This window comes from Microcebus murinus, chromosome 4, assembly GCF_040939455.1.
Source record: "Microcebus murinus isolate Inina chromosome 4, M.murinus_Inina_mat1.0, whole genome shotgun sequence".
Taxonomy (NCBI): domain Eukaryota; kingdom Metazoa; phylum Chordata; class Mammalia; order Primates; family Cheirogaleidae; genus Microcebus; species Microcebus murinus.
This window is the reverse complement of record NC_134107.1, coordinates 12,097,534-12,340,947: the sequence shown is the minus strand read 5'-3', so window position 1 is coordinate 12,340,947 and position 243,414 is coordinate 12,097,534. Positions and strand designations below refer to the sequence as shown.

General features: G+C 50.6%; 19 protein-coding genes and 1 non-coding gene across 31 annotated transcripts; 11 read left to right on the top strand and 9 right to left on the bottom strand.

Annotated features, from left to right (window-relative positions):
- Positions 1-9,586: 9,586 nt before the first annotated feature.
- On the bottom strand, positions 9,587-11,793 carry SPDYC (speedy/RINGO cell cycle regulator family member C). The gene is made up of 6 exons (XM_020286372.2): positions 11,621-11,793; positions 10,964-11,022; positions 10,635-10,720; positions 10,360-10,531; positions 9,962-10,283; positions 9,587-9,793 (listed from the first exon to the last, which is right to left on the bottom strand). The coding sequence occupies exons 1-6, from the start codon at positions 11,760-11,762 to the stop codon at positions 9,759-9,761; spliced, it is 816 nt and encodes a 271-aa protein (XP_020141961.2). The 5' UTR covers positions 11,763-11,793; the 3' UTR covers positions 9,587-9,758.
- Positions 11,794-28,524: 16,731 nt separating this feature from the next.
- SYVN1 (synoviolin 1) lies at positions 28,525-36,179 on the top strand. Its single transcript, XM_012778045.3, has 16 exons — positions 28,525-28,636; positions 29,482-29,630; positions 29,855-29,947; positions 30,036-30,188; positions 30,303-30,351; positions 30,776-30,879; positions 31,832-31,958; positions 32,055-32,154; positions 32,235-32,300; positions 32,394-32,510; positions 32,606-32,769; positions 33,051-33,179; positions 33,269-33,430; positions 33,518-33,704; positions 34,729-34,880; positions 34,954-36,179. The coding sequence occupies exons 2-16, from the start codon at positions 29,499-29,501 to the stop codon at positions 35,058-35,060; spliced, it is 1,842 nt and encodes a 613-aa protein (XP_012633499.1). The 5' UTR covers positions 28,525-28,636; positions 29,482-29,498; the 3' UTR covers positions 35,061-36,179.
- A 141-nt stretch (positions 36,180-36,320) lies between these two features.
- On the bottom strand, positions 36,321-41,523 carry MRPL49 (mitochondrial ribosomal protein L49). The gene is made up of 4 exons (XM_076001787.1): positions 41,364-41,523; positions 38,416-38,566; positions 37,555-37,679; positions 36,321-37,441 (listed from the first exon to the last, which is right to left on the bottom strand). Exons 1-4 carry the CDS (start codon positions 41,439-41,441, stop codon positions 37,295-37,297), a joined length of 501 nt encoding a protein of 166 aa, XP_075857902.1. The 5' UTR covers positions 41,442-41,523; the 3' UTR covers positions 36,321-37,294.
- Positions 41,524-41,612: 89 nt separating this feature from the next.
- Positions 41,613-43,464, top strand: FAU (FAU ubiquitin like and ribosomal protein S30 fusion). 2 transcript variants are annotated; one of them, XM_012778043.3, is made up of 5 exons: positions 41,613-41,730; positions 42,004-42,086; positions 42,194-42,338; positions 43,055-43,110; positions 43,288-43,464. In XM_012778043.3, exons 2-5 carry the CDS (start codon positions 42,012-42,014, stop codon positions 43,411-43,413), a joined length of 402 nt encoding a protein of 133 aa, XP_012633497.1. In that variant the 5' UTR covers positions 41,613-41,730; positions 42,004-42,011; the 3' UTR covers positions 43,414-43,464. The 2 variants fall into 2 exon arrangements, with proteins under 2 accessions (XP_012633497.1, XP_012633498.1); XM_012778044.3 differs by having other exon boundaries at positions 41,637-41,730; positions 41,986-42,086.
- Positions 43,465-46,124: 2,660 nt separating this feature from the next.
- ZNHIT2 (zinc finger HIT-type containing 2) lies at positions 46,125-47,890 on the top strand. The gene has a single exon (XM_012778038.3). It carries the CDS (start codon positions 46,634-46,636, stop codon positions 47,843-47,845), a length of 1,212 nt encoding a protein of 403 aa, XP_012633492.1. The 5' UTR covers positions 46,125-46,633; the 3' UTR covers positions 47,846-47,890.
- A 258-nt stretch (positions 47,891-48,148) lies between these two features.
- Positions 48,149-52,956, bottom strand: TM7SF2 (transmembrane 7 superfamily member 2). Of its 2 annotated transcripts, none has more exons than XM_012778037.3 (10): positions 52,736-52,955; positions 52,096-52,292; positions 51,944-51,998; positions 51,391-51,585; positions 51,199-51,302; positions 49,582-49,701; positions 49,326-49,494; positions 49,004-49,084; positions 48,795-48,917; positions 48,149-48,541 (listed from the first exon to the last, which is right to left on the bottom strand). In XM_012778037.3, the coding sequence occupies exons 1-10, from the start codon at positions 52,785-52,787 to the stop codon at positions 48,381-48,383; spliced, it is 1,257 nt and encodes a 418-aa protein (XP_012633491.1). In that variant the 5' UTR covers positions 52,788-52,955; the 3' UTR covers positions 48,149-48,380. The 2 variants fall into 2 exon arrangements, with proteins under 2 accessions (XP_012633491.1, XP_075857901.1); XM_076001786.1 differs by having other exon boundaries at positions 48,532-48,641; positions 52,736-52,956.
- Positions 52,957-53,100: 144 nt separating this feature from the next.
- On the bottom strand, positions 53,101-72,111 carry VPS51 (VPS51 subunit of GARP complex). The gene is made up of 10 exons (XM_012778030.3): positions 71,791-72,111; positions 71,188-71,317; positions 57,217-57,363; positions 56,918-57,137; positions 56,061-56,778; positions 55,445-55,660; positions 55,025-55,243; positions 54,511-54,632; positions 54,333-54,420; positions 53,101-53,485 (listed from the first exon to the last, which is right to left on the bottom strand). Exons 1-10 carry the CDS (start codon positions 72,004-72,006, stop codon positions 53,225-53,227), a joined length of 2,337 nt encoding a protein of 778 aa, XP_012633484.1. The 5' UTR covers positions 72,007-72,111; the 3' UTR covers positions 53,101-53,224.
- Positions 72,112-76,520: 4,409 nt separating this feature from the next.
- Positions 76,521-77,354, top strand: CATSPERH (catsper channel auxiliary subunit eta). Of its 2 annotated transcripts, XM_020286373.2 has the most exons (4): positions 76,521-76,876; positions 76,980-77,046; positions 77,136-77,148; positions 77,210-77,354. In XM_020286373.2, exons 1-4 carry the CDS (start codon positions 76,703-76,705, stop codon positions 77,286-77,288), a joined length of 333 nt encoding a protein of 110 aa, XP_020141962.1. In that variant the 5' UTR covers positions 76,521-76,702; the 3' UTR covers positions 77,289-77,354. The 2 variants fall into 2 exon arrangements, with proteins under 2 accessions (XP_020141962.1, XP_012633495.1); XM_012778041.3 differs by lacking the exon at positions 77,136-77,148 and having other exon boundaries at positions 76,980-77,079; positions 77,198-77,354.
- Positions 77,331-81,787, bottom strand: ZFPL1 (zinc finger protein like 1). 2 transcript variants are annotated; one of them, XM_012778039.2, is made up of 8 exons: positions 81,600-81,787; positions 81,193-81,302; positions 80,772-80,883; positions 79,029-79,222; positions 78,828-78,900; positions 78,607-78,753; positions 78,247-78,364; positions 77,331-77,790 (listed from the first exon to the last, which is right to left on the bottom strand). In XM_012778039.2, exons 2-8 carry the CDS (start codon positions 81,292-81,294, stop codon positions 77,604-77,606), a joined length of 933 nt encoding a protein of 310 aa, XP_012633493.1. In that variant the 5' UTR covers positions 81,295-81,302; positions 81,600-81,787; the 3' UTR covers positions 77,331-77,603. The 2 variants fall into 2 exon arrangements, with proteins under 2 accessions (XP_012633493.1, XP_012633494.1); XM_012778040.3 differs by lacking the exon at positions 81,600-81,787 and adding an exon at positions 81,508-81,588.
- A 96-nt stretch (positions 81,788-81,883) lies between these two features.
- Positions 81,884-99,469, top strand: CDCA5 (cell division cycle associated 5). 2 transcript variants are annotated; one of them, XM_012778033.2, is made up of 11 exons: positions 81,884-82,044; positions 82,613-82,707; positions 82,786-82,851; positions 82,937-82,972; positions 87,063-87,500; positions 97,241-97,354; positions 97,671-97,777; positions 98,013-98,111; positions 98,888-98,954; positions 99,091-99,204; positions 99,287-99,469. In XM_012778033.2, exons 1-11 carry the CDS (start codon positions 81,999-82,001, stop codon positions 99,422-99,424), a joined length of 1,320 nt encoding a protein of 439 aa, XP_012633487.1. In that variant the 5' UTR covers positions 81,884-81,998; the 3' UTR covers positions 99,425-99,469. The 2 variants fall into 2 exon arrangements, with proteins under 2 accessions (XP_012633487.1, XP_012633490.1); XM_012778036.3 differs by lacking the exons at positions 97,241-97,354; positions 97,671-97,777; positions 98,013-98,111; ... (1 more) ...; positions 99,091-99,204; positions 99,287-99,469 and adding an exon at positions 87,631-87,728.
- Positions 99,470-106,126: 6,657 nt separating this feature from the next.
- NAALADL1 (N-acetylated alpha-linked acidic dipeptidase like 1) lies at positions 106,127-115,783 on the top strand. Its single transcript, XM_012778029.2, has 18 exons — positions 106,127-106,343; positions 106,427-106,599; positions 106,684-106,805; positions 107,200-107,322; positions 109,143-109,426; positions 109,526-109,630; positions 110,279-110,364; positions 110,505-110,624; positions 112,101-112,186; positions 112,271-112,334; positions 112,453-112,520; positions 112,758-112,849; positions 112,932-113,022; positions 114,078-114,159; positions 114,243-114,416; positions 114,492-114,579; positions 114,684-114,776; positions 115,120-115,783. Exons 1-18 carry the CDS (start codon positions 106,156-106,158, stop codon positions 115,304-115,306), a joined length of 2,226 nt encoding a protein of 741 aa, XP_012633483.1. The 5' UTR covers positions 106,127-106,155; the 3' UTR covers positions 115,307-115,783.
- Positions 115,773-118,541, bottom strand: SAC3D1 (SAC3 domain containing 1). 2 transcript variants are annotated; one of them, XM_076001785.1, is made up of 4 exons: positions 117,647-118,401; positions 117,243-117,249; positions 116,927-116,945; positions 115,998-116,349 (listed from the first exon to the last, which is right to left on the bottom strand). In XM_076001785.1, the coding sequence occupies exons 1-4, from the start codon at positions 118,254-118,256 to the stop codon at positions 116,128-116,130; spliced, it is 858 nt and encodes a 285-aa protein (XP_075857900.1). In that variant the 5' UTR covers positions 118,257-118,401; the 3' UTR covers positions 115,998-116,127. The 2 variants fall into 2 exon arrangements, with proteins under 2 accessions (XP_012633482.1, XP_075857900.1); XM_012778028.2 differs by lacking the exons at positions 116,927-116,945; positions 117,243-117,249 and having other exon boundaries at positions 115,773-116,349; positions 117,683-118,541.
- A 955-nt stretch (positions 118,542-119,496) lies between these two features.
- SNX15 (sorting nexin 15) lies at positions 119,497-130,362 on the bottom strand. 2 transcript variants are annotated; one of them, XM_012778026.2, is made up of 8 exons: positions 129,956-130,360; positions 126,455-126,490; positions 126,130-126,250; positions 123,815-123,930; positions 123,571-123,718; positions 123,120-123,263; positions 120,350-120,607; positions 119,497-120,057 (listed from the first exon to the last, which is right to left on the bottom strand). In XM_012778026.2, the coding sequence occupies exons 1-8, from the start codon at positions 130,253-130,255 to the stop codon at positions 119,951-119,953; spliced, it is 1,230 nt and encodes a 409-aa protein (XP_012633480.2). In that variant the 5' UTR covers positions 130,256-130,360; the 3' UTR covers positions 119,497-119,950. The 2 variants fall into 2 exon arrangements, with proteins under 2 accessions (XP_012633480.2, XP_075857899.1); XM_076001784.1 differs by lacking the exon at positions 126,455-126,490 and having other exon boundaries at positions 129,956-130,362.
- A 5,252-nt stretch (positions 130,363-135,614) lies between these two features.
- Positions 135,615-142,615, bottom strand: ARL2 (ARF like GTPase 2). The gene is made up of 5 exons (XM_012778025.3): positions 142,501-142,615; positions 139,347-139,457; positions 139,090-139,252; positions 136,924-137,004; positions 135,615-136,079 (listed from the first exon to the last, which is right to left on the bottom strand). Exons 1-5 carry the CDS (start codon positions 142,563-142,565, stop codon positions 135,945-135,947), a joined length of 555 nt encoding a protein of 184 aa, XP_012633479.1. The 5' UTR covers positions 142,566-142,615; the 3' UTR covers positions 135,615-135,944.
- BATF2 (basic leucine zipper ATF-like transcription factor 2) lies at positions 142,398-160,004 on the top strand. 3 transcript variants are annotated; one of them, XM_076001782.1, is made up of 4 exons: positions 154,249-154,446; positions 155,193-155,392; positions 155,816-155,920; positions 158,027-160,004. In XM_076001782.1, the coding sequence occupies exons 2-4, from the start codon at positions 155,279-155,281 to the stop codon at positions 158,708-158,710; spliced, it is 903 nt and encodes a 300-aa protein (XP_075857897.1). In that variant the 5' UTR covers positions 154,249-154,446; positions 155,193-155,278; the 3' UTR covers positions 158,711-160,004. The 3 variants fall into 3 exon arrangements, with proteins under 3 accessions (XP_075857898.1, XP_075857897.1, XP_012633468.1); XM_076001783.1 differs by lacking the exons at positions 154,249-154,446; positions 155,193-155,392 and adding an exon at positions 142,398-142,551; XM_012778014.2 differs by lacking the exon at positions 155,193-155,392 and having other exon boundaries at positions 154,256-154,446.
- An 11,439-nt stretch (positions 160,005-171,443) lies between these two features.
- On the top strand, positions 171,444-199,294 carry MAJIN (membrane anchored junction protein). The gene is made up of 11 exons (XM_012778022.2): positions 171,444-171,627; positions 182,295-182,412; positions 185,664-185,709; positions 189,088-189,163; positions 189,344-189,469; positions 191,777-191,808; positions 192,130-192,221; positions 193,453-193,516; positions 196,705-196,777; positions 197,603-197,711; positions 198,352-199,294. The coding sequence occupies exons 2-11, from the start codon at positions 182,312-182,314 to the stop codon at positions 198,395-198,397; spliced, it is 765 nt and encodes a 254-aa protein (XP_012633476.1). The 5' UTR covers positions 171,444-171,627; positions 182,295-182,311; the 3' UTR covers positions 198,398-199,294.
- A 1,390-nt stretch (positions 199,295-200,684) lies between these two features.
- On the bottom strand, positions 200,685-210,898 carry PPP2R5B (protein phosphatase 2 regulatory subunit B'beta). Of its 2 annotated transcripts, none has more exons than XM_012778011.2 (14): positions 210,549-210,898; positions 209,672-210,121; positions 208,760-208,956; positions 208,065-208,166; positions 207,810-207,902; positions 207,554-207,684; positions 206,336-206,395; positions 206,130-206,238; positions 205,562-205,615; positions 205,439-205,489; positions 205,183-205,302; positions 204,118-204,245; positions 203,757-203,858; positions 200,685-203,295 (listed from the first exon to the last, which is right to left on the bottom strand). In XM_012778011.2, the coding sequence occupies exons 2-14, from the start codon at positions 209,868-209,870 to the stop codon at positions 203,148-203,150; spliced, it is 1,494 nt and encodes a 497-aa protein (XP_012633465.1). In that variant the 5' UTR covers positions 209,871-210,121; positions 210,549-210,898; the 3' UTR covers positions 200,685-203,147. The 2 variants fall into 2 exon arrangements, with proteins under 2 accessions (XP_012633465.1, XP_012633464.1); XM_012778010.2 differs by having other exon boundaries at positions 209,672-210,117.
- GPHA2 (glycoprotein hormone subunit alpha 2) lies at positions 201,242-202,223 on the top strand. The gene is made up of 3 exons (XM_012778012.3): positions 201,242-201,598; positions 201,779-201,963; positions 202,122-202,223. Exons 1-3 carry the CDS (start codon positions 201,496-201,498, stop codon positions 202,221-202,223), a joined length of 390 nt encoding a protein of 129 aa, XP_012633466.1. The 5' UTR covers positions 201,242-201,495.
- A 1,876-nt stretch (positions 210,899-212,774) lies between the features above and the next one.
- LOC142870847 (U4atac minor spliceosomal RNA) lies at positions 212,775-212,895 on the top strand. Its single transcript, XR_012919175.1, has one exon. It is a non-coding gene; the product is annotated as a U4atac minor spliceosomal RNA (small nuclear RNA).
- A 4,836-nt stretch (positions 212,896-217,731) lies between these two features.
- On the top strand, positions 217,732-238,186 carry ATG2A (autophagy related 2A). 2 transcript variants are annotated; one of them, XM_012778009.3, is made up of 41 exons: positions 217,732-218,015; positions 220,554-220,716; positions 220,812-220,964; positions 221,115-221,217; positions 221,638-221,773; positions 221,883-221,981; positions 222,276-222,372; positions 222,451-222,615; positions 222,717-222,857; positions 223,449-223,686; positions 223,770-223,917; positions 224,016-224,108; positions 224,683-224,838; positions 224,954-225,197; positions 225,514-225,610; positions 225,735-225,894; positions 226,623-226,765; positions 226,847-226,986; positions 227,096-227,256; positions 227,600-227,750; positions 227,882-228,075; positions 228,181-228,261; positions 228,509-228,615; positions 228,703-228,795; positions 230,033-230,103; positions 230,301-230,377; positions 230,980-231,144; positions 231,289-231,415; positions 231,502-231,716; positions 232,272-232,480; positions 232,729-232,864; positions 234,186-234,392; positions 234,601-234,702; positions 234,794-234,878; positions 234,985-235,105; positions 235,189-235,261; positions 235,467-235,549; positions 235,832-235,953; positions 236,101-236,255; positions 237,246-237,398; positions 237,481-238,186. In XM_012778009.3, exons 1-41 carry the CDS (start codon positions 217,845-217,847, stop codon positions 237,715-237,717), a joined length of 5,772 nt encoding a protein of 1,923 aa, XP_012633463.1. In that variant the 5' UTR covers positions 217,732-217,844; the 3' UTR covers positions 237,718-238,186. The 2 variants fall into 2 exon arrangements, with proteins under 2 accessions (XP_012633463.1, XP_012633462.1); XM_012778008.3 differs by having other exon boundaries at positions 230,980-231,150.
- Positions 238,187-243,414: the final 5,228 nt, after the last annotated feature.

Below are 243,414 nucleotides of genomic sequence, written 5' to 3'. Positions count from 1 at the left end.
AGGGCTGGAGCCAGCTCCTGGGCTATATTCCCTGATTCACCATTCACCATTTATCTTGACTAAACCCTTCTGGCAGGTCTTTGCATAGCAGAGACCCATGACTAAGGCAGACCAGTCCCTGCTAGGGGAGGGTGCTCTCCTGGTCCATTTTTGAGGATTAAGGAAGCTGAGTCCTGATTATGGACGAATAGGAGTTAATTAGACAAGGTGCTGGGCAGGGTGTTCCTAGCAGAAAAGAACAGCAAGGGGGCTAGGCCAGGCTTGGTGGCTCATGCTTGTAATCTCAGCACTTTGGGAGGCCTAAGTGGGAGGATCGCTTGAGGCTAGGAGTTTGATATCAGCCTGAGCAACATAGTGAGACCGCATATCTACAGAAAATTAAAAATTAGCTGGGCATGGTGGCACGTGCCTGTAGTTCTCAGGAGGCTGAGGCAGGAAGATCGCTTATGCCTAGGAGTTCTAGGTTATAGTGAGCTATGATCAGGCCGCTGCACTCCAGCCTGGGTGACAGAGCAAGACCCTGTCTCTAAAAAAAAGAACAGTGAGCACAAAAGTCTAGAGGCTGGAAAAACACACACCAATAAAGGGAACTGCAAATGTTTGTTCCTTGTGGCTAGATCACAGGGAGCAGGGAGGTCTGGGAGAGGGAGGATGTGCTGCACAGGTAGCAAAGCCCCCTGGCTCAACCCATGTGCCCCACAATACTTTCACACACCTTCTACCTCCCCTGCTGACTGCATTTGATTATTCCCCAAATGGGCACTGAACACTTCCTATATGCACAGGACATTGTGCTCACCTGGGGCCTAAGATGGTGAAGACCCATGGCCTCAGCCCCTCTAAAGAAGGCAGACATGGAACCAGTTATTATACCCATAGTTAACTGGGAAGAAAGAGTTGGTGCTAAGGTAATGCCCACTGAAGCCAGATCTGGTCCAGGTGTTAGAGGTATCAATCAAAGGGAGTTACAGCAGGGGTCTGGGAGATGCCAGGTAGGGGGATTGCCAGAAGTCTTGGTAGCGGAACTGAAGTTTGCTAGTTTTGCTTAAGCAGAAAGAAGGGAGAGGAGAGTAGTAGGGCTGGGTGGTCCATGGGAGATTAGATTTTATTCTACTTGACGCAGAAGACTGAACAAATTTGTACAAAGGGGCCCTGTGTTGCTCACACTTGTCATCCAAGACTTTGGGAGGTTGAGTTGGGAGGATTGTCTGAGGCCAGCTCTTTGAGACTGGCCTGGGCAACATAGCAAGATCCCATCTCTACAAAAAATTTCAAAATTAGCTGGGTGTGGTGGTGCACATCTGTAGTCCCAGCTACTTGCTTGAGCCCAGGAGTTTGAGGTTACAGTGAACTATGATCAGGCCACTGCATTCCAGTCTGGGCAACAGAGTGAGACCCTATCTCTAAAAAATAAAAATTAAAAATTAAAAACCAGATTTGTACAAAGGACAGAGGAGGCTGCAGGGTAGTGGGTTGGGGCTAGGGGTAGGAAAAGAAAGGAATCCAGACAAAAGACTGGGATAGGTATCCAGGGACAGGGAATGATGGTTCAAACTAGGGAGTTGGCAGGTAGAAGAAGATGGCTTTGATGACTGTTTAGGATACACCATATCAAAATTTAACTCAAACTGGATTACACACCTAAATATAAACCTGCAAACTATAAAATTTCTAAAAGAAAACAGGAGAAAACCTTAACAATCTTAGGTTTGGCAAAGCTTTCTTAAATATGGCACAAAAAAGCATAAACAATAAAATAGAAAAATCAATAAGTTGAACTTCATCAAAATAAAACACTTTCATTCTTCAAAATGCACTATTATGGAAACAAAGAAAAACAAGCCATAGTCTAGGAAGGTAGGAGGAAATATTTGTAAAAATTATATCTGACATAGGACTTGTACTTAGAACTTGTATAAAGAACTTTTACAAATGAAAAAAAAAATCCAATAAAAATAGACAAAACATTTGAACAGATACTTCATCCAAGAAGGTATATGGATGGCAAATAAACACATGAAAAACTCTCTACACACTACCCTTGGGAAAATGCAAATTAAACCTTTTTGCGCCCTTCCTTTTGTTCTCCCTTTGCTGCGACTTTGAGTCCGGTTGTCATGTGTGGTTTGTGTATCATGCTCTGTAACCTATCTTGCTCTTGCCCTATAATCCTATCTTTCTCTCCTCAATAAACTTCATTTTCGTGCTTGCCTTAAAAAAGAAAAAGAAATGCAAATTAAAACCATTATTAGATGAACCACTTCTAGAAGAACCACCTACTAGTATGGCTAAAATTGATAAGATTGACCATGTTGTCAAGAGTGTAGAAGAACTGGAACTCTCACACTGTTGGGGGAAGTGTAAAATACAACCACTATGGAAAATAGTTTGGCAGTTTCTTTAAAATTCAACAATAAGAAGAAATGAGCTATCATGCTCATTGGCAAAAACTTAAATGCATATTGCTAAGTAAAAGAAGCCAGTATGAAAAATCTACATACTGTATAATTCCAACTACTGTATATGACATTCTGTAAAAAACAAAACTAGAGGTAGGAAAAAGATCAGAAGTTGCCAAGAGTTTGGAGGGGGAGGGAGGGATGAGTAGATGGGGCACAGGGCATTGTTTGGGCAGTGACACTACTCTGTATGATACTGTGATGGTAGCTATGTGATATTATGCATTTCTCCAAACCCATAGAATGTGCAACACTAAGAGTGAACCCTCATGTAAACTATGGGCTGGAGTTAACAATACTGTGTCAGTACTGGCCATCAGTTATAATGAATATACCACACTAATGCAAGATGTTAATAATAGGAGAAACTATGCCAAAGGGAGAGGGGGTATATGGCAACTCTGTGCTTTCTGATAAATTTTTCTGTAAACCTCAAGCTGCTGTGAAAATTAAAGTCTATCTTTAAAAAGTTTAAACAGGCTGGGCATGGTGGCTCACGCCTGTAACCTAGCACTCTGGGAGGCCGAGGTGGATGGATCGCTGAAGGTCAGGAGTTCAAGACCAGCCTGAGCAAGAGCGAGACCCGTCTCTACTAAAAATATAAAGAAATTAATTGGCCAACTAAAAATATATAGAAAAAATTAGCCAGTCATGGTGGTACATGCCTGAGTCCCAGCTACTCGGGAGGCTGAGGCAGGAGAATCACTTGAGCCTAGGAGTTTGAGGTTGCTGTGAGCTAGGCTGATGCCATGGCACTCTAGCCCGGGCAACAGAGTGAGACTCTGTCTCAAAAAAAAAAAAAGTTTAAACATACACCTACTATATGATCCAGCCATTCAGTCAGTAAGCATTTACTGAAAGGTACACAAATACTCATAGCAATTTTTTGTTTGTTTGTTTGTTTGACATAGCAATTTAATTGTAATAGCCAAAAACTAGAAACAACAAAGGTTCCTCACCAGGTGGTGAGTAAACACAAAACCTGTGGTATATCCATGCAATGGAATACTACTCAGCAATAAAAAGGAACAATGGATAAATCTCTGAATACTACTGAGTGTGAGAGTCAGCCAGACAAGAATACTATACAAGAATACTATATTATTCTATTAACATAATTCCATTTATATGAAAATTCTAGAAAATGCACTAATCTAGTGACAGAAAGGAGACCAGTGGTTGCCTGGGGGGAATTGGCAGATGGGAAAGGGTGGGAAGAAAGGATTCCAAAGGGCTTGAGGAAATTTTGGGGGGAGATGGATATGCTCATTATCTTAATACAGTAATGTTTATGGGGATGTGTGTATACCAAAACAAAAATTGTGCACTTTAAATATGTATGGTTTGGTTTATTTTATGTCAATAAAGCTGTTAAAAACAATAGAATTAATCACCGGTTAGCCTGGAGTCCAGGATCAAAGACAAACTCCAGACTCCTGACCTGGCTTGAACCCCTGAGCAGATTGGTGAGAAGGGAGAACCTCACACTGAGCTGGCGGAATAGTGCAGGGCCAGGTTTGTGGTATCTTTGGGATCCCCCTACCCCAGGGGAGATGCCTGGGGGTGGGGAACAGGCCTGATGCTCAAAACAGAGGTACAAATTTGGGGGTCACTGGCCAAAAGAAGAAGAGGACAGGGGACTGATACTTTGTTCTGGATATAAAGCTGCTTCATAACGATGTCAGTTCTCAAATTGATCTATAAATTTATCATAATTAAAAATTCTAGCAGGGCGAGGTGGCTCACGCCTGTAATCCTTAGCACTCTGAGAGGCCGAGGCGGGCAGATTGCTCGAGGTCAGGAGTTTGAGACCAGCCTGAGCAAGAGCGAGATCCCATCTCTACTATAATAGAAATAAATTAATTGGTCAACTAATGTATATAGAAAAAAATTAGCCGGGCATGGTGGTGCAAGCCTGTAGTCCCAGCTACTCAGGAGGCTGAGGCAGGAGGATTGCTTGAGGCAGGAGTTGGAGACCAGCCTGAGCAACATAGTGAGGCCCCTATATCTACAAAAAATAGAAAAATTAGCCAGGCATGGTAGTGTGTGCCTATAGTCCCAGCTACTCGGGAGGCTGAGGCAGCAGGATTGCTTGAGCCCAGGAGTTTGAGGTTGCTGTGAGCTAGGCTGACGCCAGGGCACTCACTCTAGCCAGGGCAACAAAGCGAGACTCTGTCTCAAAAAAAAAAAAAAAAATTCTAGGCCAGCTCACACCTGTAATCCTAACAATCTGGGAGGCTGAGGTGGGAGGATTGCTTGAGGTCAGGAGTTTGAGACCAGCCTGAGCAAGAGCGGAAACCCCGTCTCTACTAAAAATAGAAAGAAATTACCAACTAAAAATATATATACAAAAAAAAAAATTGGCCAGACATGGTGGTGCATGCCTGTAGTCCCAGCTACTTGGGAGGCTGAGGCAGGAGGATCACTTGAGCCCAGTAGATTTAGGTTGCTGTGAGCTAGGCTGACGCCATAGCACTCTAGCCTGGGCAACAAAGTGAGACTCTGTCTCCAAAAAAAAAAAATTCTAGGCCGGGTGTGGTGGCTCACACCTGTAATCCTAGCACTCTGGGAGGCCAAGGCGGGTGGATTGTTTGAGCTCAGGAGTTGGAAACCAGCCTGAGCAAGAGAGAGATCCCTTTTCTACTAAAAAAATTGAAAGAAATTAGCTGGACAACTAAAAGTATATATATAAAAAATTAGCCGGCGTGGTAGTGCGTGCCTGTAGTCCCAGCTCCTCGGGAGGCTGAGGAACGAGGATCACTTGAACCCAGGAGTTTTTAAGGTTACTGTGAGCTAGGCTGATGCCATGGCACTCTAGCCTGGGCAACAGAGTGAGACTCTGTTTCAAAAAAAAAACCCAAAGGCCATAACATTTTATTTTTTACTACATTAAAAATCTATACTTGAGGGCAGAGCCTAAAAATAATTTATATAGTAATAATAAAATGATCAAGTGAAAAAACATTTACAATTAACATCTTAACCCCATAAACTGTTAAGAAGAAAAATTGGCTGGGCATTGTGGCTCACACCTGTAATCCCAGCACTTTGGGAGGCTGAGATAGGAGGATTGCTTGAGGCCAGGAGTTTGAGATCAGTCTGGGCAACATAGCAAAACTGTGTCCCTAATTAAAAATTAGCCAGGCATGGTGGCACATGGCTGTAGTCCCAGGTACTCAGGAGACTGAGGCATGAAGATTGCTATAACCAAGGAGTTTGAGGTTACAGTGGGCTATGATGATGCCACTGCACTCCAGCCTGGGTGATAGAACAAGACTCTGTCTAAATATATATATAGGCTGGGCGAGATGGCTCAAGCCTGTAATCCTAGCTCTCTGGGAGCGAGGCAGGCAGATTGCTGGAGGTCAGGAGTTCGAAACCAGCCTGAGCAAGAGCGAGACCCCATCTCTACTAGAAATGGAAAGAAATTAATTGGCCAACTTCTATATATAGAAAAAACCAGCCGGGCATGGTGGCGCATGCCTATAGTCCCAGCTACTTGGGAGGCTGAGGCAGTAGGATTGCTTGAGCCCAGGAGTTTGAGATCAGTCTGGGCAACATAGCAAAACTGTGTCCCTAATTAAAAATTAGCCAGGCATGGTGGCACATGGCTGTAGTCCCAGGTACTCAGGAGACTGAGGCATGAAGATTGCTGTAACCAAGGAGTTTGAGGTTGCTGTGAGCTAGGCTGATGCCACGGCACTCACTCTAGCCTGGGCAACAAAGCGAGACTCTGTCTTAAAATAAATAAATATATAAATAAATAAGAAAAAAAAATATGTCAATCAGAAACCCAAAACAGAAATGGAGAGGAGACAGGATGCTTCACAGGTAAGACAGTTCAAGTAGAAGACAACAAATAGCTCTTTTTTTTTTTTAGATACCACTTAAAGATGCTAAGACAAATAGCTCTTAAACACATGAAAAGATGATTGAGCTCACTCAAAAGAGAAAGACATGCAAATGAAAACTTCACCAAAAGACCGTTTTCCACTTAAATTTGGCAAAGATAGAAAGTCTGGCACCACGCTGGGTGGTGAGTGTTCTGGAGAATAGGCCTTCTCATGCTGCTGCTGGTGGGTGGGGCATTGGTCCCTCCCCTGGGCTGCAATCAAATAGAATCTTGTAATTATTTTAATACAGCTCCCTCCCCCAAAAAAGACAGAATGAGAACTCAAAAGTGTAAAATTCTTGTTAATGGAGGTGACAGGAAGGCCTCCCAGAGGAGGTAGCATTTGGACGAGACCTGGATATTCGTGGAAAGACAGTCTCATGTACCGGTAGTCCCAGGGCATGTGAGCAACAGCATCTATAGAGGGACATTTGGCAAAAATCACCAAAATGACAATTTTGACTTGGCCCTTAGCTGAGCTAGGAATTCATTTCACAGATATGTTTTTTACATTTGAATAATAGTAACCCTACAAACTCACTCACCGTAGCAGTGAATAGCAGAAGCCCACTAGTTTGCAGTCTGTATCCACGAAGGGGAATACAGCACAGCTATACAAAGGAATGTAGGAAAACAGAACCATCTTCCAACTATGGCCATCAGTGCACAATAGGATGCATGGCATTCTAGCACGTAATGGAAAGGGGGTGGGGAATATATGCATATTTGGTGTGGTGTCTTTTTTCTCACATCACTTCTCACACAAAATATTAACACATTTCTTCGCACCAGTTCTCCAATACCAGGTGGGTTTTTGACAATTCAATTCCGTTCTGACACTAACTCCTGGAGTTAGCACAGACCCAATAGGTTGAGAGTTCAATACCACAAGGCTGCCCCACTTCAAATGCCAGCCACAACTAAGATGCCCAGGTGACCCACACTTCTGCCTGGCCAACTACAAATTCGGGGGCTCCCACAACCCCTTTTCAGGTGTGATAATTCAATAGAAGACTCATAGAACTTGGGAAAATGCTTTACTTGGTACAATATTATATGATTATGAAGGTAACAATTCAGGAACAGCCAGATGGAAGAGATCCATATGGCAGGGTATTAGGGGTGGGGGTTCAGAGCTTCCATGCCCTCTCCTACCCTCCCAGCACATCTCTGTGCCCAAGGGTGTTTATAACCCAATCTTAAACCTCCAGCCCCCACCCTGCCACCTCCTTAGCATAAACTCAGGTGTGATCTTGTTAGGAATAACTCAGGGGCTTGCTAGGAACAAAAGACATTACTGTCACTCGGAAAATCCCAAGGGTTTTGGGATCTCTGTGTCAGGAACCAAATATATTTAAATATCTTATTATACCACATTTGATTCTGTATGTTTAGATTTGCTCTGGAAGGACAAAAGAAACTGTTACTGTCATTGCTTCCAGGACAGGACACCAGGTGGCCAAAGTCAGGGGGAGGTAGGTGACTCTTGGTTCCAAATGGACATGTGAATATAATACCTATTGGAAAAACGAAAATTAAAAATACTTTTCAGTCTTTGTCTTGGCATCTAATGTCCTCAATCTCCAGGCCTTCGTACCTCTGTCCAGACTCCCCAGCCTTCTCCACCCCCAAACACACCTTCCCCTGTAGCCTTTCCAAAGGCAGCAGCAGCTCCTCCTACTGAACAGCCATGGCTCCCATCTATTCACGCCAGACACTGCTCTAAGCCGTTCCATGGGATTAACCCATTCAAAGCCCACAACACAGGCCGGGCGCGGTGGCTCACGCCTGTAATCCTAGCACTCTGGGAGGCTGAGGCGGGCGGATTGCTCAAGGTCAGGAGTTCGAAACCAGCCTGAGCAAGAGCCAAGACCCCGTCTCTACTAAAAATAGAAATAAATTAATTGGCCAACTAATATATATAGAAAAAATTAGCCGGGCATGGTGGCGCATGCCTGTAGTCCCAGCTACTCAGGAGGCTGAGGCAGGAGGATCGCTTGAGCCCAGGAGTTTGAGGTTGCTGTGAGCTAGGCTGACGCCACGGCACTCACTCTAGCCTGGGCAACAAAGTGAGACTCTGTCTCAAAAAAAAAAAAAAAAAAAGCCCACAACACTCACTGTTGTATGAACCCATTTTACACTGGGCGTGGTGGCTCACACCTGTAATCCCAGTGACTCAGGAAACTGAGGCAGGAGGATCACTTGAGGCCAGGGGTTAGAGACCTGCCCGGGCAACACAAGACCCCATCTCTTTATATATATATATATATATATAAACAAAACCCAAAGCACAACCACCAGTCCTGGTGCAGTGATTCACACCTATAATCCCAGGATTTTGGAAGGCCAAAGAGGGAGGATTGTAGATTGCTTGAGGCCAGGAGTTTAAGGTTACAGTGAACTATAATCAGACCACTGCACTCCAGCCTGGGTGAAGAGCGAGACCCTGTCACTAAAAATCAAAAACTATTTTACACATGAGGCAATGGAGGCACAGGGAGATTAAATAACATGCCAAAGTCATATAGGGACCTAGAATTTAAATTTTATACTGACCAAGTCTTTATTTTAAAATATTTTTATTAGAGGCTGGAGTACAATGGTACAATCATAGCTCACTGCAACCTCAAACTCCTGGGTCCAAACAGTCCTCCCATCTCAGCCTCCCGAATAGCTGGGACTACAGGTGCATGAGACAGTCTCCACGAATATCCAGGTCCAGTCCAAATGCCAGCTCCTCTGGGAAGCCTTCCTGTCATCTCCATTAATAAGAAATTTACACTTTGAGTTCTCATTCTGTCTTTTTGGGGATAGGAGATTATATTATAATAATTACTACATTCTATTTGATTGCAGCCCAGGGAAGGGAGCAAATCTTATTCCTAAATAGACCTGCCCCTGAAGACATTTCTAGACTGAGTACAGAGCTGTTTTCCATTTGAGCTTTTTTCCCAGTAGGTTCCAGGCCCTCTTCTCAGGGCCACATATACCTTGTCTCACTTAATCCCATCTACACTGTGCAGCTCACATCATCCTTAGGGGACAGATGTTACAGAGGAAACTGTGTTTCAGGACAACTGGCCACCATCGGCAAGGGGCAGAGCTGTAACAGAGCCTGTGCCCGCACATCCTAAGCCCGGCAGACCTCTCCCTACCTCAACACCCTCCCCCAACACCCTCCCCACCCCTACCCCCTGGGTCAAGGAGCCAAGCCAGGACATAACCATAGTTGATATCCTATGGACACAAATTTATTAGAAGTTGCAGGTTGGGAGGAAGGGGTGGGGGCAGCACTGCCAGCCTGAGACACCCCCCTCCCCCGAGAGACAGGAGGCTGGAGGTTGGGGCGCAGCCAGTAGAGCGAGGGTCAGAGGCCAGTGGCGGGCTGTTCTTCCCCCTGGGGAGCGTCAGCGCCTGGGGTGTGAGGAAGGCTTCGGGAAGACTGGGGAGGAGAGAGTGAGGCTCAGAGAGAGAGGAAACCAGCTGAGCCCACACAGCTAGGAGCTGCACAGCTTCGCCCCCAGCCTTCATGCCCCTCCCTCCCATTCTCTTGGTTCCCACTCCTGCCTCCCAGGCTCTGCCAGCCCCCCAGCTCCTGTCCCCAACTCACTGTGGAGGGTGTATGTGCCTGGCTCCAGCTGCATCTGGGGGGGCAAGATGATGAGGAAGTCCCCACCGCAGGGGTTTTTGACCCCTGAGAGATAATTTTGGGAATCAGGATGGTGGCACTTCAAGGTCAGGGAAGGGCACTTGGATGATGCAGGCAAAGGATGGTGGAGGCTGCACTGCTGGGGCAAGTCACAGAGGGAACAAGGGGGTGGTGACAGGCCAGGGCCTCGGGGGAAGCGGGCAGGACGGCCCCTCTGAACCCCACCATGGTGGGGGCGCCGCTCTCGAGTCCACGCCCAGTGGGATGGCTCCTTTGCCATGACCTGGGAGAGGCAGAGGGAACAGTGAATGCGGGGGAGGCTCAGCCTTCCCCCCACCCCAGGGGAAGCCCAGCCTCACCTCCTCACAGCACTGGCGGCTCACCAACGCCCGGAAGCCCATCCGTGCCCACAGCTCGTCCCTCTGCTGCAGGAATTTCCCCACCTGAAGACACCAATCTTCTCCCAGGGCCCATGGGAAAATCTCGCATTTGGCCTCCTCCAGGTCCTCCTCCATGTCATTCGCAAGGTACCTAGCCACAGCAGCACGGGGTCAGGGAGAGGAGGCCACAGCACCTGCCCAGCCCTATCTGACACCTCCCAGCCAGTGCCCCCCTGCCCGCCCCCGCCACTCACAGTGCCAAGAACAGGTTGCTGTGGGTGTACTCGCTGAGCTTCAGGTGGGCGCGCTGGAAGTAGACCAGCACCATGGCCAGGAGATACTGCAGAGATGGACGAGGGGCCTGGGGTTAGCCTCTGGGGAGCAGGAACTGGCAGCCTGGTTCACTTGCACCCAAGGAGGTTTGGGTGCAGGGAAGAAAAGAAGGTAAACTGGTGGGGAGGGGCATGCACAGACAGGGGTTCTAAGGGTGGAAAGGGAGCGCCCCCACCCCAGACCGGGGACCCAATAAGGTAGCCGCACTCAATTCCCACCAGTTCAACCTCACCCCTGCAGTGCCTCTCACCTTATCCGAAACCCGGAAGCAGCAGTCTGTGGAGAGGAAATCCTGGACAAAGCTGTCCTCTAGGGGTAGAGAGGAGAAACGGGGCCCAGGTTATCACCGCCCCCCCAAAGAGTGGCATCAGACGCTCCGAAGCCCAAGCCGCCACCGAACCCACTTTCTTTCTTTCTTTTTTTTTTTTTTTTTGAGAAAGAATTACACTCTATTGCCTGGGCTAGAGTGCTGTGGCGTCAGCCTAGCTCACAGCAACCTCAAACTCCTGGGCTCAAGCAATCCTTCTGCCTCAGCCTCCCCGAGTAGTTGGGACTACAGGCATGCGCCACCATGCCTGGCTAATATTTTTTTGAATATATATTTTTAGTTGTCCAGCTAATTTCTTTCTATTTATAGTAGAGATGGGGTCTCACTCTTGCTCAGGCTGGTCTCGAACTCCTGAGTTCAAACAATCCACCCACCTCAGCCTCCCAGAGTGCTAGGATTATAGGCATGAGCCACCATGCTCGGCCTGAACACACTTTCTGACAGGGACCCCTTCCACCGGCCAAAGCTGGGTCACCTGGAGGAAGGGCGCAGAGGCCTCGGGTAGGACCCCCCCTTTCACATCTGCTCTGACACCAGGCCCCACAGCCCCTCCCATGCCCGCCCTCCAAGGAAACTCACCCAGTAGGTTGAGGAAGGCCTGGAGCTCCTGGTGCTGACGGAAATGGAGAAACCCATTGCCCCCACCTTGCCAGCTGCAGCCCCCCAGCCTCAGCTGGGTCATAACCACAGGGACATAGGCAGGGTCTTGGGCCTCACTCATCTCATAGGGGGTGGAGTTGGGGCGTGGCAGGGGGACCTGTAGCGAAAGCAGGCTCAGGACTTAGCATCTACCCTCTTGCACGGGTCAAGGGGGTGGTGACAGGGGGCCAGGACGGGGGAGGTATCGGTGCAGAGACTACGGGGCTCAGAGCAGAGGCCAGAGAGGATGCACGGAATGGGGAGGGCAGAAAAGAAGCAAAGAGTTGCTGGAGGCTGCGGCACCCCAGGCCATGACAGAGGGTAACAGCAGTAGCAGCAAACACGGGCTTCCTAAGTGCCTGGAGCTGTGCTAAATGCCTTTGGGCTGTCATCTTATTCTATCCTGGCAGGAAGGCACATTTTACAAAAAACCTATTTTCAGACTAGGAACCTGAAGCATAAGGCCTCATAGCTGGTTAAAGGTGAAGCCCACTGACTCCAAAACCTCAAGAGTTTAATCACTCCTCTGGCCTCCCAACCCATAACCACCACCCCCACCCCACCCTGCACCAAAGAAGAGAGTTGAAAGGGCCACTGACCCGGACACCCTGAGGCCCAGGGAGAGAAATGATACTAGACAAATACTTGGATTTAGAGCAAGTTGAGGTGAGGCCCCCTAAAACGTTTCTAGCTACTGTCCTAAACCAGGCCTCATCCCCAGAGAGAGACGTCAACCAAGCGGCTGGAAAGAAGATGCCGCCCACCACCCTTGGGTCAATCTGGGCACCTCCATCTAGGTTCCCACAAGCCTGGAGCTCCTGGTGCTCCTCTTGGTGCCCGGACTCCTCCTGCAAGAAGTCTTACCTTAGCTCTGGAGCTACCCACAGAATGACTCCCAACCACCCACCAGTGGGCTAATATAGCCCGCCTGGCCCCGCCCTGCTCCTGCCATCCACCAATCCGGCCCTTCCTGAGGAGGAGCGGGGCTTGGCCCACACCTCCTGCCTCTACCTGTGAGCCCAGGCACCACCCACCTCCCAGCTGCAGCTTCCTGGGGTAAAAGCGCCATCACCTTCAAGAGGGATGGAGGCAGGCCACCTGGACCCCAGGGCCTGAAACCCCACAGGACGGGGCTGGGAGCCATGACCCCCGTCCCTCTCTTGATAAATGCAGCGCCAAGGTCCTGAGCCTGGAAAGGAGGCCTGGGCTGCAAGGGCCTGATGGGCAAGTTTTAACTCACTAATTGCCCCTTGCTGGGGCAGGGTCTCTGGGACTATGTGAATATCTCTGAATCTCTTGGCCTCTCTAGGTCTCTGGGTCCATCTGGGTTTCTCTGAGTCTCCCTGGGTCTCTGAGTCTTTCAGTCTCTGAATCTCTCAAAGTTTCTTGATGTCTCTGGTCTCTGGGTCTCTAGGTCTTTAGGTATCTCTGGATGTCTCTGGTCTGTCTGGGTTTTGTGGCCTCCCCAGGCCACTGCCCATGCCCCCTGAGGTGGCAAGGCTTTCCCTGACCACCTGGTCTCCATCAAGATACTCTGTTTTTGTGAGTGTGCATGCTCCCCTCTGCTTTCCCTCGTGTATTTCTTTTCTTTTTCTTTTCTTTTTTTTTTTTGAGACAGAGTCTCTCTTTGTTGACCAGGCGAGAGTGAGTGCCATGGCATCAGCCTAGCTCACAGCAACCTCAGTCTCCGGGGCTCAAGCAATCCTCCTGCCTCAGCCTCCCAAGTAACTGGGACTACAGGCGTCTGCCACCATACCTGGCTAATTTTTTATATTTATATATATATTTAGCTGTCCAGCTAATTTCTTTTTATTTTTAGTAGAGATGGGGCCTCCCTCTTGCTCAGGCTGGTCTCAAACTCCTGAGCTCAAACGATCCTCCCACCTCAGCCTCCCAGAGTACTAGGATTACAGGCGTGAGCCACCACCCCCCGGCCAAGATTTCATCACTATTTTTATTTTTAAATATTTATTTATTTATTTATTTTTTGAGACAGAGTCTCACTCTGTTGCCCAGGCTAGAGTGCCATGGCGTCAGCCTACCTCACAGCAATCTCAAACTCAAGCAATCCTTCTACCTCAGCCTCCCAAGTAGATGGGACTCCAGGCATGCGCCACCATGCCCAGATAATTTTTTATCTATATTTTTAGTTGACCAATTAATTTCTTTCTATTTTTAGTAGAGACAGGGTCTCGCTCTTGCTCAGGACGGTTTCGAACTCCTGATCTTGAGCAATCTGCCCACCTTGGGCTCCCAGAGAGCTAGGATTACAGGCGTGAGCCACCACGCCTGGCCTATTTTTTATTATTTATTTATTTATTTTCTCCCAGCTGACAAGGCCAGCAATATAGATTTTGTCAGTTTTTACATTTTACATGCACTCTGGTTTTTTGTTTTGTTTTGTTTTGTTTTTGAGACAGAGTCTCACTCTGTTGCCTGGGCTAGACTGCCATGGCGTCAGCCTAGCTCACAGCAACCTCAAACTCCTGAGCTCAAGCAATCCTTCTGCCTCAGCCTCCCAAGTAGCTGGGACTACAGGCATGCGCCTCCATGCCCGGCTGGTTTTTTCTATATATATTAGTTGGCCAATTAATTTCTTTCTATTTTTAGTAGAGACGGGGTCTCGCTCTTGCTCAGGCTGGTTTTGAACTCCTGACCTTGAGCGATCCGCCCGCCTCGGCCTCCCAAAGTGCTAGGATTACAGGCGTGAGCCACCGCACCCAGCCCATCAATCTGTAGTCCATCTCTAATTGTGCCATTTCAAGAACATTTTATAAATGAAATCACAGTACAGTAGTCTCCTCTTATCTGAGATTTCACTTTCCATGGTTTTAGTTCCCTGAGGTACAGTACAAGGGGGGGAGAGAGAGAGAGAGAACATTCAAATAACTTTTATTATAGTATAGTTTTACAATCATTGTTGTTTTGTTTTGTTTTGTTTTGAGATAGAGTCTTGCTCTGTTGCCTGGGCTAGAGTGCAGTGGCGTCATCATAGCTCACTGCAAATTCAAACTCCTGGGCTCAAACAATCCTCCTGCCTCAGCCTCCTGAGTAGCTGGGACTACAGACACATGCCACCACGCCAGGCTAATTTTTTCTATTTTTAGTAGAGACAGGGTCTTGTTTTTGCTCAGGCTGGTCTGAACTCCTGAGCTAAAGTGATCCTCACACCTCAGCCTCCCAGAGTGCTAAGATTAAAGGCGTGAGCCAAATCGTTTTATTTTATTAGTTATTGTTGTTTTTTTTTTTTTTTTTTTTTGAGACAGAGTCTCGCTTTCTTGCCTAGGCTAGAGTGAGTGCCGTGGCGTCAGCCTAGCTCACAGCAACCTCAAACTCCTGGGCTCAAGCGATCCTGCTGCCTCAGCCTCCCGAGTAGCTGGGACTACAGGCACGAGCCACCATGCCCGGCTGATTTTTATATTATATATATTAGTTGGCCAATTAATTTCTTTCTATTTTTATGGTAGAGACGGGGTCTCGCTCAGGCTGGTTTTGAACTCCTGACCTTGAGCAATCCGCCCGCCTCGGCCTCCCAGAGTGCTAGGATTACAGGCGTGAGCCACCGCGCCCGGCAGTTATTGTTGTTAATCTCTTACTGTGCCTAATTTATAAATTAAACTTTATCATGGTATGTATAGGAAAAAACATGGCATATATAGCTCAGTACAATCCTCAGTTTCAGGCATCCACTGGGGGTCTTGAAATGTATTTTCCACAGATAAGGGGGAACTACTGTACATGACTTTTTTTTTTTTTTTTTAGATAGAGTCTTGCTCTGTCACCCCAGGTAGAATGCAGTGGGGTCATCATAGCTTATAGCAACCTTAAACTCATGGGCTCAAGCAATCCTCTGGCCTCAGCCTCCCCAGTAGCTGGGACTGCAGGTGTGTACCACCACACCTGGCTAATTTTTCTATTTTTAGTAGAGATGGGGTCTCACTCTTGCTCACACTGGTCTCGAACTCCTGATCTCAAGTAATCCTCCTGCCTCAGCCTCCCAGAGTGCTAGGATTACAAGCATGGGTGCCTGGCCCATATATGATTTTTTGAGATGCTTTTTCACTTAATATAATGCCCTTAAAATCCATCCAGGTTGGGCTGGGTGTGGTGGCTCACCCCTGTAATCCTAGAACTCTGGGAGACCGAGGCAGGGAAGATCGCTCAAGGTCAGGCGTTCAAGAGCAGCCTGAGCAAGAGTGAGACCCTGTGTCTACTAAAAATAGAAAGAAATTAGCTGGACAACTAAAAATATATAGAAAAAATTAGCCGGGCAGGGTGGCACATGCCTGTAGTCCCAGCTACTCGGGAGGCTGAGGCAGGAGGATTGCTTCAGCCCAGGAGTTTGAGGTTGCTGTGAGCTAGGCTGACGCCACGGCACTCTAGCCCAGGCAACAGAACAAGACTCTGTCTCAAAAAAAAAAAAAAAAAAAAAAAAAAAAAAAAAAAAATCCATCCAGGTTGTTGAATGTATGAATAATTTGTTCCTTTTTATTACCAAATAGTAGCCCATGCTATGAATGGGTCTTTTCCACTTTGGGGCTATTACAGATAAAACTATGAACATTCTCGGGTATAGGTTTCTATATAGACATGAGTTTTTATTTCTCTAGGAGAAATACTTAGTGAATACCTAGGAGGGGTTATGTGGTAAATATATGTTGAGAAATTGCCAAACTATTTTCCAGAGTGGCTATTTTGGTATTGTCAGTATTTTTTTTATTTTAGTCATTTTAATAGTCATAGTGGCTTTAATTTGCATTTCCCTAATAGCTAATGATGTTGAACATCTTTTTGTGCACTTATTATCTGTTTTGAGTTGAATTGTGTCCCCCCAAAAGATATGTTGAAGTCCTAACTGTATACTTGTAAATGTGACATTATTATTATTGAGACAGAATCTCACTCGGGCGAGAGTTCCATGGCATTGTCAGTCTAGCTCACAGCAACCTCAAACTCCTGGGCTCAAGTAATCCTCCTGCCTCAGCCTCCCAAGTAGCTGGGACTATAGGCACAGATGTGTGTCACCATGCCTGGCTAATTTTTTTTCTATTTTTAGTTGCTCATCTAACTTAGTTTTAGTTTTAATAGAGATGGGGGTCTCACTTTTGCTCAGGCTGGTCTTGAACTCCTGACCTCAAAGGATCCTCCTGCCTTGGCCTCCCAGAATACTAGGATCATAGGCATGAGCCACCATGCCCAGCTGAGAATGTGACATTATTTGAATATTTATTCAAGTTTTTGCAGATGTGATCAAGTTAAGACATATTAACTTGGATTATGACTGGGGTCCTTATAAGAGGAGGACGAAAGACACAGAGAGGTGAAGTCCCATACACACAGAAGGAAGGCAGCCACGTGACAAAGGAGACAAAGACAGAGACAAAGGAGTTATACAGCTGCAAAGTAAGGATTATGGGAAACCGCCAGAAGCTGGAAGAGAGAGCAGATGGGAAATTTCTGTTATTTTGAGCCACCTATTCTGTAACACTCTGTTATGGCAGTGGTAGGAAACTAATACATTTTCCATCCATATATCTTCTTTGTTCAAGCCTTTTGTCCCTTTGTTAGCTGGATTCTTTCCTTACTGTAGAGTCTTAGAGAGTTCTTTCTATATTCTGAAAGCAAGCTGTTGGTTGGATTTATGATTTGCAAATGTTTTCTCCCAAACTATGGTTTATCTGTTTGTTCTCTTAACATTGCCTTTCACAGAGCAAAAGTTTCTAATTTTGATGAAATGCAATTTGTTAATTTTTTTTTTAATGGATTGTGAGAAGGTTTCAAAGGCAGGCATTCTCCCCAAGATAAGAAGTCTCAGAGAGTGGACAAAAACCAGGGAGAGGAGAGGGGTACTGAAGGACAGGCCACTGCAGGATAAGGGGCCAGAGGCTCAGGGCTCTCAAGCCCTGGCTGGGTGTCTATGAGGTTTTGGGGGGACTAAGGGGGAGGTGGGGGAGGAGCTGGAGAAAGTGGCGATGAGCCCTGTGTGCACGTGCGCGTGCGCAAAGGGCAGCCAACCCTCCAGGCCTGGTTCTGGGTCCCTTTGCTCTGCACGTGCTCCCTGATTTACTCTCCGAATTGTCTATTCTACCGGCTTTAGATCACTCTAGAGGTTCTTCCCAGCCCTGACCACTCCCCCAGGTTGACGCTTGTACCCCCAGCTGCCTCTTCTGACACCTGCACTTGGATTCATTATCAGCTCCCATGAACCCCATAAGTGCCTTCCTCAGTTTCCCCCATTTACTTACAGTAGTTGAAAAAAAAAAAGACAACCCTCCCCACCCCCGACACACACTAAAAAACCTGGAAATTATTGTTTTGTAAATAAACTTTTTATTGCAGCACAGCAGCCACAGGGAAGAGTGCACAGATCATAAGTGAACAGCTTGATGGGTTTTCGGATCACACCTGTGTAACCAGCAGCCAGGTGGAGCGGCAGCACATTACCAGCGGCCCCACTGTCTGCTCCCCACCCCCAGCCCCCCAGCCCCCCACCCCTGTCTCTAGCAACCGCCCACCCCTGCAAGGTTCATGACCATTCTGGCCTCTAGTTTCACAGGACAGTTTCGCCTATTTTTGAACTTTGCCTTAATATTGTATATTTTTTAAATAGATATGTATTTTTTTATTTAAAAAAATTTCTTTCAATTAGTTTTTTTAAATTTTTTTATTCCCCATTTCTGGATTGCAGATGCATAAATATTATAGAATCACACAGTAGGTCTGCCTTAGGACGAGATCCATTTAGGCCGCTTCCTTCTCCCTGCTGGGGGAATGTTGTTGTTATCCTAGATGAATATTAGGAAATATTTCTACCTTCTTTCTTGTCCCTAACATTCAATTTATTACTAAACCTTGTGGATTCTAGCTCCAAAAGATCTTCCTAATCCATGCCCTCCTCTCCTCGCCACTGCCTCCTCCCTGGGCCAAGACTATGTCATCTGCTGCCTGGACTACCACTCGGTGGTCCCCTAAACAGTCTCCAGGCTTCCTTGTGCAATTGGCCCTCTCTGGAGCTGGAATGATCTTTTCATCAAATGCAAACTCCTTACTTGTAGTGCTCGATTTTCTGCAATCATCTTGTTCTCCTGCTTCTTGTGTGTTTTCCCTACCAGAAAGTTCACCTTGTCCATCCTTTAAGCCCCTGCCTCAGAGCCACTACAGTTGTCCCTTGGTATCAACAGAGGATGGTTCCAGGATTCCCGAGGATACCAAAATCTGCGGATGTTCAAGTCCCTTTTATAAAATGGGGTAGCATTTGCACATACTTGTGCATGTCCTTCTGTATACTTTAAATCATCTCTAGATTACTTGCAATGCCTGATACATTGTAACTGCTATGTAAATATTAGGTCATTAAATATGAAATGTTCAATTTCGAATCAAAAGTTTAGTTTCTTATATCTGAAACAAGAAGCAGTACAGTTAATCAAAGTATACGCCTAGAATATCGTCATAGTTTTGCCATCTCAACAGTAGCTTGAGGCCGGGCGCGGTGGCTCACGCCTGTAATCCTAGCTCTCTGGGAGGCCGAGGTGGGCGGATAGCTCAAGGTCAGGAGTTCGAAACCAGCCTGAGCAAGAGCGAGACCCCGTCTCTACTATAAATAGAAAGAAATTAATTGGCCAACTAATATATATAGAAAAAATTAGCCGGGCATGGTGGCGCATGCCTGTAGTCCCAGCTACTTGGGAGGCTGAGGCAGAAGGATTGCTTGAGCCAGGAGTTTGAGGTTGCTGTGAGCTAGGCTGACGCCATGGCACTCACTCTAGCCTAGGCAACAAAGTGAGACTCTGTCTCAAAAAAAAAAAAAAAAAACAAAAAAAAACAAAAAAAAACCAGTAGCTTGTCTATGCCAGCAGCGAAGAAGCCTGGAGAGTGAGTGGCAATGAAATCGCCAAAGGTATTTTCCACAGCTTGTTGAGAATTGAATATTTTTCCTTGCAAGAAGTGGTTGAAAACCTGGAAGAAGTGGTAGTCAGTTGGTGCAAGGTCTGGTGAATATGGTTGATGATAGAGAGTTTCTAAGTCCAATGGCTGTAGTTTGAACAGCATTATTTGTGCAACACGTGGTCGACCATTGTCTTGCAAGAGGATTGGCCAGTCTCTGTTGACCAATCTCGGTTGCCTTTTTTTTTCTTTTTCTAATAAATAGAGTCCTAGCACTCTGGGAGGCTGAGGCGGGCAGATTGCTCCAGGTCAGTAGTTCAAAACCAGCCTGAGCAAGAGTGAGACCCCGTCTCTACTATAAATAGAAACGAATTAATTGGCCAACTAATATATATAGAAAAAATTAGCTGGGCATAGTGGCGCATGCCTGTAGTCCCAGCTACTTGGGAGGCTGAGGCAGTAGGATCACTTGAGCCCAGGAGTTTGAGGTTGCTGTGAGCTAGGCTGACGCCAAGGCACTCACTCTAGCCTGGACAACAAAGCAAGACTCTGTCTCAAAAAATAAATAGAGTCGGGCTCTCGCTCTTTCTCAGGCTGGTCTTGAACTCCTGAGCTCAAATGATCCACCTGCCTCGGCCTCCCAGAGTGCTAAGATTATAGGCTTGAGCTACCATGCCCAGCCACCATTGCTTTCTTTTTAAATTTTCATTTCATTTTTACTTTTCTTATGTGCATGGCTGTGTATGTAAATCTTGGCTACTTAATCTCAAGCATCCTCCTCATTTCGTCCTATCGGTTGCAGTAGACATCACTGTAATCAATTGACCAGGTTTCATGAAGCTATAGTGGATCATACCAGCGCTGGACCACCAAACAGACGCCAGCAGCTTCTTGTGATGAATATTCGGTTTTGGACTGTGTTTCAGCACTTCATCTTTATCCGACCATTGTGCTGAACGCTTGCAATTGTCCAAAAAAATCCATTTTTCGTCACATGTTGCAATACAGTGTAGAAATTGTTCGTCTTTATGTCGTGACAGGAAAGAAAGGCAAGCTTTGAGATGAGTTCTCTTCTGACGCTCATTTAGTTCATGCGGAATCCATCTATCCAGTTTCATTACTTTGCTCATTTGTTTCAAAGGGTCCAATATTGTTGGAATAGTAACGTCAAACCTTACTGCTAATTCACGCATAGGTTAAGATGGATTCGCTTCCACTACAGCTTTCAGCTCATCATTATCCACCTTGGTCTCAGGTTGCCCACATGGCTCATTTTTTTTTTTTTTTTTTTTGAGACAGAGTCTCACTCTGTTGCCCAGGCTAGAGTGAGTGCCATGGCGTCAGCCTAGCTCACAGCAACCTCAAACTCCTGGGCTCAAGCAATCCTCCTGCCTCAGCCTCCCAAGTAGCTGGGACTACAGGCATGCGCCACCATGCCTGGCTAATTTTTTCTATATATATTAGTTGGCCAATTAATTTCTTTCTATTTATAGTAGAGACGGGGTCTCGCTCTTGCTCAGGCTGGTTTCAAACTCCTGACCTTGAGCAATTTGCCTGCCTTGGCCTCCCAGAGTGCTAGGATTACAGGCGTGAGCCACCGCACCCGGCCTCACTTCCGTTGATATTTTGAGCTATCTGTGCTGCATTGGTTCCAGGACGAAACTCAAGTTGAAAAATAACACGAAGTTTTGACTTATCCATGGTTTCACAAAAATTGCTCTAAAAAATTTTTGAAAGATAATCACAAGCCAAACCGTGTGCTTGAAAGACTGAGGATGTGCCTTCACCATAAAAATAAAACAAGAAGTGTCAAAGTGAAATGTCAGAGATATCAACTGTCAAACTTAGTACTTAGGGAAATCAGACATTTCATACTTAATAACCTACTCAATGACAGGAATATGTTCTGAGAAATGTGTCATTGGGCAACATACTTACACAAACCTAGGTGGTATAACCTACTACACATCTAGGCTATATGGTATGGCCTATTCCTAGGCTACAAACCTGTTACTGTCCTGAATACTGTAGGCAACTCTAACAGAATGGTATTTGTGTATCTAAACATATTGAAACATAGAAAAGGTACAGTAAAAATATGCTATAAAATATTTTAAAAAATAGTACTCCTGTATAGGGAACTTACAATGAATGGAGCTTGCAGGACTGGAAGTTGCTCTGGGTGAGTCAGTGAGTCGTGAGTCACTGTTCAGGCCTAGGACATCACTGTAACTCAGGTTACACTAAAATTACTTTAAAAATATTTTTCTTTCTTCAATAATAAATTAGCCTTAGTTTACTGTAACTTTTTTATTCCATAAACTTTTTTTTTTGTTTTTTTGGAGATAGAATCTCGCTCTATTGCCTGGGCTAGAGTGCCGTGGCATTAGCCTAGCTCACAGCAACCTCAAACTACTGGGCTCAAGGGATCCTCCTGCCTCAGCCTCCCAAGTAGCTGGGACTACAGGCATGTGCCACCATGCCCGGCTAATTTTTTGTATATATTAGTTGGCCAATTAATTTCTTTCTATTTATAGTAGAGACGGGGTCTCGCTCTTGCTCAGGCTGGTTTCGAACTCCTGACCTCGAGCAATCCGCCCGCCTCGGCCTCCCAGAGAGCTAGGATTACAGGCGTGAGCCACCGCACCCAGCCATCTATAAACTTTTTAATTTAAATTTTTTTTACTTTTGTAATTACACTTAAAACACAAACACATTGTATAGTTGTACCAAAATATTTTCTTTATATCTTTATTCTATAAGCTTTTCCATATTTAAAAAAAAATTTTTTTAACTTTTCTGTTAAAAGCTGACACACACACACACACACACACACACACACACACACACACACATTAGCCTAGGCCTATACAGAGTCAGGATCATCAATATCACTGTCTTCCACCTTCACATCTTGTCCCACTGGAAAGTCTTCAGGGGCAATAACATGCCTGAAGCTGTCATTTCCTATGATAACAATGCCTTTTTTCTGGAATATCTCCTGAAGGACCTGCCTTTTAGAAGGTATTTTTTACAGTTTACTTTTTTTTAGTAAGTAGAAGGAATACACTCCACAATAACAATAAAAAGTGAAATATTAGCTGGGCACAGTGGCTCATGCCTGTTCCTAAAAGTGAAAATGCTAGAAACATTTCACTCAGTTCATGAACAAGGCAAGGATGCCAACATTCTCTGCTACTATTCAACATTTTACTAGAGGTAATAGCCAGTGCAATTAGATAAGAGAAATAAAGTATAAGCATAAGAATTGGTAAAGAAAATACAAAACTATCTTGGCCTCCCAGAGTGCTAGGATTACAGGTGTGGGCCACCTTGAACTTACATTTTTAACTTAATAAAACATCTTCCACATCAGGATATATAGATGTGCCTCATTCTTATTATTTAAAGACCATATTTGAGGTCAGGCAGGGTGGCTCATCTCTATAATCCTAGCACTTGGAAGGCCAAGGCAGGGAGGATCACTTGAGGTCAGGAGTTTGAGACCAGCCTGGGAATAATGAGACCCCATCTCTACAAAAAATAGAAAAATTAGCTGGGCTTGGTAACACACACCTGTAGCCCCAGCAATTTTGGAGGATGAGGCAAGAGGATTGCTTGGGCCCAGGAGTTCAAGGTTGCAATGAACTATGATGATGCCACTGCACTCTAGCCCAGGGGACAGAGCAAGATCCAGCCTCAGGAAAAAAAAAAGACATATTTCAGACTACAAAAAGAGAAAACTAGGCTGGGCGCCGTGGCTCACCCCTATAATCCTTGCATTCTGGGAGGCTGTGGAGGGCGGATTGCTCAAGGTCAGGAGTTCGAAACCAGCCTGAGCAAGACCCCATCTCTACTAAAAATAGAAAGAAATTAATTGGCCAACTAAAAATATATAGAAAAAATTAGCCGGGCATAGTGGCTCATGCCTCTAGTCCCGGCTACTCGGGAGGCTGAGGCAGGAGAATCACTTGAGCCCAGGAGTTTGAGGTTGCTGTGAGCTAGGCTGATGCCACGGCACTCTAGCCCAGGCAAGAGAGTGAGACTCTTGTCTCCAAGAAAAAGAAAAGGAGGAAGGAAGGAAGGAAGAAGGGAAGAGGGGAAGGAAGGAAGCAAGGACGAAGGGAAGAAAGGAAGGAGGGAAGGAAGGAAGAAGGGACGAAGGGAAGAAAAGAAAGAAAGAAAACCCAGCCAGGCATTGTGGCTCATGCCTATAGTCCCAGCTACCCAGGAGGCTGAGGAAGGAGGATAGCTTGGAGGTTGCAGTGAGCTACAGTGATGCCACTGCACTCTACCCAGGGCCACAGAGTGATACTCTGTTTCAATAAAAACAAAAAGAAAACAAGGCAACTGAACATCCCCCCTCACACACACACACACACACACACAAAAAGAAAGTAAAACTAAACAAATAAATCCAAATCAATTGACCATAAATGTTTATTTCTGGATTCTCAGTTCTATTCCATTGATTTGTCTATCTTAATGCTGGTGCCATGTCATCTTGATTACTGTAGCTTTCTATTAATAGTAAGTTTTAAAATCAGGGAGTGTGAGTCCTTCATTTCCCCTTTCTGATTATTTTGTCTATTCTGGTCTCTTGCATTTACACATGAAATTTAGGATCACCTTGCCAATTTTAGCAATAAAAGCAGGTGGAATATTTTGTAGAGATTGTGTCAAATTTTTAGGTCAATTTGGGGAGTAGTGCCATCTTAATAAGTTTTTCAAATCCATAAACAAGAGATGTCTTTCCATTTATTTAGGTCTTCTTTAATTTCTTTCAACGATGTTTAGTAGTGTTCTGTGCACAAGTCTAATACTTTTTTGTTAAATTTATTCCTAAGCATTTTATTCTTTCTGATGAATTGTAAATGGAATTGCTTGTTTGGTTTCATTTTTTGGATTGCTTACTGCTAGTTTATAAAAACACAATTTATTTTTGTGTATTGATCTTTCATTCTGAAACCTCACTGAAACTCACTTATTAGTTGTAATAGTTTTTTGGGGAGGGGGGACATAGATTCCTTAGGATTTTCTATAACAAGATCCAGTTATCTGCAAAGAGACATAGTTTTACTTCTTCCTTTCTAATTGGATGCCTTTTATGTCTTTTCCTTGCCTAACTCTCCTGGCTAGAACCTCCAGTACAGTGTTAAAATGAAGTGGCAAGAGTGGACCTTTCTTTTCTTGTAGCTGATCTTAGAGAGAGAAAACAATTGAATCATCATCATTAAATATGACGTTAGCTATGGATTCTTCACAGATGCCATTTACCAGGTTGAGGAAGTTCTCATCTATTCCTAGTTTTGGTTACTTTTTATTATGGAAGGGTCTGATATTCTTTTAAGTCTGCTTTTTAAAAAGATTATTATTGGATCAGTTGGATCTAACCATTCTCTTCCTAATGGATATGTGGTTCTATGATTTTGTTTTACTATTTCAAACAATTCCATAGATATTATCGTTGAGGTTACATCTTTGGGCTCATGTACAAGCTCTTAAACAGCATAGCTTCCTGAAAGGGGAAATTCTAGGTCAAAATGTGAAATTACTTACAACAATTTTTGTGTCAACTTAATTGAGTTATAATTAGCAACGACATAAAGATTTACCAATTTTAAGTATACAATTCTATATGCTTTAAAAAATACGTATAAGTCACATAATTACCAATGCTACAGTGCTATACAATGTTCATTCTCACTACCCAAAAAAGTTTGCTTGTGCCACTATGCAATTCATTCCCTCCCCCCAGCCCCTGTTCCTGGCAACCATTTGAGAAGCTATCACTAGTCATATAAACATATATTTTCATTTCTCTTGGGTAACTTAAGAATGTAACTGCTGGGTCATATAGTAAATGTATGTTGAACTGTATAAGAAACTACCAAACTTTTCTTTAACATGGTTATACCATTTTCCATTCTCACAAGCAATATATGAGAATTCTAGTTGCTTCATACCATCACCACCACTTCGTATGATAGGTATTTTTATTTTTATTTTTTAGACACAGGGTCTCACTCTCTCACCTAGCTTGAGTACAATGGATCAATCACAGCTCACTGCAATTCTGAACTCTCAGTCTCAAGTGACTCTTTTGCCTCAGCCTCCAAAAATGTTGGGATTCCAGGCATGAGTCACCACACCTGGCCAAGGGGGTTATCAATTTTATTGATCCTCTCAAAGAACCTACTTTTACTTTCATTGATTTCTCTATTGTGTTTCTATTTTAGTGATTTCTTCTTTGGAATTCATTACTTCCTTTATTTTGTTTACTTTAGGTTTGATTTGCTGGGGTTTTTTAAATTTACTTTTTAGAGACAGTGTCTCACTCTGTTGCCCAGGCTGGAGTGCAGTGGCATAATCATAACTTGCTACAGCCTCAAATTGCTGGGCTCAAGCTATCCTCCTGCATCAGCCTCCCAAATTGATAGGGTTACAGGTATGCACCATCATGCCCGGCTGATTTAAAATATTTTTTGTAGAGATAGGGTCTCACTATGTTGCCAGGCGGCTGGTCTCAAACTTAAGCAATCTTCTGCCTTGGCCTCCCAAATTTCTGGGATTTGCCCAGGCATGAGATGATGATGGTCTGGACTACAACACAGCGGTAGTGGAGATGGCAGGGAAGGAATGAATTCTAGAGACACTCAGGAGGTAGAGTTAACAAGACTTCCTCTCTTGCCTAACACACTGCAAGAGCCTCCTAACTGGTTTCCCTGCTCCCCTGTTTGCCCTCCATCCTATCACAGACTATTCCAACACTGGAGCTAGAGCATACTACACCTCTATTCAGCACTGTGCAGTGGCTCCTCATGTCACTCAGGATAAAACCCAGAGTTCCAGTAATGCCCAACACAATCTGGCCTTGGCCCCGTCTCCTACTACTAGTTCCACTCTAGCCACACTGCCCTCCTTCAACACACCAGGGCCAGTCCACCTTTACTTAGCTGCAACTCTTTACCCAGACATCCACTTGGTTCATGCCATTACCTCCTTCAAGTTTTTGCTCAAATGTCACCTTCTCAAGGAGGCTTACTCCATTATCCTTGCTGAAACTGCAACCTGCTTTGAACACTCCACCACACTCCTGATCCCCTTCATTCTGCTCTACTTTTTCCCCTGTGGCACTTAATACCTTCCAACATAGATTTTTCACTCACATTATGTCTATGGTTTGGTGGCTTATCACATCTACTAGGATAACCTCTCCAAAAGCAGAGATTTTTGTTTTGTTCACTGACATCACAAATCCCTAGAACAGGGTTGGGGTTGGGGGATCAGACAGCTGATACATATTTGTAGACTAATCAACTGAACAAATGACTTAACTACCAGTTTGGATGTGGGGGCAAATGGAGAGGAACACAGTGAACATGATGCCCAGGTTTTTGGAGCTGGGGTGTGGATGGCGTTAGGCACACCGAACTGTTTTAAAAGCACAAGAGACCCAGCTGGGAGTCATCAGGCTCTAGGTGCGAGGGTTGAATCCACAGAAGCGGAGGAAATCATACAAGAGAAGTAAAGAGAAGGGGCCAATGTGGACACCAACATTTAAATAAAGGGGTGGGCAGAGGAAGGGGCCAGATGCATAGCCAGAGAGAAAAAAGAAAAGTAGGGTCATGTGGGTCACAGACGCTTAGGGAGGAGAATTTCAAGGAGGGTAGAGAGTTTGAGTCAGGCAAGGACTGAAAGCTGACCATTGGATGTAGTCACTAGAAAGTCATAGATGGCCTTATGGGGGTGGAGGGCAACTCAGTAACTCGTTACGAGCTGGATTTGCCAGCTCAACAGGTGGTGGGGAAGGTGGCTGAGACCAATAGTCCAGGGATTTAGAGGCAGACCCGGCGCCAATCCTAGCAGAGGTCTGGTTAAGCTTCTGAATCTCACAGGTTCCACGTTTAAAATGGGGACAGCACCACCTAGCTCACAAACGTGGTGACTGATGGTTGTTACACGAGATGACGGAGGAAAACGCCAGGCACATTCTCTCAATGAGCGGGCCCAGATGGCTGAGACTCAGACACGAACTGAATTACAGGGCAGCCCAAGACCATGGGGGTTTGGCGATGGCCCAGGCTAAACAATACAACGCCAGCAAAACTGTAGGCACGGAGAGGGGTGCGGGCATGCGGCGCTGAAGTCAATTCCTTTGCACACAACACTCTCGTCCCAAGATGAGCAGAAATTAAAGGTCTGTCTTTTCCTCGGTGCTGGGCACACCTGGCTCCCCCTCCCTTTCGCGGCGCGGCAAATGTTCCCCCCCGAGGCCAGACAAGGGTCACCTGCCCACGGACTGCACTTTCACTACTATCAGCCAGCTGGGGTAGGACCCAGTCCTAGGCAACGCAGCCTTCCGCCCCTAGCAACCACTCACCTGCTCTTTTCTTTCTATAGGCTAGCAAATTCCCTTTCTTTTCCTCATTGGTCCGCGTAACTTTATTGCAACCAATCAGTGACAGACACGGGACCCAATTCACTCCCACTCAGCACCGGGAGGAATCACCCATAAGACAAATTTTTGTTTTCTGCATGCAGTTCTCCCAGAGAACACCTGCCAAACTGTTGCGACTCTGCCTGGAATGAGCATCTAAAACATTTTATTCCCCTTGCCTGTGAAGTCTGTCCTTTGCACATTCCCCCTCCAAGGGGTACGGCGCATTCACGCGCCACCTTCCAGCCGCTTTGCTACCAGCGTCCCCCACGAGTAGGTTGAGGCCACCCAGCGGTCCAGGCCATACCATCTGCGACAAACAAACAGGGGGCTCGACTCCCCCCGCCCTGCTTACTCCGTTCCGACCATCTCGTGTCTCTAGCTCAGCCCGTCCCCGTGGGCACGAAGCCCAGATTTGCTACAAAAACAGCCACTTCCGGCACCGCAGGGGACACTGCAAGCTGGGGCGGGGGGGGCGCCCTTTGGTATGACCCACGCCGCGCCCCGCGCCGCCGGAAGTGAGGTGTCTTACCCCTGAAGTTCCGGTTCGCAGGGGGTGGGGAGTGCTGTTAGCCCGAGCGGCCGCCGCAGTCGCGGGGATTGAGCGGGCTCGCGGCGCTGGTGTCCTGGTGAGTGTGACGAAGTCTAGCCCGGGTTGTGGTTGGGGTGCGGACCCGGTCTTTCCCCTAGAGGTCTCCGGGATCTGCGCGCCCCCTCAGCCCCGACGCCCGCTTTCGGCCTGTCAGCTGGTGGCAGACTTGGAGCGCCCGGGCGGCCGCTCTCCCAAAGGCTGGGCCCCGCCTGCGACGCTCGCAACTCCTGGTGCTCACAGGTGTGCGGCAGTGAAGGCAGCCCGGTCCCACTCTGTCCCGCCACTGCACCCTGCCGGTCGGCCGTTTCTCGAGGGCCCTGACTTGACACTGTCCTGGGGGTTGGGGGGCGCCAGGGTTCCAGGCTGACGTACCTAGCTCGCTCCCGTGGGGCGCGCGTCCGAGCTACCCACCCTGGCACAGCTGTCACCGGCACTGTAGCCTACCCAGGCTGCGGCCCCCTGCGCCTTAGCTTCTCCCTGCCCAGGCCGCGTTCCCGCCCCTGGAGCAGATTTCTGCTTTGGCCTCCCATCCCAGCACCTTCACTAGAGGGTCAGTGGTGGCAGTGCTTCCCTCCTCCGACATTGCTGCCTTTCCTCATTGCCTCCCTAGAGGAGGCGGTTTGGTAGACAGCGTGGAAAGAGCCCTAGATTTGAAAGAAAACTAACCTAGGTTCCAGGCCTTTCGTTCGTGTGATCACTTAACCCCTTTGAGTCTGTTTTATTTGTAAAGTGGGGAAGCATGTACTATTCTTGATTTGATGATTGTGAGGGTGAAATGCAATTTCCCCCTTTCTCCTATTTATTGACGCTGTGCCAGGCACTGTGCTGGGTTTGCATAGCATGAGCATCACATAAATTCTTTTGTTTTCTTTTCCCATGCAGGTCTCCGGGCCAGGGCAATGTTCCGCACCGCAGTGATGATGGCGGCCAGCCTGGCGCTGACAGGGGCCGTGGTGGCTCATGCCTACTACCTCAAACACCAGTTCTACCCCACTGTGGTGTACTTGACCAAGTCCAGCCCCAGCATGGCTGTGAGTTCAGAACTCCGGGAGGGAGGAACTCCCTGTGAGGGAAGGAGGAGTCTGCCTGGGGCAGGGGCGGGGCTACAGGTCAGGTAAGGAGGGGAGAAGAGAAGTAGACACCAGCTGTCTAACTTTAAATAAACTGTGATGGGCATAGGAGGTTCCTGAATGATGAGTCCCAGGCAGAGGAAAGCAGAAAGTGACTTCAAACCATAGCCTTTCCCTGCTCCTAGGTCCTGTACATCCAGGCCTTTGTCCTTGTCTTCCTCCTGGGCAAAGTGATGGGCAAGGTGTTCTTTGGGCAGCTGAGGGCAGCAGAGATGGAGGTAAGAGGTTGGCCACCCCAAAGGTGAGGGGCAGGGCACGGGGCAAGCATCATGTCTTGGTTCCATGTTTTTCCCTGCCTAACCCCAGCACCTCCTGGAACGTTCCTGGTATGCTGTCACTGAAACTTGTCTGGCCTTCACTGTTTTCCGGGACGACTTCAGCCCGCGCTTCGTTGCGCTCTTCACGCTCCTTCTCTTCCTCAAATGTTTCCACTGGCTTGCGGAGGACCGTGTGGACTTTGTGAGTCGGGTCAGGGGGTTCCCTGGAGCAGGCTTAAGGGGCAGTGCAGCCTGGGTTGGGATTGTGGGGTGAGTCCCAGCCTTCCTGACAGGCCCCCTCTCTGCTCTGCCTCAGATGGAGCGCAGCCCCAACATCTCCTGGCTCTTTCACTGCCGCATTGTCTGTGAGTGAGACTCATGGCGGGAGGGGGCCGAAGGGGAGAGGCGCCATGGAGGACTGGACCACGAACAGTCACTAGGCATGGACCCGCGCCCCAGAGCACAGGCTGCGCCCTCAGCCCACAGCTGTACAGGAAAGATAATTTAGGAAGTTAATTTGCATCGTCTCTGTCCTGTTCCACCCCAGGGCTTCTCAGCTGCCAGGGCATGTAGCTCTGCCTCCTCACCTGGAGCTTGGGCAGCCCCAGTGACCCCCCCCCCCTCAAGGCAAAATGGGATTTCCCAGAGGGCCGGGGTTTAGTGGAGTGTGCCCACCTGACGGGTTGGCTGGGGCCATGGTGGGCTTGGGGGTGGGGCTGTCCTAGTGCAGGAAGTGGCTGTCAAGCCCTGGGCTGACCCCACCCACCCCCATTTCGGGGGTCCCCACAGCCCTTATGTTCCTTCTGGGTATCCTGGACTTCCTCTTCGTCAGCCACGCCTATCACAGCATCCTGACTCGTGGGGCTTCTGTGCAGCTGGTGTTTGGCTTTGAGGTAAAACTGGCTTGGGAGATTGGGGGTACAAGCCTGCGGTGGCACTGCACGTGCCTGAGCACCTGCTATGTAGCCAGCCCCAGGCTGCCATCATAGAGCATTGATCAGTCAGATCTGGCCCCTGCCCTGACATGTGTACCCCTAGGCAATCAGGGAAAAGTATAAAAAGAGGCTGGGAGGAGGATCCCCACCTTGGGGCTCAGGGAAGGCTTTCTGGAGGCTGATGCCAGAGCTGGCTGTTGATGGACAGGAAGGAATTAGCTTGATGGAAAACGGGGGAGGCAAGTCCCTGGCAGAGGAAGAATGTGTTCAGTGACAACGGCCAGGGTTTGTTTTTTTGTTTTTTTGGGGTTTTTTTTTGAGATAAGGTCTTGCTCTGTTTTCCCAGGCTGGAGTGCAGTGGCCTCCTCATAGCTCACTGCAACCTCATACTCCTGGGCTTAAGCAATCCTCCTGTCTCAGCCTCCCAAGTAGCTGGGACTACAGGCACATGCCACCACAACTGGTTAATTTTTCTATATTTTGCTAGAGACAGGGTCTTGCTCTTGTTTAGGTTGGTCTCGAACTCCTGGGCTCAAGTGATCCTCCTGCCTCAGCCTCCCAGGGTCCTAGGATTACAGGAATGAGCCACCGCGTCTGGCCAATAGCTCATATTTGTTGAGCACTTACTGCATGCCAGGCCCGGTGTTGAGCTCCTGACCCACATCTCTTAATCAGCAAGACAACGCTGTTATAAAGGGTCAATTCTGTCACGTACAGATGTGCAAACAGATTCAGTGAGTTGCCAATAAAGTCACAGCAAGTGAATGGGGGAACTAGGAGGACCCTGGCTGTGCCCAGACCCTGTGCTTGTACCACTGCACCCTGCTGTACACAGGCCTGAGTGGATCAGAGTGTGGCTGCAGCAAGAGGAGCTGTGTGTTTATGTCCCCACATCCCCCTCTTTCTTCAGTACGCCATCCTGATGACGATGGTGCTCACCATCTTCATCAAGTATGTGCTGCACTCTGTGGACCTTCAGAGCGAGAACCCCTGGGACAACAAGGCCGTGTACATGCTCTACACAGAGCTCTTTACAGGTGAGAGGAGCCTGGGCTGCTTCTGACCTGGACCAGTGTCCCCCACTCTGCCTGCCAGACCCAGTGACCCACTGCCCTGTTGCAACCCTCTCCTAGGCTTCATCAAGGTTCTGCTGTACATGGCCTTCATGACCATCATGATCAAGGTGCACACCTTCCCACTCTTTGCCATCCGGCCCATGTATCTGGCCATGAGGTGAGCCTAGCCCTGTCCCTCCACCCTCCTGACCTGACCCCTCCCCTCCCTCTTCCTGTTTTCACTGACCGTCCTTTCAGACAGTTCAAGAAAGCTGTGACAGATGCCATCATGTCTCGCCGAGCCATCCGCAACATGAACACACTGTAAGTAGGCTTCTCTTGGCTCCTCTCCCAAGCTCTGCCCCAGATACCCCTGCTTCCAGCTCTGGATCTCAAACATCCCTGCATCCTAACCAGGTATCCAGATGCCACCCCAGAGGAACTCCAGGCAATGGACAATGTCTGCATCATCTGCCGAGAAGAGATGGTGACTGGTGCCAAGAGACTGCCCTGCAACCACATTTTCCATACCAGGTGGGAGAGGCCCCCGAGAGCCTGCACATCAGGGCACAGGCCCCGTAGGCAGGCCCCTACAGACCTGCTGACCACTGCCTGGTCTTGACCCCCAGCTGCCTGCGCTCCTGGTTCCAGCGGCAGCAGACCTGCCCTACCTGCCGTATGGATGTCCTGCGGGCATCGTTACCAGCCCAGTCACCACCGCCCCCAGAGCCTGCGGATCAGGGGCCACCCCCTGCCCCCCATGCTCCCCCACTTCTGCCCCAGCCCCCTAACTGTGAGTGTCCCCTCATTTATCCATTCAGTACACCATTGGGTACTTGCCCTGGTCTGGGTATGGGAGATGCTGGGGAATCAAAGTCCCTGTCCTCCAGCATCACAGTCAGAGCTGGGGAGGGGTGAAAAGATAAGAAATAGATGCTTGCTATCCGTGTGACAAGTGCTAAGTGCAGGGGCCCATGGGTAGAGGACAGAGCTCTCGGTAGCCAAGCCTGCTGCTTGGGAGTTGGGTCTATCTTAGTTTGGCCCTTTTCTCATCACTCTGTCCTTTCTCTGCAGTCCCCCAGGGCCTCCTGCCTCCTTTTCCTCCAGGCATGTTCCCGCTGTGGCCTCCCATGGGCCCCTTTCCACCTGTCCCACCTCCCCCCAGCTCAGGAGAGGCTGTGGCCCCTCCATCCACTAGTGCAGGTGAGCCTTTTGGGTGCTGTGACAGCTGGGGGGGGGGTGGCAGGGATGGAATGAGGCCCAGCAACAGTCACGTCTTGTTCTTGCTTCAGCGGCCCTTTCTCGGCCCAGTGGAGCAGCCACAACCACAGCTGCTGGCACCAGTGCTGCCTCTGCCCCAGCACCTGGCTCTGGCACTGCGGCAGAGGCCGGCCCTGCCCCAGGCTTCCCCTTCCCACCTCCCTGGATGGGTATGCCCCTGCCTCCACCCTTCGGTAAGCTAGGCTCCTCCCCAGGTGGTTCTGGAGGCTGGGGTGGTATCAGGCCCAGGAAGCCCAGACTGAGCCTCTACCTCTCTCCAGCCTTCCCTCCAATGCCTGTGCCCCCCGCGGGTTTTGCTGGGCTGACCCCGGAGGAGCTGCGAGCTCTGGAAGGCCACGAGCGGCAGCACCTGGAGGCCCGGCTGCAGAGCCTGCGCAACATCCACACGCTGCTGGATGCCGCCATGCTGCAGATCAACCAGTACCTCACTGTGCTGGCCTCCTTGGGGTGCGTCTTCGTGGGGGACATGGGATGGGTTTGTGAAGGAGCAGAGCTGCCAAGAGGTTCCCAGCAACGGTTCTCGGCCTTTGGCTCTCCTGCCACCCTGACACCTGCTGATTCAGGCCACCTATCTTCAGGCCAGCCTAGGGCAGGGATTCAGGGAGTTCTTGACTCCTGGTACCTTTTTATCCTCCCACTCCACAAGACATGTCTGGATCTAAGTAGGAGCGATGTATTTTAGAGAGCTGACCTTGAATCTTGTGCCTCTGTATTTTTCCGAAGGCAAATTATTCAGAATCTGCAGTGCTTTATTAGTTCAACACATAACACCCTCGGGTATGGTGACACTGTGACTGGGAATTGCTGCCCATGAACTGAGGGAGCAAATAAAAGGAAGTCACTTGGAGCTATCCTGGCTCAAGTCCAGGAGCTGGTTTCATCGCTCACTTGCTTTGTGAGCTCCATTACTTCGTCAGAATAGAGGGGTTTTAAGAGCTATTTTTTTTTTCATTTTTTATTTAAGTAGATTTAGGGGGTACAAGTGATTTTTGTTACATAGCTGAATTGCATAGTGGAGAAGTCTAAGCTTTTAATATACCTATCACCTGAACAGTGTACACTGTACCCAACAGGTTTCGTATCATAATCCCCACTCCAAACCTTCCCCTTAAGTGCTCTTCTTAAGTGACAAGTACCCAGTGCCTGGCACCCAGTAATGACAGCACAGGCTTGGAGAGGAACTGGAGTCCAAGGCTTGAGTGCTCTGGGACTTATTTGGTGTGTACCCTATAAGGTGCCTGACACTCCAGGGTAAAAGTGAACAGGTCAACAGTCCATGCCTACAAGTGGTTCACAATCTAGGGGACAGAATTACTTGGCCCTTGAGGGTTCCATTCAACACGTGTTCACTTGTGTCTGCTGGTCACTGGGGCTGCAGAGGCACATCATGCTAGACTCTGTCCTGCAAGGTTCACCAAGGGCAGGAGAATCTGCCCAAGCCAGGCCCACCTCTCCTCCCTTCTCTTTCCAGGCCCCCTCGGCCTGCCACTTCAGTCAACCCCACTGAGGAGACTGCCCCCCCAGTTGTCGCTGCTGCCTCCTCCACCAGCATCCCCAGCTCTGAGGCCACCACCCCATCCCCAGGAGCCTCCCCACCAGCCCCTGAAACTGAAAAGCCTCCAGGTAAGTGTAATTAGGCCCCAGGGGTGGGGCAGGGGACTTCCCTGGGTCCCACTTCTGACCTCTCTGTCCCCAGCTCCTGAGTCAGTGGGCACCGAGGAGCTGCCCGAGGACGGAGAGCCCGATGCTGCAGAGCTGCGTCGCCGCCGCCTGCAGAAGTTGGAGTCCCCTGTTGCCCACTGACACTGCCCCGGCCCTGGCCCCTGCCCTTGCTCTCTTGAGCAGCCCTAGAACACGTCCTGCCACCAAGTGCCAGCTCCCTCTATTTGCACCAGGGAGTAGTGACCCCCCGGCTCTGAGGAAGAGGAGGCAGCATCCCCTAGGCCAAGTGCAGAGAGGCCTGAGTTCCCAGTTGACTCCAGCCCTTAGAATCCCTGGCAGCCGTGGGGCTTTTGGGGGGAGGTAGTTCCAGCCTTTCTCTCCAACTCCTTAGCCCGGTGTCCAGCTGGGGCCATGAAGGCAGAAAGTTCAGCCTCTGGGAAGCCGTCTTCCCCCATTCCTTTCTGGGAGAAGGGGCAGCCCCTCCTGGCCCTGCTTGTGTGTGCGGAGTCACGCTGCAGTGCCGAACAGTATTAGCTCCCATTCCCAAGTGTGGGCTCTAGAGGGCCTGGAGGCAGGCCAGGAACTTGCTCCCCAGCCCACCCACCAAGACTGGTACAGATTTCCTTTTCTTACCCTAATCTCCCCAGAAGCCCTTTGTGGTGGTGGCTGTGCCCCCCTGTGCCCTGTGGCATTTCCATGTCTTACTGGCAACCACACAACTCAGGGAAAGGAGTGCCTGGGGGTGGGGGGGCAGGCGGGCGGCACTGAGGGACCCTGCCCCTCCCCTCCCCCAGGCCCCTTTCCCCTGCAGCTTCTCAGGTGAGACTGACCCATCTCACCCAGCAGCCACTGCACAGCCGCGCTCCAGGCTGAAGGCTAGTGTGCCTGCTCCCTAACCACTGCGGACCCAGAACCCAAGAAAGGCCACTTCTCAACTTGCAGAACTTTTCTTGAGTTTAGAATTGGAATTCTTTGGTCGTGTGTCTTTTTGGCTTAAATTTTGTCTTTTGAATTTGAATGCTTAAACTCCAGAAAGAGAAGCAGGAGTGCTGGGCTCCTGGTCTTTCCAGTTTAGAAAAGGCTGTGGGCCAGGGAGGGACCACAAGAGCCAAGGCCTGCCTGCCCTGGTATTTTCCCCCTCGGTTTTGTGTTACAAGAGTTGCTGGAGACAGTTTCAGATGATTATTTAATTTGTAAATATTGTACAAATTTTAATAGCTTAAATTGTATATACGGCCAAATAAAAACTTGCATTAACGACTGGTGGGGCTTGTGTCATAGCATCAGTGTGTCGGGCTCCATTTCCTTGCTGAGGCTGTAGACTTGAGCCTATAATTTCCAGGAGTGAGGGTTTCACATAAGCCAGCACTATCCTTGGGACCCTGTTGACCATGAACCGATTGGGAAGATGTGCCCATTTTACATATGGAAAAATTGAGCCCCAGATAAGTTCAATATGATGCCTCAGGTAAGATACCAAGTAGGAGAGCCAGAATGTGAAAGCTGTCTTAGCCAGTTTGATGCTGCCATGGGGTAGGGCCTCAGGCCTTTAGCCTGTGACTCCAAGGATGGGGCAAATGTGAAGGCTAGCTGGGTGGGATGTGATGGCAGGGCAAAAGGCTACCCTTGATTCCAGGTCAGCAGGCTGGGGAGGATGGCCCTGTGCTGGGCTGCAAGGAGCTCCCAGGCACTCCCTGGTGGTAGGACCAGCTAGAGCTGGAAATGCTGTCAGGCCCAAGTCTGGTCTGGAATGGAACAGAGACCCAGAATGGGCATCCTACCTCTCTCCACCAGATAGAGTCCAGGGGCTGACATGGGCACTCTGTGCCCCCATGCTCAGCACTGCACTTGGAACTTAAGGCCTCCAGGACCCATGCCTGAGAAATCTGTCATCTCCATAGCCTATACCAAGTCAGGCCTAGAGCAAGGGCTCAGGGATGTTTGCAGCAGTGAGCCCTAAAGGGCAAAGGAAGGAACCTGCCCAGTGGCTCTACCCTGTGCTACCCTCCCCTAAATTAGGTTGGGCTACTGTTTCCACCAGATAATAACCCCTCGAATCTGAATAGTTGAGCCCAAGGAACCCCAATGCAGGAAGAAGCCAAAGTGTAGGAGAGGGACAGCAGCCAACATCCCCCACTAGCTTGGGTGTTCCTGGTTGGTCTCCAGCGTCAGGTAGCTCTCCCCCAGCACTGACACCTGTGCACAGAGTCCCATTTATCCCTTTATGCAAAAAAGGCCTGACACTCTGCACTGCCCAAGCCCTTAGCCCTCTCTGTATCCCTGTCCCAGGGGCTCCGACACCCACATCCCTCCTCCTGAGGTCCCTTGGACTACAGTCTGTCGTAACGCCATCATGCAGGCTGCTCAGCTGGGCCTCAGAAGCCCTTCTCCAGGAGCCAGGCTTTGAGCTGCTGGTCAAAGTAGCCTTTAATCCGCAGGGTACCTGTCACCTCATTGACCTGGGTGATGGGTGTCTTCCCCAGCAGTGGCCTCAGAAACTCTTCTACATCTTTCTGCAGGGCCTGGAGGAAGATGACAAATCAGGCCTGGCCAAGAGTCCCTCCCTTCTAGAGGACTCCCATCCCTACAGCCCTCAAAGGATCAGGACCGGACCCTAACCCACCCACCCACTTACCCAGATGTCCCCCTCCACCTTCCGGATGACAGTCATCAGGCGGTTGCCATGTGTGATGTCCCTGTAGACAGGGATGTTATGCATCCGAGAGCGCCGCACAAAGTAAGGCAGGTTGGGTGGTGGGTCTGGGACAAGGAGGGAGAGTGATGAGCCAACTCTTCCTAGGCCTCATCCCAGCTCAGCCAAGGCCCTTCCCCTCACAGAGTCTACAGAGGGTCAGGGCACCCACCTGGACAAAACCACCTTCAGACTTCAGTTCAGAGGATCTCTTCCCCTCAGTTTAGAGTCAGGACCAAATTATTTGCCCTGGTACCCCAAGGGTCCCCCTATGGGGCCAATCCTTGCCCTTCTCCACTGGGTCAGGGAAGCCGAAATCAATCTCTGGAACAAAGGGATTGAGATTTACAAGCACTGAACACCTACCATATGTTGGGCTTGGCACTAAGGGCTTTATGTGCTGAACGTTTTGGTGAATCCGAGGTTGGGAAAAGCTAAGTGATTAACTAAAAATCGTATCAGCAGTGAATAGCAGAGCCCAATTCAAACCTAGAACTCCCTGATTTCCAAGCTGGGTTCTCAATTATAGAACACAGTCTGCTAAGGGGAGAGGGGAGATCCAAGCTCTTGGGTTTTCTCTCTCTGTGCTTTACTTTTCCCCATATGGGACAATCCCATCCCAATAGTGTGGATGCATGGGTACCAGTGAATTACAGGGCTCCAATCCTGGGCCTTTCCTTGGGTGTATCTTGACATGAGTCCTGAACCCACTGAGGAATCCAAAACCTTAGCTAGGGCAGGCTGACCATGGGTGGGGAGAATGCTTCCCTGCAGCCTTCAGACCATCCCCATCACCCAGCTCACCTCTGGGAGGCTGCCAGCCGCTAGGGGTGGGATAATGTTCATGCTTTGGGGGTTTGGGGATGCTGGTGGGGGGTAACAGGCGCTCCACAAACTGGTATTCATCCACGGACTCCACAAAGCTGGGGTAACCCAGAGGCCCCTGGGTCTGGCTCTGAGGCAAAACAAACAAAAAACCCTTGTCTCCAACACAGGATAGGCAGAACTTCAGTAAGAAGAGAAAGGCTGGGCGCGGTGGCTCACACCTGTAATCCTAGCACTCTGGGAGGCTGAGGCGGGCAGATTGCTCAAGGTCAGGAGTTTGAAACTAGCCTGAGCAAGAGTGAGACTCTATCTCTACTATAACTAGAAAGAAATTAATTGGCCAACTAATATATATAGAAAAAATTAGCTGGGCATGGTGGCGCATGCCTGTAGTCCCAGCTACTCGGGAGGCTGAGGCAGTAGGATTGCTTGAGCCCAGGAGTTTGAGGTTGCTGTGAGCTAGGCTAATGCCATGGCACTCACTCTAGCCTGGGCGAGACTAGAGTGACTCTGAGTGACTAGAGTGACTCTAGACAAAGCGAGACTCTGTCTCAAAAAAAAAAAAAAGAAGAAGAGAAAGGAAACGTTACAGGCAGAGAAAATGGCGTAAATAAAAGGCTGGGGGTAGGTGTGAAAGTTGTCAGAATTAAAATGGAGTCACTTGGATTAAAAATATTGACAAATAGAGCCGGGGAAGGCCATAAATTGAGGGTTCTCATGCACAAATGCCCAATAATGAGAACCATCACACCACAACCTTGCACAAAGGCCATAGCAACCGTACACAAAAAAACACTTATTTGAAGATATCTGCCCAGCAACTGCCTGTCCAACCTTGGACTGGTGCCACCCTTGTTATTGATCCTTGTAGAGTTTTCCAGGGTGCAGAGTGCAAGTAGAACTTAAGAGAAGCTCAGGTGCACAGAACAGCCTGCCTCTCTTAGGATTTCTGTTGGACTCAAATGACAAGTATATTTCCAAAAAGTTGATCAACCATAAGAACAACCAATATGGCATTTGTTAATATTTAAGTTTCCTTTGAACATTCTGTTGAAACATTCTAGTTCTGGATTAGGCACTTGAAGCAAACATAATAATTCCCCCCTCACACTCACATGATAGTACTCCTCCCCTTATCTAGAAAGTTTTAGCTTCATATAGACACTGCCAAGCACTGTACTACATGCTTTGTGGGCATAGTTTTCACTTAATTTTTATAATGTAACAGATTAGGTATTTTATTACCCCTTTTACAGCCAAAAGAGGATGACATTAAGAAATAGTTACACAAGGTTGGGCGCGGTGGCTCACGCCTGTAATCCTAGCACTCTGGGAGGCAGAGGCGGGCAGATTGCTCAAGGTCAGGAGTTCGAAACCAGCCTGAGCAAGAGTGAAGACCCCATCTCTACTATAAATAGAAATAAATTAATTGGGCAACTAATATATATAGAAAAAAAATTAGCCGGGCATGGTGGCACATGCCTGTAATCCCAGCTACTCAGGAGGCTGAGGTAGCAGGATTGCTTAAATTAAGCCCAGGAGTTTGAGGTTGCTGTGAGCTAGGCTGATGCCACAGCACTCACTCTAGCCTGGGCAACAAAGCGAGACTCTCAAAAAAAAAAAAAAAAAAGTTACACAGCTGAGTGTGGTGGCACACGCTTGTAAGTCCCAAGTACTCTAGAGGCTGAAGCAGGAGGATCACTTGAGCCCAGATGATGATACCACTGCACTCTAGCCAGAGTGACAGGACAGGAAAAGGGAAGGGAAAGGGGAAGAAAAGGAAATTAGATGATAAACTATCTAATCAAGGTCACACTTGAATCTGTCCTCCCATTCTCCAGCCTAAAGATCCTTTTGGGACACCTCCCAACAGACACCTGGAGTTCTGATAGGGTCAGGGTTATAAGGACAGCAGAGAAACAGAATGAAGTGGCTTGAATATCTGGAGCTTTGTGTTCCCAAAGGTGTCGCCAATGATCTGGGACCGGTCCCTACCCTGTGTAACGGTTTCCCCTTGGAAAAATTAGGCAGCAAGAGTCGATGTGCAGCTCCTCTGAATCCTGACTAACCTGGGCTGCTCTGCAGCCAAATTCCAACCACCACACTGCTCCCAGAGGACACTCCATTCTCTGCCACTTTCTCAGTCTTGCATCTACACTCAAAACAAGTGACCCCAATTAGAAGGGCCCCAACAAGGGATGCGATTTTCAGGGTTATTTATTTATTTTTTGTGACACAGTCTCACTCTGTTGCCCTGGCTAGAGTGCCATGGCGTCAGCCTAGCTCACAGTAACCTCAAACTCCTGGGCCAAGCGTGGTGGCTCCCGCCTGTAATCCTAGCACTCTGGGAAGCCCAGGCAGGCGGACTGCTCAAGGTCAGGAGTTCAAAACCAGCCAGAAGAAGACACCATCTCTAAAAACAGAAATAAATTAACTGACCAATTAAAAATATATATACAAAAGATTAGCCGGGCACGGTGGCACATGCCTGTACTCCCAGCTACTCGGGAGGTTGAGGCATTAGGATCGCTTGAGCCCAGGAGTTTGAGGTTGCTGTGAGCTAGGCTGACGCCACGGCACTCACTCTAGCCTGGGCAACAAAGTGAGACTCTGTCTCAAAAAAAAAAAGAGATCCTTCTGTCTCAGCCTCCTGAGTAGCTGGGACTACAAGCATGCGCCACCACTCCCGGCTCATTTTTTCTACATATTTTTAGTTGTCCAGCTAGTTTCTTTCTATTTTTAGTACAGACGGGTCTTGCTCTTGCTCAGGCTGGTCTCGAACTTCTGAGCTCAAGTGATCCTCTCACCTCGGCCTCCCAGAGTGTTAGGATTACAGGCGTGAGCCGCCACGCCCGGCCATTCAGGGTTACAATGAATAACAATGATACACCCAACCCGCTGCCCTCAGATCCAAGCTCAGAACTCACCAACAGCCGTAACCCGCAGCCCCGCTGGACGCCGGGTAGCCAGCCGCGTAGGGTAACCCGCAACATGGTAGCTGCCATCTTGGAACGCCCCGCCTACGCTAGCGTACTGCGCGCGCAACCAGTCTGGTCGCGCCCCGCCCTCCCCCCCCCCCCGCTTCTTGCCCGCGTCGCCTGGGACGGAAGAACGCCGGCGCAGAGCACCAGTAGGCGGAGCTAGGACCGCCTTGGGTGGTACAAATATAAGAAGCCCGCGCGGTCGCTCAGTAGTGACGTAGCACGCAGCCGGCGGTGAGGACGTGCGCGTCCTCGCTCCTTCCTCTTTCTTGACTCCATCTTCGTGGTAGCGGCTGCGGGGGCTGTGCTTCAGGTAAGCCTTGGGCCACAGCTAAATTCCGAGAGCTTAGTAGCAGCTTTCCCGCTAGGTCAGAGGGCGTGGGGGAAATCGAGGTACGGAGGTTGTTGCTCTGTTGCCCTGGTCCAGTCACGATCCGAGCTCCCTGGCAGATTCGGCCTTCCACACGTGAGCCACCGCAACCACTTCCATCCCAGCGCGATTCCTCTGGGCTGCTTTCCATTCCCTGGCCTTCTTTGTAACAGAGCATTTCTTCTCTACTCTTACAAGCCGCCTTTATTTCTTCAGACGCCAACATGCAGCTCTTTGTCCGCGCCCAGGAGCTACACACCCTCGAGGTGACCGGCCAGGAGACGGTCGCTCAGATCAAGGTAAGGTTACTTGTTGCTCCTTCAGATTCAGAAAAAGGACTTCATCCTTTTTCTGCTTTTCATCGTCGAGCCGCTCGAGAATGCTTGAGTCTTCTTTCTCCTTGTAGGATCATGTAGCCTCACTAGAGGGCATTGCCCCGGAAGATCAAGTCGTGCTCCTGGCAGGCACGCCCCTGGAGGATGAGGCTATCCTGAGCCAGTGTGGGGTGGAGGCCCTGACAACTTTGGAAGTAGCCGGCCGCATGCTCGGAGGTAAGTGGGGGAGGAATATTGTTTGAACTGCCTATAAGCTCCTAATGGATATGGGCTGTGTGGTCCTGGAAGCTTAGGGTCATTTCTGTGGCAATACAGATGGTGATTTCCACTGTCCTAAGTTGAGGATGATTCTTCATGTTTACCACCTTCTGAATGAATTCTTAAGAGTTCCATGGGAGGCCGGTCATGCCTGTGGCTCATGCCTGTAATCCTAGCACTCTGGGAGGCCGAGGCGGGCGGATTACTCGAGGTCTGGAGTTGGAAACCAGCCTGAGCAAGAGCGAGACCCCGTCTCTACTATAAATAGAAAGAAATTAATTGGCCAACTAATATATATAGAAAAAAAAGTTAGCCGGGCATGGTGGTGCATGCCTGTAGTCCCAGCTACTTGAGAGGCTGAGGCAGAAGGATTGCTTGAGCCCAGGAATTTGAGTTTGCTGTGAGTTAGGCTGATGCCATAGCACTGTAGCCTGGGCAACAGAGTGAGACTCTGACTCAAAAAAAAAAATCAGGAGGTCAGACTGGATTCCTAAGGTGGTATTCAATTCTTCTTCAAAGTCTGGAAAATCTAGAGGCCAATTTCTACAACTTTGTTATCACTACCTGTTGGGCCCAGCTTGTCTTTAAAGGCTTGAGTTGAAGGAGGAGGGACTCTGTTGGGTGGTGCCTTCTTGCTATCTTAACCTGCTGCTGCCCTCCTTTCCCCACCACAGGTAAAGTTCATGGTTCCCTGGCTCGTGCTGGGAAAGTGAGAGGTCAGACTCCTAAGGTGAGTGAGAGTGTTAGTGTGTTGTTTGGACTTTGTCTTCTTCCTATCACAGCTAAGTCAAGACCCTGGACTTGTGCCCAATCTGCCTTTTCCCCTCCCTGGAGATAAACCCAAGGGGAAGGGATGCTAGGCATGGAAGAGGTCATCCAGAGTCTGATTAGCTGTCCTTTTTGTCAGGTGGCCAAACAGGAGAAGAAGAAGAAGAAGACAGGCCGGGCCAAGCGGCGGATGCAGTACAATCGGCGCTTTGTCAATGTTGTGCCTACCTTTGGCAAGAAGAAGGGCCCCAATGCCAACTCTTAAGTTCTTTGTAATCCTGGCTTTCTCTAATAAAAAAGCCACTTAGCCCAGTCATTTCACTGTTTCATCTTCATTTTAAGGAAGATGCATGCTTCTCCCTCCTCAGGGAGAGGCATGGCTTCTAGGGCTGTTCATATGTCCCCTGGAAGAATGGTGAGACAGATAAAGCTGAGGCCCTTTGTCCGGGGAATGGTGGTAAACTACAAGAGAAGGCTTCCTGTGAAGAAGCAGTAAGCCCAGATGCCAGCCCTTCAGTTGAAGAGTTGGGGGTGTTCCTGATAATTTACCCCCAAGTCTTTCTTTTTCATCTTATAAACAGAAGGTAGCAGGAATCATTGTGATGGGAGGTTTGTTATGGAGACAGCAGTGGAAAGGAGAGGGGGGAAAGGGTTTGAGTAGAAGATGAATCTGGCCTTTGCTTGAATTTGGGACCAGCTGTGACCTTAGTAGAGTCCAGGGCAGGGACGTGGTGTTGCCTCAGCTTTAGAAATCAATTTTGCCTTTGCATTGACACCATAGTGACCATGACCATGTTTGTACCTCTGTGATTGCCTGGCTGGCCTTGCTTATGTAATCACACCTGTGATTGGATAGTTGATTGTTTTGGTGTTCACAAAAGTGGAGTTCTTCTGGGGCCAATTCAAGATTCCCTCTAGCAAAGGATATAAAATGCTTAGATCAGCACCTGCTTCATAGTAAGTGCAAATATTGGCTATTTTTAACTCTTGTATTTAAAAAAAAAAAAGACATGGCTTTTACCTTCTAGTGGTTTAGATTTTTATGGTGGAAAGTGAAACAGTTACAAGTGTTAGGGCCTCAAAGAAAGAAAAGGTGCTGAATGAAAGTGTGGGTGGGGTGTAGACAGACATACTGAAGAGTGTCCCTAGGGAAGACCTCTGAAAATGAGATGTGAGAGACCTGAAATTAGTCAATCAAATGATGAGCTAGGGAAACAGTTCCACCAACAGGACTGCAGGGGCAGAGGTGCTATCTCTGGTTGGGTAGCAGATCCTATAAGGGCCTTGTCAGCCATGGAGGAGGAGTTTGGGTTTTAGTCCAGGTACAATGGAGGCTCACAGAAGGTTTTGAGCAAGAGACTGATGTGATCTCTATTTCTCTGGTTGGTCTTTCTGGAGGGCTGGCAGGAAAGTTAGGAAAACCACTTAAGGTGTCATCTAAGTGAGCAGGCAGGTAGCTTAGACCACCAGTAGTAGTAGGGATCAAAGAAAATCTTCCAAGTACATCCAAATCTTGGTAGGGAAATAGTGTGATCCATATCAAAACAAATAACATGGTATTTTGGAGGCAGAAATGACAGAGTATAGGATTATATGCAAGGGGAGAAGAACCAAGACTTACTTCCAAGGGTGCCATGGATCAAGACTGCACTTAACTTAGCACAATTTGCTTCATCACTCCTATAGCACCACAAGACTAAGCTCTGCTAAGGTGGGGACCTCATCTCTTTTTGATCCTCATTGTGTTCTTGGCACCTAGAATCTACACCTAGTAAGTTCGATAACAGGATCCACATGGGATATTTCCTGGAGGGTTCTGTTCTCAGGGGTCAAACTTCATTTTGGCTTTCTTGCTCTGCTCAACCCAGATGTACTTGACATTTTGAACTTTTCCTTCTTAGAAGCCTGCCTTGCCAGGAATTTGGACTTAAATTCTCCTTTCTTCTTTGCCTCTTCCAAACCATGTCTGCATCTTCCCAGTTAGTCCTGGGTTTATGGATCTTGGCTTGGGCCAGAGTTCTTACCTCATGATTGGATGAAAGTGGGGGTGGTAAGGGAAGGTCACTAACTCTAGTTTTTGCCAATAAACAACACATATGTGAACTTTTTTTTTTTTTTTTTTGAGATAGAGTCTCACTCTGTTGCCCGGGCTAGAGTGCCGTGGTATCAGCCTAGCTCACAGCAACCTCAAGCTCCTGGGCTCAGGCAAACCTCCTGCCTCAGCCTCCCAAGTAGCTTGGACTACAGGCATGCGCCACCATGCCCAGCTAATTTTTTCTATATATATTAGTTGGCCAATTAATTTCTTCCTATTTATAGTAGAGATGGTGTCTCGATCTTGCTCAGGTTGGTTTTGAACTCCTGACCTTGAGCAATCCTTCCGCCTCGGCCTCCCAGAGTGCTAGGATTACAGGCGTGAGCCACCACGCCTGGCCTGAACAATTTTCTGATAAGATATTTTTCCCCTCATACTTCGGATTATTTTCTTAGGATCGAATCCCAGAAATAGTATTACCGAATTAAAAAGTTGGTAGCACTCTGGGAGGCTGAGGTGGGCGGATTGCTCGAGGTCAGGAGTTCGAAACCAGCCTGAGCAAGAGCGAGACCCCCTCTCTACTATAAATAGAAAGAAATTAATTGGCCAACTAATATATATAGGAAAAATTAGCCGGGCATGGTGGCGCATTCCTGTAGTCCCAGCTACTGGGGAGCCTGAGGCAGTAGGATCGCTTGAGCCCAGAAGTTTGAGGTTGCTGTGAGCTAGGCTAACGCCACAGCACTCACTCTAGCCTGGGCAACAAAGGGAGACTCTCAAAAAAAAAAATTAGTTGGATGAATGGTGGTGATACTTCCTGAGAATATAGTTATTCAACGAAGAGACCGGTTTGGAGGAGGAAATCAAATAGGAGCTCAGATCTTTCTTAAATATTGATTTCTGCAGAAGAGAGGAAATGCCCCCCCAACACCCCCATCTTGGTCTTTGTTGCACTCTACCTCTTTGTCTATACCCCCAGTTAAGTAGCGGCTCCTTCAGGCAGGGTCCCACCTCATCTTCCACAGGCCTGGCACAATCAGTGGCCCAGGGTAGATGCTTAGCAAAGACTGGTTTCTGCCACAGCGCATCATAGTGCTAAAAAGGAAGTTATTTTATTCTTCAGGCAATCTGGGGCCACGTTTCGGTGCGACCACTAGGGGAGGAGCTGGGACCGGCGGAGGGTTCCTCGGCGCCTTTTTTTCTGATCTGGGTGCGTCATCGTGTAAGGCGGGGCTTGTACGTGACGCCCAGCTTCTGCGCCTGCCCAAGCAATACTTGGGAATGGTGGTGGGCGTGGCCTCCAGCGTGGGCGGGCATTGGCGAGAACCCTCGGAAGCTTTGCCTAACCAGAGTGCTCCGTCGGCCAGGCAAAGAGGCGGAAGTACAGAAGCAGCGCCGGAAGCTGGACTAGAGCGGTGTGCGTTCGCGGGCAGCACGCAGCTCTGTTGCCATGGAGCCGGCCGGGCCCTGTAGTTTCTGCCCGGTAGGGGAGGCCCAGCCGGCGCGTTACACCTGCCCTCGCTGTAACGTGCCCTACTGCTCGCTGCGCTGCTACCGGGCGCATGGCACCTGCGCCGAAAACTTCTACCGAGACCAGGTGCTTGGAGAGCTCCGCGGCCGCAGCGCCTCGCCCAGCCGCCTGGCAAGCGCCCTGCGCCGGCTGCGCCAGCAACGCGAGACCGAGGACGAGCCCGCGGAGACAGGCTTCAGCCCCGGCTCGGCGCACGGCGGCCTCTCAGGACTCTGGGAGCGGCTGGCGCCGACCGAAAAGGCGGCTTTCGAGCGGCTACTGAGCCGCGGCGAGGCCGGGCGGTTGCTGCCTCCGTGGCGGCCGTGGTGGTGGGGCCGCAGGACTGGACCGCGGCTTCTGGAGGAGGTGGATGATGCCTCGGGGAGTGACGCCGGGGAACCGGAGCCCGCCCCTGCGAGGACCCCGCCAGAATCGGTGAAAGATGATGAAGCCGCAGAACCCGCGGCCTTCGAGCGGGTCCCTGGAGACGCCCCAGGGGCCTGCACGCCCCCTGTGCCCACTCGCATCCCCGCGCTGGCCAGCCTGAGCCGTGGCCCTCTCTCGCCGCTCGTGCGCTTCCAGCTGCCCAACGTGCTCTTCGCCTACGCGCACACTTTGGCCCTCTACCATGGTGGCGACGACGCGCTGCTGTCTGAATTCTGTGCCTCGCTGCTGGGCGTTTCCGGAGCCCTGGGCGCCCAGCAAGTCTTTGCCTGTGCAGAGGAAGCCCTGGAGGCCGCAGCCCACGTGCTGGAAGCAGGCGAGCACCCCCCTGGGCCCCTGGGTACGCGCGGTGCTATGCTCGAGGCTGCCCGCATCTTGCAGGGCGAGGGCCCAGCCAACCAAAAAGGCTACACGTTGGCAGCATTGGGGCACCTGGTGCAGACCCTGGGCCGGGCCCGGAAACAGGTCGTGGATAGGGAAGAGCAAGATCGCCTCTACCGGGCCCGGAAGAAGTGCCAGTTCCTCCTGGCCTGGACCAACGAAAACGAGGCAGCCCTCACACCCTTGGCTCTAGACTGCACCAGGGCCCACAGAGCCCATGCTGTGGCAGCGGAAGAGGTGGCAGCCCTCACTGGGGAGCTGGAGCGGCTGTGGGGAGGCCCCATGCCACCTGCCCCAAGGACTCTCATTGAGGAGCTCCCTGGCTAAACTGGGGACCTTTGTCTTTAATAAAGCTGTGACTGACTGGTCTGCCCTGTTGGCAGTGCCCATTTCTTTATTTTTTAAAAGAGATTGGGTCTCAACTGTATTGCCCAGGCTGGAGTGCAGTGGCATGATCACAGCTCACTGCAACCTCAAACTCCTGGGCTGGAGCAGTCAGTGACCATTTGAGTGATAGCTGTCATCCCAGCTGACCCCAGACTCTTGGGCCCACAAACCGCATCCCAGCTTCTCCCTGATCAGTGCTGACCCAGCCAGTCCCCTGGCCCCAGAATGGGAGAGAAATCCACCAAGGGTTCCAGTTGTTTATCCAAAGGAGGAATAGTATTTCCATTTGGAGGCACTGGCTTCATTTTCTCCTTGCCCCAAACCACCTCTTCTCTGAGGTCATTCATTCCTGCATGGTGGAGCTGAAGACTGGGTATGGTGCAGGCCATTGAGTCCCCAGTGTGTCCGGGCTCCTGGTCCTGGGTGTGCTGGTTCGTGGGTGGGCACATGCCCCTCTTGAGGCAGTGAAACTGCTTCAGTAGACATAGGGCACGATGCGGTAAGGCACACGCCGGCAGTATTCATGCCAGGCCAGGCCATACTTCTGCAGACACTGCCGCTCATCCCGGGCCTCACGGTGCACCAGCAGTGCGGTAAAGTAGAGGAGGTAGAAGTAGGGTAGCAGGTGGGACACCCCTGCAGGGAGGGAGGCTCTGTGACCACCCTACAGTTCACAGACGTTCCCATGTCTAATGGCTCACAGGGCATCAGGACTCAACAGTGAAAGGTTCAAGGTCTGCAGTGAGGCCCACAATATTAGGTTGGCATAAAGGTGTGCTCCAGTCACACTGGGTCCATCCTCAGCTCCCTGACTACACTAGGGCATCTGTGGTCACCATGCCATCCCTCCCTTCACATGGCCCTGCCCACACCCACCCAGGCCACTCACCGCAGGGCAAGGACCAGGCCAGAGCCATGATGAGATCTCCAAGGTAGTTGGGATGTCGGACCATACCCCACCACCCAGACACCAGCAGCTGCCGTCCTGTGGCTGTAGAGATGGTTTCAAGGCCTGGGAAAGACAGGTAGCAGGGTGGGAAACTCCCAGGAAGCCCAATTGCCCCACTGCACCTATGGCACCCTTGAGACCCAGCTCACCAGCCACTCTGGGATCAGAAGGATTCCTTCGGAAAGTGTTTTTCTGGGAATTAGCCCCACGGAAGATGTAGTAACCAATGGCTGGGGGAAAGTATGAGCAGGTGGTCAAGGTTGAGGGTCATAGCCTTCTGCCCGACCCTGGCCATCCACCCAACCTGTCCACAGCCCAGACTCTGCCTGGACACCCAGGACCCTACCCCCAGCCTTAGAGAAGTGCCTGAGGCTTAGCACCTACCTACCCAGTGGGTGCTGAATAAACAGAGAATGAATGACAGGGGGAGGGGAAATGATAAGCCCAAATTGCTGTCCCTTCCTGACTGACCATTGATGAGGCAGATGACAGAGGCCATGGGCAAGCTCAGGGTTTGCGGATGATAAAGCAGGAACTGGGCCTGCAGGCTGTAAGTGAAGGGTACCCAGGCTAGGTCCCCAAAGGCCAGCATGAAGCCAAACCCATCATGTGTGATGTCCATGGTGGTGAGGACAGCCTCCTGCAGGGATAGGACCCAGACACTGGCTCAGTATCCACCAGGTGCTCAGACACCCTCCCCTGCCTCCCTTGCCCAGTTCAGCCTCACCTCGTGCCAGAGAGCATCGCCCACATAGAGTAACTGGAAGCCATTGACCAGCCACATGGCCAGTGAGGGACTACCCTGCAGCTCTGCCTCCTGCACCAGCAGGGCCAGGTTAATGAGGACCTGGGGAGAAAGGGGACAGGGTGGTCATGTCCACAGAGCGGCAGCACCTGGGCAGAATATTATTGGCAGCTTTTGCCCTTCTCTCACCTATCACAGTCACACTCCAGCCCTTTGTCCAGTGGATTCAGGGCCTGTACCCAGGGACACAGGGACTGTGGAGGGCTGCCTCCCAAGGTGCTGGCAGCGTATTTGCTCGTTGTGGCGAGCAGCCTGGGAGCAGGTGGGCACTGGGGCTCCAGAGTTCAAACAGACGTGATTTTGAATGAACTTCACCACTCAGGCAGATTGCTTACACTCTCCAAAGGTCACTTTCCCCACCCCCATGTGAAGAGGGGGGTGATTACAGACCTGCTTCATGGAGCTGTCTGAGGACTTGATGGCATCGTGCCATGGAGTGCTAAGCATAGCATTCCTGGCTCATAGTAAGCGCTCAGTGGTTAACTGGAGCCAACCTGTCCCAAGGACCTGTGTTTTAGTAGCTTTGAGCTTGATTCTTTCATTAAGTTTACCTCTTCTACTCCTCACAATAATCTTGGGAGAAAGCTTTAATTTTTTGTTTTGTTTTGAGACAGTCTTACTCTGTCACCCTGGGTAGACTGCAGAGGTGTCATCCTAGTTCACTGCAACCTCAAACTCCTGGGCTCAAGCGATCCTCCTGCCTCAGCCTTCCGAGTAGCTGGGACTACAGGTGCACGCCATGATGCCTGGCTAATTTTTCTATTTTCAGTAGAGATGGGGTCTTACTCTTGGTCTCAAACTCCTCAGCTCAAGCAATCCTCCCTCCTTGGCCTCCCAGAGTGCTGGGATTACAGGCGTGAATCACTTTGCCTGGCTGAAAGTTTTAATTTTATCCCATTTCACAGATGAGGAAATAGCCACAGAGGCTGATGTGCCGGTGGTCAGGCCAGGATCCAGATCCATGGAGGGCACTTGGTGCGCCTGCCTCAGATGAGATCATTTCCAGGGTGACATGAGAGACCTTGGTAATCTTGGCTGCAGTCCAGCATGAGTGATTATAACCAAAGAACCCAGTTGGAATGCTGTAGAATGCTGTAGAGGCCACCAGTGACAGATGGGTTGCTAACCCAGTGATCTGCACTGCCTTGACCACCAAGGAGCATGTGATCACTCTCCTGGAAATAGACTACGCCTGACTGCTTTATTTAAAATTGCACGTGCAGTCCTAGCTCCCACAGTGCTTTGTTCCTCCATAGCACTCCTCATTCCTGGCATGCTATGTATACTTATTTTTTTGTCTGTCTCTTCTTCTAGAACGTAGGCTCTATGAAACAGATTTTTTTTCTCCTATAATTTTTTAATTTTGTCTCCCAATACCTAGAGCAGTGCCTAGGGCACATGGCGGACTCAGCAAATGTTTGTGGAATGAATGAATGATGATTCATGTCTGCACAATTCTGGCCTTGTCCTGCCTAAGCAAGGATTCCCCCATCCCATCCCTCCCCCGGCCCAAAGCCAGCTCAGTCAAGCCCAGCATACCCAGCCGATGAGGCCAGGCCGAAGTTCGCAGAAATACTTGAAGTCAAAGGAATAAATTCGAGGGTTGAGCTCCCGTCCCAGGAAAAAGTCATAAATTGGATTACCTGGAGAATAATGGGGGGGGGGGGTGGAGGTGCAGGCAGGCCCCCCCTGCCTGCCTCCATCTCCACCCCTTGGGACTCCCCCTCTCACCTGAGTTCCCCCCAGGTGCCAGGGCGGAGACAGGTGCTACCAGAGCCTTCATATAGAGAAAGAGGCTGAAGATGAAAGCGGTGAGGGTGGCTGAAAACGCCAGGGGCAGGAGCATTTCTGGGAGTGCCCCCAGGGGCAGCCCCCCTGACAGCCCCAGCACCACCAACAGGGAGGTCAGCACCAGGGCCTGGAAGCCTGAAGCACAGCACACAGTGAGCCCTGGGGCTGTGCACCCGCACCCCCTCCGCTCAAATACACACACACACACACCCCAAAGCTCCGGGAGACCACAGACCTCGCCCCAAGCATTAGGCTGTAACCGTGGCCTTCGGGGAGGACACCCTAGCCACTGCTCTGGTGCATAGAATAGCAGTAAATGGGGTAGAGGTTTGAGGACAATGGGCGTGGAGAGACTCCTGGGCGCTTGTCCTGAGCGTAGAAGAGGCACGTGAGCGAGCTTGGGGTCCGGGCTAATCTCCAGGGACCTCCCAGCTACACCCGAGCTCCACCCCGACCCGCGCAACTGCAGTGCAAGGGCCTGTCCCCCAGGCACCGTTAATGGGGTACCACAGACGACTCTTGTCCTTCAATTCCTGCCCCTCGGCCACCTGCAGATACAAGAGGCTCTGATAAGGGATTGGGGGATATCTTCCCCCTCGCCGAGCCCCCTCCGCCTACCCTGCGCGTCGCGAGCAGAGCCCACACCTTGCGCGCCGGCAATAGGTAGAGCGCCGCCTGCAGGCCGAGCCAGGTGAGCCATAGCAGCAGCGCCTCCGGGCTCCACAGCGCTTCCAGCCCCGGCAGGTAGGGGGGTGGGGCTAGGAGGCGCGCGGGGCCGGAGCGGGCCACCAGGAGCAGGTGGAACATGGTGGCAGGCAGCAACAGCAGCAGCGCCGCAGCGCCTGGGGGAGGGGGCCACAGCGTTGGGCGTCCGCTCTCAGCTCCCTCCCCCTAAGCCCCCACAGGCGCCCGGTTTTCTCCTGGGCTCCCTCAGTATTCCCAGCACCCACCTCGGGGTCTGGTTCTCATCCCCCCTCCCCCAAGCTCCCCACTGCCTCAGTCCCCTTCTCTGACTTCCATATTGGTCCACCCCCCCCCCCAGATCTCCTCGAAGACCCTCCTGCTCGAACTCCCAGTCCACCCCACAAATCCCCCGTTCTGCAGCACCCAGGACTGGCCCTTTCTCAGCTCTCCCTCTCCAGACACCCCCCCAACCCTGCAAACCCCAGGATCCTCCCAAAGCCTTCCACCTTCAAATCCTGCCCCAGTCCAGGCTCATAGCTCACCCCCTCCAACTCTCCCTTGCTCAGCCTCTGCCCCAAGTCCCTTCTCCCTGTCCCATTACCCAGGGGACCCCCGAATTCCAATGGGGCCCGGGGACCCTGAGGAGGGGCCATGGTCTCTGTTCCGCCGGAGAGGGGGAGCTCACAAAAGTCGGTCAAGGAAACACAGCCCGCCCCATCTGCTAGAAGATGGGCTTGGCAACGCGGAGGGTCTGCCCGCCGAGCCTGCACCTGTCTCGACGCTGAGCTCGGACAGTAATCGCTCCTGTCCAGAGGGCTTTAAATGGGCCCGCCCCCGGCCCATCCTGGGCCCAGTGCATCAGCCAATCGGCTCTCAGGGGCGGACTCGACGCGGGCGCCTCCAGAGGCACCTCAGCCTTAAAACCACGCCCCCGGCAAGTCCCGCCCAGCAAGCAAGAGCGAGAAGGAGGCCATACACGTTTATTAGGCGGGTCCTGATACCAGCCGGCTGGAAAAGACCGCCAGGGCCAAGACCAGGGCATGGGCAGGGTAGGACGCCAGCATAGGCCTGTGCACAGCAGCTGGTGGGCCTAGCCGCGTTCACAGATGACCTCGACCACACTGGGTTCCATGGGTACTGGGTCCGGGCAGCGAAGGGCAGCTGAGGCTACCACTTCGTCCAGCAGCAGGTGCACGAGCTCCTCATCCGCCACAAAGCGCCACAGGTAGAGCTGCAAAAAGTGGCAGTCCACTTGCACCTGCTGCAACCCAAAGCGCCCAAAGGTGCGCAACCGGACACACTCAAGCAACGTCTTCAGGCTGATCTTGATGATACCAGTCAGCACCGACACCTGCAGGCAGGAACACAGGGACGCAGCTCAGTGACAGCAGGTGTTGGGGGAGGGGCACCCACGTTCTGAGCAATGGCCAGGGAGACATAAGATGCCAGTAGCTGGAATGAGGCAGAAAGTCCCAGGGCCCAGGTAAGATGAGAGAGATACAGGCCGGGCGCGGTGGCTCACGCCTGTAATCCTAGCACTTTGGGAGGCCGAGGCGGGCGGATTGCTCAAGATCAGGAGTTCGAAACCAGCCTGAGCAAGACCCCGTCTCTACCAAAAATAGAAATAAATTAATTGACCAACTAAAAATATATATACAAAAAATTAGCCAGGCATGGTAGCGCATGCCTGTAGTCCCAGCTACTCGGGAGGCTGAGGCAGTAGGATCGCTGAGCCCCGGAGATTGAGGTTGCTGTGAGCCAGGCTGACGCCACGGCACTCACTCTAGCCTGGGCAACAAAGTGAGACTCTGTCTCAAAAAAAAAAAAAAAAAAAAAGAGAGAGATACAATGTCAGCTCCATCGCTGGGGGACAAGTAGAGCCCAGCAATCAGAGGCAGAGATGGGGGCCTGCAGAGATGGAGGAGCATTACTGAGTCAGAGGAAGAACACCAGATTCCTGAGCTTAGGCTGGGCTGGGGCAGATTAGCCCCCAGACCCAGGCTGGGCACACACCAAGTTCAAGACTGTGGAATGGTGTTGTTGGGGTTCTGGACTACCTAAAAACAGCCCTAGAGACAGAGACTGGGGTGTGAGGGTCACCCCTAGTTGGACACAGACAGAGTTCTAGGGCTCCTTGCACTGCTGTGGGACTGTTCCAGCCAACCTTCCCCGGGTATGGGTCACTGGGGACTTTGGACCTTGTTGAACTCCACAGGACTGAACACATCAATACGTTCAGAGAATAGCTTCTGGATGTTGCTCAAGAGGTTGGTGTCCATCGGGGCACTGGATGGGAAGAGACAAGGAATCAGAGCCCACCCTGCACCCTCATCCTCTTTTATCCATTCCCTCTGGGGCTTTCCTGACCAGCCAGACCTGGGTGTATAGCTAGGTGCATAGCGGCCCTGCTGCCGAGAGCTGCTGTACACCGAGAAGGTCCTCTTGCTGGAGTCGCTGCTCTGGGCCTTGCGAACACCCTCTTCGTACAGGAGCCCCACCTGGTGGTAAAAGGCGGTACTGCAAGGAGGCCAGAGCATGGGGAACCTCCAACCCACTGGGTGCTGAGGATGCTCTAAGCTACCTACTCATTTGTTACAAGAATTACAGGACAATGACCACAGGGCCGGGTATATAGGTGGTACATGGTCACTATTTATAGAACCAGTGGAGGGGGGCAAAGGCAAGGCACAATCTGAGGCCCAATCTTTAACACAAGCCCTGCTCGGACTTCCTAGGTGACCCTGAACCTCAGCTTCCCATAGATGAAATAGAGGTAATGATGCCACAATCCAGGGCTGAGGAGGAACAAGACCATGGATACAGGCATTGCTGGCCCTGTTGTCTTAATCCTCAGAGGGTTATCCCCCAGCACCCCCAACCTAGGCAGCACCTGCACATCGATGGCCGTGGTGTCCTCTACCACCCGCTTCATGACAGCACGCACGTTCCGGGGCTCCAGGGTACTGAGCCAGTCCCGGGTCTCCACACTCTTGCGCAGCATCTGCGATATGACTAGGCCCTGCACCTTCACGTAGTGGGTCAGCAGCCGCCGTGCTGTCTCCCTGGCCTCCGCACACAGTGTGCTCACGGGCGTCACTGGAGACTGGTCCTGAGCCAGGGAGGCAGAGGATAGGGAGTGGGTACAGAGGGCAACTCAGGAGCCACTGCCACCAGTAGCTGGGCACAGACCAGGCAAGGGAGAGGCTGGGTGGGCACAGGTGGCTGGTCTGGGTCTGGCCGTGAGGGAACTGTCCAGCCTCTTGCATTCCCAGCACCACTGTCCCCCTCCCCCCATGTGCTGGCAGTTCACCTGCACCAGAAATTGTTCATCAGTGAGGGTGAGGATGTAGGAGATGGTGGCTGTCTCATAATCTAGGCAGAGGCGGGAAAGCAACAGGAGCAGGGCAGGTGGTGTGGCACCCCCCTTCTCCCCAGGGCTGTCACAGAAGCTCTGAGCTGTCTGGCACATGGAGCGGATGAAACCCACGATGAGACCCTCACGGACGCCTTGGCTGCAGAATTCACCCTGTGAGGAAGAAGGGCCCAGATGCACTACGAGTCTCCTCTTCCAGGCAGGGGCTGCTCATGACCCTCTGTTGAGGCCCTAAGTGTCCCAGCCCCTCTCCAAGGAACAGCACCATCATACATTCCAAGCACCCCAGAGCAGCTCCCCTGCTAGGGGACAGGAGAAAGCCAACCCCGGGGACCCTGCCACCCTCCCACTCTCAGCCCAGCTGCAGATGCCCTCAGAGCCTTCCCTACCCTCCCAGCTGTGCCTCAAGAGAACCCGAAACCACAACCAGAGTGCCAGGGCAAGGACTGTGCCCAGGTATGTAACTGTAGGACTGTGTGCCCAAGTGCTGGTAAAAGGGTATTGGAGGGCCAACCAGCAGGATGAATGTGGAATGCCCAGGGGAAGGCCGTACCCGGAAATAGGGCTTGTTGGAAAAGGACACCTCCTTGGCGGTGAAGAGGTGCACTGCGGCCAAAGACGCCTTGATGTGGCTCAGGATGGAGCTGGCCACATTGGCCAGCAACTCGGCCAGGCCTGGGCCCTCCTTCCCAGCCAGGCGAGGTGCAGCCAGAGCCTGGCGCACGTCAGTCAGGCAACCCAGGAAGGCCGCCCGTAGGCCCTGCAGGTGGTGGCCCAGGCGCTCACGGGCCACTCGCTCCACGATCTCTGTGGCAGCCTCAGCGAGCCCAGCAGCCGCCAGCAGGGCCCCAGGGGCCCGCAGGCGCCGGTGGAAGCGGTCCAGCGCCCGCACCAGCAGCGAGTTGTCACCGCCACCCTGCTCCTGTGCCAGCCGGCGCTCCACTAGCGCAAAGTAGCGGCCTCCCAACTCCCGGGCAAAGGCTGCCAATTTCTCGGCACCTGCAGGGCCCTGGGCAGCAAATAGCTCCTGGTAGGCTGCTGCCACCTGGCAGAGGCCGCCCACGAAGCCACTGCCGCCATGGTCTGTGAACTCTAACACATCGGGAGCTGGAGGAGAGGGCCCCAGTTCGGCCTCCAGGCTTCTCAGCTCCTCCTCCAGCCGCCCACGGGCGTGCGCCAGGAACTCCTCGCACAGCTCCTCCGCTGGCTCGCCCAGGGCCAGCAGCAGCTCCACGCACTCAGCCTGCTCAGGTGCGCCTGAGCCGCCCTCCCTGCAGGAAGTGAGATCATAGTGAAGGACAGGGCCAGGGCCACCGGTGGGTGGGCGGGAGAGGGGAAAGCAAAGCGGGAGATAGGACAACAGCTCCAGAAGGGCCCAGGGCGTAGCTCAGTGAGGGCCAAGGGCCACACCTGAAGCGCTGCCGCAACTGCTGAACCAGGCGTGCCGTGATGACCTGGCAGTCGTCCTGGATGGCGCGGAAGGAGGGCAGGTGCTGGTACTGTTGCAGCACGGCCTGTGCGCGGCCCTGGTAGCGCACCGCCTGCCCGTAGGCGCCCAGCTCCACGCACTTGGTGAGGCGCGAAGGCAGCTCGAAAAGGAACTGCAGCTTCCGCAGCAGCGCGTGGACCCCTGCGGACCAGGATGCGGTTATCCCCAGACCCCCACCCCCGAGGGTGGCCCACCGGAGGCCCCGCTCAGTGGCGCCCACCTGCCAGCTTGGTGATGCGCTCGTGGCGGTCCTGCAGTGTGGCGCTGATGCGCGCGCTGAAGTCTGTGATGACGGCCATGTTGGTGGCCAGCCGGTCCATCTCGTCCTCCATCTTCCGGAAGTCGTTCTTCATCTTCCGGATGGTGTCTGGGCAGGCAAGGGTCAGGGAGAGGGAAAACGAGATGACTGGGGGGCAGGTGCACCCTCAGCTTGAGACATGGAACAAAAGCTCTCTTACACCCCCTGCACTACGAGCCTGAGCCCGCTCCGCCAGGGTCGCATTGATGCTTCGCAGCCAGACGGCTGCCAGGGCGCAGGTCCCAGCACAAATGGGTCGTTATGTCAGTGCAGCAGGCGTTTTCACCCACACGCCCTCTGTGTGCCCCTAGCCCTGGTGCCCAGGGGACTCAGCGGGGGTGGGGGACAGGAGTGGGGGGAAGCCTCAGTGTCTGCCCTCAGAAGATGCCTGCATCTGAAGGAGGTCCCACAGCACTTAGCACTAGCTTAAACAGCTTTCCTTTTATTTTTATTTTTTCACCAGCTCTCCCTTTGAGAAAGAATGTATATATATATGAATGTATTTTTCCAGATCCTTTTCTTTATGATCTCCCTCTGTTGTCCAGGCTAGAGTGCAGTGGCCTGATCATGGCTCACTGCATCCTCAAACTCCTAGGCTCAAGTGATCCTCCTGCCTCAGCCTCCGGAGTAGCTGGGACTACAGGCACATGCCACCACACCCAGCTAATTTTTCTAGTTTTTGTAGAATAGAGAATTTTTCTATTTTTTGTAGATTAGAATAGAGGCACAGGGGTTCATGACTATAATCCCAGCCCTTTAGGAGACTAATGCAGAAGGACTACTTAAGGCCAGGAGTTCGAGACCAGCCTGGGCAACATAGCCAGACTCCATCTCTTCAAAGAATTGGAAAATTGGCCAGCCATGGTGGCATGCACCTGTAATCCTAGCTACTTAGGAGGCTGAGGAGGCTGTTGGAGGCCACTGCACTCCAGCTTGGGCAACAGAGCGAGAGCTCATCTCTAAAAACAAAAAACAAACCAAAATAGAACAAAAACCAAAAAAAAAAAAACACCATAGTGCAGGTTAAGCCCAACTAGCCATTTACCCCTGACACCTGAACACACAGAGATGGGCCACAAAATCACCCCAACTGTACTCCCTTTAAATTTTATCACCTCAAGTCCCAAACTGGCACTCCATCTGCCCAGCCATCCTTCCAAACCCTCTAGGGGTCTGTTTTCCCATTTTCTCCTCAGTTCTCAACATTCCAATACATGCTCACTAACTTTCAACCAGGGACTCTGCTTCATATACATACTTCATGGGAAAAATAAAAGCAAACCTCAACTCCCTCCAAATCTGCATAGCAAACAGACATCTGTGCACCATCTCTGCCTTCCACTCTCCTTGTCTTGAGCCATTTCTGCCTCTGGTTCTGACCACAGCTCTGCCTAATGACCTACTTAACCCCTCAATGTGGACAGCACACAGCAGCTCAAGCATAATACACCCAAAACAAAACTCCTGACATTCCCTAAACCTGTTCCTCTGCTCCTCTTTTCCATCTGGGCTCCCGGCCATTCTGAAGAGCCATCTTTGATTCTTATTTATTCTTCACCTCATAGTCAATCTATCAGCAAGCTGAGGAAGGTCTACCTGCAACATTTTCTTTCCAAGCACCATCATCTGTTGTCCAATTGTTGCCGACATTTCCCAACTAATTTCCTTAATTCCACTCTTGAATGTACACCATCAGTGTTCTTAAAGGAAAACAAGAAGAATAAGGAAAAAAATGTATCTTATAGGAGACCTTAATTTATCTCTATCAATTCACAACCGATCAAGTGGACAAAAGACAAGTGAAGCTATAGAAAACTTACATTATTAATATAATAGACCTAAGTAATTTATACCAAATTTTTTCAAGACTTCATAAAATATACCAAAACCTTACCATACAGATCACAAAGAAAATCTCCACACATTTTTAAAACAAAAAGAAATTGACACGGGTGGGACTGCAAACTAGTATAACTTCTATGGAAAGTAGTATGGAGCTACCTCAAAGAACTAAAAGTAGACCTACCATTTGATCCAGGAATCTCACTACTAGATATTTATTTACCCAAAGAAAAAAAAGACATTTTATAAAAAAGACATTTGCACTTGAATGTTTACAGCAGCACAATTCACAATCACAAAGATGTGGAAACAGGCTCATGCTTGTAATCCTAGCACTCTGGGAGGCCGAGGCGGGCAGATTTCTCAAGGTCAGGAGTTCAAAACCAGCCTGAGCAAGACCCCGTCTCTACTATAAGTAGAAAGAAATTAATTGGCCAACTAATATATATAGAAAAAATTAGCCCAGCATGGTGGCGCATGCCTATAATCCCAGCTACTTGGGAGCCTGAGACACAAGGATTGCTTGAGCCCAGGAGTTTGAGGTTGCTGTGAGCTAGGCTGATGCCACGGCACTCACTCTAGCCTGGGCAACAAAGTGAGACTCTGTCTCAAAAAACAAAACAAAACAAAACAAAACAAAGATGTGGAAACAACCCAAGTGCCCATCAATACATGAGTGGATTAATAAAATGCAGTATAGGCCGGGCGCGGTGGCTCACGCCTGTAATCCTAGCACTCTGAGAGGCCAAGGCAGGCGGATTGCTTGAGGTCAGGAGTTCGAAACCAGCCTGAGCAAGAGCGAGACCCTGTCTCTACTATAAATAGAAAGAAATTAATTGGCCAACTAATATATATAGAAAAAATTAGCCAGCCATGGTGGCACATGCCTGTAATCCCAGTTACTCGGGAGGCTGAGGCAGCAGGATCGCTTGAGCCCAGGAGTTTGAGGTTGCTGTGAGCTAGGCTGACGCTACGGCACTCACTCTAGCCTGGGCATCAAAGTGAGACTCTGTCTCAAAAATAAATAAATAAATAAATAAATAAATAAATAAATAAATAAATAAATAAAAAATAAAATGTAGTGTGTGTGTATATATATATATATATATATATATACATACCATGGAGAACTACTACATGGTGATCTAGTATCTTTTGTAACAACCTGGATGGAACTGGAGACCATTATTCTAAGTGAAGTATGGCAAGAATGAAGAAACAAACACCACATGTACTCAATACCAAATTGGAACTAACTGATCATCTTTACGTGCACGTAAGGAAATAAAACTCAAAGGAAATCAAGTAGGTGGGAGCAGGGAGAAGTGGATGGAGTAAATTCACAACTAATGGGTACAATGCACACTAACTGGGTAAAGGGCACACTTATAATTTTAACTCAAATGGTACAAAAGCAAATTATGTAACCAAAACGTGTGTATCCCCATAAAATTCTGAAATAAAAATAAAAAAGAAATTGACATGGTATATACAGACAATAAACACTCTCTGATCATAATGCAATGAAATCAGAAATTAATAACACAACTAGAAAACAAAAGACACTATCATTTAGAGATACAAAATTCTTACTCTTAACCAACTATTGGGAAATCAAAACTGAAACTACAGCATATGAAAGAGGTAACAACACTAAAAACGCTAAATTGGTAAGGACTTGGTATAGCCTGCAGATGAAATTTGCTACAAAAATAGAATTTACCAAAATCGAGTCCAGAAAACAAGACAATATAAACAGAAATAGATAACGTTGTCAGGCCTACCACTCTGGGAGGCCGAGGTGGGAGGATTGCTCAAGGTCAGGGGTTAGAAACCAGCCTGAGCAAGAGCAAGACCCCGTCTCTACTAAAAATAGGAATAAATTAATTGGCCAACTAAAAATATATAGAAACAATTAGCTGGGCATGGTGGTGCATGCCTGTAGTCCCAGCTACTCGGGAGGCTGAGGCGGAAGGATTGCTTGAGCCCAGGAGTTTGAGGTTGCTGTGAGCTAGGCTGACGCCACGGCACTCTAGCCCAGGCAACAGAGTGAGACTCTATCTAAAAAAAAAAAAAAATTCTCAATAAAATTTAAACTAAACATTTCCTTAACCTCTAAAAATCAGCATTCGGTTCAATGAGGCAGTGCTAGAAGCATTCCCATTAGCGTCAAAACACTGCAAGGATGACCTCTATTACCACTGTTACCTCACACTGTTCTGCGTGTACCGGCCAACACAATTAGACGCAAGAAATTTATTATGGAGATACACAAATTGGAAAGGAGGTAAAATTATCACCATTTGTAGATAATATAATTGTATAAACAGAAAACCCTATAGTATATATACTATTTGTATATATATAATATATATACATATACTATTAGTATATATCTATATATACATATAGTATAATGTATATACTATACTATAGTTGTATAAACAGAAAATCCTATAATATATACTACTATTTATAGTAGTGAAAACACTACTATAAAAAATGAAAGAGTACTTTTCACTTCTCAGATAGTCAAAGATTAGACATTTTGATTACTTAGTGTTGGCCAAGGTGTCTGGAAAGAGGAATTCTCTTATTTGCTGTTGGTTATGCAAATTGATCACTATTTATGAAGAGGGGTCTCTAACTGTAGTCACATGTGAACCTTTACACGCCGATACTGATCTGTGTGTGGCACCTGGACTATGGGAAGGTTATCCAGGCAGGATCGGGAATGGCGGGGAAACCCCACTTGAGGAGACAGCTAGAAGGGTAAGGTGAGGAGAAAAGCAACAATGACAACAAGGAACAAACAGACACAAAAATTGCAAGAAAAAATTAGTGGAGAAAATCAAAGAGAAAGAACTGCACAAGACAAAGAACCTACAGAGCTAACACCTGTAAAGCAATTAAGAGATTTTTTAAAAATTACATAAAAAGGTAGATCATAAATCAGCAAAATGAATGTTCATATCAGCAACACAGTCCATGAGATAAGACCATTTACCTTTCTTAGAGATGATTCCACAGAGATGAATACTACAATATAAAATCATATAAAATATGAAACATCTATATTACTTTTAGGGCCACTGATTAAAGTTGCTTGTATTTTGTTACAAAAATGATGATTTTATTGCCAATTCATGGACAATGAATTAATGAACATAGCATTGACCGTGTTATGCAGCGAAAAACAATAAAAGCAGGCCAAGCACAGTGGTTCATGCCTGTAATCCTAGCACTCTGGGAGGCCGAGGCCGGCCAATTGCTCAAGGTCAAGAGTGTTGGAAACCAGCCTGAGCGAAAAAGAGTCTCTACTAAAAATAGAAAGAAATTAATTGGCCAGCTAAAAATATATATACAAAAAATTAGCCAGCATGGTGGTGCATGCCTGTAGTCCCAACTACTTGGGAGGCTGAGGCAGGACAATCGCTTGAGCCCAGGAGTTTGAGATTGCTGTGAGCTAGGCTGACACCACCACACTCTAGCCCGGGCAAGAAAGTGAGACTCTGTCTCAAAAAAATAAAATAAAATAAAAGCAAAGCAAATGGGATCATGGGCTAATGATTTGTTGGAGGACATGCGGAGACTTGGCAGTTCAAGAAGCATTTCATCTTCACCCAGTGAATTATTGGTTTTGCTTATAAGCCATTTAATCTGTGATACAACATCCTTCCAGGCCTGCCAAAACCATCAGATCAGCAGATTCTTTTTGTAGTGGGTTTTATAGTGTCAGATCTTATGTTTAGGTCTATGATCTATTTTGAGTTAATTTTTGTATATTATGTGAGGTAAGGGTCCAACTTAACTCTTTTGCTTCTGGACATCCAGTTGTCCCAGAACGATGTGTTGAAAAGACTATTCTCAAAAATGAGAATAGCCATTGGTACTCCTGTTAAAAATCAATTGACCATAGATGTATATAGGTTTGTTTCTGGACTCTCAATTCTATTCAATTCATCTAGATGTCTATCCTCTGGCAGTATTATACCATCTTAGTTATTATATATTTGTAGTAATTTTTCTTTTTTTTTTTTTTTGAGACAGAATCTCACTCTGTTGCCCAGGCTAGAGTGCCGTGGCATCAGCCTAGCTCACAGCAACCTCAAACTCCTGGGCTCAAGCAATCCTCCTTCCTCACCCTCCCAAGTAGCTGAGACTACAGGCAAGCACCACCATGCCCAGCTCATTTTGTTTCTATGCATTTTTAGTTGGCCAATTAATTCCTTTCTATTTTTAGTAGAGATAGGGTCTCCCTTTTGCTCAGGCTGGTTCCAAATTCCTCACCTTGAGCGATCTGCCTACCTCCGGCCTCCCAGAGTGCTAGAATTACAGGCGTGAGCCACCACACCTGGCCAATTTGTAGTAATTTTAATACTTGGAAGTGTAAGTTTTGGTCCAACATTGTTCTTCTTTGCAAGATTGGACAATATGGATCTGCAGAAATTCTGAGGAATTTCTACAATTCCTCATGAATTTTTATGCTCATCTTGTTAATTTCTACAAAAAAAGGCAGTTGGAATATTGATAGGGATTATATTGGATCAACTTGGAAAGTACTGGCATCTTAAGTGTTAAGTTAAAATTAAGTTTTCTGGCCGGGCGTGGTGGCTCACGCCTGTAATCCTAGCTCTCTGGGAGGCCGAGGTGGGCGGATTGCTCAAGGTCAGGAGTTCAAAACCAGCCTGAGCAAGACCAAGACCCCGTCTCTACTATAAATAGAAAGAAATTAATTGGCCAACTGATATGTATATAAAAAATTAGCCGGGCATGGTGGCGCATGCCTGTAGTCCCAGCTACTCGGGAGGCTGAGGCAGAAGGATCGCTCGAGCCCAGGAGTTTGAGGTTGCTGTGAGCTAGCCTGACGCCACGGCACTCACTCTAGCCTGGACAACAAAGCGAGACTCTGTCTCAAAAAAAAAAAAAAAATTAAGTTTTCTGATCAATGAACATGTCTTCATTTATTTAGGTCTCCCTTAATTTCTTTGAATGTTTTGTAGTTTTTAGTACATATATTCCTGTTTTATTCTTCTTGATATTTTAGAGATGAAATTATTTTCTTAATTTCACTTTTAATTGTTTTACAATTGATTTTTTATATAGTATATTGATCTTATATCCTACAACCTTGCTGAACTTATTAGCTCTAAAAGTTTTTTCCTTAAGCATTCATATCCGATTTGGGATCTAATAGCTTTTTTTTTTCTGAGACAGAGTCTTGCTCTGTTGCCCAGGCTAGAGTGCCATGGTGTCAGTCTAGCTCACAGCAACCTCAAACTCCTGGCTCAAGCAATTCCTCTGCCTCAGCCTCCCGAGTAGCTGGGACTACAAGCATGCACCACCATGCCCAGCTAATTTTTTCTATATATTTTTAGTTGTCCAGTTAATTTCTTTCTATTTTTAAAAGAGACGGGCTCTGGCTCTTGCTTAGGCTGGTCTCAAACTCCTGACCTTGAGCGATCCTCCCACCTCTGCCTCCCAGAGTGTTAGGATTACAGGCGTGAGCCACCGCGCCCGGTCTCTTCAGGGTTTTCTATATATAAGATTATGTCTAACTTCAATTAGATGCTTTAAATAAAAATAAATAATAATAATATGATGTGAAATCTGCAAATCGACATGGTTTAACTTTCTTTCCTATCAGGATGCCTCCTAGTGCCCAGGCTGGACTCTCCAGTACAATGTTGAATAGAAATGATGAGTACAGACATCTTTTTCTTGTTCTTGCTCTTAAGAGGAAAGCTTTCAGTCTTTCACCATTAATTATGATATTAGCTGGGGAATTTTATCATTAGCTAGTTGAGGAAAGTTCTCTTCTATTCCTAATGTATTAGTGTTTTCACCATGAAAGGTTGTTAGATTTTATGCAATTTTTTTTCTGTATCTATTGAGATTACCATGTGCTTTTTGCCCTTTATCTTATTAATATGGTATATTACATTGAGTGGTTTGCATATGTTGAACCAACTTTGTATTTCAGGGGTACATCCCACTTGGTCATGGCACATAATCCTTTTTATATGCTGCTGGGTTTCCTTTGCTAGTATTTTTTTGAGGATTTTTGTGTCTATATTCAGGGACATGGGATATCAATGGATATCGGCCTGTAGTTTTCTTTTGTTAACTTTGTCTGTTTTTGGCATTAGTGTAATATTGGCCTTACAGAATTACTTGGGAAGTGTTCCCTCCTCAAATTTTTGGAAAAGTTTATGAAGGATTAGTATGAATCCTTTAAATATTTTATAGAATTCATCAGTGAAGCCATCTTGTCTTAGGCTTTTCTTTGTGGGAAGTTTTTGATTAGTGATTTCTTTACTTGTTATAACTCTTTCAGATATTTAATTTCTTCATTAGGAAGTTTTAAAGTTTATCTATCTAGGAATTTGTACATCACCTTTTTTTTTTTTTTTTTTGGAAACAGAAAGTCTCACTCTGTTGCCCAGGCTAGAGTGCCATGGCATCAGCCTAGCTCACAGCAACCTCAAACTCCTGGGCTGAAGTGATCCTCCTGCCTCAGCCTCCTGAGTAGCTGGGACTACAGGCCTGCGCCACCACGCCCGGCTAATTTTTTCTATTTTTTTTAGTTGTCTGGCTAAGTTCTTTCTATTTTTTCATAGAGATGGGGGTCTCGCTCTTGCTCAGGCAGGGCCACTGGTCTCTAACTCCTGACCTTGAGCATTTGATCCAGCAATCCCATTGCTGGGCATCTACCCAAAAGACCCAATGACTTTCTACAAAAAAGACACCTGCACTCGAATGTTTATAGCAGCACAATTCATAATCGCAAGGCTGTGGAAACAGCCCAAGTGCCCATCAATCCAAGAATGGATTAATAAAATGTGGTATATGTATACCATGGAGTACTATTCAGCTCTAAGAAACAATGGTGATATAGCACATCTTATATTTTCCTGGTTAGAGCTGGAACCCACACTATTAAGTAAAGTTTCCCAAGAATGGAAAAACAAGCACCACATATACTCACCAGCAAATTGGTATTAACTGAACAGCACCTAAGTGGTCACATAGGTACTACAGTAATAGGGTATTGGGCAGGTGGGGGGGGTGGGTATATACATATATAATGAGTGAGATGTGCACCATCTGGGGGATGGTCATGCTGGAGACTCAGACTTGTGGGGGGAGGGGGGAAATGGGCATTTATTGAAACCTTAATATCTGTACTCCCATAATATGCTGAAATAAAAAATAATAATAATAAAAAAATAAAAATAAATTAAAAAAAAAAAAGCTCCTCTGTGCTTCCAAGAACCCTTAATGATCAACAGTAAGGCTTCCTGGCTACCAGTCTGTTCTGGCCTAAATAGTTCCACAACTACCTTAAGAGGCACGCAAGAATCACTGCAGTTTTACCACTTAGAAACTGAGGCTCAGTTCTAACAAGGGTAGAACTGAGTATCATAACAAATTACAAAAGGTAAATGCCTCAAGATCATTGGATTATATTCCTTCTACTAGTAATATATAAAAATAAAACTTATTCAGACTTGTAAAAAAAAAAAAAACAAAAAAAAGCCTCGGCCTCCCAGAGTGCTAGGATTATAGGCATGAGTCACTGCACCAGGGCTTAAACATACTTGAAATAAAGACTTAAGCATTTGTGTAGTAAATCCAATGGCTGGACTTCTTCAGAGAGTTTCTTTTCTTTTTTTCTTTTTCAACCTACATTGCTCAGGAACACAGCAATTGATTTTTCTTCCCCTGTGAATGGGCCATACTTTCATGTCTCTTTGCATGTCTCATAAATTTTTGTTGAAAACTCAACATTTGAAATAATATGGGATCTCTGGAAATCAGATTCTCTTCCCTCCTCAGGGCTTATTATTGCTGCTTGTTATAGTTGCCGTTGTTTGTTTGGTGATTTTTCTGAGTTACTAAACCTGAACTAATTAGTTTCTAAGCAAATTCTATAAAGCCTAAGTTCTTTGTTATGTGTAATCACTGAAATCTTTACTTGGTTAGCCTGGTGATCAGCTATTGATCAGCAATTTCCTTAAACTCCTGGAAACAAAAAAATCTCCCCATCTTTGCTTAGGAACTCTGGGTGTATGTTGGGGTACACCTTAAACACTCAGCCAGGCAGTTTACGACTCAGCCTTAGCCTTCACTTCCTGCTTGTTCAAAGCCTCAAGATGAGCAAAGTGAGAGCTTAGGGCATTCTTGGTCTTTCCTGAGCACATGCACAGCGATATAAATGCATGTGATCTTCAAGAGTCCCAGGAACATGTCAGAGCTTGTCAAAGCCCCTTGTCAAAGCTCATTCCTTAGCTTCTCCATTTAGGCTTTTTGGTTAGTCTGTTGTTTGCTGCAACTACTATCCATTGACTCAAGCAGTTGTAACACTTGCCTGTAATTGTTTTGACAAACACCCCTGGTGAAAGGTTTTTAGCACTGGGCAACCTCCAAGTCAGGTCAAATAAAGACAAGCCTCTGGAGTGGAGTCTCTAAAGAAACCATCAGACAGGTCAAACAATGACAATTCTTTGAACATGAGGTTGTATTAGAGCTCCAGCTCTGTTCTGTTCCATCCAGTACCAGGAATATGAGCTGTTATTGTTTAAGGCTACAGCTGAGCTGGAGAACAAGTGGTGGGGCTAGGCAGAGTTAAAATATCACAGGGTTCACTATTCTTACCAAGATTTAGCCATTTTTCTTGAATAGATACACCTGGATTGTTGCAAACCTTAGTTAATTTCCACAGTTCTGAAAATCTGTTTCTGACTATTTTTTGCTAAATTCTTCATTGCTTTTATGGAGCAATTAGAAAAATATCTAATCTCACCAGCTGTTTTGTGCAGGTGAAGTCTTATTGGAATACAGCAATGCTGGTTCAGTTATATATTATCTCCAGATGCTTTCAGGCTACAATGGCAGAGTTGAGTAGCTGCAACAGAGACCAGATAATTCATAAAGCCTTAAATATCTATTTTTTGGTCCTTCTCAGAAAAAGTCTGCCAACTCTTGGCATATGGTCAGGCACTGCTCCCTTTTTTCCAACATGCCTGTTCTCCCTGCAGTGGAGAGCTTTCCTAGGGCCTTTGGATAGGTTGTTTCATCAGTCTAGGTCATTTGGCTCTCAGATCCTACTGTAACTGACTCTTTATCATTCACCTTAATTGTCACCTCCTCAGAAAAGCCTTTCTCTGCCACCTTCTCTAAATCAGTCCCTACCATCAACTCTCTAATATATCATTCTGTTTTATTTTATCCAAAGATCTTGTCAAAAGTGAAATGATCTTATCTTCCTTTATCTTCCTGTCTCTTTCTCTAGAATATATGTTCTGTGACAGATCAAGGCTGTCTTGTTTGCTGTTATATCCACCATCCGCTGCTTAAGCTGAAATCTAGGGGTCATTCTTTACATCCAAAGCTCCTCAACACCAAGGCCATCAACCCCTCTCAGCCTGCCCATCACCACTACCATCCTGACGTAAGTACCTTGTAATCTCTGCCCTGACTACGGAAATAGCCTTACTCCTGCCTGTCCAAGCCATTCCTCCCAGTGTAGCTGGAGGGACCTTTTCAAAACACAAATTTGACGCCATCAATAATCTGTCTAAACACATTGGCTCTGCACTCTATGGATAAAGGCAAAATCCCTAATATGTTCTGGAAGGTCTCTAGTCAACTCTACTACATCTACTACCTGCCTGGCTCTGCCCACATTCTGCTTCCCCTCCTGCCATAATAGATGAGCTCTCAACCCTTTGCAGAGGCCAACCCTTCCACCTGTGCACTGCTCCACCCCCTCTCTGCTCCTTTCTCAGTTTTCTCCTCCCACTCCCCCCAATCAATAAGCACTACACGATACATTACTCTCCTCAGTATCTTGCCCATTCCATTTCTTGGAATGCTTTCTTCACTTAGCTTCTAAGACAGCTATGTCCCTGGTTGTCCTCAAACCTCCCCAAATGTTTGTTTCCTTTGCAGTATCTTCCTTGTTATCATGACTTCTAAATGTCAGGAGGCCCCAGTGCTTGGTCCTCAGACCTCTTCCTGACCCCTCCATCTCAGGATGCCCCAGGGTTCAGTCTTCAGACTTCTCTCTCCACATTTCCTCCCTAGGTTATCTCATCTTGTTTGAGGTACCCTGAACTCTAGCCTCTCCCCTAAAGTCTGGAACCCTCATCTAATAGGCATCTCAACTGGACAAGGCCAAAATGGAACTCTTGGATTTTGTCCCCCAGCTCCCCCCTTCCCAGTGCTCTCCTTCACAGTGAGTATCATTACTAATCCCCTTCCAGTGCTTCAGGCCCAAAGCTGAAGTCATCCTTGATTCTTCTCTTTCTCTCACATATCACATGATTCCATCAACAAATGCCGTAAGATTAACCTTCAAAAATAATCTCAAATCATTCTACTTCCACCCTGGTCCATGTCACCGGCATCTTCCTTGGACTGCTGCAATAGCCTCCTAATGGGTGTCCCTACTACCCTCACCTCCTTAGGGTCCATTCTCAACAAAGTGGACAGAAGGGTCCTTTTATTTTTTTTATTTTTATTTTTTTGAGACAGAGTCTCACTCTGTTGTCCGGGCTAGAGTGCTGTGGTGTCAGCCTAGCTTACAGCAACCTAAAACTCCTAGACTCAAGTGATCCTCTTGCCTCAGCCTCCCGGGTAGCTGGGATTACAGGCATATGCCACCATGCCTGGCTAATTTTTTCTATATATGTTTTTAGTTAGCCAATTAATTGCTTTATATTTTTAGTAGAGACAGGGTCTCACTCTTGCACAGGCTGGTTTCGAACTCTTGACCTTGAGTGATCCACCCACCTCAGCCTCCCAGAGTGCTAGGATTACAGGCGTTGAGCCACCTCGCCCGGCCTCAATGAATATTTCTTGAATTAATATAAGACTTTATAGATTTAGAACCCCTGACTCCTAATATCCATTTTATAATTTTTTTTTTGAGACAAAGTCTTGATCTGTTGCCCAGGCAACAGTGGCATCATCATAATAATAGATCACTGCAGCCTCAAACTCCTGGCCTCAAGCGATCCTCCCACCTCAGCCTCCCAAAGTGCTGGATTACAGGTGTGAGTCACTTCGCCTGTCTTCACTTCATAATTTTCTTCCTTTTTCCTAAAAAAAAGATTTAAAAAAAAAAAAACCCATCTCTATTAAGCAAGGGCTACATGTCAAAACATTATGCATATTCTAACATGACAAATGTAATGTTTGCAAAATTCTTGTGAAAAATTTCTCAGCACAGAAATTATAATTTCTTGCTATTTTAATGCTAGTACTAGCAAATAAAGAGGTGCCTACTCATTGAACCTGCTGCAAATCAGTAAAAGAACAAAGAGTATATATTGCTTCACCTATTATTGTGACACTAGGAAAGGATCAGATATTAGAATACAACCCCAGAGATGCTCACAGAACATTCCATGGGCTGCAGGCAAACCCTTTAGATCTGCCTCCTGGACTAAGTACATGTGGATCCAAAATTATTTAAAAAGTCTGAGCAATGCATTTTCTTAAAGCAGGACAGAAGCTGATGTCAATGCTAGCTAGCTGAACATTGTCTAGTCTTAGAGAAGAAAGGGGACAGAAAGAAACAAGCCTTTACATGATCTTTGTGTTCCTTAATGTCATAAATTTTCTCTTTGCTTAATTAGGGAGAGAAGGGAGGAGGAAAAGAAGGGAGAGGATTGGGGGAAGGAGGAAGATAGGAAGGGAAGGACACGACCACCCTCAAGGTAGACCTGGATCAGAGATGAAAGCTACCACTAATAAGAGAACCTTACTGAGGCCTCTTGGTGTCAGGAATTCTACTAAGTGCTTCAGATAAATTCATTTTATTTTGTCCTTTCTCCTCTTTGGTTCTTAGCCCTCTGAGAGCAGCTATGACCTCTATGGTAGTCTGACCACGATGGCTCAGAGAGGGAGAAGTGAGAGTGGAATAATTTCAGGGCAGGAGTGGAATCTGGGTCTCCTTTCCCTAAATCCCCTGCTGGTTTTCTTAGCACTAAGGGAGGAATGGGGGATGTGAGACTGTGAGGGGTGTGTCCCAGTGGGGATCACCTGTGGCTGAGATGAACTTGTTGTAGTTCTCATAGACCAGGGTCTGCATGTCGCTGTCTAGAGCCCGGATCTGCCGCACCATGTCCGTCTCACTGTCCATCAGCTGAGCCAGGGGGCACTCTCTCCGCAGCTGGAGAAGTTGGGTGGTTAGTGTTCAGGTCAGGGACACTCATGTCCCCCAGCCTTGCCCCCTACTAGTAGTCTTTTGGTGCAAGGAAACCTGCTCCCACCCCTGTTAGGAATTCCATACATGGGTCCTACAAGCAGCATAGCTCAGGGGTTACTAGGCTCAACCCTGTTTGGGGTCTGTCAGCATATTAAAATCTTCAGGCTCAGCTTACGCACCAGTCAGCGACTGGGCCACGCCCCCTACCCCAGGGCCTATCAGCCCAGGAGACCTCAGATCCCACAACACCTCAGGCCAGTTCAAACCTGCCCACGCCCCCTTAGACTCCAGCTCTGCCCCTACTGCCTGGCCGAGGGTCGTCCTCCTCTGATGAACACCTCACAACAAAGACAGAGGCATGATCTAAGGGTGCAATATATCGGAGGCCTGGTTCCCTAAACACACACACACACACACACACACACACACACACACACCTTGTCCAGATACACTTCCGGGTCGAAGTGCGCCCCGTTGAGATCAGTCGGGTCCAGAGGGTCTGGTCCCGCGGGGCGCCCGGCCGCTTCCCCCTCCGAGAGGCCGTAGTAAAGCTTCAGCATTCCATGCGCCTTCCGCCGACGTTCTGGAGCCTCCGCCTCGGGCCCCTCGGGGGAGTCCCCAGGTCCAGACCCGTGGTCTGGCCCGGCAGCCATCGCTCCAACTGCAGCCCACCGGCGTGAGGCTAGGAATAGGATGGGGAGGAGGTACTTCCGGGATCCATAAAGTTGTTGTTGAAACGAGGCAGTCCTACAGGTGAAACGTCCCCCTGCAGCCCTGGTCTTTCAAGTCTAGAGTTCCTCCGCTCCTGTCCTCCCCGAGTGAAAAGGTTCCGGGAGAGCCCTGAGTTCCCTGTTTCCTGGATGGAAAGATTTTGTAGAACTGCTTCGGATTACGGCCCTCCCAGAAGAGGGGCGGGTCGTGGCTCCCCAACCCTGCACCCCGACAGGCAAGCTGCCCAGAAGCAGTGGACGGATGCAGAACGTGGAGCCAGAGAGAGTGTGCCTGGGATCCCGCCACTGCTTCGTTAGCTGGGCATCGGCTCAGTTGTCCCCATTCCTAAAATTGGGGTACATACTTCACAGGTGGGCTGCGAGGATTAAATGCATGTGCGCTACCCTGCACAGTGCCTCTAGCGCAGTGCTTCTCAAGCCCTGTTCCTCTCACGTGCATCACAGTTGCCTTCAGAATCACCCATGGCGAGTTGTAACCCTGGGCTCCTCTCTGACCTATTTTCTTTTTTAAAAGTTCCCAAATTATTCTGGTGTACATTTACATTTGAGAACTACTATTATGTCGTGCTGAGGGGTTGGGTGGAGAAATGTTAAGGATAATTCCCAGGTTTCTGACTTGAACAAAGGTGCAGTTCACAAAATTCAAGAGGAGAGAGAATGACTTGGAGTTGTGATTGGGACACAGTAAGTTGGAATGAAGGAAAAAGAGGAAAAGACTGTTCATCAACGTGGTCCTTGAAACATTGCTTATGATGGGCTGATAGGGGAAGGCTTGGAATGGAAAAACCCAATGGTTTAATTATTCTTTGCTGGGGTCCTGCAGGACAAAAACAACCCACTCCCTGTTTTTGTATGATCTGTGAACTGGAAATTTTTTTTCCCCATTTTTAAACGGTTGGAGAGAAAACATTTCATGGGACTTGCAAATTATATGAAATTCATTTCAATGTCCATAAATGAAGTTTTATTGGAATACAGCCATGCCCATATCTATGGCTGCATTTGCACTACAACAGCAGAGTTGAGTAGTTGTCACAGAGACCATATAGCCCAAGAAACCTAAAGCATTTACTATCTGGTCTTTTACAGAAAAAGTTTACTGACCTCTGAATCAATGGAATGTTTAGAGACTGTTTACAAAATACACATGAAGATTTCAGCCTATGAAGCTGTCACCAGCTTTCATTTTCTTAAGAAAATGAAAAAAAGGCTGGGCGTGGTGGCTCACGCCTGTAATCCTAGCACTCTGGGAGGCCGAGGTGGGCGGATTGCTCGAGGTCAGGAGTTCAAAACCAGCTGGAGCAAGAGTGAGACCCCCGTCTCTACTATAAATGGAAATAAATTAATTGGCCAACTAATTAATATGTAGAGAAAAAAAAATTAGCCAGGCATGGTGGCACATGCCTTTAGTCCCAGCTACTCGGGAGGCTAAGGCAGGAGGATCACTTGAGCCCAGGAGTTTGAGGTTGCTATGAGCTAGGCTGACACCACGGCACTCACTCTAGCCTGGGCAACAAAGCGAGACTCTGTCTCAAAAGAAAAAAGAAAAAGAAAAGAAAATGAAAAAAAATAATATAAAGATTTAGATCTACTCCAAGAAATTTATAAAGTTTTTAAAAGTTACAGAATACTGTTAAGAAAAATTATCTAAAAATTGGAAGACCAGGAGTGTAGCATGTTCTTTTAATGTCATACTGGGCATTGCTTCACAAGCCCACCCAAGGATTATTTAACCACTTCAGTACGAGCGTGTACTATAGTGGATAGCTACAGATGAATGCGCACAGCCGAGGGTTGACTTTAGCTGACAGCTGCAATATGACTTTTCTGATTTTTCATTTATCAAAATAAAATTGTGAACATTTAAAAATAATGTAATGAAAACATATATGTATATGTTACCTATTCTGATTTACATTACAAGTAAAGCTGCCTGTAAAGTAAAACAAGCTTTCAGTGCTTTAAAGCTTTCCTCATCACACAAGAGCAAAACAGATTCATCGTCAATGCACAGCACAAAGTACCGTGCGGACTATGAGTGCCTGCTGCGGGCAAGGTTTCACGGCCGGTGAGTACCATACCGAAGTGGTTAATTACCCACAGGAATAACAGTAGTTGTTTGATTTTGCTATTAAGGTAAGTAGACTTTGAAATTATAAGTAAATATTGTCCAGGAGAGATTAAAAACATTTATTTTCAGGAGAAAAAGTAACCTCAAAGGTTATAACTTTTATTGTCCTGTAGGACATCAACCAGTTTTGTGTCTGACCTAGTAATCATATTCTAACACTCCTCTTTAAATACATATCCACATCAGCTCAAGGTGACTTACCAGCTTACTATATTTCCCCGAAAATAAGATAGGGTCTTATATTTATTTTTCCTCAAGAAGACACCCTAGGGCTTATTTACAGGGGATGTGTTATTTTTTTTTTAAAGAATGGTACAATAATCTACATTTATTCAAATATAGTTAAGTCGTCTTTTTCTGGAACATCATCATAACTCTCCAAACCCCGAATTCCATCCTGAATTTCTTGCGACTCTATTTCCTTTAGAACCATTGGCCCCAATCTCTCATGTCGAGCAATAGAGCTCTCACGGGGCAGAGGAGAAGGGCTGCTTGTCTTCATAACTGCTCCGTGACGAAATGCATGGGTTGTGCAGATACAGTGCGTAGCCACGCCCATCACTAGGTCTTATTTCGGGGTAGGGCTTATATTGTGCAAATGCTTAGAAATCCTGCTAGGGCTTATTTTATGGGTAGGTCTTATTTTCAGGGAAACACGGTACTTAAGTGGAACCCCCTCACTGATGAATTAATAAATCTTAGTTACATGTTCATTGTATATTTAGATGTCATATTTTTAACTTTTTAAAAATTATACTCTGATAATATGTGGTGTGAATTTTTAAAGTGTTTTAAAAATTATGCATGTATATGTACATCTAGATGTATGAAGTTACATAAAAAAGGACCCAAAAGATGCTGATTCATACAACTGGTGAAGCGGTTACTAACCTCTGTAGGAGTGGAGGTACAAGAGGGAGACTGTTACATTTTCCTCTGTATGCTTGTGCTTTATGCAAGTCTTTTAACAGAACATATTCATATGTTAGTTGGATAATTTTTTCTATTTATTTATTTATGAATGAAATGGGGTCTCACTATATTGTCCAAACTGTATCGAACTCCTGGGCTCAAGTGATCCTACCTCAGCCTTTTAAGTAGCTGGGAGTACAGGTGCACGTAGCTGGATAATTTTTTAAATGGCATCAAGCTGGGAATTTTAATGCATAAAAGTTAATTTGTTATTCGAAGGAGAACTGAGGAACTAATAATTGTTTCAACAGGGAGATCACAGCTGGGCATTGGGGCATCACCCCTTCAATGTGGTTAGCATGGGAGTCTGAAGAACTGTTGTGATTGGTGACAGATTGGGCAGCAAGCATGGATGCTGGGGTCAGGCTTTAATCCTACTACTTAGAGGCAGAAGACTTTGGGTTGCCTGACCTGGGAACTAACTTTTGGGGTAGACAGTTGAGCAGGAGGCAATGGGGTGGCTGAGTTCAACACCAAGTCCTCTCTTCCTCCCTCCTCTTCTCCTACTTCAATCCCTGGGATCCTGCATGTTACTCCACACCATTTCTGGCTGTTTTTCTGGCTTATTTTGTTGACAGCCATGGAGATCTCACCTCTTACTTGATGGAGAAAACTTCCTGGCTTGCATCTATCCCTGCTGGGGCAACAGCCTCAGGTAAAATCGGATCTTAGGTTCAGTACTGACTCCCTCATTCACTGGCTGTGATAGCTTGAGTGAGACAATCCCTCTCTGTGCCTTAACTCAAGTGTAAAATAGTTTATGCCACCTGCACCCAGCTTTCTCATGGGACTCTTGGAATGATGACAGCAATGAGTTGAAAATGCTCTCAGCAACCCACAAGGTGGCATAGAGGGGAAAGCTGATCAGCAGTGGGCCTTGTAAGAACATATGGGGAGAGGACACAGGAGCCACATGAACTCTGGACTATACCTGGGGAGGGGATAGGGAAGGTCCCAGGACAGCTTTGGTGAATCCACTGTCCTGCCCTTCCCTTAGGTTTCTTTCCATCATAGGGGGTGCAAATATTTGGAACTTGGGATCCAGCCCAGGGCCCCCATCACCTGGGAATACCTTCCAGCTACACACCTGGGTCCCAATCTCTCATCTGCTTAAAATCTAGAATATGTCCCTCAACTTTTCTGAGCCTCAATTCTTCATCTGTAGAATGTGCCCACACTACCTCCTCTCTAGGACAGTTGACATGCACCCAAAGTGTCCAGAGTGAGGGGTGGGATGATGAGGGAGCTGTCCCTTCAACAATGCCATGGGCCTCCACTGGTCTACTCCTTTTGCCCACCCCTCCAAAATTCAAAGCATTCCCGACCACCCATGAAACACCCTTGTGTTGGCTGCAATCAGCCTGTGTTCTGAAATCTTGTCTCCTCCACTGTCTTCCTGGTTCTAGAATCCCACTGCCAATCTAGACTGGGCACTCTAGAACCACAGGGCTCTGCCACTTTTCCTAGGCAGTGCCTGCTTGCTCACATCTGACGTGTGTCTATACTCTGGGTGCAATGCGGTGGCAGGACCGCTTGGCTGTGCTCTTCTTCCCTCAGGGCATGATGCTCACCATGGCTGCGCTGATGCTCTTCTTCATACACCTGGGTGTCTTTACCAGCGACGTGCACAACTTGTGTGTCACCCACCACTATGAGCATATGAGCTTCCACTACACAGTCGTCCTGACGGTAGGCCCGAGGCAGGGACTCAAGGGCTAGCTGGGGTAGGCCAGAGGGGCTGATGGAAACTGCACTTCTGTGTCGGGCCACTCTCCCACTACGTGGCCTACAGTTCTCCCAGGTGATCAGCATCTGCTGGGCTGCCATGGGGTCACTCTACTCGGAGATGATGGAAAACAGTTTACTTCAGAGCTTTTCCCTGATCATCCTAAGTAAGTGGTGAGAGTAGGGGGGATGCTAAGGGAAGAGGGAGCTTTGGAACCCTGAGATGTGGCAAGGAGGTGGCAGAGGAGGCTACTGGGACTGATGGGGGCTCTCTCCTCTGCCTAGTGCTCAATGGAGTCATGTTCTTCAACCGCATGTCTCTGGAGTTTCTGGCCATCCACTACCGGCAGGAGAACCACTGAGGCCTGGGGCCTGAGGACAGGGCCGAGGAGGGAGAAGGAAAAGTCTGCTTCGGGTGTTTTAGTAAAGTCTATCGTTTATTTCCACCTGTCAGCTCCTTCGTGGTGTGGGGGTGGGAGGCTGGAGACCCGGGAGAGGCAGGTCAAGACAAATGCTTGACCTACAGGGACCCCAGGCCCAGCCTGCAGCCACTCTGGTGGACTTGGCTTGGGCCTGGGATCTTAGTGTCTCAGGCTTGAGGGTGAGGAGCACAGAAGAGGAGCCCCCAGGCATCCCCGCCTCCCCTCTGCAGGACCCCAGGTCCTAGGCTGGCCCAGCCACAAGCCAGGGCTCAGGAAGGCCCCACACGGATGTGAGGGTTCATGAGCGGGTCCAGGTTGGGATCGCTGTCAGCCGCAGCCCGGCCCAGGCGAGACATGAGGGCAAGGAGGGCCAGGAAGCCCAGCAGCCCCAACAGTAGCAGCAGCCCTGCCCGCTGGAGCAGGGTCAGTGGCCGCTTACGAGACCCAGCCCGGCTCCTGGGAGGGACGAGGGGAAAGTCAGGTCAGGCTCTCAGCCCCTGGTGGCCCCCATGCCTGGAGAGGAGCCCTGGTCACCACCCCTGAGCCTTGGTTTCATCGTCTGTGCCATGGGGATGATCATTTCTGCACCTGCCACTATACAGAGTTACTGTGCAGCTCAAAGCACATGAGACACAGGACTGTGTTCTGGAAACCAAGAAGTGTCAGGCATGGGGGAGTTTCAAAGATTAGGGGGTGTCAAAGCAGGAAGGGGCCTCAAAGAGTCTGAGTCCAAAGCTGCCACAAAGGAGACAAAGAGACAGCCCAAGAGAGGGATGTACCAAGGTTTTTACTGCCCAGCTGAGGCAGTAGAACAAGCTCCTTTCATCATGAAACTGTCCCTCCCAGGGCCTCTGGCTCTCACTCCCTCTCCTCCCTGCTTCCTAGCATCCTGCCCAGCCTGACCCCGTGTACCTGAGCAGCTGGGCCAGCCAGCCCAGGGCAGGCCGGCGACGGTACTTGTCATCGTCACAATCCTCATGAAGGCCCGGTGCCCGGTCATCATCCCGTGTGTCATATACCTTCCTCGGGGCTATAAGGTGGAGCCACTAGCATCAACAGACTCAGGGAAACTGGCTCCTTTGCAGAGGGGCAGGGGATCTCCTGCCCTCCACAGTCTGACAGTTTGTCTCAGAATTGGAGGGAAGGTAATGCCTGTGCTTGGAGTAGAGAAGAGTCCCCCCAAGGGGGGGTCTCTGGATCCTTTAACTCCCTCCATATGAACCATCCCACCTCCTGTCTACCTTTCTCTGGCCTGGACAATCCCTGGCTTACCGTGCGTCAAGGGTTCAGGATTGCCCATGTGGATCACCGTGTGCTGCTCGGGCCGGCCTGGGGAAGCAGGGGCCCGGGGGGCCTGGCTGTAGAAGGTTGGGGCAGCAGAGGCGCTGTCTATCTCCTCTGGTCTGGAGGTACTGCTGGCTGTGGGTAGAGAGAGAGCTGTCAGCAAAGCAGGGAGGCTAAGGCTCGAACAGCAGGTGGAAGCCACTACTTACCATTAAAGCTTGACCAGTCAGAGAAGTCAGAAGTGTCGAGGGGCTCAGGCTCTGGACTCACCACCTCATCAATCTGGAGGAAGGAACCTGTGTCACCAGCCTGCCCAGTACTGTGCCCACCCACCCATCTGGCTGAGGTGGCACCCAAGGCAGACAGATGGTCAGACAGACAGACAGACAGACAGACAGACAGACTCTCACCAGAGGGAGGCCCAATCCTGCCCGGGCCCAGTTGACTGTGGCCAGCTTCTCTTTCAGTGCAGAAACCACAGGACCATCCAGGTTGTTTGGCGGAAAGATGGGGCCATTGCAGACAGGGCACTGGTAGCCAGCAGGCGCAGTGTTTTGGGGTAGCTGGGCGGCACGTTCATTGATGCAGGCCCAGTGAAAGATATCTTAGGGCCCGTGAGATAGGGGAGAAAAGACATGAGGAAGAAGACACTGAGGACTCCTAACCCAGCAATGACCCTAGATCACTGCAGGGATGTATGGGCACATACGTGTACACCAGAGCCTTCTCCTCTCCCTCCTCACCCTGGGTCCATTTCCATCAGCGTTCCCCAAGACTTCAGCCTTCTTGGCTACCACCATTTGACTAAGTCAAGGCAGATGGTACCAAGCTGCCCACAGGGAGGTGGAGTTGGGTGGAAGAAAATGCCATCTCCCCTTTCAGCGAGTCCTCTTTGGGCCTGCACCTACCACACTCTTTGGGCTAATGGCTGATAAAGAAGAGTTTCAGAAAAGGTACCTAGATAAATACACAAACACACATAAGCTTGCACACATCCATGGGCACAAATATACGTGTGTATACACGTATACACAGTACGTGTAGACGTACTGTGGCCGGGCGTGGTGGCTCATGCCTATAATCCTAGCTCTCTAGGAGGCTAAGGCGGGAGGATTGCTCAATGTCAGGAGTTTGAAACTAGCCTGAGCAAGAGCAGGACCCCATCTCTACTAAAAACAGAAAGAAATTAATTGGCCAACTAAAAATATAGAAAAAACTAGCCACGCATGCCTGTAGTCCCAGCTACTTGGGAGGCTGAGGCAGGAGGATGGCTTGAGCTCAGGAGTTTGAGGTTGCTGTGAGCTAGGCTGACGCCAGGGCACTCACTCTAGCCTGGGCAACAGAGCAAGACTGTGTCTCAAAAAAAAAAAAAAAAAAAAAAAAAGACATAATCAAACAAGGGCCATTCCCTATATCTACACTTACGGGCACACTAGTCCTCACATATACACATCTATACACTCACATGTTTACTAACACTCAAGCACCCTCAATCATGTATTCCCTTTGTATTCACACAACATTATATGTTCATATGTTCATATACATACATTTACCCATTCACCCACCCACAAGTACTAATGAACACAATCATGTAGACACAGTGTGCATTACATTCATGCAAGGAGACACACTCATTATGAGAGATACCTGTAGAGCTGCATCTTTTGCACTAACTCTCTCAAAAACTGGAGCTGAGGCTCTTATGCCAGACTCAGGTTCCACTTATGACACATATGTCTGTTGACTTCTTTTAGCTAACTTTAACATGGGAAACTTACTTCCTCTCTGTTTAGTCTTCGGATAAGTAGTGGATCCTGAATATCTGAAAGCCCCTGGTCCGGCCAGGTAGTGTTCACAGCCATAGCCACAACCACACCTACAAGCTTGACTGGCTCTCACTCAACCCTCTAAGATCCGCAGGGTAGTAACTAGAAGTTTTAATTTTTAGGAAAGACACGGAAGCCTAGAAAGGGAAAATGACTTGCGTCAGCTTACACAGCAGGTAAGTAACTTAACAGGACCAGAATATGGGCCTCTGGCCTCTCAGACTTGGGAGACTCACTGTCCTGCTGCTTGAGGAAGGCCTGGAAACCAGTCACCAAGCTGGGCCCTGAGGTGTCCCTGATCCCCTCAAGGTGCCAAGGCCTCACCATAGCAGATGAGGCGGGTCGTCTCCCGACTGGCCAGGGGCGTATCACACAGGTGGCAATTAGGGTTGTACTCGCTATCTTGGAGCCAATTCAGGTAGGAATGGACGATGCACTGGAGTAGGAGAGAAATATCACAACTAGTGCAGGGGTTCCACAGCCTATCATAAGGCCCACCTGCCTCTTTTTCTCTTGACGCAGAGGAGACTCATCCTTTTGTTTGTTCAATCAATGAACATTTATTGAGTACATACTGTTTGTCAGACTCTGTCCTCGGGACTGGGAATAAAGAAGTGAACAAAATAAACCAAGTCCTTGCCCACGTGGAGCTTACATTCCATTTCCGGGCCTCTTATGGATTTGGAGGAGTCAATACCGCCTGCCCACCCAGTGCCCTGCTCAGTCGCTCCTATGAAGGCCCCACCTTGGCGTGATTGGCTGTCAGGCAGTGCTCGCAGACGTTGACTCGGTGTTCAAAGCAGAACAGGCTGGTCACCTTCCTCTTGGGGCACTTGCAAAGCCCCATGGTCAACCCTGGAGAAGGGGTCTAATTTGGTAGGTAGCCAGGCTCTGGTGGCCCAATTCGTTTCCACTGTTAAACTCCCTCAGACACCTCTCATATTAACCCTGACCCCAAATTCCTGCCCACCGCCCCTCCCCATGCTGAGTCACGCCCCCTGCATAAACCCCGCCTCCCGCGACCCCTCATTCCTCCTGGATCCCGCCCCCGGCCCGGCACCTCCATCAGCGATGCCCGGATACCACCGGTCCCGCCCCTAGAGTCCCTCCTGAGCCCCACCCCCTCCAGGCCCCGCCCCCTTTCCTACAGACCCCAGTCTCCGTGTTACTGATCGGCCGCGGCACCGGTCCGGACTGGCACGAGAGATGGTTCGAGGCGCAGAAAGCCAGAGACTGCGCTCTCCGATTCTCCCGCCCGGTCTTCTTCAGCCCCAGCTGTTCCGATTATCCCTCCGCTGCCACGTCTCTTCCGGGTGCGGCGCGCGCTGATGACGCCAGCGCGCCACTAGGCCACGCCTCTGTGACGCTAGAAGTGAAGACGGGTGATGGCGGGGCGGGGTGGTAATCCGACGAGGCGGCCCCCAGCCTACGTCACTTCCGCTTCCTCCCCTGCAGAGCGGGTAATTCGAACGTTTCCTGGGGCAGGCAGCCCTCGGGGTTGGTTGGTACCCGGGCCGGCCGTGCAGGAGGAGGTCGAGACCGGGACTAATTATGTCTGGGAGGCGAACGCGGTCCGGGGGTGCCGCTCAGCGCTCCGGTGAGCAGATGCGCGCGGGAGAGATGGGGCCGAGCCGTTTGGGGGACGCAGTACTGTGAAGAATGTCCCTCCCCTTCGCCCCTGCCACCGCCGGAGGAGGCGCCCCTAAAGGGCATGTTTGGGAAGTTTCTCGCTCTCTCTAGAACCTGTTTTCTAGGTTCAAGGGCCTAGATTCTACTTCTACCTCTTTTTTTTTTTTTTTTTTTTTTTTTTTTGAGACAGAGTCTCGCTTTCTTGCCTAGGCTAGAGTGAGTGCCGTGGCGTCAGCCTAGCTCACAGCAACCTCAAACTCCTGGGCTTTTTAAGCAATCCTACTGCCTCAGCCTCCCGAGTTGCTGGGACTACAGGCACGAGCCACCATGCCCGGCTAATTTTTTATATATATATATATTAGATGGCTAATTAATTTCTTTCTATTTTTATAGTAGAGACGGGGTCTCGCTCAGGCTGGTTTTGAACTCCTGACCTTGAGCAATCCGCCCGCCTCGGCCTCCCAGAGTGCTAGGATTACAAGCGTGAGCCACCGCGCCCGGCCTACTTCTACCTCTTAACTATTTTCTCTTTCCAGGGCTCAGAACCCCATCTCCTTCTAATTCTTTGCGGAGATCCCAGCGGAAATCAGGCTCTGATCTCCCGAGCATACTCCCTGAAATCTGGCCGAAGGTGAGCTCCAGGTTTCTCAGTTCCTTCCCTAGAGGTCCCTGGGCTAATGTAGAGCTCATGTTAACTCCTCTTCTCCAGGCACCCCAGGCGGCTCCAGTCAGAAAGCCCATCGTCTTGAAGAAGATTGTGGCCCATGCTGTAGAGGTAAGGGCTAAGGTGGGTAGGGAAGTTGTGGTAGGGGGGCGAAACTAGGAGCTAGCTATGTGATCAACTGGTATTGTCCCCACAGGTCCCAGCTGGCCAGTCGTCTCACAGGAGCCCAAGGGTGAGTTCACTTTCATCTACTTAGTTCACTGGAATTAGGTTGAGTGGTCTAGTTAACTCTAGAGCTGGCAGTGCTCACATCTGCCTGGGAAGCTGTTTTGCAGTGTGAAACATCTGCATGTACTGCCAGTCTTGATTGCTCCCTGCAGTTTTAATGCATTTAGCTCTTTATACCTTGTATATTCTGCCATTCTCCTTAGAGCTTCCCTTAAAAGCTGAGCTGTGTCCTAACTACAGGCACTCTGTCTTCTTTCTAATCCATTTTGTCATGGTTTTTATGGTGGTTCTAAGATAAGACAGGTAGTATGACATTTTTTATAGTTTTAGCAGAGGTTATTATCAAGGATGTTTCATTAACAGAAAATCTGAAGATGTAATGAATGAGAAATGCTAACTTTGAAGAGCTGATGGGGTTTAGAGTCAAGTGAGGAGAAAAACAAATGAGCAAGTGATTACAACATAATGTACTGGGTGCTGCAATGAGGAATACTAGATGATATTATGGCACCTAACTCAGGGAATGTTTCACTGAAGAGGAAACATTTAAACTGAGTCTTTATTTCTACACATGTTCTTGACAAAAAAAAAGAGAAAAGTAAATAAATAAATAAACAGTTTTTTAAAAACAAAAAATAATAAATAAAAAAAAATAGGGGCCAGGCACAGTGGCTCACGCCTGTAATCCTAGCTCTCTGGGAGGCCGAGGCAGGAGGATTGCTCAAGGTCAGGATTTCGAAACCAGCCTGAGCAAGAGTGAGACCCCATCTTTACTAAAAATAGAAAGAAATTAATTGGCCAACTAAAAATATACAGAAAAAATTAGCTGGGCATGGTGGCGCATGCCTGTAGTCCCAGCTACTCGGGAGGCTGAGGCAAAAGGATCGCTTGAGCCCAGGAGTTGGAGGTTGCTGTGAGCCAGGCTGATGCCATGGCACTCTAACCCGGGCAACAGAGTGAGACTCTGTCTCAAAAATAAATAAATAAATAAAATAAAAATAAAGATAATAACAAATAAATAAACTGAGTCTTTATGCCAGGCACAGTGGCTCATGCCTATAATCCTATCACTCTGGGAGGTGAGGCAGGAAGATCGCTCTTAGATCGGGAATTTGACACCAATCTGAGCAAGAGTGAGAGCGAGAGTGAGTCCCTGTCTCTACTAAAAATAGAAAAAATTAGCTGGATGCGGTGGCACGTGCCTGTAGTCCTAGCTACCTGGGAGGCTGAGGCAGGAGGATTGCATGAGTCCAGGAGTTTGAGGTTGCAGTGAGCTACAATGGCACCATTGCACTCTACCCAGGGCGACAAAGTGAGACTCTGTCTAACAAAAAAAAAACCAGAAACTGAGTCTTTAAAGACATGCAGAGGTGTTCCAGGTAAAGGAAGCCAGGTGCAGAGATCTATAGTCCAAAGAAAAATCATGAGGTTTGGGGAACAGTAGTGTGGTGTGTCTGTGCACCTGAACTAAGGTAATGGCAGGGTGGCGCCGCTCTTCCCTGGAGGGACAGTCCCCTCCACATGACTGTCCTATTACACAGGACTAAGCTCAGAGAGAACCTCCTTCCAGAGGCCTTCCCTGACCACTCTTACCCTATCACTGGCACATTCTCTGTGTAATTCTCCTTAGGCCTTACCAATATCTGATAGTGTTTGCTTGTATGTTGACTTTCTCTCCCCTCTAAGAACATAAGTGCTTTGAGGGCAGGGATTGCTGCCTCTCCAGGATGGCCACTCATTCTTGTTGGTTAACTGATAGATTGGTGAAACAGTGAGCAGGATAAAGCTTCAAGGACCCGGGTGACTGCTTGACTGTAAGGGGATGAGGAAGTAGTCAGGAGTGACCCCCATTCCATTCAGCATCCCTTTTCCTAAGACCCAAGGGGAAGACTCTCCAGAGCTTATAGCCAGGAAACATCTCTCTTGATAACTGATGTACTTCCTTACATTAGACCACAAGAGTCATTGAATTTGCCCAATTTCCCCTCTTGTCTTGTCCACCAGAAAACTCAGTGCCAAGTTCCATGTGCATTAATTCAGTGGATACTTACTTTTTTTTTTTTTTTATTTCAGCATATTATGGGGGTACAAATGTTAAGGTTACGTATATTGCCCATTCCCTCCCTCGCCCAGTGAATACTTACTGAGCACCTGTGATGTGTAGGGCTCTGCTGTAGGTACTGGGCATAGATAAGGTTGGCCGTCCAGATGAAGATCCCTGCTTTTTTTTTGAAACAGAATCTCACTCTGTTGCCCTGGCTAGAGTGGCTGTGGCATGAGCCTAGCTCACTGCAACCTCAAACTCCTGGGCTCAAGTAATCAATCCTTCTGCCTCAGCCTCCTGAGTAGCTGGGACTACAGGCATGTGCCACTATGCCCGGCTAATTTTTTGTGTATGTTTTTAGTTGGCCAATTAATTTCTTTCTATTTTTAGTAGAGGCGGAGTCTCGCTCTTGCTCAGGCTGGTTTCGAAATCCTGACCTTGAGCCATCCTCCTGCCTTGGCCTCCCACAGTGCTAGGATTATAGGGGTACGCCACTGCACCCAGCCTAAGATCCCTGCTCTTGTGAGCTCACATCCTAGTTGGGGTAACAGTCAACCAGGGAACCAGCCAAAATCAGACAGCAGTGGTGCTATGCAGAAAATGAAAGGTCATGTGACAGAGTAGCTAGCAAAGGTGAGGAGGGGCTGGTAGGTGATGGCCTCCCTGAGGAAGCAGCATGTGAACTGAGAGTGGAATCATGAGGAACAGTGTGTGAGCCTCTAATGCACATGTCAGATTGTGCCTTTCCCCGGCAAAGGCTTGCTGTGGCTCTCTTGGTCTCTCAGCAAAAAGCCCTGTCACTGGCCTGTAGAATGCCCTGTAATGCCACCCATTACTGTTTGAACATCATCTTCAGTTCCTCTCACCTTACTTCCTTTCACTTTGGCCACGCTGGCTTCCTCCTTCCTTGACCCTGACAGGCATGTTTCAGCCTCAGGGCTTTTGCACCTTCTGTTCCTGCTGCCTAGAACTCTTTTCCTCCAGATGTCGACTCCCTCACCTCCTTCAAGTTGTAGTTTGAATGTCATCTGAGTGAGGCCAACGTTGTCCTTCACCTACTTAAAATTCTAACCCAACCCCAATACTCTATCCTGTTCTGTTTTTTTTCTGTAGCACCTCATACCTCTAACCTAATACATGATTCCTTATTGTCTGTTTCCCACGGAATGGAAGCTCCATGTCAGCAGGGGTTTTCTCTGCTTTATTCCCAGCTGTACTCCCAGTGCCTGGTACAGGACAAGTGCCAATAAGTACTTATTGACTGGATGTCTTAGAACAATCCTCATCAGCTGCACGGCAGACAGACTGTAGAGTGCAAGGGTGGAAGCAGGGAGATCAATCCAGAGGTCACCGAGCTGTTCTAGAAAATGCATAGTAGGGGCTCACATCAGTCAGAGGCGACTGGGTACTGGGCACATTTTGGAAATAGCTGACAGCACCAGCAGATGATGGCAAGTCTTCTTTTTTTTTTTTTTTTTTTTTTTTTTTTTTTTTTTTTTTTTTTTTTTTTTTTTTTTGAGACAGAGTCTTGCTCTGTTGCCCAGGCTAGAGTGAGTGCCGTGGCGTCAGCCTAGCTCACAGCAACCTTATACTCCTGGGCTCAAGCGATCCTCCTGCCTCAGCCTCCTGAGTAGCTGGGACTACAGGCATGCGCCACCATGCCCGGCTAAATTTTTTTCTGTATATATTAGTTGACCAATTAATTTCTTTCTATTTATAGTAGAGACTGGGTCTCGCTCTTGCTCAGGCTGGTTTCGAACTCCTGACCTTAAGCAATCCGCCTGCCTCAGCCTCCCAGAGTGTTAGGATTACAGGCGTGAGCCACCGCGCCCAGCTGGCAAGTCTTTTTGTGTCACAAAAGTAGACTCCTCAGAAGCAATGACAAGATTGTTTTTTCCTCTTCCGCACATCTCTTTCATGGGCTGATTTGTCTCTTTTCTTTTAAAGTGTTCGTCCTATGGGTCTGTCTTTTCCACCCTAAATCTGGGGCTTTTGTGGAAGCAAGTATTCCTGCTAAGTAACAGAAAGTCATTCTTGTGTCATGTTGCAGATTTCTTTTTTCTTGGAGAAAGAAAACAACCCTCCTAACAGGGAGCCTACTAAAGAGGACCTTTTCAAGATCCATAGTGTCCCAGGCACCCCAGCCACCACTCCTGTGCACAGCCTGAGTGCTGAGTCCAACTCTAGTGAAGGAAGCCTAGATGCCAGGGATGTGGAAATGTCTAAGAAAGTCAGGCGATCCTACAGTCGGCTAGAGACCCTGGCCTCTGCCTCTGCCTCCACCTCCACCCCGGGCCGTCGCTCCTGCTTTGGCTTTGAGAGGCTGCTAGGGGCAGAAGATTTGTTGGGAGTCTCGCCTGTGGTATATTCAAAGTCAACCGAGCTCACCAGGGTCCCAGCGAAGCCTTGGGCCCCAGACACGACCCTTCCTGGAATCTCGCCTCCAGTAGTGAAACAGAAACGAAAGAAGAAGGTGCCCGAGATCCTGGTGAGTGAGGGGCAGGGGTGCAGCTCTGGCACTTTTGGGGGCTAGGTAGCACCTACAGGGTGTGGGTGAGATGCTCCGGCCACCGTGTCCCCCCTCTTCACTCACCTGCCTCCCATTTCTCTTCCCCCAGAAATCAGAGCTGGATGAGTGGGCCGCGGCCATGAATGCCGAGTTTGAAGCTGCTGAGCAGTTTGATCTCCTGGTTGAATGAGATGCGGTGGGGTGCACCTGGCCAGACTCCTCTCTCCTTGTATATAGCCCTCCCCCCCCATGGAGAGCATACTTGGAATTCCCCTCCTCCAGCCTTGTTACCTGTGCGTGTGCCGTTGCTGCATGTGAGGCCTGGCCACCTCTGAGGGTTTGTGCAGCGCTGGCAGCCATCTCTATTTGAGGAAACGGGGCCGCCGGGCCACTCACTGGTGTCCTGTCTCTAGTCATCCTCTCCTTCCTACCTCCCCAAGGTAGTGCAGCCAGTTTCCAGTTGGGCCACAGACTGGGGAGAAGAACCACTGGCCCAGCCAGAATAGGTTAAAAAGATGAGGAATGGAGGTGAGAGGGCACCTCTGCCTCGGGAAGGGTGGCTGCTCTGAGACAGCCCCAACAGAAACAGGCCCCGGGGCAGAGGCAGCCTCAGGCTCTCCCTCCTGAGTTGCCTTCTGTTGGTGTTGGGTCCCAGCCACCAGCCCATCCATGTAAAGAGGCTTTGGGTTCTGTGGGTTTCCTTATAGATTCTGTAGATGGTCCAGGAGAACATTCATGGGCTGGGGACGGTTCCATGTTTGAGGAAGAAGCTGCGCATTCAACCTGTAAAATCTAAGTTTTGAAGGAGGGAGGGAAGCCTTAGTTGGGTCTCAGGCTACAAGTGTTTACTACATAGAAGCTGTGTTATAGTTCTGTGTTCTGTTGGGATGTTTGGTAAATGCCAGGCTAATGGAGCTCGGGCTGCTTGATGCAAAAAGGGTACATTTCAGGATGGGCCACCAAGTGCTGTGGGCTCCTGAGGTTCACGCTTCTGGGGTGGCCACCTGCACAGGGCCCAGCCACTCTGGCGGCTTGCCACTCTGCTACAGGGGCAGAAGGTACCCCATCTTGTCACTCACACCCATTTCTTACAAAATAAGGTACACAGAGTCTACTAGGCCCTAGAGGAAAAAATTATGAGTTGAAGGGTCCTAGTCCTACTTGCATTTTAAAACTACACTTGTAAAGTTCTAAGAAGCTTTTCTCACATACTAGAAAGCAGCAGGAATTGATAGCAATTTTAATATTTGGTCTCCTTATTGTGCTCGCACTCTGAGAACACTGCTTGAGGGAGGTGCTAGGAGTTGAAGGGTGAGAGATGCATCCCATTGCCTATGGGGAATTTTCTCCACCTTTTCCTGCTCTCAATACTGGTAAAAGGTGTGGTTTCAAAGGCTGCCCTGCCCCCCACAATCCCATCATACTCCAGGCTGTTGCACCTTTGGATGTCAAGTTCATGGAGACAGACTCAGAGGAGTGCCGAGGAGCTGGGGGAAAAACTGAGCGCCGGGTCAAGGCACTGGGATGAAATGGTGCAGGCCTGGTGGGCTCTCATGAAACCTGCAAAGCTATCTGCTCGATGCTTCGTGCTTTATCAGACCCTGCAAGGAAGCTGCCTTGCCAGGGTACACCCAGATGTCCTTGAGCTGGACCACACCTGAACTCTTACCCTCACTTGCTGGCAGGGCGGAACTCTGAAATGTGTCAGTCCTACGGAATCAGAACTAGCCAGATGATGCTAAGTTGATATCACCACAGCAAACTGTTCTCTCCCTGGGGAACTAAGAATGTGCAGTTTAAGGAAAAATTAGGATTTCATTTAAAATTTTTTTTTAAAATCCTGATTAAAGAGTTTCTGCCTATTTATAGACTGTGTTTCTTTTATTGGACCAAAGGCAGAGCTGAGGGTATGAGGCCCAACATGCCAAGCCTTCTTTGTGCTGTCACCAGGGTTGTCCCTTTGTCCAGGGGCTGCCAGCCTGGCCTCATTCTAGTTGCCCTGTGGTAGATCACTGCCCCCACAACATCTATTTCTGTCCAGTCACCCATCTGCTCCCTCCAAGGCAGGGCTGCCTGAAGTGGAAGCCTCGAGGTGAGGCTATTGAGAGTTCCCCCAGTGCCCAGGGCAGATGCCTGGACACCAAACGCCTTCCCAAGTCCGGCCCTTCTTCCCACTTCCCTTTCAGGCTCCTTTGAGCCCAGACTGGATGCTGTACAATGGTGGCTGCTACAGGACCCCCTGAGGAGCTTGCCAGAGATGCTTATTTCTGGAAATTCTTCCACTTGGTCTGAGGTGAAGCCTAGGAACATGCATGCAGGGGGCATAAACCAGCCTCTTTCCATCTCATCCTTGCCTCCTAGTCTGAACAAGTCAAGGCCATTAAATTCTCCCCAGACCTATCCACTTTCACCCCCATCCCCACCAGAGGAGATGGGCCCTTCTCAAAGCCAACTTTTTCACTGGCTTTTGATCAAATCTCTCATATCTGAGACCTTGCTCCCCTTTTTCCTCCAAGTCCTAAATGCTTTATGTTCATTTTATCATTGAAAACAATCAAAAGTTTTGACCAGCATATGTTGTTAGCTACTACCATTGCTCTCTTCTTTTAAGGTTAAGCTCCTTGAAAGAACATTCTCAAGTTGCCATTTGCTCCCTTTTAATTTATTCCTGGTGCCCTTATCATTCCATTGACTGCTCCACAGAGGTAACCATTGATCTCTTAATGCCCAGTGCACCAGACTCAGGCCTCAGCTGCCTGGGCTGGGGCCACCCTCCTTGGGGCTCTGACACTGCTGGCTCCTTTTTCTTGGCTTCCCCTGAAATGTCATGACACCCGAGTTCAGTGCTGGACCCTCCTTCCAATCTGCTTGCATTTGCTGATGACCTCAGGCTCACTGGGCTGCTTTCTTGCTCAAGACTTGTCAGTCTTTACTTACAACCCAAAACTCTGCCCTGAGCTACAAATCAGTACCTAAAACTGCCTTGGAGAACTGTATCTCAACTCAAAAGTCATCTCAAACTACTATCCAACAGCTTGCCTGCTCCTGTGCTCTCTATGCCATTAGTGTCACCGCCAGCTGACCCAGTCACACAAGCCAGGAACCTAGGGTCAGCTGCAGCTCTGTCCTCCTTCACCTACCCTATTTGGCCAGCCCCAACCTGCTTAGCACCCCTCCACCCACACAGCCACTGGACCAGTGCACTAGCCTCCTAGTGGATCTTCCTTTTATCTGCTCATGTCTCCAAACTATCCATACTGCAGCCAGGATGAATTTCTTAAGACACAAAATATGATCCTGTTTCTCCCTTCCTTAAAATCTTTTAGTATAGGCCGGGCGTGGTGGCTCATGCCTGTCATCCTAGCACTTTGGGAGGCCAAGGCGGGAGGATTGCTTGAGCTCAGGAGTTTGAGACCAGCCTGAGCAAGAGTGAGACCCTGTCTCCACTATAAATAGAAATTAGCCAAACAACTAAAAATAGAAAAAATTAGCTGGGCATGGTGGCATGTGCCTGTAGTCCCAGCTATTCAGGAGGCTGAGGCAGGAGGATCACCTGAGCCCAGTAGTTTGAGGTTGCTGTGAGCTAGGCTGACGCCACGGCACTCTAGCCAGGCAACAGAGTAAGACTGTCTCAAAAAAAAAAAAAAAAAAAAATCTTTTAGTATAATTCCACTTCTTCATGTAAGACCCAAAAGAATTGAAAATAGGGATTGCAATAGATATTTGTACACCTGTGTTCATAGTTCATAGGCTATTATTTAATAGCAACCAAAAGGTGGAAGCAACACAAAAGTCCATCAGTGGATAAATGGATAAAATGTAGTATGTTCACGCAGTGGAATATCCCTGGGTCTTTAAAAGGAATGAACAACCCGGTCAACATGGTAAACAAGACCGTGTCTCTACAAAAAATTGAAAAGTTAGCCAGGCATGATGGCACACACCTGTAGCCCCAGCTACTCTGGATGCTGAGACGAAAGGATCCCTTGAGCCCAGGAGTTTGAGGTTGGAGTGAGCTATGATTGCACCACTGGACAACAGAGCAAGACCCTATCTTTTTTAAAAACAGAAAGAAAGGAATGAAATTTTGACACTTGCTACAACCTTGAAGACATGCTGCATGAAAAGAGCCAGACACAAAAGGACAAACAACATATGGGTCCATTCATACGAGGCACCTAAAATAGTCGAATTCATAGAGAGTAGAACGGTGGTTGTCGGGCTAGGGAGAGGGGGTGGGGTTGGTGTGCAGTGGCGCAGGTCTCTGGCGAGGAAGATGAAGTACTGGAGAAAGGTCGTGGTGATGGCTGCATAGCAATGTGAATGTACTTAATGCCACTGAACTGTGGACTTAAGATCATTAAAATGGTACATCTTATGTTACATATTTCACTACAATACAAAACAAAACCCTTTGCTGACTGGCCATCGTCCATGCGCTGATGTGACGGGTGTTTGCGAGGCCCCACAACCGGCTGTCTGCAGGGCCTGCTCGCCTCTGTGGGACTGAACAGGCCTGACACTTCCTCCCCGGACCCAGCACCCAGGACCTGGGCACCTCACCTAAGCTGATCAGATTCCCCACCTGGAGGAGGACATGAAGAGAGACACCTGAGGATTCATGGAGGCGACAGCACCGCATTGTAGGGAGTGCACAAGGCCCACTGCAGTTCCAGCGGTTCCTGCCCTTTGAGTCTCTTCTTCCCTTGAGTTCTGTGACTCCCTTGCATCCTCCCAATAAACTCCTTTTTGCTCAAATTAGCCACCATTGTTTTCTGTTGTTTGCAACCCACAACCCATCCCCTGGTCTGGGGGATCCAGACACCTTAGAAGGGCTCACGAGGACCCCAGGGCAAGGCTGGTTCCCAAGCCTCCCGTTTCAACGCATACAGACTCCCCGCAGGCCCCCAGCTGCTACAGGTCCACACCTCCAGCCTCGGTTCAGACTGCTCTCTGCCTCCCACGCCCTTCTCTGCCCCTGCCCCACTTGGGGAGTCCTGCACCTGGCTCCAGCGTCATCCCTGCTCCCCGCTGGCCCCCTCTACAGTAGTAGCATAATGGATGAGAGCACGGGTTCTGGAGTCCGATGGGGTTTGAATCCTGGAACTGCCAGTTTCTAGCTGTGTGACCCCAGGCAAGTTGATTAGCCTCTGTGCCTCAGTTTCCTTATCCATAAAATGGGCACAACAATTATAATAATACCTACCTCAGGGTGTTTTGGTGAGAGTGAGATGAAATAATACAAGGAAAGTGCTTAGTGCATAGCAAATGCTCAATGAACAATAAATAGCTATCTTCAGGGAGAACTGACCATGCCCTAACTCTCTGAACCCCACCCAGACTTCCGTCATAGCACCTTTAAGCTCTATTCTGTCTGTTCTGCACATGCATTTATACAGTAGTTGTGAGTTACCTGAGCTTGGAGATGCAGTCATTATTTGTCTCTTTCCCACTGGAGTCCGGGAATGTCATGGAATAAACAGATGTGGTTTTCCCCCAGCCTAGGCACCTTGTGCCCCTCCAGTAGGAGCTGGGGGCAGGGGTTCAGAGAGCCTCTGAGTGCCTTGGAGGAGAGGCACGGGTGGAGATGGGAGCCGTGGTGCCGGCAGCCTCAGGCATGAGCCCTGCCTCTCACAACATGAATTCTGGTCCCACTAGCAAGCACGTGAAGACTGAAGCCAGCCCCATGGCTCACACCTGCCCCTGTTCCTTGGGGAATGGACTTCACCCTCCCTCTGCACAGGGCAGCTACCCACACAGCCTGCAGACCCTGCCTCCTCACCTGGGTCCTAAGCCCTCATGGCCTGCCACCCCTTCAGATGAGGCTTTGGACCAAGGCCCTATGGTCTTCCCAACATCTGGGCCTCGACCAGTCTGCCTTCCTCTCATGCACTTCCACGGTGAGGCTAACAAATTGTCAAGTTCTCTGACTGCCACCTGCTTGGGGGTCAGTCTGACTCCAGCTTTGACTCTTCTGTTAGTCATTTAGCCTCTTTGAGCCTTGGTTTTCACTAATTAAAAGTGGGGCTAGGCCGGGTGCGGTGGCTCATGCCTGTAATCCTAGCACTCTGGGAGGCCGAGGCGGACGGATCGTTTGAGCTCAGGAGTTCGAGATCAACCTGAGCAAGAGTGAGACCCCGTCTCTACTATAAATAGAAAGAAATTAATTGGCCAACTAAAAATATATATAAAAAATTAGCTGGGCATGATGGTGCATGCCTGTAGTCCTAGCTACTCAGGAGGCTGAGGCAGAAGGATTGCTTGAGCCCAGGAGTTTGAGGTTGCTGTGAGCTAGGCTGACACCATGGCTCTCTAGCCCTGGCAACAGAGTGAGACTCCATCTCAAAAAAAAAAAAAGTGGGGCTAATTCCATCTCTCTAACAGTTGCTTTGGGCGTTGTTTTCAAGGTTGATGTCACATGCAAAGCAGCTCCTAGTAATTGGGTGCTAGTATCCTTGTACCTGGCCCAGAGATTAACCCCTCAAAGGAGGAATTCATTTTTGTATCTTCCCAACATTCAAGTCAGACCCTTGAACAAAATTAGGGCTCAGTAAGTATTTGTGGAGCTGAAAACCCATTTTACAGGCTGGGAAATTAAGCTTGAGTGCCTGGGCTGCCCACCTGTACTCAGCAGAGTAGGACTCAAACCTGGGTTCTGAGCTGTCTTCTGTCCAAGTCTAAAATTAAGCTTCTGTCTGTGCTTGGCTGGCCGGAACCTCAGGGGACACTGGTCTTATCTATCTTGTCATCCTTCTCATATACTAACTGGTAACCATGAAACTTCATGCCTCCCAGTTCCCTCTAATAGGCACCAACCCATGGGCATGGCGTTAGGTTTGCCAGATTTAGCAAATAAAAATATAGGATACCCAGTTGAACTGGAATCTCAGGAAAATGAATTTTTTTTAGAATAAGCATGTCCTAAATCAGATATATAAATTAATTTTCTAGTTTGAATATGTCCCATGCAATATTTGGGACATGCTTATATAGATTGAGTATCCCCAATCCAAAAATCCAAAATGCTCCAAATTCCAAAACTTTTTGAGTGCTGATGTGACGCTCAACAGAAATGCTCATTGGAGCATTTTGATTTCCGGATTTTCGGATTAGGGATGCTCAACTGGTATAATGCAAATATTCCAAAATCTAAAAACATTTGAAATCCATAATACATCTTGTCCCAAGCCTTTTGGATAATGGATACTCAACCTGTACTAAAAAAAAAATTCATTGTTTATCTGAGATTCAAATGTAACTGGCATCCTGTATTTTATTTGGCATCCCTACATGGATTGCACTGGTATTCCACACGTACAGACCACTGTGAGGGCTGCTTTTGTGGTGTGACAGGGTGTCATGCACACCTTCGCAGTGCTAACACAATTTATTTATTTATTTATTTATTTTGAGACAGAGTCTCGCTTTGTTGCCCAGGCTAGAGTGAGTGCTGTGGCATCAGCCTAGCTCACAGCAATCTCAAACTCCTGGGCTCAAGCAATCCTCCTGCCTCAGCCTCCCGAGTAGCTGGGACTACAGGCATGTGCCACCATGCCCGGCTAAATTTTTCTATATATATTAATTGGCCAATTAATTTTCTTTCTATTTATAATAGAGACGGGCTCTTGCTCTTGCTCAGGCTGGTTTCGAACTCCTGACCTCGAGCAATCCACCCGCCTCGGACTCCCAAGTGCTAGGATTACAAGCGTGAGCCACTGCACCTGGCCAGTGCTAACACAATTTAGACACTTGTCACAGGCAGCAGTTGCGGCTTGCCTCGCTCTTTCATTCCCAAGGCCCTTGGCTTCCTGCCTCTAGGGTCTACTCCTTCCACCTACCCTCCAAACTATGGCCAAACAATCACATAGACAAACACAAAGGTCTCCATGACACCTCGTCCTCCGTGGGCGCTTTGCCTACTCACCCTGTGTCCCAGTGAGGTGCCCCACACCTAAGCACACCATGCCCTTCTGCACTGTCCTCCTTCTGCTTACAGTGTAAGTCTGACACTGTTTCCTCTTCTGGATTGCCCTTCGTCCTTCTCTGGCCAGGATACCCCACTCGTTTGGGATCAAGCAGCACATCCTTGGGGCAGTCTTTCTGGACCTCCTAGGTAGAGAACATGATGTGACTCCCTCCTCTTGTGGCTGGGGCTTCTGTACAGACCTCTGCTGTAGCTCATCTCCCTTCACTGTGCTCATCCGCAAACCTGGGGCCAGCCCCATCCCCCGGGAGCTTCTGGGAGGAACCAGGTCATGTTCATCTGTACATTCTCAAGACCTGGCCCAAGGCCTTTTGTTTCTTTACCTTGTCTTATATTTGGGCCCTTTAAACTACTTCCAGTTTTTCTTAGTGGTGTAAATCGGCTACTGTGGTCTTCCATGTGAATTTTTTTTATTATCTATGGAGTCATTTCTTTAGGCCCAGTTTCCAAAGCAAACCATTGGAGCCATGGTTCTTGCTAGTTTTGTGGGTCTTGTTATATGCAGCCAGATTTCCCCTGGGACAGATCAAGCCTGGGGACAGAGTTGCTTGCTTTAGAGCAGCAACACCACCCTGGAGCTCAACCAGTCTCTGGGGTTACGGGCCCCTCTGCAGAGATGTTTATATCATGTGGACAGGAGTTGTGTGGTTTTAGGCTGCCCAGAAAAGTTCAATATAACACAGAGAGCACATTACAGAGAAGCCCTGCAACAGCCCACAGGTTTCTCAGAGGCCCAGATGGAGCTCAGTGTGAAGAAGGACCACATCTGAGGTCACTTGGCCAGCAGATGCGCAGGGTTCTGAAAAATCTGAGGATGAAAATGGTGACAATTCTGTCTATTGACTTCAGCTTTTGTGTGACTTGGGGAGGAGCTGCTATTTCAAGGCGCCTTGGTGGGACATCTCACACCACCTCCAAGAGACGGAAATGTCCTCAGAGTCAGCCCAGCTCTGGCACTGCTATGGACCATTCTGATGGGGTCCTGGGGGAGGGGCACTTGCTCAGTGGATAAAAGTAGGCAGGATTCAGATTGGCCGCAAGGGGGGAGGGAAGGGGGAGTGAACAACATGGCCAAGAGATGGCTGTAGGGATGAGTTTGGATGGTGGCAGAAAGTGAGGCCCCTGGTTGGTCTGGACAGAGGCTTGTTCAAGGGTGATGGAAAATTAGGTGGGTTAGAAAACAAGGTGTCAATAATGGAGGGTCTTGAGCAGCACACTGGGCACTTTACCCTTTGTTTCTCAGTGTCCATCTGACAGATGATTTCTATACCAAACGTAGGATGGATTCTCCAGCTTTTTACCAAATTCCTATGGGATCCCTTTAAATATCGTCCTCCCACTCCCCACCCCCACTTTGCATTTATAAGGATTCAGTTTACAAAATACTATTTGCTTGTAGTTTTGGTAGGATTGCCATATCAAATACAGGACAGCTAGTTAAATTCAAATTTCAAGTGAACAATGAGTAGTTTTTTAGTGTAAGTATACCCCAGACATTGCATGGAACATACTTACACTAAAAAAAGTATTCATTTTCATCTGAAATTCAAACTGAACCAGGCATTCTGTATTGCATTTGCTAAATCTGGCAACCCTAACTTTGAAGGCCCTGGTTTGCTGGACAAAGCTGGTGACGGAGGCTCCACAGGCTAGAGGCCGCCCCAAGAAAACCAGGCTAGAAAGGACAGACGGGGAATGGTGGGTATGATCTCCAGCAGGCTTCTGTCTCTCTCAGTCTCCCAGGGGCAGACAGAGAGCCCTCGCCAAGCCCATTGTGAAGCCAGAAAAGCAACCTGTTGAGGAGCAGAAGCCTGAAGACCCTCAGGTTTCCAGGGAGCCCAGCACAGAGGTGACAGAAAGCCCCACGGCCTCCTAACGCAGCCTGTGGGGGAGGCAGGAGGGCTGGAGAAACTTCTTCTGCCTGGGTGGAGGTCTGAACCCCCAACTGCCACAGCCCAGCCTCCTGCTGCTGGGGAGTCCAGGCCCAGGGCCAGAAGGGCAGGCACAGAAGGCTCCTTCATGCTTCCTACCACCACTTCCTCCACGGGGTGGGGGGACACAGAGGACAGAGCCCCTGAAAAACAGGGAGATGGCATGGGAGAATCTAGCCTCCTGGGTGAGCAGCCTCATGCCACTTCAGTGACCATGGCACCTTCTCTGGAAAGCCACCTTCTTCAGAGCAAAATCTGAGCCTGCAGGCAGAACCTACCGTCACATTCCTGCTTACACTCCTGAGCACGTCTGAGCTGAGTGAGCCCAAAGACTCTGACTCGTAAGGCTGTGTGAGTGTGTATGAATGCATGCATGTGTAAGGTGCAGGGAGGCACAGGGTGTCCCCCATGCCCAGGAGCATTCAAACCTGAGCCGGGACTCAGCCCTGGGCTGTGCACAGCAGAGGCCCAGACAGTACTAAACGGGGTGGGCTCCAGGCTGGGCCCCCTGACTCTGCCCACCCCCCTCATCCAGCCTGTAGACCTGGTCCAAACCTCACTGCCCACCTGCTCCAGGGACTTGGAGATCCGGGAATCCCGGTTCCTGGATCAGGAAGACTGGGGCCCTCAGCGGGCCTCGAAGGAGATCAAGCATTTGCAGAATGACTGTATGAGGTGAGCCCAGCGGGCAGGTAGGATGGAGGGCTTCCCCTACTGAGACCAGTCCTGGTTCTCAGGTCAGAGCCCACATGCCTGGTTAGCAGGCAGTCCAATAGCTGTCCACCAGGGGCCCCCACCTTTAACCGTCCAAAAACTTGATGGGCGGCAGTCTGTGGGGAGGGGTGTCTGTTCTCTGGGTGTCGGGCTCTGGGGCTGGGGTCTGCATGTTCCTATGGCCACTTGCCGCTCTGTGGTAATGCCAGGGTCAGAGCCCTACCTGGCGACAGAGGTCCTGAGGTGGGGTGGGGTGTGACACTGCATGTGGACGCCTAGGCCATGGGTCTGAGTGATCAGCTCTTTCACTCATACACAACTGACTAGAGTGCTCAGGCAGGGCTGGTTCCAGTGTCGACCTTGTCACTGGCCTGGAACCACAGAGAACCCTGTCATAGCCCCAACTCTAGCTCAAAGGATGGCTAGCCTTATGCCAACTACCCCCTTCCAAAGGGGACCTCAGGGGGTTTCTAGCTCAGCCCATAAAAGCAGCCTGCCCTGCTCTTGCTAAGGAAGACAAAAAGCATGGTCTGGTCTCTATCTGGGGCACCTGATACAAGTCACTCAGGGAGAAAATTCCCTCCCTGCCTGTGGTTTTACTAAGACAAAAAGACTGAGCTCTTAAGGACACAAAGATCCCAGGTGGCTATAGGATCATGTGGCTGGTGCAGGAAAAGTGTGGAGGGGTGCTGCCTGGGAGCACAGGAACTGGGCGGGGGTCTCTCTTTCAACCCTAGGCTTCGGGAGTCACTGAACAGTACCCAGATGGACAACCTGGCCCTTGGGGAGAAGCTGCAAAACCTGGTGAGACCCTCAGCCCAGGACCCCCTTCCTTTGTCTTGCCTCCTCCCTGCTGCCAGCCCAGCTCTGGTGCTCGAGGGGCCCCAGGCTGTCCTGCCCGGTCAGTTGCCCACCTCTGGCCCTACAACCTTTTTCCCAGCCCACCGTGCTGTATCAGAGCCTGAAGGAGGAAGCCCAGGCCATCCAGGAGGAAGTGGAAGTCTTCCAGGAGGAAGTAAAAGCCATCCAGGAGGAAGCCCAGGCCCTGTTCCAGGTGTGTGGGCAGTTGTGGCAGGCGGGGAGGGGGGACGCCTGCACAGCATTGCTCATTCGCACTCCTGGGCCTCTGCCTGCAGCATTCCAGCTCCCAGAGCATAGCCCTGCTCCTCATGCCGCCCGACCAGCCCCACGACCAGAAGGACAAAATTCAGCCCTGGCCAGGCCCAACGCCGGAGTCCGGACACCGCCTCAGGAGGCTGTTCCATCAGCTATAATCAGTTAGCTCCTCTCTAGGTCCCAGCAATAAACTTCACAGCTGAGCTGCGGCTCCACGCAGTGTCTGTGGGCCCTGGTTCTCGGTTAGGGAGCAGAAGGTCACCAAATCCACACTGAGCTCAGCCCCTGGACCACCCTCTGACATTATCCCAGCTCCCTCTGTTTGCCTGTACCTATCTCCTTCCCCACATGGCCCTGCCCTTCCCCCATCTCAGAGAAGCTTCCAGGTTTGGTTGGTGTCAGCCTTGGAGAAACGGAGAGACATGCTCAAGGGTGATGTTCCCAAGATTGGTTGGTGTCAGCCTTGGAGAAACGGAGAGACATGCTCAAGGGTGATGTTCCCAAGATAAGCGCTTGGGCGGGACTTGAAGGGGGCCGCAGCCCCTCCCCAGAAGGATCCAGGCACCTGCTGTAACTCCAAAGTGCAGAATAATACTAGGGTAGTGGCAAGAGCCACTACCCACCTGGTGACCTTGGATAAGCCCCCTCCCCTTCGTAAGTCACTGGGTGTCAGGGAGAGAGGTAGTGGGCTCGACATCCAACACTTCTCAGGCCTGGAGATGCATCTGGCCCCACTCCATGCCCCACTAGAGAACCCTCTGGCCCAGGGTCTCCTGGGGCCTCCTGTGAGCCCCAACCCTCCTCCACCAATGGGGATGCCAAAAACCAGACACATATACAGTCAAGGGGGACAAAAGAGGAAGGAATCCTGATAGAAGTTTGCTAAATTAGATACCAAATTGGTTAATATTCTATAGGGCGATCTTTTTAAAAGTCTGTAACCCCAAGATTTATATTATTTACCGGGCAGAAATCATTTGCATCTTAATCAGTTTTCTGTAATGTAACCTCTAACTTTACAGAGTCCAGGCCTAATCAACGGTAAAAGATCAAGCAGGATTCCCTTGCTAGTCCTCTAGTGTGACATGAAAAGGGCCAGGGATGATCTTTTTGCCCTGTGTTCCTGTAGGGAGACACCAGCCAAGAGGATGGAAATTCAGGTTTGGGGCTCCTCCTCAGGCCTGGCTTGACTTACATCAGACTTCTAGGGACCATGCCCAGCAAAACAACTGGTGATACACTTATTAGTGAAGGTTTGATTATGTCCCAGCTTCAGGCTGAGCTGAGCTGAGCTGAGCTAACATCTCTGACTTAGCAGCTCACCTCTCCCGAGACTCCACCCTCCTCACTTGATGGCTGTAGGGGTCCCAGACCTCCCCCACCCCCTACCTTCTGACTCATCCTTGAGCAGGGGCCCAGCCATACAAAGAGCTGTCTTGCCATTTTCCCAAAAGAAATCATCTGACAGTGAGGTTGATAATAGTTGGGTCAACACCTAAATGTTTAAATCAATTTACCCATTTAAGGACTTCTATCCATAAGACATAGTCATCATCACCAAGGTCCTGTTTGAGCCTGCTTCCTCTAAAGGCCTCTCAGCCTGGGAAGGCATGCAAGTGTGGTTACATTAATACTGTCTGGCTGCCGGAAATCGAGGCTATTACAGGCCCCCTCCCCAGTTATCTCCAAACCACAGAAGCGTTTACAGATGCCCACAGGCATCCTGGCCATGGCCCTGCACCCCAGGGCCCCCACATTGGCTGCCCAAGCTCAGTCCCTGCAGCCACTCCCGTCAATGCCAAATCCAAGCACTACCAGCCCGCAGTCCTTTTCATGGGAGGGAGCACCCATGGCAAATCTACGTGGGCCCCAGGGCATTACCAAGTCTTTTCATTCACACGTTTCCCCCAGATCTGTTAGTCAAAGGTGGTTACCATGTCAGTCACAAGCTGTGCCCAGATCTTCTAGGCCTGTCATCAAGGCCCTGGGCTGAGTTGGCTAACCAGGCTCCTATGTCCCTCTGGGCACTATCTTTCCCGAGAGGGGCAGAACAGGATGCCCCTCCCCTGCCTGGTGATGAGAGATGGGATAGCCTCATGACTATGAGTGCAGAAGCTTGTTCTAATCACAGCTGCACCACCTGCTAGCTGGTGTCACCTTGATCGAGTGACTGGACTCACCTGTTCATCTGTGGTAACGTGGGGTCGACCATTGTGCCCACCTCAGAGGGCTCTCAGGAGGACTGAGTGATTCAGTGTGGGTTCCGCACAGTGTTAGTGGCCAGTGAGTGTTGGCAATCATTATCTGACCTCCAGTGGATCTGCCCAGGCCCCCAGACTGGCTTCAGAGGCCCAGTGGAGGCAGTTTTGAGTAGTAGTGATCCCAGCAGGCTCCCTGCCCCACCTGCCAGCCCTGCTGTTCCTGCCCGAGAGAGTGGCCAGGCAGCCCGGCAGCCCCTTCCTTCCTCCTGCAGCATCTTTCTTCGGGAACATCCAGCTCTGGAGGTCTGTTAGATGCGCCCTCCCCTCTCATGAGCTGCCCATGCCTGGCTCAGCAATCCCAGTGAGGTTTACCCAGGGGGTCTGTTTCCCGGGGCTTCCTTGGCCACCTCTTGGATCTCTTGTTTTCTTGGACACCCCTTGGACAGTGACAGCCAGAGCAGGGGCATTGAGGAGCTGTGCGGGTGTGGGCCAGCTCTGCATCCAGTCCACAAGTGCTCGCTGTGCACCTCCTGGGTGCCAGGCACTGCTCTGGCTGCGGGGCTTCAGCGGTGGATACAACAAAGATGCCTGCCCTGGTGGGACCTGCACTCCGGGAGGGGAGACAAGAAATACTGAGCAAGTCAGATGGGGGCTGATGCAGTGGAGAAAACGAAGCCTCGGAGGGCAGGGGGAGGATGAGGGAGGGGAAGGAATGCAATTTTAGGTAGAGTGGTGGAGGAAGAAGATGTCATTGAGGAGTGACATTTGAGCAAGGACACAAAGGACCTGAGGGAGTGAGCCCCGTGGGCAGCTGGGGGAACAGGTTCCAGGGAGTGAGGGAGGAGCCAGTAGGTTCTGGGGACCCTGGAGGCTGGGGCAGCTGGAGCAATGAGCGAGGGGGAGGAGGAGGGATGAGGTCAAGGCCCTGATAGTGACCTTGTCACTCTAAGAGACACGGGAGCCTTGGGGAGCTGTGAGCACAGTTGTGACATGGCCTGACATGTGTTTTACAAGGACTACTCTGACTGCTAAAGGGTACAAGAATGTCATCCGAGGGACCTGGTAAGAGGCTACTGCGATAATCCAGGGGAAAGATGACAGGGTCTTGGGCCAGGTTGGATTCTGGGTTTGTTTTGAAAGTGCAGCCCAAACGACTCACTGACAGAGTGGAGGTGGAGTGTGAGAGAGACAGGAGTAAAAACTCCACAATTTCCGGCCTGAGTGACTAAGGATGGGGCTGCAGGTACTCAAAGTGAGGCCTGCTAGAGGAGGAGGCTTGAGGAGGAAGACCAGAAGCTATGTTTGGGGTGTGATGAGAGTCTGGAATCCTTCTTGACCACACAAATGTGGGCAGCTGGAAACACAAGACTAGAGTTCAGGGGCCAGGTGCAGATTGGAGACATCTGTGGGTTTTCAGTCCATACTTGGTCATTTGTATTGATTATTGCTGTGTAACAAATGACTCCAAAACCTAGCAGCTTAAAACCATAAAGCTTTACTATCTCACACAATTTCCACAGGTTAGGGATTTGAAAGTGGCTTGGTTGGGTGGTCTCATGGGGTTGCAGTCAAGATGTCAGCTGGGGCTACAATCTTCAGAAGGCTTGGATGGTGCTGGAGGACCCACTCCCCAGGTGGCTCACTCACAGGGCTGGCAGGTTAGTGCTGATTGTTGGCTGGGGGACTCAGTTCTCACCATGTGGCCTGTCCATCGGGTTGCTTGAGCATCCTCACAACATGGCGTCAGTAAGGTCATGTGACTCTGCAGGCGCATCCAGAGGCAAGGGTGCAGGTGCAGAGCAGGCAGAGAGAGTCAGATGTAACCAGGATGGGTTTTCCCAGTGAATGTGATCAAAGCAGAGAGGATTGCGGGGTTGAGAGGTCTTCAAGGACCTCAAACTGGGCAAGGAGGGAGAAGAGCACATCTGGGAGGTGGAGAGTGGGAAGGAGCAGGCGGCACCAATGTCTTGGAGGTCCTGGAGGGACTGAGGGCCCTTTAGAGTCAGAGCAGTCAAGTGAGTAAGTGGGAAGATAAAAGGGTGTTTATATGCTTTAGCTCAGGGGTCCTCAAACTTTTTAAACAGGGGCGGGGGAGCAGTTGGAGAGTGCGCACTGTGGGCCCGGGATGAGTCAGCTGCTAAGCAGGACAGGCAGTGGTGGCAAAAACACCTGGAGGGCTGGATAACCATGCTAGGCAGCCCGCATGTGGCCCGAGGGCGGTAGTTTGAAGACCCCTGCAAGTTTAGCTACTTTAAGTGATTTCCATCAACACCCACAATCCAGAATGTTCCAGGAAGGGCCACACCACCGGCCCAGCCAAGAAGGGGAAAGGAAAATTGGAAAATTGACCAAGTTGATGTCTGGTGCCTACAGCAGTGTAGACACCAACAGAGTCCGACAATCTGAGCTGATTTCTTGGGTGTCGCACACACACTGCCACACACTCTCAGACACCACACTGACAGCAGAGTCACCCACTCAGAAGTCGCACACTTGTTCAGGTGTCCTTTCTGTGACTTCACGTGTTCAAGGGGTTAAATCCTTCCAGGAGTGGGTAGGGCAGGACAGTGGGGCTGCTGCCTTGGTGTCATCCCATGCCTGTGCTTCAGCTTATCGACTGGCGGTGCCTGTCCTCCCGTGGCCTTATAAGGAAGGTGTGCGGGCCCTGCACTGATGGGGCTCTGATAAGATCCAAGGTCACATTCCAGGCACTGATAATCACCTGGCCAAGAGTGGCAGCTTCCTGGTGCACCTCGCTGAAGTCACTGATCGCACAATGGGTCCTGACCGGTGCACGAGGGGAGATGAGTGCAGGGCGGGAGGTGCTGGCAAAATGGGGTTGTGAGCAGGAGGGGGCCGTTCTCAGAGGGGGCTGTGAAGTCACACACGTGCACACACAGTCCACCGTGGCCCAGCCCCCTACTCCAGTATGTAGGGTCTCACTTTCCCTCTCAGCCTTCAGACATGCTGGGCCGTCTGCACGATGGCCCGCCCTCACCTTCCCCGCATGCTGAGCACCTTCTCGTCCTCGTCCTGTCCTCCGAGGAGCCCCTCAAATGTCCCCACCTGAGCAGAACTCCTCATTCTCCCCCCTAGGAGCACGGCAGTCCTACCTTTCTAGGGCACTTACCACAAGGCTGACCCCAAAGCCTGCCTCCCCTGCTGGCCTTTGTGTCCCCAGGGCCTCAGTGGACCCAGCACAGAGCTGAATGACTGAACGCTGCTTGCGTGGATAGGCAAGGGTGAATAAATGAATGGAGGGTGGGTGGCCCAAGAGTCCCACCTCCTCCCATAAACTGGGTCCCCTTCAGGATAGACACAGAGAATTCTTCTGGGTCCCCCTTCTTTCCTTTAGCTCTAGGCCTTGTGTTTTAGAGTGAAGAGTGGCTAAAATTTACTGAGCTCCCACTATGTGCCACATGCTGGTCTAGACGTTTCTACAGGTGTCATCTTCTCTCTCTCTCTCTCTCTCTCTCTCTCTCTCTCTCTCTCTCTCTCAATCTCTGCTGCCTGGGCATGTTTTTATGGCGTCAGCCTAGCTCACAGCAACCTCCAACTCCTGGGCTCAAGCGATCCTCTTGCCTCAGCCTCCCGAGTAGCTGGGACTACTGGCATGCACCACCATGCCCGGCTAATTTTTTTCTTTCTCTTTTTAGTTGCTCAGCTGATTTTTTCTATTTTTAGTAGAGATGGGGTTTTGCTCTTGCTCAGGCTGGTCTCAAACTCCTGACCTCAAGCGATCCTCCTGCTTCAGTCTCCCACAGTGCTAGGAGATACCATTTTGTTTAATGAAAGCACCATCACAGTTTTGTGAAGTAGGTTTTACTATCTCCATTGTTCAAGCTAAGAAAAGAGGCTTAGAGGCTGGACATGGTGGCTCACACCTGTAATCCTAGCATTCTGGGAGGCCGAGGCAGGCAGATTGTTTGAGCTCAGGAGTTCGAAACCAACCTGAGCAAGAGCGAGACCCCATCTCTATTATAAATAGAAAGAAATTAATTGACCAACTAATATATATATAGAAAAAATTAGTCGGGCATGGTGGCGCATGCCTGTAGTCCCAGCTACTCGGGAGGCTGAGGCAGGAGGGTTGCTTGAGCCCAGGAGTTTGAGGTTGCTGTGAGTTAGGCTGGCGCCACAGCACTCACTCTAGCCTGGGCAACAAAGTGAGACTCTGTCTCAAAAAAAAAAAAAAAAGAAAGAAAGAAAGAAAGAAAAGAGGCTTAGAGAAGCTAAGCGAATTGCCTAAGGTCACGCAGCTTATGCCCAGCAGGGATGGGATTTGAACTGGAAGGCAGGCAGGGCGGATGTGCTGGGTCCACTGGTAGGAGGGGGAGAGGTGGTGCTGCTGGGCGGTGGGCACAGCCCTGCTCTGGATGCAGGGACTCTGAGTTCCAGTCCCAGCTTGGCCTCTGTTTTACCAGGAAACGCTGGGTCAGACCTTTCGCTCTCGGGCTTGAGTGTCCCTGGGGGACTTGCAGCCCTTGGAGGCCCCTTCCAGCTGAATGACACAGAATGTGGTGGATGTGAGCAGCTCCTGGCTCTTACCACGAGATGCACCCTCACTCTCCCTGCCAGTTGGGGGCCAAAGGGCAGTGCCACCCATGGGGTAATGGTTAACGAGGCCCGACGCCCCATCTATAAGGAGGCCCTCATCAGCCCACCCCGGCTGGCCAAGATTCCACAGGATGCAGTGGGTGAAGGGGCTGGGGCTGGGGCTGGGCGCTGCTGTCCTCTTGGCGCTGGGGATCATCCTGGGGCACTTTGCCATCCCCAAAAATGCCCCCAGCGTCTCAGCCTCCCAGGACCTGGACCTGGAGATTCTGGAGACCGTCATGGGGCAGTTGGATGCCAGCAGGATCCGGGAGAACCTTAGGTGAGAGGCAGCTCTGCCCGCTCCTCCTGCATGCCGGAGGCCCCTCCCTGACGCCGGCCCTGCCCCTCCTGCCCACCATGCAGGGAACTCTCCAGGGAGCCACACCTGGCCTCCAGCCCCCGCGACGAGGCCCTGGTGCAGCTGCTGCTGCAGCGCTGGACAGACCCAGCGTCAGGCCTGGACTCTGCCAAGGCCTTCGAGTACGAGGTGCTGCTGTCCTTCCCCAGCCAGGAGCAGCCCAACAGCGTGGACGTCGGTGAGTCCTGCCCAGGCTTGGGAATGCCCAGGGCAGGGAGTGGGGGGGCTGCTGGGCCAGCCCTGACACTGCCCCCGTCCACAGTGGGCTCTGCTGGGGACGTCCTCTACTCCTGCCGCCGGAGCGAGGAGAACCTGACTGGGGAGCAGGGGGGACCCGACGTGGTGCCACCTTACGCTGCCTATGCACCCGCTGGGACTCCACAGGTGGGCCTGGAACCCCTGCTGCCCTGGCCCAGCTCAGAGCCACCTGGTTCCCATGCAGGCTTCTCCCCACCCTGACCCAGGGGCATCTGAGGGAAAGTGCACCTACTGCGGGACAGCGCCACCCTCCGAGTTTACTCACCTCCACACTCCATCACTACTTTCCTGGGGCAGTCATTTAACAACCACTAGCAGCTCCTGCTCAAGGCCAGGCCTGTTACATGGTGCCCAGACACAGCGGATATCAGGGGCGATTGTCCCTGGGGGAGCTTACAAGCTCTGGGTGAAGTGGGGAAACCAAGTCCAAATCCATCCTCCTGCCCGTCAGCCTTCCGTCCCTTTCCCCATCGGCCCTGCGCTGAGCCCAGCTCTAACGATCATGTTTTCTTGGGACTAGGGCCTCCTCGTCTATGCCAACCAGGGCAGTGAAGAAGACTTCAAGGAGCTGCAGACTCAAGGCATCCAACTGGAAGGCACCATTGCCCTGACTCGCTATGGGGGTGTAGGGCGTGGGGCCAAGGTGAGCAGCGGCAGCCCCTGTGCATGAGTCCTGGGTGGGAGGGGCTGGGCAGTGACAGGAGGAAGTGAGGAGAGGGGGCAGTGTTGAGTGGGGGCCAAGCCTGGGCTGGGGCAGGAGAGGCAAGCTGTATTCGGGCTGTACCACTGATTGGCTGTGTGACCTTGGGTGCCTCCCCCAACCTCTCTGAGCCTTAGGAAATAAAGGGATTGGGCAAAATGTTTGGCTCTGGTATTTTGGGAGTCTGAGTCCTCCTGTGAAGGGCTTCTTGAGACTATTCAAATTTAACACCCTCCTTTTGCCCCTCCCCATTTCTTTTCTTTTCTTTTTTTTTTGAGACAGAGTCTCACTCCATTGCCCAGGCTAGAGTGAGTGCCCTGGCATCAGCCTAGCTCACAGCAGCCTCAAACTCCTGGGCTCAAGCAATCCTCCTGCCTCAGCCTCCCGAATAGCTGGGACTACAGGCATGTGCCACCATGCCCTGCTAATTTTTTCTATATATATTTTTTAATTGTCCAGCTAATTTCTTTCTATTTATAGTAGAGACAGGGTCTCGCTCTTCCTCAGGCTGGTCTCGAGCTCCTGACCTTGAGCGATCCTCCTGCCTTGGCCTCCCAGAGTGCTAGGATTACAGGCGTGAGCCACCCCGCCCAGCCAGATCATTCTTTTTTTTTTTTTTTTTTTTTTGAGACAGAGTCTCGCTTTGTCCAGGCTAGAATGAGTGCCATGGCGTCAGCCTAGCTCACAGCAACCTCAAACTCCTGGGCTCGAGCAATCCTTCTGCCTCAGCCTCCCGAGTAGCTGGGACTACAGGCATGTGCCACCATGCCCGGCTAATTTTTTATATATATATCAGTTGGCCAATTAATTTCTTTCTATTTATAGTAGAGACGGGGTCTTGCTCTTGCTCAGGCTGGTTTTGAACTCCTGACCTTGAGCAATCCGCCCGCCTCGGCCTCCCAAGAGCTAGGATTACAGGCGTGAGCCACAGCGCCCGGCCCAGATCATTCTTAATCAGTACACAAACTGCATCTTTTTCCTTTGGCACACTTTTGGTTTTACTGTAGTATATTCTATACGTGTGTGTATATATGTAGTATAGTATATATATTATATAGTATAAAATTTGCCATTTTAAGCATACAGTGCAGTGGCATTAAGCACATTTACAATGTTAACCATCGCCACTATCCATTTCCAGAGACTTTACAATATTTCAAACAGAAACTATTTAACAACTTCTCCCCATTCCCCCTCCCCTGGACCCTATTTTGCTTTCTTTAACTCCCATTCTTTCTGTCTCTATGAATTTGCCTATTCTAGGTACCACATAAAAGTGGGTCATAAAATATTTGTCCTGTTATGTCTGGCTTATTTCACTCAGCATAAAGTCTTGAAGGTTTGTTGATGTCATATCAGAACTTTATTCCTTTTTAAGGCTGAGTAATATTCCATTGTATGTTACATATCACATTTTGTTGATCCATTCATCCGTGATGGGCTCTTGGGTTGTGTCTATCTCCCTTTTGGCTATTACGGGTGCTGCTGCTGTGAACCTGAGCACACAAGGACATGCTCGTTCTGTTGTGCAGCAGTTCTGTAGGATTCCACTGCAGGATGTCCCGGTTTACTCAACCAGACCCCACTGGTAGGCATTGGCTTGGCCTTGCCCAACAGTATGTTGCTGTTGCAAGCAGCACCGCCACAAGTGCTTTATGCCAAGGTAGACCCATCCTGGCTTCCGCAGCAGAGGAGAGAGGAAGGCCAACATGATGTGCCCCGTCCTCGTCCTCCCTACACACAGCCTCCTCTGCCTCCTGCAGGCTGTGAACGCCGCCAAGCACGGGGTGGCCGGGGTGCTGGTGTACACAGACCCCGGCGACATCAACGACGGACTGAGCCTACCCAGCGAGACCTTTCCCAACTCCTGGCACCTGCCTCCCTCGGGGGTGGAGCGAGGGTCCTACTATGAGTACTTTGGGGACCCCCTGACTCCCTACCTTCCAGCCCACCCCTCTTCCTTCCGCCTGGACCTTGCCAATGTCTCCGGATTCCCCCCGATTCCCACACAGCCCATTGGCTTCCAGGATGCAAAAGTCCTGCTCTGGTGAGTCTGTGCCCTGGGTGTCCTGCCCAACCCCCAGTGGCCTCCAAACTTCAACTGGACACCCACATTTACTCTGAAGGGCCTCCCCCTCCTCCTCAGTAACCTCGAGGGACCCTTGGCCCCGGCTGCCTGGCAGGGAGCACTGGGCTGTGACTACAGGTTGGGGCCTGGCTTCCGCCCTGATGGTGACTTTTCAGCAGACAGGTGAGGTGGGGCCACTCCTCACTGTGTGCCCTCTGTCCCCAACTCCGCTCTCCTCCTCCCTTGTTATTCCTCTCCTACCCTGGGTTTTCCCTCTCCCTGCTTCAAGGCCTTCCCCTTTCTTCTCTCTCCCAACTCCTCCCCTGACCCCAAAGTGTCTGTCTTGTCTTTGTGGAAGCCCAGGAAAAACACAAGGTCCTGTGGGTCCCCTGCCCCACCCCTCTCATCTCCCCCTCTGCACTCCAGCTACTCCCTCCCTTCCAGAAGCCAAGCTCCATCCCAAATCAGGGCCTCTGCCACTCCTGGCCTGCACCACCCCCTGGCCACCGGTGTCCTCCGAGGCCCCTTTACCTCCTGCAGTTGTTCAGGTCCTAGTGGGAGGCCCCACAAACACCAGGGGCTCTGCAGCTGTCCCTTCGCAGTCATTGCCCGGAGCCTAGTAACGTGCTGGGCGTACACTAAAGCCCAGTGGAACTGAATGAAAAGAAACTGGAGCAGAAGAGCTGGGCTCCAGCCTTTTTGCCTATCTTGGTACTTCTGGGCAAGTGACCTTGCCATGTCCCTTTCCTGCTCCGTGCCTCAGTTTCTTCAGCATTGGGTGGGGGCAGGGGGCAGCGCCAAGACTCTTGTCACAGCCCTCACCCTCCCCAGCCAGGTGAAAGTGAGTGTCCACAATCGCCTGCAGCTGAGGAACTCCTCCAACGTCCTGGGGGTCATCCGCGGGGCTGTGGAGCCCGGTGAGCCCTTGTTCTCGCTCAGTGTGCCCAGACCCTTCCTGCTGTGGGCGCCCCTGCCGCTCCCCCTCCGCCCTCACCCAGCCCTGCTGCCCCGCCCACCCCTCCCTCTTCTCTGGTTCTCTGACTGTTCCTCTGGCCAGACCGCTATGTGCTGTATGGAAACCACCGGGACAGCTGGGTACACGGGGCTGTGGACCCCAGCAGTGGCACCGCCGTCCTCCTGGAGCTCTCTCGCGTCCTGGGGACCCTGCTGAAGAAGGGTGAGTTGGCCTCCTCCCTGGTCCAGGGACTCTCCACCCAGGTCACCTCCAGCCCACTCCTCCCATTCCGCCTCCTCTCCCTCACTCTTCAGTGCCCACTTGTGCCGAGCCTGAGGGCCCTGGGGGTAGAGATGCCCGAGACGCCAGCCTGGCCTGGAGTAGCCCAGTGTGGTACCGGGAAGGGGCAGCTGATGACTCATGCAGCAGCATCTGAGCGCCTCCCGTGTGCCTGGGCTGCTGTGAACAAGGCAGTGCCCAGGCTTTGCCCTTGGAGCACTTCAGCTGAGCTCGGGCAGGAACGGCAGGTGATGGCTCACCGCCAACATGTCTCTTGTGCCTATGACGTGTCAGGCCAGTTTGAGGCAGGTCTCTCTGTGGAGGTGGCACTTCAGTGCTTCGGGGAAGGGCAGGCAGGCCCAGGAGGAGGGCGAGGAGGTGGCAGCTGGAAAGGAGGCTGGCCAGGCCGGGCGAGGTGGCGAGGCAGGCAGGGCCTGGCAGCCCAGCTGGGAGTTTGGAGTTCAGCCCAAGGATGCTGGGGAGCTGGGGAAGGATTTTAATCAGGAGAGTGATGTGATGGAGCCCAAATTCTAAACAGCTTCCTGTGCTGCAGGGGGAAGGCCATGGCGGGGAGGGGCCAGGTCTTCCCAGGGCTGGAGGTGTGCTGGGGCTTGGACAAGGGTGGGGGGCAGAGGGGTGAGACTGTCTTCTGGCCTGGGGTCTGCTGGCTATGGGGGAGAGGGGACACCTGAAGGACTCTGGTCTAAGCAACTCCATGAATGGTAGTACCATTTATGAAAAACAGAACAGGGCAGATGTAGGACAAAACCCACCAAGGTCTCCGAAGGTGGCTGGTGACCATGGTAAGAGCAGCAGTGTGCACATAGAAATCGGAAGTAGAAGCCAGGCTGCAGGTGCTCCGAGAGCCAGTGTGGGGCAGTGGTTAAACAAGCCCCAGGGACTCTGGAGCCCGAGGCCTGGATGTGAACTGGCACTGCTACTTACTGGCTGTGTGACCCTGGGCAAGTCACATGACTTCCTTATGGCTCAGTTCCTTCAACTGTGACATGGAAATGATAATGGCATGTCTTTCAAGGCGTTGTTGTAAGAATTGGCTCACTATGGAGAAAGCCCTGGTTGTGAGCGAGGTTTGCATGGGGTAGGTGGCAGCGAGAGTTGAGGGGACAGGTTTAGACTGTCTTCCCAGGCCTACAGCAAGGGGAGACATACTGACAGAAGGAACCACCTGACTGAAGGAGCTGAGTGTTGCAGTCAGTGTTGGGGGTGGATGTCACAGACAGGATGAGGCTGGAAAGAGGAGGACAGAGCCTCCTAGAAGGCCTGGCTGAAGGGTACCAGGACATCCTGTCACCAACTGCCCCGCCTTTTCCTCCCCTCCTCTCCATGTCCCTAACCTTTCCCCTAAGCCACCCTGGGATCTGGGGACCCTGCCCTCCAGCCTTCTATCCCCCTCCCCAGGCACATGGCGACCCCGCAGATCCATCGTGTTTGCGAGCTGGGGGGCAGAGGAGTTTGGGCTCATTGGCTCCACGGAATTCACGGAGGTGAGTGAGCCTCACAGGTAGTGGATGGAAACGGGTTCCTGGGGTGGGACAGCGCCGGGCTGATGTCGCCCCTCACACCTGCAGCAGTTCTTCAGCAAGCTGCAGGAGCGCACAGTGGCCTACCTCAACGTGGACATCTCTGTGTTTGGTATGAGGGGAAGGGGCTGGCCTGGCGACGGTGGATGAAGGAAGGAAGGGCTGGCCTGGTGACGGTGGATGAAGGAAGGGGCAGGGGCCAGAATAGTCTTTCTCCCCTCCCCCCACAGCCAATGCTACCCTCAGGGTGCAGGGAACACCTCCTGTCCAGAGCGTGGTCTTCTCTGCAGCCAAAGAGGTGGAAGGGGGTGGGCGGGGCAGGGCCGAGGATGGGCGGGGGTGGGGCTATATGGGTGGGTGAGGTTGGGGACTGATACCTTTTAGAGAGGCTGGGGTGGGACGGAGGCTGGGGCAAGCCTTGTAAGACTGGACCATGGGTGCGCTAGAGGCTGGGGTCTGGGTGGAGACCCACGAAGGACAAGCCTCATTGGGTATGGGGAGGGGCCGCCCCAAGACTAAATTACTCTCTCGCCAGATCCGCTCACCGGGGCCAGGAGACCTCAGCATCTATGACAACTGGATGCGGTACTTCAACCGCAGCAGCCTGGTGTATGGCGTGGTCCCCAGGTGAGCCCAGGGGCGTGAAGGGGGCCTGGGGCACAGTGGCCCGGCCTGGCGCCCTCCAGCCTGGCCCCCTTTCTTCCTGCAGTCTGGGCTCTCTGGGTGCGGGCAGCGACTACGCACCCTTCATTCACTTCCTGGGCATCTCCTCCATGGACATTGCCTACACCTATGACCGGGTGAGCAGCAGCCCTCTGTCCCCACTTCTGTCCCTTGCTCCACAGCCCTCTCCTGTTTTTCGGGCTGTTCTAGGGCAGGCTGAATCTGGCTCCTTCACTCAGTGGCTGTGCTGCCTCTGCCAAATTTGTTAACCTCTCTGAGTGTCTGTTTATGCTTATCTATGGTATTTTATCAAATGTAAGATACTACTGGATGATTGTAAGATGCACCATTGTGTTATACCTATTCAGGAGGGAAAAAGCCCCGCTGCCAATCAGTTGTAGGATGACAATGACTATAAGGGGCATCCTGATCCCAGAGATCTTAAAATGGGGGGGGGGATCACCTCAGCATTAATTACACAACGATATGAAATGGGGATGGTCCACAGTGCGGGTGTGAGGGTGAAATGAGATGAGGGAAGCCAAGTGCCAGCCTGCATCTCCCTGTTTGACACCCCAAAAAGCCCTTTCTTACCTCCATACCAATTCTGAGTGGTAGAGCCAGGATTCAAATCCCCTTATCTGACTGCAAAGCCCCAGCTATTCTCCTTCATGTGAAATTTGAAACTGGCACTGACCCAGCACTGCCTCTTATTAGCTGTGTGATAGTGTGATGTCAGATAGTTTAGCCTCTTTGAGCCTCTGTTTCCTCCTCCATAAAGTGAGAATCCTAGAAGCCACCTCATGGATGTGGTGAGAATTCAATGGAGGTGACGCCAGGCCAGACATGGCGGCTCACACCTGTAATCCCAGTGCTTTGGGAGGCTCAGGTGGGGAGTTCCATACCAGCCTTGGCAACATAGTGAGACCCAGTCTCTATAAAAAATTAGCTGGGCATGATGGTGCACACCTGTAGTCCCAGCAGGAGAATCACTTTGGCCCAGGAGCTGAAGGTTACAGTGAGTTATGATTGCGCCACTGCACTCCAGCCTGGGCAACAGAGCGAAACCCAGTCTCAAATAAATAAAAACAACAAATCAATGGAGATAACGCCCACACACTGCAACTCACTGGAGATACACCTTCTCCCACTCCCATCCCAAGCCTGTCACCTCTGGGCCTTGTTCCCCCAGAGCAAGACCTCAGCCCGGATCTACCCCACCTACCACACAGCCTTCGACACCTTTGATTACGTGGACAAGTTTGTGGACCCTGGTGAGGAGGTGGGGAAAGGGGCACCCTGAACCTGAGAAGGATGGACAAAACACTGAGCCCTGACCTTGTCACCCTCCCTACAGGTTTCAGCAGCCACCAGGCTGTAGCGCGGACAGCTGGGAGTGTGCTTCTGCGGCTCAGTGACAGCTTCTTCCTGCCCCTTAACGTCAGTGACTACAGCGACACGCTCCGCAGCTTCCTGCAGGCTGCCCAGCAGGACCTTGGGGACCTGCTTGAGCAGCACAGCATCAGCCTGGGTATGGACACCCCCTGACACTGAGGCATGGGGAGCCCTGTACCCCCAGGTCTAAGCCACTGGTTGTTCCTCACAGGGCCTCTGGTGACCGCAATGGAGAAGTTTGAGGAAGCAGCCGCAGCCTTGGACCAAGACATATCAACACTGCAGAAGGGCAGCCCTGAGTGAGCAACGGCAGGCGTGTGGGAGGGCAGCGTCTAGGGCAGGATGCCAGGTTGGCAGCTGGGCTGCTGGCTTCAGTGTGACCAGCAGGTCCTGCACCCACCAGCCCCCTGCAGGTCCGGATTTTCAATGACCAACTGATGCTCTTGGAACGTACCTTCCTGAACCCAAGGGCCTTCCCAGAGGAACGCCACTACAGGTGAGCCTGTCCCAAAGGTCCTGGGAAGGAGGGACCTCAAGGTGGGGCTGGGCTGTGGCCATCCATCTCAGGAGGAGGATGTCAGTTTCTCTGCCCTTCAGAGCACAAGCCAGCCCCTGGAGACAGCTGGGGAATGTGAGGCTCAGGGAGGGGAGGCAAACTGGCTGAGGGTGACCCTGGAGCTGGGACTAGAACCTACACCTCCCACCACCACTGCTGTAAGGGACAGGTGTGTGGGGTGCCTCTGTGCCTAGCTGCGTACAGGAGCTGGGTGAGTCCCAGCCTGAGGCTCCTCTCTCCCGGCCCCTGACTGACCCTGAGCCTGCCCCATTTCTCCTGTCAGCCATGTGCTCTGGGCACCCCGCACGGGCTCCACAGCCACATTCCCGGGCCTGGCCAATGCCTGCTCCAGGGCCAGGGACACAAGCTCTGGATCTGAAGCTTGGGCTGAGGTGCAGAGGCAGCTGAGCATTGTGGTGGCAGCCCTGGAGGGTGCAGCAGCCACCCTCAGGCCTGTGGCTGACCTCTAACCCTGGCCATCTTTCTTCAGCTCTCCCTTTATCCTAACCCTTTCCCACCCGTTTTCCTGGGTGTGTCCCAGTCTTCCCCAATGCCAGGAGAGGGCACAACCATGGGACCTTCTCAAGCTTCTGAGGCAACAGCTTGGGGCCCCACCAGTTGTAGACACCCGAGGGGAGTGGCAAGCCCCAGCAAAAATCTCCCTCATCCTGGCACTTAGTTGGCACAGGGTGGACAGCAGGAGACAGGGACAGCAAAACCAACTGCTCTTGGTGGTGGGTGTATGAGGATGGCATGTATGATGCCAACCTTAGATACCAACTCAGAGATCACCAAGGCCACCCCTTTGGGACCAGTGGGCAAACTGAGTCCCTAGGTGGATAGGGCCTTGCCCAGTTTGTGTTCTCTGCTCCCATGGTCTTAGCATGTCTCAACTCCCCCTTGTATTCCCCCAAAGAAATAAAGTCTAGAGATTGGTCCCTACAAAATAAGTTTATTTTATTGTCTGGCAGTCATGGAGAAAGAAACCTAAGTGCTCTGACACTCCCTCCTCAGGCTGGTGACCTAGGCCTGTCCACACCCTCATCTTCCTCCTCTGCCATGACTACCTCCTCCAGGGTGCGCCCTCGAAGTTTGCTCCCCACTAACACGTAGCAGCTACTGGCAGGGGGCGGCCCTTCCTCAGCATAGTGACCTCTCAGGAACACAACTTTCTCCTCTCCGTCCAAGGGTAGTCCATGGGCCTGGCACAGGTCCCGTGCTTCGTTGGGTCCATCCAGAGCCAGCAGGTAGACCATGAAGCTCAGAGGCAAGGTCTGCCCCTTGGAGGTACTTAGGGCACGATGGAGGCGGGCCAGGGCTCCCCGGCGGGCATGGCCCACGTGGCACTGCACAGCGCAGCTCGGCAGGTAGGGCAGGGTCCTGAGCAAGCGGAAAAGCCGGGCAGCGTTGCCCTCACGGAAGGCAGCGACGACTGCCAGGGCAGTGCGCAAGGGAGGGCAGGCGCGCAGGGTAGCAGGCAGCTGCAGAACCTCGTGCAGGGCCTCCGGTGAGCCTGTGAGAGCAGAAAGCCGGGATGCGGACGCCTGGTCCTCCCTGGATCAGGCCCACCTCCCATCCCATCCTCTTAGGCCCCGCCCACCTCTCCTCCCACCCTGTTCTGTCCTCAGCCACGCCCACCCCCACTGGGCGCTAGCCAAGCTCATCTCTAGACCTCGGTCCCGCCCACCTCCTGCAGAGGTCATACCCAGCCCTCCTCGACCACGCCCCTTCTCTAGGCCTAGCCCACCTTCCCTCCCTTTCCCCCCTCTGAAGTAAGATCCAGCCATTGGCCCCTTCCCTGAACCATCTGACCTTCAAGCTGGATCCCTGTAACACTGAAGAAGTGGGTAGTGTTTACGGATGGGGAAACTGGACCAAATAATGTAATGACTTGCCTGAGATTGTCCCACAGTTCTTATGTAGTACAGCCTGACCCAAATCCAAGTTTTCTGACTTGGATTTCCTACTACCCTGGCTGCCCTGCACTCAGTCAGAGCTTTGGAAGCCAGCTCTGCCACACCTTCCCCTGACCGCCTGGGAAGGCCATTTTTTCCAGGAGGCTCACCCTGCTTCCCTGCCAGGACAATCACAGACACTGAAACTTTGGGCCTCTTTTGTAAACTGGGGCTTCTCTTCCATTAGCGAGTTGTGAAGTAAACAGCATTTTATTACAATTAGATATAACACAGTTCTTTTGTGGGGTTTTTTTTAGGTAGGGTCTTGCTCTGTCACCCAGGCTGGAGTGCAGTGGCATGGTCATAGCTCATGGAAGCCTCAAACTCCTGGGCTCAAGCGATCCTCCTGCCTCGCCTCTGGATGAATTGGGACTACAGCTGCACACCACCACGCCCAGCTAATTTTTTATAGAGATAGGGTTTCACTATGTTGCTCAGGCTGGTCTTGAACTCCTGGCCTCTCGGCCTCCCGGCCTCCCATAGCGCTGGGATTACAGGTGTGAATCACTGTGCCCAGCCACAATAATTAAAATGCATCACCCATAGAAAGTATCTAAAATCTTGAACCTGCTGTCTCAGATACATTCGTGGGCATAAGTTCCTTAGCTGCTTTGCAACACTGGGAGTTTAGGTTAAAGAAAAGTTTGAAAATCACTATCTAAGCCAGCTCTCCCATTCCAATCCTGCCTCCTTCACGTTTTTACTGAGAAAACTGAAACCCAGCGATGGGCCCAAGCTCTCATGTTGGGGCTAGGCGGATCTTGTGCAATGACTATCCTTGGAGTGAGCTCACGGTGAACTATTAAACCTGCTTCTTCCTCCTACCTCCACTTTCCCCATGGAGTGCTCCCCAGCCCCACACTCTGCCCCGCCGCCAGGACGCGGACTCACCCAGGTTATAGAGCAGAAAAAGGCCCTGGAAGGTGGCCTGGCGGGGGTGTGGCGCCGTGCCCCGCGCGTAACAGCGCCGCAGCGAGCCGAAGCCCTCCTGCACCTGAGTCTGCAGTAGCACCAGGTCCGAGGGCTCGTGGGCCGCGTCGGGCCCAAGCCGCGCCACCACGCCCAGCAGCGTGGCCAGCGCCGCCTCCAGCACCACCGCTGCCTCGGCGTCTTCCGCGTCCTGCAGGGCCAGGTCCAGTCGCACTGCGCGCAAGCGGTCAGCCACGAAGCTGGCCACCTCGGCGCGGGATGCGTCGGCACTGTCAGCCACCTCGCTGGCCAGGTAGCGCACGGTGGCCAGCAGCACCGAGGGCGGACGCAGCTCGCTCGGCGGTGGCCGGGGCTTGCCGGCGGCCGGCCGGCAGTACTCCTTCACTGTGCGCTGCGGGTCGGCGCGGGGCCGGTCCCCGCAGCACCCCGGCGCCACCTCAAAGCGGTGCAGGCGGCGCTCCCTTTCGCGCCGGGCGCGCTCGGCGGCTGGGCACATGTCCGGGCAGGTGCCCATGGGCAGCTGGCAACTGGGCATGGTGGGCTGCGGGGAGAGGGTGGGCGCTCAGCATCCCGGGGACCGCGGCACCCACTCGCCCTGCTCTGCGGGGAGGCACGCCACGCCAAGGCCGGCTGAGATCGGAGAAGCGGGCTAAGGCCTAACCTAGCAGGGCCCGCACCCCCGCCTCCCCGGCCAGGTCTCCAGCGTCCTTGCAGCCCACGCCGCCGCCGCCGTCGGGCCGCTGCCCACCGCCTGCCTCTCACTGGCCGCGACGACTCCGCCTCCCAAGATGCACTGCGCTGTCGTCCAGCGACGCCCCCGCCGGTCCGCGCGCTCAGGCACCGTTAACGCGCGCCCATCACGCACGCGCCCAACTTTACAACACCCCCCCCGCCTTAGTGTGTTTTGAGACGGAGGTCTTGCTATCTGGCCCAGGCTGTTCTCGAACTCTTGGACTCAGCAGTCCGCCGCCTCAGCCTCCACGGAAACTGGGCCACACCACCCGTCTCAGAGTTTCGTAGTCCGAGCGGCTCCCATGATGCACCAGTTTGTAGTCCCTTCCGCCACCAATCGCCTCGTCGGAAGGGCGGGGCATAGGGGGCGGCGGGCCACAACCCCGAGCCATACCTGGCTCCAGCCCCGTGAACCATCCTTGACTTTGGGGCCTTCAAAATAGGTACCCCTAGCCCCGCTTTAGGTTTCTCTCCTTCATCCCCTTTTTTTTTTTTTTTTTTTTTAGACAGAGTCTCACTCTGTAGCCTGGGCTAGAGTGAGTGCCGTGGCGTCAGCCTAGCTCACAGCAACCTCAAACTGCTGGGCTCAAGCGGTCCTTCTGCCTCAGCCTCCCAGGTAGCTGGGACTACAGGCATGCACCACCATGCCCGGCTAATTTTTTCTATATATTTTTAGTTGTCCAGCTAATTTCCTTCTATTTTTTTTTAGTAGAGATGGGGTCTCAGTCTTGCTTAGACAGGTCTCGAACTCTGGAGCTCAAACGATCCTCCTGCCTCGGTCTCCCAGATTGCTAGGATTACAGGCATGAGCCACAGCGCCCAGCCTCCTTCATCCCTTTTACCCAACAAACTGGCTCCATTGGCCTGTCACTATCCTGTTTCCCTAGAGACTATGCTCCTCATTTTCTAGATCAGGGTCAGCAAACTTTTCTGCCAGGTAGTAAATGTGGGATTTGCCGTAGCAAAGACTCACCTTTGCAACTACACAGCTCTGCCAGTGCAGTGTGAACGCAGACACAGACAATACTAAATGAAAGAGCCTGTTTGTGTTCCAACAAAATTTTATTTACAAATACTTAAGTTTCATATAATTTTTATCTGTCACAGAATATTATTCTTTCGGTTTTTTTCAACCATTAAAAAAACATAAAAACCATTCTAGCTCACAGGCCTCACAAGAAAAAACCATGGGCCAGATTTGGCTTCAGGCTGTAGTTTGCAGACTCCGGGTCTAGATGGTAAACTGACAGTTTGGTGACCAGAGCGGCTGCTCACACATCAAAATAAGACAGGCAGGATCAGAAATGTGAGTCCCTGATGCCGAGGTGCAGGTGTAGTCAGGGAGCTGAGAGTTCATTGTGATTCTCGTTGTTGGTCCAGTTACTTACAGAAATGGCTCCTGGGGTTTCAAGACCAAAGGGTAGGGCCAGGCCCTGGGGAAAGAGGGGGTGTCTGGCAGTGCTGGAGCTAGAGTTCTGGGGAAGAGTCTGCTCCCTCTCAGGGCGGGAGTTGGGACAGGTGTAGGTGCAGGATCTCTTCTGCTCGCTTCAGGTACTCGGCTGCCTTCCTCTTCACACCTTCCCGGCGGGCAGGGGATGGGTCATCTGTGTAGACAGACTGGCTCAGCGGAGGTACCTGCGCCCAGCTACCTTCAGAACACTTGGTCTAGTCCCTTATGGTTTACGGAGCATCATCACATGCCTTTCTCTCTTCCCTGGGACCCAGTGCCTATTCTTCTCATTTTACAAATAAAGAAACTGAAGCCATAAGAGGTTAAAAAACAAAACAAAAACCTGCCCAAGTTTACACAGCTTGTCAGTGAGGAAAAAGGGCTCCCTTCTGTACCGTCCCATCTAGGACACAGGCCTGACCCTCCACCCTCCACTGCATACTCACTGGGCACTCCCTGGAGCAGGATGTGCACGCCATCTCGGTAGCCCTGCAGTGCGGCAGCGTAGGTGCCCGCCTTCTCGTCCCGCAGGGCCTGGGTGATGAGCTCCGTGGCCTGGCTCAGATAGGCAGGGGTGGGCCCTCCTTCCTCATCCTCTTCCTCCTCCTGCCCTCCTGGCTCCCAGGGTTCCTGGTCCAGTCTTTCCGACTCTACCTCCATGGATGCCAGCTCACCTATGTGGGTGGGGCTGGGGCCTGCGCCTTCTGCCATCAAATAGGAAGGACTCAGGCCAACTGGCCCTTCCTTTGCCAGGACCCACTGCCTACCCCCATACCTCTCTTGCCCATGAGAGTATCAACCTGTCTCCAGTAGAGGGGAGTGATGCCTGGGCAATCCAGAAGTTGCCTGTGTACAGCAAACTAGCCATGATCTATTTGGTCAGTGGGGTTCGTGTGCTTTTGTCAAAACAGCCTTACCTTCCTACTTCTTTCTTTAGGTACACATTAGTTTGTGAGCTCTGGATCACTGGTCCTATATCTCTCCTGACTCCAGTTAACCTAGAATTCCAAGGATAACCAAGGATTCCCTCTACAAAGTTTAACTGAAGGATGCTAGACCAACTGCATCAGGCCAAGGGTAGAAATTACTCTAAGCCTTAGAATAATAGAATAATGGATTCAGAGAATCTCAGGGCTTTTCTGAGGTCTTGCAACTCCAGCTGAGGCCCTCAAATGTGAAGACAGTGGGACGCAGGTATCTTCACATTCCAGAATGAAGGGCTCATCACCCACCCTGTACTGGCGAGGAGGTGGTTAGACATCCTCCCTGCAGCTTACACGCGAAGCACTTAGACATCTCGTAATCTACAGAGCAAAGGCCTTTGCAGGGAAAGTGCAGGGACAGGAACAGGAGCACCATGACTCCCCACCATTCTGGGGGGAGGGGACGGGCATCTCTCCAGCCCCATCCAAGTGAGGAGTTCCACAAGAGCCCTAGAAGACCGGGGCCTGAGGAAAGACAGCTCCTGGCTGGGCCTGCAGCCCTCCTCTGTTGCCCATGGAGCAGGGAGAAGACTGCCTGGGACACCTCAACCCTTGCTTTCAGGGCTCTGGTTGAGGAAGGGAGACTGGAGGATTCCAGTGGTGAGAGGCTCACTGGAGCTGCCCATGACGGCAGGGCAGGGACATGAGGCAGGGTCTGAGCAGACTGCACTTCCAGCCTGTGGGGGGCGAGGCTTTGGGAGTTTTCTGGTGAGCCAAGTGAATGTCTCATGGGGCCGGCCTGTGAGGGGTCTTGAAAAGCTCCTGCCCACAGGGCACCCTGAGCGCTCAGCTGGGGCAAGGGGAAGGTGCCCCTCAGAGGCCGGGCACAGCAGCCCATAACCCCGCCTCTACCTTTCCCTGCAATGGAGGAAGCACAACAAGAAAAGTGAAAGGATGCTTCTCACACCCATGTCACTGTGGCAGGGGACCGGGCCACTGGTCAGGCCTGAGGCAGGTGGAGGGGTGAGGCTGAAGACTGGATGGGACACTGATGTCCTGATTTGGACTGGACTGGACGGCTTCACACCTAAGGATGAGAGCTGCAGTGCCGGAAACTGATCAGAAAACCAAAGTCTGGCCAGACGTGGTGGCTCACGCCTATAATCCTAGCACTCTGGGAGGCCAAGGCGGGCGGATCACTCAAGGTCAAGAGTTTGAAACTAGCCTGAGCAAGAGCAAGACCCAGTCTCTACTAAAAATAGAAAGAATTTAATTGGACAACTAGAACTATATAGAAAAAATTAGCCGGGCATGGTGGCGCATGCCTGTAGTCCCAGCTACTCGGGAGGCTGAGGCAGAAGGATTACTTGAGCCCGGGAGTTTGAGGTTGCTGTGAGCTAGGCTGATGCCATGGCACTCACTCTAGCCTGGGCAACAAAGTGAGACTCTGTCGGGAAGGGGAGGGGAGGGGAGGGGAGGGGAGGGGAGGGGAGGGGAGGGGAGGGGAAGGGAGGGAAGGGAAGGGAAGCAAAGGTCTGCCAAAGGGTGAAGAAGGGAAGCCAACAAAACAGGCTTGAAAATCCTGTTGAGGAATCCAAACAGAGACTGACTCATTATTACCCTGAAATGAGATCAGCCACTCAATACCCGGGTTGCAGTGACAGCTTCAATTTGGAGCATTTTAGAATGAACAACTCCAGTGTCTCAGAGCTTGGGACTGTCAGAGCCTGGGATCTCAGGGCAGGAGGTGCTCAGGCCCCTGGCCTCCATGGGGCAGCCCTTCTGTCTCGGGCGTGCCACGTGCCAGCAGCGGCTCCAGCCCCCAGAGGGGCTTCACTCTCTCTGTAGCCCAGACCTCACCCGCGCCGACCAACAGGCCTCTTCTGACTTTAGGGTCTGCAGCCAGACCCCGAGCCAGCCAGAAAATCTCACCTCAGGCTTCCAACAGAAGGACCTAAAGCCTCCCATAGCAGTATGACCCTCCTCTTTCCAAAGTGTCCTGGAGAAGAAGACCCCATCTTGGGAAATAGCTCATTCCCCTCCAACACGGTTGCACAGGGGCATCCAGCACACCGAGCCACGCGCCCTGGCACGGGACTATGGCACCTGGGGAAGGGACACCTGCGTCTAATTTTCCCTGAGACTGCACATGCCCGCAGGGCAGCACTATTGAGGGGCCTCTTTCTCAGATTTACACAGGCACCCCACAGGCTGGTGTCAGCTCTGCCTTCCTCCCTGTCCCTAAGGGCCTCCTGCCCCAGCAGCCCGCATCCCGGATGTCCCAGCTCATTACCTGCCTTGGAGAAGGGGTCGAAGAGGGCAAGTTCGGCCTCAGTGAGGGGGCCTCGGGCAGGGGAACTAGACGCTTCCTCGGTGCTCCCACAGTTAAAGAGGAGGTCCAGGGCCTCCTGCGCAGGGCTGGATGGCGGGGGGTCCGCTGAGGAATAGAGTGCACGGGACATTAACACCCACACTTATCATTTCCCAGCTTTCAAAATGGAATGACTCTCTCACTACATCCTTGCAGCAACCATGGGCACAGGCAAGCCCCAATAGTCATGTCCATTTTCTAGATTAAGAAGGAAGTTGACCTGTCCACAGTTCCTCAGCTGGGAAGTGGCAGAGCTGGGACACACCCCAGGCTTTCCACTAAGATCACTGAGGAGGGAGTGTGGACTCCCCCCACCCATGACTCCCCACTCTGGCCCCTCCAGCCCTGGCACCCTCACCTCACCCCGATGTACCTGGCACCTCTAGCTCCTCAAGGCCCTTCCTTTCTGCAGGGAGTGGTTGGGGCAGTCGGGGCTCATCAGGAGGTGGGGTGGGGATCAGAGGGGGTGGCAGGATGTGCAGGTCCCTGGATACCTCCAAGGGCTGTGTCACCTCTCCCCCCTGCAGGACAGAAAGATCAGAGGTGGGGAATCATGGGGTGCAGCCTGGTGGGCAGGCAAGCTTCTCACATGCTGGGGGAAGATCAGGTACACATACCCGGAAGAACTCCTTGAGCTGGGGGCTGTTGTTGAGCGCAGGTATGTGCACAGTGAAGCGCAGCAAGTCCTCTGCCCCCTTCCGCCGCTCCTCAATCACTGAGGCTTCGAACCGGCCTGCAGTCCCCAGGACAAGGGGGTGAGGAAAACAGGCAGTGACCCACAGGGGCCTCTGGTCCCAGGGCCCACTTTTCTCAGAGAGGCTCTGAGAAACCCACTCCCCTCCTTCCCCTTCTCCCAGCAATCTTCCCTGGCTCCTCCTGGGCAGGGGGCTTGTAGGAGGGATCAATCTCCCTATTCATTCATTCATTCGCCAGGTGTTTACTGAGCACCTACTATATGCTAGGCTCAGAAGGTGGATAGAAGAGAAACAAGGTCTCTGCCCTCATGGATATCACATCCTAGACAGGAGAAAGCAGGGAATTAACAAGAAACAAAATAATCCCAGATGGCTTTGATGTGATGAGGAGAAAAGTAAGGCTCAGATAGAGAAAGTGATTTACCCAAGGTCACAGGGCAAGTAGTCCCCACCCTTTTTTTTTTTTTTTTTACAGTTTTACTGCTCTATTCTAGGTATGCAGAGTGAGCTAACTCTGGCCTAACCTACCAGCAGTGACCCTTCACCTCGCTGCTAAAGAACATCTCATGCTAGCCTGGGCAACAGAGTGAGACTCTGTCTCAAAGAAAAGAACATCTCATGGGAGTCTGGAGACCCAAGTAACTGATCAGCAATGTCCAATAGAAATAGAATATGAGCTACATGGTCAATTTAAAAATTTTTAGTAGAAACATTTGAAAACAGGAAAAAGAAACAAGTTAATTATTATTATTATAAGAAAGAAGTTAATTATTATTATTATAAGAAACAAGTTAATTATTATTATTTTGAGACAGAGTCTCACTCTGTTGCACCTGGTAGAGTGCAGTGGCATCATCATAGCTCACAGCAACCTCAAACTCCTGGGCTCAAGTGATCCTCCTGCCTCAGCCTCCCAAGTAGCTGGGACTACAGGTGGGTACCACCACACCTGGCTAATTTTTTCTATTTTTCGTAAAGACAGAATCTGGCTATGTTCCCCAAGCTGGTCTCAAGCGATCCTCCCACCCAGCCTCTGAAAGTACTGGAATTATAGGCATGAACCACCATGCACATAGCCTAATTTTAATAATGTATTTTATTTAACTCAATATATCCAAAATCTTATTCCAACATGTAATCAATATAAAAATTATTGAGGTAGCTTACATTCTTTCTTGAGTGTGTACTAGTTATGTACAGCACAGCCCAGTTCAGACCAGTCACAGCTGAAGTGGCCCTCAGCCACATGTGACTCGTGACTACTGTTCTGGGCACCGCAGGTCTATAGGAAATACCAGCTGTGGGAAAGATCCTGGATCTGCCACTTACAGGCCAAGGCCCTTCACCTCCCTGAGCCATGGTTCCCTTATCTTGAAAATGGGGCTAATAAAAAGATGGAGATGTTAAAGGGCCCAACATATGGTAAGGGCCAGGCTGCTCTGAGCCTCAGTTTCCCCATCTGTCAAATGAGGCTATCTCTTTTTTTTTTCTGAGACAGAGTCTCACTCTGTTGCCCCTGGTAGAGTACAGTGGCATCATCATAGCTCACTGCAACCTCAAACTCCTGGGCTCAAGTGATCCTCTTGCCTCAGCCTCCCAAGTAGCTGGGACTACAGGTGCATACCACCATACCTGGATCATATTTTCTATTGTTCATAAAGACAGAATCTGGCTATGTTCCCCAGGCTGGTCTCAAGTGATCCTCCTGCCTCAGCCTCCCAAGTAGCTGGGACTACAGGCATGTGCCACCATGCCCGGCAAACCAGGCTATCTCTAAGGGCCCTTCCAGCTCTCTAAATGTGTCTTTGTGTGTGTGTGTGAGAGAGACAGAGTCTCACTTTGTTGCTCAGGCTAGAGTGAGTGCCGTGGCATCAGCCTAGCTCACAGCAACCTCAAACTCCTGGGCTCAAGCAATCTCCTGCCTCAGCTTCCTGAGTAGCTGAGACTACAGGCATGCGCCACCATGCCCAGCTAATTTTTTCTATATAGTTTTAGTTGTCTAATTAATTTCTTTCTATTTATAGTAGAGAGGAGGTCTCGCTCTTGCTCAGGCTGGTTTTAAACTCCTGACCATAAGCGATCCGCCTGCCTCGGCCTCCCAGAGAGCTGGGATTCTCCGTGTCCGGCCTCTAAATGTGTCTTTGCCCAGAGTTCCAGGCCCCCTCTGTCCAGCCCTCACTGGCAGAGCTTCCCTTTGCCCAATTCTCCCGCCGTCTTTGGCCGGAACGCCCACTCACCAAACACCTGCGCCCGGGGGAAAGCGGGGAACTCCTCGAGGCGGCGGAAGAGGTTGCGGTGGGTGTAGGCCAGGTCTCCGTGCAGCTTGCGGAAGTCGCTGTACCGCTTCCAGATCACCACCTATCAGGGACATGAGATTTAACCTGGACCAGCAATGGCGGGAAGTGGCCTTTCCCTTGCCCAGACTGGCCCCAGGGTGTGTGAGGACTAGGGCGCGGCACTCCCTCTACCCAGGGCCAGGTGATGGATGGCAGATCTCCTCACAGGGTTACCAGCTGCTCAAATGAAATCACAAAATAGTCCCTCTTCCTCTGGGAGCCTTACCTCTTTGACATCCTCTGGGTCCTTCTTTGAGATGAACTGAGAACAAAAGGCAAGATACCAGTTAAGAACCAGAGACTAGGCCGGATGCAGTGGCTCATGCCAGAGACTGACATTTGACACCCATCATTCACCCAGTAATATCCACAGGTACCTTCTAGTCCCCCTCAAAGGGGCAGTGCCCTTTGGCCATTGGCATCAAGGTGTCTTGGCTTTAAGGTTTTGAGTGAAACTTCGAGTGATTTTTTTTTCCAGATAGGGTCTTGCTCTGTCATCCAGGCTGGACTGCAGTGGTATGATCACAGCTCACTGCAGCCTTCAACTCCTGGGCTCAAGTGATCCTCCTGCATCAGCCTCCCAAAGTGCTGGATTACAGATATGAGCCACTGCTCCCGGCCAGTTTTTCTATTGTGAACCTCAGTTCCTCCATCTGTCAAATAGGAGGATCCCTAAAGGCCCATCCAGACTGCTCCAACGTCAGCCCAACTTTTATCCCAGTTCCTTCAAAGGGCCAAATCCCTGCATTTCCTTCTAAAACTGAAGAACCCAACTCGCCAGCAAGGTGAGGCTCCGTCTCAGGAGCCAGTCCTTCCTTTAAAGGAGGAAGCCCTGTGCTTGCCCCGACACAGAAGAAACCCTCACTAGCGGTGGCAACCCCTGGAAGAGCAGACTTCAGTCTGAGGTGGAAAGAAAACTCAGTTTCATCATGTTATCTTTATAATAATTTTAAAATAATCTCCTATGGTTTAGAGCACTTGACAGTTTTCAAAACCTCTCCTGTTTCTTATCCTAGAACCCAGTGAGACAGATAAGATTAACATGCCCAGCTAAAAGATGAGGAAAGGAAGCCACTGAGAGGGGATGCGGCCCAGGGAAGATCGCACACCACGTAAGGGACACTGCTGGAACTAAAATCCTGGCCTTGGCTTTTGACAAGAGACGCTTGCCTAAAATACTGTGTAAAAGAAACTATACTTGGCTGGGCATGGTGGCTCACACCTGTAATCCTAGCACTCTGGGAGGCCAAGGTGGGCGGATCATTTGAGCTCAGGAGTTCCAGACCAGCCTGAGCAAGAGTGAGACCCTGTCTCTACTAAAAAAATAGAAAGAAATTAGCTAGAAAACTAAAAATATATAGACAAAAAAAATTAGCCGGGCATGGTGGCACATGCCTGTAAGTCCCAGCTACTTGGGAGGCTGAGGCAGGAGGATCAATTGAGCCCAGGAGTTTGAGGTTGCTGTGAGCTAGGCCGATGCCACGTCACTCTAGCCCAGGGAACAGAGCGAGACTCTGTCTCGGAAAAAAAAAAAAAAAAAAAAAAAGAACTTTACTTAAAAACTATTGAGGAATATATACCTGATAGAGGACTCATATCCAGAGTATACAAAAGTCTGCTACAAATCAATATTAAGGTCTGCTACAAATCAATATTAAGACAAACAACCCAACCTTTGAAAATGGGCTATAAAATACTTGAACAGGCACCCCTCACAAAAGATATTTTTTTTGCTTCACTTTAATAGTTACCTATGCACCAGTTTAATGGTCAATAAGATTAGGAAAATATATCCAGCATCATGAATCATCAAAGATGTACAAATTAATACTCTAATGAGATATTACACAACCCAGCAAGAATGGTCAAATTAAAGACACTGATGGTTATCAAGAATTAGGGAGGGGCCAGGTGTGGTGGCTCACTCCTGTAATCCTAGCACTCTGGGAGGCAGAGACAGGAGGATCACTCAAAGTCCGGAGTTCAAGACCAGCCTGAGCAGGAGTGAAACCCTGTCTCTACTAAAAATAGAAAGAAATTAGCTGGACAACTAAAAATATATAGAAAAATGCCACTGGGCATGGTGCCTGTAGTCTCAGATACTCAGGAGGCTGAGGCAGAAGGATTGCTTGAGCCCAGGAGTTTGAGGTTGCAGTGAGCTAGGCTGATGCCACTGCACTCTAGCCCAAGGAACACAATGAGACTCTGTCTCAAAATAAAAAAAGCTAGGGAGAGGCCGGGCGCGGTGGCTCACGCCTGTAATCCTAGCTCTTGGGAGGCCGAGGCGGGCGGATTGCTCAAGGTCAGGAGTTCAAAACCAGCCTGAGCAAGAGCGAGACCCCGTCTCTACTATAAATAGAAAGAAATTAATTGGCCAACTGATATATATATAAAAAATTAGCCGGGCATGGTGGCGCATGTCTGTAGTCCCAGCTACTCGGGAGGCTGAGGCAGAAGGATCGCTCGAGCCCAGGAGTTTGAGGTTGCTGTGAGCTAGGCTGACGCCATGGCACTCACTCTAGCCTGGACAACAAAGCGAGACTCTGTCTCAAAAAAAAAAAAAAAAAAAAAAAGCTAGGGAGAATGGGAGTATAAAGTGGTACAACTACTATGGAAAACTGCCTGGCAATTTCTAGTAAAGCTATACATGTACCTATCCTATGAACCAGCAATTCCATTCCTAGGTATATATACACCAAGGAGAAATGAATGCACAGTTTATTAAAAAATTGTACACAAATGGTTTTTTATTTTATGTATTTATTTATTTTCCGGGAAACAGAGCAAGACTGTGTCTAATATATATATATATATATATATGTGTGTGTGTGTGTGTATGTATGTATATATATATATTAGACACAGTCTTTATGTTTTCACTTTACTTTAATAGTTGCCAATCTGTACCCCCATAATATGCCGAAATAAAAAAAAAAGAAGGGGAAAAAATAGTTACAAATGCACCAGCTTAATGTATGCCTAGTTGAAAATTCTAAACGTACAAAAATTTTGCAGTATAAAGTCTTCTCTCAACCCGTCCCCAGCCACCTAGTTCCTCTCCCTGGGGGCCTTCCTTGTTACCAGGTCTTGTATATCATTCTACAGCTATCCTGTTACTGTTTTATCTTTAATTTTTTTCATGGTTTCCTCCACGTCTCTATACAATGTGCTTATAATGTTGTTATTGCTTCATATATCAACTTTGGCCTTTATCTACCGACTTCCTGCTGTGGCCATGAAAATGGAGGTTCACTCCGTATGTCTTTTTGAACTGTATGAATTTTTTAAACCATAGACTAGTATTATTTTTTGAAAAATTAAACATAATTAAACTCTTTAAAGGGCTTTTATGTAAGTATCAAACCCATAAACAAAACTTACTCCAAGAGATTGGAGTACTAACTAATATTTGGGTTAAAACAGAATGTTCATGTTAATGTGGAGAAATTCACAGCCTGACACCCTGACACCACACTTCGGGGTTGGGCACACACGCCTGGCCAGTCCAGAAACTGCCGTCCACGCCCTTTTAAAAAGGACAGCGCCCTCCCAGGGCCCCGCCTCCTGAGGGTTAAGGAGTAAAGAAGGCGCTAACCGCAGCCTCCCCTTAAAGGGGAAATTCATTTCTGTGGTCAAAAATGGAAGCTTCCTGCAGAGCCTTGCCTTAAGGTAAAACGCGGCGCCCACTCCAGTTAAAAGGGTAAAGTCCCCGCTGGGCCCCACCTACCTGCGCGGTTACTTTGTACTCGGTGTAGCCCTTGGGGTGGGTCCTGGGGTCGGAGACGGTGTAGTGCCGCAAGAAGTCATCCTTGGCCTGGCGGGACATGACAACTGAGCTGGAGCGGAGGTGACCGCCCGTCGCCACCTCCTCCACACCGCCCCCACCCCTCCGGGCCGGCCTCCGCCAGCCGCCGCCTGGCCCGGGCCTGCGCCCTCCTTCCTCCGGCGCAGGGAGCTGGTCGCAAGTGACAGCGCCGTCCTCGGCCGGGCGCGCGGCCAAGGGAGCGTCTGAAAAGTTCCCTGTCATTGGGGAAGCTTACACCTAGGCAATTCGAGAGTAAGGATTGGTTGGGGAGGTTCTGGTCACTCCTCTCTTCTCTGCCGGAATGTCGAGCCTACCCTATGCGAGCAAACGCTCACCACAGACCTCCAAACGACTTCTGTCTGGCTTCCCAATTCCTTTCCTTCATCCACCCACCCAACATTTCTTGTGTCCAATATCTGCCAGACAGGGCCAAATTATTTCCCTGTCCCCCTCCACAAGATTCGTTAATTCGTGTTTTCTGGAAGCGTGGGGGAAGCAAAAAAACGCTGGAGAAGGAGGATGGTGCCATGGGCTCTGAAATCACAACTCTTACTACTGCATTTCTCCCAAAATAAGACAGGGTCTTATATTTGTTTTTCCTCAAGAAGACACCCTAGGGCTTATTTTCAGGGGATGTGTTATTTTCCCCTCAAAGCCTCAGCCTGCAGCACGCACAGGATGGCCGGGACCTGACAGGGGGAGCCGACCTTCTTGGTGGGGCTGCCCGCACCTTTCCGGTTACACCCCACCAGATAGTAGCTGTCACCATGGGGCAGATGAGAAGGGCTGCTCGACTTCTTTCCCGCTCTGCCACGACGAAATGCATGGGTTGTGCAGATATGCTGCGTAGCCACGCCCAGCACTAGGTCTTATTTTCAGGGTTGGACTTACATTGCACAAATGCTTAGAAATTCTGCTAGGGCTTATTTTATGGGTAGGTCTTATTTTCGGGGGAAACACGGTAGCTCCGCGAGTTTCCCTTCAGTACAGGATGTGAAATGTTTATAATAGAATCTACTACCCTGGATGTTTTTTGCAATGGGTTTGCTGCCTGATATATAGCTGTGGTGAAAACCACCGCTAAGTCAAAGCCAAAATGGGAAAGGAAAAGACTCCTCCCTAGCACTTTGGGAGGCCGAGGCGGGCGGATCGCTCAAGGTCAGGAGTTCGAAACCAGCCTGAGCGAGACCCCGTCTCTACCAAAAAAATAGAAAGAAATTAATTGACCAACTAAAAATATATATACAAAAAAATTAGCCGGGCATGGTGGCACATGCCTGTAGTCCCAGCTACTCGGGAGGCTGAGGCAGTAGGATCGCTGAGCCCCGGAGATTGAGGTTGCTGTGAGCCAGGCTGACGCCACGGCACTCACTCTAGCCTGGGCAACAAAGTGAGACTCTGTCTCAAAAAAAAAAAAAAAAAAAAAAAAGAAAAGACTCCTGTCAACAGAGTTGTCACTGAACGTGTAGTTTCAGGCAAGTCCACCACTACTGGCCATCCTCCAATCTCTAAGTGTGGTGGGATTAACAAAAGAATCCTGGAAAAATTTGAGGAGGAGGCTGCTGAGATGGGAAAGGGCTCCTTCAAGCCCTGGTCTTGGATAACCTGAAAGCCGAACGACTGTGCGAGTGGTATAACCACTGACATCTCCCTGCGGAAATGTGAGACCAGCAATTACTATGTGGCCATCATGGCTGCCCCAGGGTGCAGACACTTTATCAAAAACCTGGTTACAGGTATATTTCAGGCTGCCCGTACTGTCCCGAATGTTGCTGCTGGTGTTGATGAACTTGAAGCTGGCATCTCCAAGAATGAGAGAAGCACATCCTTCTGGCTTACATGCTGGGTGTGAAACCACTAATTGTGTTAACAAAATGGATTCCACTGAGCCCAGCTGCAGAGCAGAGATAGGAGGGAATCATTCAGAAAGTCAGCACACCTACATTAAGAAATTGGCCACAACCCTGACACAGTAGTGTTAGTGCCAATTTCTGGTTGGAATGGTGGCAATGGGCTGGAGCCAACTGCTCACTGGTGTTGGCTCAAGGGATGGAAAGTCACCCATAAAGATGGCAATGCCAACAGAACTACGCTGCCTGGAGCTCTGGATTGCATCCTGCCTCCACCTGAGAAGCCCTTGGACGTCCTGAGACCTCCAGGATGGCTACAGAATTGGTGGCATTGGTACTGTTCCTGGGGGCCGAGTGGAGACTGGTGTTCTCCAAACCCTCCATGGTTGGTCACCTTTGTTCCAGCCAACATTACAACCCAAGCAAAATCTGTAGAAATGCGCCATGAAGTTGTGAGGTTAAATGCAATCCTGTGGGTGCAGCGCCCACAGAAGAGCCGCTCTTGTGACCAGAACCCAGATGTACAGGCGCCCTGGGAATCGGACTCTGGAGGCTCTGAAAGGGGTAGTTCATCCAGGAGGTGTTCAGGAAGAGCTGGAGATGTCCCCTTGCACAACTCACACCAGGACTCCTCTGAAGACCCCTTTACACGATGAGCCTCCCACTCTCGAAAGTTCCCTCTGCTGCCTGGTTTCCTTCTCACCTTCTTTCTTCCTGTCATCTCCGAGCCCTTGTCCATCTAGGGCCATCTGGGCCCTGGCCTCCGATCTCCAGCCCCACCAGCTCCATCACCAGAAGGAGCAAACAGAAGACGGCAGGGGACAAGGACAGGCTGCAAAGGCGCCGGGCAGGGGTCTGCTTGGACACAGGATGGAGACTCTGCCACAGATCTTTGTGATGAATGTAACTTTGTTATTTTCTTATTTGTCTCTAACTATGAATAATTCACTTTTTCGATCAGGGTTTTGCTTGAACACTGGAGTGACTCACCCGTGATAGTGGCTCACTGATGCACGTGGGTTGCATTTGCTTAAGCTCCTTCTGGTTCAAATAATAAAATGATAGCTGTCATAGTGCTTATGACATACAAGACACCAACCCATCTGGTGCTCATCCTGACACTAGGAGGTAAATTGAGGCACAGACAGGTTAGGCAACTTGCTCAGCATCAACCAGCAAGTGGCAGAGCCAGGATTTGGCTCCGGAGCTCCAAGCCCCAGTATGTTCACTTACCGGAGGCTTTGAGAGCCCGCAGACCACAGTATCTGTCTGTGAGGAGCTCGGGGCAGGGGCTTCTAATTTTGTGGGCCAAAAGGCAGTCTGTGTATGTTCTAAGGTTGCCCATCCAACATTCATTTCCCTTCTTCTGCTCTAACGAAACCCAGATTATGCACAGGTCTCTATGCCTCCAGGAAAGGATCCTAGTGCCAGCCTCAGAGTACGTCCCCATGCTCTTCCTCACCTTTTTTTCCCCCTTTTTCCTCTCTTTTGGCTTCTCATTCTTTTTTTCCCTACATTCATTCATTCATTCATTTATTTATTTATTTAAGCGTATTATGGGGGTACCAATGTTAAGGTTACGTATATTACCCATGTCCCCCTCCCCCCTGGAGTCAGAGCTTCAAGCGTGACCATCCCCCAAACGTTGCACATCTCACTCATGTTTGTATATACCCATCCATCCTCCTCCCTCCCACTTGCCCAACACACGGTAAATGTTATTCCTATATGTCCACTTAGGTATTGATCTGTTAATACCAATTTGCTGGTGAGTACATGTGGTGCATGTTTTACCATTCTTGAGATACTTCACTTAGTAGAATGGGTTCCAGGTCTATCCAGGAAAATATAAGAGGTGCTAGATCACCATTATTTCTTAAAGCTGAATAGTACTCCATGGTATACATATACCACATTTTATTAATCCACTCATTGATGGGCACTTGGGTTGTTTCCACAACTTTGCAATTGTGAATTGTGCTGCTATAAACATTCAAGTGCAGGTGTCCTTTTCATAAAGTGACTTTTGATCTTTTGGGCAGATGCCCAGTAGTGGAATTGCTGGGTCAAATTGTAGATCTACTTGTATCACTTTAAGATATCTCCATATTGCTTTCCACAGAGGTTGCACTAGTTTGCAGTCCCACCAGCAGTGTAGGAGTATTCCTATCTCTCTGCATCCACGTCAACATTTATTGTTTGGGGACTTTTTGATAAGGGCCATTCTTACTGGAGATAAGTGATATCTCTGCATTTCCCTGATGATTAGAGATGTTGAGCATTTTTTCATATGTTGGCCATTATTCTGTCTTCTTTTGAAAAATTTCTGTTCATGTCCTTTGCCTGCTTTTTGATAGGGTTATTTGATTTTTTCTTGCTGATTTTCCTGAGTTCTAAATAAATTCTAGTTATCAGCCCTTTATCGGATGTGTAGCTTGCGAAAAATTTTCTCCCATTCTGTGGGTTGTCTGTTTGCTCTCTTGACAGTTTCTTTGGCTGTGCAGAAACTTTTTAATTTTATCAGATCCCATTTATTTATTTTTGTTGCTGCTGTGATTGCCTTTGGGGTCTTCTTCATAAATTCTTTGCCTAGGCCAATGTCTAGAAGAGTATTTCCAATGTTTTCCTCTAGAATTCTAATAGTTTCACACCCAAGGTTCAAGTCTGTTACCCAGCTCTTCCTCACCTTTTGATTATAGCACTCAACTGTCTCTTAGGAAAACCGCCCTTCCCTCACTGGGCACAATCTGGTGGAGTGACTGGTGGGCAGCAAGTCCTCACCCAGAGGTCGGCATGGCTTCAGGCTGGGCCAGGCAGGCTCTCTCCCCCAGGCATTTGCATTCTGAGCAGAGACCAAACTGAAGATGTTTAGGCCTGAGCTATCACAGGAGGCAGCAGGGTGTAGTGGCCAAATATGTAGGGTTACATCCCAGCTCCCCCACTTCCTCGCTGGGAGATGTTGAGCAAGTCGCTTAGCCTCCCATGGGCTCAGTTTCCCATGTAAAAGGGAATACTGCGCATGTACTGCATCTGGCTGAGCCTAATTGCACTGACAAGTGTAGAGTGCTTAGAACAGAACTCTGTCGGGTAAGCAGCTGTGAGGACCAGCCGTGAAAACATCCCTGTCTCCCCACCTGGATTGAGGCCCCGGGGCCCTCCTTATCCCCATCCCTTCCCAGCCTGGCCCTGCTTCGGAGTGCACTCAGCTACTGCTGCCTGATGGAGCCGCCCTCTCTCCCTCTCCCTGCACACCCTTCTATACCCGACTTCATGCCCTTGCCCTTCAATGCCTCTGTTGTGTGATTCCCTCTGTGCCACCTCGTACAGCTGTGCAGGTTGTCCGCTGCACATGGCTTCCTGCCTACAACAATGCAGCTCATGTTAATTCAACAAGCTGTGAGCCCTGGTCTGGGGCTGCTCCCTTTTTCAAATTCACACCTATGAGGGTTGCAGTTGCCCTGGCGAATTGTCCTCCTTTTCCTCTCCCCAAAAAACTTCTATTCGTCCTTCACGCCCAGTTTTAATGTCACCTCCTTTGGGAAGCCCGCCTAGATTCTTCCAAATAGAATTAGTTGCAGCCCTGTCCCATGCTTCTAAACTTTTGCACATCTCTTTAACGCAGCAGCAGTTACCCCTCGACTGAAATGATCTCTTCCACCCTGTCTTCTGCAGGACTGTGGGTTCCCAGGTGGTCTCTAATGCTGTTGAATCAACAAATGACTCAGCCAGGAACCAGGGCAAGGAGTTTATTCTCACAGCTGAGCAATGGATGAGGCCCACAGCCTCAGTAGCAGCAGAGGTAGCCCCTCCTAGCCCCAGCCCTCTCTTCTTGGTAGATTGGTCACAGGCCAGGCCAGGAGCCAGAGTGACAGCCAGAGCACAGCCCTCCCACCAAGGGAGCTGGCTGGCCACGGAGCAGCACGGGCAGCAGTAGCAGCAGCAGGTTACGGGGTTGGCGGGGGAGTGTTAGTGTGACTGACTCCCATCCCCCCATGGATAGTGTCTGGTGAGGGCGGGGGGTGGGGGACCGGACTGCTAGGTGGGGCGGCATCCACAGTGGGTCAGTCAGCTGTGAATATGCGGCTGGAAATGTCATCCAGGAGCCAGTCGATGCCAGGCAGCAGGTTCTCCCCGGTCACGGCACTGCAGCCCTGGATGCACCAGTGGTGGCTGCGGATGGAGTCCAGCTCCAGGGCCTGGGAGGACGGAAGGTGGTGGCTAGTGACCACAGACACTGCCTGTCCTCAGCCCCTTCCTTCTCCTGGCGCAGGGGAACTCAGCACCTCCCTGAGCTCCTGCTCAAGAGTCACCCCACCTAGGAAGCCCCCGCCCCTCAGGGCATCGGGGCTCTGTACAGTGTCTCCCCCGTGCCACCCCTTAGTGATGTAATAGCAATAAGGGCTCCTAAGCGTCTACCAGGATCCAGGCAGTGTACTAGGAACCCTACATGACCTCTCATCCATTCCTCCAATGCCTCATAAGCCAGGGATTGTGTTGGCCATTTTATCAAGGAGGAAACCAAAGCTCAGAGAGGTTAAGCAACCTGCCTGAGGTCACACAGCTAATAAGTGGCAGAATCAAGACTCTAACCCTGCTCTTTCTCACTACAGTGCTTGAGCACTAGAGTAACAGTTAAGATGCAGGCTCTGGGGTCAGATGGGCCTTTTTGTCTACTTACTGGCTGTGTGACCTTGGGTGAGTTACCTAACCCCTCTGAGCCTGCTTTGCCATCTGTAAAATGATAATCATAGTTCCTACCTCATGAGGTTGTGGTGAGAATGCGATGAGTTAGTCCATAGAAGCACACAGCACACAGAAAGCGCTCATTATGTGCTGGCCACTGTTATCCTGTGGAATAACTTATTGGCAGGTCTGCTTTCCCCCATGCTGTGGGCCACCACTACACCTTACTAACCAGTGAACTTCCAGTGCCCCACACAGGTCCTGCCACACAGCGGGGGTTAATAAATGCTTTAAAGTAAATTAATAAAGAAATGTGTGCCCCCTTTCCTCAGAAAGCCCACCCAGGGCCCGACTCACCTCTCGGATGGCATTAGAGGACAGTGCTCCAGGCAGGTCCTGCTTGTTAGCAAAGATGAGGAGGGTTGCTCCGGCCAAACGCTGGGGAAGAGAAAATAGAGGGGTGGGGTGGGGACTCAGAGGGCAGTCTGACTCCTCCTCTAATGGCCTGGAGCATCTGGGGTCAAAGATCAACCTGAGGCCCACATGGTGGCTCATGCCTGTAATCCTAGCATTCTGGGAGGCCGAGGCCGGTGGATTGCTCAAGGTCAGGAGTTCAAAACCAGCCTGAGCAAGAGTGAGACCCTGTCTCTACTATAAATAGAAAGAAATTAATTGGCCAACTAATATATATAGAAAAAACTAGCTGGGCATGGTGGCGCATGCCTGTAGTCCCAGCTACTTGGGAGGTTGAGGCAGGAGGATTACTTGAGACCAGGAGTTTGAGGTTGCTGTGAGCTAGGCTGACGCCACGGCACTCACTCTAGCCTGGGCAACAAAGTGAGACTCTGTCTCAAAAAAAAAAAAAAGATGAACCTGGAAGACTAGGGCAAGGCCCCTGGTGGTGGGAGAGGCCCAGATGGGTGGGCAGTGTGGACAGAGGCCGGCCCCCACAGGGTCGAGGTCGAGGGAGCCTGGCACTAGGCTGGGGTTCTGGATCCAGCCAACCACCACCCAGTGGGCACCTCTCTCTCCCATGCCTCAGTTTCCTCTTTCTAAACAGGAAGTGAGTATCGGATAAGATGATCCCTGAGCGCCTTGTGGTTCTAGACTGCTCCAATCTGACGACCTGACATGCACAGAGAATGTGAGTGTCGCAGGGACCCATGAGGGTCTCCTGGAAGTGATCTTTTCCTCTTCCCAAGTTCACATAGCCCTTTAGCTGTTCCACTCCCAACAGGCCTCACTCTCTGCCTCTGATTCTAGTTGTTTCCATATACATGTTTGTGACTGGGAGACTCTCCACGTGAGTGGGTGGATCTGACCCTTTGGGCCTCGACAGCCCAAATGTCAGCATTTGACAGCCATGATCTCATCTGACCTGCTCAACACCCCCAAGAAGGGCTACTGTTATAGCCAGTGACCACATGTCCCTGTGTACCTAGGACCATTTATACCTGTTGTCCCTGCATAATTATTAACAACTCCCTCTTTCATTCTCAAAAGGATCCTGGTTTTCAAGTAAATGCAATGTAGTGGCCAGGCGAGGTGGCTCATGACTGTAATCCCAGCACTCTAGGAGGCCAAGGTGGGAGGATCACTTGAGCTCAGGAGTTCGAGATTAGCCTGAGTAAAAGTGAGACCCTGTCTCTACTAAAAATAGAAAAAATGAGCTGGGTATGGTGGCACATGCCTGTAGTCTGAGCTACTCGGGAGGCTGAGGCAGGAGGATAGCTTGAGCCCAGGAGTTTGAGGTTGCTGTGAGCTATGATGACACCACTGCACTCTGGCCGGGGCAACAGAGGGAGACTCTTAAATAAATATACACATACATACACAAAATGCAATGTAGCAACCTGAATTAAATCTTGGAACAGAAAAGGCACATTAGCAGAAAACTGGTAAAACCCAAATAAAATCTGTAGTTAAGATAATAATTCACCTATGTTAATTTCTTAGTTTTGACAGTTATGTAAGATGTTAACATTAGGGGAAACGCAGTGAAGGGTATATAGAGTATCTCTATATTATCTTTGCAACTTTTCTGTAACTCTAAAATTTTATTTAAAGAAAAATGTTTTGGATCAGACAATAAATTATAAGATCACCTTAATTATAATCCCCATTTTAGGGATGAGGAAGTGGAGGCTCAGAGAGGTTATGTGCCTTGCCTAAGATCACATAGCAGAGAGTCAGACTCCTGAGCTAGGCTCCACGGCCTCCCAAAGCTTCCTACTGGCCTTGGGTCATCCTCCCTAAAGCCCAACGATGTGGGTGTCATCATCCCCATTTCAAGGTACAGAAACTGAAGCTCAGAGTAGTGACAGAGTGACACCACAGGGACATGAACCCAGGTCTCAGTCTACAGCATGTGTCCTGCCTCTGGCACTGTGAGCGTCACATGGTGGGGGCCCAGTGTAGAACAGTCCCTGCCCCTAGGCTTCCCTCTGGGGTCACGGACCCCTCTGAGAATCTGCTGAGAAGTGTTCACACAGCGCGGATGTGCGCACAGTGCCGGCGGCCCACCTCCTCCACCAGCAGGCTCTGGAGCTCCCTCTGGCAGTCCTGCATGCGCTGGCGGTCGGCGCTGTCCACCACCCAGATGAGGCCGTCGGTGCTCTCAAAGTAGTTCCGCCAGTAGGACCGCAAGGACTTCTGGCCGCCCACGTCCCAAATGTTCAGCTTGAATCTGGGCAGGGAGAGGGTGGCCGGAGGGTCATCTGGCCCCTCTCCCATTCCCCCACCCTGCTCTGGGCTGGCCCACCCACAGGGACCCTGCTCACCCTCGGTGCTCCAGCGTCTTGATATTGAACCCCAGCGTTGGGGAGATGGTGTCGATGTCTTCCCCATTGAACTTCTTGAGAATGGTTGTTTTTCCAGCATTGTCCAGGCCGCTGGGACACATGAGGTTAAGGAGAAGTTCCTGTGCTTTGCCAGGTGGTGACATCATCACAGTGTCCCTCTCTTAGGGGACTAATCATTTCCCACCACGTATCAAAATGAGTTGAGCACATGCCTGGCCCATGATAAATGTGAAAACATCAAGATATAAATATTTTATCATCTCTGCTGACCACAAGCTCCTTAATTCACGCAACAAATGTATATTTGTTGAATATTTACTACATGCCAGACCCTCTTCTGGGTGCCGGAGAACGAAGTCCCTGACCTTATGAAGCTCACTTACACTCTTGTGGGGAAACAGCAGTTAAAGTGCAAAGGAGAAAATGAGGCACCGTGGATCCTGGCTAGTGCTATAAACACAGCAGAGACGTGTTCCAAGTCATCGGAGAAGGTTCCTTCAGCCTGGGTGCCAGGGAAGGCCTCTCTGAGGTGTCCTGAGCTGAGGCCCAAAATCCAAGGAACCAGCTTTTTGAAGGACTGAGAGAAGAGCAAAACCTGCCAGCAGCCACCCTCACCTCTGTTTCTGGACTATTCCAAACCCTCTGCTGCAGAGTGGAAAGGAATGGGTGGGCTCGCCAGTGGGAGGCAACTACCCTCTTCTGTGTACCAGGGTCTTCACAAACCAACCCGCTTGCAGCTTGGTGGGGCGTGGTGGGGGAAGGGTGGGTCCTGGACCCAGGAACCTCTTACTGCCCACCTGACCTGGGGCCAGTGACTCAAACCCAGGAAATGGGAGTAACGAGAGGACCTCTCCTGAGGCTCAGCCTTGGCCTCTAAAACTTGGTCACTGATGGCCCCCTCCCCCCAGCACCATCATCCGTGGCTCCTCCCTATCATCCCCACCAGCTGACAAACTCACTGTTGTTTCTCCCACCCAAGGAGAAGCCAACAAACCTCTCGATCCCTCTCCTCCATCCAGTTATTCATTTATATCTTTCCTTTTGCAGGAAATTTCCTCAAAATAATTGTTCATAGTCATCCTCTCTAATTTGTGTATTTTTGCTTTTTTTTAAGACAGACTCTTGCTCTGTAGCCCGGGCTAGAGTGCTGTGGCATCATCTCAGCTCACAGCAACCTCAAAGTCCTGGGCCAAAGCAATTCTCCTGCCTCTGCCTCCTGAGTAGCTGGGACTACAGGCATGCGCCACCAGGCCCGGCTAATTTTTCTGTTTTTAGTAGAGACAAGGTCTTGCTCAGGCTGGTCTTGAACTCCTGAACTCAAGCGATCCTCCCACCTTTGCCTCCCAGAGTACTAGATTTACAGGCATGAGCCACCACACCTGGCCCATCTTCTTACTCTTCTAGAACCCTTCACATCAGGTTTTTCTCCCACTGCTCCCCAAAAGTGCTCCTGCCAAGGTCGGTCCCCAGAGACCTGCCTGCTGCTCTCCAGTGTCTGGGCAGCCCTCAGTCCTCATCGTTTTCTCTACCCTCAGCACCTGACAAGAGTGTCTCACCCTCCTTCCCAACACCAACATGTGACCCACCTTCACTTTGGGACATGCCTGTCACCTGCTACTCTTTCACCACAGGCCCCTCCTCCTCATTTCTCTAACTTCATCCTAGGATGCCTGGGCTCTCTTCTCTGGCGACACTCACTCCTAGATGATTTCATCGAGGATCATGGCTTAAAATGTCATCTTTATGCTTTTATGCCTCCCACCCATCTGCTCCCTGGGATATTGGTCCCTCTATCTAGCTGTCCACCTGATACTTCTAGGATGTCTCAGGGGCATCTCACGTGGCCAAAACAGAGCTCCCGCCCTTCCTGATCCTGTTCCTCCCCCACCCAGTCTTCTCCATCTCAGCAAGAGGCTCCTCATCCTCCTCATTGCTTAGGCAAGAAACTTTCATTGTGGTCCAAGCCACCATCCTATCTCGCCAGCACTATTGCAATTCCCTCTCCTCCGAACTTCTCACTTAAAAGGACAGCCAAGAAGCAAAGGCCATCCTGACATAGCCACCCAGCTGCCTCTCCTCACACTCTCTAGCCACGCTGCCCTGACATTCCTTTGAACACGTCAGTTATGTTCCTCCTCAAAGCCTTTGCATGTGCTGTTCCCTTGCCTTAAACAGAGTTCCCGCAGACATCTGCATGGTTCATCCCTCACCTCCTTCACATCTACTCAGTTGTCACTTTCTTAGAGTGGCCTTTGACCATTCTACTTAAACTGCACTCTTTCCCACTCATACTGCATATTTTACTTATTGCTGTGTTACCATCTCTCTTCCTCGCTGCATTACAGCATCTCCATGAAGGCAGAGTTGTTTTGTTTTGCTGTTTTTTCCCTAGCGCCTGGCACAGAGTAGGCGCTCACTGAATACACTGAATGAGTGAATTCTCTGTGCCTTTCTCGGAGCTCTTTAAAACAGACATGATGTGACTATGATTTGTAAGTTACAGGCGCACATAAACGTCTTTTCTCCCCGCTCCTGCATCACAGATTCGCCTCACGGAGCAGGGCGATCTAGTGCAGGCGCCCGCTAACCGGACTCAGAAGGTCAGCGGGAGCCTCGGGCCTACAAGTCCTCAGCCACCGAGACACCGACCGCTGAGGTAGCAGCAAAGGAACCTACAACTGGACCCGCAACAGAAGTGACTCGCAGAGTCCACACCCTCCGCCCCGGGGCCCGCTCGCCCCCGGGATTCCGAACTCTAGGGCGGGGCCGGGGCCTGGCACCCTCGGACTGCGGGGGAGAAGGTCAGAGCCGGGGAGGACAGTGGCCCCACGCTCTGGGTAGAGCGTCGGATGGTGGCGTCCCAGTCACCTCCGGCCCCACCTTCCCCTTCCATTTGGGACACTTGGTCCCGCCGCTGCGCCTTTAGGCCCAGCTCTTTGGCCTTTGGAGCGGAGCCCCGTGGTACAGCCTCGCCGACCCCCGCCGGAGCGATTGGTAGGGCCCACGTGCGTGACGCACAATGGGCAGTTGGTACAGCCCGCCGACCGCGCACCTGCGCCCAGCAGGGGGCGCCTGGCACCGCCCGCCCGGCGAGGCCCCATTACCCTCGCGGCTCCTGCGTCCGGGAGGATACAGCATAAGCAATCGCAGCTCCCGCTCTTTCTGCTTCATCTTCTTCAGAATGGTCAGAAGCCCCATGATCCCCGTAGCCCCCTCCCGGCCGCCGTTTCTTTCTAGTCCCGGGACTCCGCTCCTTGCTCCTATTGGCTATCACGCCCACCGACAGTACAGTCGATTGGTCTGTTCCATGTTTGGTCCCGCCCTCTCCCCACGTGACCGCGGGCGGCGCGGCTGAGCAGCTGCAGTGGTCCCTCTAGCGGTGCCCGGGACTTCTGCGTGGCCACCTGCGTTAACCTTTGGATTCCTGAGTGCTGAGGGTTGAAGGACCAGGGCAAGACCCCATGCCTCTCCCCTCAGTACCTGAGGACTCGAAAGGGAAGGGCAACCTTGAAGATCCTGGATTGTATTCTGGCTGGATAGGGAGTACCTGAGAAGGGATGCTGTCCCGAGAGTCAGAACCGAGAGCCCCAAGAGTGGTGACGAGTTCATCCTGGGGCCGGTGTAAGGCCCTGTTCTGGGGAAACATAGTCCAAATCCTGCTCATTTTGGGCCTCGGCATAATCCTAAATCTGCTGGTGACGGAGAAATTTGGACCTCTCCCCTTCCCAGCTTCTGTAGGAAGTGGACTCTTGGTTCTCAATCGAGGGTGGTAATGCCCCCTCGGGGTCATTTCCAAATGTGCTGGGCATCTTTAGGTTGTTACAATGACAAAATTGTAGACCTGCACTAGGAATTGTCCTGCCCAAGATGCCGCTCGTTTCACTGTTGAGAAGCACAATTCCTACTTTTGCAGATGAGAAAACTGAGATCCAGGTGGTACTAGCACAGTGGCTGGCATGTAGTAGGTGCTCAGTGTTGTTGAGTGAATGTCCAAGAGTTTTGTTCTTTACCTTAGTGGTCAAGAAGTCCAGAAAAAGTGAGGAAACTGAGGCTAGGGACCAGGTGGGAGCGTTATTGTCTTAATTTGGGCGCTTCCCCTAGCCCTCTACAGGGTAAATGTGAGTAGGAGCGTGGAGCCTACTCTGTCTAAAGATTGGGAAAGAACTGTCAGCAGGAGCTGAACAGCTAACTCCGGTGTAACCCTGTACAACACATGCCACATGTTCATCTTTGTCCTCCTTGCAACCCTGAGAGGTTTATTTCCTTTTTATAGATGTAATAATGGAATCCAGAGAATTTAAGGAGCTTGGCAAGATTCAAACCAAGGTCTGGTTGACAGTAAAGTACCCTGTCTTTTTTTTTTTTTTGAGACAGAATCTCACTTTGTTGCCCAGGCTAGAGTGAGTGCCGTGGCATCAGCCTAGCTCACAGCAACCTCAAACTCCTGAGCTTAAGCAATCCTGCTGTCTCAGCCTCCCGAGTAGCTGGGACTTCAGGCATGCCACCATGCCCAGCTAATTTTTTCTATATATATTAGTTAGCCGATTAATTTCTTTTCTATTTATAGTAGAGACGGGGGTCTCACTCTTGCTCAGGCTGGTTTCGAACTCCTGACCTCGAGCAATCAGCCCACCTTGGCCTCCCAGAGTGCTAGGATTACAGGCGTGAGCCACCGTGACCGGCCAGTACCCTGTCTTTCTGGTTGCCTCCGTGGAGTTTGCCTAGAGGAAAGGTCTAGAAGGAGCTGGAGCTTCCCATCCCTTCTGTGAGCAGAGGATGGCTGGACAAACAGGGTAATTTACTTAGTGGGCCCCTGCGATCAGCACCATTGACCCTCCCTCAGGCACACACAAGGGAAGAGCTTGTGCATAACTCCTACTCAAAGGCTTTGAAACACAACTAAGATCAAAATGGGAAATGCCCAGACCAAGAACCTGCCATCCTGCTTCCAGGAGACTGTGCCACAGAAATTCTGGTACTGCACATGAGTGTTTATGACAAGGAAGTTCACTGTGGCATGGTTTGGAACAGAAAGAAATTGGAAAAAATCTAAGTGCCTTCAGTGAGGGCAGGTTACCTAAGCCAGGGTAGGTGTCTGTGGATTCCATGGAGCCTTTAAGAATGCTGAGGTGGAGCTGTAACCTACCAGCATGGAAAGATGTCCGTACCATATTAAATGAAAATATCAAATTTTAATCCCATTTTTATTTAAAAAATAACATTAACTGGAAATATACCCATTAAACAATGTTTTTCAAACTATGGGATGCAGTCATTAAGTGGATTATGAAATTACTATAGTGTCACAGATAGGTTGAACAACAGGAAATTGCCCATGGTTGACCATTTGGACTACAAAGATATCAGTTTCACATGGTTCAACTTAGTAGCACTAACAAAAATTAAATAGAATGAACGGAACAGAAAATATCACCACCTTTACCCACGTAGTAAAGGTAAGTAGTGTTTGGTGATTTGTTTCAAATATTTATATGGATGTATGTACTTCTCACTGTGGGTCACACAGAAGAGTTTGAAAATCACTGCAATTCAGCTATCTCTGGAAAGTAAGTTTGGGAGAACTTAAATTATTACCTTAAGCACTTCTGGATTGTTTTACTAAACTACCACTTGCGTTGAAATACTTGTTTAAATGTGAGACTTGAAGTCCTGCCCGCCCCTGCTGTTGTAGCTTCCTAGGGCCACATAGTAGGATTTCAGTGAATAATGATTAAGAAAACAACCTACAAGCTCTGTGAAAAGAGAGAGACCAGGAAGTAACTGTGTTTAACTTTTTTTTTTTTTTTTTTGAGACAGAGTCTCGCTTTGTTGCCCAGGCTAGAGTGAGTGCCGTGGCGTCAGCCTAGCTCACAGCAACCTCAAACTCCTGGGCTCGAGTGATCCTCCTGCCTCAGCCTCCCGAGTAGCTGGGACTACAGGCATGCGCCACCATGCCCGGCTAATTTTTTTTATATATATATCAGTTGGCCAATTAATTTCTTTCTATTTATAGTAGAGACGGGGTCTCGCTCTTGCTCAGGCTGGTTTCGAACTCCTGACCTCGAGCAATCCGCCCGCCTCGGCCTCCCAAGAGCTAGGATTACAGGCGTGAGCCACACAGCGCCCGGCCTGTGTTTAACTTTTGGAGAATTGCCTGCAGCTAGAAATCAAAGGGCAGAGAGGCTTTTAAAGACCAAATGTGGAGGCCTGGTTGTGGGCTGTGTTTCCATTTGCCTCATGGAAAGGTGGAAAGAGAGCTTTTTTTTTTTTTTACTTGAAGCAGAGGAGCAGAAGGAGAGAGAGCTCTTAAATGAAAATTTTGGGAAATACCTTTGAAAGAAAACTGGGAAAGAAGATATATAGAGCTGTAGTTATATATAACTGTGAATATATATATATATATATTTTTTTTTTCACAAGAAAGAATCATGAAATTAAAATATCCAAATCCTGACAGCTGTGAAACCTGCTTTTCAAGAGAGAACTTTGAGCTAAGAAAATGAATTGTAACTTTAAGATAGAGCTCTAGATGCCTTTTAAAAAGGCATGTTTACGCAATGTCTGGGGAGGACAATTTGGCATAAGAGATTTTTTTTTTTTTTTTTTTTTTGAGACAGAGTCTCTCTGTGTTGCCTGGGCTAGAGTGCCGTGGCATCAGCCTAACTTACAGCAACATCAAACTCCTGGGCTCAAGTGATCCTCCTGCCTCAGCCTCCCGAGTAGCTGGGACTAACAGGCATGCGCCACCATGCCCGGCTAATTTTTTCTATATATTTTTAGTTGTCCTACCAATTTCTTTCATTTTTTAGTAGAGACAGGGTCTCGCTGTTGCTCAGACTGGTCTCAAACTCCTGACCTTGAGCGATCCTCCCGCCTCAGCCACCCAGAGTGCTAGGATTATAGGTGTGAGCCACCATGCCTAGCCCCTGTTTGATTCTTTTAAACTATAATGTTCATATTAGTTTGTTTAAAATAAAGTTAGGCCGGACGCGGTGGCTCACGCCTGTAATCCTAGAACTCTGGGAGGCTGAGGCAGGCGGATTGCTCGGGGTCAGGAGAGAGCAAGACCCCGTCTCTACTATAAATAGAAAGAAATTAATTGGCCAACTAATATATATAGAAAAAATTAGCCGGGCATGGTGGCGCATGCCTGTAGTCCCAGCTACTTGGGAGGCTGAGGCAGCAGGATTGCTTGAGCCCAGGAGTTTGAGGTTGCTGTGAGCTAGGCTGACGCCACGGCACTCACTTTAGCCTGGGCAACAAAGCAAGACTCTGTCTCAAAATAAATAAATAAATAAAATAAAATAAAGTTAAAGTTTTAGACTGAGTGCTGTGGCTCATGGCTATAATCCCAGAACTTTGGTAGGCTGAGATGGGAGGATCACTTGAGGCCAGGAGTTTGAGACCAGCCCCTGAAACATTATCAAGACCTTGTCTCTACAAAAAATTAAAAAGTTAGCCTAGGGAAGTGGTGTGTGCCTGTAGTATCAGCTACTCAGGAGGATTACTTGAGCCTAGGATTTTGAGGCTGCAGTGATCATGCCACTGCATCCCAGCCTGGGCAACAGTATGAGATCCTGTCTCAAAAAAAAATAAAATAAAATAAAGCAAAATAAAATAAAATAAAGCTAGAGTTTTAATGAGAAATCTGAAAACCTGTTTTCTCTCTGGTTAGACATGTCTATGGATGCAAGTCTTATTTTTTGGACCACATGCCTATGACAGAGGCCCTAACCAGCACTTGGTGGCAGCATACCCAAGTATAGGTTTTGTCCTATTAATTAGTAAACAGAATTGGAAGATTCTGAATCTTCCAGCCTAAACCCAGGCTCCAATTGAAAGTGCAGCCTAAACCCTGAAATGGCAACTACATACAGACTACAGTTCTACCCTGGCCTGCTCTAGTATTCCCACCTCTCATCTTCATAAACTTTAAGTATTCAAGGGCAGCCCTGTCCCCAGGGCTGGCCACTGATTATTCAGTGGGTATACACAACATGCAGGCCACTGCTGAATGCCTCAAAGGGCAAGTCAGAGTATTTGAGTACCTTCGTTACAAGTCTTAGCCCAGCTGTCTCGTATGGGAGGCAAAGGAGGCACCCTCTCCACCTTTGAGATGACAAGAGGAGCTGTGACGCACTTCCCTGCCATTCACCCAGGGGCACGACGTCTGCAAGCCTTTCCAGAACCTTTGGCATGTGAAGGACTTGCAAACTCTGAGCTCTTCCAACAAGCACGCTGTGAGAACGGGGCTGCGCCTGAGCTTCCTGCCTCCACAGGGCCCGGCCTGGCGAATGAGAGCAGTAGTTGCTGACACCCGGTGCCCACGTGCTGCTGTGCTTTCCCTCAGCACCCTGAGGCTCAGGTACCACTCTTATCCCATGTGACAGAACCGCCACTCACCTGGATTGCCGTGGCAGCCTCCTGACCAGTTTCCATGCTCCCCTTCCCAAGGCACAAAGACCCTTCCAAGCTGTGCCTCGCACCCCTCCCCGGCTCCAGTCCCTCCCGCGCTCCCAGTGTCTTCTAGAGGAAGAGCCAAGGTCTTCAATGGCCTACAAGGCCCTGTACAAATGACCCTGTGGCTCTGCACCCCAATCTCCTGCTCCCCCTGCCCTGCCAGTCCCACCTGGGCCTGGGGTACACTACACCACCCCACAACCAGTACCTCCCTGTCACCACCCTCTCTGCCTCAATTCTTTGTTCAAGTGTCCAGTGTAAAAAAAATTTTTGTTGTTCAAATAGCTCAGTAAGGCCGGGCGTGGTGGCTCACGCCTGTAATCCTAGCACTTTGGGAGGCTGAGGCGGGCGGATTGCTCAAGGTCAGGAGTTCAAAACCAGCCTGAGCGAGACCCCGTCTCTACCAAAAATAGAAATAAATTAATTGACCAACTAAAAATATATATACAAAAAATTAGCCGGGCATGGTGGTGCATGCCTGTAGTCCCAGCTACTCGGGAGGCTGAGGCAGTAGGATCGCTGAGCCCCGGAGATTGAGGTTGCTGTGAGCCAGGCTGACGCCACGGCACTCACTCTAGCCTGGGCAACAAAGTGAGACTCTGTCTCAAAAAAAAAAAAAAAAAAAAAAAAAAAAAAAAAAAAAAAAAAGCTCAGTAAGGCCCAGCCTGCTCCCACTAATTACACATGAACCCCCCACCCCACATTCCTCAAATCCTTTACCTAGCTTGTTTTCTCCACAGCACCTATGGCCTTGCAACAGACTGTACGATTCACTTATTACATTTATTGTCTGCTCTCCTCCCCCCTAGAATGGAACGTCCAGAAGGGCAGGGATTTGCATCTTTTTCTGAAGAACAGATGTCCCCCAGCACTTAGAACAGGGCCTGCCACGTAGTAGATGCTTAAGAAATACTTGCTGCATGATACAGACAGGGACAGAGGGTTTGTTAATTGCTTTCTAGCTGCTCACACAGCTAGGAAGCAGCAGAGCTTTGTCAGCCTTGTTCTTAACCACCAGGCTTCTCTGCCCCCCAAATCAAAGCAGACCCGGCTCCCACTTTCTGAGATCCCCACAGATTCCAGCTCCCACCCTAGGCTCAAACCAAAAACGGCATCTTAGACCCCTGTCCCCACAGGTGTCGGGAAGGGAGACTGAGGTCTGGGCGGAAGCAGGTGATGGCAGCCCTGGGAGCAGAACCTGTGCCCACACCACCCACCCTCAGGTCCTTGTTAGGCCAACTGTTTTGCAAAGGCCCTCCTTGGGCTCTGTGGTTTGTTTCTCCCAGGAAGCCACCGGCTGGCCCTAGCCTGGTGAACATAAGTTGCAGGTGAACCCAATTCTCCTGTGACCCCTCCCAGCCTGCCTTCTGGATGAGTGAAGTCCCTTTCCTGGCTTCAGGAATCTAAGACCTCTGGTGAGACCCCATCAGCTGTGTGCCCCTCAATCCTCCTGCTGGCCCGTGGCAGGTACAAATGCCCCCTGTCCTTCTGGCAGCGCCCAGTGTCCTCCATTATTTCCACTCCAGGGCCCCAAGACATTGGCTAGGGCAGCGAGGATTAAGATAAGAGCTCACTGAGGCTGCAGCAGAACCCGGGTCTGCCTGGCTCCAAAACCTCCTTGCACTTGGCCAAGTCCCCTTCTCTTGCTGAGCCTCCGTTTCCCCAGTTGTAAAACAAGGAGACCAGATCATCTCTAGAGTCCTCTGGCCATGACCCGCTGCCAACCTGCTTGGCCAAAGCTCCCATGTGCCCTTGGTGCCATCCCTGATGCTGGATCTGCCCAGGGCAGTGCTCTCCTGCCTGCCATATTGCAGGTCGCTGGCCAGGCTGGGCTGGGCTTCATTCCGGCCACTGAATGAAGTGGGAGAATGAAGCCCAGCCCAGCCTGGCCCTCCTGTCTCTAAGGGACACAGGGACAAGGGAAAGGGGACTCACTCGAGCTCACTGATGACCACTTTGCCTATGTGGTTTCAGTCATCATGACAGTCCTGGCAAAGCAAGGGTATTGTCACCACTTTACAGACAAGGAAACTGAGGCCCAGAGAAACCAAAGGCCTTGTCCACAGTCACACAGGTAGTAGTAGCACAGCAAGGATTTGAACCCAGGTCTCTCTAGGGCTTGGACTACCTAGGAATATCCAGGAGCTGTTGCGATTTCCACTTGCCGCAAAGCCCTGGGATGCTGGCGGACTCAGAGCGCTCCTGTTTATTGTTTCTACTCCTTGCTGGTTTCCAAGACTTGCGGTCAGCTTCCCAGAAAGGTGTGCGTGCTAAAGGAGTAGCAGGGAGTTAGAAGCACCAAGCTATGGAGGCAGCAAAGGGCCCAGCAGGACGGGGCTTCGGCTGGGGAGCTGAGTGTGGGGACATCTGCCAGCTCCCGCTTCCTGTCCCTCAGTGCCTCGGCCTGGGCAGGACGAACCCATGGAACCTCAGGTCAAGTCACCCAGTTCCTGGGAGGCCCAGCTATTTGCAAACGCCAGCTTTAATGAGCACTGGCCATGTGCTGTGCTGAAAGTGAAAGTCACCCCAACCCTCCCCCCACTTCATATCCTGGGGAGTCCCCATGACGTCGCTGGCCCCAGGCTCTGCCCAACATTCAGTTCATCTGAAATCAGCCCCTCAGCAAGCCTTCGTTTTCCTATGCATGGGTCTCTGCCCACTGGGACCTTCCTCCCCAACCCGGGCAGCTGTGAAATGATGGGAAGAGGGCTTGGTGTCAGAGACACGTGGGGATTTGAATCCATCCACCTGGGGTGATGACCCAGGGCAAGGGATGTGCAGCCAAGTGGCAGCTTCCACTTATCTGAATGTGAGCCAGGGAGGTGGCATCGGCCTTGCGTCCACTTACCCTTCATCCACTGACAGCAGCTGGTGCCCTAGGGAGTGGCCCTTTCACCCATCATCCCTATGGCTTAGATGGGCTGACCCCATCCCTGGGCTCCAGGATGGGCTTGGGACTCTGGCTTTGCCAATCTCACCTTCTCTGTGGCCACAGTGACCTATGTCAGGAATAGGCACATGACCCAGGCCAGAACAAGGAGAGCCAGGCCTGGGGCCTTTGCTGAAACTACTGGAACAGTGGCGAGGGGTGGGGTATCTAAGCTGCTGTTTCTGTGGCCCTCTTACGACCACGACCACGAGCAAGCCCTGGGAGAACAGGTGGGGTGAGTGTGACTCCTGATGACACTGCTTGGGCAGCATGGTCCGGCTGTGCCTGAGGCTGGTGCACTCCAAGCTCCTCAGTAAGTTGTTTGACTCAATAATTTATAAGGGACAGAGACTCCTCTAACACAGAGGAGGTCTCCTCCCTCTCAGCGAAGGTTTCGTGGGCGACTCAGAATACTTCATTGACTGCAACACTTTGAAATTAAGGCAAGTCCATTCAAAAGGCAATGAACAACAGTGAAGGGCTAAGTAGGGACAAGTAAGAATCCAGAGAACCCGAATCTCCCGTCCCTTGTTGAGCTCCTTTGTAAGCCTGAGAAATTTGGGGCAGTTTACATCAGATACTAAGTGCCAAACACAACCATTAACTTTTTTTTTCATTCCAAAGGTACTTCATTAGGGAAAAAAAACCTCATGCCTTTTTTTTTTTGCATCCCACCATTTTGTTCTTTTTCTTGTTTTTTTATTTTTTTATTTCTGTATTTTAATAGATTTGGGGGGTACATGTTGTACATGTTTGTGTCCCCCACCCCGAACTCGTGTGTTGAAGCACCAACCCTCGATATGGCGGTATGTGGAGGTGGGGCCTTTAGCAGGTGACTAGGTTTGGACGAGGTCACGAGGGTGGGATTAGTGTCCTTAGAAGAAGACAGAGAGACCAGAGCTTTCTCTCTGCCACCTGAGGACACGGCTAGAATGCAGCCGTCTGCAAGCCAGAAAGACGGCCCTCGCCGGGAACCACATCTGCCCTCACCTTGATCTTGGACTCTCCAGCCTCCACAGCTGTGAGGAGTGAGCGTGCGGGTTAGGCCACTCAGGCTACGGTAGCGGTAGCGTGTTACAGCGGCCTGAACAGACGGAGGCGCCATCTAAGCGCCAGGTCAAGCTGGATGGCCCTGCTGGCCTGGAAGGTCTCCACCCAGGGGGCAGGGGGCCTCGCACAGACATTCCTGGTTAAACATTACCTTCTTGGTGTCCTTCCCTCCCTGCCACTCCCGCTCCCAATAGCCCTCAAGGAGATCAAGCCATAAATGCTCCCTCCAGGGCTGTGGCCTCCTGGGAGGAGCCACACCTGCTGACTGGCTCCCTTCTAGGGGGAAGCCTGGGGTCCCGGGCTGGGGCTCGGGGCTGGGATGGGGACACTCGGGCCCTAGCCCCTCTCCACACGCACATACGTGCGCACCCAGGTGTGTTTTCTTAGTTACGTCATGCACGAGCCTCCTGCACATGGCTCCCTATGGAGCCCGGGGATGGCTTAATGAGTCCCACGGGTGCCCACCTCAGGCAAGACGCCCCAGCCCTCCTGGTTCCTGGGAAACAAAAATAATTCAGAGAAACAGGGGCAGCCTCACTGCATGGGGTGTCCCACGTCAGCCTCTGCCCCCCGCCCCTCAGAAGCAAGGAGGGCAAGGTCCAGCTGTCATGCCCAGTCCTGCCCCCCAAGCTTTTTTTTTTTTTTTGAGACAGAGTCTCGCTTTGATGCCCAGGCTAGAGTGAGTGCCGTGGCATCAGCCTAGCTCACAGCAACCTCAAACTCCTGGGCTCAAGTGATCCTCCTGCCTCAGCCTCCCGAGTAGCTGGGACTACAGGCATGTGCCACCATGCCGGCTTATTTTTCTATATATATTATTTGGCCAATGAATTTCTTTCTATTTATAGTAGAGACGGGGTCTCGCTCTTGCTCAGGCTGGTTTTGAACTCCTGACGTTGAGCAATCCGCCCGCCTTGGCCTCCCAGAGTGCTAGGATTACAGGTGTGAGCCACCGCGCCCAGCCAACCCCAGGCATTTTTAATCATGAGACTGCATTAATCCCAGAGTCCACAGTATGACACCACGAATATCAGGTGGGGGAACAGGTCCAGATGGTACTTTACAGTGTCCACAGTGCTGCTTCTCATCTCATTCTTTCCCAACTTCAGAATAACTGTCAGATAGGTATGATTTCTCTGCCATGCCCAGCCTACCTGTCAGAAGATCCTGTCTGCAGTGTTGGCCATCCTTGTGACCCCACATCATCGGCCTTGAGCCCTCAGGACTCAGACACAATCCCAAGAAGCACAGACCACAGGACCCTAACATTGCGTGCTGTTCTCCGGCTCCTCCATCCCCTGACAGATGTCCCATCCAGGTGCCATCTCCCTCAGAGATCCGACACCCATTCAGGTTTGCCTGGGGCTGCAGGGCTTGCTGGGTCTTTCAAAGAAGTTTTATTACAAAACATTTCAGGTATACCCCAAAGTGTAGATAATATCACAGAGAACTGTTTGCACAGTTTAGGCAGTTAAAACACTGCAGACAAGTGGACAGAGTCACCGTGTGTCCCTCTCAGACCACCCCTCGCTTCCCTTCACCATTCTCTGAGTGTTGTTTCTCATTCCCAGGCGTATGTTTATCTTTTATTACATATTTATGTAGCCATGTTATTAAACCTCACAGAAATTATAGCATATTGTTCAGGTCTTGTTGCAGCCTGCTATTTCATACAAGTGCAGTTTTGAATCTTACACTGTATCACAATCCTGCATGTTTGTTGAGGTCTTATTCTGTCTGCACCAGGCATGGTTTCAGTGACTTGACTGCCTTAACTCATTTAATCTTCACAACAAACTGATCTTTATCCCCACTCTATAGATGTGGAAACAGAGGCGCAGAAAGGTGAAATTATGAACCCAGGTCACATAGCTTGCACGCTGGGCTCCTAACCACCACACATCAGTCTCTCCACTGCTGTGTGGTCTGTTGTATAAAAACAGTAATTTATTCATCTGCTCTATGTAAGGGACGTTGCTTATTTTTACAGGCGTGCCTCCACGTTGGTCTCAGAGGATTGTGGGTGATCGTATTATCTAGCTCAGTTCCTACACCAAGCCTGGGAGTGGGTTTTTATGCCATCTCCCTCATATCCTTTACAGATGAGGAAATTAAGGCTCAGAGAGGTTGAGTCACCTTCCCAAAGCTGCACAGCTGCAATGTGGGCTGTGAACCTGGGCTCCCCCAATTCCAGAGCCCAGGGGCTCTCCATACCCGACATGCACCTTTGCTCTGGGCTGGCTTCTCCTCTCAGCTCTGTCCCCAGCCTCTTCCTCTCCCTCTCCCAGAACACCTTCCCCACACCTGGCCTTCAGTCTTCCCTCCTCCCCACCCTCCACTGTCCTCCTTCCAGAGAAGGGGCCCAACCGGAAGGCCAGTTCATGTTAGGAAATTCCAGCCACGTGAGCAACCCGGAGCCAGGGATTCTGGGCAGCAAGTGGCTTTAGGAGAAACTGAAACTTGGCTCTCTGGGGGCGGAGTGGTCACTGGGGATTTAAAGAGCTGCCACTTCCTTAGGCCCCCAGAGGGCACTGGAAGGTCACGGCTGCTGAGGGACAGGGACACTGTACAGGCGGCTGAGCCTCTGCTCCCCCTGCCTCAGCCATGCACCTCTGTGGGAGCCATGCGCTGCTGACCGGCACAGTGAGTACAGGGGACCAGGGGTGGGGAGGAGAAGGGGGACACACCCGGGGCCAGGGCCCAGCAGTGAAAGGTGTAGTTGGGAGTTCCTAGTCCCAGCTCTGTCCCCAAGGGCTGTGTGACAAAGGGCTCCCCACACCCCTCTCTGATCTCACTCTCTTACCCTGAAGTCAGGGCATTAGAAGGAAGCCTCTCCAGCTCTCGTGTTGCAGATACAGTCTCCAGTGGAGAACTTGCCCTCTGTCTGCCTGTCCTCTCCCCGTCTACCTGTCCTCTCCCTGTCTGCCTGTTCTCCCGCACGGGAGCCTCCTCTTCCCTCTCCAGATTCCCGGGGCAGTGGCTTCCCTAGAAAGCCCTGCCCCTCTCATAGGACCCGCATCCCTGGGCCCCTGCCCCTCTGCTTACCGTGGTCCTTCCCAGCCCTTGTCTCTGGGTCTCCCAGTGTCTAAAATGAGCCTGCTGTGGCCATGGACCCCTAGGAGCTGAGTGACCTGGGAGGGTTTGGGCTGTGAGGTCCCTAACAGTCCCTCTTGCCCTGACTGTCTGGGTTCTGGGCATTGGGATTAAATATCTTGTCTAAGTTTCATTGACCTCAGAGTAGAGGATGGTCACTACTGTCAACCTTTAAGTCCACTCCTCTATCAGAATGGACTCTTCATTCATTCATTGTTGGGTCCTGCCTCACTAGACTGTGAGCAATTCGAGGGCAGGGATTTTTACCTGTTTTATTCATTGCTGTGTCCCCCTAGCTTAGTGTCTGGCACATAGTAGGTTTTAAAGAAATGTTTGTTGAGTAAGTGAATGTCGGCCCTGGGCCTGAGCTGGGCAGGGGCACATGGAACTGAGTCGGACCCTGGCCCTGCCTTCACGGGCTTACGCTGGGAAAATCAACACCTTGACTGTGGGAAGAACAGCAGTGGCAACAGCAGCAGCTGACCCTCCCTGCTCGGTGGGTCTTTCTCCTTTACTCCTACAGCAGCCCGTAAGCGAGGCACCATGGGGCTGCCACTGCAGGGGTGGGCTGCCTGGGCCCAGGGAAGTGAGTGACTTGCCCAGAGTGTCAGGGCTTCGTGAATGTGGGGTGTGAAGTCAGTCCTGTCTGGGTTTGAACCCCAGGCTCCCAGCTTCCCCGCTCCCCCTCACCCCGTGTGAGCTGTGAGCAGGACACAGGGCTGAGGCTGGCATTACAGCGAGGTTTGCACTGCCTGCAGTGGGCGGGGTGGGCGCTGAGCGAGCAAGAGCGACCTCAGGGAGAACGGGGACCCTCAGAGACTTGACTCAAGGGGAAAGACTTGGCTGTACAAAGAGCTGGCCAGGACGGAGGATGCAGGCCCCTGCCGGGACACTGAGCCTTCTGCCCGGTCCCCTGCAGGACCCTGAGGAGCATCAGAGGCAGCTGAAGAAGAAACAGAAGAACCGGGCGGCGGCCCAGCGCAGCCGACGGAAGCACACGGACAAGGCGGATGCCCTGCACCAGGTGGGGACGCCTTCCTTTCCTGTCCCGGACTCCACTCCCCTGGCCCAGCCACCCCTTCTCCGTCCTGCCTGTGAGCAGTTCTCCCCTAAACTGCTGTCACCTGGGTTTGGGAGGAGGAAAGGGTCCTGTGCTGAGATTGGGGAATTTCTGAGTGTTGAGTGCAAACCATATGCCAGGTACACAGCTGGCCACAGGGACACAAAGGTTCATCCTCATCCTGTGCCCTTAGGACACCCCAGTCTAGGGGAAGGGAGGCAGGGAGCAAAGGCAAATGGGGAGAGCGAGGCACAGTGGCCATCTGAGGCACTTGCTAAAATGTAGACTCTTCCTCCCTCCCCAGGTCCCGCCTCATGAGGCCAAGTGGGGCCCAGGAACCTGCATTGTCATTAGTCGCCCTGGGGTCAGCACTCAGGCGGTGGCCAGGACCACACTGTGAGAACTCTGGGTCAGGGTTGAGAAGGGCGAGGTGTGCAGTCCCAGCTGCCAGTTGCTTGCTTTGCTGAGCCCCACTCCCGTCTGAAAAGTACCACAGACTGGGTGGCTTAAAGAAGACATTGATCTCTCACAGCTCTGGAGGCTGGGAAGTCCAAGATCAAGGTGCCAGCCAGTCCGGTTCCTGGGCCGGGCTCTCCCTGACTCGCAGTGGCACCTCCTCCCTGTGTGCGCAAGGCCGTTCCTCAGCGCGGGAGGAGAGGGCCATCTCTCTCCCTGCCTCTTCTAAGGCCACCAATCCTGCCAGATTAGAACCCCACCCTCCTGACCTCATTTAATCTAAATTACCTCCTAAACACCTCATCTCTAAACACGGTCCCACTGGGGGTTAGGGCTTCAATGTATGAACTTGGAGGTGGGGACACAATTCAGTCCATAGCACATAGGTAGTGGCATCAGGCGGTATAAAGAGGAGATGAAGTCTGAGCTGGTCTTGAAGGGTGAATAGGAGTTTTCTCAGAGGATGAAGGTGAGCAAACGCACCCGGGGTGAACGAAACGGTGCTGGCGCAGGTGCAGGGAGCGGCAGGCACCCTGCAGACGGGCGAGAGTCAGGACTGGTGCTTAGGACGGTGCCTGTGAGACCCGGCGCTTTCATCTGTTCATTCCTCCCGAGACGCCTGTTACGGAGAACTGAGTGTGTGACAGGCACAGTCGGCCGTGAGAGCACTCCAGCCCCACCGCAGGGCTTATGTCCTCGTGGGGAAGCCAGCCAGACAAACAAATGATCCAGAAAGTATTCAGGTTGAAGTCGTTTCAGTTGTTCAGCCTTAGGAGACACAGAAGTAAAATTCTTCCTGCATTTCACCATTTTGCCATCGTGAATGGTTATTTAGAGCTGCACGTTGATTCCTGTCCCAGTGGGTTCTCGGAACCCGGCGTTCAGCTGATTCGGGGGTGCTGAATCCAACACAGCCGCGGTGTCAACCTGTAAAACGGTCCCCTGAATCCTCCCACAGTGCTCCACTGGCCAAGTCCTGGGCACTGGCAGGTCTGGCAGTGGCATTAAGCAGACTCAAGTGTCCAAGGCAGATGACATCAAAGTCGGCACGTGAAGACCAGGTCAGGATTAGCACAGGGAGGGGGGCGGAAGAGTGTCCAGGCAGAGGGGACAGGAAATGTGGTAAGGAAGCAGAGTTCATGTGAGGGACAGGAAGAAGGCGGGAGAGAGAAAGCTGGAGGTCTGAGCTGGGTCCACCATGCAGGCCTGAAATCCCATGACAGGGACTTCTGATCCTGCGAGTCATGGGAGCCTCAAAAGGGCTGTAACTTACAATTAATGACACACTTGCTGAAAGGCTCCTCTGGGCAAGACCGTGGGGTGGTTTGGGGGGCACACCAGTCAGGAGGCTGGTGGGGACCCCAAGGAGGAATGGTGCTGGCTTAGGGGACCAGTGGTAGGAGGGAGAGCAGGCAGTCTGCCCAGTCAGGAGTGGAATGGGGACACTTGGTGCATGGTTCTGAAGGGCTGGCCACAGAGTGGCCAAGGGGCCCTGGCTTGGACATTCAGCTGGTGGTGAATCCCTGAAGTCGGGGCCCTGGATGGGGACAGGGCCCATGCCAAGTCCCTGATGCTGGCTGACAGCCCCTCCCTGCCCATCTGCTCCTCCTGCAGCAGCACGAGTCCCTGGAGAAACACAACCACACCCTGCGGAAGGAGATCCAGGCCCTGCAGGCAGAGCTGGCATGGTGGAGCCAGACCCTGCACATGCACGAGCGCCTGTGCTGCCTGGACTGTGCTTCCTGCTTGGCTCCAGGGTCCCCCGACTACTGGGACCAGGCCGAAAAGCCCCTAGTCCCCATCCTCCATGGAAAACAGGACTGCCAGGAGCAGCCGGGCCTATTCCAGACCTCAGTCTGTTCTCCCCCAGCTCAGCAACTCTCTCCAGGTCCACAGCCTCACGATTCCCCTGGTCTCCTCCCATCCCCTCTGCTCTCGCTGTCCCTTGGCACTGCTGTCGTTCCTGCACCTCCTGCTCAGCTGTCCCCGAACCCTGTCCTGTCTGCCTCCCCCACTGGCTGTAGCCTGCTGGAGTCTTCCTGTAAGCTCAATGCCCTCCTGCCCAGCCCCGCAGCCCAACCTGACCCTCTACAGCCCCTCGGGCCGGAGCACTCCACCGGGAGCAGGCTGGGGTCCTCTCCCCGCAGCCCTTCCCCTGCTCTGTGGCTTGCATGTCAGCAGAGCAGGGAGCGTGAGCCTGCTTTCTCCGCAGCAGATTGGCAAGGGCTGGGTGTGGATCCCAGCCCCCACCCTCTCCTGGCCTTCCCTCTGCTCTCCTCTGCCCAAGTCCACTTCTGACCTGGTCCCCGGAGCTGGGCTGGCCCCTCCGTTGGGCTCAGGAGGCAGCCTCAGCACATGGGCATCTCCTCCATTGCTCCCGGAGGCCGCTCCGAGAAGCTGACTGCATGTTGGAAAAGGAAGCTGTCCTGAGTGCCTGCTGCTGTGGCAGGCCCTGTCACTGCCACTGTCTTATTCCAACCTTACCGTCGCCCTGCCAAATGGAGATTATCGCTCCACTTTTTCAGATAAGGAAGCAGAGGCCCAGGGAAGTCCAAGGTCACACAGCCTTTCTTGGGACCTGAAACACCAGGGTCTGCTCATCCCTCTCCTGGTGGGATCCTGGCCCAGGTGCCCTGGGGGCTGAAGTCCTGGAAACCCAGGGCTGGTGCGAGCAGGTGCACACGCTGGGAGCAGAGAGGGGCTCTCCCCTCTGTCTCGTGATCCTCTAGGCTGGAGCCCTGCAGCCCCAGAAACCCTGCCCTCACTGGGGCCGATCCAGAGATCAAGCCTGGGTGGGGAGAGGCCAGGCAGAAGCCCTAAAGTGCACTCGTTCTTCCCCAAGTTGTGTTTTCAGTGACAAGAAATAGAGGCCGGGCGCGGTGGCTCACGCCTGTAATCCTAGCACTCTGGGAGGCCGAGGCGGGTGGATTGCTCAAGGTCAGGAGTTCAAAACCAGCCTGAGCGAGACCCTGTCTCTAAAAAAAAAAAAAAAAAAAAAAAAGAAATTGAAGCTGTGGGTAGCAGTCGGGAGAGTTCTGGAAGAGGCCCCTCCGGGGTTTCTGCAGGCTGGGTACCCACAGCCATACCAAGGCTTCTGGGAGATGCTGCAGGGTCTGCTCTCCAGGCTCTTCCCAAATTCCTCCCACCTCCCCAGGGCCCCCAAGGCTGTGGTGGGAGAGGCATTCATCTCACACACAAAAGGCAACAGGGAAGAATGAGGGAAGAGCTGGACTTGCACCTGGCAGCAGGTCTCTGGTAGCACTCCTGTCCCCATGCAGTCCCCAGGCTCCTACTACTTGGACCCCTCCTACGCAGCTCCCTCCTTGCTCTTTGGCCGGGGCTGGCTGCAGCCGAAGAGCAGAGCCTAGGACCAGATGGGAGCTCAGCGGCAGTGTCTGCTGCAAGAGGGGTTCTCGCTGAGACTCCAGGACAAACACTCTAAGTGGGCTTGAGGTGACAAACCCCAGCTCTCCACTCAGATTTTCATACACATGTAAGAAAGACACTGTTAGTATTTCACACACTCCTGGGTGCTGAACACAAGTCTTGGCATATATGTGATGGCAAATAAATTAAAGTGTTTTCCATTCTTTTTTGCTTTGCCTAGTTGTTTGTTTTTATTTTTGTTTTGATACAGCAGGGTCTTGCTCTGCTGCCCAGGCTGGAGCACAGTGGCTCAATCATAGTTCACTCTAACCTTGAACTCCTGGGCTCAAATGATTCTCCTGCCTCAGCCTCCTGAGTAGCTGGGACTACAGGTGCATGCCACCATGCCCAGATAGTTTTTAAATATTTTATTTTATTTTATTTTATTTTATTTTATTTTATTTTATTTTGAGACAGAGTCTCGCTTTGATGCCCAGGCTAGAGTGAGTGCCGTGGCATCAACCTAGCTCACAGCAAGCTCAAACTCCTGGGCTCAAGCGATCCTGCTGCCCTCAGCCTTCTGAGTAGCTGGGACTACAGGCATGCTCCATCATGCCCGGCTAATTTTTTCTCTATAAGTTGGCCAATTACTTTCTTTCTATTTATAGTAGAGACGGGGTCTCGCTCTTGCTCAGGCTGGTTTCGAACTCCTGACCTTGAGCAATCCGCCCGCCTCAGCCTCCCAGAGTGCTAGGATTACAGACGTGAGCCACCGCGCCCAGCCTTTTTTATTTTAGAAACAGGTTCTCACTCTGTTGCCCAGGCTGGTGTTGAACTCCTGGCCTCGAGCAATCTTCCCACCTCATCCTCCCAGAGGACTGGAATTACAGGCAGGAACCATCACACCTGGCCTGCCTCGTTGTTTAAAGCTCTAATTGTACCTATACTATTGAAACCAAAGGGTCTTTGAAAGAAGAGGGAATAGTCTAGAATCTTAAAGGTGGGCAATCCCTCATGAACTACCTAATATCCCTTCCATACTACAGATGAGGAAACTGAGGCCCAGAGATGGGATACACTTTTCCAAGTGTATTGGTCAGGAATCTCCACAGAAACAGAGCCAATAGGATGTGTGTGCGTGTGTGCGTGCATGCATGTGTGTGGAGAGAGAGAGAGATTTAATAAATTGGTTCACATGATTATGGAGGCTGGCAAGCCCAAAATCTGCAGGGTGGACAGGCAGGCCAGGGACCCGGGAAAGAGCTGATGTTCAAGTTCAAGTTCAAAGGCATCTGCCGTAGAACTTACTCTTGCTTGGGAAAGGTCAGTCTTTCTATTCTAGTCAGGGCTTCAACTGATTGGATGAGGCCCACCCACATCATGGAGGCCAATCTGCTTTACTCAAAGCCCCCCCAATTTTAATGTCGATCTCATCCAAAAACATACTCACAAAAATATCTAGAATAATGAGTGACCACAAATATGAGCACCGTGGCCCAGCCAAGATGACGCACAAAATTAATCATCTTGCCAGGGTCACGTAGCAAAGGCAACGTTGAAGGATTGTGGATGGCAGCAGAGCCAGGGTCACCAGTAGTTTCAGGGTGAGCGAACTGGTGGCAGGGAAGCCAAAATGCAGCTGATTGGGGATGGGCTGGAGGCTGGGACAAGAGTCGACATTAGGCACTGGGACCAGGACTCAGTGTGGGCGATGGGGACACCAAGGCCTGGCTGTGTCGGTACATCCTAACTAAGTCAGGCGCTGCACTGTGTTTTACTTGGTTTAAGTCAATGACGCCTCTAGTAACTCTGTGAAGTAAGTATGCTTCTCATCCCCACTGTTCAGAAGGGGAAACTGAGGCCCAGAGCACTTAAGTAGCAAGCCCAAGGTCACATAGCTAGGAAACCGTGTAGACTTGGTTCAGCAATGAGGAGCCCCTTAACTGCAAGCAATCTCACCCTCAGCCTTCCCTGGCCTCTCACTGCACGCCCTCAACGGACAGTGACCCAGTAGTCCACGACTCTACCTTAAGCCCGAAACAAATAAGAGAGGGGAGCGATTGCTTAAATTAATGTTGGTATGCTCATGTGATAGAGGCTTGAAGAGCTGCTAAGAATAAAGAATTCTTTGATGACGATTTAATGAGGTGAGAAGATAGATACTTGTGACATATGAAACAGAAACAATGGAGTGTGTAACTGTCACTACAGTTTGATATTAAGTTTGTTTAAAAGGCCGGGCGCAGTGGCTCACGCCTGTAAACCTAGCACTCTGGGAGGCCGAGGCAGGCGGATTGCTCAAGGTCAGGAGTTCGAAACAAGCCTGAGCAAGAGCGAGACCCCTTCTCCACTATAAATAGAAAGAAATTAATTGGCCAACTAGTATATATAGAAAAAATTAGCTGGGCATGGTGGTGCATGCCTGTAGTCCCAGCTACTTGGGAGGCTGAGGCAGTAGTATCGCTTGAACCCAGGAGTTTGAGGTTGCTGTGAGCTAGGCTGACGCCACGGCACTCACTCTAGCCTGGGCAACAAAGCGAGACTCTGGGCGCGGTGGCTCACGCCTGTAATCCTACACTCTGGGAGGCCGAGGCGGGCGGATTGCTCAAGGTCAGGATTTCAAAACCAGCCTGAGCGAGACCCCGTCTCTACCATAAAAATAGAAAGAAATTAATTGGCCAACTAATATATATAATATAAAAATCAGCCGGGCATGGTGGCTCGTGCCTGTAGTCCCAGCTACTCAGGAGGCTGGGGCAGGAGGATTGCTTGAGCCCAGGAGTTTGAGGTTGCTGTGAGCTAGGCTGACGCCACGGCACTCACTCTAGCCTGGGCAACAAAGCGAGACTCTGTCTCAAAAAAAAAAAAAAAGAAAGAAAGTTCATTGAGCTATAAATTTATGATGTGTGCTCTTTTCTGTTATGTCCGATACACTTCAGTAAAAGGAAGCTACATGTAAGGAATAGATCACAGTCCCTGGCACATAGTAAGTGCTCACTAAACGTTAGCTATTCCGAATGTATGAAATAACCCATCCCTTGCCCCCAAGCGAAATCCATTAACGATCAGAACCATGGACAGATCAGAACCTGTGCTCAGGGAAGGCTGGAGGAAAAGGAAGAGATCTGAGGTCTGACACAGGGGACCTGAGGCAGGAAGGAATATAAGATCTTTCTTTTTGGATTAGTGGTTCAGTGCCTCTGGGGGCATTCCCATCCTGCAGAAGGGAGACTATTCCTTGGGGACTGAGTGTGTGTGTGTGTCTGTGTGTGTGTGTGTGTGTGTGTGTTCATGCAGAAATTCATTCTGTCTTAAAAGGTCTACAGCCCCTTGTTTTTCTAAGCTAGTGAATGCCGAAATCTCCCTAGAGAGGCCAGTTCTGGATCTACTGTATCCAACAGCATGCCCAGGCTCTTGCAAGCTTTTCTCTCTTTCTTGGGCCTGTGTTAGGGGTGTCAACGGAAAAAAGCCAAACTCGGTAAAATAATTTTAAAGAGATTTATTCTGAGCCAAATTTGAGGACCATGATCCGGAACCACGGCCAAGAGGCCTTGGGCAAGTGGACTCGATATGACTCGGTTACAGTTTGGTTTTTATACTTCAGGGAGAAGTATAAAATTATATTTCAGGGAGAAAGGGGTTACAGGTAAAGCCATCACGTGGGAGGCATACATTAGTTTGGCCCCAAAAGTTGGGACATCTTGAAGGGGGGGGGTTATAGGTTATAAGTGGGTTTAAAGATTCTTTGGCTTGTAATTGGTTAAAGACTTGAAGCTTTGTCTAAAGGCTTGGAATGTTTTAACATAAGGAGCTGTTATCAGAGATAAGCCACCAGACATAGATTTGTTGTGTAAATTGAGGACCTGCAGATTTGTCTTGCATACCCTTAGGCCTGTTATTGGGTTACAAAGGAAGTCCCCAAGAAGGGAGGGGGGCATGATGAGGCATGTCTGACCTCCCTCCTCCTGGCAGACAATTTAATTTTGGGTTTTCCTTTGGCCATGAAGGGGTCCATTCAGTCAGCCGGTGGGGGTTGAGCCTTAAAATTTTACTTTAGTTCACAGGGGACAGGGAAGAGACTCCAACCAGGGTAAAAGCAGCCTATGACAAAAGATCTCTCAGTCATGCCTAGACTCCTGATTCTGACTCCCTGGGGGTGGCCTGCACCCAGTGTCTAGAATGGGCTCCATGGAGGATTCTTGGGCACACTTGAGCCTCCAGAGGCCCAGTCTTTTGAGTTAGGTCCAAACACAAAACTTCTCCCAGGGGTACTCTTCTGGAGGGGTCTCTCCAGGTGGGGAAGGGTGTCCTGGGTCAGTGGGTCACCTCCTTCTTGAGAGTTTCCCCTCCTTCCTGGGGTTCTCTGCTTATGTCCTATGACAGCCACCAGCAGCAGGAATCAGCTCCTACTACTATTCTAATAAAACAATGCTCAAAGGCCTCCAAAGTCTGAGCTGAGCCTGGATGGATTCAGAGGGCTCTTTAAACAAACCTATCCCACCCATCACCTCTGTAAGCTCTACAAGGCTCACATCTCAGATTCTATGGCCTTACTGTGACCCAGACATCCAACACACACAGGAGTGATGAAGTGACCTCCTGAATTACAGTATCCTCCGTTAGAAGACACCCCTTGCCGCCACCTCCAGGGCTGCCTCTCTCAGCCAGGTCAGTTCTGCTCCCTGCGGCCCTGCCAGATGAGTCTCTGGCCTGCCAGCTGAGCTGAGGGCCTGGTGGGTAATTGGCCTGGGAAGCCCAAAGGGGGGGGGGGAGGAGGGAGAGCCCCAGGTGCTGCAGGAAGTGGAGCTGTTGATTAAGTGGCTCCCAGCACTCAGCCTGGAGACTGGGGAGCTGCACAGGAGCAGCAGCTCTTAAAGGAGACAAGACCTGGTTCTGACCCTTCAGGGAGATCACAGGTCTGCAGGGCATTGCGCCAAGACTTGCGGGGATTGGAGGGGACCCCTGACCCCAGAACTTCACTCTTCCTTCCTACATGTTAGGTTTCTTCAGAGGACAGGGTTTGTTCTGTCCTCTGGGATTTGCAGACTGAACTGCTCAGTGGGAGTGAAGCCAGTTATGGAACCCATGTGACCAGGGCCCCTCTGAGAAGCCCTTCTGGGAGTTCTGGAGGGAAAGGGCCAGGAGAGGGTGAAGTAACCCCCAGCTCCAGCTCAAACGGGGTGGGACAATAGTCAAGACCAAGGAAATCCCCTGAAGGGTCAGGTGGCCGGATGGTTATGAAAAAGCACAGCAGCAATGGCCCCGTGACAGTCCCCAGGCCAGAGCTTGGTCTTGAGAAGCCAGATTACCTGAACCGTGAGCACAACAATACATGGGAAATGCTTCATCCAAAGGTAATTTGAGGCCGGGTGTGGTGGCTCACGCCTGTAATCCTAGCACTCTAGGAGGCAGAGGCGGGTGGATTGCTCAAGCGGGAGTTCGAAACCAGCCTGAGCAAGAGCGAGACCCTGTCTCTACTATAAATAGAAAGAAATTAATTGGCCAATTAATATATATAGAAAAAATTAGCTGGGCATGGTGGCGCATGCCTGTAGTCCCAGCTATTCGGGAGGCTGAGGCAGGAGGATGGCTTGAGCTCAAAAAAAAAAAAAAAAAGGTTATCTGAGCATGGTCCCCACTAGCTGGAGCAGCCTCCCCTGGGAACTTAACATGCAAATTCTCAGCCCTGAATCAGAAACCTGGAGCTGGGTCCAGCAATCCACATGCTCTCTAGGTGATTCTAATATGCGCTCACATTTGAGAACTAGCACTGGTATAATTGGACAGGACTCCACAACTGGGATGCCCAGTAAACTTCGTTTATTTGCAAATTCATTTATATTCATCAAATATTTATTAGCACCTTCTGTGCTAGACCCCTGTCCAGCCCCACAAGGAGCCCAAAGTGGGGTAAACCATAGTCCCACCCTCCAGGCAGACTGACCAGTAAGTATGGGCAAGGCAAAGAAAGCCCCAGGAAGGAGCTAGTCTCTCTGGCCAGGGGAAAATAGAGAGGGCTTCCCAGAGGAGGTGGCATTTGAGCTGGACCTTGAAGGATGACTAAGAATCAATAGGCAAAAAAATGAAGGGATGGGGGCTGGGGAGTAGGGGTTCCAGGAACATTTTTCTGAAACCCAAATCTAATTTTTAAAAACATCCTACTTGGCCAGGCACAGTGGCTCACACCTGTAATCCTAGCACTCTGGGAGGCCAAGGCGGGAGGACCACTTGAGGTCAGGAGTTTGAGACCAGTCTGAGCAAGGTAAGACCCCATTTCTACCAAAAATAGAAAAAAATTGCTGGGCGTGGTGGCACACCCAGCTACTCAGGATGCTGAGGCCGGAGAATTGCTTGAGCCCAGGAGTTTGCTCAGAGGCAGGCTGACACCACAGCATTCTAGCCAGGGAGTAGAGTGAGACTCTGTCTCAAAAAACAAAAACACCTTATTGCTTTGGGGACACATTCAAGTGCCACAGCACTAGCTTCTTCATGATCGAGCCCCTACCTCCTTCGTCAGCCCCATCTCCTGCTGCTCCACACCTTCGTTTCTTGTATGTGAGTGACACTGAACTTACACAGAGCATGCTATTTCTCATCGCCAGCCCTTTGCTTGTGCTGTCCCTTCTGTCTGGGATGTCCCTCTTGCCTCTTGCCCAGCCTTCAGGATCCAGTGCAGGTGTTTTCTCCTCCAGGAAGCCCTCTAGACTCCTCCAGACTGATTAAGTATCATCCTCTAAGTTCGAAGGCCTGAAACACAGGTGCATCAATGCCTTTACTGAACTATATTTTAAAATCTACTTTATGTTAATCCCCTTATTAGAATGTGAAATCTAGTGAATAGGCCTCCCCTTCAGCTGTGTGTCCCTAGGACCCAGTGCACAGACTAGCTTGCAGTTGAGATTTCAATAAATATTTATTTAGGCAAGGAAAGAAGGAAGGGAGAATGTTAAATAGGAGGTCCAGAAAACACACACACACAAACACACATACCTGTGGGAATGGTGAAGAGTGACAGAGTGCTCATCCTGAAGGCAAAGGTCCAAAATGCTCTCCCTTTTGGAAGGATAGCAATGCTGGGAAACAATTTTTTTTTTTTTTTTTTTTGAGACAGAGTCTCGCTTTGTTGCCCAGGCTAGAGTGAGTGCCGTGGCATCAGCCTAGCTCACAGCAACCTCAAACTCCTGGGCTCAAGCAATCCTCCTGCCTCAGCCTCCCGAGTAGCTGGGACTACAGGCATTCACCACCATGCCCGGCTTATTTTTTCTATATATATTAGTTGGCCAATTAATTTTTCTATTTATAGTAGAGATGGGGTCTCGCTCTTGCTCAGGTTGGTTTCGAACTCCTGAACTCAAACGATCCGCCCGGCTCGGCCTCCCAGAGAGCTAGGATTACAGGCGTGAGCCACCGCGCCCGGCCCAATTTTTTTTTTTAATGCTGTCCTTTACATAAAACTTGGAACAGAGAAGACAGTGCTGAGCAGCCAGGAGCCTCCTGCCATGTGCTTGCTGGCTTGACAGATCTGGTATACATGCTTTGAATTCAGTTGTCATCTGTTAAAGTGTTTACTCAGTATGTCAAGCTAAGTCTTAGCACTGTAAGTTGTTTCTGAATTGGGATATAGGTTTATTAATCCTCAGAAACCCCAAGGGCATATGAAAAGGTGCTCAAAGGCAAGGCACAGTGGCTCACACCGGTAACCCCAGTGCTCTGGGAGGCTTAGGCAGGAGGGTTGTTTGAGGCTAGGAGTTCAAGACCAGCCTGGGCAACACAGTGAGATTCCATCTCTACAAAAAATAAAGAAAATTAGCTAGGCACAGTGGTATATGCCTCTGGTTCCAGCTACTCAGGAGGCTGATGCAGCAGGACTGCTGGGGCTCAGGAGTTGGGGCTGCAGCGAGCTCTGATTGCACCACTCCACTCTATTCGAATGACACAGACTCTATCTCTTAAAAAAAATCATTATTCATTAGGGAAATGCAAATTAAACATACAACTAGATAACATTACACATCTAATCTATTAAAATTGCAAACTTTTTTTTTTTAATTTGTAACAAGTTTTTTGTAGAGATGGGGGCTCACTATGTTGCCCATGCTGGTCTTAAACTCCTGGCCTTAAGTAATCCTCCCGCTTCAGCTTCCCAAAGTGCTGGAATTACAGGCATGAGCCACCAGGCCTGGCCTGGAATGGCAAACATTTTTCAAACTGAAAATACCAAGTGTTGGCCAGGACACAGAACTGGTGGGAATGCAAAATGTATAGCTACTCTAGGAAACATTTTTGTAGTTTCTTATAAACACACACTTATAATCCAGAAATCCTACTTCTAGATATCTACTTTAGAAATATGAAGACTTAAATTTACACAACCTATAAGTGAATGTTTACAGAAGCTCTGTTCAAAATTTCCAAAATGTGAAACAACTCAAATGTCCATCAGTAGGTAAATGGTTAAACAAATGGTGGCATATCCATATAATAGAACACTACTCAGCAATAAAAAGGAATGAAATATTGATATACAAACAACATAGATGAATATAAATGCATTACGCTAACAGAAAGAACCTAATTCCAAAAGGTTATATATTATATGACTCCATTTATAAGGCACTGTGGAAAAGGCAAAACTCTAGGAACAGAGACCAGGTTGCTAGGAGTTGGGGTGGGAGGAGGGTTTGACTACAAAGGGGCAGCTTGAAGGAAGTTTTTGAAGTGATGGAACTGTTCTCTATTCTTATCTATCTTTGAATAAGATGTGTTTAAAATATTTGTTATGGGCCGGGTGTGGTGGCTCACGCCTATAATCCTAGCACTCTGGGAGGCAGAGGAGGGTGGATTGCTCAAGGTCAGGAGTTCGAAACCAGCCTGAGCAAGAGAGAGAGAGACCCGTCTCTACTATAAATAGAAAGAAATTAATCGGCCAACTAATATATATAGAAAAAATTAGCCGGGCATGGTGGCGCATGCCTGTAGTCCCAGCTATTCGGGAGACTAAGGCAGGAGAATGGCTTGAGCCCAGGAGTTTGAGGTTGCTGTGAGCTAGGCTGATGCCACAGCACTCTAGCCCTGACAACAGAGTGAGACTCTGTCTCACACACACACAAAAAATTGTTATGGCCCAGTACAGTGGCTCATGCCTGTAATATCCTAGCACTCTGGGAGGCTGAAGTGGGATGATAGCTTGAGGTCAAGCGAACTCACTAGGACCAGCCTAAGCAAGATTGAGACCCTGTCTCTACTAAAAAAATAAAAAAATAACTTAGCTGGGTAACTGAAAATAGAAAAAAATTAGCCAGTCATGGTGGCACACACCTGTAGTCCCAGCCACTTGGGAGGCTGAGGCAGAAGGATTGCTTGAGCCCAGGAGTTTGAGGTTGCTGTGAGCTAGGCTGACACCACAGCACTGTAGCCTAGAAAACAGAGAATCTATCTCAAATAAATAAATAAATAAATAAAATAAAATATTTCTTCTGTGTGAAAAATCATAGAATTATTCACCAAAACCAGTGTATTATAATATATATACATTTTTAAAAATGTAATACCAGTTTATTTATAGAAAGAAGCCCCTCAAGGGACGAGGCAGTTTCTGGCCTCATCACAAAGGGTAGTAACCAAACATGGGGCTGGAACACTCAAGCAGGACAGAAATGGCATGGGCCACCTGGACTGAGAAACCACCAGAACTCACTAGGTGCAGCTCCTGGACTGCAGTGTGCATGTTTGTGTGTGTGTTTGCCAGTAGGCAATTTGGTCCAATCTCATTCAAAGTGTTTGTGTATTCCTTTCATTTCACTTGAGATCCCAAAGTTGTAGATGACAGGAAGTAAGATGTTCAGTCATTTGGGGTTGTAATCCTACCCTCTGCCAGAACCCCCCTGGGTCTGCCTATTTCCCTTTAGGCTACTTGAAACTGCAGGCTATTTGTGTCCAGACAGTGATCATTTCCTCGGTTCTTCACACCTTGCCAGGGGCCCTCCTCCACAGAATTCATCATGCACATCACACAAGTGGCCATTTAAGACTCATAACCATCTCTGCCACAGTTGGGGGCACAAATATCCCACGAGGTAGAGTACAAATAAACGGTGACAGTAGAGTTGTTTCCTCCAGCCTCATCAGATGCCTGTTGCTTTGCTCTGCATGGCCTCCATCCCAACCAAGGAAGGGTTTTTTCCCATTGCCAGGCATGGAGACGGCAAAGGCTACACACCAAACAGTGGCCCGAAGACTGCCCTGTGCTACGTCCTATCAACTTGGCCAACTTTTACTCCATGCCAAGCAAGGGCGGAGTCACAAACAGGTGGCTTAAGAGCTGCACCTGCCCACAAATGTGCTAGTTTCAGTCTACACAGTATACACATTTTTCAATTAGTTGCCGACATTTTAAAATTGGGAGATTTCCCATGAAAATCAGATCTCCAGCTGCTCTCAAAAAATCGGATGTTTGCCTTTGCTTTGTTAGTAAAAAAAAAAAAAAAATCAGAGCTGGTGTTACCAAGTGGCACTTTCCACAGGCCTCCCTTTAGTGGGAGAATGGATAACAGATGCCATCTTTAGGTGGAGCAGGTGCCTTCCTGAAATCCCTTTCCTCTCCCTAAGTGCCCCGCCCTTCTTTCTTTCTTTTCCTGGCTTGCTTTCCCAGACCTTTGCGGGCACTACCCCCCTAGTAGGTGCTTAGCTGCCCTAACTATGAAAAGATGAACAAGACTCAGCCTTCAGGAAGTTTACTACATGGGCACAGGTATTAGGGTTTTTAAGTGGAATGGGTTTAGGGGTGAGGGAGGCATTCCATGCAGAGGGAACCAACTGAGCAGTGCAGACGGAGGCAGAATGCAAGAGACTATAGGATAAGACGTGCAGCCATGGGTATCTCCCAGGTGGGCAGGTGCATTATCACGAACAACACAACCAGCATATGTGGGGGTGAATTAGTAATTAGTCATTCACAACACGGCCAGAATTTGATAAACAGGAAATGGAAGGTAAGGTGCTCAGCCTTTAGAATCACGCAGACGCCTGTTGGAGTCCTTACGCCTCCACAAGTCACTCCCATTTCCGGACCTCCTTAAAATCGGGACATTAATACCTGCTTTAGAGCATGGCAGTGAGGCGTAAAGGAGAGCGTGCACACAGCTGGCACATAGTAGGGGGCTCCGCAGTCGCTAATTCCCGCACTAGAAGGAGCTAAATAAATAATTGGTGGAGGCCAGGCGCTGTGACTCACGCCTGTAATCCTAGCACTCTGGGAGGCTGAGGCGGGAAGCATCGCTTGAGGTCAGGAGTTCGAAACCAGCCTCAACAAGAATGAGATCCATCTCTACTAAAAATAGAACAATTAGCAGGGCATGGGAGAGAGGTTGAAGCTGCAGGATCGCTTGAGCTCAGGAGTTTGAGGTTGATGTGAGCTAGGCTGACGCCACGGCACTCTAGCCCGGGTGACAGAGTGAGACTGTGTCTCAAAAAACAAGCAAATAATCGGTGGATAAGTCCCAGAGCCACAGACAAGCGTCCGACCTCGGGCTGCGTCCAGCGTCCTGCGTCCTGCATCCTTTGGGCCCGGGTCAGCGGCGCGCACGCGCGGCCAGGCGCGCGCCCGGCGGGGACGGGGTGGGGTGGGGCGCGCGGCTGCGCGTGCGCGGAAAGCCTGGCGGGCGCGTGGCACGATCCCAGAGTTCGCGGGCGAGCTAGCGAGTGCTCAGAGCCGGCTTCGTTTGAGGTCGGCAGCTGCCCTTGTAAGAGAGCATTTGCTAGTGGGTACTCCAGCCGTGGCCACTTTTCTGAGGCGCGAAGGACCCCTAGTCAGTGTGTGAGACAGAGCCTGGGAGCTCCTTGGGGCTGAGGTAACGGCACATGGCGGCCCGGTGTCCCGGTGCCCCCGCCAGGTTGGCTTTGCGTTTCTTTTATCTCTGAGGGAAGTTTCTGTCCCGAGCCCCACAGCTCGCTCGGCAGCTGCAGTGTATTCCTCGAGTCCCCGTAGGTCGCCTTCTCAGCCCCAGGTCCCTGGGACGCCTGGCAGGCACACCGACGTCCGGCCCGTGCCTCTGCAGGGCCCGGGCGGAGGAAGGTGCGGCGGTGGCGGCGGCTGGGCCCTCGGGCAGCCTGCCCCGCGCGGGTGACCAGCCCAGGGACCGTGCTTCCCCCCACCCCACAGCCAGCTCCGCTCACCCTACCTTTAGCAAAACCTTCTCCATAACTAGTGTTCCTTCTGCTCTGTAACACCCTCTGGCCCAGGCAGTTGCAGTGAAAGCGAGACTTCTTCCATTGAAACACTTCTGTAACATCATGCCTTAATGATGTGAATGAGTTTCTGGCTTTCAAATGCCCGATTTCACCTGGGAAGTAAATTTTGGAGTCATGGCACTCAATCAGATCTCCGTTCAGCTCCGACTGAATCTTGGCATCTGGGGAAGTGGACAGAAAGATGCAAACAAGTATACTTTGCTGAGCAGCTTTTATTTTCAGAGGTCTAGTTCCTTCATTTGTGCATCTGCAGGCAGTAAGTCCGTCACAATATCCTGCAGTCCACCTAGAATCTCTCTGGATGTCTTATGGCACCTCAAACTTGGACATATCCAAATATAGACTCCAAGTCTTTCCCTCAAAAATTTGCTTACCAAGGCTCCTTTGTTTTCAGGAAGTGGCACTTTTATCTCTTCAGTTAGTTGCCCAAGCAATGGGGAGTCATCCTTGACTATTTTCTCTCTCCCACCCCATCAAGTCACAAAATTGTCACTAGACATCTTCTTAGGCATCTTCCTAATCAGTCCCCTTCTCTTCATCTCCACTTTTATCTCTGTAGGCCAGGCTACTCTTAGCTTCTGCCTGGAACCACAGGAGTCTCTTAGCTGGTCTCCTTTCATCTGCTCCTGTTCCGGGTTGTTTCCCACATAACAGCCAGAGGGACTTTTTTTTTTAAGTCACAGCCATCTGGTCATGTCATCTTTTTATTACACCCTACAGTGCCTTCTGATTGTTCTTAGGATAGACTCCACAATCCATAACCTGGTTTATAAGAAAGGGCCTTATCCTTTCTCTATACTTTCTTCCTAGATGATCTCATCCTTTCCAGTAGCTCCACATACCATCTAAATACTGATGACTCAAATGTGTATTTCTGTCCTCATTTCCATCCCTTGCACAGCAGGAGACTCCATCCACTTGGATGGATGTCTCATAGGCCTCTCAGACTTAACCAAAACAACTATTTATTCCTCCTGCCCTCTCTCCGCAAATCTTTCTCTAGAATCCTTCCTCACCTCAGTAAAGAGTACGTACCATTGCAAAGGTCAAATACCTAAGAGACATTCTGATTCCCACATCTAGTCCATTAGTTAGTCTAAAATATACCCCAACTATTCACTAACTACTAAAACTCCAAGTCCAAATCAGCAGCTGCTTTTTCTTGGACTACTACAGAAGCTTCCTAATTTTTCTCCCTGCTTCTGCCCTTGTCCCATTACAGTTCATCTTCCTCTTAGCTGGCAAATATTTAGATATTTCTAAAGCATACATCAAAACCATTTCTTTTCTCTTTATAAAGCCCTTAGCATAAAATCTGGACTCTTTACAATGGCCTACAACACTTACATGGTCTATCCCATGCCTGACACTCTGACTTCATCTGCCTCCTCTCTGTCTTCATTCTCAATGTTCTAATTACATTGACATTTCTGTCCGTTAAACTACCAATCAAAGGGCATCTGTGCTTGCTTTTTTCTCTGCTTGGGATGCTTTTCCCCCGATCTTTGCATGTTTGTTTCCTTTTCATGAAGGCCTCAACTCAGTTGTGATCTCTTTTGAAAAGCCATCACTGGCCACACTAGCTAAAGCAGCCTCCTGGTCATTCTCTAAGATAAACCCTATTTCATTTTCTTCATACTACTTAGCGTACCTGAAATTACCTTTATTTATATGTTTATTGTTGCTCTCCATACCTCCTGAAATGTAAGCTCTTAAAGACAAGGAATTGTGTCTCGTATTTGTGCCCAGAACACTGCCTGATACACACAGTAGGGTATCAGATGTGTGCTGACTCGCTCATCTGTATAGTGTCATGGCATTGTCTTTCTTGCCCCTGGTGTTCCAGGTTACTATACTTCTCTCTTTTAAAAGTGCCATGCTTTTTCTCAACTGAGGACTGTTGCACCTGCTGTTTTCTATACCCACCCCAGACCCTGTGCTCACTCTCCATTTGTGCTCATCTTTCAGAAATCATTCACTTACTTAGAGTGGGTTTCCGTGACTCCAGTCTAGGTTAGGTTTCTCTTTAACATGTTCTGTATCACCCTGTATTTTTTTGTAACAGTCACCACACTTAAAACTATTTGTAAGCTCTGTGCAGGCAAGGACCAAGTTCTTATTGATCTCTACTTTAGCACTTAGTTTCTGGCATACATCAAGGATGCAAGTCTTTCTGAACAGAATGAATGAATACTGATTGAACACAAGATTGAGAGGATCAAATCAAGTAAAAATTAGGAGGGTAGTTAGTATGAAGTGTAAATCAGCTGGATCTGCTGTGCCTATTTCAGAGAAGTTTTTGGTTTGTTTAAGACAACAGATATGAAAGCATTGTATAAACTGGAGGTGCTTTATAAATATAACATTTTTTTCCTTTTTTTTTTTGCTAAGGCCTAGTCAACATCCCAGATTCCTATGGTCTGATGGCCTTTCAAAGTGCAAAGCTTTCTGTTTCTTAGCAATAATTTGCCTGATTCTGTTATTTTAGATCTATGCTCAGGTGGTAAATTATAAAGAACTGAGACTAATATTGAGTCTAGGCTAGTTTGTGAGGTAACCACATTCTTGACACCCTTCATTCAGCTGGACTACCTTGCTTTAGCACTATATCTGAGGTTTAGTCTGGCCCTTATTGTGTGATGTTGGCCAAATCAGATTATCTCTTCATGGCAGGTATATCTTTTTATAAACCTAGTAATTACAATTTTTTTCTTTTTAATTATCATGGGTACATAATAGTTTTATATCCTTTTTTATTTTTTAGACAGAGTCTCACTCTGTTGCCCTGGATAGAGTGCCATGGCGTCTGCCTAGCTCACAGCAACCTCAAACTCCTGGGCTCAAGCAATCCTTCTACCTCAGCCTCCCAAGTAGCTGGGACTACAGGTATGTGCCACCATGCCTGGCTAATTTTTTCTATTTTTAGTAGAGATGGAGTCTTGCTCTTGTTCAGGCTGGTCTCGAACTCCTGAGCTCAAATGATCCTTTTGCCTCGGCCTCCTAGAGTGATAGGATTACAGGTGTGAGCCACCACATCTGGCCTAATAGTTGTATCTTTTTAGGGTACATATGATATTTTGATACAGATACACAATGAGAATTAATCAAGTCAGGGTAATTGGATATCCAGCACCTTAGGCATTTATCATTTCTTTGTGTTAGGAACATTCCAATTCTACTCTTTTAGTTATTTTAAAGTAACTTATTGTTGATTATAGTCACTTTGTTATGCTATCAAATATTATTCTAACTATATTTTTGTACCCATTAACCATCACCACTTTATCCTCCCCCTCCCTGCTACCTTTCCCAGCCTCTGGTAACTATCATTCTATAATCTTTCTCCATGAGATCTTTTTTCTCTAATATTTAGCTCCCACATATGAATGACATGCAAGATTTGTCTATCTCTGCTTAGCTTATTTCACTTAACATAATGTTCTCCAGTTCCATCCATGTTATTGCAAATGGCAGGATTTCGTTCTTTTTTTGTGGCTATGTAATATTTCATTGTGTATGTGTACTACAGTTTCTTTATCCATTTATCCATTGATGGACACTTAGGTTGATTTCAAATCTTGGCTATTATGAATAGTGCTACAATAAACATGAGAGTGCAGATATCTTTTCAATATACTGATTTCCCGTCATTTCGATATATATGCAGTAATGAGATTACTTGTCATATGGTAGGTCCATTTTTAGTTTTTTGAGGACCTCCATATTGTTCTGAGTATAATTTTTGTCTCCCCTATATCTCACCAGAATTGGATTAAAGTTAGCAAAATATTTCAGATTTCCTAAGTGAAATTTATTCTCCTTATATAAAAAGTCATTTTCTTCTCTTTTTCTTTGAGAGACAGAGTCTTCCTCCATCACTCAGGCTGGAGTGTAGTGGCCCAATCATAGCTCACTTCTCTACCTTCCGGTCTGAAGTGATTCTCCCACCTTGGTCTCCCTAGTAGCTTGATTTATAGGTGCACACCACCACACTCAGCTATATATATATTTTTTTAAAATTTATATATTTTTATATTATATATTTATATGCATAAATATATAATATATATGCATTAATATATTATTTGTGTGTATATATATATATACATTGTGTGTGTGTGTGTAGACAGAGATCTCAATATGTTGCCCAGTCTGATCTTGAACTCCTGGTCTCAAATGATCTTCCAGCCTTGGCTTCCCAAAGTGCTGGGATTACAGGTGTGAGCCTCTGTGTTGGCCTTCTTTACTTATTAATTTAATTTCTTCACAATATGCCATTGTTTTATACCAAGAATGAAGCTGTATCTTTTGGAAGTTTTCTTTTTACACTTTCCTGTGTCTTTCTTATGCTACTTAGACCTGTAAGATAGGTACATCAGAGACTTAGAGTTTACAGCTCAAAATTGTAAAAGATGCTTCCTTTCTCTTTAGCTAAGGATATTCTCTCTACCATTTGTCCTTCTGAAACTATTGATGCTGCTGCTTTTAATTTTTCCTCCTCAAATTCCTTTTTACCATTTTTTTTTTTCATTTTTAATCGTTTTCCCTACATGTACTGCTTTAGGGCAACTCGCCCAATGGTGTAACTAAAAACTAAAATGTCCCTCATTGCCTACACTTTTACATCCAAATGCTCTTTGGGTTTCTGGGGTTGGTAGGAGAGTGCTGCAGTGAATTCAGTGTGATGTGAATGCTAATAGACAGGTTGATCTTCATGCTAACAAGCCACAACTACTGGGTGGGGTGGTGAGATGAGAAACCATTGCATTTCCAGAGTGAACAGCACAGTCCTTCTACTTCATATATCCATGCAACAAAACTGTACATGTAACCCTTAAATTTATACACTTTAAAAAAAAAAAAACATAATCCTGGACCTATTGACCAAAGGTAGTTTTTCATTAGCTTTTATGTTTGTTAAGGTGGAAATGGAAGATGCACTTAGGTGCAAAGAGTAATTTAAGATGTATAATTTAAGGCCGGGCTCGGTGGCTCATGCCTGTAATCCTAGCACTCTGAGAGGCCCAGGCGGGAGGATCCCTTGAGCTCAGGAGTTTGAGACCAGCCAGAGCAAGAGGTCTCTACTAAAAATAGAAAAATTGTTTGGGCATGGTGGTGCATGCCTATAGTCCCAGCTACTTGGGAGGCTGAGGCAGGAGAATTGCTTGAGCCCAGGAGTTTGAGATTGCTGTGAGCTAGGCTGACACCACAGCACTCTAGCCCAGGTGACAGAGTGAGACTCCATCTCAAAAAAACAAAACAAAAAAAATAACTTAAGTGTAAGAGTAACAAATAACTTAAGTGTAAAGAGTAACAATGAGTAACCAAGTTAACCTAGGTTAACTTAAACTCCTTTCTGATTTATTGAGTTGTCTACTAAGACTTTTTGATTCTATTTCAAAGCATCTTCCTAATCTCTTTAGGTTTAATTACTCCCCTCTCCCGAAACAAAACAAAATCAAATCTGGCATTGTTCCAAAGTCAAATCTATTCCTACACAAATGCCAATATTTTAAAGATTGTGTCTTACCAGAAAAAGTAAGAAGACCGGGCGCCATGGCTCACGCCTGTAATCCTAGCACTCTGGGAGGCCGAGGCGGGCGGATTGCTCGAGGTCAGGAGTTCGAAACCTGCCTGAGCAAGAGCGAGACCCTGTCTCTACTATAAATAGAAAGAAATTAATTGGCCAACCAATATTTATAGAAAAAATTAGCCGGGCATGGTGGTGCATGTCTGTAGTCCCAGCTACTCAGGAGGCTGAGGTAGCAGGATCACTTGAGCCCAGGAGTTTGAGGTTGCTGTGAGCTAGGCTGACGCCACGGCATTCACTCTAGCCTGGGCAACAAAGTGAGACTCTGTCTCAAAATAAATAAATAAATAAAAATAAAAAGTAAGAAGAAACCTATGGGAAAACAGAATGACATCAATTAGTGTGGAAGTATCCTGGATGGTTTTATGTTGTCAGTCTCTTCCTATCTCATATCTTAATACTTTGTTTTTAAAAAAAAAAGACTTCTTTATTGGGTAACCTCTTTGCTATGTACTATAATAAACAATTGAACATGCATTATTTCATTAATCATTCTAATTAACCTTAGGTAAGAAAACTGAGAATTGAAAATAGAGCTTGAAGACAAACAAATGTGAATGTAACCCTTTACATCCAAAATTACAATTCTAAGAACATTTAATCAGAACAGCTTATATTTTGGTTTGATATCTTTGTACCCATAATGAGTTTGCCTGAGTCACCCAGAGGCATGAGAGTGACCAGGGTTATAATTTAATAAAATAACTGACAAGGTGATATGTTGTAATAGAAAATGTATGAGCCAATCGTGGGGGGCTAATCCTGGTTCCATGCTGGAATATGTGACCTGTGGAAGTCATTTCCTTCTTTGGTGAAATCACTTCCCTCTCAGCCCCTCTAAAATGAAAGGCATGTCCCAGCTATAGGCATAGGCTATAGGTATCTATGAATCTATAATTGGAAATAGAGGCTTTCAGAGAGTCTTAATGTACTTTAGCAAAGGTGGGCAGACATCCAAGACCAGCCAAGGACTTTTGAAAGCAGAAGAAATGGTCATCTGTCCTCAATTACATTTCTAAAATGTCTTTGGATTCATAATATCAGCAGGATATCCCTATTTTGTTGCTCACGCTCATTAGTGGTCACAGAACCTATCATGTGAGAGCTGTTCAGTAAATGTATTTTGAATAAATGTTTATAGAAGCTCTTTTATTCTTCAATATTGTGGAGGATTTTTCTATCAAATATCACCAGATATATTTAGTGACAATACTTCCTTATTGTCTCTTTCCACCTCAGTAGTCGCTATCGTTATCCTTATATAGCCTTCAGCCCTGCTTCAGGTTCTGTGCACTGACCCAGATGTTCCTTTATGTGAAACAAATGACTAAAACCTTAAAAAAATCATGTTATTTCTAACATCAGTCTCTACCTGTCATTTAAATTGAATTCTTGGATATTTTCAAGGAAAGATTCTCGGTTGGGATTTGTCAGATTTTGGCATTGAGATTAAAGCTAATCAGTTTTGCTCTCTTGAATTTGCTTTTCTAGTGAAGCACTAAAAGAAAAACTTCAAATCTATTAGAATGGCTAATGTTTTATTATTTATTTATTTATTTTGAGACAGAGTCTCACTTTGTTGCCCAGGCTAGAGTGAGTGCCGTGGCGTCAGCTTAGCTCACAGCAACCTCAAACTCCTGGGCTCAAGCAATCCTGCTGCCTCAGCCTCCCGAGTAGCTGAGACTATAGGCATGCTCCACCATGCCCGGCTAATTTTTCTCTTTATATTAGTTGGCCAATTAATTTGTTTCTATTTATAGTAGAGACGGGGTGTCGCTCTTGCTCAGGCTGGTTTCAAACTCCTGACCTTGAGTGATCCGCCCGCCTCGGCCTCCCAGAGTGCTAGGATTACAGGTGTGAGCCACCGTGCCCGGCCTAATGTTTTTTTTTTTTTTTTTTTTGAGACAGAGTCTCACTTTGTTGCCCAGGCTAGAGTGAGTGTCGTGGAGTCAGCCTGGCTCACAGCAACCTCAATCTCCGGGGCTCAGCGATCCTACTGCCTCAGCCTCCCGAGTAGCTGGGACTACAGGCATGCGCCACCATGCCCGGCTAATTTTTTGTATATATATTTTTAGTTGGTCAATTAATTTATTTCTATTTTTGGTAGAGACGGGGTCTCGCTCGGGCTGGTTTCGAACTCCTGACCTTGAGCAATCCGCCCGCCTCGGCCTCCCAGAGTGCTAGGATTACAAGCGTGAGCCACCACGCCCGGCCTGGCCTAATGTTTTATATAATACTCTGGAGTTTATGAAATGGCTACTTACATGATTATCTCGGTTAATCACCACAACAGTTCCAGGGGTGAGTGTAATCCCCATTTGTAGATGTAGAAACTAAGAAATGAAGAGGCTAAGTGATTTTCTCAGGGTCTGATGACTAATAGAGGCAGAAGTAGGACTCAAGTCTTGGTCCTCCAGTTCCAGATCTTGTCTTTTCTACTGTCCCACACTGTCTGTAATTTCTTCCTTTGCATTAAAGCCATGATTTGTGGTCACCCAAAAATGGGTTGAGAGTCTGACCCTTCATATGCAAGATCCCATCAACTTAATAGTAGTTACTGGAACATAATGTCACCATGGCTACTGTATTCAATGTGGAAAATAACCTTGTGAAATATTTGAAAAACTACTACTATGTGATTGTTTTAGATTATGCTGCCTAATCTTTGTTTTCAAATGAGGTAATTAGTGTGTGGTGTTTGTTTCTGAAATGCAATTAACAGGAATAGGCCCTAGATAGAAGAAGGTTGTTTTTTCTTCTTTCAGCCAGCCAGCTATGGTACAGCTCATGAAGTTTCCTCTCTGGATTGCCATTTCCAGCAAATGTTCTTCATTTCCTTTGCTCTGCTGCCCCAGCCCTCTGTCTGTAGGGAGGTTACTATATCTTAGAAGAATCCCTGAATAACTTAGAGTTAAATTTTTGTGGCAGCAACCTAAGTCTCACCAGGTGGGCTCCCTGCCTACTTAGAAAAGTCATCTGGTACTGAAACTCCATCAAATCTAGCTTGGGTTCCTGCCATGCCTTGAGCATGGGGCATCAGTACTTTTTTTCTCAGGATATGAACAATATTTCCCCTCTGGGACTTTGCAGTTGGCACCAACTATTTCTTTTCATTTTTGACTGTAATTCTAGTCTAAATAATCTCATGGGCTCTGGCTCCAACTTCTTGTTGTTCTCTAATCCCAAGCAGTCAAGATCAGACACTGAGGTATCTCTTTACTGCCAGCCCAGACTTGAACTTTGGAAATTGTGAGAAACTCCATTCTTTGGGCACATAGATCTTATGACTCTACCATATAAGAGTTTTCCCTGCTGAGTAGAAATGGCATCAGGATAATATGGAGGAAAGAATGATGAAAATAGTCCTTTATGGATGTATGATCTTTTATTGACAAATGATTTTATTAAAATGTTTATTATCTTGTGTTTTTTTTCTCATAACTCCAGGAAGCAATCTGGCAGAATGGTTAAGAATATCAAGTCTGGATCTCTACTGCCTCAGTTTTTTTTTTTTTTTTTTTTTGAGACAGAGTCTCACTTTGTTGCCCAGGCTAGAGTGAGTGCCGTGGTGTCAGCCTAGCTCACAGCAACCTCAAACTCCTAGGCTGAAGTGATCCTCTTGTCTCAGCCTCCTGGGTTACTGGGACTACAGGCATGGGCCATCATGCCCAGCTAATTTTTTCTACATATTTTTAGTTGACCAATTAATTTCTTTCTATTGGACTCCTGACCTTGGGCGATCCATCTGCCTTGGCCTCTCAGAGTACTAGGATGATTCTTACTTCTGAGCATATGCCAAATGCACTCTTGGAGGAGAAGAAACATGCCATCCTTCTTTTTCCATCTCTCCCATTTCCTCAATTCCCCACAGGGAGGATTATACGTGGGCAGAGATTCAAGAATAGAAAAAATAAAACTAGTAAGTGCTAGGGGTATAGTAGGCACTCTTGAGACACATGGCAGCATCGCAAGTGGTGGAGAGGAAGGGTAATTGAGAGGCAGGGAAAATAAGGCATTCCCTGGCACCACTGGGAAACAGCGTATATCCTTATTTGCTACACTGACTGTGTCAGGGAGCTGTGGTAATCACTTAATTTCATCTAAAATTGATAGCAGAGCTTCTCCTAATTGGCCTTGTATTGTTGTATCCTTTTGATTGTCTCGTTATTTAACTTGAGCCCTCTTCATATCCATTGAGATTCCAGGGAAAGTAGGGATGGGAGAAGAGAATAGATTCAAGGGATATTTGGGAGAAACGTTTCATTCTAACAGAAACCCTGTGAGTCATCAGGGAAGATATTAGTATCATTAGTTTACGGAAGAGAAGTGATTTGCACAAATCATAAATGGTAAAACTTGAATTCTGGTCTTTGACTTCAAGCATAGAGATCATCGCAGCACACCATGTATTTTCCCCATGCAAGTAGAATGACCCAGGTGATTAATAGCAGAACTGAGTCTGGTACATAGGCAGTAGTGCTGAGTGTTGGATATTTTGCTGATGAAGAAATGCTACATATCATTTACATTGTGGGTTTAAAAAGAAGTTAAATTAAATTATTTAAACAAAACAAAACAAAAAAAAGAAATGCTATAGATTGGGCAAGCTCCCTTTCCTGTATATAAGGAGCAATCTTTAGTTTTTTAGTAATTCTGTAATATTTCTACTTTATTTAGGCTATCATTTGGAAGCAATGAGTTTAAAACCCTTTACCTACCCATTTCCAGAGACGAGGTTTCTTCATGCAGGACCCAATGTGTATAAATTCAAAATCAGATATGGCAACAGCATCAGGTAATTTTAAAGGTAGGAGGGTAAGCTATCCAAGCACCAGTCAGTGCCTTCCCACGGGTCATTTCTTCTCTGCCTTCACCCAGTACAGGAAGCTGGCTAAAGTAGCATCTTGTAGGACTTTCCGAGGTATTTTATATTCAGTATATTTATTATTCATATAAGTTTCTAATTAGAGACAACGTACTTTTGAGGCAGTGTTTCTCAAAATTTTTATCTCAGAACCTCTTTGTATTCTTAAAATTACCGAAGACCATAGGGCTGAGCACGGTGGCTCACACATGTAATCCTAGCCCTCTGGGAGGCCAAGGTGGGAGGATGGCTTGAGCTCAGGAGTTTGAGACCAGCCTGGGCAAGAGTAAGACCCTGTCTCTAATTAAAAAAAATTTTTTTTTAAAAACCCAAACTAGTTGTCAAGTTTTGTTTGAGTTTCAAAGAAGAATATCCACAATGATCTAAGAGGGCTGTTAATATTAAACTGTGAACAGTGGCTCATGCCTGTAATTCCAGCATCTTGGGAGGCTGAGGCGGGAGGATGGCTTGAGCCCAAGAGTTGAGGTTACAATAAGCTAAAACTACCACTGAACTCTAGCCTAGGGGACAGCGCAAGACCCCATCTCTTTAAAAAAAAAGTTAACATCTCATGGATGATTATTTTAAAATTAATACATTTTAAAATTGTGATTTAAAAAATCTATAACAAAATTGGTACAGTGGCCTGCACCAATAATCCCTGCTACTTGGGAGGCTGTGGGCAGGAGGATTGCTTGAGGCCAAGAGTTCAATACCACCCTGGGCAACATAGACCCCATCTCTAAAAAAATAAATAATTAGCTGGGTGCAGTGATGTGCACCTGTAGTCCCAGTTTAACATGCTTTTATTAAAAATATATTTTTGCCAGGCGTGGTGGCTCACGCTTGTAATCCTAGCACTCTGGGAGGCCGAGGCAAGTGGATTGCTCCAGGTCAGGAGTTCGAAACCAGGCTGAGCAAGAGCAAGACACCATCTCTACTAAAAATAGGAAGAAATTAATTGGCCAACTAAAAATATATAGAAAAAATTAGCCGGGCATGGTGACACATGCTTGTAGTCCCTGCTACTCGGGGACTACAGCCCTCTTCATATCCATTGAGATTCCAGGGAAAGTAGGGATGGGAGAAGAGAATAGATTCAAGGGATATTTGGGAGAAACATTTCATTCTAACAGAAACCCTGTGAGTCATCAGGGAAGATGACTGAAGCGGGAGACTGAGGCAGGAGGGTCGTTTGAGCCCAGGGGTTTGAGGTTGCTGTGAGCTAGGCTGATGCCACAGCACTCTAGCCCTTGCAACAGAGTGAGACTCTGTCTCAAAAATATATATATTATATATATATATATATATATATATATATATAATCCAAACAAAATATATATATTTTATATATATATATATAATCCAAAACAAAAAAAAATAATGAGAAGATTGGTATCATTTTACATTTCTGCAAATCTCATTAATGTCTGGTTAATAGATTAACATATCTGGTACTGAATTAAATCTGTTGTGAATTATTTCTGGTTGAATTAAATGAAAAAAATCCAGTTTACATATATTTATAATTGAGAAGGGTAGGAATATATTAACAGCCCTCTTAGATCATTGTGCATATTCTTCTTTGAACCTACAACAAAACTTGACAACTAGTTTGGGTTTTTTTTTTTTTTTTTTTTTTTGAGACAGAGTTTCGCTTTGTTGTCCAGGCTAGAGTGAGTGCCGTGGCGTCAGCCTAGCTCACAGCAACCTCAAACTCCTGGGCTGAAGCGATCCTCCTGCCTCAGCCTCCCGAGTAGCTGGGACTACAGGCATGTGCCACCATGCCCGGCTAATTTTTTCTATATATATCAGTTGGCCAATTAATTTCTTTCTATTTATAGTAGAGACGGGGTCTCACTCTTGCTCAGGCTGGTTTTGAACTCCTGAACTTGAGCAATCCGCCCGCCTCGGTCTCCCAAGAGCTAGGATTACAGGCGTGAGCCACAGCGCCCGGCCTAGTTTGGGTTGTTTTAACTGGTAGTTTTTTTAAAGGTTAGTTGCAATGTGGAATCTGAAATTATATCAGTGAACATTTTAAAACTCTGTTACATTATAAAATCCATTGGTCTATCTTGTTCTTTGAATGAATGTTTTATCTAGGATTATTTTGTAACATGATGTGTTTCGCTGGCCATTTGGAAAATTTTGGTTCACTGGCTTATACAGATCCTCCAAAGAGTGACACATTCCATTACATAATATCAAAAAATATTTGTTAATATCACTGCTGATATTATCAGAAAAGTGTTTAAGTATTTGGAAGCTGTCAAACTTACAATATTGGATACAAGTTTTCCAAAATTCATATTTTCACTCAAAACCCTAAAATTTATCATTGACAACAAATACTGTCAGTTTTTTCTTTGAAGTAACATGCTCATTTTATTCATTTTTGAAAAAGTATCTGTCAGACTTCTGACTTTGAATAACAACCATAGTTTGTCAGCTGGTCATTCAAATAAAATATCATTCCTTGAAAAAAGCAGTTAGTTCAATTTGCAGCTTAAACATCACACAGGTAGGTTTCCTCAAGATACCCATCATATTCAGGTATGCAGTGAAGTGCTTTATGCATAGTGCTGTTTTATCACAAAACACTTAAAAAGATATGTAGTCTGGGTTGAGATTTTAGAAAAATTAATTTTTTACTGTTTTATCAAGGATATTAAATGAAACTGGATTTTATTTCCTGTGTGGCAGTGAAAATTACTATGACTGCTAGTACAGTGTAGTGCAAGTGGCTAGATATGTGCTAAGCCACTAGTAATTTTGCACACCATTCCTTTTGCACTAATGGTTACAAATGTTAACCCAGTAAAAAGCCAAATACTATTTTAGTATCATTATTTTACCCTTGGAGACCCCTTGAAAGAGTCTTATGGACCCCTAAGGGTCCCCAAACCAGACTTTGAATACAATTAGTTTAACGAAATGATTAGCTTTCACAGTGGGATTTAGGTCTTGGTGAGTTAATGGAGAATACATTTTGGTACAGCCTTGTACCAATGTTCAGACCATGCCACCTAGGTGATCACTTCTTTCCCATGAGCACCGGGTTAGCACACACAACTGTTATGTCATGTTTCTTTAGCTCAGTGGAAGTGTCATTTTTGCCCTAGTAGAGTCTACTCTCTCCAGAGCTTTTCTTCTTGTCTTACTTTTGTCTGTTTACCTTCTAGAGGAGAAGAGATAGAAGATAAGGAAGTCGTCATCCGGCAGCTGGAGGTAGGGAAAGGAGCAACAACTTCTGAGAAGGATAACTTTTAAGCCAAGGATGCATTCACATCTAGATTTTAATTATTTCCTACAAACTGAGTCACAACCTCTACTTGATAACTTGGCTTCTTCTCCCTGACACATTTCCTCTGCAAAGAAACTTCACTGTTTTTCCAGGGAAATTTAAAGCCTGTATCCCTTCTCAGTTCTCCTAGTTGATGTGTCAGCACATTTGAGGCTGAGAGTTATTTAGTTTCTACCAGAGTTCCCAGCCTTTGGCAGTTCTCTTTTGTGGCAGCTGGCATAAAGAAAGCTTCCGGAAGACTTCTGCCTTTCAGGGCTCTGGGAAACCTCACCATCTCAACCACTGACTGGTACTTGACGTTCAGGAAACTCAACTGTAAATACACAGACAAGGCTGCTGTGTCTTCATTTTAATTGGAAACATTTGCAATTGCTTTATTCCCACTTCATTTTCATTCCTTTCTACCCAGCTCCTCTAGCTTTAGGCTCTTCCAGAGAAGAAGACTGACCAGGTGGACAGCTTTGCAACTAGGTGAAAGCATTGGACAAGGTGTTAGAGTTCTGGGAGGTGGCCCTGGATTCTAGTCCTGGCCTAGCTACCAATTAGCAATGTAACCTTTGGCAAATCATGTATCAGTCTGGGTCTTAATTGCCTCGTTTGTAAAATGAAAGGTTCAAACTAATTTATCCCCTTCTAACTTCACAGCTTGGTGATTTATGACTATTGTGATTTCTTAAGACTTAAGCTTCCATGTTTTAAAACAATTAAATACAGTTAATACAAAACTCCATGAGAACAAAACTTTGAATCATAGCCTTTTTTAAAAAATTTATTTATTTTCTTTTTTTATTCCGCCCCCACCAGCCACCCCTCAATTGAGTCCTTATAGGCATCTGTGGCTAAGTGTTGGGTGATAATATAGGATCTTGTAGGACCCTCAAGGACATCATTATAAATAATAATTATTTTAATATAAGACCATGAAAACTTTCTGTTTATTTTAATTATGAACAGAGCAGATTTTATTTCACTTTGCTTCAGTTAATCTGGGCAGAGAATTGTTCAAGGCCTCACAGTAGAGTAGAGGGAGTATAGACTTTAGGGCCAGTGTCTGAATTTGAATTCTAGTTCTGTTGTCCACAGTGTGATTTCAGCAAGTTACCCACCCTCCCTGAGTCTGTTTTCTTACCTGTCAAAAGAGATTACTAAGTAATGCCTGTTTTTCCAGATTGTGGTGAGGATTAGAAATAAATATGTGGGCCAGGTGAGGTGGCTCGTTCCTGTAATCCTATCACTCTGGGAGGCCGAGGCTGGAGGATCCTTTGAGCTCAGGAGTTCGAGACCAGCCTGAGCAAGAGCAAGACCCCGTCTCTACTATAAATAGAAAGAAATTAATTGACCAACTAATATATATAGAAAAAATTAGCTGGGCATGGTGGCGAATGCCTGTAGTCCCAGCTACTTGGGAGGCTGAGGCAGAAGGATTGCTTGAGCCCAGGAGTTTGAGGTTGCTGTGAGCTAGGCTGACGCCACGGCACTCACTCTAGCCTGGGCAACAAAGTGAGACTCTGTCTCAAAAAAAAAAAAAAGAATGTGAACTCTGTCTACCTTTCTATAGAATGAATCCTGCTTAAAAAAATAAAAAGGGCCGGGCGTGGTGGCTCACGCCTGTAATCCTAGCTCTCTGGGAGGCCAAGGCGGGTGGATTGCTCAAGGTCAGGTGTTCGAAACCAGCCTGAGCAAGAGCGAGACCCCGTCTCTACTATAAATAGAAAGAAATTAATTGGCCAACTAATATATATAGAAAAAATTAGCCGGGCATGGTGGCACATGCCTGTAGTCCCAGCTACTCGGGAGGCTGAGGCAGGAGGATCGCTTGAGCCCAGGAGTTTGAGGTTGCTGTGAGCTAGGCTGACGCCACGGCACTCACTCTAGCCTGGGCAACAAAGTGAGACTCTGTCTCAAAAAAAAAAAAAAATAAATAAATAAATAAATAAATAAAAAGAATGTGAACTCTGGAACCCCACTGCCTGGGTTCAGATCTTGGCTCCACCATTTCTAGCTCAAATAAGTTTCTAGCCTCAAATAAGTTTGTTTTTTTTTTTTTTTTTTTTTGAGACAGAGTCTCACTTTGTTGCCCAGGCTAGAGTGAGTGCCGTGGAGTCAGCCTGGCTCACAGCAACCTCAATCTCCGGGGCTTAGCGATCCTCCTGCCTCAGCCTCCCGAGTAGCTGGGACTACAGGCATGCGCCACCATGCCCGGCTAATTTTTTGTATATATATTTTTAGTTGGTCGATTAATTTATTTCTATTTTTGGTAGAGACGGGGTCTCACTCAGGCTGGTTTCGAACTCCTGACCTTGAGCAATCCGCCCGCCTCGGCCTCCCAAAGTGCTAGGATTACAGGTGTGAGCCACCACGCCCGGCCTCAAATAAGTTTTTTTCACCTTTTTGTCTGTTTCCTCATCTGTAAAATGGGAATAACAGAAATGCCTATTTTGTAGGGTTTTTGTGAGTGTTAAAGTAATTAGTACGTATTAAAACAATAACACTTGCCATAGTTATTACTCAATAAATATTAGCTATTATAATTATAAGCTAGACTTATGGTCATACAGAGAATACAAAGATAAGACAATTTTTGCCTTCTGTGAGCCCTAACATGAGGAAAATGAGTGTGAGAAAGGTGAAATTAGCTAAGACTGAAATTCAGATTTTTTCCTATAGAAATCCAGTATTCTTTATGATACCAAATTGTTTAATTAGTATAGACTAATAAGCATATGTTAATTAGGGACTATAAATTAAGATTTAAAGAGAAGAAAAGATTTGACTTAAGCAAAAGCAAAATAACTGTCTATCAGTAATTACCAGCATTAGTCTTTCATTCAATATACATTTATTGAGGACCTGTTACCCATCATCCACTATGGTAGACACCATAGAAAGGATGCTAATATAAATCAGGTGTATATTCTACTTCAAGTAGATCTCCCAGTAAGGAATATAAACCATATGTGGAATGTAGTAAAGGTTCTAGGCTAGCTATTGTGAAGTTTGAGGCTAACAGTTAATTACAGCTTGGTAAGTCAGGGAAAGCTTTCTGCAGGAGATGCTTCTGAATTGTACCTTAAAAGACAGGTAGGATTTGGACATGTGCTGTTGGATGAAAAGGGCATTTCAGACAGAGGCAACAGATTATGCAAAAACATAGAAATGGAGAAGCAGAAGGCACGCTCAGGGAACAGCAAATAATTCAATTTTGATAGAACATAAGAGTATGTGATGAGGAATGACAAATGGGAATGGAAAGGCTGGCTGAGGCTTGACAGTATTAAAGTCATTTCAAATTTTTTTTTCAGGATTCTATCCGCGTGGTCTTGGGAAACTTGGACAATCTGCAGCCCTTTGCTACAGAACACTTCATTGTATTTCCCTGTATCCTTTCTTTCCTGGCTGGAAATGAGCTACAACACACATTGTAGATTCAAATGGAAGCAGCAAAACCATAGGCAGTTTGGAGGGTAGCTCAGGGAAAGGAGAGGGAGTCTTATACCTAATATAGTACTCAGGGATGCACACTGGCATCTTTCTTCACTCCTTAGCACCATTTCCCAGATAAAAGCAAATGGGAGAGAGTTTCACACCTGAAATTCAAACATGGGGAAATCGTCTTGATCCCCTACCCATTTGTTTTCACTCTATATGTGGAAATGAAATGTTTTCATGAAAACCTGTCACCTGGTAAGTAGAATGATGTGAGTGTTATACAAATGTTTTTGGTTACAAAAAAAAAAAAAAAAAAAAAAGAATGATGTGAGTGTGAGTAGTAGGGAAGAAAATGGATTAGCACCACCAGCTAAATATGGCCAAATGGTCCACCAGATTAGGCCCCACCCGCACACTGCAGAGGTCAGGAGCATGTGCTCCAAGCCAGACTGCCAGGTTCAAATCTTGGTGGCTTTGCCACTTAAAATTGCTGTGCAAAGTTAGATAAATTACTGAATCTTTCTGTGCCTCCTTTGTGAAATGGTGAAGAATAATATTAGTACCTATCTCATTGAGGTTTTTTTTTTTTTTTTGAGACAGAGTCTCACTCTGTTGCCCTGGCTAGAGTGGTCTGGCATCAGCCTAGCTCACAGCAACCTCAAACTCCTGGGCTCAAGTGATCCTTCTGCCTCAGCCTCCTGAGTAGCTAGGACTACAGGCATGCGCCACCATGCCTGGCTAATTTTTTCTAGCTATATTTTTAGTTGTCCAGCCAATTTCTTTCTATTTTTAGTAGAGATGGGGTCTTGCTCTTGCCCAGGCTTGTCTCGAACTCCTGAGCTCAAATGATCCTCCAGCCTCGGCCTCCCAGAGTGCTAGGATTACAAGTGTGAGCCACTGCGCCGGGCCCTCATTGAGTTTTTTGTTTTTGTTTTTGTTTTATTTTTTTGAGACAGAGTGTCACTCTGTTGCCCCGGCTAGAGTGCCATGGCATCAGCCTAGCTCACAGCAACCTCAACCTTCTGGGCTCGAGCAATCCTTCTGCCTCAGCCTCCGAAGTAGCTGGGACTACAGGCATGCGCCACCATGTCCGGCTAATTTTTTCTATATATTTTTAGTTGTCCAATTAATTTCTTTCTATTTTTAGTAGAGACTGTCTCGCTCTTGCTCAGACTGGTTTCAAACTCCTGACCTTGAGTGATCCTCCAGCCTGGGCCTCCCAGAGTGCTAGGATTATAGGCCCCAGAGTGCTAGGATTATAGGTGTGAGCCACCGCGCCCGGCCCCTCATTGAGATTTTTTTTTTTTGAGACAGAGTCTCGCTTTGTTGCCCAGGCTAGAGTGAGAGTACCATGGTGTCAGCCTAGCTCACAGCAACCTCCAACTCCTGGGCTCAAGCAATCCTACTGCCTCAGCCTCCCGAGTAGCTGAGACTACAGGCATGTGCCACCATGCCTGGCTAATTTTTTCTATATATATCAGTTGGCCAATTAATTTCTTTCTATTTATGGTAGAGACGGGGTCTTGCTCTTGCTCAGGCTGCTTTCGAACTCCTGACCTCGAGCAATCTGCCCGCCTCGGCCTCCCAGAGTGCTAGGATTACATGCGTGAGCCACAGCGCCCGGCCTCCCTCATTGGGTTTTTAAAAAGATTAAATAAGGCCGGGCGCGGTGGCTCACGCCTGTAATCCTAGCTCTTGGGAGGCCGAGGCGGGCAGATTGCTCGAGGTCAGGAGTTCAAAACCAGCCTGAGCAAGAGCGAGACCCCGTCTCTACTATAAATAGAAAGAAATTAATTGGCCAACTGATATATATATAAAAAAAAAAATTAGCCGGGCATGGTGGCTCATGCCTGTAGTCCCAGCTACTCGGGAGGCTGAGGCAGAAGGATCGCTCGAGCCTAGGAGTTTGAGGTTGCTGTGAGCTAGGCTGACGCCACGGCACTCACTCTAGCCTGGACAAAAAAGTGAGACTCTGTCTCAAAAAAAAAAAAAAAAAAAAAAAAAAAAAGATTAAATAAATATATAAACACTAGTAGATGGAAAGTATAAAATCTGACTTAGAGTAATCATTCGGTGAAAGACCTTTATGTAAACACCTCCTTCCATTTTAGAGTACTCAGTGTCTTTCACCTTAGAAGTGTCTTAAAGGTATCCCCCAATTTTTAATCTCTAATGGTCATGGCTACTTTTATTCATTGAAAGACAAGTAAACAACTGCCAGTTTGATTTGAAAAGGCCTTGCCTCAAAATATCTTTCCAATTTATTTGTCACTGTTGCCTAAAGTTGCACCTTTTTTTTTTGTAATAAGGATCATCCCTTTTTAAGTGGTATACCATTGTAATGTGAATCTAACACTTTTCAGCTTGTAAATGACAATCATTCTGAAATAGGAAGGAAGAGAGTTTGAAGACGCTATTTCTAGGGAAAGTGGTTCTAGGCAGAAAGGAAACAGACAGATGGGGAGGTTTTGTCTAGGGCCAGTTTCCAAAAATAAATATTAGTCAGAAATCCAGGTAAAACATGGTTTTGATCCATTATGACATTCAAATTTCCTATTTTAGGGAAGCCAATAAATGACAGTCCTCTTGGTTTGGTAAGTTTGCCTTTTCTGTACAAAATGGAAATTGCCTTTATCACCTCCATTGTCCAAAAAGTCCTGCTCTTGTCTCTTCTTACTTTGCCCCTCAGTTGCTGCCCAGGTCTCATCAGAGTTGTAAACATAAGCCTATATTTTCCCCCTTGGCTAGATTTCTGAGACCATGTCTGTAATAGAATGTCCGTACCTACTTGCAAAGCTAGTGTTAAAAGTTGCCTTTGGTAGCTTAAGGATGAGAAGTTCTCTTCACTGTGCCCTCAAGAACTATGGGCAACTCTAGAAAAGGAGGAGTCACAGAAGTCTCGTTCTTCTTTAAAGGTCCTAGCTGAGAAGAAAGCAGTAGGAGCCATGATGAAGAAACGAAAGTGCATAGAAGAGCCCAGTTCCCCCAGCGGGCCAGGGCTACACAGGTCAGTGGTGTGGGAGAGAGGCTAACTCTGCATCCTTGTTAGGCTTTGCTAGCTATTGCTGCTGGTTGATCCCATCCTGGGGCAAGTCACTTGTTTTTGGGGGGCTTAATCAGTACCTGCCTATTCCAGTAGGTGGACTAAGGAAAGGAAGCATATTGATATTTGCGATATAATTTGAAAATAATCCCTTTCTCAGCAAAGTAGGATTGTTGTATTCATCAAGATGAAGACTGAGAGGAAATACAATCCGACAATTGTATTCAATACAATCAAACAATTGAATTCAACACATTCAATTAGTACTTACTATGGTAGTATGATGAGAAGGCATAAGACTTATAATGTCTCAGAATATTATACAAAAACATAGGGAAAGCCTTGAAAGAGTAAGAACAAATAAAACATAATTCTGTTTTACCCAGTGAGCAGTAAACTTTTGGAACTTCGAGAGGCAGTCCAGTCCAGGCTAAAATATAAATGTTTACAAGAGGATATGTATCAATTATTGGGTGAGGTGCTGTGATATTAGGGAAAATATTGAGTACATCCTTGACACGTTGAAGCTGCTATTGTGAAGGCTACTTACGTTCTTCTTTTGATTCTCTGTCAGGGATAAAATGAGTCAGTAAGACAATTCAGTCATTGTTATTAGCATCCTAGAGAGGGCTGCTGGAATAATTCAAGGTGCGGTTTGCTTCCCAGCCCAAGATGCTTTCACTTCAGCTTCACAGAGAACAGCCATTCTTTTCCTGGGCCTCTGTGGGCACCTAGACATACAGGAGCAGCGAGGGCAGACCACAGGAAGCTGACCCCAGGCCCTCCAGATGCACATGTAGGTGAACAGTTAGGGAGCTCCTTTCCAAGCCAGGTGAAATGTGAGAGTACTCGGAGGTGTGAAGCTTTACTCTGTTCCATTTGACTGCATTTTCTGCAGAAAAGAGGCCTCAGATCTTTTTTTCCTCTGGGTTTTGATGCACAGTCAAGTATTTCAAAATCTGATACCTGCTGTCAATCAAGTTTTCCCTTTCTCAAACCCCAGTGTCTCAAAGTGGGATTCTACTGTGAATTAAAGCAGCACCCAAAGAAAATTTGGCCCCACAATTTATCCTGCCGGCCAGGAGTGGTATAAAAATAGCCAACCTGATGAAATATTCATTTGGGCCACATTTGCTTGAAGTAGTAATATTGCCTCTGCCAGTAACATTTCCTGGGCTTTTTCTCTCAAATTCAGGGCCAAGATGGAGACTTCCAGCCAAGGCCCCAGCACAAAGAAGCCCACTATGGAAACCAGAAGGGTAAGCACCAAAATGGAGGCTTTGGAGGTTCTTAGCTGTTCCTACTCTGTTACAAGTCAGGATTCCTGTTACCAGCACATCTTGGTCCTTAGTGAAGATTGAATTGACTGAACGCATTCTCAGGTTTCACTGTCTGTAGAACAACATTCAACTATTCTGCGCTTGCCACAACCCATCCCAAAAGTGGCTGTATAATACACACATCGATGAATCCTTTTGTTAAGAGATCCTCTATTCTCAGCCTGAAAAGCTGCTTCTCATACTCTGCAGTTGAAATAAGAAAAATAAGTCTGTATTGAATTGAGGTGGAATCCGGCATAGAATTTTCTGTTTAGAAAAATGTTGCCTTCATTTATACTGGGGCCTGAGTCTAGGAATGTCAAGTTTTTACAGGTGAGCTAGACATGTATCAGAACTGGTAATGTTATCAGAGAGGACAGCATGGGCTGGATCATGAATGGCCTTGAGACTACCTTCAAGCTCACAGAAATTTCCTAAAACATTTTTAAGTAGAGGAATGTATTTTCATTTCCAAACTATTATTCTGTCTCCTATTTGCAAGGCATTGTGTTGGGTCCTGGGGCACACATAAACATAGTAACACCTGGTTTCTTTTTTTTCCAGGAGTTTATAATTTAGTTGGGAAAGGAATGCACCCTTGGGGATTTAGACCTCTACCTCTGTGGGCAGGTGCAGAGTACATGGCCCCTGTTGTGCCAGGGTGTACTGGCCCACTGAGTGATTTTAGGTAAATAGTCACCTCCTTCTATACCTCCCATCCTTTAGAGAGGTAAGAAGAAATGAGAAAAGTACGTGAGAAGTACATGAAGCTCTGGGGAACAAAGACACTTTATACAACCAAGATAATTACTATTAAAGGAACATTTCCCTCACTCTCTACCCTTTGTACCTTCCTATTCTTAGTTTGACACATCATCTCCCTCAAGAACAGTACCCACAGCTTCTTACTCAACATAATTACCTTTTCAACCTGATTCTGGGTTTAGAAAAAGACTCTGAGTAAAAGGAACATGTTTATTGATTTTGACTCAAAGCCCAAAGACAGTCTCCATTGTAGACCCTGTTCCCAGGGAGAGGATTTCTCCCAAATTAAAGTGATCACAGTGACTCTCAGTGTAAGTCACTTGATCTGGAAAAATTGAATTTGTTCCTATGGTCCAATGCTTAATATTTTCTCCCTCCCTTTGTGGGGAGTTAGGGTGTAGGATTGTAGTCAGTGTGGATGATGCATGTCTGAACACATTGGGAGCCTGTGTGGGGAAAGCTTAGAAGAATACAACACTTATCTGTTTTATAAGTTGTGGTTCAGAAAGAATGGGAAGGAAGGGCAGACCCTGTCTGTTTGTTACTGCAGGTCCCAGACCTAAAGATCCAGACTTTGGAAGGATAAAAAAATAGAGATGAGCCCAGGAGTTTGAGGCTGCAGTGAACTATGATGGTGCCACTGTACTCCAGCCTGGGTGACAGAGTGAGACCCTGTCTCCAAAACAAACAAAAAAGTTTTTAAAAAAAATTTAATGTAGGAGAGCAGATGAATAGCCCCAAAGTGAAACAGACTACATGTAGGTTCTTCTTCTTCTTCTTCTTCTTTTTTTTTTTTTTGCCACTTCTGCTTGAACTGATCTGGCCCTGAACATACAAAGGACAATCTTGCAACAGGTTTTCAGGGTATTATGTCTTGATGGATGTCCCAGATGGTACCCTCAGTCTTAATTCCAGCTATAATATTTTTTTCTTCTCTTATGACTTTTGCCTGAGAAAACCTCTTTCAAGGTTTCAGGAAAGCACAAAGGCTATACTATCTTGTAAAGGGAATCTCCCCTGGTTCGGGGTAGGCTGTACCTCTGCTATAGGGCCTTTGCCCTCTGATCCCTACTACCAACCTTAATAGATGCTTTCATTAGGGCCACTCTATGCAATAGGATTTAAGCCCCAAACCATAGTTTCATTAAGTGTATAAGAATCATTCCCCCAAGCCAGAAACAAGAGCTGGGCCCTCTAAATTCCATCTCTATTCTGTCTAAAAAAGGCAAGAATGTTCTCTTTCCTCCTCAGAGTTCTCTTTTGCTTTTATAGGAATATGACTTAGGTAGCTGCCTATGTTGTCTGGGATTTGAAAGGTTTGTGAAGAAGCTTATCTCAGAAATATCTGCCTTTCTAACCTGAAGCTTACTCTTAGGATGGGGACTAGTCCTAACTTTTCTAGGGGCTTGTTATGACCCACCTTGCCATGCCACATCCCCTTGCTATAGAATTCTTCACCAGCAAAACAGCTCAAGGAACTCAAGCACTGCTGCGTAATCAGGCCCGTATGTTCTGACTGGGTGAGGAGGGCGGACAGTTGGCAGAGATTCCAAAAATATATGAACTGTGGTTCTGACTGTCAGTATTTACTAGGAAATGTTGTGGGCCTGGAACCAGCTTATAGAATGTCCTCTTCAAAGTACAGAGGAATTTCTATAAAGCAGTAGCACATGGAGAAATAATAAGATTGCATTATATTGTTCTGACTGCTAATGCCATAGTCATGTTTCTGCTGCGCCTGGCTCTAGCCATGCTAATCGTATTTACTCTTTAATGGCACTGTGCCCTTGTCCATCATGTCTCTCTCTGGAATGCTCTGCTCTTGTTGACCATCTCCTCACCCCCATTATGACAAAATCCCACCCATCCATCAAGGCCCCATTTAAATGTCACTTCCCCTATGAAGCCTTCCTTGACTACTACCCACTCCATTCATGTCCTCAGTAACCACAACACTCTATATGGACTCATGGGATAGTCTTATCACACTGTCTATCATACTTGATTTGTATATCAATTTTACCTCCTAGATTATACATTTCTCCAAGATAAGTTTAAGGTCCTACTGATTTCTGAAATCTCAATATTCTGTTCTTGGCAATAGTAGGCACTCAGTAACATGGTAAGTTAAACCCAGCTTGGTTTGTTCTTGGCTCTTAAATCTCATGATTTTAGAGGGACAGTAATTAGGAAGCAGAAATGAAAAAAGGACAGTCCTAAAGACAGAAATATAGAACCTGTCTGGGCAGTCAGAAGCCAGGCCCCAGTGCTGATATAAAATCAGTTCACCAGCAAATAGCATTCAGATTGCCAAGATGTGTAGGAATAAAGTTTAAGACTTTCCTTGGTCCTCTTTAAATCAGAACAGAGAAAGAAAAACCCAGCAAGAATGGCAGGAGACCCTGGATTCTGATATCACTGATGTCCAAGAAGAGGGTAGGTTCTGGGAAATTCATATTTATTCTCCTTTAATAATCACCCTGTCCTGTTTAATTCTCTGATGAGCAAAACAGCACAGAGCTCTGAGTCTGGGCACACTCAAGGTAATGTGCCTTGCTCCCATGGAGGTGCTTGTTTGCCACCTTGTGGTCCAGGGGCCTGTCCTAAGTAATAGAAGCCCCCCAGCTCCCAAAAAGAGTGAAAGGAGGCAATGTATGCCCATCCTCTGCTTCTTATGGTGAAGTTGATGCTCCCATGATTCCAAAACATTTCTAACTGGGGTGATAAGTTTTATAGAAAAGTTTGGAGGGATGTGCTTCCCTTTTATGTACTGTTGGAGAACAGTACTGTTGGGAAGCTGTCTCTCCTCTTTTCTTGGGGCTTTAGCATTAACATTGAAGGTACAGATGGATGCTCTACAGGGCTGGGAATGCAAGTCAAGGTATTACTCTTCTACCTTGCTGATCTTTTACCCAGCATGAGGATTCAATGGGAACTGCAGTTATCATAGAAGCAGGGGAGATGTAAGCAAGTGAGTTCTTCAAGTTGTCATTCCTTGTGAAAGCATTTCAGCCATGGTGGGTAGCTGGGACTCGAGCTGTGTAAATGTCTCAGGAGCCTGAGTGACTACTCCAAGATCAGAATAGCATCTTACTTAGCTGAGATGAAATTGGGAAGGTCAAAACAAACAAGTCACCTGGCTTTAAAGAAATCTTGGTGTAAGGTTGCCCTTATCTCATGCTGGGTGTCCTGCCTTCTCTTACTCACACAAAAGCAGCCTTTGGACTAACACTTTTTCCTGCCTGAGTGTTTTCCTTACAGATTCTAAGTTAGGGGATGGCCTGGCAGGGCCAATTGTCCTACCATTGCAGCAGAGCAGTCCACCTCCACCTAAAGAACTAGGAACCAGTGGCTTCTTTGGATTTCTAAGGTAAGACAAACTTCTCTCCTGCCATCAAACCGAGATCCAACTCCAGAGTGGCATTCTAGTTCCAGAGTTTGCCTCATCGAATCTTTCACGGTAATTAGAATAGAGAAGAAAGCAGATTACTTGCAGAGATTTCTCATTGATGTCCAGGATATATGATGGAAATGAGATTGAGAACTCATTGAGAAATGAGATTGAAAAGCCCTAATTGTGAATTTAGACTGTGCCATATTCATTTTTATGTAGTTCATCCCCACCCTGGCATGCCCAGCAAGTACCTGGTTCTGTAAACATTGCTTAAACAGAGATTATTCTTACTTGTGTCATTCAGATGGTTTGATTACTAAAATATTTCCATTCTCCCCTCTGAATCTAGCTTTGTGTCTTCAGAGTCTTTTTTTCAGAAGGTAGCAAGTCCCCTCTATCTGTCTAGAGCTCAGCCATCCTATTGCAATTCTTTTTATTTCCTCCTCCTGAGTATAATCTAATTTGGGTACCTTTTCAAATGCTGTTCCAGGCTTGAATTTCCATTCAGTGGTTCCCCAGAGCAAAAATGCCCTAGCTAATGAAGCACTAATGGGAATCTGGAAGAAAGGAAGGAGACCTTATAGAGTCTCAGACTACTCTGCTCTCATTCCTGCAGCTCTCTCTTCCCGTTCCGATATTTCTTCAGGAAGACCAGCCACTAGTGAGCATTCCGAATGCAGCTATGGAAAGAAGATCATCTCTTGCAATGATTCCTCCTGAGCCATTCTTCCTCTGACTCGATCCTTTTCTTATGACACTTCAACCATGGGGAATGAAGGCACCAAACTACTGAGTCCTCTGTGGGTTTGTCCTGTCCTCTGCCCCCTTATAATTAATTTTTTTTCCTATTTAAAACATTAAGAAAAGAATGGAACTTTCTAAAATGCTCTGGCCCTGAGGGCCAGTTTAGGTCTTTTGTCTCTAGCACTCAGGATTCTAATGACAATAAATTATTTATGAAGAATTATTGATTGAATTTAGTGAAGAAGAGAAAGACGAAACAAATTCTTCCCTCAAGATACAGAGAAACAATGCATGAAACTTCCTCTGCCTCTACCTGGTTACTGTTTACTGGATCACTTTGGGTCAGTGAGTCTGTACCTGACCTCAAACCTTAAACTTCACTGCCAGGGGTTAAGGAATGGGGTTTTGCAAGACTCACTGTCCTGAGCCCTGCTGACCCAAAAGAAATCTCTTCCTTGATTCACCCACTTTGGTCCCAAAGTGTAGCCTCTCCATAGGTAAAATGCTCCCCACCTGCCTATCCTGCTGGCTCTTTGACAGTAACGCAGCCTAGTTTATTAGATTAACTGGAAGTGAGTCCAGGTTAGGGCCCCTGGAGAAGGCCTGGGCATCTGAGCTCTGTCTTCAGCTGAAGAGCTGGTCTGAGCTGACAGTTTAGACTTGTGTAGCTTCAGAGTACCAAAATAATCAATAGGAATTTAGGGAAACTCATTTTAGCTCAGGACATAGGAATCACTTTTTAACTGTTAGAGATGTCCAATATTAGAATGGGCTATGGCCTGAGGTATCAGCCCTCATCACCAAAGGCATTAAACAGAGCCAATTATCTGTCACGTGCCAGAGTGTTTCCCTAATGAGTGGGAAAGTGGGGGCTGGACTGCTGAGGTCCTGCTGAGTCCCCTTAATTCACTGCCTTAGCCTTTCTTGGGGAAAAGAAAAGAGGTGGACTGCTGCAGCGCCCCAGCAAGTGAGGACCCAGGGCCTGAGGGGAGGGGAAACTGGGGTGTGGGGATTTGAGACTTAGCAACATTGGTAATACCAATTCCTCTCAAACTGTGTTTACAGCCTTCACTCTACTGTCCCAAACATGGCCTACTTTACAAAGCTGCTGAAAGGCACATCTCCCAAATCTGGAGAGCTGAATGCTCATCCTGGCTCTGACTAGCTTACAATGAAGCTTTGGGAAAGCCACTTTCCTCTCACGTTCTTATTTTCTCATCTGCAGATAGAGAGGGTAGGATTTGATGAGCTATAAAGTGCCTGCTGGCTCTAGAAGTCTGTGTGACTGGCCCTACTCTATCTAAACAGATCAGTGAGGCAGCGACCCTGGGGGGAGCTGTCCAGAATCACCATAGCTTCCTTCTGATCTCCACCCTGCCCCAACCTCTCTGGCTACTGCTGACCAGGGGTCTTTTTCCAACTTGTCACATTCTTGCCCCAAGTATAAGTTAGTACCATGGATGGATGGTAGGAGATTTGGGTTCTATATTTTTGCTTTGTTTTGTTTTGAGACAGTCTCACTCTGTCACCTGGCCCGGAGTACAGTGGTGTCATCATGGCTCACTGCAACCTCAAACTCCTGGGTTCAAACAGTCCTCCTGCCAGCCTCCTTAGTAGCTGGGACTACAGGCACAGATCACAATGCCTGGCTAATTTTTCTATTTTTTGTAGAGATGGGATCTTGCTCTTGATCAGGCTGGTCTTGAATTCCTGGCCTCAAACAATCCTTCGGCCTCAGCCTCCCAAAGTGCTAGGATTATAGGTGTGAACCACCAACCACACCTGGCCAGAGATTTGGGTTCTAAACCAGTCCTGACATTAACTAGCTATGGGACTTTTAGTAACTTTCCTTCTCTAAGTCTTAGTTGCCTGACATATAAAATCAGAACTGGACTAAACTATCAGATTTGCTGAGGTGGACAGCTTCAGGCTTGCAGGAAGGAGTCAGGTCACTGTTATTCCAGAGACTAGGAGGACCGTCCAGCTCAGAGCCCCACTCTATAGCTGACACGCAGGATGTGAAGTCAATCACTTGACACTGTGGAAGTGAAGTTCTGAAACAGACTTAGTAACCCTCCAACCTCCCTGGCTCTGCCACCAAGCACACCTCAGGAGACCCCCAACTCCAGTGTAATTTCCCTTGTCCATAATACACTTCTTCCCCAATCCCTTTCCTCTGTAGTCAGTAAAAAACACAGGCAGGGCTGAATTTAGTGGTTTTAAGGTTGGGTTGTCGAGGCCCTAAATAGGGAAGTGTCCAGCCCAAGGTCACACAGCAAAGAAGAGAACCCAAGTGGCCACAATTTAGCCAGCAGTCTCGACCTCTGTCCCTTAGTGCACACACTGCATACTCTGCCTGCTCCTGGGCTTTTCTTCACATCTCACTTCCCCATCCCTGGACTGCGGGCAGCTTTATGGACAGAGGGAAGCAGAAAGCTGCAGAAGCTATTCTCTGAAGACCATGCCTCAAAGAGCAGGATCTCCCAGGTGGGATTGTGCTGAGGCTTCAGACTGGGAGGCCGGCCTGAAAGCAGATCTCCAAGAGGGCGTGGCTCCCACACTGCTGGCAAATATAAAAGCCTGGAGAGCCGGCACCAGTCTAGAGACCAGCAGGAGGCACAGGGAGACTGCAAGCCACTCTACTCCTGGGCCTTGGAAGTGGTGAGCTCCCGGAGGCAGGAGGAGCTCTGGGGAGGGCCTGGGGATGTGGATGAGGGCCCTGCAGGCCAAGACGGGGCAGATGGAGGGAGGAAGATGTTCGTGTGCCAAATGGTGAGGGGAATTCCAGGGGAGAATCACTGCACAGAGGGCTGACACACAGGTCCCACCCAGAGACAGCTGCTCACACACACATCCATCTAGAGTGACACAGGCAGACACACACACATACACACTCAGACACACCTCACCTGTCAGAAAGACTAAGGTCTGCCTCACTCACCTGGAGGCATGCAGTATTTAAAGAATTCCCCCTCCCAGCTGCACACCCACACAGAATCCACCCACTGTGTTGCAGATGCCTACGGCGTCCCCCCACACCCTGCTCCTCTGCCTGCTGGTCCTGGCAGCCACTGAAAGCTGGGGTCAGGAGACAGCCATCCCAGGCTGCCACATGCACCGTGAGTAACTCTGGGACCAGAGAGCTAGGAGGAGTGGAAGTTCTGGGTGGGAGCACAGAGCTGACAGACCAGACCTCGGAGCTGGCAGCTTCTAGACAGACCCACACGGAGGCACAGACAGCAGGAGCTGGAGCAAGCCTTTGCAGAGGCACCGTCTACCACTCGCCCATCTCCTTCTAGCCTTCAACGTGACAGTGCGAAGTGACCGCCAAGGCACCTGCCAGGGCTCCCATGTGGCACAGGCCTGCGTGGGCCACTGTGAGTCCAGCGCCTTCCCTTCTCGGTACTCTGTGCTGGTGGCCAGTGGCTATCGACACAACATCACCTCCGTCTCTCAGTGCTGCACCATCAGCAGCCTGAAGAAGGTGAGGCGGGCCCAGGTCTGGTGGGGGAAGACAATGGAGAGGGGGATCTAAGATGGCCCTGAGATGCCGTCTACGGCCATACCACCCTGAACGCGCCCGATCTCGTCTAAGATGGCCCTGAGAAAGGGCACTGGAACATGGAGTCCCCTCTCCTGCAGGTGAAGGTGCAGCTGCAGTGTGTGGGGAACCGGAGGGAGGAGCTCGAGATCTTCACAGCTAGGGCCTGCCAGTGTGACATGTGTCGCCTCTCGCGCTACTAGCCCACCTTCTTCCCTCCTTCCCCTAGGTCACAGGGCTTGATGTTCTGGTGGGAAAAACCTGGGTCTGGGATTTAAAAACCGGGAGGAGTTCCAACTCTGCTGGTTACTTGCTATGGGATTTTTTTAAATGAAGGGGTTTCTCCAGCCCTGACCCTTTTAAGATTTTGCAATTGTCACCTTCTGGGAAGAGGGAAGATTCTGCCTTTACCCTGCCTCTTCCTGACCCTTCTAACCAGCCTTTTATCATTTCACTTTTCTCTTTGCCCCTACCCCTAAATAAAGCAAGCAGTTCTTGAGTTTCTTTCTTTATTAAGTCTACCCCCCAGCCAGGGGAAGGGGGATAGACCATTATTACTGTGACTCTTACCCCAGGACACTGTGAATCTTTTCTTGCCTGTGCCCTCACCCCTCCCCGTGCCCAATAAATAAAAAGGGGACAAGGAAGTATAGGGCGAGGGTGGGGAGGGAAGGAAGATGCCCCAGGCCCAGGACAGTATCTGTGTTGAGGGTGAGCTGGGCGAGAATAAATAGACCATGGACCCCATGGTGGGGATGAGGAAGGACCTCGAGCTGGCCCGAGGCAAGGGCAGGTGAGGCGCCGCGTGTCCTTGCCCTAGGCTGGGAGCAGGGGGTAGAAGCCTGCCTGCAGCCTGGAGCCCAGCTTTGCAGGGCAGGGGAAGATCCCTGACGGCAGCTTCCTGGTCAAGCTTGCCCTGGTCAAGTCCTGCCATACAGGCCTGAGAGTTCTGTTGCCAAGACCACCATCTCCTCTCCCCCCAGTGAAAGCTTGGCCGGGCAGGGAGTCCTCAGAAGCCACTCTGGCAAGGCCAGGGGGCGGTGTGTGTCTCTCTGGGCCCCTGGGCAGGAGAAGGGTTGGAGGGACTGGCGGCTCTGGGTTTAGCTTCTCCCCTTCTGAGGGGCTCTCTAGCTCTGACCTCCACTGGTGGCCACCTGGGGTGAAAGCCGCTGGAGGGGGGCCTCCCTGGTCCCCTGGGCTCCCTGTAGCCGGCGTAGCTGCAGCTCCTCCAGGCCTTGCCACAGCTCCTGACGCTCCCGGGCCTTCTGCTGCTCCCTGGGGACAGAGGGTGAGGCAGTTCCCCTACCTGGGCACCCCCACAGTCCAACCTCCCACCACTGCCCCACCTGCAAAGGCAGGGCACAGATCCATTTTCTGTTCTGGGACTCCATAGGAACCATCTGCTTAGGGCAGAGAGCTGGGGAGAGACTTATCCCAGCCTGCAGTCATAGAGATGAACACGCTCGGCTCTGACTGACCCCATGGCTGAAGGGTAGGAAGCCACAGGGAGCCGGAACAGGTCAATGCCTGGAAGAACTACTTGGAAGAATGACTAGAGGATGAGGTGGGCAGCTAGGCACAGGACGGCCCAGCACTTGGCAGGAACGTGGGAGAGACTTTCAGCATCTGATCAGGAAGGGTTTGGGGTGGTCTTCTAGGGTTCCCTCCAGCCATGAGGGTCTGATTACTTCCTGCTCATCTCCCTCTCCTCTACACCTAACCCCCCCCACACTCACTGCTGCTTTTCCAGCTTGTAGGAGGCTGTGAGTTCATCAAACAGCTTTCCATTCATCTCCATGAATGTCTTGAGCACATTGTAGATCAGAGATACGATGGTTCTTGGCAGGGTCAGGAGAGAGGGTTGGGGAGATGAAAACAACTTCAATTTGGCCCCACCTTTCTTTCTGGCACCCTGCCCCTCAAACAGCAAGTAGCCTTGAACGCCACAAGCGCTTCCCAATTCCCTGTCCTTTTCACCACCCCCTTGGTCATCTTCTGATGCTTTCTCTGATCTCTCCAGCTAGGAGTAGCCCCAGGGTCTGGATTGACTGACCCAGGTCCCAGTTTCTGTGGGTTAGTCAAGGTTTGGCGACTCACTGATTCCAGTGTTCCTTGGAGACTTGGTAGAGGGTCCCAAACACAGCAGGCAGCACAGTGTGGCAGTTGTCCTCAATGAGGCTCAGGATATACTCATTGTTCCAGAAATACAGAGCCCGCTCTGCAACCTGGGGCAGACAAAATGGCACAGTGAGCCTGGCAGTGGCTTCTTGTGTGTGTGCAAGGTCTGGCATCCATCCCTACCCCAAAAGCTAGGCCCCCTGACCTCCATACGCCCCACCCTCATGGCTCATCTGACTCACTGGAGGAAGCAATGTGGTGAAGAGAAAAGGACTGGATTTGAAGTCTAATGCTCAGGGGCAAATCATAACTTTGCTACAGACTTCTATGTCTGTGTGATCTTGGACGAAGGCATTCACCTCTCTGCCTCAGTTTTTTCTCATCTGTAAAATGGGGCTAATAATACCTTCCTCCACAGGACTGTTGTAAGAATCAAATGAAATACTGGACTTTAAGGTGTTTAATAAACTGAGGTATAAGGGTCACTGTGAGGAAGAATTGACTTCCAGGAGGTCATGGCTCATAAGAATGGGAGAAACACTACTTTGCCATCCATTAAAAAAAAAAAAAAAGGAATGGGAGAAAGTCTGTGCACACACACAGAACACAAGTTACAGTAGCTGGGATGATGTGGGGACGCCTGGCTGGGTCCTAAAGTGGATCTACTGAAATCTAAGGCCACTAAGGGGGAAAGTGGTAACAATCCTCCACCCTACTCTAAAGAACACTTCAGTTTACAAACATGTCTACACACACGATATCTTCAATCCTCATCACACCCCTCTGCAGAGATTGTTGTTGGCCCATTTTACAGATGAGAAACCTTAATCAGAATCGGAGTGGTAGAGTGATTTGCCCAAAGCCCCTCAGCAGAAGGCAGATCTCAGGCTTGACCCTAGGCCTCTTGGCCCTAAGTCCAACATTTCCCCATTATCAGACCTAGGACTGGAGGAGAAACTGAGGACAGAGGGAGCTGGGCTAGGTCAACTGGCCAACCTTCCCAGGCCATACCCCTGCTCCCACCCTTCACGTCCCGCCTCACACCTGGAAATGGGGGCTGGAAACACAGCGAGCCACCTGCTTGAAGAGAGGCTCCTGGATCTTCACGAACTGGGAAGGCTCGATGACATCAAGAATCTCTTCCATCTCTCCGAGAAACATCACCTGGGTGGGGTGGGGGAGGGAACAGGGACAGAGGGACAGCAGCTCGCATCTGCCCCCAACACACACACACCCCTGACTGGCTCTGGAAGCCAAGCCTTCCCAACCTCCCTCTGGGGGGCATCAAAGCCCTTCATACCTCCTTCTGGGTGCAGGTTTTTGGCCAGTATTTGAGCAGCCCCCGAATCACCTGTGGGGGTCGAGGCAGAAAGGAGTCAGACCTGCAGAGGTGAGGGGCCCGCCTTCCCCCAGAAGTACTCACATGCTCTGTCAAGGTGGCATCCTTCTCCAGGAACTGCACTACACAGTATGCCAACTGCGAGGGGTGAGGGGTGGAGAGAGGGAAGACAGGGGTCAGGAGGCAACCAGGTGCCAAGGACTGGCTTCCCAGGACAGGATGTCAGACACCTGCTCACTTACTGCCTCACTCTCTTACTCACCAAGCATTTACTGCCTGCCTAGGATGTACCTACCAGGCATCATGATCGGTGTGCTGGGAATACAATGATCTCAAGGGGGAAATATTCAGCAAACTAATCCTTATAAATTTTGCAGAAGGTTCCATAATAGAATTCTGTATTAAAATCTTTGGGAATATAGAAGGAAGAGAGTTTAACTCTGCCTAGGGCAGGTAGAAAGGGAAGGGGCTGCAGAAGCTTCACAGAGCTGATGTCTGAGGTCAGCCTTAAATGGCCAGTAGGAATCCTCTAAGGTAGGTGGAAAAGAATTATAAAGTGGGATAGGATAGGATCCCATGAACTCCAGGCCCCACGGGCTGCTCTGGCTCTGTCAGAAGGTCCTGCTGCATCAGGCCCAGGGCTGGGCCTCACCTGGGCGTGAAAGACAGACAGTGACTTGACAGAGTGTAGTGGAATCAGGACGCGAACCAGGAACTGCTTGTGCTCCGTCTTCAGGGGCAGCGCAAAGCCATTGATGATGCTGAGGATTGGCAGAGAGACGAGAAGGGCTCAGATGACCCAGCCCCAATCCCTCCTTCCAAAATCCTAAGCTCCCACTGAGGGCCAGGGATAATCACCTTCCTAAGATTTCCAGCAGCTCAGCCACGCCATTGAAGTGCTCGAGTTCATAGATGAATCTGTAAGAGGAAGAGAAGAGCAGGAATGCTCAGAGTAATCGGAGTAGGCCCAGCCCCTCCTTAGGCATCCTGCCTGCTTGCCCCCCACCCACCCACACTGCTTATCCAACCCTCTCCCAACCCAGAGGCTGCGGTCCCTTCCCAGTGTCCCAAACCAGGCCACACTGAGATCCATACCCACCTCTGAAATGCCCTTCTCAGCCCTGGCACGTATGCCACTGAATCCCCAGCTCAAAGCTCTCTGCTGTGACGTGTCCCAGCCCATCTCTTCCTCCTGCAGGCCCTCACTCTCATTAGCGGATCCCCGTCCAGCCTGTAGGCACCTAGCCTACATCCTTCACTCTCCATGCCAGTCAACCAAAAGAATGACAAACACTTAGAGCACCTACTCTATGCCACATCATTCTCAAAATTACTCCAGGAGGTAGGGCTTACCAAATCCACTATACAGATGAAAAACTCAAGACTCAGCAGTTAATAAGCAGGGAATCTAATGGACCACAAGCTCCTGGAGGACTGAGATTGCGTCTTGCCTATCCTGCAGCTACCAACAATAAAAGCTAATGTTTCAGAGGCCCGACCTCAGTCCAGGAGCTATACTGAGTGCTTTGGAAGCAACACCTCATTTCACCTTGACGACGGTTAGTACTAGTAGCATATCCCTTTTAAAGATAAGGAAACTAGGATATAGCTTCAGTAATTTGCCTGAGTCCACCCCAATACTGGAAAAAAAACTCAAATGCAGACCATCTAACTCCAGAGCCATGGTCTCAACTACAAGGCCATGTGATCCCCAGAGGCCCATTGCATGCTGGTGCTCAATATATGTTTGCAGAAAGAATCTCTCTTTGGCCCAGTGCAATAAGGGTCAGAAAATTTAGGCCCTATCTTAGGCTACCTGGACTGACCTAGCCCCTGCAAACTACTTCATCTCCCTCCATCTTTACTTTCTCATCTGTAAAATGGAAATAAATACCCACTCTCTGCTGATATGGCAGGCTTTGTATAATCAATACTATGTAATATGTTACCAAGAAAGAACTTCATACACTAGAGCTGTACAAAGTCCCTGCAGCCTGGGAGCCTTTGCCTCTGTCTTCTCCCCAACAGCTCTCTCTCTCCCCCCTGGTCCCTGCCAGGCAGGCAGCAGCCACTCACCGGAGAAAGATGTGGTTGCACTGTTTGCGGATGTAGGCCCGGAGCCCCAGGAACTTGCCATAGACCCGGTGCAGGATAGTCTTGAGGTACTCACGCTCCCTGGGGTCCTCGCTATCAAACAGTTCCAGGAGCTGCAGAACCCAGGGTTGGGATCAGGTAAGAGGTCAACCCCAGGTCGCTTCCATCCTATCCCAGGCCCCTCAAAGAGCCTGCCCCTGCCTTATGTTACCCCCCCAGCCTGGGCTCCCCACTTCACCATCAGAACAAACTTTTGATCCACATATCTCTTGGCCACCGAGGGCTGGAAGTCCGGGCTCTCCAAGAAACGCAGGAAAAACTCATATACCAGCTGGCGGAGGGAGACAGACAAAAAGGTGAGTTCAGTAACAGCCTCACCCACTTACCCCACCCTATGGCCCTCATCCAACAGTCTAGGAGTTAAGGAGACCCTCTCCCTTCTCCTTGGGTCTCTTCCAAAACTTGGATCCCTGCCTTCTCCAACCCTTCAGACCTGCAGATGTGGCCATGAAGGTTCAAGGTTGGGCTCATCCTCTTCAGGGTCAAATTCAGGGTTCTCACTGGGTGGCAGGGTTCGGAAGATATTCACCGAGATCTGAGGGGCAGAGCCAGTGTTCTTTAAGGAAAAGCCCTTGAAGGCAGAAGCCAGGGTGTTCCCTCATTCAAAGCCCGCCTCAGCACCCGCCCCAGCAAGCAATTCATTCCTTGAGCAACCATCACCTGAACACCTAGTTTGTGCAAGCCCTGGGCCAGGGGCTGGGGACCCAAGGATGGACAAGACTCATCCCTGCCGGGGTACAATCCAGTGGGGGAAGACAAAGGTCAAAAGCAGTAAGATCTACAGGCATTCTGGGCAGAAAAGGGGAGATTTCTAGCTTGGGCACTGAGAGTGGCTTCATGGGAGAGGCAGCACCTGAGCCAGGCCATGGAAGGGGGGGGCACCCCAGGCCTTGGGCAAGCATAAGCAAAGGTGTGGTGGTGGGACAGGCCAGGGGACCCTAAGTGGGTACAACACAGCAGGGTGAGGGGTGGGGGGTGGGGGTTAGATCTGAGGTGTGGACCACTTTTTGGCTACACCAAAAAGTAAAGAATGTAGTGTTAGTCTCTGCATAGTGGTCCTGTGGGTAGGTCACCAGGCTTCATAAGCTCCCTAAAACGTCCGTCAGAGGCTGGGTGGCAGGCGCTTACCATGCGGATGATGTCTGGGTAGACAGGCTCAATGAGGACACCCCGGGTGCTCCCTACACACTCCACCAGCTCGTTGAGTGCTGCCCGCTTCACCTCCTTCCCCTTTAGGTCGGCCACACAGTCCAAGAAGTCAAACATTACCCCACACTGGGCCAGCTTCCGGCTCAGTAGCTCATGCAGCTCGGAGGCCGGCACATCTGAGGAGGGAGGGAGGGGGCTGAGTCGGGGCCCCAGCTGCCACAGCTCTGGGCAGGGGTGGCCCCTCCTAATCCCTAAGGCTGCTTGTTCTCAAGGCCACCTCTGCTGCCCCCAGACTCCGTGCTCTTGCACCATGTCCCCCTCCTTGCAGGAACAAACAACACCTGTCTCATCCTCCATTTCTAGGGTTAGGGGAGCTTCTTCTCTTCCTCCTAATTCAGGCTCAGAGAGTTACGACGTCTTGATTTTAAAGCAAGATCACAAGCCCTGGACTTGTGGGCTTTCCACAGGTGCCCCAAACAGCCACTACCTCCTTCTCATAGGTGGCATCCTGCTCTAAGTGCCAGAAGTGAGAAGGGGCTCAGGGCAGAGGATCTCTAGGGTGCCCTCTGGCTCAGCCAGTTCAGCCCTATAGGCCAGGGGTGGGGATGGAGGCCATACGGTGATCACAGGGAGCCATGCCAAGCACCTGCTCCAGGACCCCAGCCACTGGCTGGGCTGACAGTGGCCTCCTGGAACCCAGGCTGCAGGCCCCACCCTTAGCCCTGGTCTGCCCCCCACGGTGGTGCCACCTTCAGATGCCCCACCTCCAGGGATGACAGGCCAGTCAGATCATGCGTCAGCAGAGAGGGCTAGGGGTCAGCTGCTTCTCACAGCTGGCCTTGCTGGTCCCTCCTGGGGCTCAGGTACCCCAGCGGCCAGCAGCTAGCTCACCTTTGAGCAGGGGCAGTGGTGTGAGCTCTTGCTGATTGCTCTGATAGCGGAACTGAGACGAGCTGTGGGAGCGCCGGGGCCGGGCCCTGCGGAGGGAACGGCGGGAGAAGCCGTCCACCTTGTCGGGTGGGGGCACAGGCGACAGCCCTGGGGAGGAGGGGCTCGTGGGGGTGCTTGCAGGGGGCAACTTCGTCTCCATGGCGGACAGGCAGCAGGTCAAGCTTTCAGAGCCCTTGGGGTTCTCTCTGGGCCTGGAGGATGCTGGGTGAGGCTGGGCAGACTAACTTGGGTCCATCCTGTCGGAGTGGGGGGGGGCACAACCACAGTCCTGGGCCCCCCCCCAGGGCCGTCGACAACTGCCCAGTCCTGGGGGGCAGGCAGGGTAGAAAGGAGGATGGCTCAGGTCCTTCCTGGGGTTCCTGAAGTGTCCAGTTAGGGTTCCCACCCTGGCTTTTTTGAAAATGAAGTCAGGGCAGAAAGGTCAGCAAGAAAGAGACAGAGAGAGCCAGTCAGTTCTTTCAGGACAGACAGCCTATGGGGCTGCAGCTGAGTGCCCATGTCTTCCTTACCCTCCTATCCTTGCCCAGACCCTAAAAGAGGGGTGCAGCCCCCTCCCATCGTGGACAGGTTCCTCCCTTCTCCCAGACTGAAAGGCCCCAGGCTCCAAAATAACCGCTGCCAGAATAGGGCCTACCCCCAAGACAGCCCCTACTCAGAAAGGGAATCCCTTTCTCATCCCCAGCCCTTCACAGAATGAACCCCTGCTCCACTAAAGCCTGCCACGCATCCCGTGCCAGCCCCCTCCTAGAACCCAGCACCCTCCCCCACCTGAGCTCCTCCTTCCTAGACCCCCAAACCTCATGGGGGGGACACTCACTTCTCAGAAACCCAGACTTTGGTCGCCAACCCCTGGAGGCTGCCCGTGGGGAGGGGGGCGGTGGTTCAGGGCTCCTTTGCGGCGGTTCCACTCGGGGCGCTGGGACTGGGCGGCGGCGCTCCTGGGTTCTCTCCCGGGCTCCGGGGGGGCTGGAGCATGCCCCCAGCTCAGCCCCGGGTCGGGGCCGGGCAAATGGCGGGCTCCAGGCTGGCCTGGGCAGCGCGCGGACCTCCGCTGAAGTCCTGGGACTCCGACCCAGCGCGGTGCAGCGCAGTGGGAGCCACGGCTCGGTGCGCACCGGCACCCGCCGCCCAGCTGCTCAGGATGACATCAAGTCACCTCCCCCCGCCCGGCCCGCACCTCCCCGCGGGCTGGGGGGCGGGGCCTGCGACAGGAAGGCCGCGGGGCCGCTGGGAGATGTAGTCCCCGCACCCTTTAAGGGGCGCTACAAAACCGAAGGGGTAAACCCTAAAGGTGGACTCCGGGCAGAGGCTGCCGCTTTTGAAGGCAGAAAGCAGAGTTCTGTGGGCTGTAGCTGGGGACTGGACCCCTGGACTCTGGAAGGGAGACCGCATAGGGAAAGAGGAGGACTCAGGAGTCTGCATCAGGAAACTGGTGGTGGGGAGGGGGAGGGCAAAAAAAACTGGAGGCAATGCAAGAACACTGGCGGGAAAGAGGCCCAGCATGCTGTGCTAGTCCCACGGATTTGGCCCGGGTCATCTATGACCCAGGCCATCCCCATGGGAACCCCACCGTCACCCCAAGATGGCCAGACACTTCAGAAATCCCTGGGAAACCGGCACTGGACTAGTTAATTGTCCGCAATAAGTCAGTGCCTGCTGGGAGGGGTGTGGTTCACCAGAGGCTGCTGGGAAATGCAGTCCATCCTCAGGCCTGCAGTCCCCCTCCTGTCCCTAGCTGTCTATGGTGACATCATGGTCTCGAGTTTAAAGGGCCAGCCCAAGAGTGGCAAAGCTTGAGAGCAGGAGGTTTCCTCCTGGGGCTGCCACCCTGCCCCAGGCAATCTGGCCTCCTCATGGATCTCCCAGACTCTCTGGGCCCTAAGATGTGTGGGGAGGGCAGGGGAGAGGGAGGAGTATCTCTTTCGAAATCCTGCTGCTGGATATCCAGGGTTCCAGGAGTTTGGCATTCTGGCAACACGTCCCTAGCCTACAGTCCTGGATCCCTTTCTTAGGACCCTGGACCCCAATACCCTTTATTTCCCTGAACTCCATCCCCATGCACTGCTGTGAAATCTTCACCCTGGAATTTTGCCTGGATGAACAACTGGTCTATGCTGAGCAGAAGGAAAGGGAGATGAGACTGGACAGTGAGGTCGAGGAGAGGGTTAGGCCCTTTTCAGAGTCTGCTGCACCCTGCTTTGGGCCTTGGTGACCATTCAGTGCTCCAGAAGAACCACCTAGCCATCCTCCCTGCTGCAGAGGGAGCCTGGGTGCCCAAGAGGCACCCACACGCTGGAGCACCAGAAAGCAGAGGTCTGCACTGAAGGCTGTAGTTTAACCAGGCTGGGATCCACGACTGTATCACTGGAGACCCTGCTAGCATTCCACTGCTCAGGAATCCTCAGCAGTCCTTGCCCACCTGGCTTTTTGTGTCCTCATGTGTCAGTTGGGAATCCATAATCTCCCTCTTTGCCCACCTCCCAGGTCAGGAAACAAAGCTTCTTCCACATCCCTGAACAAGGTGGGGGAGGACCGGCCCACAGAGCCTTCTATAGCAAGGCAAGGTTCACAAGGCCTGGAGAGGAGAAGGTCCCACAGCTTGTCATCAAAAGTTGGGACCAGGGCCCAGGCCTCCACCTCCCAGCTGGCTCCAGCCCATCACCACAGGCCCCATGGGGGCCAGTGCCCTGGTCTCAAGGCCAGACTGACCATGAATGGCTGGTGCTTTGTGCAAAGGAGATGGTCCATTTGAGGACTGAGGGACTGAAGGGTGGAGGAGAGTCATAAAACTCCTGGAAGAAGTATCCTTTGAACTGGGTCTCAAAATAGACATAATGTCACCTGGAGGATGCAGGGTTGAAAATTCTTTTCTTAACATCTTTATTGAGATACCATTCACATATCATAAAATTCACCCATTTTGGAGTCTTTGTTTAATGGATATAATATTTTAGTTTTGCAAGATGATAAAGTTCCAGAAATTGGTTGTACAACAATGTGAATATTCTTAAGACTACTGAATTGTAAACTTAAAATGGTATTAACCATCCTTAGGGTTGTGCTACTGTCCAATGAGGGTGTACTGAGGGCAGTACTGCTAACACCTACACAACATGCCCCTATCAACTAGAGCTTGGCTTTACCTTGGTGCAATTTTGGAAAAAAAGGTATTAAGATAGTAAAATTTATATTTATATACTTTACCACAGTTTAAGTAAAATATGTTACATTGTGATATATGCAATGATATTCAAATATTCAAAAGAAAACTAAAAATTCATCCATTTTAGTTATACAATTCAATGGTGTTTAGTATATTCATAGAAGAAATTTCTTTTTTCAGACGTGGCCAGATCCTGCTACACTCCTCATGGCTGCCTGTGAGCTACCTGGGGGAGGTCTTCTGGCCTTGTCATCTTCCTGGTGGCCTCCTCCCTCCAGCTCCACCCAGCCTTGAGGGATAGACCTCTCTTTCTCCTGGAAAGCCCTTCCCTCAGATAAAATCTAAGCCTTCCAGGAAGGACCAAGTCAAAAGCTACAGCCCCCAGGCCACCTTCCATGATCCCTTCCACACCAATCCTGACCCTACTAAGGACAATTCCCAGAGGGTGTGCCATCCCTTGAGGACAGGAGAGACTCCTGCAGATCAGGGCCCCTGAGGCCTAGAGCATGCTGTTTGTCTGAGGAGTTCCCACCTAATCTAAGGTGGTGAGGCCCCTCCCCACGAGTCCCCCGTTCCTGGGCAAAGCCTGGCCCTCCCCTTTTGCTCTCTGTGGGGAGGAATCCTTCCCCAGACCTCTTGGGTTGACCAGAATCTGATTGTCCAATAGACGCTCCCTAATGCAGTCCCCAGGGCCAGTGTATTTTTTAGGACTGAGGGACCTAAAGAGGGCTTGGGGCTTTATCCCAGAAATGTCCCATGGGTCCCCATCACCACCTTCTCTCTAAGAATATTGTCTCCTTTACTCTGCCAATATTTTTCATTTACTCCTTCAGCTCCTGCTCTGAAGCCTGGGCTAGGTTGTGGAATGACTGTCTTTGGAGTTGGTTTTCTGTAGAGCTTGTGGGGAAGTGTTTGGAGAAGATGGCAGAAAGACCTTGGTGCCCCCTCTCAGTCCTATCCAATCTTCTGCTGTGGCTCAGGCTCAGGAATGGACTCACAGGCACAATTCCTAAGAGACAGATGTGCCAGCCAGTCAAGTTATTAATATAATGAGACACAGATGTGAGTACAACCTGTCCCTGGAGTCCACCTAAGCAGAGGAAAGTAGACACTGGAAGCAACCTCCTCAGAGGGGTGCTGGGGGCCTAGATGTAGGGAATGACTCTATGTCCCCAGCCTTTGCACATGGTACATCCCATTCCCACAGCAGGAAATGGTCACCCCTTCCTTGACAGGACACAAGGACAACTTATCCTGGACTCCAGGAGAATGTACCCTTTTATTCCCACTGCCTTTGTCTCTTTTCCCCCACAGCAATACTGTGTTGAGACCCACTGCCTTTGGAAGAAGTGGTGCTCCATAGCACTTACGTGCATAGCCTCAGTTTCACCTCCTATAAATGGGGGTATTAATAGTGGCTCCCTCCTGAGCCTATGGTGAAGAACAGAACAGATGAGATAAGGCACATAAAGTAGGAAGCCCAGGGCCTAAGACATCACACAGGTTTAATTCGTGGTCTCTGTTATTTTTATTTTATTAATTTAATAAACAACCAATGAGCACAGCACTGTCCCTGGCCTGTCATGGAGAGCAGGCAGATCTCTTGATGCACTCCACAGCACTTTCGGAACATCACAAGTCAGCTTGCCTCTGTGAATGGGGGCTTCCCAATGATTCCCGAACTCTCTTGGAGGCTGCTCCTCCGTCCCTTCCAGGTAATAAGCTGTCCCTGCTTACTAACCTAACCCCAGGTAACAGGGGATAAAACTGGGGCTTGCAGGAGGAGCAGTGACTTGCCTGAGACTGGGACTAAAATTCAGGTCTTTGCCCCCTGGGCCAGGGCAGTTGTCTTTGCTATAGGCTGACTTTTGGCATTAGATTGGCAAGAGTCCAACTCCTTAGGAAAGCTAAAACAGGATCATAATTACCCATGGATATACCTGAAGTCACCCATGATGTAAGAGGTTTTGTGTGGCCAATCCTATAGAGCAGGCTTCAGGAAACTTCTATAAAGGTACAGAAAATAAATTAGGCAAGCCTCGGTTTCAAGTACTCAACTCAGCCATCATATTAATAGCAAGAAAACAGCCCTAGGTGGTACTTAAGCAAATAAGCATGGCTGCATTACACTAAAACTTTATTTCTTTCTTGTTTTTTTGTTTTGTTTTGTTTTTTTGAGACAGAGTCTCACTTTGTTGCCCAGGCTAGAGTGAGTGCCATGGCGTCAGCCTGGCTCACAGCAACCTCAATCTCCGGGGCTCAGTGATCCTACTGCCTCAGCCTCCCAAGTAGCTGGGACTACAGGCATGCACCACCATGCCCGGCTAATTTTTTGTATATATATTTTTAGTTGGTCAATTAATTTATTTCTATTTTTGGTAGAGACAGGGTCTCGCTCAGGCTGGTTTCGAACTCCTGACCTTGAGCAATCCGCCCGCCTCGGCCTCCCAAAGTGCTAGGATTACAGGTGTGAGCCACCACGCCCGGCCTGTTTTGTTCTGTTTTGAGACAGAGTCTCACTTTGCTGCCCAGGCTAGAGTGAGTGCCATGGTGTCAACCTAGCTCACAGCAATCTCAATCTCCTGGGTTCAAGCGATCCTACTGCCTCAGCCTCCCCAATTGCCGGGACTACAGGCATGTGCCACCATGCCCGGCTAATTTTTTGTATATATATTTTTAGTTGGTCAATTAATTTCTTTCTATTTTTAGTAGAGACGGGGTCTCGCTCAGCCTGGTTTCGAATTCCTGACCTCGACAGTCCGCCCACCTCAGCCTCCCAGAGTGCTAGGATTACAGGCGTGAACCACCACGCCCGGCCTAAAACTTTATTTCTAAACACTGAAATGTGATTTTCACATGTCATGAATTGTTAATACTTCTGATTTTTTACCATTAAAAAATGTAAAAGATTGGTGCTCAGCGGGGCGCGGCCGGCTCGGTGCAGGGGGAGGAGTGGTTTATTTTTTTTCTTTTTACTGTCATTTATTTTGTTTTTCCACCCCTTTCCCTGGCTCCTGGCACCTGTACCTCTGGACTCTCCTGTCGGGGGATTAAAAAAAGTAAAATGACAAAAAAAAAAAAAAAATGTAAAAGCCTATTTTTAGTTCATTGGCTGTAAAAATCAATGGACCCCTGCACAAGGGAGGAAGAATCCATTCTTTGATTTTAGAATTAGAGATAGGAAAAAGACAGCAAAAGTTATTATTATTCCAAAAGGAAGCCTAAGGCCTGACCAACAGCAGAGAAAAGGGAGCGTCGGTTAACCAGCTGAGCACTGGGTGGTGAGGAGTGGAAAAAAAGACTTTCCAGGTGCGGGACTTAGCAACCTTTATAAACCAGTTTTTTATTAATACCTGTCAAGTGGTGACAATAATCCTACCTTACGCCTGGCTTGCAGTGGCTCAGCCTGTAATCCTAGCACTCTGGGAGGCCTGAGGCTGGAGGATTACTTGAGCTCAGTTGTTGAGACCAGCCGGAGCAAGAGCGAGACCCCCGTCTCTATATAAATAGAAACAAATTAGCCAAACAACTGAAAAATAGAAAAAATTAGCCGGGCACGTCTGTAGTCCCAGCTTACCAGGGAGGCTGAGGCAGGAGGGTCACTGGAGCCCAGAAGTTGGAGGTTGCTGTGAGCTAGGCTGACACCATGACACTCTAGCCGGGCAAGAGAGTGAGACTCTGTCTCTCAAAAAATAAAAAAAATAGGGCTGGGCGCGGTGGCTCACGCCTGTAATCCTAGCACTTTGGGAGGCCGAGGCGGGCAGATTGCTCGAGGTCAGGAGTTCGAAACCAGCCTGAGCAAGAGTGAGACCCCTGTCTCTACTATAAATAGAAAGAAATTAATTGGCCAACTAATATATAGAGAAAAAATTAGCTGGGCACGGTGGCTCATGCCTGTAGTCCCAGCTACTCGGGAGGCTGAGGCAGAAGGTTCGCTTGAGCCCAGGAGTTTGAGGTTGCTGTGAGCTAGGCTGATGCCATGGCACTCACTCTAGCCTGGGCAACCAAGCAAGACTCTGTCTCAATAAATAAATAAATAAATAGAAATAAAATAAAATAAATAAATAAATAAATAAAAATAGGCCGGGCGAGGTGGGTCACGCCTGTAATCCTAGATCTCTGGGAGGCTGAGGCGAGAGGATCGTTTGAGCTCATGAGTTCGAAACCAGCCTGAGCAAGAGCGAGACCCCGTCTCTACTATAAATAGAAAGAAATTAATTGGCCAACTAATATATATAGAAAAAATTAGCCGGGCATGGTGGTGCATGCCTGTAGTCCCAGCTACTCGGGAGGATGAGGTAGTAGGATCGCTTGAGCCCAGGAGTTTGAGGTTGCTGTGAGCCAGGCTGACTCCACGGCACTCTCTGTAGCCTGGGCAATAAAGTGAGACTCTGTCTCAAAAAATAAAATAAATAAATAAAATAATCCATACCTTAGAGGGTTGTTAAGAGGGTTGAGTGATCTAAAGGATGGTAAAACGTTTTGCAAAATGCAAAAGTTTATTCACCTGCCTTCTACGTACGAAGTTTGACGAGACACGGTCTCTTTAAGTCTTCTCCAACCACTTAAAGTAGTTGGACGAATAAGCACATGCGCATTCCTTCGCGGGACTGGCAACAGCCTTCCCAGAACCTGTAGAAGGGAGGTTGAAGGTCCTCCCACACGGTAGTTATACGCAAGCGTAAATCATTATTGAGAGCACTATCTCATGCAGAGAGCCCAGTCCCTTTTTCGCGCCCGAAGGCTCCGCCCCCGCAGCCAATCAGTAGGCCTCGCCCTTTGCAATGGCCAATAGTAGTGAGCGTGGGGGGCGTGGCTGGACGCCCGGGGGCGCGGCCTGGCGCTGAGAGAAGCGGCGGAGCGAGCCGGGGGCTCTAGTGAACAGCGCAGCCGGACGGGGATTGCCGGCGAGCGGCGAGCGGAGGCGGTTTGGGCCCGGCGGTCTCCGAGATGTCACGATGGCTGTGGCCATGGTCAAACTGTGTGAAAGAACGGGTCTGCCGCTACTTGCTGCACCATTATCTAGGCCACTTTTTCCAGGAGCACCTCAGCCTGGACCAACTCAGTCTCGATCTGTACAAGGGCAGCGTTACTCTGCGGGATATCCACCTGGAGATCTGGGTGAGGAGTCAGGCCCAAGGCCAGGAAGGTGCGGAGGGCGGGAGCGCAGTGACCTAAGGCTCTCCGCGAAAGGGTCAGGTTAGGGGACCTGGCACCAGGTGTGGAGAGGCCGGGGAGTCCAGGCGTCAGAGGCACCCCGGCTTGTTGCTTCAGTTCCTTGCCAGAGCCAAAGCTGGGCAGAAACGGGTCCCTGTCTCCACAGGAGAACTGAGGTTGGGGAGGAGGGTGTCACTTGTCTGGAGAACACCAGCATAAGCACATAAGTTTGGGGGCTGAGTTAAGGAGGGTGGTTACGAGGAGCTAAGAAGGGGTGGAGAGGGAGCATAGGAACTGGGAACCCGGTGGAACCTGGCCAGGGCAGTGACAGAGTTGAGGCTCAGGCACCTGGTCAGGGAAGGCTAGTAGGGTTTAGGGCCCTGGGGAGGACACCTGTGCAAAATGTGCCCTGACCTATTGACCCTAGGATCCTGGGCCGGGTGGTGGGTGGGGTTGCCTCCGGATGTGGATGTCAACAACCGCGTCAGCACCAGTGTTGATCAACACCTCGTGTGACTGCTGCTGCTGTGTACTTCCTGCTTTGAGGAGGGTGGGACGGAGCAAGCGGGTGTTTAGGGAGGGATTTGGGGTTAGCATCCCTACCTGAAGGGGAGCCCTGGCCTCAGGCAGGGATGTGGCCATGGGAGATGCTGAGGAAGCCAAGAGGAGTATGGTCTGGGTCAGGTCTGAGGCTGGGGGTGGTGAGGGCCCCTGACTCACAGCTCAGCTGACCTGAGGAGTTTCAAAGAAGCCACCAATTAGAGGCACCAGCCCAAGGCTGGTACTGGGTCAACCCTCCAGGTCCAGAGCAGCAGGGGTGGGCATGGGCGCAGGGGCTTCTCAGTTTTCTGGCTGGCCTCAGGAGGTCTGTAGCTCTCAGCAGGAAGAGCTAGGCTTTTGGGGTAGGCCAGGCCTTGGTGAGCAAATGTGGCATAGGGGGATAAACCTGAGCCTTGAGTTGGGGCACCTCCCAGTAGCCTGTTGTCTGATTCCAGTGTAGGAGGCTCTCTCTGACCTCAACCTCTTAGACTAGTCCGATAGATGGCCTAGACCTCTAGGCTGCCCCTGTCTATTTTCAGCTCCAGAAAACACTCCCACTCCTCTGCCCTGCTCTCCTTTTTGGTATTGAATTGGAGGCACTGAGCCCCAGGCAATATGCACATGCTTGCTTGATAACCAGCCCCTCAGCCACCCAGCCTGCAGCCCCCACCTCGAAAGCATTAAAAGAAGCGGAGTACCTGGGGACTCTGAGGAAAGAGGCCTGGATCCCAATCTCAGTCCCCACAGTATCCTGGGTGACTAGACTAGTCCTGTTTCTCTAGGCATCAGCTTCCCCATCTGTGGGTCTCTGGCTGAGGAATTTGGCCTGGATCCTTGTAGGCCTTCTAGCTCTGCCATGTGCTTGTTTATTCTTGGAGCCAACAAGTATTTACTGAGGCCCTCTATGGGTGGCAACACAATGCCTGGGGTCACAGGGGAAAGGCCAGTGAACTGCTGCCTTCAAGGAGGTCCCAGGCTGGCAGGGGTACAATTCTAATATAGACATTTTAGCCAGGGGCTCAGAGAGAAATATAGCTTCACTGCGTATTTGGGGTTTAGTGGTGTCCCATCTGGCCTCCAGTTAGCCCCTCTGAACACTTTCCCTTTAAACTCTGTGTTCACCCAGGGTAAATGTGGGTGCTGCTGTGCTCTCTGCCAGGCATTTGTGTTTGTTTTGGTTTTGGTTTTTTTGAGACAGAGTTTCACTCTGTCACCCCAGGTAGAGTACAGTGGTGTCATCGTAGCTCATTGCAACCTCCAACTCCTGGGCTCAAGTGATCCTCCTGCCCTAGCCTCTCAAATAGCTGGGGCTACAGGCATGCACCACAAGACCCAGCTAGTTTTTTTTTCTGTCTTTTGTAGAGACAGGGTCTAGGTCTTGCTCAGGCTGGTCTCAAACTCCTGAGGTCAAGTGATCTTCCTACCTCCACCTCCCAGACTGCTAGGATTACAGGCGTGAGCAACCACGCTCGGCCTCTGCTGAGCCTTTATTCTTGTTCCTGTGCCTGCAGCATACCACATACCCAGCCCCTTCCTCCTCTTCACCCTTTAGCTCTCCCCTCCTCTGATGCCCCAGGCTGGCTTAGGCACCCGCCCCCCATGCTTGCTCACCCAGTGTGCGCTGAGTTCCTGGCTGGAGCCTTGCTAGGCTGGGAAATAACATTTTACATGCCCATGTAGCAGGTGTCAGAACATAGAAGGTGCTCAGTAAATATTATTTTGAATGGAATGGAGAGTGAAACAGTTGAGCTGGCTTGCTCGATTGGGTGACTTTGGATGACAGGGTGAAGGGGCAGCACAGGAGTAGGGACAAAATGAGCAAAGGTGGGATCTTGTAGATAGTGTGTGGAGGGACAGGAAAAGCCAAGGGTGCTCTCCAAGGCAGAGTGGCCAGACAAGGCTGTGGCAGCCACCTGGATTTGGGGTTTCCCTGAGCTGGCTTTGTCCCCTGCCTGCTTCCAGTCTGTGAACGAGGTGCTGGAGTCAATGGAGTCACCGCTGGAGCTGGTGGAAGGGTTCGTGGGCTCCATCGAGGTGGCCGTGCCCTGGGCTGCTCTGCTCACCGACCATTGCACTGTGCGCGTGTCCGGCCTCCAGCTCACCTTGCAGCCCCGCCAGGGCCCAGGTGAGGGCAGGGCGAGGCAGGGGGCAGACAAGTGGTGAGAGTGGGCCAGGGCACCCAGGAGCTGATTGAGCCTGCCTGCCTTTCCCTCACTGCAGGGCCAGGGGCTGCCGACTCACAGACCTGGGCCTCATGCATGACCACAAGCCTGCAGTTGGCCCAGGAGTGTCTGCGGGATGGGCTGCCCGAGCCCTCTGAGCCACCGCAGCCCCTAGAGGGGCTGGAGATGTTCGCCCAGACCATCGAGACTGGTGAGCAGGCCTCTCCTGGCCACCCTTCCCCTTCATGACCTACAGGACAGGGGCTTCAGACAGCAGCGTGGGCACCCTGCTGCCTAAATGGGAAACTCTGCTTCCCCGATTGCTGCTTCACCTAACCTGAGACCCTCCCCCACCCCTCAGTGCTTCGGAGGATCAAGGTGACCTTCCTGGACACAGTTGTGAGGGTAGAGCACTCGCCGGGTGACGGGGAGCATGGTGTGGCCATAGAGGTCCACGTGCAGAGGTAGGAGCAGGCTGCACTGCACTGGGTTGGGCTTGTTTGAAGAAGGGGAGTGAGAGCTGCTGGGTAGCCCAGCCCCTGTCCCCACCTCTAGCCTAGGCTCCTGGGAAGTGGCAGGGTGGGCCTGGGTGGTGGCAGGGTTGGAGAGGTGGGCTTCGTTGTGAGCCTGGACTGGTCTCCAGAGGCCTGGGCCAGTTGTGTAGGCCCAGAGTGGTTGAAGCCCCAAGGACCAGGTTAGACAGTGTGAGGAACACAGGCAGGCCTCAGCCCCCAGGCTGGACGTGGTCCAGGATGGCCTGGGCATGATGGGGAAGCTCTGCAGGCCAGGCTTCCTGACCCCATGCACCTAGAACAGAGCACTGTGTGAAGAAAGGGGCTCCGGGCTTGGGGTGGCAGGGCAAGGGCTGACTCTATGCTACCCAGACTGGAATACTGTGACGAGGCGGTGCGGGACCCAAGCCAGGCACCACCAGTAGACGTGCATCAGCCGCCTGCCTTCCTGCACAAGCTGCTGCAGCTGGCAGGGGTCGGCCTGTACTTCGAGGAGCTCCCTCGACAGGTGGGCTGACTCTGATTTCCACAGTCCCTTTCTCCTAATCCCTTGAGCCCTCTGACCATCCCTGACTCCATCTTCTCAACTCCACCCTCCTGCATCCTCTCATCTCCAGGAAAAAGCTTCAGAGCCACCCTTGCAGATTGGCAGCTGCTCAGGGTACATGGAGCTGACGGTGAAGTTGAAACAGAATGAGGTCTTCCCAGGACCCAAGGTGGGTCCCCAGGCCTCTCAGGATGACGGAGTGTGCCCCATCTCAGATTCCTCCTTAGTAATGCTAATCACCTCCGGGCCAGAGGGGGAATGTCAAGTGGGAGAAATTACTGCCTTCTTGGCAACTAGAGAAACTGAGGCTCAGAGAGGTCAAGTTGCGGCCAGGATTTTACAGCTCATTGATAACAGAGCTTAGCCTGGCAACTAGCATCCTGCTGAAGGCAGGTGGGTGGTGGCGTGGTCATAGGGTCTGGGTGGTGAGCGTAGTCTCCATGGCTTCTCTCTTGGCCCCCAGTTGGAGGTGGTAGGACAGCTAGGCTCCTTGCACCTGCTCCTGACCCCCCAGCAGCTCCAGAGGCTTCAAGAACTGCTCAGGGCCCTAAGCCTCACAGGTGAGGCCTCTGGGAAATACAGGGGGTGGGTGGCTGGGGAGGGCTGGCCAGCCTGGACTGAAGTGTCCTCCTCTGTAGACACCGAGGGCCTGGCTGACAAGCTGAACAAGAGCCGCCCACTGGATGCTGAAGACCTATGGCTGATTGAGCAGGACCTGAACCAGCAGCTGCAGGCAGGGGCTGTGGCCGAGCCCCTAAGCTCAGACCCCCTTACCAATCCCCTTCTCAACCTGGACAGCACAGGTGGGTGTGGGGCCAGACCCTGGCTGGAGGGGCAGCTAGTGTGGATGCAGGAGTCTGGTGGCTGAGCCCAGCTGTTCTGATGCCCCTCACCCCACCCACAGACCTCTTCTTCTCCATGGCTGGCCTCACAAGCAGTGTGGCCTCAGCCCTCTCCGAGCTCTCCCTCTCTGATGTAGACCTGGGCTCCTCCATACACAGCGACATGGCCTCCCGCCGGCTCTCTGCCCAGGCTCACCCAGCCAGTAAGTTGGGGTACCCTGGGGACTCCATGGGCAGGAAGGGCTGGAAAAGGCCTTGGTGCTGTGGGACATCAGATGCATGCAGGAGACCCCCAGCGCAGCCTGGACGTCACTGTCTGTGACTTGGTTCCCTAGAGACCAAACTCAGTGTGAGCAGGTGATGCAGTGGATAGAGCCTAGGTGTCTGAGTCAGTGATCATGGCCAAGACTTAAACTCTCTGAGATTCAGTTTCCCCTTCTGTAAAAACAGGACAGTAAGATCAGACTTTGCCAGGCTGTCTGTTTTGGTCGATGTTTATGGAGAGCTTATTGTGGTTCAGGCACTGAACTGGGTGCTTTATCACATCCGATCCTTCCAGCACCCTTGAGAGGATTAAACTGAATCTGGGCAGAGGGTGTGGCATACAGGAGGCACTCTGTCACCCTTGCCTGACCAGGCATGTGCAGGGCTACTTGATGGGGCAGGCTTGGCCTCCTGCAGTCTAGCTGGCCCAGGGTTCTCCCAGTTCCCACCCTGTGGCTGATTGTCAGTCATTCTACTGGGGGTAACCATGAGCTCTCAGGAGCTCCTGGTGAAACTCTGTCCCCTCTCAGGCAAGGTGGCTTCCACACCCCTCCCGGACACCATGCGCCCTGACTCGTTGCTGAAGATGACCTTGGGGGGTGTAACCCTGACCTTGCTTCAGACGTCTGCCCCATCTTCTGGACCACCTGACCTCGCCACCCACTTTTTTGCTGAGTTTGATGCCACCAAGGATGGCCCCTTTGGCTCCCGAGACTTCCACCACCTTCGACCACGCTTCCAGAGGGCCTGTCCCTGTAGCCATCTCCGGTACAAGCCTGAGGCAGGGGCCTGAGGAGAGACTATTGGAGCCCCCCAAGCCCACCCACTGATGCCTGTCTTCTTCGCCCCAGACTAACAGGCACAGCCGTGCAGCTGTCCTGGGAGCTACGGACGGGCGGTAGGCGATGGCGGACAACCAGCACGGAAATGCTCTTTGGGCAGCTTGAGGTTCTGGAGTGTCTGTGGCCCAGGGGCTCTTTGGAGCCTGAGTACACAGAGGTGAGGGCAGAGGCAGAGTTTGTGCAGGGCAGGGTCTGGAGGTTTGGGTGGGCATCTGGGCCCGCCTGACCCTGTTCACCTCTCGTGCCTCATCCCAGATCCTGAGCTTCCCCAGTAATCTGGGCTCCCAGGCCTCGGCTCGGCCCTGTGCCCACCTGCGCTACACACAGACCCTGCGCCGCGTGCCCAAGGTAACCCACCCCCACTCTAGGCCTAGAGGCTGTTGGTTGCTTCCCAGGGTGTGTTGGTCCCACCTTGGCCTCCACCAGTGTCCCCCTGCCCCTCCCCCACTCCTGTTCCCCTCACCCTATGCTCCAAGCAGACCTCACCTCCCTATTCAGGGGCCTTTGAACCCCCACCTCTGTGCCCTGTCTGTGCCATTCTCTTAGCCATTTGTTCCCTTTCCCTGTCTCAACATGGCGACTCCCCGCTGGGCCTCTGGGAAGCTTAGAGTGGCAAGTAGTGAGTGGCTTTTACTGAATAAACAAGCATGTGGTCTGCATCAGGCATGGTGGTAAAGGTCTCCTGGTCTCCTCTTGGGCCCCTGCCTAAGCTCTTCTCCCACACTCAGGGTAGATACAAGGGCCTGGGCCAGGGTCTGCTCCAGCTGTGACCCAGCCCCTGCTGTAGCCTCAAGCCCACCTCTCCCAGAGGCCCAGGCCTCCCGCCTCAGGTGTTATCATTCAGGGGGGTTGTTTTTGCTCAAGAAGGCCCCGTCCCGCCCTCACCCACAGCCACCACTGACCTGAACACCCTCGCCCTCAGAGCCGACCCCGGCGCTCAGTCGCCCGCCATTGCCACTCTGAGCTGGCCCTGGACCTGGCTGACTTCCAGGCGGATGTGGAGCTGGGGGCCCTGAACCGGCTTGCTGCCCTGCTGCACCTGGCCACTGTGCCCCCTGAGCCGCCTGCCAGCCTGCTGGTGAGATGTCCAGCCAGGCCGGTTGGGGGGAGGGGGGGAGGAGCAGGGCCTTTGGTTCTTGACCACAGTGGGAGGGGCCCTGGCAGCAGATCTGACCACCCCCACCCTCCCACAGACAGAGTCCCCACCAGTGGCCGAGCAGCAGACAGTGTTCCGGCTCTCAGCTCCCCGGGCCACGCTGCGGCTACGCTTCCCCATCGCTGACCTGCGGCCCGAGCGGGACCCCTGGGCGGGCCAGGCTGTGCGTGCTGAGCAGCTTCGGCTGGAGCTGAGTGAGCCCCAGTTCCGGTCAGAGTTTAGCAGTGGGCCTGGGCCCCTCACCCCCACCCGACTGGAACTTACCTGCTCTGACCTGCATGGTAAGAACTCCTGGGTGGTAATACCTGAGGCAGGGGGCCTGGGCCTCTGGGAGAGGTGGGCTTGGGGCTGCAGAAAGGGCTGGGTCACACAGTTGGAGCAGACCCTGGCCCAGCCCCTTGCTATCTCTGCAGGGCACCAGCATTGCCTGCCCCTGGCCTCCTCTAGGCAGTGGTCAGAATGGCCCCTTTGTCCCTGGGCTCCTTCAGACCATAGGTGTTGGGGGGGTTAGTGGGGTACAACTTTGACCCAACCTGGGCATTGGGGAACAAATAGAGGTAGCAGTGACAACCCCCTTCCCCTCCCCATCCCCTCTAGGTATCTATGAAGATGGAGAGAAGCCCCCTGTCCCCTGCCTGCGTGTCTCCAAAGCCCTAGACCCCAGAAGCGCTGGGCGCAAGTACTTCCTGCCTCAGTAAGTGGGGGCTCTGGAAGGGACCTCAGAAGAGGAGGGATCTGCTGCTACGGGTGGCCAGGGGCCAGCTTGGGACCAGGTGCTGGGGGCCCTGCAGGCCAGTGACAAGCCTGTGCTCTGGCAGGGTAGTGGTGACCCTGAACCCCCAGTCCAGCAGCACACAGTGGGAGGTGGCCCCGGAGAAGGGAGAAGACCTGGAGATGTCAGCAGAGAGTCCGTGTGAGCTTCGGGAGCCTGAGCCCTCGCCCTTCTCCTCCAAGAGGACCATGTACGAGACGGAGGAGGTGAGACCGGGCCCCAGCCTCCCAGGACTCACTCCCATCCTCCAGTTCTACTGTGGGAGCCACCTGTCTGGCTGTGGGCCAGGGTGACAAAACCACCTGGGGTGGGCATGATGTGACCCACTGGCGAGGAGTCTGTCTCTGTCAGTATTTCTAGCCAATAAGGGCGTCTGAGGCGTCACTCTCCGCTCAGGGGGCAGGGAGTGAAGCGCACTGGGATGGCAGGCCCCTGGGGGAGCGTGGTCTTCGGCTGGGAAAATCAGGACCCCATCCCACTCGGCTGTTTCACAGCAGTATATACTTGGGCCTCAGGAGCCTCTTCTCTGAAGATGATGGGAGCTTAGGGAGAGGCAGTTAAGGGCCTGGCCTCTGGGGCCAAACTGTCTGGGTTCAAATTCACACTCTGCCCCTCAGTGACTATGTCACTTGGGGAGTTATCTAACCTCTTGGAGAATTACCTACAGATGAGTTTCCTCCTCTGGGAAGTGAGCACAGTGACCTCTGTCTCCTAGGCCTGTGCTGAGGATTAAAGGAGTTAACATACGTGAAGCCCTTAGAACAGGGCTGGCGTGCCGGCAGCGCCGTGTCCCAGATGGCCGCCACACACCCCAGCAGAGAGGGCTCCTATGAACGAGCAAATGATGAGCAGTCAGGACTGAGGCCGGAGACGGCCCAGGTGTCACTAAGATAACTCTCTTGCTGGGGTGCCCTTTCTCCTTCACCCTGTCTAGATGGTGATCCCGGGAGACCCTGAGGAGATGAGGACGTTCCAGAACCGGACCCTGACACTGTCCCAGTGTAGCCTGGAAGTGATCCTGCCCAGTGCTCATGTTTTTCTGCCCAGCAAGGAGGTCTACGAGAGCATCTATAACAGGTAGAGACATGGGGCAGGGGGTCTGGGTGAGCGGCCAGGCTCAGGCCCCCCTCACCTCTGCCATCTGTCCACCCATCTCAGGATCAACAATGACCTGCTCATGTGGGAGCCTGCGGACCTGCTTCCCACCTCTGAGCCCCCTGCTCAGCCCCTGGGCTATGCCGGCCCCTCCAGCTTGCGGCGTGACAACTTTAAGATGTGCAAGTCAGCCTTCAAGCTGGGTATGAGGGGTGCTCTGGCAGGGCTGGAGGGAGAAGCCCCAGATTGGGGCAGGGCTGGGCCAGCCCTCCCAGCTCTCCTTCCCACCTGGCTGCCTTGATTTCGCCCCAGACTCAGACTCGGATGATGAGGACTCCCACTTCTTCTCATTGGGGGCATCAGGTGCCCCCCAGCCCCCTGCCCCTGAGCCCTTAAGTCCTCACTCCAAGAGCACCTTCTCTACATTGGTGACAGTGCTAAAGGGTCGGATCACAGCCCTCTGTGAGACCAAGGTGAGCCCCTAACTCCAGAGCCCCCTTCAGCGGGAGAGCAGCTCCAGGTTGGGGACGTGGAGATCAGAAGGTCAGAGTGGGGTGCACCAAGCCACATGTGCCAGCCCACCCACCCCTCACACCCCAGCCACTTACTAGCACCTACTGTATGTAATGTGCCACGCTAGGGGTCAGAATGCGCCTAGTTTCATCCTGAGGAGGCAGACAGGGCAGGGTTGCTCCTTTGGCAAAAGAGGCAGGTGCTGCCCCGGGCCTCGAGTAGAATGTGTGGTAGAGTGGAGCTGACCCTGGTGAGGCCAGGGCGGCGCAGCTGGTGAAGCCAGCCCATGTGCTCTGTCTGCAGGACGAGGGCGGGAGGCGGCGGGAGGCCGCGCACGGGGAGCTGGTGCTGGACGTGGAGCAGGGCACCATCTTCAGCGTCTCCCAGTACCGCGGCCAGCCGGGGCTTGGCTACTTCTGCCTTGAAGCCGAAAAGGCAATGCTCTATCACCGAGGTGTGAGGGCTGGGGGCTGGTTGCCGCTGGGTATCTAGGGTCAGTGGTGGCGGGCTTTTGGGAGGGATATGAGCCCCGGTGGAGCGGGTAGCCAGTTGGCTTGGCAGGGGCCTCACAATATCCCTCCCCAGCGGCTGTGGATAACTACGTGCTGCCCAGTCACCTGGAACTGCCCAGCTTTGCCCCCCCGGCCCAGCTGTCCCCAACCATCTACCCGTCAGAAGAAGGAGTGACTGAGAAGGGAGCCTCGGGCCGCAAGGGCCAGGACCCCCACATGCTGTCCACTGCCGTGCGCATCCACCTGGACCCCCAGAGAAACGTGAAGGTATAACTTCCCCTGCTTGCCACCCGCCCGCCTGGCTGGGCGCTGCCTCTCTAGCGCATGGTGGGGCTGGGCTCCCCACTCCCCTGACTGTGCTCCCACCCTCAGGAGTTCCTGGTGACCCTGCGGCTGCACAAAGCCACCCTGCGCCACTACATGGCCCTGCCCGAACAGAGCTGGCACTATCAGGTGAGAGCAAGGGTGGTCTGGGAAGTCACATGGTGGCCTAGTAAGGCTGGGCCTCTGGTGTGGGCGGGCAGGTGGGAGCATGGGCTGGGCCAGAGCTGACCTTGGCTGGAGCTCCTGGGCAAGAGGTGGGGTGGACAACTGATGGGCAGCAGGTGGGGTGCCAGATGGGGATGGGGACAGGGAGGGGTGAAAGGGGAGAAGAGGCCACCCTGCCCTCATTGCACCCCCATATCCCCGGCCTCTGAAGCTGCTGGAGTTCTTAGATGTGCTGGATGACCCCGTGCTGGGTTACCTGCCCCCAACAGTCATCACCGTCCTGCACACACACCTGTTCTCCTGTGCCGTGGACTACAGGTACCCAGGCTGTGTGGGCTAGGGGCTGGGGACAGGGGCAGGCTCTCAGGTGTAAAGAGCCTGCCACAGCCCAAGTATGACCCCCAGGCCACTCTATCTCCCTGTGCGTGTCCTCCTCACCGCAGAGACCTTCACCCTCTCCAGCAACATCATCATGGACACCTCCACCTTTTTGCTCAGGTATGCAGGCTGCCCCTGTGCTCCTGGTCCAACCACCCCGGCTGGGCTGCACCTGCCACCTGCTGCATATCCTCGGGCCTCTATCTTTCTGTACATTTGGGGTGATGATCCTGTTCTCAGAAATGTGAATTGTTTCCACCCTCTTGAGGGAGTTGGACCCTCTAAGTCAGAGCCTTAAAAGCATTTGTAGGCCAGGTGTGGTGGCTCACGCCTGTAATGCTAGCATTTTAGGAGGCTGAGGCAGGAGGATTGCGTGAGGTTAGGAGTTTAAGACCAGCCTGAGCAAGAGTGAGACCCCACCCTACTGAAAAATAGAAGAATTACCGGGGTGTGGTGATGCGAGCCTGTAACCCCAGTTACTTGGGAGGCTGAGGCAGGAGGATCACTAGAACCCAGGGGTTTGAGGTTGCAGTGAGCTATAATGACGCCACTGCACTCTAGCCCAGGCAACAGAGCAAGACTCTGTCTCAAAAAAAAGCATTTGTGCTATCTGACCTCTGGGGGTTGTCCTTAAAGATGTAAGGATAAGAGAGGTGGAACATAATGCTTCTTTAAAACAGTCAAACTTGTAAATGATCTGCCTCCAAATCACAACCTGAGGAAATAAACATGGCCCACCCAATGGGGGGGGTTACTATGCAGCCAGTAAAGTCAAGTTGGAGAATAACTTTAAAACATAAGAAAATGCCATAGTGCAACAATGATTACTGAAAAAAATTGGATACGATGCCATATATGTTTTTAAAATATGTCTATGAAGGTGTATTTATATCTCTCTCTGTGTGGCTGCACAGAAAAGATTGGAAAGAGATGTGTAGGGTGGTTTTCTCAGAATTGGGGATTAGCGATATGGGTGGTTTTCACTTTCTTTATTCTAAAATATCTTGAAGGAGTTTTTATTATATTACTATTAAAATAAGAATTTATTTTTAAAGACTAACAAACACTGTAGGGAGAGAACAGGACATCCCCTCCCAGGACTGTTGTGAGACCCAAGTGAGGTGAGACCCACATGAGGTGTGGAGCTGGAAGCACGGTGAGAGCCGCAGGGCTGCGTACGGGGAGCAGCCTGCTCTCGTGCAGATGAGAACACCGAGGCAGTAGAGCGCCCGTCGATGCCCTTTCTTGTGGGCCTGGGCGCCTGCTGCTTGCCTCTGGGAGCCCTACCCTGTCCATTTCCCGTGGAGCTGCCGCCTGCAGTGGCTCCTGGGCCCTTCTCAGCCCTGTCCCCCACCAGGTTCATCCTCGACGACTCTGCCTTGTACCTGTCCGACAAGTGTGAGGTGGAGACCCTGGACCTGCGGCGAGGTGGGCAGGGCCTGGACTGGGCTCGCTCCCTTCTGAGGGTCCACAGTCCCCAGCCACACCCAGAGCAATTCCTAGCTCCCCCCACACGTGCACATAGCGAGGGCTACCCCCGGATGGACCTGATCCTTGCCTCTGGTGGGGGGCAGGGGCTGGGTGGCAGGAGGCAATAGGGACCTTTCTCCCGCCTCCTGCTGCAGATTATGTCTGCGTCTTGGATGTTGACCTTCTGGAGCTTGTGATCAAAACCTGGAAAGGGAGCACTGAGGGCAAACTGGTGAGTGGCTGCCACCCAGAGTCCCCAGAGCCAGAGCGGGTACAGGGGCCAAGGGGAGGCTTCAGCGATTGTTTGTCCCCACGAGCCTGCTGCCTGCCAGGGTGGGCTTTGGTCACAGTGCATGCCTGTCTTTCCCTCTGGCCTGTGGTTGGTGCCCTTTGGGGGTGTCCCTTGGTGTTTGCTGAATGAATGAATGAACAGAATGGGTTTTAGCCCTGCCACCAGAGGGCAGCTGCAGCCAGGGCAGAAGCTGGGCCTCGGAGTCAGACAGCCTCTGTGGGTGCCCAGTTTCCTCATCTGTGAAATGGAGGTAACAGGCCCTGCCTCGCTGGGCTGAGGCGAGGGGCACAGCAAACCGAGTGTGCAAAGCCCTTCCAAGGCGCAGGGGAGGGGCACATCCCTGCCTCCCTGCAGAGCCCTGGGCCAGGCCCTGTCACTCTCTGGGCTGTTTGTTCACCTGCTTGATGGGGTTTCTGAGTGGGCTGCCTGCCCCAGCGCAGACCCATCCAGGTTCCATCTGTGGCGGGGACAGCAGTGCCCTCGCAGGGCGGGGAGGCAGCCCTGGTCAGCGGGGCCTGTGCTGATGCCGCCCCCGCTCCCAGAGCCAGCCGCTGTTTGAGCTGCGCTGCTCCAACAACGTGGTGCACGTGCACAGCTGCGCCGACTCCTGTGCCCTGCTGGTCAACCTGCTGCAGTACCTAATGAGCGCGGGCGATCTGCACCCCCCAGCTCGGCCCCCCAGCCCCACGGAGATCGCCGGCCAGAAGGTACAGGTGAGGCCTGGCCACACAGGCTGCCAGAGCTCTGCCAGGCGCCCCCACTGCCGCCGCAGCCCTCGGGTCTGGGATTGGAGGCGCCCTTGGGGCCTTCTCCCCTCCTGTCACTCATCTGTCACTCCCCCACATGGCCAGCTCTCCGAGAGCCCTGCCTCCCTGCCCTCGTGCCCCCCAGTGGAGACAGCCCTCATCAACCAGCGGGACCTGGCGGACGCCCTCTTAGACACGGAGCGCAGCCTGCGGGAGCTAGCCCAGCCTTCAGGTGGGGTCGGAGGGGCCTTGGGGACAGCCGACATGATCAGGCACCCACAGTGGGCATCTCTCCAAACTGGCCTCTCCTTCTTGTAGGTGGCCCCCTCCCTCAGGCCTCACCCGTCTCGGTCTACCTGTTCCCAGGTGAAGGGAGTGGGGCCCAGCCTCCTTACCCCCCTGCCGGGGGCTCCACTGGCAGCTTGGGCTCCTGCTTAGAGTCTCAGGAAGAGGAAAAGGAAGAGGAGGGGGACGGAGACACTCTTGACAGTGACGAGTTCTGCATCCTTGATGCTCCTGGCCTGGGCATCCCGGTATGTGCTGGGGGACCCAGTTTGTTGGCCTCAGGTGGCTGTTTGGGATTACGGGGCCCGGACACTCAGTGTTGGTTGCCTGGCTCTTCTGGAGCTCTTGCGGTGAGAGAAGCAGGCAGGAGGCAGTCACTGTCGCCTGGGAGGGGTGCTGGGTCCACACCTCCAGACTCTGGGCTTTGCTGGAGTAGATGGATTTCCAGAGGAAGAGGAGCCCTGGCGTCCCGTGCAGGAGGACTGGGACTTTCAAGGAAATGGAGGAAGGGGAGAGGGTGGTTAGCAAGAGGGGAGGAGAACCGTTTGGCTAGAGGGGCCAGTGGGAATATCCACTGAGGTCTCAGGGCGACAGGGCTGGCAGAAGAAAGGGGCTCTCAAGCCCGTCCTGGACAGGCCACTCAGACACAGGCACTGGGGATGGTAGCTCAAGAGGGTCATTGTTTATCAAAAACAGGGAGTAGGGAGATGTGAGAACAAGGGGAGAAACAGGAGCTAGTTGGGGGCAGCTGCACTGGGGGAGGCACCTGTGCCACAGATCTTAGCCTGGCCTCCTCCCGGCAGCCTCGGGACGGGGAGCCCGTGGTGACACAGCTACATCCTGGCCCCATTGTTGTGCGAGATGGACACTTCTCACGGCCGCTGGGCAGCACAGACCTGCTGCGAGCACCCGCCCACTTCCCAGTGCCCAGCAGTCGTGTGGTGCTACGGGAGGTCTCCCTCATCTGGCACCTCTATGGCGGCCGAGACTTTGGCCCCCACCCTGGCCACAGGTGAGGAGGGGAGCGTGCAGGTGGTGGGAAGTGGGATTGGGGCCTAGGCTTGGTCCAGCTCTGACTTTCAGCAGCGAGTCACCTTGAGCCCAGACGCCCCTCGTGGGTCAGCTTCCTCATCCTGCCCCGCCCCCCTGGCCTCCCAGGACAGACCGCAGAGAGTGTCTTGCCCCAGCGAAAGCTTACTCTGAGGAAGGAGGAGAGAAGGGCTTCCTCTGAGTCAGCTTGTCCCCTGTCCTGCTTTCCAGGGCAAGAGTTGGCCTCACAGGCCCCAGGGCCTCCCCTTCCCGCTGCTCTGGCCCCAACCGGCCCCAGAACTCCTGGCGCATGCAGGGCGGCAGCGGGAGGCAGCACCACGTCCTCATGGAGATCCAGCTGAGCAAGGTGAGCGCTGGCGGGGGCGTCTGTCACACTACGCACAGGCTAGACGTTGTTCGAGATCCTGCCTGTAGTGATGAACAGGCAGAGAGCCCCTGCCTTTGCAGCGGAGGGAGCCTGGCCAACACCAGGATCTATGTAGTGCATCCGATGGTGAACGGAGCTCGGGGAGTCGTACGAGGGGCACAGGTGTGCTGGGGAGGGTCTGGACAGTCCTTGAAAAGGTGCCACTTGAACAAAGACCTATGTGAGTGAGAATGTGAGTGGGAAAGAGGTTTTCAGACAGGGGACAGCAGGAAAGCTGCGAGTTGCAGTGTCCCAGCATCTTCCAGGAACAGCCGAAGGCCTGGCACAGCCGGAGACCCGGTTCCTACTAGACACAGGAGCCCCTGAGGGCTTTTGAGGAGAGGTGGCCTTGGGGGTACGGGCACTGCAGCAGCCAGTGCGAGGTGAAAGGTCGCCGGGCAGGGCCTAGCAGCGGGGCTGGCGAGAGTGGGCAGGTTCGGTAGGACTGGGTGGTGGGAAGATTGGGTTGGGCACTGGCTCAGATGCGTGAGGCACAGGGTTCTGGCCTGAGAAATTTGTAGGGGCAGGTCCCACTGACTGGGAGAGGCCTGGGCTGGTGCTGGGCTTCCCAAGGAACCGCTGGAGGCAGACGACAGAAGAGCACATGGCTGTAGGGAGCAGGGGCTGTGCTGAGAGAGGACTCAGAGGGGAGGAGCTTCAGAGCGGTGGCCAGGGCCTCTGAGACCTGATGGGGAGCAGTGGCTGTGTGGGGACAGGAAGCAGGAGGGCAAAGTCCTGAGATCAGACAGGCCTAGGCTGCTGGAGGCACAGAGAGGCTGATGCCTCAGGCACCTCCAGCAGGGGCCAGGGCAGGTCTGGGGGGAGAGGCGGGTCCCTGCCAGGCCACGGCGAGGAGTGGGCATCGTACCCTTCACAGAGATCCCTGTGGTATGGGGAACGGGTTGGAGAAGACGCATCAGTCTGGGGAAGAGGGGAGGCGGCAGCTGTGGAGGTGACAGAGGCTCAGAGGAATGGCTATTTGAGGAGGCCTTGGTGATGGATGAGTTGGAGGGTGATGGCAGAGCCAAGGTTTGTGCTTCAGGTGATGGGTCAGGCAGGTGCCACTTAAGCATGTCAACGGCTATGAGGAAGGGGGCAGGTAGATTCGGAGGTCACGAGTTCAGTGGGATGGCCACGTGGAGGTGTGGCACTCAGGTGGAGGTGGGCTCAGGAAGGGTCAGTGGGAGAGAAGGGGCTGGGGCTAGTCTTCCCCCCGGCTGGGGCCCTGACTGCCCTGCTCAGGCCTCCGCCCACCCCACAGGTTAGCTTCCAACATGAGGTGTACCCGCCAGAGCCAGCCACAGGCCTCATGGCCCCCGGCCAAGAGCTGGAGGAGCGGCCGCTGTCCCGCCAGGTGTTCATCGTGCAGGAGCTTGAGGTCCGAGACCGGCTCGCCTCCTCCCAGATCAACAAGTTCCTATACCTGCACACGAGTGAGCGGATGCCGCGGCGTGCCCACTCGAACATGGTACGGCAGCCCCACCACCCACCGTGGGGCAGGGCGCAGGACCATCGAGGACACATCTTCATACACACACTCCCAGCTTGTGAGCCTGGGAGGAGGGTGCAGGTGGAGGGGTCTTAGCAAAGAGAACAGCATGTAGGGGGCGAGGCTGCCTGGGCGAGCTATCAGGGAACCGGGCCCAGTGAGCACCACGCTTGCCCTCTGCCCCCAGCTCACCATCAAAGCCCTGCACGTGGCCCCCACCACCAACCTGGGCGGGCCCGAGTGCTGTCTGCGCGTCTCACTGTTGCCGCTGCGCCTCAACGTGGACCAGGTGAGTGGGCCAGGGGAGGACAGAGCCCACAGTGATTCCCACCGTCTCTGGACCTCTGTATCTGACCCATTCCCTGAACTCACCCCTGCAGGATGCCCTCTTCTTCCTCAAGGACTTCTTCACCAGTCTGGCAGCTGGCATCAACCCCATGGTCCCAGGGGAGACCTCTGCAGAGGGTGAGACTGGGCCGTGGTTGGAGGGTCCAGGCCTGCCTCCCAGGACAACCCTGCTCCTAACTATCTCTGGTGGCTCCATCTTCAATCTGTGACCTCCCCCCTCTAGCTCGTCCTGAGACCCGAGTCCAGCCCAGCAGCCCCCAGGAAGGGCAGCCAGAGGGCTCGCAGGAAGCCACAGGCAGTGGACACAGCTCATCCTGTGCTGATCAGCAGCCCATCTACTTCAGGTAGGCTGCGGGCTGGGGCCCCAGGCCAAACTGCAGGGCCCAGGCCAGTCCCAAAGGACCCTTCTCCCTGCTCCTCCGCCCAGGGAGTTCCGCTTCACATCCGAGGTGCCCATCTGGCTGGATTACCACGGCAAGCACGTCACCATGGACCAGGTGGTAAGTCGGGCTGTCAAGTAGGGTGGCCATGTGGGCCGGACTCTCTGTGGGCTCCCAGTTCTGCTCAGCTCTGGCCGAGTCTCTCGAGGGGCCAGGTTTTGCATTTGGGTACCATGAACTGCCAAGTGGGTCTCCAGTGACTCCTGTGGGCTGGCCAGCTCCCTGAGTCCCCTCACGTCAACCTGGACCGCCCTCCCACCCTCAGGGCACTTTCGCTGGCCTCCTCATCGGCCTGGCTCAGCTCAACTGCTCCGAGCTGAAGCTAAAGCGGCTCTGCTGCCGGCATGGGTGAGCCCCCAGCACCCCAGCCTCTCTCCAGGGTCCCGTCTTCCCTTTGCTCTGTTCCTGACTGCTTGTGTGGCCTTGGCCAAGTCATCATCCCTCTCAGGGCCTCAGTTTCTCTGTAAAATGGGCACAGTCATCCCTCCGCTCATAGCTGGGTGGGACCACAGAGAGGGTTGGGGTGTTCACAGCACTTGCCACGGGGGACTCAGTCCTCCTGGCCCCATGATCTCAATGTGTGGCTCTTCCCCACCTCCCCCTCCTCGCCTCTCCCCATGACCACCCCAGGCTCCTGGGTGTGGACAAGGTGCTGGGCTATGCTCTCAACGAGTGGCTACAAGATATCCGCAAGAACCAGCTGCCCGGCCTGCTGGGAGGCGTGGGCCCCATGCACTCGGTCGTCCAGCTCTGTGAGTGCCTGGGTTTGGAGGCCCTTGGAATTGCCCTTAACCTTGGGCAGCCTAGAAGCCGCCATGGGAATAGGAGGAGGAGGTCCCCAAGCAGGGGTGGTGGGGGCAGGGCAGCCTTGGGCATCTCTGACAACCCCATGCCCCCAGTCCAAGGGTTCCGGGACCTACTGTGGCTGCCCATCGAGCAGTACAGGAAGGACGGGCGCCTCATGCGCGGGTTGCAGCGAGGGGCTGCCTCCTTCGGCTCGTCCACAGCCTCTGCCGCCCTGGAACTTAGCAACCGGCTAGTGCAGGCCATCCAGGTGAGTGGGTGCCCTGTGTCCGGGCCGTGCTGCGCTGGGGTGGAGGGCAGGGGCAGATCCTTCTTTCCCATGGCTCTCCACTTCTGCCCTCAAATCTTTACTGAGAGGACAGTCTAGGTCTTATGGCCTCATTTTATAGAGAAGCAATCACAAACAGGTGAGGCTCAGTGACTTGCCTGGGCAGTGGCTCCTGTGCAGGAGGGTGAGTGCCCCCCAGGCCTGCAGAGCCCACTGTGTCTTCGTGCTCGTGGCATGTCTTGAAGGAGGTGGGGTGGCTGTGTTTACAGACTGGCACACTGAGGTCCAGAGACTGGCCCTGATTCATTTGGGCCACGGACTTCTGTAGGCCTGGAGGGACCCCCGGGGAAGCCGGGGGCCAGCCTGTGAGGGAGAATCCTGAGAGCCACTGTAGGTGGCGCGATGGGCTCTGTGTAGGTAGGGGACACGCATGCAGGCATGAGGGGAGCCCAGTGTGTTCTGGGACCTGCGAGCTCAGACCCCAGGGGATTGCAGGGCGGGGTGGTGGGGCTCAAGAGAGGAAGCGGGAGGGATAACCAAGCCCTTTAGCACCCAGGGATGTCAACTGGGTGAGAAGGAGTGATGCTGGGCGAGGGACACAGGGACAGAGGCGCTGAGCTCACTGATGGTGCATGGCAGTGGGCATGGGGGACTCGGATCTGCGCTGGCAAGGAACAGGCTCGGGAAGCTGCATCTGTGGCAGCCACAGCCTGCATGTGGTCAGCAGGAGGAGGACTTAGGTTTGAGAAGACATTAGGAAAGTCCCCTCGGGAGTCATATGCTCTGCCTGAAATTCCCTGACCTGGACAGTGGCAGAGGCGGGAGCCCGGGAAGGGGAGGAGGAGTGAGAGGAGGTGCTGGCTATGGGTGCAGCTGAGCACTGGCAGGGTCCCCGAGCTGGCTGGAGGGCCTGGGGGTCAGACGTGTCTACCCAGGCTGGCTTTCCTCATCCAGTGCTCTCATGTTCTTCAGGCCACAGCTGAGACGGTGTATGACATCCTGTCCCCGACGGCACCCGTCTCCCGCTCCCTGCAGGACAAGCGCTCTGCGAGAAAGCTGCGCAAGGGCCAGCAGCCCGCTGACCTCCGGGAGGGCGTGGCCAAGGCCTATGACACAGTCCGAGAGGTAATGAGGGCGCCACCCTGCTCCAGTCATCCCACACCCATCTCCTCACTCAGACCCTCACACTGACCTCTGACCTCCACAGGGCATCCTGGATACAGCTCAGACCATCTGTGACGTGGCATCTCGGGGTCATGAACAGAAGGGGCTGACAGGTGCTGTGGGGGGTGTGATCCGCCAGCTGCCCCCAACAGTGGTGAAGCCACTCATCCTAGCCACGGAAGCCACGTCTAACCTGCTCGGGGGCATGCGCAACCAGATCCTCCCTGACGCCCACAAGGACCACGCCCTCAAGTGGCGCACAGAGGAGGCCCAGGACTGAGCATGGGGCACCCGATACCCAAAGGGGTGCTGCCACTCGCCATTAGCCTGCCCACCTTGCTCAGGCCGGTGCCACCCACTCCTGAACCTCCCAAGAGCTCTGACTCATGGCTCGGCCAGGCCCAGCCCTTCAGGGAGTGGCCACTGTGACGGACACCTTCCTGGCCTGCCATTGCCAATCCGCTGCGAGAGGGGGGCCACCCTGCCTTGGGGCCTTGGCCCTGTCTCTGCACTTTTCCTCTGGGGAGAAAGGACATTGCCTGTCCCTCCCACCTGGGCCCACACTGCTGCCTTGTCCCAGGACGGAGGCTTTCGGACCCTCGGACCCCAACCCCACTCAGCCAAGTGTCTTTCTATGTCTCTGGGGGAGGGGGGAGACAGACACCGTGTGGTTCGATGTATTATTTTTAAACTCCATGAGTGTGTGGGTCAGTGTCTGCATGAAGTGGAATAAACTGTGCCCGCCGCCAGCCCCCCTCAGGTCTGTGTACCTAGACAGCCCATGTCAGCCCTGGCCTCTGCCTGACCTTGGCTCCTGCCCAGATCCGCCTTTGCACTCAGCACCTGCATGTCACCACCAGGGGGCGCTGCACCCCTCCAGCCTTGCCCAGTAGGTTGGCACACAGGGACTCAGGCCCCCAAGCCCCATGGCCTCTAAGTCAGCCCTGCGCCCTCGACTTTGCCTCGTTGCCCTTACAGGGGGTTGCCACCTGGTCCCACTTCCAATGCGCCAGGAGCGGCTCGAGGCTGCCAGGGAGGCAGGCATGGCCCTGGCGCCCACCTTGCCCAGACGGTATTTCTTGATTCCGCCCCTCCAAGATCCCAGGGTCCTGCCTTATTTGGGGGGCTGGGCAAATGGAGCTGTGGGGGACGCCTGGCTGAGACCTGAGGCAACACCCTGTGTCTCTGAGCTTTGGTGCCTTCTGGTGGTCCCTGCCTGGCCGACCCAGGGACCTGGAGTGTTACCTGAGGCCACTCCTAGAAAGCTGAGCTCTGAGCCCTCTGGCGCCTGCTCCTGCCATCCCTAGCAGAAGGCTTTTAGGGTGACCAGGCCTCTGCCCTGGGCTTGCAATTCCAAGCCTCGGGGGCAGAGGATGCTGGGACAGCACTGTGGCCAGAGGGGTCCCAATTGGCACTGCGCAGAACTTTACATGGGGTCAGGAAAATGTCCACTGTCCCCCCCGACACCTTGTTTTTTGGAGCAAGGAAGGAGCTGCTCCCAGTAGCACTCACGGCGGCGGCTGGGCCTGGAGGGAAACAGGCTCGGGTTAGGAATCAGAGCTAGAGAACCCTCACCTTGCTTAGTCCATCTGCAGACCTCTCAAACTGGCAAAGTCCCCCCACCAGCTCCCCCTCCATGACCCCTCTGCAGTGAGGGAAGTCTGGGCACCAGGAACAGGCAGACACTGTTCTGGGGGACCCAGTGTCCTAGCTGCCCACAACCACCTGGGCAACAGGCTGAGCAAGAGGTGGAGCACGGTAGACTCTGGGGGCTGATGCTGCCCGAAGGGGCAGGTGGGACCCGGCCTGATGCTTCCTGGGCCTGCCCCACCCTTCCCCGGGCACAGTCCAGGGTTTCTTGCCCTTCGAACCACACTTGTGATCGGTATTGACTGTGGTGGGATAATCATTAACTGCCACTAGGGGCTGGGCCAACGGCTCAAAAGGCGCTGGGCCCAGGGCGTCCCACTTCCTTCTTGTGTCCCGAGGGCCAGCCAGGCACCCAGGTAAGAGATTTCAGGTCTGTAGGACCCCTGCAGCCCCTTCTTCCCCAGGACGTTCCTGAGTCCAGGCACCTTTCTGCAGGGCCACCAGCCCTTCTGAGGGAGAGAGACGGGATCTGGGCAGCTACTGGGTGACTCTGGGAATGCTCCTGCCTGCTCTGTGCCTCGATTTCCACCTATGGGAGGAGGCAGCTGGAGGAGCATCAGCCCCGTAGAGCTGGGATTCCTGATCACGCACTGCCTCCGCCAGGCCCGGGCACTCAGACCCCACACTGCACAGGATGGGATCTGTGGGAGGGGCGGCTGGGCTTGGAGGGGTGGTCACCAGCTGTGGTGTCTTCTTTTGCAAGCCTGTCCCCCCAGGCACACGGATTCTTGCCTGGGCTCCCTCATCCCATCCAGACTGCTTCCCAAGAGGGAAGACACCACCTTAGGGAGGTTGTCAGGGCAACACAGACCCCAGGGCCCTGCTCTGTGACCTTGGTCAGCCTCCTCTGCCTCTCTGGGCCTGTTTCCAATGGTGGCAAAGGGGGACATGGCGCAACTTTGTTCTAGAAGCTCCCTTTCCTTTCCAGAAGCTGTGGAGTCTCCCAAAATGCCCACTGGGTCTCTGTTGGACCAGCACTGGCTCCTGTCACTGAAACCTGTCTGGGAGGGGATAAGAACGCACTTTAGGCCGGGCGCAGTGGCTCACGCCTGCAATCCTAGCACTCTGGGAGGCCAAGGCAGGAGGATTGCTCAAGGTCAGTTCGAAACCAGCCTGAGCAAGAGCGAGACCCTGTCTCTACTATAAATAGAAAGAAATTAATTGGCCAACTAATATACATAGAAAAAAATTAGCCAGGCATGGTGGCGCATGCCTGTAGTCCCAGCTACCTGGGAGGCTGAGGCAGGAGGATTGCTTGAGCCCAGGAGTTTGAGGTTGCTGTGAGCTAGGCTGATGCCATGGCACTCACTCTAGCCTGGGCAACAAAGCGAGACTGTCTCAAAAAAAAAAAAAAAAGAACGTACTTTATGGCAGAAAGGTCTGCTTCCGGGAACCCGGGTCCGCTCAGAGACCCTGGTCAGCAGTTCCTTCCTCCCTCAACACTGCAGACAGAAACAAGGGTACCAGAGTGGGCGGCTCCCCCACCCCACCCCCCACCCAGGCGAGTGTGCAGGATGGCTCACAAGTCCTGACTCAGGTGAGGGACCAGCAGTGGTTCAGAGAGGTTAAGCTACTGGCTCAAGGTCACCCAGCTCCCAGGCCTCTGCTGGCTTTTAGGCCACTGAGCTACTGAGTGTTCTTCCAGGTGGGCGCCTGCTCACAGCTCTGTTCTTGACGTGCTGCTGGCAGGTTTGTGCATCAGCATCTCTTCAAGTTCTCTGTCATCCGCCTTTCTCCTCCACCTCGCCATCCTCTGTCCCTGTTTTCTCTGTCCCTTCCCTGCTCTCTGCCTGCTCCTCTCATCTGTTCCTTTCCACCCCCTTCTCTCGGTCCTGTCTGCAGCTTCCTGTACGGGGCCATCGTAACGAAACTGGGTATTCAGAAGTCCCTGGAGACTGAGAGATGCCCAGCTGTCCCTTGCTGTCCCTCTGCCCCATGGCTGCAGCAGGGAGAGTGGGCAAAGGGCAGAGGGTGGAGGCCACAGCAGCCAAACCTGAAACTGAGGCCCAGCTCTGGTCGGGAAAGAAACGAGAAAACAAAAGAACTTGGGAACAGAGGGCGTGGGGGTGTTAGAGTGGGCAGAGACTGCCCAGGAGTCATAAATCTGAGCCACTCCTGGCTTTATGAGGCAGATTCGGGGTTGAGCCTGGACTTCGCCCAGGAAGGAGTGCTGGCATCACACAGGGCGCCAGGTGTGGGCCCCAGATGATAAGGAGCCTCAATAAAAAGGCCATGGACCAGGAGCCCAAGTGGGTGGGCGTGGGGTGCTTCCCAGAACCCTGCCCAGGGGACAGGCCAGGCAGGCAGGACCCAGGCCTCCAATTGGCTCCCACCCCCTGTAACAGCAACTCCATGTGGAAGTGCCCACTGGTTCCAGTGGGGCTGCTGTTATCTGGGGTGGGGACCTGTACCTACGAAGGAGGAGAGGCAGCTGCCACCCAGCAAACCGAGGGACCTCCTTGGTGGTGCTCCCCCGCCCAGGATGGCAAAGCATGGAAGCGGGCTGCGGTGGGCTGCTGAGACCGAGTGCACAGGGCTCTGACCTATGAATTGACAGCCAGTGCTCTTGTCTCCCCTCTGGCTGCCAATTCCATAGGTCATAGGTATGTTCGCCTCAATGCCAGCCACCAGGACCTACGGGGCAGGGGCGGGACTGAGGGTGTCCAGTGGTCAACGAAGACCTTGCTACCCCAGAGCAGCACTCAAGGCCCCAACTTTGTCTCGTTCCCACCCTTCCATTTCCCCTTTTGTGAGCCTGGCTGCTTTGGTCCCGCCTGGGCTGCCTGCCCCATCGCACGCCTCTGTGCTCTGCCCATTCTGTTCCTCTAACTGGAACACCCTTCCCAGCTTGTCTGCCACACTTACACTACTAACCGGTTCAAGCTCTGCCCAAGCATATGCTGCCTCTAGGAAGCCTCCTTGCAGCTCACTTGATTCTAAGTGCCGGCCTGGGCACCCCCAGCGCCCTGTGCTGCCCTTGAGCAGGGCACTCGGCAAGCCCATTGCTGTCCTGTGCTCCGTCCTCCCCACCATCTGCACACCCAGTCCCCGGCCCAGGCCGAACCCAGGTGTGTGCACAGTACACGTTTGCTGACAGATCCTGAGCCTCTGTCCTGCCCCCCAAGGCAGCACCCACCGACGTGCAGTGTGGCCAAGGGGTACCAAGTGCTCTGGGCTCCAGTCTTCGTGCTAGAGCCCTCCACCAAGGACAGGGGCCCTCAGCCAGCATCCCCTCTTCGTGCCCCTCTCCCCTCGCTCTTGCCAGTCTCATCTCCCTGCAGCACAGCCCTGACCCCCAGGCTCCCCTGGCCCGGCTGTGGTTGGCGGAGCAGCAACTCCAGTCCCGGGATTCTAAAGAGGGCCCAGGAGCTCCCTCTGGTTGGGGGGGGTCGGCCAACCCCAGCCCATCCCAACCTCCCCCAAACAGCCCCACTTCCCTCTGTTTCTTATATGATGGGGTTATGGGGAAATTTCCATTTGAATAAAAAGTTCTCTGCTCCTAAAAAAGAAAATTTTTTAAATTAGAAACACAGACCTAGGAATAAAGTCTAAATTGCTTAATAACAGGGGATGGCTGTCGAGGCCTTCCTGTGTGCTCGGCACTTGCACGCGTCACCCAGAATCCTCTGGACAACCTTGCAACATAATGTCATGAACCTGTTTGGGAGATGAGGACACAGGTTCAGAGAGGGCGAGCATCTGCTAAAGTCACAAAGCAAGTTGGACCTTCTGCCTCTGAGGACAAGCTCTGGCTGCCTACTCTGATCTCTAAGACACTGTCCCTTGCTCCTTCCCATGGGCGGCTTTGCTCACACTGTCCTGGTTGCTCCCCACACCTGGGCTGCCATCTGCCCCTGCCAAGGCCCAGTGCAGAAGCGTCCCTGCGGGCCCTTTCGGGGATCTGCAGGACCTGCTTCCCTGCCAGCACCTTATCTCACCCCGTGCAGAGTTGAGGGGTGCTTATCTTATCCTCCTGCTGCTCTCAGACTCCTTGAGAGCAAAGTCCACGACTAACTCATCCTCCCTGGCCTGGCTGCCCGCCCCCCTCCAGCATGGTAGGTGTTCAAGACACGCTGGCTGGGTGGCGGGGCACTGGACTCCAACCCTCTTGGGGCTGTTAGGCCCCCGGCTCAGAACGCTGGCATAGGGTGGAAGGGGGTGGCAGGCAGCAGCCAGCCCTGGCCTGGGGTTCCTCCTCCATCTGTCTCTACAGAGCACTGTGGTCCCACAAAGGTCTCAGGTGGCTCTTGAAGACCATGTCACAACCATGAGCAAGGCAGACCCAGCTCCCTCTGACTTGGGTCTTTCACCTTCACTGACCTGTGGC

Excerpts from the sequence above, each read along its gene's own strand:
- SPDYC (XM_020286372.2), bottom strand. The coding sequence starts at position 11,762 with ATGAGTGAGGCCCAAGACCCTGCCTATGTCCCTGTGGTTATGACCCAG. Across the intron at positions 10,532-10,634 it reads AGCAACCTGTTCTTGGCACT|GTACCTTGCGAATGACATGG; the intron begins GTGAGTGGCGGG and ends TGCTGTGGCTAG. Across the intron at positions 10,284-10,359 it reads GCCGCCAGTGCTGTGAGGAG|GTCATGGCAAAGGAGCCATC; the intron begins GTGAGGCTGGGC and ends TGCCTCTCCCAG.
- SYVN1 (XM_012778045.3), top strand. The coding sequence starts at position 29,499 with ATGTTCCGCACCGCAGTGATGATGGCGGCCAGCCTGGCGCTGACAGGG. Across the intron at positions 31,959-32,054 it reads CTACACAGAGCTCTTTACAG|GCTTCATCAAGGTTCTGCTG; the intron begins GTGAGAGGAGCC and ends ACCCTCTCCTAG. Across the intron at positions 34,881-34,953 it reads TGAAACTGAAAAGCCTCCAG|CTCCTGAGTCAGTGGGCACC; the intron begins GTAAGTGTAATT and ends CTCTGTCCCCAG.
- MRPL49 (XM_076001787.1), bottom strand. The coding sequence starts at position 41,441 with ATGGCAGCTACCATGTTGCGGGTTACCCTACGCGGCTGGCTACCCGGC. Across the intron at positions 37,680-38,415 it reads CGGCTGGCAGCCTCCCAGAG|ACCCACCACCCAACCTGCCT; the intron begins GTGAGCTGGGTG and ends TCCTTGTCCCAG. Across the intron at positions 37,442-37,554 it reads AGGTGGAGGGGGACATCTGG|GCCCTGCAGAAAGATGTAGA; the intron begins GTAAGTGGGTGG and ends ATCTTCCTCCAG.
- FAU (XM_012778043.3), top strand. The coding sequence starts at position 42,012 with ATGCAGCTCTTTGTCCGCGCCCAGGAGCTACACACCCTCGAGGTGACC. Across the intron at positions 42,339-43,054 it reads AGCCGGCCGCATGCTCGGAG|GTAAAGTTCATGGTTCCCTG; the intron begins GTAAGTGGGGGA and ends TCCCCACCACAG. Across the intron at positions 43,111-43,287 it reads TGAGAGGTCAGACTCCTAAG|GTGGCCAAACAGGAGAAGAA; the intron begins GTGAGTGAGAGT and ends CCTTTTTGTCAG.
- ZNHIT2 (XM_012778038.3), top strand. The coding sequence starts at position 46,634 with ATGGAGCCGGCCGGGCCCTGTAGTTTCTGCCCGGTAGGGGAGGCCCAG.
- TM7SF2 (XM_012778037.3), bottom strand. The coding sequence starts at position 52,787 with ATGGCCCCTCCTCAGGGTCCCCGGGCCCCATTGGAATTCGGGGGTCCC. Across the intron at positions 51,303-51,390 it reads GGCACCTGGGGGGAACTCAG|GTAATCCAATTTATGACTTT; the intron begins GTGAGAGGGGGA and ends ATTATTCTCCAG. Across the intron at positions 49,495-49,581 it reads GCGATGCTCTCTGGCACGAG|GAGGCTGTCCTCACCACCAT; the intron begins GTGAGGCTGAAC and ends CTATCCCTGCAG.
- VPS51 (XM_012778030.3), bottom strand. The coding sequence starts at position 72,006 with ATGGCTGCCGGGCCAGACCACGGGTCTGGACCTGGGGACTCCCCCGAG. Across the intron at positions 54,633-55,024 it reads CCACGGCCATCGATGTGCAG|GTGGGGCTCCTGTACGAAGA; the intron begins GTGCTGCCTAGG and ends TTTTACCACCAG. Across the intron at positions 54,421-54,510 it reads GCACCTAGCTATACACCCAG|TGCCCCGATGGACACCAACC; the intron begins GTCTGGCTGGTC and ends CTTCCCATCCAG.
- CATSPERH (XM_012778041.3), top strand. The coding sequence starts at position 76,703 with ATGCGGTGGCAGGACCGCTTGGCTGTGCTCTTCTTCCCTCAGGGCATG. Across the intron at positions 76,877-76,979 it reads ACTACACAGTCGTCCTGACG|TTCTCCCAGGTGATCAGCAT; the intron begins GTAGGCCCGAGG and ends CGTGGCCTACAG. Across the intron at positions 77,080-77,197 it reads CTTTTCCCTGATCATCCTAA|TGCTCAATGGAGTCATGTTC; the intron begins GTAAGTGGTGAG and ends TCCTCTGCCTAG.
- ZFPL1 (XM_012778039.2), bottom strand. The coding sequence starts at position 81,294 with ATGGGGCTTTGCAAGTGCCCCAAGAGGAAGGTGACCAGCCTGTTCTGC. Across the intron at positions 79,223-80,771 it reads GACCCGCCTCATCTGCTATG|ATATCTTTCACTGGGCCTGC; the intron begins GTGAGGCCTTGG and ends ACGGGCCCTAAG. Across the intron at positions 78,901-79,028 it reads CAGGATTGGGCCTCCCTCTG|ATTGATGAGGTGGTGAGTCC; the intron begins GTGAGAGTCTGT and ends TCCTTCCTCCAG.
- CDCA5 (XM_012778033.2), top strand. The coding sequence starts at position 81,999 with ATGTCTGGGAGGCGAACGCGGTCCGGGGGTGCCGCTCAGCGCTCCG. Across the intron at positions 82,708-82,785 it reads TCCCTGAAATCTGGCCGAAG|GCACCCCAGGCGGCTCCAGT; the intron begins GTGAGCTCCAGG and ends CCTCTTCTCCAG. Across the intron at positions 97,778-98,012 it reads GAGCCCAAAGACTCTGACTC|GGACTTGGAGATCCGGGAAT; the intron begins GTAAGGCTGTGT and ends CACCTGCTCCAG.
- NAALADL1 (XM_012778029.2), top strand. The coding sequence starts at position 106,156 with ATGCAGTGGGTGAAGGGGCTGGGGCTGGGGCTGGGCGCTGCTGTCCTC. Across the intron at positions 106,600-106,683 it reads GCCCAACAGCGTGGACGTCG|TGGGCTCTGCTGGGGACGTC; the intron begins GTGAGTCCTGCC and ends CCCCGTCCACAG. Across the intron at positions 112,187-112,270 it reads GCTCCACGGAATTCACGGAG|CAGTTCTTCAGCAAGCTGCA; the intron begins GTGAGTGAGCCT and ends TCACACCTGCAG.
- SAC3D1 (XM_012778028.2), bottom strand. The coding sequence starts at position 118,256 with ATGCCCAGTTGCCAGCTGCCCATGGGCACCTGCCCGGACATGTGCCCA. Across the intron at positions 116,350-117,682 it reads TTTTCTGCTCTATAACCTGG|GCTCACCGGAGGCCCTGCAC; the intron begins GTGAGTCCGCGT and ends CTGCTCTCACAG.
- SNX15 (XM_012778026.2), bottom strand. The coding sequence starts at position 130,255 with ATGACAGGGAACTTTTCAGACGCTCCCTTGGCCGCGCGCCCGGCCGAG. Across the intron at positions 126,491-129,955 it reads AGTACAAAGTAACCGCGCAG|TTCATCTCAAAGAAGGACCC; the intron begins GTAGGTGGGGCC and ends TTTTGTTCTCAG. Across the intron at positions 120,608-123,119 it reads CGACCCCTTCTCCAAGGCAG|AAGGCGCAGGCCCCAGCCCC; the intron begins GTAATGAGCTGG and ends ATTTGATGGCAG.
- ARL2 (XM_012778025.3), bottom strand. The coding sequence starts at position 142,565 with ATGGGGCTTCTGACCATTCTGAAGAAGATGAAGCAGAAAGAGCGGGAG. Across the intron at positions 139,458-142,500 it reads GAGCTGCGATTGCTTATGCT|CGGCCTGGACAATGCTGGAA; the intron begins GTATCCTCCCGG and ends CATGTGTCCCAG. Across the intron at positions 137,005-139,089 it reads AGAGCCTGCTGGTGGAGGAG|CGTTTGGCCGGAGCAACCCT; the intron begins GTGGGCCGCCGG and ends TCTCTTCCCCAG.
- BATF2 (XM_076001782.1), top strand. The coding sequence starts at position 155,279 with ATGGAACTGAGTCGGACCCTGGCCCTGCCTTCACGGGCTTACGCTGGG. Across the intron at positions 155,393-155,815 it reads CAGCTGACCCTCCCTGCTCG|GACCCTGAGGAGCATCAGAG; the intron begins GTGGGTCTTTCT and ends GGTCCCCTGCAG. Across the intron at positions 155,921-158,026 it reads AGGCGGATGCCCTGCACCAG|CAGCACGAGTCCCTGGAGAA; the intron begins GTGGGGACGCCT and ends CTCCTCCTGCAG.
- MAJIN (XM_012778022.2), top strand. The coding sequence starts at position 182,312 with ATGAGTTTAAAACCCTTTACCTACCCATTTCCAGAGACGAGGTTTCTT. Across the intron at positions 191,809-192,129 it reads ATGACAGTCCTCTTGGTTTG|GTCCTAGCTGAGAAGAAAGC; the intron begins GTAAGTTTGCCT and ends TCTTCTTTAAAG. Across the intron at positions 196,778-197,602 it reads CACTGATGTCCAAGAAGAGG|ATTCTAAGTTAGGGGATGGC; the intron begins GTAGGTTCTGGG and ends TTTTCCTTACAG.
- GPHA2 (XM_012778012.3), top strand. The coding sequence starts at position 201,496 with ATGCCTACGGCGTCCCCCCACACCCTGCTCCTCTGCCTGCTGGTCCTG. Across the intron at positions 201,599-201,778 it reads CCCAGGCTGCCACATGCACC|CCTTCAACGTGACAGTGCGA; the intron begins GTGAGTAACTCT and ends ATCTCCTTCTAG. Across the intron at positions 201,964-202,121 it reads CCATCAGCAGCCTGAAGAAG|GTGAAGGTGCAGCTGCAGTG; the intron begins GTGAGGCGGGCC and ends CCTCTCCTGCAG.
- PPP2R5B (XM_012778011.2), bottom strand. The coding sequence starts at position 209,870 with ATGGAGACGAAGTTGCCCCCTGCAAGCACCCCCACGAGCCCCTCCTCC. Across the intron at positions 205,303-205,438 it reads AAACCTGCACCCAGAAGGAG|GTGATGTTTCTCGGAGAGAT; the intron begins GTATGAAGGGCT and ends CACCCCACCCAG. Across the intron at positions 203,296-203,756 it reads TACAAGCTGGAAAAGCAGCA|GGAGCAGCAGAAGGCCCGGG; the intron begins GTGAGTGTGGGG and ends CTCTGTCCCCAG.
- ATG2A (XM_012778008.3), top strand. The coding sequence starts at position 217,845 with ATGTCACGATGGCTGTGGCCATGGTCAAACTGTGTGAAAGAACGGGTC. Across the intron at positions 225,198-225,513 it reads TACCTGCTCTGACCTGCATG|GTATCTATGAAGATGGAGAG; the intron begins GTAAGAACTCCT and ends CATCCCCTCTAG. Across the intron at positions 234,393-234,600 it reads GGCGTGCCCACTCGAACATG|CTCACCATCAAAGCCCTGCA; the intron begins GTACGGCAGCCC and ends CTCTGCCCCCAG.